Genomic DNA, 243793 nt, shown 5'->3' on the forward strand with positions numbered 1-243793 from the left:
CACCTCTTTGTATTCTCAGTAGGTTGATCTTCATACTGTGTCATTTCAGCAATTCAGCTCTGCCATAAAACACTGTCCAGAAAGAAACAGAATCCAGAGGTTAGAAAGGCAGTCACCGTTATCATTAGTCAAGGCTAAGAATATCCAAGACCTAGGGAGACTATTTCATTTTCATTTCTGAAGGTGGATGTTGAAACTGGAGTTACTAGTCATCATGACTTTACCGCTGTCTTGGAGTGGCCACAGGGCATGACTCCCACTGGAGTTAGATTTCAGCTATGAGTAGGGCTGTCCGAATAATGGGGAGAAACAGCCAATGAAAATTCAGAAAATTTAAAAGCATTTTCAGTCATAGTTCAGGTTGTACTTCATCTCCATTCCATAGTCCAATGAGAAAATAAGGTGCCACTTGGCTCACTTTGTATTTGTAAATGAATCTCATTACTGTGGGGTTTGTTCCCCAAACCTATATATCCCCAGGTGCAAATATTTTGAATACAATTTCCACTTTCAGAATTTCAAAAGTTTAAGCAACCATAGGCACCCATTCAGAACATTCTGTTCTTGGTTCCCTTACTTTGACATGTATAGCTCTGTGTTCTTTACAAAGCTAGTAAGTACTGAAATATCTTTTTTTTTTTTTTTTTGAGCAGTGACTGTATTTATTATATATTTGTTCAGTGCCTATCGCACTGGGACCCTGTCTTGGTCAAGATCTCTAGATGTTACCTCAATACAAGTAAATAAAAACAATAAATTCTATTTAGGTTCTTAGACTGCTTCCATGAATATGGTATCTGACTGCTTTCAACTGATACATTTGGCCAGTTGTTCTCAAACAGGGGTAGTCACATCCCTGGGAGTACACAGAGGTCTCACAGGAGGTACATCAACTCATCTAGATATTTACCTAATTTTACAACAGGCTACATAAAAAGCATTAGTGAAGTCAGTACAAACTAAAATTTCATATAGACAATGATTTGTCTATACACAGAAATGTAAGTACAACATTTATATTCCAGTCAATTTATTTTTATAATTATATGGTAAAAATGAGAAAGTAAGCAATTTTTCAGTAATAGTGTGCAGTGACACTTTTGCCTTTTTATGTCTGATTTCGGAAGCAAGTAGTTTTTAAGTGAGGTGAAACTTGGGGTATGCAAGACAAATCAGACTCCTGAAAGGGATACAGTAGTCTGGAAAGGTTGAGAACCACTGCATCATGCAACATAATTAGCACCCATCACATGTGATGCTTCCCAGTTCCTTTTTCCAGGAAGAACTTTGATATGATCTGGTTTCCTCTCTTTTGATTCCTCTTTGGACCTGATTCTGAAAGGTGCTGAGCAACCTCTAACTCCACTGCAGCTCCGATCCATCAGACAGTCTCCCTTTTGACTCTCACTTTCCAACATTCCTCGAAGCAGCTCATTATAATCTCCCCTAATTTCTGAAAGCATTGGAGGGGGCTCAGTCTTGCAACTTCACAAAATAATAGGTTCTACTACTGCTCAGAAGTACTGTATGAGGCCTGACTGTATCAATTCCTTTACCAAACTCATTAGCATCCCCCCCACTTAATGCACAGCTGCTCAGCCCACCTATTATAATATGGTTAGATGGCTATAGAGTGAGAATTATTACTCAAATCTCTATCCACTCCCCCAACAGAAAGAGGCCAGAACATAAAAAGGTGTGAGGAAATGCCAACCCCTTGATGTTCAAGCAGATCTGAACTGCAATGCATTTCTACCATCCATATAGTAACGTTTTTACTCATCTGTACTTTGATCTCGACAGCATTTCCAACGAGAAGAAGGTCCATTGATTTTTTCCCCCACTGCTTTCTAGCAACACATCTTTTAAATATGAAAAACAACCCCACTATGTGAGAAGATGACTCATTTTGGGTTAGTAAGAGACCTTCGGAGAAGAAATCAATAGGCTGAGCTCATAATCTAAAGTGTTAATGATATTTCAAACACTAAGTACCAGCAGATGCATTTTTAAAAAACAATCTCTAACATAACTTGTGTTAGCATTGCTGTTAATATTTGCCAAGTAAAATGAAGAGAACCAGAACTAGTTGACAGAAATGAAAGCCGATCAAAATCAATGGGGAAGTAAAGTTGAAGGTGTGAAAAAGGATCTTAACTCCCCAAGTTCCATCACACTCCGGTATCTACTTTGTAGGTACAAATACTGGAACAAAAGAATAACAACCAAAGCAGAAAGACTGGACTCTGGGTCTTCCACCTCCCAGGTGGGTGCCCAAACCACCAGACTATAGAATAGAACATGCTTGTTCACTGGCCCAGCAACTGTCTAAACATTTTTCCACAGCACCACAACTTCAGCAGGAGAGGCTCAGGGAGCCCTCCATCAGACTATCCCATAACTTATTGCTCAGAGCACTTTCCCAAGTAGTGTGGGAGACCCTGGTTCAAATCTTCTCTCCTCCAGCAGGGAGGGGAATTGAAAGCAGGTTTCCCACAACCCAGGTAAGTGCCCTAAGCTCTGGTATTAAATTATAAGGTGGCTGTTGTCATCATCACTTCCATATTCTCCCCTCCTCCCTCCTAGGCTACTTTGTGTGGAGCGAGGTGTGCTCAGAGACTGCCCATCAGATTGCGCCCTGCATGTGAGTTAGAACGCCTATCTTCCTCCAGTTCATGGGTTGCTGAAGAGCTTGATGGGAGATAGGCACCTGCATGTCTACAGTGGTACAGCAGTGCTCACGCCCAGAGGCAGAAACAGAGGCAGCTAGGGAACTTTTACAGCAAATACTTAGGTGTTGAATGAGTTTAGCCACCTACAGAGTTAGGTGGCAGCTGAGTGGAAATTTTGTGGATGGCAATGGAGCCTAAAACTGAAACTTAGGTGCATGAATCTGGGCCTAAATACTCTTCTGTCTACATTTACCACCGGAAGGGACTCCACTGTTTAGAAGCAAAATAATCTATTCAAAAAATCTTGTTCCCTTCTCTCCCAGCAACAAATGGCTGTTAATACAGCCATTTTTGTTCATGCTGAACATACAGTGTGTTTACTAAGATCCTTGTTTCTTTCAGAATGAAGTCTTGACTGGATCTTTTTGATAATACTGAGTGACGCTGAGCTGAATTACCAATAGCAAATTCAGATTCATCCATTTTGAATTTAGATACACATTTGCAAATTTAAAGATACATTCCCCCTTGCAGGGGCTGTTACCAGATTTGCCTGTTACTTTGGGGTACACTCATTTATTAGGGCCACTCTTCTGGGGGGAGGGGTTCTGTAATTCTATCAATGTGCGGCTTGTGTCACTTGTGTTCTCATACGGCGCTCTACTTCTCCCTTCTGCAAGGCCCCTCCCAATGGAGCTGTCCTGCAGGGCCCAGGTTCCTCCAGCCCCAGAATCAGATGCGTGTGTGCACACACACACGCGTACACTAATAGAGCAAGTCTGAATGGACCGGCTCAATCAGCACTCTTAAGCTGACCCTTTATATGTCCCTGTACTCAGTGGGCTGGGTCAAGCAGGATTTCCAAGTGGCCACCCTTCTATGCCACAGGTACCGCACCAGAACAGAGTACGCCTGAGCAGGCTGGGTTGAACAGCACTTCCAGGCTGCCACCCTTATGTGCCCCTGGACTCAGTGGACTGGATCAAGCAGCACTTTCAAATGCCATCCTCATATGTCATAGGTTTAGCATGTCCCTACCCCCACTTTCATGTTACAATTGTTCTGGGAGTAACCCACTGGATGAGCAAACCCCACAGTATTTTTGGGCACTACAGGAGTCTTCAACTTAGGTAAGAGAACTGTTGCTGCAGAGTAAATGGGGACGCCTAAAGCACAAAAGAGTCAAGTTCAGAGAGAAGGAGAGGGAGGGAGGGAAGCAACCAACTTAACTATAACAGTTATTTATTGAATAATAGGGATAACCACACAAGAGGAGCCTATAACAAACATAACAGTTACATTATTAAAGATGACAAAAGTCTGATATAGAAAACTATACCCGATCAAACAAGTCAGGGTTAAAAAGTTATACCAGAGGTAAAAAAGAAAAAACAGAGAGCGAGAGCGCTGGGGGTCTCACCACTCCATGAAGCTTGAACTGGTCAGGGTTCCCAGGTGGTGGTGGTAGCTGTGGGTCCTGAGTGCTGGAGACAGGAAGAGCCCCCAACATGATCAGTCAGGAGAAATGAAGTCTCAGTGGAACTGATACAGAGTTTGGATCCAGGCATCAGAACACTTACCTGAATGTGGGTAGGTGTTTTTGTAGGGAAACAGCAATGGTTCAAGGGAGAATGCTAGATTTGTTTATGGGTAAACTGATGACTCAAGGGTTTTCTTTAGGCTAGACAATAGGATCATTCCTGGCTATGGGTGGTGTTCCTTCAAGGGAGCTCTCAATGCAATTAGGTAGCTTCAGTATTTTGGATATCAATCAAGGATTCATTACTGGAATTGGTCTGATAACTGCTGATCTGGGTGTGTGCAGGCATAGGTTCATTAACATCTGAAGCAGAGATCCCCCATGATGCAGTGCTTCCCGGCTTTTCTGGTCCCAGAGTTCGGTGCTTGCCTTGGAATCTCTGTTCTCCATTCTGTATACTAATGGAGATGCCCCCCTGTCCCATCTCTGATGCAGGTGAGGCTAGGGGAGTTGCCTTAATCCTGTCACCACTGTTAGTAGGGGTTTAGGTGTGTCTCTCCCCACCTTTTCATTGCTTTCTGTAAGTCCTTCTTCTGATCAGTTTTGGTTCAAGCAGAGGCAGGGGCGGGGGACTAGCGGTGTCCTTCATGAGTTAGACAGGCTGGATACTGCACCCTGGTTCCCCAAGAACACAGAGCTGACTGGTATAGGGCTCAGATCCCAGGCTCCAGCCCAAGCCTGAATGTCTGCACCTCAGTTAAATAGCCCCTTAGCCCAAGCCCGAGTCACCTGGCATGGGCCAGCCACAAATTTTTAATTGCAGTGTAGACATACCCTAAGAGTTAATCTGTTTGTGAAATCAGTGCAATAAAATAATATCTTGCAGAATAGTTGGGAGAATTAAATGCATAATAATAAATAATAAAACCTGGCACCTATATAATGCTCTTCATCTGTCCATCTCTAAGGACTTTACAAAGAAGGTCAATATCATTATCTCCATTTTACAGTTCGAGAAACTGAACCACAGAGAAGGGAAGTGACTTGCCCAAGTTACTGAGCAAACCAGTGGTAGAATCAAGAATTGGATCCCAGTCTTCTAAAACCCAGTCTAGTACCCTAGCCACAATATAGAACTCCAAAGTATTATTAATTATTATCATTAGATACCGCTTTCTAAAGATTTTGGGCCCACTCCGACTCCTATTGAAGCTAATGGCAAACCTCCAATTGACTTCAATGGGAGCGGAATCAAGTTTTTCTTGTTGCTTCTGTGATAAACCACTTAAAATAAACTTTGTTCACAGTTACTATGTATATAACCAGATGAATTCTGCTCTGTCAGCATTACATTTCCATGATGGTGCTACTCTTTACCTTTGAATTGTGCAGCTGCTTCAAGCTAAGCTGCATTCTACCATGTAGAAGCCACAGTAACAGACAATGTAAATGAATCACAACTTGAATTTAATTATTTGCATCTCCCCTTGTGCATATACTTCAACTGCAATAGTCTTGGTATAAAACCAATGCAGATTTCTCCAGTGCCTCCATGCATCCGATGAAGTGAGCTGTAGCTCACAAAAGCTTATGCTCAAATAAATTGGTTAGTCTCTAAGGTGCCACAAGTACTCCTTTTCTTTTTCCAAGACACATAATATATCTCTAAATATCATTGTTGTTCTGAAATACAAATGAGAACAGGATTCTCTTCAGTCCTGCTGTAATACTGTGTCTAAGCCAATATTAAGAAAAACATTCAAAGCAGAAAGTTTTCATTGCCACAGAAGATGACTGTAAGAGGAACACATAGTAACAGTGACTAAAGTGCCTGAATAATGATGTGTAACTCATACAGAACTAATGCAAAAGAGAGAGGGTTTAAAATCTACATCTTATAATTACATTTGTAACATTTTCAATTTCCTACTACAGGAAATTAATAAGTGTAAGGTAATTGGGCATTGAAGTAATTAATTCCAGCTCAAACGCTAAAATTTTGTGGCATAATTCTTTTTTTTTTTTTTTGGTTAAAAATAAATGTTGGGGTGAAAACGTAGCTCCATTGAAGTCAATGACAAAACTCACATTGACTTCATTAAAGACAGGACTTCAGCCACAAAGTCTATTTTCATCTTCCAGTCCATTTAAACAAATATACAACTGTATTAAGAAATAAATGTTACAAAACTAACTCAAAATGTGTCATTGTAGGACAGAGCTAGAGTCTGTCTTTTACAGAGAGATGCACGTCAGCAGCCATTGCAGTGAGGAACCCTGGCTCACTCCAAAATCTTCTTTGTGGGAGTGAGCTCCTGTGAATCACATGGTGAAGTAGTGGCATTTTGAGAGGTGTTAAGCCTTTTCCATATGTAGAAGCTCTTCTGATTGGCATGAAGGGGGAATGGACCCACCTTCACCCTGTCTTGTTTTGACCGCTTGAATCCACAAGAACTTTGTACACAATGCAGGATAAGTATAAAATTAAAGAATGAAAGTTAGCTTATTGGTTAAGGAAATGTATATGTGTTGTAAAGAAGGGCACTGACTAGCAAGTAGAAGTAAAGCCTTGAAAATAATGACTTATAAGGACAAAAGTAATGAAGTAGGGAGGATGACTGGTTCAAAGAATAAGTAATGAGACAAGGGAAAGGTTCTAAAAAGAAGGCCTCTGGCCCATAGGGGTGATTGCAGATGGTTTTGAATCAGAGAATCTTAAAATGAACCAACCTGGCCTTTCCCCATCCCAGTGTTATCTCCTGTGTGAACTCAGGTGCAACGAAACAAAACAACTGTTGGACAGCAAGGAGGAGAGGAGGAAAGGCATTGGGGAGAAAGGAGATTGTAAATCTCATCTGGATTAAGACTGGAAATAAGAGTAAACTGTCTCAAATTGGTTTTTAGATGAATTTGGTAATTGGCAATGGCAGCACTTGTTTGTTAAACGGTATAAAAGGTCAACTATTAAAGGGTTCATTGCTAAAACTGCCTGACCATTCTGGAGTCAACCAATATGGGTCTAAGCACCCCTGGGTTTAGCCCATTTGTGAGTATCTTGCTCAAATGCTTATAAATATTTTATTACTGTTTGGATGTAGTAAATTGCTTATTATTTAGCCTTTTTAGGCATGTTTAGAGCAATTCTATAACAGTACCATTTGGCCTTTGGATTTAATAAAAGAATTTATGGTTAAATTGGTGTTTGATTTTTTGTCATATTAATAATTTCACATTTTAATTCCAACACAATAAAACAGTGCTACAATTTAAAATCATTTTAGGATCCCTGAATGTAAGACATTCCCCATATAGTGACAAATGCATCATTACTGCTTCTTTTTTTTAAAAAAAAAATCTTTGCATAAGTTTGATTGAAACAATCTGAAAAGTATAAAACAATGATAGACTTGCCTTGAGACACTGAGGGCAAATTTATGTGAAATATAGCGGCAGTCACTGAGGAAGTACATTCTCAAAATACTGCATTGGGATTTCACCACATAATATTAAGGGGAGCCACATGTCTAAAGCCCCATGTAATGCTTTGAAAAATGTTCTCCCTAGCAGGTGTGCCAACGGTTTCCAGCATTCGATTGGAATACATGGGAAAATACAATCAAATCCTGAAAGGTGCTAAACAGGATCGGACCCTTCCTAGGCACATTGCTACATAGTACACGCTTAAGGTAATGGAGAGTCTGCTCCTGCCACATTCCATTAAAGCTAAGCAGAGTATATCCATGGTTGGGAGGGGTGGGCTTCTCTTGATTCACCGTGACGTGAATCTCCTTACAGAACACCAATTTGTTGCAGTTTTAAGATGTGGACTGACAAGTTTGGGGCTTCAGCATATGAATTTGGTTCCCATTCATTCAGGACAGGGGCGGCAACTGCAGCAGCCCAGCTGGACCTGGGGGCTAGCGCAGTTCAAGCCATTGAGCATTGGTATTCTGGAGCATACAGAACACACAAGACCCCAGGTGGGAAATCAGTGTTAATTTTCCTTTGTGTTTGCATTCCAGATGCCAGGCAGGCGTGGATCTACAGACACAGTATCATTTACTTGGCACATAGGCAGCCTTCCAGGTTGTCTGGAGGTTCTCAGCTGGGCCTCTGTGGTGAAACAGTCCTGAGCTGGAATGGGGGGAGGGCATGTTATGGGACCAGCTGACACCTCTTCTGGCACCAGATATGATTTTGTGGTTTATCTTGGGGCAAATGATTTGAGAATGTGTAAAGGGTTGAATTTAATGCTCAGAGCTAAGAGGAACTGAGGGCAGATTCTGGAACTATTCCCAGACAGCATGCAAACCGCAGAAGGGGCATTGGACTCGAGAGCTAATCCCTGGAGTAATCAGGAGGAGGCGTCAGCTTAAAGCCCCTGGTCCTGGAAGCATGTGATTATAGAAAAGTCTCAGCTTTCATTTCTAGCCCTCATGGTTGCAGAGAAAAGCCTGAAAACATGAAACAAGTGCTTCTAATCACTAACAAAACAGGATGCAAATAAAAAGAATCCAAAATATTTAATAGCTCGTGATTTTTGTGACCTGATTCATGAGTACTGAAACTTGGTGATGACAATGCTGAAAACCAGCAGAGGGAACACAAAAGCACAATATTCTGTTTGTTAGTTATTAATAATTATCTGCCTTTGTTTGTTTTTATTTGATCATGTTGAATTAAAAGAAAAAAATATTTAGTAGCTCTCTGATCTCTGAGACCTAACTTTTTCTGAGATTCCAAAATGGTTGGTGTCAGAGGGTGCTCCACTCACCACTGGTCTGACGCCTCCTCCTGATTACTCCAGGGATTAGCTCTCGAGTCCAATGCCCCCTCTACGGTTTGCATGCTGTCACTCTGACTCTCTGGTCTGCAGTCCCTCTCTCACTCCAGGAACCACAGCGTCTTCTTCATGACTTAGTCCTCTGGCTAGGTTACTCAGCATTTCCCACTTCCAGGGTATATCAAAGTCTTTCCTTCAGGAGTCCTACGCAGTTGTCCCATTCACTGCCTCCGGTCTATGCCACGCCCTTGGTGGCTAGTAAGGGACCCAGGCCCACCCACTACTCCAGGTTCCAGGGATCCTCAATGCAGCAATTCTGAACTTTCCTCTCACTGCTCCTTCCTTTGACAGCTTCCACCCCTCCTCTCTCTGGGGGAGTCATTACAGCTTACACGACTTTGCAGCCTCCAAACACTTCTTCTTCCCAGAGAGTGACTGCCCTTTCCCAGCAGCAGTCCCATTGTGTTGCCAGCTACCTGGCTTTATAGGACCCATCTATTCCTGCTCAACTTTAATTAGCTCCCTGGCTCCTCCTCCAGGTGCAGCCTGTGGAGTTAATTGACCTACCTGTCAGCCCTGTGTGGGGTGGACACCCCAGCACATTGGGTAATATAATTTTTCATTTTCAGCAGCCTCTGTACTTCCCAAAGTGATGTTAAATGATTTTTTTTCTAGCCCAGTTTAGCTATTAAAAGGGACTGGACAAGTTTCAAACCAAACCACTGAATTATTAAAATGAGGAGTACTTGTGGCACCGTAGAGACTAACAAATTTATTTGAGCATAAGTTTTCGTGGGCTAAAGCCCACTTCACTTCATCTGTTACTTTCTTTGTTGGGCCTGTCCTGTAGTAGGTGACTTCTGGGTACTCTTCTGGCTCTGTCAATTTGTTTCTTCACTTCAGCAGGTGAGTATTGTAGTTGTAAGAACGCTTGATAGAGATCTTGTAGGTGTTTGTCTCTGTTTGAGTGGTTGGAGCAAATGTGGTTGTATCTTAGAGCTTGGCTGTAGACAATGGATCGTGTGGTGTGGTCTGGATGAAAGCTGGAGGCATGTAGGTAAGTATAGCGGTCAGTAAGTTTCTGGTATAGGGTGGTGTTTATGTGACCATCACTTATTAGCACTGTAGTGTCCAGGAAGTGGATCTCTTGTGTGGACTGATCCAGGCTGAGATTGATGGTGGGATGGAAATTGTTGAAATCATGGTGGAATTCCTCCAGGGCTTCTTTTCCATGGGTCCAGATGATGAAGATGTCATCAATGTAGTGCAAGTAGAGTAGGGGCGTTATGGGACGAGAGCAGGCCCAACAAAGAAAGTAACAGAATGCCACAAGCCGTCACCTTCAGCCCCCAACTAAAACCTCTCGAGCACATCATCAAGGATCTACAACCTATCCTGAAGGATGATCCCTCACTCTCACAGATCTTGAGAGACAGGCCAGTCCTCGCTTACAGACAGCCCCCCAATCTGAAGCAAATACTCACCAGCAACCACACACCACACAACAAAAACACTAACCCAGGAACCTATCCTTGCAACAAAGCCCGTTGCCAACTCTGTCCACATATCTATTCAAGGGACACCATCATAGGACCTAATCACATCAGCCACACTATCAGAGGCTCATTCACCTGCACATCTACCAATGTGATATATGCCATCATGTGGCAGCAATGCCCCTCTGCCATGTACATTGGCCAAACTGGATAGTCTCTACGTAAAAGAATAAATGGACACAAATCAGATGTCAAGAATTATAACATTCAAAAACCAGTTAGAGAGCACTTCAACCTCCCTGGACACTACAGACCTAAAAGTGGCAAAATTCTTCAACAAAAAGCTTCAAAAACAGACTCCAACGAGAAACAGCAGAACTGGAATTAATCTGCAAACTGGACACTATTAATTTAGGCTTGAATAAAGACTAGGAGTGGATGAGTCATTACACTAACTAAAATCTGTTTCCCCATGCTAATTTCCCCCCTACTGTTACTCACACCTTCTTGTCAACTGTTTGAAATGGGCCATACTAATTATCACTATAAAAGTTTTTTTCTCCTGCTGACAATAGCTCACCATAATCAACTGGTTTCATAGATTCATAGATATTTAGGTCAGAAGGGACCATTATGATCATCTAGTCTGACCTCCTGCACAATGCAGGCCACAGAATTTCACCCACCACTCCTAAAAAAGACCTCACACCTATATCTGTGCTATTGAAGTCCTCAAATTGTAGTTTGAAGACCTCAAGGAGCAGAGAATCCTCCAGCAAGTGACCCGTGCCCCATGCTACAGAGGAAGGCGAAAAACCTCCAGGGCCTTCCAATCTGCCCTGGAGGAAAATTCCTTCCCGACCGTTAGAGTTGGTATGGCAACCCCCATTTTTTTCATGTTCTCTGTGTGTGCGTGTGTGTGTATATATCTATATCTATATAGATATATATATAAGATATATAGATATATATCTTCCTACTGTATTTTCCACTACATGCATCGGATGAAGTGGGCTTTAGCCCACAAAAGCCTATGCTCAAATAAATTTGTTAGTCTCTAAGGTTCCAAAGTACTCCTCGTTCTTTCTGCTGATACAGACTAACACAAAACCTGAATTATTAAAGCTTCCTCAGGATTCATACAGAGTGTTTGTCTAGACAAACAGCGTGGGGCTAGCCGTGATGTAAATCTACAGTACACTAGCCTGCTGCACACTAACTGTCCTGTATTAAAAGTTTCCTAGTGCTCCTTGATCTACTCTGCTTTGAAATGAGAGAATCCAGGAGAAATGCTTCACCAAGTCGTAACAATTTTTAAGTAGATATTCAGACAAAGTACTGTCTGTTAAATATGTGTAATCAGAGATTAGACTCTATTTAAGAAAACCACTACAAATGACATGTCATATGATCCTTACTCTGTAATATGGTAACACCCTGTTAGAGAGATCTGATGACCATATTTCTGCATAGTTTCTCTTTAAACATTCGTGTTGTAATGATTGCTTTGTTTCTGATATTTACATGGCAAGGATTTGTAAACCTGTTAATACTTCCTACATACATAAATAGTTTAAAATAAATAAATAAATAAATAAAGTAGGGGGCCTAAATTAAAGCCACAAGGATCCTGACACTCGGCAGTTTCCAAAGTGGAGACAAGAATGTTTTTTCTGCTTAGATTTAACATACCCTTTTAAAACATATTTTTCATCTCTTATCTCAGAGAAAGCACAGATGTACAAGTGAGAAGTACATGAGATCTCTAAAGAGGTGTTATGGGGGTGAGGTGCTAGAAAGTAGCAGTCCAAGACTGTAGAGTGTTTGCCTGTCTCTGGAGCATGTTCATATTTCAAGTTATTATGTATAGTTTTCTATAGCTATTAAATCAAAAAACTTTTTTTAAAATATACAATTTATGCTTGAATGTAGTCTATAACACCTGTGTTTAAATATGCTCCTAAAGCCTGACTGAATGCCCTTTCAAGTCAATAGGAATCTTTCCACTGATTTTACAGTACACTGGGTCAGGCCCCTGAAGAATATATAAAGGACTACCATTTCCACTTGACTCAGTTGGACATATTGCAGTTAACTTCTTTTGGGAATGAGTGTCTACTATCCTTCAAAAACATTCTGATCTGTTTAAAAGAAACACAAATATATTGAAAACACAGCATACGCAATTAGGAAGCACCGAACCAAATCCTAGTCCAGCTGAAGTCAATGGGAGCTTGGTCTTTGACGTAAATTAGGAGTGGGATTGAGACCACCCAAAGAATCCAGCAATGATATGATATAATCCCATTTTATGGAGACAACAAGTACCTAATAAGAAGAGAAGAAAAGAGGATACAAATTAGAGGGAGACATGAACACTTGAAGTGTTTAGAGAATCTCCAAGTAAGGGACTGAATATAGTTTCATCCATTGTGTTTTTGGTGTAACAGTTAAATAACAGCTTTCCACTGAAATCTGAAACTCTCTGCTTCTCCAAGAATATTATAAATGCTAAAACCACCAGTCTGCCACTTACTGAATGCAAATTCTACATAGTCCCCTTGGTGCTTGAAGAATTAGGTGCTCTGCACAGAAGAAAAGTCTCACTTCTGAATGATGACATCCCCTATCCATTTATTTTTGGTGAGTAATTGCAGAAGTCTGCATGCAAGTGTCATGGTTGCTACATACCTGTAAATGTATAAGGGACTTATAAGATCACAGAAAGCCTGGTAAACATGGATTTTGAATGGAAAACATGTACTTCAGTAGAAACTGAATATTTTTGTTCAGAACTCATTTATTCTAGAAAGATACTAACAGTTTTGTACTTTTCATACACTGGAGCTAGTTGTAGTCTCAGGCACATTGCCCTCTGTCAAATACCTCAGAAGAAATCATCCAGTTTTAAAACTGACAAAAATGCATATTGCATCAAAGATGTAAAAAGCTCAAAGGAAATGGATAATGATTTACTTCAGCAGTGAACTGGATTTGTATAATAAAAGACATGTAACCATCTTGCAAGTCACAATTTAACCAGCAAGCAATTCCCTGATAGAACTGGTTGGGAATTCTTCAACAAAGTTTTTTTTTCCATCAGAATAAGCTAGTTTGTCAAAACCAAAACTTTTTGTGGGAAAGGGTCTGTTATGATAAATTTCCCATTTTTAAAAAATGTTGAAAAAAGTTTCAAAGTTGTCAGAATGTCCTGTCTCAATGTTTTAAAACAAAGTTTTTCTTTTAGGAAAAGGACTTTTCATTCTGAAATTTAAGTTTGTTTGTAGTATCAACGTTTAAAAGATTGAAATCAAACAATGTTTCAATTGACCCAATTCAAAAATTTTGTTGGATTTCCAGTTCACAAATATTTTGAGATTTTAACTTTCTTCTGGTTTGGGACAGGAAAAAAACATAAAGATCTTGAAAATTCTTGCGGGACAGGGAAACCATTTCCCACTCAGCTCTACTCCTTGACCACTTTTCAGTGTTTAGATTATCATGAAGTCCTGAGCAGCTCAATGGCCCAGTGAATGCATCAGAATGAGCAAGGTAGCTCAGTTCCTAGATAGAGCCTTACATTGTTCTATAGGAATATGTATGGATGATCAGTGGTGGCAATGCTGGTCTCTGAAGGTAGTTCCATCAAGCCCTTTTGATCAGGCTGTCAGGCCCCTGAAGAAGGAGGCAAGATGGAGATGGTCCCCACTAAGGACTATTAAGAAGAACATTGTTGAGTTTTGGAAAAAAAATATTAAAAGTCCTGTTAAGATATAAAAGCAGAAAATGAATGTTGAAACTAACTTTAGCTATTGACACCCTTCCCCAGTCAGAAGGAGTTTCTATAGAAGCTGGCATTTAAATAACAGGTACTATAGTCTAAACAATTTTGGAACTTACAGAAGACAAGAACATTTAAAATTAACCAGAGAGGCAAAGAGTTGGCCCAGGTCTGCATCCCTTACTAAGGCAAAACTCTCAGTGACAACGGACAAAGGAGTCAAATTGTGTGGGCTACATTCTGTCCTCATGCTCATGATGTCCCATTGACTTCGGTGTTGGTTACAAGTGTGGAACTGTGGGCAGCATTTGATCAGATGTTTCTAACCAAGTATAAAAAAAATTAAGCAATTAAGTGAAAAACTAATAATGCAGATTCTCCATGTCAACTGAAGGTATGATTAATCTGCAGCAAGGGAAATTTGGGTTAGATATTAGGATAAACTTTCTAAATATAAGGTATTTAACCTCTAGAATAGGCTTCCAAGGGAGGTTGTGGAATCTCCATCATTGGAGATTTTTAAGAAGTTGGACAGATACCTGTCAGGGATGGTCTAGGTTCACTTGGTCCTGCCTCAGCATGGGGACTGGGCTTGATGACTTCCAGCCCTACATTTCTATGATTCTGTGAGCTAACATGAATAAGGTTTTAAAAATATATTCAAAGAACACTCTAGTTTGTGTTTCATAAGACAACTAATTTCAAGTACAGTTAACCTTTAGGTATAAATGTTTGCGGTCAGTTCATGCTATTATGGGCTGCAAAATAAGTAAATCCACTCATGAAAGCTCCAACTAGGTACACATAGATCTAAAGTATCAATGTACTACCATGTCCTGGGATCAGCTGAAAACTCTTGTTTCTAATTTGTATTGAAAAAACTCCTAAAACCTAATAGGAGTTATACGTTTAGGTAAAAATGATATAGTCAGGTATGCTAAAACAATGTATTTCTATAGAATATGTGGGAATTGTGGTGAGATGCTGTCATAAATATAAAGGGAAGGGTAACCACCTTTCTGTATACAGAACTATAAAATCCTTCCTGGCCAGAGGCAAAACCCTTTCACCTGTGAAGGGTTAAGAAGTTAAGTGGAACCTCACTGGCACCTGACCAAAATGACCAATGAGGAGATGTCATAAATATAAAGGGAAGGGTATCAAGGAACTATCAACCCCATACAGGCCAAAGTGGATGCTATCCAAAAGTGGCCTGTCCCAAAGTCAAAGAAACAGGTTCAATCCTTCTTAGGCTTGGCCGGTTATTGCAGGCGATTTGTACCGCAATACAGCCAAATCGCCACCCCACTGACAGACCTAACCAAAAAGAAACAGCCAAATGCCGTTCAGTGGACCGAAGAGTGTCAGAAGGCTTTTAACCAGCTTAAAGCGACACTCATGTCTGACCCTGTACTAAGGACCTCAGACTTTGACAAACCGTTCCTAGTAACCACAAATGTGTCCGAGTGTGGTGTGGGAGCAGTTTTAATGCAGGAAGGACCAGATCAAGAATTCCACCCTGTAGTGTTTCTCAGCAAGAAGCTGTCTGAGAGGGAAAGCAACTGGTCAGTCAGTGAAAAAGAATGTTACACCATTGTCTACATGCTGGAAAAGCTAAGCCCACATGTTTGGGGACAGCGTTTCCACCTGCAAACCGACCATGCTGCGCTACAGTGGCTTCATACTGCCACGGGAAAAAACAAAAAACTTATTCGGTGGAGTTTAGCTCTCCAAGATTTTGATTTCGACATCCAACACATCTCAGGAGCTTCTAACAAAGTGGTTGATGCACTCTCCCATGAAAGTTTCCCAGAATCAACTGGTTAAAATCAGCCTTGAGATGTGGAAAATAGTGTTAGTCTTTATACACTTGGTAGTATATTTAGAGGTGCATGTGTCTTATTAATTCTGTTTTCTCCTAGAGCTCCAGGAAGAAATCACAGCCAGTGGTTCACCCTATCTGTGATTTGGGGGAGGCGTGTCATAAATATAAAGGGAAGGGTAACCACCTTTCTGTATACAGAACTATAAAATCCCTCCTGGCCAGAGGCAAAACCCTTTCACCTGTAAAGGGTTAAGAAGTTAAGTGGAACCTCACTGGCACCTGACCAAAATGACCAATGAGGAGACAAGATACTTTCAAAGCTGGAGGGGGGGGGGGGCGAACAAAGGGTCTGTCTGTCTGTGTGATGCTTTTGCCGAGAACAGATTAGGAATGCTCTTCAGAACTTCTGTTAAGTTAGTAAGTAATCTAGCTAGAAATGTGTTAGATTTCCTTTTGTTAAATGGCTGGTAAAATAGGTTGTGCTGAATGGAATGTATATTCCTGTTTGTGTCTTTTTGTAACTTAAGGTTTTGCCTAGAGGGATTCTCTATGTTTTGAATCTGATTACCCTGTAAGGTATTTACCATCCTGATTTTACAGACGTGATTCTTTTACTTTTTCTTTAATTAAAATTCTTCTTTTAAGATCCTGATTGCTTTTTCATTGTTCTTAAGATCCAAGGGTTTGGGTCTGTGTTCACCTATGCAAATTGGTGAGGATTTTTATCAAGCTTTCTCCAGGAAAGGGGTTGTAGGGCTTGGGGGAAAGACATCTCCAAGTGGGCTCTTTCCCTGTTCTTTGTTTAACACGCTTGGTGGCGGCAGCATAGGGTTCAAGGACAAGGCAAAGTTTGTATCTTGAGGAAGTTTTTAACCTAAGCTGGTAAGAATAAGCTTATGGGATCTTTCATGCAGGTCCCCACATCTGTACCCTAGAGTTCAGAGTGGGGAAGGAACCTTGACAGATGCAATATGTTTTGGGGGAGCTAGTGTGGTGCAGTATATAGTCAGCCAATCTGGAAATTAAGAGATCTAGGTTCTGTTCTCATCTGCACTACCTGTTCTGCTCTCATCTTCCCTTAGGAAGTCATTTATACTTTCATTACCTCAGGTTTCCCATCTGTAAAATGGGAATAACAACACTCAAATTCCCTAAAGGGCTTTAAGAGCTATGGATCAAAAGCACTGTGTAAGTAACACATATATTTTCTTTTATGCCTCCATAATATTAAGTAAATCTGCTTATTGAAGAAGTTACTTCTCCAATATAAAACAATGGCCAGGACCATGTATGATTTTTTTCTATAAAGTTATTTTTAAGTATGGAGAAGTAGTGCAGGAGAAGGTGCAATGGATACCTTACGGGAGCTCCATTTATAATTTGTTTTCCTCATATGTTCAATATGTAGCTAAAACCACAATGTCCTCTCAACTGCTTTGTGTTCTCAGATCATGTTAAGCCACATTTAGAAAAGAAAATGGACAGTTAGGTTTGTAGTGATGCAGTGAACATTTGAATGAGAAAGTGGCTGCCTGTGGCAAATTTACATGTGCACTTAAAGAGGCTGTGTTTAAAAATATGGCCCTAGATCACTTTATGTATCCCATAAGAAGATATTCTGCTACAGGATAGTTAGTAGGAGTAGTGACCTTAATTGTAGCACCCAAACAGGAGATTGAAGGACCTTAGTAGACCACCATTCTGGAATAGGAACTAGGAGAATTATGGCTAATGAACGTAATGTGAAAAATTACTCTAATTTTCTAGATATTTAGGTAGAAAGGGGAAAAGTAAGCTTCCAAGTGGTAAAGTTGAGCACACCAAGAAGTTGTGTGTACAATGGTGACCTTCTCCTTGGCTAGCAAAATATATAACATTTGTGGACGAAGATTTTCTTTTTAGAAGTGATGTTTCTGATGTAATTTTGTTGTAAAATTATATATATTCATCAATCAAGTTTTGTCCTTCACTTCTAGGTGAATGACTTGTCATTTGTGCTTCTCAGGGGGTCTCCGGGCAAGGCTATTTAAGCTGTCAGCAGAAATGACATGGAAATAGCATCACAAATTATATACATATATACATATGACAAGCTTTCCATATGGAACCAAATGGATAGTTTTCATGGTCACTAAAGCTGAAAGCTTTCTCTCATTTTCAATATTTTTTCTTCTTCTTTTTCTTCTTCTCCTCCTTCATCCATAGTTGGTGACAGGGCTGACAATGCTGGCTCAATATTTGAAAATGAAATGATATTGATATGAAAAGTTGCCTTGAAAGTGCAGTGACATGTTCTATGACTGCACACTGTGTTATTTCAGAAAGGCATTACGGCAGGCTGAAGATTTTTTGAGTGGTCAGCTTTGTTTTTCACTGTTCTCATTAAATTAAGAGATTTATACAATAACTTGTACATGATGGAGAAGACTGATAATTTTGTGCTGCAGACACCCACCAAGGTCCACGGCTTTCTGAATTTTGGAGCAACCCAATGACATTGGTAGGGTGATTACTCGATTAGCTATAATATAGTATTCATTTTTGAGGAAATGCTATCAGACATTTATTGCACTCATCACTCTTTTCAGAAGTGTAATCTTAGATGTTGTACTATTGGAAACATTTCAGTCCCTGAAATACTTATTTTGAGGCTGCTGACACATCTCTTCCAGCAGCAATACCTCTCAGTGCTGCAGGTTAGCGGGTAACACAATGATAACGATACTGTACACTTATTTGTCATGCATCTGGCATCAGAAGATCTCACAATACATTAGAAAACTTTAAACTTCACAACACTCCTATGAGGTAGACATCATAAGTATTATTAATTTCATTTTTACAGATGGGAAAACTGAGGCATGGAGAAGTTACGTTTGCCTCTCATCAAAAAATGATTCAAAAGCAGAGCCAGCAATCTAAAATTTCAGTCCTCTGCTCTGACCACTAGACAACACTACCTATGAGTGTCGTCTGGTGCCAAATATTTGCACATCACCTCCACATTTTGTATATGCACACTCAGATAGAAGATGCAAGGTGCATATTGCATAACTGCTAAGCAAATATGTGCTGTGACAGGGTGTCTACTCCACACAAGACTAGAAGGGTTTAAGGTGGCCTGGTTGGCCAATTAATTGCCCAGGGTGCACCTGAAAGGGGAGCAGGGAACTGATTAGACACAAAGCTCAGCTGGACAGGATGGGTCTGCATAAAGTCCAAGAGCTCAGAGCAGAAAGAGTGACTGCTGACCACTTCCCTGCAGCTCCTGCCTGGGAGAAGTGAGGGTGTTTGGGGCTACAGCAAGTAGCCTGAAGTTATTCCCTGGGAGGAGGGAGTTTGGGCTGGCAAACGTAGTGGTGAGGAAAGCCAAAAAGGTAAGAAAGGGTCAGGGGAAAAGCAGCAAGGAATAAGCAACCACTGGAAAGTGGCCCAAAGCAGGCAGTGGGGAGCAGACAGTTTTGCCTTGAAGGCTTTGATACTCTATAAGGGGAGGACCAAGTTGCAAAGAAGTTGAATGTGGACTTGCAGAGACAGGTGGAGAGCTAATCCCCAGAGCGACCAGGAGGAGGTGCCACTAGCAGCGAGTGCCTCCCATGACAGTGCTTTGCATACACAAAAGGAAGGACTAACTAAATTGCTGTGTGCAGGTTAACAGGTAGGTTTGAGACTAGTTTGAAAATGTGGGCCTTCCTTTTTATTTAATCACAATTACATTTCTACTGGAATTATCCATCAATGTGGAGATATTTATATAATGCTGATGGGGTCTGGCTATGGTGGTCACACTTAAAGTTCGTTCCTTTTTTAGAAATGTTAGATGTTTCAGAGATATTTCCCCATACTGAAAATGGGGAATACTACTAGGCCTAGTAAAATCTCTAGACTGGAATTAACATTTTTAATGTGCCTACTGTAGTTGAATTTGTCTGAGGAAATTTTGAATCTATGCAGACATTGGTTTTAGTTCAAAATTTCCCTGTGGAGGAAAAACATTCCTTTGAATTTTGTTTCATTATGTCTCCTTCAGAGTGGCAACAGACTCATAGGCCATTCAAAGCTCAATCCCAGATGAGCCAGTCTATTGCTTTATATCATAATTCACACAGCTAGTTCTCTTTATGTATATTCCCTTCCCAATAAATACCTGCAACTTCACCTTCAGGTTTCTCATGTCTAGCTGTTTTTGTACCTTCCCCGTACATATGTTGTGGCTGACCAACATCTTGACAGATGAAAGGAGATGCAACAAACTCGATCTGTCAGCTTAGCAATGGTATTGGAAGTTGAAGCATATTCTGTTTCGTGGCTCACCAGTGAGCCTCAGCCTGGGCTCTCTGATGGCTCTCTGCACTGACTGCGACAGTCTTAATCCATCTTCTCCAAACTGAACAATTGTGGGCAGGATTTTCCCAGTTGTCAGGGGGGATGCTGAATTTCTTGAGCCCTTGCTTCAAGGGCTTGTTGCTGTACTGGAGCTTTGACCTTTCTCTATTTCACAGGCAGTTCTTAAAATGGCCAGAGAGCACAGCCTTTGGCAGATCATCTTGAGGCATGTGCTCTATGTGTTCCAGCCAGCGAACCTTGCAAATGTCCAGCATAGTCTGCATAGACTGTAGGCCTTTCTCTCAAGGATCTCATTATTGGTGATCCGGTGGTCCCAAGTATCTCAGAGGATTTTTCTAAGACAGCGGAGGTGGAAACTCCGTTCCTGCTTGGAGTACATAACCGAGCTTTCACAACCATAAAGGATGATACTAAGGACACAAGCCTGATAAACAGACACCCTTGAGTTCAGGGTTAGCAGCTTGTTATTCTAAACACATGAGGTAAGTTTGCCAAAGGCAACAGAAGCTTTGCCAATTCTAGCATTAAGTTTCCTATCAATGTTAAGTGAGCTGGGAAGAATTGAGCAGAGATAGAAGAAGTAATCCATGTTGTCCAGAGCTTCATTATTGACATAAATTTTAGGTGGAATGTTGGTAACCTGTGACATGACAACGGTTTTCTTGAGACTGATTAACATGCCAAACTTGGTGCCTGCATCAGAAAACTTGTTCATCATGCCCAGCAGTTCATCTGGTGAATTAGAGACTTTTGCAGTGTCATCTGAGAAAAGCAGATTCCGAATAGTAAGCTGGATGACATGTCTTCTGCTCTTTGAATTATTTGATGTCAAACAAGTTGCCATCCATCCTCGATTCAATTAGTATGCCAGACTGGTCATTTCCAAAGTCATATTAAGAAGAAAAGAGAAGAAGATGTCAAAGCCAGTGGGCACTAAGATGCAGCCTTGCTTCATGCCAGTATCAATACTAAACTCAGATGATGTTTCATTTTCATACTGGATGTTTCCTCCATTCCCTCATGGCACTCCTTGAATAGGGAGAGCACCTTTTTTGGACAGCCAATTTTCAAGATACCATTCCTGCTAACCGTGTTGAAGGCCTTTTGTAGGTCAATGAATGCTACACAGAGAGGTGCCTGTGGTTGCAAGAAATAGGCATGAACAAGCACAATGTGAAGCACCCTTCAGTCGCGGAGTGTTCAGCTGTGAGCCCACACTGGCTTTCAGGGTAGACTGTCTCAGCAAAGTCTTGGAGTCTTTTTTCAACAGGACCCTTGCAAGCATCTTGCCGACCATGCTGAGAAAAGATATCCCTCAATAGTTGTTGCAGTCTGCTCTGTCCCCTTTATTTTTATAAAGTGTAATTATCTTTGCATCTTTCAGATCCTGGAGTATATGGCTTTCTTGTCCTCAGGTGCAGAGAGGTGCATATATGTCACAGGCAAGTTTTGTCCCCCGCCTGTAGGAGCTCCAGAGGAATCTGACCATTGCCTGTGGCTTTCGTAGGTGTAATCTCTTTGATAGCCTTCTCTGCATCTTCAAGAGTTGGTATTTGGTCCAGTTCCTGCATCCTTAGAAGCTGGGGAATGGCAGCTGGGGCAGTATCACAGATAATGGCATTCTTTGGATAGAGTTCTTTGTAATGCTCAGTCAATCGGTTAAGTTGTTTTTCCCTGTCAGTCAATATGGTACCATCTTTCACCTTCAGGATTCCGGTCTTTTCACAAGGTGGACCAAGTGATTCTTTAATTCCATTATAGGGACCATGGAGGTCCCCTTTTTCAAAGCAGATCTGAATCTTTTTCCACAGGTCTTGCCAGTACTTCTGGGCACATTCTCTGGTGGTTTTCTGAACCACAGCCTTAACCTTTAAACTTGAGAGTTCTGGACTTGGTTGGTGTTGAAGTAGACTTAGGCAAGCTTGCTTTTTCTTTTCTACAAGTGAGAGCAGCAGATGTTCAGATGCTGTGAACCTTTCTTCCAAAGACATCCTTGGAGGCAGCCAGTGTCATATTCTTAAGATTTTCCCACAAGGTGTCAATCAGGGGAATCAGGTTGATTATTTTCAAAAACAAGCTCAAGCGCACATTGAAACTTTGCACAAGTGTCAGAATTCTTCATGTTAGTGCAGTTGAGGTGAGTTTACCTTTTGGCTTCGCATAACAGATCTTTTAAAGATGTAATTGGAGCTTGGCCCCAACAAGAGCATAATCAGTGTCTCAATCAGTGCTATGCATTGATCGAACATGTAATACATCACAAATGTTTCTGAGATGGATCAGGATGAGGTCAAGCTGACGCCAGTGTCCTGAGTGAGGGTGCCTCCATGTGACTTTGCTGTGGCTGCAGTCAGCAAAATAGATGTTTGAGACTGTCCGCTCACAAGAGGCACAAAGCTCAAGGACACGCTGGCTATTTTCATTGAGGCTACCTGTGCCATGTGCTGTGCATATTCCCTTTTGACTACCGCATTGTGTGTAACCTGCTAAAAATACTTAAAGCATAGATTTTAGTGGATATAAAATCAGGAGAAAGAAAAGGAGTACTTGTGGCACCTTAGAGACTAACCAATTTATTTGAGCATGAGCTTTCGTGAGCTACAGCAAATTGTACTTGCATTCCCTTTTCCTGTTATCCTCATTTTGAAGGCTTTTCAACTGCCTCTTGCACGTCAATAGATGCACACAATTTCTCCAAGAAGTTGGAAGCTTTGATTAGTTCTGAAACATGAAAGATTTCTGTTTTCTTTGATATACCAAAGATACTCTCTCTTTGGCCATCAACAGTTTCCACTTCAAGATCTGTCCAATCAGCCTGCAAAACAGAATAGCAAAAGGCTTCTAGGGATATGTGTCTCTGTTAAAATAACCCGCCCCCCCCTCCTTACTACTAATATGGTTGCTTGATTTCATTAAAAGAGCCTCAATTTTTCTTTCCAGATGTTTTAAAGTGGTAGCCAGATGAAGGCAAAAGTGTTTAAAGTGTTACAAAGTTTTAAAAGTGTTCTCACTGGTGATGTTCTTTCTAAGTAAAGGGATATTTCCAATAATTTGCAATAGGTCTTTTTCTCTTGAATTTTACATTCCCTATTACAGATGCAGTTTATACGGCTATCTTAAGGTGTTGGAATGTAAAATACTCAAGAGCTTTTCCAGGGATTTTATATATGGCATAGGGTTTATTGTATTTCATTGATAGTTGTATGCTGGTTGATGAATGAGCAGGCAGTAAAAATATGCTTTTGAAATGTTAGAGGCATAAAGTGCCCTATTACAAGATATGTTCTTAAATTTCCAAAAAAAAAAGACAAGGTGCAAAGATTTATTATATGAAAGTCATTTTTCTCCATGCAATAATAATGAATTTAAGGAATAATGAGCTGGGTTGCTCCATGAATAATCTGTAATCACTGCATATCTGACTGTACTCAAAACACAAGTAGACCCAATAGACTTGGACATATCTATAGTGTTAAGACAACAGCTGTGAGTAATGAAGAAAGGTGCCTGCCTGAGGAAATAATACACTGCTTGTAAATATAATACAAGAAGGACAAGAACAGCTATTTAAAATGTGTGACAATGAATAGTCCAGGAATTATTACAATTGGTGTCAAAGTATTTCCCAGGGCAAGAAGCTTTAACTCATAATCAGAATTTAGCAAACTTGTCACAATCATTTTAGTCAATGAACTTAACCTTGTCTCTTTTCAAATTTCTGCAAACATTTTGTTTAACATTTACTCTCATTATTTGTAACTTCGCAATATTATTCTTAAAAATATTCACCAGTCTGTGGGCTGTTTGTAAAACTATTTTCTTCTATTATGTCTTCTTTGTTTGTGGCGTGTGATTGGTCACCTAAATCATATGATATTGTTTCTGTTTCCTAAAATTTTAGGAACAAGGGACCAGCACTTCTTACAGGACTACAGAGATATCATGCGGTATTATATAAAGATATGATATCACTAAATCTGAGGGAAAAAATGGGAATAATGCAAGTCCATTTCTATTGGGCCTGAATGTCCAGGGGTGGCTAGTACAAATGTCAACACTGTACACAATTTTCTCCAGAGCACTATCCATAAGTGAACATCACAAAGCAGGGACTATTGAGTTAGTACCCACTTTTTTTTTTTTAAGCATGATCTAATGAATCTCCAGCACTTCCTGGTCAGACAGGCTATTTAATCAAAAAGGAAGTACACTCACAAAAGGTAGCTTGGAAAAGATTATTTGGACACCATCATCTTCTGAACTATGTTAATTCAGATCTGATGATGAGCTTGGAGGGTTGTGTGAAGGCCAGAAGTGGGGATTCAGGAAAGACTTATTTCAGGATGTGGTCCCCATAGAGTATGGCTTGTAATTGTGTAATGGTACCCCATATGGTCTCCAGTGTGAAGTAGTAGGTGACAAATGGGGGTGTACAGTGGGAGGAGTTTTTCTTTCTGTATTGAAGCAGGTTCTTATGGGGATGTTTGGGTGGCCCATTTCATGGTGTGATCTATTTCTCTGGTGGCGTGCCCTTATTTGGTGAAGCCAGTTTTGAGCGTGTATCCTGCACTTGCTCCTTGGATCATAACAGATTATTCTGTTCCAAGCCATTCAGCAGTGCAGTGTACTCTGAATACATTCTGTGGGAGGAGTTAGTGCACTGAGTTTAATGTAGTCCGTGTTAAACAGAGCTGCTCAAGTATCAGAATTCCCATCCTTCAGGAAGTTTTGATATTCTGAAACATGTTTTCATCCCAAATCAGGATGAAAAGTCAAAGTATACATTTTTTCACAAAGTTCTTGAAAATTTTAATTTGGAAATGACATGTCATTTAGACATTTTTTTCAGTTCAGCTGTGTTGAAATGTTTTGATCAAATGTTTCATTTATCTGTAAACCTAATTGAAATATTTTGTTTCGTCTCAGTTTGACATTGAACTATGTCTGCCTGAGCTGCTGTGGTCCCTCATGGGAACCAAACTTTGGAGCCTTCATCTTCATGGTCTTCTATGGGCTGGGCTCACTGTCTGGACTACCTTTCCCATGGTGCAGCTGTGGTCCTGCAAGTCCCCTGATGCAATGTGACTGTTCAATGCATAGGGTGCTTTCAGGTGGTTACAGATTAATGTCAAACTGACCTGAATCAAAACATATGAATTCAGACTGACAAAGTATCAAATGAAGTGCATTTCATTTGTTGTTCACACTGCGTAACCTCCGATTCAGGTTTCTTGTCTCCCCCCTCAAATAAGTGTGTCACCTTGTGAGATGCTACTTGAAAGTTGCTCAGCCCCAATACAATTGCCTAAGGCATTTTACTAATTATGCGACTGCCCTGCATTAAGCAGTATTTCCAGAGGATTCACAAATATTAGCCTCATCTTGTTGAGGGGTTTCAGAGACACAGATGGCTAGATTGTTCCTATGTTGTAAGTAAAGCACCCCTGTACCACCTTACCGGCTCCCCAATTCATGTGGAACCATGGGACAGAGGGATAGTTCAGTGGTTTGAGCATTAGCCTACTAAACCCAGGGTTGTGAGTTCAATCCTTGAAGGGGTCATTTAGGGATCTAGGGCAAAAACTGGGGATTGGTCCTGCTTTGAGCAGGGGGTTGGCCTAGATGACCTCCTGAGGTCCCTTCCAACCCTGATAGTCTATGTATACTGCTATATCCCTTTAAGGGGTGAAGCACATTCACTCAGGTATGGTCAGAAAAATACTCTGCTAGATGGTGTTGTGAAAATGTACATTTTTATACACACTTTCTCCCATTCTTTAAAAATCAGCAATGTAAGATAATGAGCTCCAGTTGATTCTAGTGCTAGGAAAGGAAGAAATGTAAAGGAAGAATGGGGTTTTTATGGGTCAGCCAGCATTCAAAGGTTCTAAAATTGTCCCAGGTGCCAACAATATTTGTAAAGAAATGTAATTTTTCCCCCCAAAGGTCCAGGAAGACCATTTATAAAAAAGGGAAGGACCCAGACTCATGTGCTTCCAAAAGGTCAAAATCTTCTAAAAATGTGTGAGATTCTGTATGATTAAAGGTGACTGTTACATCACTGTTACACAATTGCAACAAATCTTGCAAGGTGTATTACATAAGGTGTCAATGGAAAAGTTACCATCTATAGCATATGATTATCCTGATTAAATCCATGTATCATCTTTGTATCTAAAGTTATGAATATTCGCTATGTATTTGTATTCTCCTACATGTGTGGTGTTCCTCGGTGATGCCCTCAAAATAGATTTACATCAGGGCCAGACAGCTATGTGTTGATAGCCTATTAAAGACACTCAGCTGACAATGGACCATTGAAGAAATTCATCCCACCCAGTAAGCCTTTCCTGTGGATGCCTCAAAAAGAATATGGGCAATGGCTCCTTTGAGAGTCAGCAAAACATGTAAGGACATGTGACATGCTCATGTGACCTCGATTCCATCTTGGGCCAGTAACTTTCCATGCACCTGGGCTGTGGGCTTTGTTTTGAACAATAAATTTCCATGCACATGGAAAAGGATACAAAAGACCTCTGAGATACCTCCATTTTACCTCTTTCCTGCTCTAATTCACTGGACTGTGGATTTACAACTAAAAGGAGCATCTTGAACTATGAACTAAGGACCTTCCAATCTTTTGGAACTTACCAGAGAGACTTTTGCAAGCTAGCAGTCTATTCCTGCTACAAACCTGATATAAGGACTTTGCAATCATTCATATGTATATGATCTATTACCATTTATAACTTTTTTCTTAATAAATATTAAGCTAGTTTATGAAGGATTGGCTGACAGCATGGTATATGATAAGATCTGAGGTTCATATTGACCTGGAGATAAATGTCTGATCCTTTGGGATTAGTAGAACCTCATATATGGTGAAATGGGTTTTCAGTACTCCTTCACTATATTAGAATTGATTGTTTGGATGGGAACCAAGGGCTGGAATACCTAAAGGGGACTGTGTCTTCTCTTAAACCAGTGTGGTACTACAGAAGCTCTTTTGTTACTGGTGTGGTGAATCTTATTATGGAATAAGACACCAGTTTTAGGGGATTGATTGTCCTATTTCTTGCAATTTGCCCTGACTGTGGTATTCAAAGTGTGGCCATCCAGGCACTTGGTCAGAATGTGACTAGTAAAACCCTATGCAATGTCATAGCTTAGGTCTGAAATACACTTTCTACTCATTACCTCAGAGAGCAGACAGGCTTTATTAAAAAGCAAAGCTCAGCCAGCAGTATCTGCAGAGGACTTAGTTAATTTGCTTTGCTCTGAAATCTAAGAGTCTTACATTAATGCTAACAATGAGTGCCAAGAAAGCTTTTGATTTGATTGAGATTTAATGATTCACGTTTTGAAGGCATATGGTTTGAAAAAAAATAATTGCTCACTAGGAAGATTTTAGGACCGTATTTTGTGGATTCTCTCGATGTAAACCTATATCTTTTAGGCCTAAAGCCCATATTGTCACTAATTTTAAAAGATTAGGCTTTTGCTTTACAGGACTGTTAGGGAGTAGACTAGGCCAGCTGCTTTTGCCTTTTTCATGTAATGGAGTTTCTTGCTTTGAGGAAATAGTTTTGTCATAATACATGATAGGATAGGTACATGTAAAGGTTGTCCCTCTATATAGACTACAGTATATTATTTGCTAATGCAGCTTTAAAAGGTCACTCACAAAATTGACCTAGACAGAGCAGTGGCCACCTACAATGGATCATAACATGGGATCTGAAATTTCACATTGAGAGACAGGCCTATTATTTGATAATACCATACTAAAAGTGTTGCTAACTTAGAGTGAAGGTTATTCAGTGCATATCCTATCAACATGATCACTAAAAACATAAAGGTCACCAGTTAAGACACTCCAAACATCAACACAATCCTCAAGTCACATGACTTACCATCCAAATATGAATATGCCAAAATAAGTCACTCCATAACAAGCTCCTCCCAAGGGAGTCAGTCCAGGCAGTTGGGCTCAGAATGGGCAGTTGGACTGTGTTGGCTTACTCCTTCCTCAGTCCCATAGCCCACACCCATTTCTCTGGTTGTGCTGCAAAGCACAGCTCCCTACTTTCATGCACCCTCCCCATCACTCCTACTCCTTTCACCTCATTCTACATAGAGATAATTTTAATCATAGATTCACAGATACTAAGGTCAGAAGGGATCATTATGATCATCTAGTCTCACCTCCTGCACAACGCAGGCCACAGAATCTCACCCATCCACTCCTGCGAAAAACCTCTCACCTATGAAGTCTAGTCTGACAGTCCTACTAAAGATCATTGGAACCAGACTCCACTCTGATGAACCACAGGAGTTTCCCCAGATGAAGATATATACAAAGTAGGGCTGTAAAATAATTACAAAAATTAATCACAGTTTTAATTGCACTCTTAAACAATAGAATACCATTTCAATATTTTTGGATGTTTTCTATATTTTCAAATATATTGATTTCAATTACAACACAAAATACAAAGTATGAGTGCTCACAACAAGGGATGCTGCACCAACACCTCAGTTCCTGCCAACCTTGGCTGAAAATCTGGTTAGATTACCTGGACTCTGAGGAAGAGGGGAAAGTGGGTGGGGTGTGTGAAACGTGTTGTCCATCACGAAGAAATCTGGTTAAAGGTAAGTAACCGTCATTTCTTTTTCACATGACCTCTGAACATTTCCAATATGGGAGTTTAGGAAGTAGTTTTCCCAGGAAGGTGGGAATGAGGAGGAGGACTAGTTAAACAGCAGATGGAGTACTGTTCTGCCAAAGTGTACATCAGACTTAAAGACCAGATCAAGGAAATAACATTTCACAAACATATAGATAGAGCTCTAAGTGGCTACTCTGTCTATCTGCAACAGAAATGTTTCAAAGCCAAACCATATGTGGCACTTTGTTACAAACTGTGTGCCCTAGAACACAGCTGTATAGGTTTTCTTAAAACACTTCTCAGTGTAGAAAAATTGCTGGATTGTTTTTCCCCCTAAAGAAAATTAGAGGAATCAGGGAAAAAAGCATAATGAATCCTCTTCCCCTAGTTGAGGAGCAAGGCATCTCACATGGAGCTGGTGTCTATTCCTGCTCTCGAGTAATTTTTTTGGCATTTGTTGTTGTGCTTTGTCACTAACAGGTCTATGTCCAGCTGATTGCATTTGATGAAGACTGAGTCTGCTACAGCATCCTTCAAATATGACCAATGTTGATCTGGTTGGTTTCTGCTCTGTTGGTCTGCTAGTATGCTGTCTTTCCCTGCTAAGTGACTAGCCATGGGATAAATGCATCATTCCCACAGAGCCCTTCCCTTCCTTGCCTAATTGACTGAAATGACTTCCACCCTCACTTCCTTGTTGACATAAAACATTGCTGTGTTGTTGCCTGTAACTGCTCACACTACTCAGCCTTGAAGTTAGGGAAGGAAAGGGTCCAGCAGCTTTCCCTCAATTCTGAAACACATCTGCAGCTTCTGTTATCAGAAGTTCCAGTGGCCATGCATGCTGAAGTCCTGATGATGTGCTCCTCACCCGAGACTGGGAGTATCTGAGATCACCATGACAGAGGGAGAAAGAGGATTGAAAGATAGCTCTCTGCTGGCATTTTCATTTTTTTGTTTGCCACGAAAGCCACTTGAGTGCCACTTTGGGCAATGAAAGTCACATGCATGTGGTCTACATTGGGTGTACAGAATTTGCCAGTCAGGGTTGAAGTGATCTCATTCTTAAATCATGATAATGGGGTTACATAAATTGCTAATACCATAAGGTCTATCAGCCTGAGGAATAATATCGCCTGTTGAAGTGAACTCTCCTGCAGTGACTGACTGTTGCACTGCAGGGTCTCATAAATCCGTGTTCTTGGAGGAAGACTTTACCTTGAGTCAAATTCAAAACTGATCCAATAAAGGTTATACTGAGGTCAGGATCAGTTTGGGACTTTTTACAGCAGATAAGCAGCTACAAGCTCTGAACAATTTGGATGTTACCTCTGTACTCCAAGAGATCTGCCTAGGATGTTGCTCTTGTCAGCCAATCATCTAAATGAGGGTAGATCTGGATGCCCTGCTTTCCTCAGGTGAGTTGCTGCTACCGATTGGGCATTTCATGAATACCCAAGGCACTGTGGAAAGGTCAAATGAGAGGACTTTGTTTTAGTAGAGTTATTATCCTATTATGAATTTTTGGCATTTTCTGTGGCTGATGCCAATATGTAAATAAGCATCCTTCAAGGTGAGAGTCCAAAAACAGTCATGAAGGGGAAAAGAAAGGAATAAGAGACCCAGGATGATCATGTGGAATCTGACCTTCTTGATAATGAGTTGAGTTCCCTGAGGTCCAGGATTGGATGAAGCTCCCATCCCTTGTTTCCCCAAAATTCAGCAGGAACTTCTTCTGTTGTCTCCAGGAGTAAGAGATTTCACCTGTTCTCTTGGCATTTTCTCATGAGAAAGATCCCTGAAGAGGAACAGGTGGAAGGGTGGAGAATTGAATGTCAGCCTCCTGAATAATTTATAGGATCCATAGATCTACTTTATTCTAATCCATCCATCTGAAAGTTTGGTAGTTAGTCTTCAAAGTTTGGGGAAGTGTACACAGTGGTTACAACTAAGTTTAGGTAGTCCATCATACTGTCAAATTTGAGGCCTTGAGGTGGATTGGCCAGATGAAAACAGTGCCCTCTGGAGGCCCACCTTCTTGAGTTTTCAACTGATCCAGGCTGCACTATAAGCACATTTCATGAGTAGGAATGTGGCACACACACTTGAAACATATTATTTTGTTTTATGGGTTCAACAATGTACAATGTACAAATGTACAATCTGGATCCAAACTTCTCCATATTTCAGTGAAGTTCAGATCCACAGTTTGGCCCTATTATCTGATCGACTCAGATTATTAACTGATTGACTCAGATGCAAACTTGAAGATCTGAAACCAGACTCCAATGTTTGAATCTAAGTTTTTGGGTCATGTGCAACAATAGCGTCTTTTCCTTGACTTCAGTAGGCTTTAGATCATCCCCTCTCATTGTATGCTGTTTATTTGCTTTTAAATCTCCTTACAGGTATTTGTTTCTCATCCTATGATTAGTTGAAAGCATTATCATTTACATACCTTAGAGATGCATTCCTTTAATTAAAATGTACATAATAAGAGAGAGCCTCTCACCCTACAGAGGAGCTACAGCTGGAGAGCACTTGATTAAAAAGGCTTGTCAGGGCATTTTCCCCAAGGGCTGCTCAACTCTGTAATTCACATCCTCTCTAGTCCACAACATTCAAAATCTTCAGTGCATGTTGTAAGACATCTATTTTTCAGGGTTTGAGGTAGTACAGAGATGGCTGAGGGCTCATACGCTTTGCGGAGGGTTGGTGTGCTTAGGGAGATGTGGTATTGTTAAGGCACTTTGGTTTAGGCCCGCTTTTTCAAACATAGTTGCCTGAAATTGGGAATCTAAATATAAATGTAGTCGTGTACTCAAGTGGCCTGATTTTCAATGGTGTTTAGAACTCACAGCTTCCAAGGGCAATAGTGGATGTTCAGCATCTATTAAAAAACCCAAGGTAGATTTGTACAAAAGCAGATGCATAGCATTTTTTGTAATATCAGATGCATCTTTAGTCAAAATGTGCATTCCCTCACCCATACGTAACATAATGTGTGGTAACTTAGTGCCACCCTCCACTCAACCAGTGGGTTTATTTCAGTGGTGCTGTATGTATAAGGATTGTGATATGCTTTAGGAGCCTTCAGATTTAAAAATATAAAAATATTTTGTTACTTACAATATTTAAATTTACAATCTACTTTTTAATACAGTATACTTCCTATCAGGGCATTCATTTGTGGCCAAGCATTTTGTGTTTGAATGAGGCATATTTCAGTAAAGACTTCTAACAACAGGGATCAGTGAAGTTGGAAATGAAAATACTGCTTCATTCATTCGGAAGCCTAAACAGAAGATACCATTACACGGTAACTTATCTTCAATGTAACTTTAAAGCTTTTTTCCCCCTCTGCAAAGCATGTATTTCATTATGTTTCACTATATATGTTCTCATGTGATTTGAGGTGCTCTCTACAACTATTTGTATAAAATCATTTTTGAAAGGCATTCCTATTTAGAGTATTTTATTGACTATATAATATACTAAGATGTTGCTAAAATGCACATTAGTAAAAATGTAGCTGTACTGTGTATAAACACTTCCATGACAAGACAAGTCTTCAGGCAAATAGGGACTTGTTTAATCAAAGAAACAAGTCTTCTAGACAGCACCTTTGATTTTAGGGATGCCAAGTATTGCAGTCTTTTCAAAGTAAACCCAGTCAGCATGTTTTTTCACTGTAGTCAGGGCTTGGGGAGCAGACTGCCCCAACTGTTAGCAAGTTTTGATAATATGGAGCCAGATTCAGCAATAGCATACCCGGGGCAATTACCACTGAATTGCTATAAATGTGTTGTGTCCAAAAGTATGCTAGCACCTAAAATGCCCTGAAGACCATGCTGTCTAAAGACCCAGTTCCCCAATCAGATTTATGTGGGTGGACCTCTTCATAGGGATCCCTGTTGATGTCTACATGCGTATAAGTGTCTACCTGCATGGATCAGATTGCAGAATCTAGCCCTAATTTCACACAACACAATGACAGGACAAGCAAAACAGTCGATAAAACTGGGGATCATAATCACAAGATTAAAGAGGTTACTCAACAAAGCTGTGCATACAGCATCGCCAAACAAGGTTTTTTCTTCCATGTGAAATAAAGTGTCACAGCTGCTTCATTTCTTTTAGGTGTCACAGTCGATAGGGGTTTTAAGAAGGGAATCTGAATGAGGGTGGTAACCTGGTGAACCAGAAAAATTTAGTAATTAGAGGATCAAGTGAAAAAAAAGGGTGTGTAGATGGCTGTGTCAGAAGACTTTAGAAGCTTGGTTTCCTTACACTTCATCTGAATTTGGTTCCATGCACATATTTTTAAAAAAATACAGGCTATATCAGATACATTTCCTTCCTGGGACAGCCTCCAAATATTCTGCATTGATTATCTGGTGCATTCTGGACTAGTGGGGACCAGCCACAAATTTAGAATATTTTAGAGATTCTTCTGGAAACAAAACCAATAAATAATGGGCCTTTATTATTTGTTGTAATTTGGAAAAGCCAGAGAAGACCTATTTGTTTAAGAAAAATTTGCTGGAACAATATAAACACTCAAATTTTATGTTATGCCTGCTAATTTTGTTGGTTTTGTTTTGTTTTTGTTTTTTTTGATAACCAGACATTTTGCTGCAGCTATTACAATCATTAATGCCCGGGGTTCCCACTGTCAGCCCCACACATGGCAGGGCTCCTGTTGTCAGCTGCCCAACTGATAATGTGGTGAAAGCCTGTGATAGGGTGGACTAGGCCCCATGCTGGAGGCCTCAGAGAGGAGCAGAAAAGAAGTCCTCCTAGAAGTCCTAGCCGAGAGTGCTTACAGGGAAGCTGCCAATGAGGGCCCAGCAGGCTCAATAAAAGGAGCTGCAGGGCCGGAGTCAGTCAGTTGCTGCCTGGAGTTGCAGGAGACTGGACTTTGTTCCTGGCTGGCTGAAAGAGCAGCAGGACCACAGAGAGCTCTGTCCTGTCAGGGACAAAGAAATAGCTCCTGGCTGGCTGCTGGGGCTGAATTAGGACTGAGTTCAGGGAGAGACACAGGAAGAGTGGCTCCAGGGAGGAAGCCCTGTGAGTATGGCCCCATACCAGGGCTGGGATAAGTTAAAGAGTACGTACCCTGAAAAGGGTTTGTTCAGTTTCACATACAGATGGTGTGTGCGAGTTGGCTGGAGGGCTGAGTCACTGAAAACCCACCTGAGAAACCAACAAGGGTCACCACAGAGAGTGCAGGCGCACACACATAACCGGGGACGCTCGCAAGAGATAGGTGCCACCCCCTTACAAAGCCTAGTATTGTGGGAGCTGCAATTGTGTAAATTATTTATATATAAAATTACGTTAATAATTTCTAGTGGCGTGCAGTGTCATGGTGTTTTTCAAATATATACAATTGTGCTTCTGGAGCACTTGCAGTAGGTGAACTGAGAAACTACGTTGTTCTGTAGTTTCTCAGTGTACCACCACTTCCCAAAAAGAGCAAGCTCTCAGTAGTATTGGGGAGACTACTGATGACCGAGTCAAAAGGGCCTCCCAGACTTAGGAGCCTTAAAGGAAAACTGCAGTGGGATACAGAAAAGTCACAGATTACTTGATCCACTAAACTATAAACTAAAACTATATTTCTTCTAAGTACCATATATATGAAAGATTTAATTGTTAAACTACAAAGTAGCTATATTTTCTGTATTAACAGGAAGATCAGAGCTCTTGGGAATGATGCAGGGAACTGCAACAATCACATACGTAAGAAACAGTAGCTCTCGCAGTTCCATGGACCTCGTTCTAATAGAAAGACTACATAAGAGTAACTTTACAAACACAATTAGTCTCCTTGAAATTACTGAGACTACTTGTGTGTGTAAATTTACTCATGCACATCTATGTCTGCAGGGTCAAGGCCTTAAAGCTCTATGAGCTTAAACTCACAAGATGCTCAACACCCCAGTCAAGCAAGGCACTTGGCAAGACTAAGCCCTCTATTTTTTGTGGGAGTTTTGAGAGACTATTCTGAGCCTGTGGAAGGAAGGGCAGGAGGAAAAAGGAGCAGAGAGCACAGTACACTACATTTGTATTTATGGGTGAAATTTTCATCTTCTGGTCTTGATGCAAAAAGCTGTACTTCCTATTAGAACGATCACTAAAATGGCAGCCCCAGAGATTACATAGCTCCTAAATACATACCAATGAAGACTTCAATATTTTCAGATAGTATATTAAAATATGGTCTTATAATTAACTTGTTTGATATACATATTCTTATTAGGTAGTTTTTCCTGTAGTCATTTAGGGCTCAATGCAAAGCCCATTGAAGTCAGTGGAAATAATTTCCATTGTGTTCAATGGCGGTAATGACTGTAAAGCAATATTAAAAAACAATCTCATTACAATGTTCCTTTAATAAGCTTTGATATTTAAAAAAAATTAGAAACCTTAACGTATTATTGTAATGTTCTTCCTGTCTTTTCCCCTGCGTTCCTCTGTTTTGTGTGCTTAGCCATGAAAAATCATTTCTAAACTTGTTTGACCTGTATTAAGACTTTGTAAGGTCACATTTGATTTAATGCAATGTATTGTGACTCTTCCTGCTGAGTTTAGTCATAAGATACAATTCCTTTGTTAGTGGTAACATCCAGCACAGCCAGATTTGTCCCAATGTCTGAACATCTAGTTTGATGATCAATGGTATAGTAACACAAGTAAGGAGCTAATTTTTTCATTAGCTCCCCCTGAAGAGATGGTACACCTAAAATAACTCATGGCAGACAACAAGTGGAAAAAAAACCCCTAACCTGGGATGTATTCTCTTTTCTTATTATTCATACATTATCACTATCTTTTGAAGAATTGAGGGAAACTGGAGACTTGGGCACTATATGCAGGGTCCCAACTGCATCAGGCACAGAGAACCAGATTCATAGCCAATACTGCTTTGTGCTGCTCTGGCAGAACAAGCTATCAGAAAGCCAGCTTAACCAGACATCTCAGAATTCTCTGGATGGCATACTGGTCCCTTAGAGCCACAGCCTGTCAAAGTTTAGAGCAGCCTCAGGATTGCTCTAAATTATGGTATTGACTTGGCCAGCATGGAACCAGACCCAGGATCAGGAGACCTGAAATGGCTCCCTTGTTACTCTCCCCTCAGCTGCATCTAGGTCATAATGCACACATTTGAGAATCTGGGCCAGACACTTCATTTACCTAATACTTTGCCAATGAATATACTCTCATCTATCTATGGTAAACATCGTATTTAGAAAGACTCAGAGGTGAGTATGTCTCAGCACTTCAGCTTTGACCTTTCCTCAACATAATGTTAAGTCAAGACAAAGTAAATTGTCATCTGACCTGTGAAAGATATCTTTTAAGAAGTGGATGTATGTTGCCCATCTTTTTCCATAGAAGTGCATGAGATAATTCAGTGAATCCAACAATCCCCTGTTTTCTTCTTTTCATGGTATTTTGATAATGATTGGACCATCTGGGGATTAATTTTATGTCAATAACTTGCTACCAATGTCAGGATCATAACTATCTTATTAGAAGAAAACAAACTACACAATTCTTGTGATGTGGGAAATCTAAAAAACATTGAAAATAATACATCTGCCCTGTTTCTTCTAATAAAGATGCCAGATGAAGATGACAAAAGTGGAATTAATAGTAAAGATTTGTTTTAATTGTTTGCAATATCTATTGTTACCATTCTGTACTACATAAAAATAACCAGCAGTTCCAACTAAACGAAACTGAATTATTCAGTATAATTTGTGAAATCCCTGCAGCAATTTATACTCTTAATGAACATAAGTACCTTTTACACATACTTCTTGACTCCATCGCTCTCTTTATTAATCCTCTACCTCCTGAATGGGTCTGGTAGCCCTGAGGGTTTATTAGATTAAAGATTAATGGGTGTGTTTTACCTACAGGTTTACTGTCAATGAATAATTATAAATATGTGCTCAGATGAATAAGGCAGCTTTCAATTATTCCTTCATACACATCAGTTTTTTCCATTTAGAATATGCAATATGGTCTTACATTGAAAATTTGCAAGCCTGAGGGTACCAAATCTTTGCTTCTTTCCTTCCATTACCATCATCCATTAATTATCCAGATACTTGCTGTTACACAGTGTGTCCTCGCCTCCTACATGCACACACAAACACATGCTAAACTTCTTAAAACATCTTGCTGGAATACTTTAATGAGCAGAATTTGGAACAGAAGTTGCAAGAAATAATGTTGGCAGCAAGATGGGAATTTTGACTTGCTTTTCTTTTTCATACTACCTAGAGACGCTTGGGAATTTTCCATCAAAGTGTTCCTCCCCCCCACCTCCCCCATCAACTACAGCTTCTGCAAAGTCAAAAATTTCCATGGGAATTTTTTCAATTTTCCTGATGGAAAATCAAAATGAAATGTTTCGTTTCACGCCAAGCAGACCCAGATCAAAATGTCAGTTTGAAAAAACAATCAAAATGTTTCCCAGGAGTTTGACATTAATCTTTGCCTACTTGACTAATGTGGTAACTCATAAGAACTGTAAGTCAGGTGTCCTATTCTGCTCAATGAGCTAATTTCCCTAGGGGGACAACATCTTCCGTGATTCACCAGTGTTCCCTCTGGTTGAACTGATCTAGCACATCATGGGAGTCACATCATCACGGTGCATCAGACATGTGGAAGACCCAGCCCATAGATGAGAATGGGGACATGAGACACTTGTAGAACTCATAAGACATTGCAGCAGCTTTGGGTGGCACTGTTTAATGAGGAACCAAGATAACACAAACTAGTTTCAGTTCAAAAAATCAAAATGACGTTTCAGTTCAGGGATGTCAAAATGTTTAGTTTTGATTGGAAGTGTCAAGATGAAATGTTTTGACATTTTAAATGTTTTTTGAACTTTCCATTTGTGAAAAGCTTAATATTTTCTACCAGCTTTAATACTAGCTCAAACAACTAGTTCAGTGAAAGGAACATGTTAGAGGAAAAACATAAAATGAAGTGTCTGTGTCTGAAACAAAATTACTATTAATATGAAAACATGTATACTATACAATAAAGGAAGTGTGACAAAATGAGAAGTTGTAGTTTGTAGGAAAATTTGGGGCCATGTATTACCCTTTATCTTTGTACAATATTTATAGACAGGAATGAAAGGTGTGTGGATCAAATGTAGTATATAAACCAGAAGAGGGAAGTAGTACAGCAAAGTAATATGGTCATGGAAGTAGATGCAGCATCGACAGTATTGGATCATCCTATATTTATTTCAGATGTTCAGTTAATATTTCTGTTACAACTTACACAAACTACAGGAGTTCACAGAGAAAAATACATAGGTCAATATCACCTCTGACAACAGATAATTTTGCTGAATTCTCTCAAATCCAAGTTAAAGTTTGCCTCTAATACTTTGAACTAAAACATTATGAGTAGCGGGACTGGGGGAACTTCAAATGGTTTGGAGATTTGGTTCTGTCTGGATACAAATGCTCTTGTGCTTATCCTAAGCTTATCAGAAACTCTTGCTCAAAAGTCAGGCTGGAAAGCTGACAAGAACTGACTTTTTAAGACATTTCCAGTAATTCACAGTATTGGCTGTATCAGAAATACCATGATTAGTCTATCCTGGCCAAGTAACAAACAAAACAAAACGTGCAATTTCTGATGAGTTTTAAAAAGTTCAAAATTTTGATTTTGAAATATGAAGTTCAATTCAAATTCAAATTTGGCTTAAATCATTTTTTATTCTTATCAGACCAAGCTGAGCTGCTCTAAGGAAATACTATTTAAAAGAAAGGAAGGGGTAAGCTTTTGGCTTTATTCCAGAAAATCACTGGCTGGAAAGTATCCAAAGTTTTTTTTTGTTTAGTGCAGTATTTAATTGAGGCCCTTTACACTTCCATACTTGATAGTAATATTTGAGAGAAAGTTCAATGAACTTACAAGCTCAGGTGAAAAAGCCACTGAGCTCGCAAACTTAAACTTATGAATTTATTGCTCTTTGCTCAATACATTCCTCAGAATCATTCCTTTGCTTCCCCTAAACAGCATGGCTTTCATAAGACCCCCAAAGACAGCATGTTGCAGAGAGCAGCTGATCCCCAATTTCTCATCCTCCTTGAACCCCCTGCCTGCAGGGATATGGGGCCTTGATCCCACAGAGGGCCCAATGAGTTGTTTGGAGATGGAGAGAGAAAATACAGTGGAGATGGTTGTCTTCAGCCTTCCACTGTTTTTGCTCCATCTTCTCTGCTTCCTATTGTTACCCTGAGCACCAACAGAAGACAGTGACATCTAGAAGCAGCATCAGTTCAGGAGAGCAACAGACCAATTAACATTACTACTTCTAGAGCTGGTTGAAAAGTATCAATTGTTTATCCTCAAGATTTTTTTTTTTTTAATCTTTAGTTTTTTCACAAAAGTGTTTTTTTCCCTCCAAACCCTAAACATGTTTAATTTATTTTGTTAAAAAAAAATGGAAAATTTCAATTGGGAATATAAATGTTTTTGTTGAAAAGCCATTTTCATTGGGAAAAGTTTAATAAAATGTTCAACCATCTCCAGTTATCTCTTTTAAATGAGGACTGATAACTTTCCACCTTGGGTAATAAATATTTCCTCTAATTAGAAGTGATGCCGGGAGAACTGCCTATTATTAAGGTTGCCAGCCACTTCCCATTATAAGATTCTGTTTTCAGCTCCTTGTAAATTTGTCAAACTATAACCGTTTGGGCTGAAATTTACCTTACCAAGTGTCAGTGTTTGTCTGATTTTCTTATTATTTTCTGCTAAAATGGTCAAATCATTTCCAAGAAGGCTAGGAAAAAATAGTGTATTGCCCATGGCAAAATTGTCTTTGAAAAGCTGTAGCTCCCCTATGCTTTGGAGCAGGGACTTAAAAATTTGCCATCCCCTTGAAAATCTGTCCAAATTTGGTTAACATATAAGCAAGCCTTGGGGGGAGCAGGGGGGAGTTAAGCAGTTTGCACATGCTTAGAAGAGGCTTTAGGTTTTAGCAGCTAAATTTCCTAAAGATTCCATCCATGGTGAGCTTGTTCCAGCCTATGTCTGAGCAGGACTTTCCCTCTAATTGCAGCTCTAGACTACTGAAGGCTGTGTCAGGTCCAAGTTGGTGTACCTTAACTAAGAGCAGACAGACTATGTCTCCTCCCTCAGCCCAGGCAGCACGGAGGAGAAAGCTCCCTGATTCAAATGGAGAGGGGATGAGAGCCAGGCCAGAGGTAAGAGGAGTAGATTGGGAAAAGGAGCCTAGGGGTGTGTGGGGAGGGGGGGAGACTCAGACTGGAGGCTGGTGCATGGGAAGAGAGGAAATAGGACTTGGAGTTGGCATGGGAGATTGCGACTGACTGGGCAAGAGACTGGAACTGAGAACCAGTGGGGCAGTGATGAACGCCACAGAAGAGCCCATGAAGTTAATAATTCTCTCTTCAGAGTAAAGTTTGAAAGTATGCCATAAATATGGGTTGGTGACACAACACATTGAACAGTCAGGATAACACAAAATACAGAATAGCTGCCTATTCTGTGATCACTGTCCATCCTTTGCACTGAACGATGCAAGAGGCGGGTGGAAAACATAGTTTGTGATCATGTAATTTGAAGATTGTATCATCATGCACATGCACAAGGCGGCAAAATTAAGACTGCACAGACAGTCTTAATTCTGGCATTTCCTAAGTTCTGAGTATTTGACCTCCCATTGACTTCAACAGGAAATTTCTCAGTTGGAGCTCCTGTGAGGTTGTGCCCTATGTAAATCTCATTCTGCCAGGGAAAGCATTAACCTATTTCCTTCCTTTCCCTAGATATTGGGGCAGTGCTGTGGGGAGGGAATTACAGAAGAGAGTTATGAAATGGAGATTGAAGCTTCATTATTGCTGCCTCTGCTGTGCTGTGAAAAATGGGCAGCTGAGCGAAAAGATTTGTTTGGATTCAGCCTCAAGTTTGTGCAAAGTGTTACTGCACAAAAATAGTGCCAACATTGCTTCTAAAAATATAATCCTACTAGAAAAAAAATAATCTAAACACCATTAGTTCCAAGTCATGCCTTTGATTCAGAGGTAAAAAAATAGTATTCTGATTCCATATTTGGGTATTTTCAGGATCACCCATCTTTGACAGGCACGGCTGTGCATGACTTTATGGCAGTGTTTCACTAGGATAGTGGAAAATGAACTTTCAGACATACAAAAATGTAAAACAAATATCCTGAGAATCTGTGGCGTGAGTGGGGCCTGTCGTGAACCACAAATGGGCAATGACAATGTCTAAAGGCATAAAGAAATCGTACAGAAATATTCCTTCAAGGAGAAGAATCCACATATGGGTCCCTTAATGGCTGGAATGAAATTTATCCAAGATGAGATAGATGAAAAAGTGGTTATGTTATCACAACTCTGGAAAGCTACCAGCAAGAGTAAATAATATATTTTGATATTTGCTGGCAAGAGAATAAAGCTACATACAGAATACCAAAAACCCTTTCCCAAACAGACTATCTTGAATCTCAGATGATTTTAGTAAAGATACAGCAAGGGGAAATGATGGCTATTGTGAGCTATTTGGCTTGCTGTTCTTACTAAACTACACTACATGACCATTGGAGACATGATCTCCTGAAGTAGTCTGTTCAAGATCTATACATAAAGCCCTTTATTGCTTAACAAGATCTGAGTTTGTACTTTATGCTGCTTTAAAAATGTACCCCTAAATGGCTACTCTATATCCATAGGACCAAGTGATTACCATACAATAACAAAGGGAAGGGTAATAATGGTTTAAATCAACATGTGCAAATATGGCATATATTCCATTTGATTTGTTTAAACAGATGATTATCATACAGACTGTCTTGTCTGAACCAAACTACAGAAAACACGATGTAACAATGTGTTAGACTGTAGCCTGATGTTCAATGTACAGAAGTGATTCTTGTAGCTGTTCTTAACAGGACCCTTCAGACAAACAGCTTCTCACTATGACTGTACTCCACTTGTACAGGAGTTCTCTTGCCATTCTAACCTCCCTCCTTTAAGTAAATCACTAGTTCTGCTTAGCAAGCCAGATTTTACTCATGACAGCTCTTGAAAATATGTCCAGCTTTGGAGAGGAACAACGACAGGCCTGTTTTAGAACAGACGATTGAACATAAAGATACCACCCTTCCCATGCAGTAAGCAAGTCGCTCCCGGACAGTGAGCAAATGGTGGCATATGTGGTAATACCATTTAAACCAGCCCTTTTGACAGACTCCCAAATTCTTCAGTAACAACTGTCATTTGACTTGTTTCTTTCCTGAACTGTGGCGCATGGAAGGCCCAGCCTCAGATGGTAAACGATATTCCTGTCCCCAGTTTCCTGATAAAACCTCATTAAAAGAGGAGTCTTTCTTGAGCAAGAGACTGGCAAAGAAATAAAACTGGCATCAGTAGGAACCAACCCTAGCACTACGTGCTATTAGCCTGATTCAGTTTGCACACTAGCATAACTCAGTTGCCATCTAACATAGTGCCCGAACATGTGTTGTGTAGGTTAGGCTCAGACGAGACATTGCCTAGATGGCAACAACAGTACCAGAGTGATAAATTTAATTAAAATGGCCATCCAGATTCAGCCAGACAAGCATCAGTGAGGCGACAGGAAGGTTGGGACTAAACACAGGTGAAAGTAAACCGATCCGGTCCTGCGTACCAGTAAGAAAGTGGCTGCCAGTACACAACCGACCATACCAGCAGGGCCACTGACCGGGGAGGAGGGAAGGGGCAGCTGCCCTGGGGCTCAGCGATTTAAAAGGTCCCAGGGCTCCCGGCAGCAGCTGGAGCCCTGGGCCCTTTAAATCATCGCCAGACCCCAGGTGGTGCAGGCCAGGCAGCGCTGAAGGACTGGTTGAGGGAGTCTGGCCCCAGCCCCGCCCCCTTCTGCCCAAGGCCCCCCTTCCTCCTGAGGCTCCATCCCTTCTGCCTGAGGCCCCACCCCTTCCAGGGCCCCAGAGCCACCCCCCCTCCCGCTTACCAGTTCACCCCCTCCCCCACAGCTGCCATGCGTACCAGTAAGTCTGTTAAGTTACTTTCACCCCTGGGACTAAGGGCATGGCTACACTACAGAGCTTATAGCAGCACAGCTGGACCAATGCAGCTGTGCCACTGTACTCTCTAATGTAGCCACTCTAAGATGCCAGGAGAGAGAGCTCTTAAAAAATAAAACAAACAATATTTACCCACAATTATTTTCTATTCTGTGTCTACAGGAATTTTGTACTATTTCAAATACCATGATTTAGTAACTATTGCTAAAGACTAATAGCAACCACCATGATTCCCCCTTCATCCCAAAAATAAAAAAAGCCATTCAAATTAACAGTTTTAAAAAGGTAATATTACAAATTGTAGGTACTAAAAGAACCAACTCCAACTTTTCAGGCCTGGTAACTCACAGTCATAAGTAATTAACCCAAGTCTTTTGGAAACAATTCCTTCTGAATGTTCCCTGCTGAAGTCTTTTCAGTTGACTGGTTCTGTTTTTGATTCTGCATATCTAAGTTTTTCACTGTCTGCTGCCAATGGATGTTTCAGGCTTGGACAGTAAATTTTCCTCTTAAGAGTTCCAAAAATACACACCCTGCTAGTCACTACCATTGATTCTGCCTAGGGTTTCACTTCAGGTCTAGAATTAGAGATTCAAGTCAGAAATCTGAGTCTACAACAGCTATTTTGTTCACAGTCTGCCTCTTTCTCACTTTCTCCCTCTGTAACGGAAAGTCAGAGTCACACAGTTCAAGGCCAGAAGGGACCACTAGACCAACTAATCTGACGGCCTGTGTATCACAGGCCACACACACACAGCACTTGCACACTAGTCCCAACAACCAAAATAAGATCAAAGTATTACAACCCACAGGAGACTAGACTATTATGTGCCACAGGCAGAGAACAGGAGGGATGAAGGTGCACCACTGCTTGATGCCCCCCCCCTGCAATGGATTAAGTGAGATCTACCCAGATATTCCTGGCAAGTGACCCACACTCACACACTGAAAAGGAAGGCAAAACAAAAAACAAAAACAAAAACCCCAAGGTCATTTCTTCCTGACCCCACATGTGGTGCTCAGACCTTGAGCATGTGAGTAAGATCCAGCCAGCCAGGCAACTGAGATAAAGAGCATGATTGTGCCACCTCAGAGCCCTGGCCCACCCCCACCAACTTTTCCATCTCCAATTATGGCCATCTGTGATGCTTTGAGGAAGGAGATTTTAAAAAGTTGACCCACAATACACTGGGGAGGAAAAATATCCCTTCCTGATCCCTGCTGATGGCCATCTGAAACCCTAAGTATGAGCTTTAGTAACATAAGAAAAACCAAAAGGGAACCCCACGGCTGTTGAGCCCTGCCCCATAGGATCACAAGTAACCCCATCATACAATTTCACCCATAAGTTTGTCCAGCTCTCTCGTAAGACTAATTAAGTTGTTTGTCCTCACAACGCCTTTTGGGAAGGGTGTTCCAGAACCTCACCCCTCTGATGATTAGAAACCTTCTTCTAATTTCCAGCCTGAATTTGTTCATGGTCACTTTGTACTCATTTTTTCTTGTGCCAACATTGTCCTTTACCGTAAATATGTCTTCACCCTCCCTACGATTTACAGACAACAATTATAGATTCATAGATACTAAGGTCGGAAGGGACCATTATGATCATCTAGTCCGACCTTCTACACAACGCAGGCCACAGAATTTCACCCATCCACTCCTCCGAAAAACCTCTCACCTATGTCTGAGCTACTGAACTCCTCAAAACGTGGTTTAAAGACTTCAAGGAGCAGAGAATCCTCCAGCAAGAGACCCATGCCCCATGATACAGAGGAAGGTGAAAAGCCCCCAGGGCCCCTTCCAATCTGCCCTGGAGGAAAATTCCTTCCCAACCCCAAATATGGCGATCAGCTGAACCCTGAGCATATGGGCAAGATTCACCAGCCAGATACCCAGGAAAGAATTCTCTGTAGTAACTCCGATCCCACCCCATCTAACATCCCATCTCAGACCATTGGGCCTATTTACCATGAATATTTAAAGATAATTAATTACCAAAATCATGTTATCCCATCATACCATCTCCTCCATAAATTTATTGAGTTTAATCTTAAAGCCAGATAGGTCTTTTTCCCCCACTGCTTCCCTTGGAAGGCTATTCCAAAACTTCACTCCTCTGATGGTTAGAAACCTTCGTCTAATTTCAAGTCTAAACTTCCCAATGACCAGTTTGTATCCATTTGTTCTTGTGTCCACATTGGTACTGAGCTTAAATAATTCCTCTCCCTCTCCAGTATTTATCTCTGATATATTTATAGAGAGCAATCATATCTGCCCTCAGTCTTCTTTTGGTTAGGCTAAACAAGCCAAGCTCCTTGAGTCTCCTTTCATGAGACAGGTTTTCCATTCCTCGGATCATCCTAGTAGCCCTTCTCTGTACCTGTTCCAGTTTGAATTCATCCTTCTTAAACATGGGAGACCAGAACTGCACACAGTATTCCAGGTGAGGTCTCACCAGTGCCTTGTATAACAGTACTAAAATCTCTTTATCTCTACTGGAAATACCTTGCCTGATGCATCCCAAGACCGCATTAGCTTTTTTCATGGCCATATCACATGGGCGGCTCACAGTCATCCTATGATCAACCAATACTCCAAGGTCCTTCTCCTCCTCCGTTGCTTCTAATTGATGCGTCCCCAGCTTATAACTAAAATTCTTATTAATCCCTAAATGTATAACCTTACACTTCTCACTATTAAATTTCATCCTATTACTATTACTCCAGTTTACAAGGTCATCCAAATCTTCCTGTATGATTTCCCGGTTCTTCTCTAAATTGGCAATACCTCCCAGCTTTGTGTCATCCACAAACTTTATTAGCACACTCCCACTTTTTGTGATGAGGTCAGTAATAAAAAGATTAAATAAGATTGGTCCCAAAACCGATCCCTGAGGAACTCCACTGGTAACCTCCCTCCAGCCTGACAGTTCACCTGTCAGTAGGACCCGCTGTAGTCTCCCTGTTAACCAATTCCTTATCCACCTTTCAATTTTCATATTGATGCCCATCTTTTCCAATTTAACTAATAATGCCCCATGTGGCACGGTATCAAACGCCTTACTGAAATCTAGGTAAATTAGATCTACTGTCCTTTGTCTAAAAAAAATCTGTTATTTTCTCAAAGGAGGAGATCAGGTTGGTTTGGCATGATCTACCTTTTGTAAAACCATGTCGTATTTTGTCCCATTTACCATTGACTTCAATGTCCTTTACTACTTTCTCCTTCAAAATTTTTTCCAAGACCATGCATACTACAGATGTCAAACTAACAGGCCTGTAGTTACCCGGATCACTTTTTTTCCCCTTTCTTAAACATAGGAACTATGTTAGCAATTCTCCAATCATATGGTACAACCCCGGAGTTTACAGATTCATTAAAAATTCTTGCTAATGGGCTTGCAATTTCGTGTGCCAATTCCTTTAATATTCTTGGATGAAGACTATCTTGGCCCCCCGATTTAGTCGCATTAAGCTGTTCGAGTTTCGCTTCTACCTCAGGTATGGTAATATCTATCTCCATATCCTCATTCCCATTTGTCATGCGACCATTATCCCTAAGATCCTCTTTAGCCTTATTAAAGACTGAGGCAAAGTATTTGTTTAGATATTGGGCCATGCCTAGATTATCCTTGACCTCCACTCCAGCCTCAGTGTTTAGCAGTCCCACTTCTTCTTTCTTTGTTTTCTTCTTATTTATATGGCTATAGAACCTTTTACTATTGGTTTTAATTCCCTTTGCAAGGTCCAACTCTACTTGACTTTTAGCCTGTCTCACTTTATCCCTACATGTTCGGACCTCAATAAGGTAGCTTTCCTTGCTGATCCCTCCCATCTTCCACTCCCTGTATGCTTTCTGCTTTTTCTTAATCACCTCTCTGAGATGCTTGCTCATCCAGCTTGGTCTACAACTCCTGCCTATGAATTTTTCCCCCTTTCTTGGGATGCAGGCTTCCGATAGCTTCTGCAGCTTTGATTTAAAGTAATCCCTGGCCTCCTCTACCTTTAGATCCATAAATTCTTCAGTCCAATCCACTTCTAACTAATTTCCTTAATTTTTGAAAGTCAGCCCTTTTGAAATCAAAAACCCTAGTTGCAGATCTATTTTTGTTAATCCTTCTGTTCAGTTTGAACTGAATTAGCTCATGATCACTTGAACCAAGATTATCCCCTACAACCATTTCTTCTATGAGGTCCTCACTACGCACCAAAACCAAATCTAAAATGGCATCCCCTCTAGTCAGTTCAGCAACTACTTGGTGAAGGAATCCATCAGCTATCACATCTAGGAAAATCTGAGCCCTATTAGTATTACTACCACTTGTCCTTCAGTCTATATCTGGGAAGTTAATGTCTCCCATGATCACGCAGTTTCCATTAGTATTTACTTCATTAAAAACATTAAAAAGGGCTCTATCCATATCCAAATTAGATCCCAGCAGACTATAGCACCCACCAAGCACTATCCCAGGGGAAGCTCTAATAATTTTCTTCCCCAGAGTAATTTTTGCCCAGACGGACTCTGTCTTATCCATTCCATCGCTTCTTATTCCTTTACATTCTACCTCATCACTGATATACAGTGCTACTCCACCACCTTTACCTTTATTTTGGTCTTTCCTAAACAGCACATTCCCTTCAATACCTGTAGTCCAGTCATGACTACTAGTCCACCATGTTTCTGTTATCCCTATAGTATCTGGTTTCACTTCCTGCACCAGTAGCTCTAGTTCCTCCATTTTGTTACCTTGGCTCCTCGCATTGGTGTACAAACATCTTAATGTTTGCTGTTTGGCCTCGCTCAATTCTGTACCCTATTAGGCATGGTCATTCTACAGCCAGTATAACCTATTACACTGGTATCCACACTGCCCTTCTTCCTTATATATATTCTCCTACCCACGGCTGTATCCTTTCTTACTTCGTTTTCTTCCCTCTCAATGCTAAAATCCGGCGTGGAGATTAGCTGGACATCTCCCAACAGTCTCCCCCAAATTCCTAGTTTAAAGCTCTCTTAATCAGTTGTGCCAGCCTCCATCCTAGAAGTCTATTTCCTTCCCTACTCAGATTAAGTCCATCCCAAGAGAACTGTCCTCTGTCCATGAATGCCTCCCAGTGGCCATACATCCCAAAGCCCTCCTTATAGCACCACTGCCTAAGACATCTGTTGATGGTCATAATCTTGTCACGCCTTTCTTGCCCTTCTCTAGGAACAGGCAGAATCCCACTAAAGATCACCTGAGCCTCGATTTCCTTAAGCATCTTCCCCAGCCTAGCCTAGTCTCCCTTAATAATTTCCAGTGAGAATCTAGCCATATCATTTGATCCCACATGAAGTATAATTAGAGGATTCTTTCCTGCTCCCTTTAGGATCCTTTTCAACCTCAAGTCTACATCCTGTATCTTAGCACCTGGAAGACAGCATACCCTTCTATTCTCTGGATCAGCTCTGGTTACAGGCCTGTCTAATCTTCTCAGTAAAGAGTCCCCGATCACATAGACCTGCCTTTTCCTGATGATAGTGCTATTCTCCAGTCTATCCCCTGTTCCCTCTGGCTGCAAGTTCTTTCCATTCCTATTCTCCCTTGTAATCCTCTTCAACCCATCCTGTATCCTCCTGGAGCTCATATTTGGTGTAGTCTCCATTGACTCTTCCCCTTTTCCTATAGGACTAGCCTCTCCTCTTCTTCCTTGCCCTTCCACCTTCAGTGTCCACCTGCTGAGCCCCTTCTTCATTTTCCAACTCTGCAAACCTGTTCTTGAGCTCTATTTCTCCTTCACTAGTCCATCTTTGTCTCTGCCTGGTTCTTTTAGTCACATGCTTCCACTGACCACTTTCCTCACCCAGTCTCCCCTAAGAATTCCTCAGTCCTGCTTCCATCTGCAAGTCTGAGATTTTCCCTTCAGATACCTCATGTCTTTGCTCCATAATCTGCTCGACCCCCTTTCTAAACTCAACCAGACTTTCCATCTGCATCTCCAAACCTCGGATCTTTTCCTCCACCAGCTCTATCAGACGGCATTTCTTGCACACAAAACTCTTACCAGGTACCCCCTCCAGGATCATGTACATGCCACAGCTTCCACATCCAGTCATCTTCATTGTGTCTTCCACTACATGGGTCACTCCCGCTGCTGCCTCTGTATCTGTCACAGTCTTCCCACCTAAATACTGTTAATCTGGGAAACACAAACCACACCAAAACACCATCACCCACAGCAAAAACAAACCCCAAACAAGCACCACAATACAAACTCCCCCTCAAACTCTCCTGTTTACAGCTCTGTTTGCTGGCTCCTGTGCCACTGCCTGACTGGCTGCTACCTTTATAGGACCCCTAGTCAGAGAAGCCTCGCCCCCTAATCAGGGCTCAGCTTCTCTCCCAGCACAAAGCCCCTAGAAGCCTCTACACATACAAATAATACAAATATAAAACCAAATACAAATACCTTCTCCTCCAACAGAACTCCCACACAAACTCCCCTGTTTATAGCTCTGTTTGCTAGTTCCTGTGCTCCTACAGCTGTCTGTATATCCCCTCTCAGCCTTCTTCTTGCTAGATTAGTGGTTTTCAACCTTTTCTATGTGTGGACGCCCTGAAAAAAAATTGAATGGAGGTGCAGAGCTCTTTTGAAATCTTAGGCATAATCTGTGGACCCCCTAGGGTCCAGAGACCATAGGTTGAAAATCACTGTGTTAAACCAAACAAGCCAAGCTCTTCCAGTCTCTTCTCATAAGACAGGCCCTCCATTGCCCCTACTAGCTCTTCTCTGCACCTGTTCATCTTTTTAAGTTCATCTTTCTTGAACATGGGTGATTGATATTGTACCCAGTATTCCAAATGAGGTCTTACCAGTGCGTTGTATAAGGCATTAATTCCTCTCTCTCTCTCTACTGGAAATGCCTCACTTAATACATCCTAGAATGGCATTTGCCTTTTTCACCGCTGCATCATGTTAGTGGCTCAGCCACCCTGTGATTGACCCACAGCCAGCTCTTTCCTGCTCTGCCACTTCCAACTGATGATTTTCCCCAGCTTGTACCAGAAATTATTATTAGACCCTAAGTGCATGACCTTGCACTTGGTACTTTTGAATTTCATCCCATTTTTGTCACTCCAGTCTTCAAGGTCATCCAGATCTTCCTGAATAATATTTCAATCCTCCTCTGCATTGACGATGCCTCCCAACATTGTATCATCAGCAAATTTAATTAGCACACTCCCAATGATCTGTGCCAAGATCATTGATAAAGATGTTTAATAAAATTGGCACCAAGATCAATCCTTGAGGAAATCCATTAGTAAACTCCCTCCAGTCTGATAATTCACCTTTCAGCACAACCCATTGCCTTCTCCCCTTGGGCCAATTCCCTATCCATCTTACAGTGCTTGCACTGATCCCCATCTTGTCCAATTTAATAGTTTCCCCATGTGATACCATATCAAATGCTTCATTGGAGTCCAAGTATATTAGATCTGTCAAAGAAGAAATCTGAAATGATCTACCTTTGGTAAACCCATGTTGCATTACATCCCCTTTACCTCTATAAATTATTCTTTCCTTCACAATTTGTTCTAAAACATTGCATACTACTGAGGTTACTTCCCACCCCCTTTCTTAAATATAGGTATGACATTAGCTAGTCTCCAGGTCATATGGTGCTACCCCTGCACAGACAGATTTGCTAAAAATCCTTGCTACCAGACTATCAATCTCATGTGCCAGTTCTTTCAGTATTCTGGGATGGAAGTTTAGTCCCCCCAGTCCGAGTGTATTAAACTCGGAGTTTTTCTTCCACCTCAGATGTGGTAATTTCCATTCCTGACACTCATTTCCAGCAGCTACACTGCCTTCTAGCACCTTGGTGTGCTAGAGAGACACGAAGGTGATCTGTATACACTCTTCCCTGATCATACTGTAGTGAAGCATTTTGATCAGGTGGACATCTCTAATGGCTTGGATTGGTCACTGGATCACAAGACTTTCTTTTACATTGATAGCCTGTCCTACTCTGTGGATGCCTTTGATTAGGACCTGCAAACAGAAAAAATTTCCAATCACAGGAGTATGTACAAGCTAGAAAAGGAAGAAACCATCCCTGATGGAATGTGTATTGATACAGAAGACAAATGCTGGCTAGCCTGTTATGATGGAGGGAGAGTGATCCGTCTAGACCCTGAGACAGGAAAAAGAATCCAGACTGTGAAACTGCCTGTTGACAAGACAACTTCCTGCTGCTTTGCCCCAGGAAGTGGGGGCTTGATGATGACTGTTAGAAGCACAGTCTGAGGCTTTTTCTCTTTTCTCTTTTTTTTTTTTTCAGTTGGGGATTGGTCCTGCTTGGAGCAGGGGGTTGGACTAGATGACCTCCTGAGGTCCCTTCCAACCCTGATCTTCTATGATTCTATGGTATGTTCCATATGATCTTACTTATAGAAAACCAAGGCAAAGTATTCATTTTGGTTTTGGACCATACCTAGGTTATCTTTAATCTCCTTCCTATCCACACTGCACAGTGCAGATAGGGGCAAACTAGGGCCCGTGGGCCACATCCAGCCCACAAGTCCCTTTTCTCTGGCCTCTGAGCTCCTGCCAGGGAGCGGGGTCAGGACAGGCTTGCAGAGGAGCCAGCCCAACTCCCCAGCAGAGTGGTGAGCAGGAAGGAGGCTAGCATCTGGCCCCTCCCCTTCTGCTCCCCTCCCTCCCTCACAGTCACACTTCCCCCTGCACCTGGGCAGCAGCTCCGGCTGGGCGGCGCGGCTATAGTGCGGCCAGACCTGGTGCTCCACGGCGGCACGGTCAGGGGGAGCTCGGGGGAGGCGAGGAGCAGGGGAGGCTGCAGAGGGGGTGGTCAAGGGGCCTGGGCCCTGCTGCCAGGGACAGGAGAAGAGCAAACCAGGGCCCCCCTCCAGCATGCTTGGCCCTTGTCCTCAGCAGCCGAGCCCTGCCCGACTGCCGGGGAGAGCAGCCAAAGGAGCAGGGAAAATGCACAGGGAAAGGACTGAGCCCCCCTTCCCCCCACCCCACAGGTAACGTGGGATGGGGAGAGCAGGGAGGGTTGGTTAGGGGGCAGGGGGGTCTCTGGAGGTGGGGAGCAGGGAAGATTGGATAGGATGCAGGAGTCCCAGGGGGCAGTCAGGGGTGGGGAGCAGGGCAGGGGGTTGGGAGTTCCAGGGGGCTGGAATGGGGGTGGGGGCCAGGCCACGCCTCACTGTTTGGAGAGGCATAGCCTCCCCCAGCCTTCCCTACCCAGCCCTCCAGACAGTTTCTGTACCCGATGTGGCCCTAGGGCCCAAAAGTGTACCGAACCCGGCATAGTGATTCAACCTCATCCCCCTTAGTCTCTTTTTATTCAAATAACTAAAACAACCTGTTATTTATTTGCATTACCTTAACAAGAGATAATTCAGTTTGATTTTTAGCAATCCTCGCTTTATTCCTACATTTTCTAACATCCACCATGTAGCTTTCTTTGCTGATCAATCCCCTTTTCCACTCCTTATAGGCTCTCTCCTTACTCCTAATAACCTTCAAGGTGGTTATTCTTCCAGCTGGGTTTGGAAACATTTCCTACACGGATTTTCCCCCGCTTTCTTGGGACTTACGGATTTAAATACAGAGGAAGCTTGACATTTCTTTCAGCTCTTCAGCCCAGCTGACTTCTTTAAACCAAATTCCTAAATTTTACAAAAACTGCCCCTTTGTCAACTACGTCTTTTTATTTCAACCTGGTTTTGATTATCCTTCCATTTAATTTAAATGGAATCAATTTGTGATCACTCAATCCAAAGTTATTTCCTTTCCATAATTTATGTTTCTTGGCAAAAGTAAAAATTGTTTCTTAAATCTCTCCAAGAGGCCTGACCAAAACTAGATACAATCAGATAATCTGGTCTTTGAAATGTGGTCTCTGAACTAGGCAGATAAGCTATTGAACTATGTCCATTAAATTATAGCTTTGCGTTTTCAGTGGTTCATCTCTCAGACTGCAACCAATCCTCAAAGCATGTTTTGTATTTGTAACTGGAGAAAATGGTTTGGAAAGAGGAGAGATGTAGATATATCTCAGCCAGAGAACTTGGCCCATAGAGGAGAACAGGGGTACGAGGCACCCAAACTGCAACTCCTGTGAGGCTGTGTCAGCCTTGCTGAAACAGAATTATTTATTTTGCTGAAAAATCAAAATATTTCTGGGGATAGGGTGGGGCAGATTTTTTCTGTAGAGCTGGTCAGAAAATGATAGAGAACTTCCGGGACCTTTACTCCCCATTCAGTCACAGTCAAGAGCTATGGACAGAGGTGTCTCTTCCAATCAGTTGTGGTGGATAGTCATAAGAGGATAAGCCAGAAGTCTACGGAGAAGACAAGAATGGGTTTGGATTCAGGTTGCAACTTGGTATGTTGCTCCATAAAACAAAGGAAGAAAGGAAACTAGCTGAAGTTCTCTGACAATTTCAGATGTAATTTTTGCAGGGGTTTACATACAAAGCCACAAAAGGACAAACTTCAAACTCGGGTGGAATGGATGCATCTGCAAAAGAATGCACCACCCTTGAAGCCTGTTCGAAAATGCCTACAACATTCAGTTACAAATGCAAATTGGCATCTGTGTGTTACAATAATGAACAATTATATTACATTAGCACCTAAAAGTCCAACTAAGATTAGGACCCCTATTAGGGTCCACAAGACACTGCACAGACCATATTAAGAGAAAATCCCTACTGCAAAGAGTTTACAGCGTAAACTCATAAAACAGACAAAGGGTATTTGAGAATGAAAGTATTAACTTCATTTTATAAAGGAATTAAATGACTTGCCCAAGGTTACACAGAAGTCTGCAGCAGAGCTGGGAACCTAAGCAGAATCTCCTGAGCATCAATCCAGTGTCTAAACTAAAAACTACCTAATTTTTGTGCGGGTGTAGCACACTGGCAGGGGATGAATCATGTTCTCCCTTAGTAGGTGATCTACTAGATTATAACAGTCTCCTATAGCTAATTAAGTTACTTCAGTTCAGGTGACAAGTCTTCTGTTGTGGCGTTGATGGTCCCAGGTTCAAACTCTTCCAAAGGTACATCCTGAGCATACCTACCCATTGCATCAAAGTGAAAATTTGGCTCATATAAATATACATACAAACATAATCTAAATTGGAATAATGGGACATTCCTATCTGCTGGCTGCTAGGTACATCTCAAGCTTAGAATTATTGGATTTGTACCCATCTGGTGACTTCAACAACTCCCAAACAAAAGATCTGACTCTTATCTGAAGAGTCCAATAATTTATTTGTGTGGCAGGGCAAAGAAGAGAAACAAAGATTTAGTATGGTATCAAGTAAAAGAAAAAGAATACCAAGTAGTATAATTATCTTAAGAAATTGCTATAGCTTCAGCAAAGTGTGGCAAGATATATGCTAAACTGTTCCACTCTAATTGCCTATAATTTGAGGCAGAAGGCAGGTTGTCATATGCCTAGTTTCAGAAATCCCAGGAGAATATGCACTATGGGGATTGAGGGGTGTGTTCAGTACAGTTATTTTACAGATGATTCAGAGGCATCTTTTGGGGCTCAGAATAATGATTATGTAGTCCTCGGACATGTTGCCCCTATCCATGAAAATATAACACAAATCATAGAATCATAGAATCATAGAATATCAGGGTTGGAAGGGACCCCAGAAGGTCATCTAGTCCAACCCCCTGCTCAAAGCAGGACCAATTCCCAGTTAAATCATCCCAGCCAGGGCTTTGTCAATCCTGACCTTAAAAACCTCTAAGGAAGGAGATTCTACCACCTCCCTAGGTAACGCATTCCAGTGTTTCACCACCCTCTTAGTGAAAAAGCTTTTCCTAATATCCAATCTAAACCTCCCCCACTGCAACTTGAGACCATTACTCCTCGTTCTGTCATCTGCTACCATTGAGAACAGTCTAGAGCCATCCTCTTTGGAACCCCCTTTCAGGTAGTTGAAAGCAGCTATCAAATCCCCCCTCATTCTTCTCTTCTGCAGGCTAAACAAGCCCAGCTCCCTCAGCCTCTCCTCATAACTCATGTGTTCCAGTCCCCTAATCATTTTTGTTGCTCTTCGCTGGACTCTCTCCAATTTATCCACATCCTTCTTGAAGTGTGGGGCCCAAAACTGGACACAGTACTCCAGATGAGGCCTCACCAATGTCGAATAGAGGGGAACGATCACATCCCTCGATCTGCTCGCTATGCCCCTACTTATACATCCCAAAATGCCATTGGCCTTCTTGGCAACAAGGGCACACTGCTGACTCATATCCAGCTTCTCATCCACTGTCACCCCTAGGTCCTTTTCCGCAGAACTGCTGCCTAGCCATTCGGTCCCTAGTCTGTAGCTGTGCAGAGGGATAGCCGGGCTCTTCATTAATAGGGGGCACTCACTTCTTGAGTGCCTCCTGCTATTGCATGCAGTACTGCAGGCCTTTTTCCACATCTGGCACCACCTGTAGGTTGTCAACCTTGCTTGTCAGGTCTTCAGTTGCTCAGCTCTCTGGCCAGGTCACGCAGTCCTTTCCAGGGTAGCAAAGAGTCCAACAAAACTCTGTCTGCCCCAATCCAGGTGCTTTAAATTCAGCCCTTTGCTCAGGCTTCTAAATGAGCCTTCTCCCCCTTCTCAGCATTTATACTCCCAATGAACCTTGTCCCTTGGGGTTTCCCCACTTTGCTGGTGGTGGGGGGACCCAGGCCTGCTTCCTACTTCAGGTTCCAACCCAGGGGCCCTGTAAACAGTATCCACATTCCACTCACTTAAACTGATTGCCACTACTTCCCTGGGTCTCTTCCCACCTGGCAACTTTATCTTCACCCCTCACCTTAGGGTTAAAGTTCTCAGGTCACCTCACTCACAGCTTAAGCAAATGCAGCCAGAACCAAACTCTGGTTATCCCTCAAGCTCCTCTGGCCAGAGGAGCTCCCTTCCTTAGCCCTCTGATCCCTGCCAGCAACTGAACTGATAAGGCCCTGCAGCAACTGTTATGTGAGCCTGCTCGGCTGTGATTCGCTGCTTCATACAGCCTGTCTAGGCAGGCCTGGGGGACCCACCTTCCTGTGGCGGGGTGTAGTAGGACTGTGGGGCCTCCATCAGGGAGCCACAAAAGGCCTGTACACCCGATCACACACCCCTCTGCAGTGGTTAAAAATTTTTGAAAGCCCAGTCCCTGACCATAGAACATTTGCAGAAAGGCTCTCATAGACACAGAAATTGTTTTTGCATACATAAAATGTTTGATGTCTGTTTTTCATTTATATATATATGCAAAAAGAGTGCTCCAGGGTATCCTGACAAATAACAGATACATTATTGGACGGATGACATCCAAGTCCAAGTTTTAGTGCATAATTGAAGGACTGATTATCCTAGAGAGCAGGTAATTTTTAATACGTCAAATAGTCCTCTGCAGTTCACTATACAACCTGTACCTCCCTCATTGTGGCAGGCTTCATTCAGCTGTGTATTTGTCAAGTGATTTAAAATGGGGCTGTTTTTTTTAATACTTCCTGCCCTTTTGTTTTCAACTAGAATAAAACAGCCCTTAAACTACTTTAAGGACAGCATGATACTTGTGCAAATTACATCCAGTGCAATTATAATTCACATTTAAAGATATTGGGCCAGATCCTCAACTGGTGTAAACAGTCATATGTTTTTACATGTTGAAGTCAATAGCACTAACAGTTTACACCAGTTGAGAATCTGGCCTGCTATGTTAAATACTTCTGTATGGGAGAAACAAAAAGGAAATATCAGGAGGGAATTATTATTTATAAGTAATTTTATTTTTCCTCCCACCCTTCCAAATCAAAATCCAAAATCCAGACAAATCCAACCGCTGAGGCTATTAAAATCCAGGGTGAAAGTAAGGTGGTACGGGCTTATATGGCGTACCAGTAAAAGTGGCCGCCACTACCGGCCCGTACAGCAGAATTTAAAGCAGCAGTGCTTTAACATTGTTGCCCCTTTTGCCCCCCGGGGCCACCGACGGGGTGGGGCAGGGCAAAAGGAGCAGCTGCCCCTGGGCCAGCGATTTAAAAGGGCCCAGGGCTCCAGGCGCCGCGACTGCAGCAGCCGGAGTCTCAGGCCCTTTAAATCACCACTGGAGCCCCAGGCGGTGCGGGCCAGGCAGCGCAGATGGGCTGGCTGGGGGATGCTGACCCCTCCAGCCCCACTCCTTATGTCCCTTCCCGGGGCGGGGAGGGGCTGTGGAGGCAGCCCCCATACCGGTAAGAGTTCAATTTTACTTTCACACCTGTTAAAATCTGAACCCCAAACCAGTTACCAATTTCCAAATATCTTCATAATACACTAGATTCCCTAAAGGTTCGGGGGGTAGTCAAAGCCAAGATTTTAGTTCCACACCTTATAAAGTCTGGGGTTATTTGAAACATTTGAATCTGGATCTGAATATTTTGAATGGGCTCCTATGATAGGGCCTTCGGTGGCCAGGTGGCCTAGTGGCTAGATCATTGGTCAGACGGGTTGGCAGAGGACCCAGATCCTCCCCATGGGCCCTGTGTAGTTCAACCCCTAAACAGGGGTTGATGGGTCTGCTTCACTTCTGGAGCAGGGTGGGGCTCAAGACTCGCTTTCCTGGCTACTTCTTTTTAGAGTCTCTTTAGTTTGGGGCATAGCCCCGTTAGTTCAGTTACCCCACAGTTGGGGCTTAGCTGCAAGTACGTCCAAGTTCAGGACTTACACAGAATGTATGAGTATACTGGAAATGTTTGCCTTCAATATCTGATCTCTATTCTGATGCTCAAATCTCATTTTCACTGCATGAAAAACAATGTAAATGGTGAAAAGAAGTTTTTATGGGCTCATTTTCACATGGCAAACCTATCAAATTCACCAATTTGGATTTCACATTAAATGTAAAATATATACGGAGCTCTGTTTATGAACTCTAGTCCCCATTGGTAAAGTATGAGCTTATTATCAACTCACTGAATCTACTGTGTAGTCCTTCTTATGGATTGATTATTGTGTGTAATAATGAAAAACTGGGATGCATGCAGTTATCATGAGAATTGTCATGAGATTTTAAGTAACTTCCCATGAAGACTTTTGATATTTCGCAATAACTCGATTTTACTCAGTGGGTTCTATCGTGAACTATTGGGGCGTGGAAGGAGGCTTTGAGAAGAATGGTAAGTAAAGAACAGATGATTCACCAATCACTGTAAATAATGCCATCTGTAGCATGATGCTATAACTTGCAGTCCTCTCTGAGACTTAGACCTACTTTCTCCTTAGGTCCACCATGTCAAACGATAATATCTACAACTATGTGCCTAAAAAGTGCATAGAATTTTCTTTAATAGAATCTTAGTCTGTGAAATTAGTATTTCATAAACCCTGCAGAGTGTTGCAGGTAAAAATGCTAAAATAATACTCGAGAAGTGATAGCTTGAGCTGTGAGTACAAAGGATGTGAATAATGTTGTGTAAAATATATACGAAAAAGAACATTGATTCCCAGGGAATCATCTTGACCTATACCTTTCAAATCCATTTGTTTGATAAGAGCCTTGGTGACCTCAGTAAAACAGTCATTGCCTTAGCACAGAACAGCTAATGGACACTGTCTGCTGATGAAGTTGTATCTTTTTGATGTCTTTGAGGCCCCTTGAAAGGTTAAAATACTCTCCACTATGTATTAAACAATGAGGAAAGAGTCACTTGGAGTGTATATACTAAGCAAGGCTATCAGTAATGTTTTATTTTAACTAAGCACACATTGTGTTCTATTTAACTAAGCACACTAAGTGTTCATTGGGGGTCTGGGGGAGGGAGGACGTGGCTTGACTAAAAGCTTGATCCAAAGCCCATTAAATTCAGTGAAAAGACTCTCATTGATTTCAATGGGCTTTGGATCAGGCTGTAAGTGCTCTTTGGGATATTTATGATAATGTCTCCCCCTTTAAAGCCTAATTTTAGGTTTTCTTCTTGATTCTGTATGCATTCAGATTTGGAAAATACTGTTTTTGATTACAGTGTTGCAATATAAAAAGTATAAACCAAATCACCAATTCATTCATCACCAAATATCAATTGTTCTTTTCTTTATCCTCTCCTCCCAAACCACCCTATTTCCATCTCCTGCCCTTTACATTTGTTCCACTCATACAGTATTGAGGGACACCAGACTAATTAGCTTATTAGAATCCAACTGCTGTTCGTAGTAAAGTATAATGTAGGCCGCAGTATGAATAAGCCCTGAACATCAACATTATTCAATTTCTATTTTAGTCTATTTTCATATTCAAAATTCTAGTGATACTAACTTAAAAAGAGAGAGAGAGAGAGAGAGAGAGAGAGGTCTTTCCTTTGAAACAAAATGAAAACTGTCTCCTTCAACACTAAAATCACTCCAGGAAATAGTCTTTTTCAGTAATGCACCGCTGAGGAAGACTTATACTATATGGGATGGTTTTAGGTTAGGCAAAGAATGTAATCATTACTTTAAATAAACACTGAGCATTCTTGAGTACAATCCTGGGAAACCTAAAGAAGTGTCATATTGTTTTTTAAAATATATTCTGATTTTTAGCTAGGCTTAGCGGTATGGAATTTGTTCAGAATATATTGTGAACCTATTAGACTTAAATGGCTAATTACCTATATTGTTTTGCATATTGAATATCAAAATAGTCCGAATTCTGCTCTGTTACGCTGACGTAAAATATTAGATGACTGTATTTGCATCCAAACAGCCCAATCCATGATGTACAAATGCAGTCGCATCCTGTATAGTAAAGGATACTTACAGCTCTGAGATGAAATTCTGGCTCTGTTGAAGTCCATAGGAATTTGGCCATGGATATCAGTGGATCCAGTATTTTACCTCTATTATTTTACATATGATCAGCTCTATATTTGACTTTCCTGACTGCTTGGTGGTGTGCCCTACTTCCCTAATACCTGATCTAATTGCAGTGATGATATCTGCTTGGATTCATCAAGTGAAATCCTAGCCCTATTGAAGTGGTATTTTATGGAATAAAGCCAAAATATAGGCATATCTAGAATCTTACCCAACGGTGAACAGAAATGACTTAAAAACATGAACATAAATAGCTGATAATGATCCCACACTACTAATGGACTACATACCCTCTGTCTCAATGTCTCTTCTGTCACAATGGAATCACAATCATTCTTCCCTGGATTTGGAAATACAGTTTCTTCCTCCTGTATATTACAGACTGATAATATCAACAAATGCAGAAGAAATACCAAGAACCTTCACAGATTGCATGGAAGTCTTGGCAGGCAAAAGTCCTTTCACGTCACCTTTAAAAGTGTATTTATATATAATGCTGAACTGTGGATACATACTCTGAGTTTTTAAACAATTTTTGAAAATATATTTATTTATTTAAAAAGCAGTTCCAAGTTTAATGAATCTTTTAAAAAAATCTCTAGGTAAAGAAACAGAACTTCACTCATAATGAAAAATATTCAGGTACACTTGTCTGCGTATAGGAAAATTACTTATCTTTAGTAACCAGAGTTCTTCGATGTGTATTGTTTAGACGAGTTCCACTTCTGGTGGTGTACATGCACTTCATATGCTGGAGACTGGAACTTATTAGCCAACAGTGTCTGTCGGTCAGACCTGCTCCCCTGATAACCGTGAGTGCCTCTCCTCTCAAGATGATAAGAGGGAAGAGTGACCAACCAAACTTCAGTTCCTGCACCACTATCAAGTCTAGGATATTAGACTCAGCAGTCGTGGGGAAAAGAGGATGGGTAATGGAACACATGTAAACACCACATTTCAAAGAACTTCGGTCACTAAAGGTAAGTAACTTTCTTTTTTGAATGCTTGTTTACATGTTCCATTCTGGTGACTCCCAAGCTGTATATAATAGAGGATGGTACCACAAGTCTAATTAAACCAAGACTGCAAAACAGGCTCCCAAAATGGGCATTTGAACAAGTTGCCTGAGCTAAAGAATAATGGCTAGAAGAAGTATGCGTACTGATTCCAGTAGCAGCCCTACATATATCAGCTATGGGCATTCCCCTAAGAGAGGCTGCAGAAATGGCCTTTGCTCTGCTGGAATGTGACCTAACATGACCTGGGCATTCTATACTGGCTCCTTCATAACATTACTTTATGCAGCATGACACCAAATTAGCGATTCTCTGACTTGAGATTGTCTGACCCTTGAATCTCTTGGCAGTGGAAATAAGTTGCCTAAGGGATGGTCTGAATGGTTTTGTTCTAGTCAAATAAAATGGCAGAGCTCAGGAGAACATTTAGAGTACATGATAAAGCCTCACTCTTGGTTGAATGCAGCTTTGTGGAAAAAACAGGTAAGTGAAAAGACTGATTTAAATGAAAATCACAGATTATTTTAGGAAGAAAATTTAGGGTGTGGCCAGAGTGTAACTTTATCCCTGTGCAAAATTTTAAATGGGGATGCCGCCAGGAGAGCTTGCAATTCACAGACCCTGCATGCTTCGATATAATTGCAATGAGGAATGATATCTTCATAGACAAATGGAGCAAAGAACATAAGGCTAATGGCTCAAATGGAGGTCCCATCATGGTGGTAAGTACCATAGATTAAAAGATGGAGGGAATTCTCCCAAAAGACCTTTCACAGACTTTTAAACTGAAGGATGAGAAAAAACTGTATCGTCTTGAATTGGTGGATGATATGCAGAGATAGCAGCCAAATGAACACAATTAGTTTAGCCACAAACTAGAGATTTTCAAAGGTAATACATATCAAGGATATGAGAGATAGATGTCTCTTGTGCAGAAAAATTATGTTGTTAAATCCAGGATGAAAAATACTTCCATTTTGAAGTATAAGTTGTCCTTGTAGACTGCTTTCTGCTCTAAATTAATATGCTCTGTATGTCAACAGACCAATTCTTATCCAAGTCTCTTAGTCAGGCAGGTTTCATACCATGAGGTGTAGCAGCAACACATCTGGATTAAATGGTGTCCCATTGTTCTGAATAATTAAATCTGGTAGAAGAGGTGTTACCGAGATATTTCTGATTTCTGTGAACAGGTATTGCTAGGGCCAGTATTGCTGGAGCTATTGGCATAACTGAGGCCTTGTCCTCTCCGACCTTCCTTAAGACCCATGGGATCAGAAGAATTGGGGGAAAAGCGTACAACAGACACTGATTCCAGGGGATTAGGAAGGCATCTCCATAAGACCCCAGATTCTGGAACCCCTTGGAACACACTTTGCATTTCTTGTTATGTTCCATAGCAAACAGATTTAGGTGGGTCCACCCCAGTGATTGAAAATGGTCGAAACCTTTATGGACTATTCATGATTCTGAGGAAAATGCCTTCTTAGATGGCCTGCCAGACTATATAGGCCTGGAAAGTGAAATGCAGTCAGTATTATGGTGTGCTGGATACACCCAGTGGTGAGCTGGAGCCGGTTTGTACCGGTTCACTGGAACTGGTTCTTAAATTTAGAAGCCCTTTTACAACTGGTTGTCCCACGACTTCTAAATTTAACAACTGGCCAAAAGTGGTGCCTTAGGCGTCGACTCCGTAGGTGCTCTGGGGCTGGAGCACCAACGGGGAAAATTTGGTGAGCACCCACCAGCAGCTCTCCGCCCGGCCTCAGCTCACTTCACCTCCGCTCCGCCTCCTCCCCTGAATGCGCCACCCCACTCTGCTTCTCCGCCCCCGGTTTCCCGCAAATCAGCTGTTCGCGCGGGAAGCCTGGGAGGGCTGAGAAGCAAGCAGCGGCTTCGCACTCAGGCCCCAGAAGGCGGAGGCGGAGCATAGGTGAGCTGGGGCAGAGGGGTGTGAGGAGGGCTGCCTGCAGCGCAGCAGGTAACCCGGGGGGGGGTGCAGGGGAACCGCTCCCCGCCACAGCTCACCTCTGCCTCCCTGGGCCTGAGCGCAAAGCCACCGCTTGCTTCTCAGCCCTCCCAGGCTTCCCGTGCAAACATCTGATTTGCAGGAAGCGGGGGGGGGGGGGTTCAGAGGAGGAGGTGGAGCGGAGGTGAGCTGGGGCCGGGTGGGGAGCTGCTGGTGGGTGCTCTGCACCCATCAAATTTTCCCCATGAGTGCGCTCCAGCCCCAAAGTGCCCACAGGGTCGGTGCCTAAGGCGCCACTTTTGATGTGATCAGTGGAGGGAGTGACCGCTCCCCCTGATCCCCCCCAGCTATGCTACCCCACCCCTAGGAGCCAGAGGGACCTGCCAGATGCTTCCTGGGAGCCGCTCCGGGTAAGCACCGCCAGGACTCCTCACCTCGCCCCCCCGGCAGGTCCCTCTGGCTCTTAGGGGCGGGGCGGGGTGGACTACGGTGGACCACGAGACCCTCCTGCCCAGTTCTGGGGACAGTTAGGGGAGGGGGGTGGATAGGGCAGGGGTGCCAGGGGGGGCGTCAAAGAACACAGGAGAGTTGGATGGGGCAGGAGACCCGGGGGGCGGGGCAGGAGGCAGGCCACGACCCCCTCGTGGGGTAAGGAGGGAACCGGTTGTTAAGATTTTGGCAGCTCATCACTGGATACACCGGTTCCATAGAATGGTTACTTCTCTGCACAAGATCATTGATCTGGTTCCTCCTTGTGTGCTGCTCAGTCTGAGGATGCCTGCACTAAGCAAGTCAGCCCTCCAGGGGCTGTAACTGACCCAGCCCTCAGAGAGTATGATCAGCAAGAACCCCTGCTGCAGACAGCTGAGAGCTGACCAGGAAAGGAGGGTAGTAGTGCCGGGCACAGAGCTCTGCTTGGGTGCCCATAATACGACCATGGGCAAAATCTTCCAGGCTTCATCTTGCCAAACAGAGGAGTAAAGGGCTGCTTTCAGAGCTTCCTTCTTCCCCAAGACACAAAGGGCGGAACCAAGCCTCCTTGTCTTTGAGGAAGTCTTGTGAGGAGCTCTTCCTCTGTGCTCTGAGAGGAGTGATGCCTGTTTCCACTCACAGCCACAGATGCAGGAGCAGGCAGAACCCCAGAAATTAAGGCAATTGCTGGGACACTTTTCAGTGAAGACTGTCCCAGACTAGAGAAATCCTGTCCCTCCATCTGGTTCAGAGATCGGCCTCCGAGTTCTACCTACAAAGATCAACATCCTGTTGTCCCTAGATTTAGCTGCACTCTTAGGTTAAGTCTGCACTTGGAGCTAGGGGTGTGATTCCCAGCTCGCACAGACGTGCGCAAGGGCTCACTGAGTTAGCGTGCTAAAAACAGTGTAGCAGCGGGAGCAGGGGCCATAGTGAGCGGCAACATGGACTTAGCAGCCCAGAGTACAAACCTACATGGACCCCATGGGTATGTACTCAGGACACCTCACCTGTGCTGCCTCTCACGCTCGCCCATGCTTCAGCAGCTAGGCTACTCTTTTTAGCATGCTACCTCGATGAGAGCCAGGGCAAGGGCGTCTGTAAGATGGGAATCACACCCCTAGCTCCAAGAGTAGACATAGCCTGAGTGAGGGTTTTACAGGCCTTACATTTTAAATGTCCCTCACCTTGAATATGGGTCACTAATGGGCATAACAGCCCTACAGGACTCTCAACATTTAATGTCCCACAGAACCCTCTCTAGAGGGCAGAAAATAAACCTAGCAAAATCCTACTAAAAACACTTCACTAATGACTGCACTATATGCCTATTCTAAATAAGTAACTATTTACAAAATTCTAATAAAATACACAACTGAAAAAACGAGTTGACACTGCTATCTGCGTCGTCCCACAGCCAGGAGCAGCTGAAGGGAAATGCGGGTTAGTTAGTTACTCCACCCCTTCTATACTTTGCGTGGGGAGAAGCTTAGGTCATCAGGGGAACAGGTGTGACCAAAAGCCATTGCTGCCTAAAGTGTTACAACCTCCAAGGCATGAGGCGCATTCATACCACTAGAAGTGGAACACATGTTGTCAGGGTTTCCCCCCAACACTCTGATCTCTGGGGTACACATGTGGGGACCCACATAAAAGACCCCCCATAGCTTATATTTTACCAGTTTAGGTTAAAACGTCTCTAAGGCACTAGTTCCTTAGACTGATTGCTGCCACTACCAAGTGATTTACAAAAAATATTCAGGGAAGGGTCACTTGGAATCCCTATCCCCACAAAATATCCCCCCAAGACCCTTCACCCCCTTTCCTGGGGAGGCTTGAGAAGAATATATCAATCAGTTGCCTTAGCAATGTGAGCACAGACCAGACCCTTTGTCTTCAGGACACTGAAATCAATCAGGTTCTTAAAAAAAGAACTTCATTATAAAAAAAAGTAAAAGAATCACACCTGCAAAATCAGGATGGAAGGTAACTTTACAGGGTAATAAATAATTTAAAACACAGAGGATTCCCCTCTGGGCTCAGCTTCACAGTTACAAAAACAGGAATGAAACTACCTCTGTAGCATAGCAAAATTCACAAGCCAAAACAAAAGATAACCTACCGCATTTCCTTGCCCTACTCACAGTTTCTGTGGGTTTAGATGGATTATTCCAGGTATATGTTTCAGGCAATATTGTACCTGCTTGGCTTCTCCCTCTATCTGGAGATGAAACAACCCACAGAACAACAAAACAAAACCTTCCCCCAGATTTGAAAGCATCTTCTTTCCTCATTGGTCCTTCTTATCAGGTGGCAACTAGATTATTTGAAATGCTTAACCCTTTACAGATAAGGAATCCAGTGCAGCTGCCAAGCATACATAAAGGTTGCTACCCTTCCCCCTATATTCATGACACGTATAAAGAAACACTCAAAGAAGACTATTTAAATATCATTATTCTATTTCCCCCCTTTTTCATTTATATTTTGAATTGTGTTAAAGCACTGAAGATTAAGATCACTGTGGAAGGTGTTTTCATTTCATAAATATTCTGTGTGTGGATTTAATTTGTAGAAGAAACCACTGGGTTAGCATCCAAAAGTTATTTGATATTTTCATAGCGTATCTGGAAAATTACAGAAGTTCTTCTTTTTTACCTTTTAAATGACATTTTGTTGGCAACTAATATATGCATTCTGGATAGATCATCAAATAATTCTAGTTTCTGGAGAGTTAAATCTTGAAAAACAATATATCTTTTCAACAACTTGCAGTTTCTGGAATTCTCATCAATAGTATTTTCACTGCAATAAACAGCAACAAATACAGATGCCCTTTAGTCCTTACCCAATCAAGAGGTTTGTTAGCAAATTAGTGAGTGTAGTGAGTATAGTAGATGGTACCTATAATAATAGATAGTAATTCCTACCATTTATATGGTTTAAACCCTGACTAATTAAGCCTCCACTCACCTATGTGAGTTCCGGTGCCTGAACGAGGATAAGAAAAAGTAAGAAGATAACTTTTTAAAAAGGAAAAAGAGTTCACCGAGAAACACAAAGATGTAGACTGCTGCTTCCTTTTGCGTCAGGTACAGAGTGAACCAAGTAGAAAGAGAGGAGAAGTAGGCAACTAAAGACAGAACAAAGTGGAAAAGTTCTGCAATTACCCCCGATGCTGTGCAAACAAAGCAGTGAGGAGGAGTATTCTGTTGTTGCTGCCTAGCTGCTGCAGAGACAAAGCAGTGAGCAGGAAGCAAGCAGCCATCTGGCTGACCACATGCAAGCAGCCAGAGAGAGAGAGACAGACACTTTAGTCTGCACTGAGGGTGTATAGCCAACAGAAGCAGCCAAAGCACAGCCAAGGAAGTGTGTAAGCACCCATCCAGCAAAGGGGGATCAAGCACAGATAGTAAAAAAAAAAAAAAGAAAGAAAGAAAGAAAAATGCCCAATGAGCAAACATCCAGGAGGGTGAAATCCAACAGGTAAGAAGTGAAATGGCAATTTCTGTTTGCAATATTGGTGCGTTTGACAGAAATCATGGATCCTGTGTACCTAGAACTTTTTGAGCAATTTGTAGCTTGCAAGTCTTATTTCAGAAGTTCAAAGAGTTTCAAACTTGCTGAGAGTGATGGGTATGAAGGCATACAGACTGCCTCCATCTGTGCCCAGAACTGCCATGTATGCCACAATTACTGCAGCAATGCAGGAATATGTTTTTCCTACCCATTGATGATAACAAAACAATGTCGGTTCCATCAGCGACATCAGGGAAGTGGAGAATCAATAGCACATTTTGTTGCTGCACTATGTAAGTTATCAGATCATTGTCAGTTTGGATAAACATTAAGTGATGCCCTGTGTGACCAGTTTGTCTCTGGCTTACATTCAAGAAGGCTGTTGAAGTAGTTATTGTCATGGAATCCACAGAGAAGGATTCTCTGGACTTTACTGTGAGCCGAGAGGTTTGCCTCCTGAATTATCGAGACAGAGGACCATAAGAGATTTCTATGTGGCCATTGTGCACAAGTTGGTTTTCTACTCTGAACTGTTCCTGTTGTCCAGGACACTGAAACATCACTATCATCACATTATCCCAAGACAGTGCAAAAACCAGTTGTGTGCCTGAACTTATAAATTGTTTAGTTAGTGAGTTGCTATTCCAAGGCAGAATAATGCCTTGCAACTGTAGTAATCCACCTTCAACTTTTACTTAGGTTATACAGTGTTTCATGTTAGTCGTGTAAATGATAATGTGTGTATATATATATTTTGGAAGTTTTTTAGAGTAGGGTGAAGGAATGTGTTGTCCATTCCCTTTAAATATTTGAGCACTCTGCCTCACCCCAGCATAAAACCTCACTTTCATGTTGTTTACAGTTTTACTGCTGAACAATAAAGTCTCCACAACAGACAGCTGTGTTTCTATCACCTCCCTCTGTGGCTGTGTCTATCTCCTTCTCTGCTGAGTCCAAATATAATACGTGGTGAAGACTAAGCCAAATGAACTACTCTTTTTCTGAGTGGGAGAGTTGAACGAGGGTGGCAGGTTGAATGAAGAGGTGAGGAAATGTGCATCTTAGGAATTAAATGGGTCATGAACATGGATGTTTAAATCACCTGTATTAAGTGTATGAGATTGTGAGGAAAGAAAGAGGGAAAGACAGGAGTATGAGTATCCATGTATATTGAACAGGGGTCTGCTAGTCCTCAGGCAATCTTCACATCCCAACCACCATCCAGCAGCTTGCAAGTAACTGGTGGGCTGAGTGGCTAATGGAATCATATGCCCTCCAGAGGTAATTAGCATGGGAATCCTGATACAAGGAGTGCAATGCCCCACCGATTGGTCTGTCTGCACTATTTAAGCCAGAAGGAGGCACAGGAAGTTGTCTGGGCAACTGGGTGAATTCTTGGCTGGCTGCTATGTTGGTCTCTGACTTTTGGCCTGACTTCTGAGCCCTTGTCTCTTGCTTTCCTGACCTGTTCCTGATCCCTGGCCCTCTTTTCCCACTCCAGCCCTGATGCTCAGCTTGACTCCCAACTCAGATTCTGGCTCTGACCCTTGGCTAGACTCTTGACGCTGATTCTAACAGTTGGTAGAACTCTCAACTTTGGCTGGCAGGCATGGGTGGGGAGCTGGAGAGCAGGCCGGGGCTGGGCAAAGGCCACTGCAGGTGAGGAAGAAAAGAAAGAGGAGGATGTTGATGTGGGATATGGGTTTGTGCTCATGGGAGGAGGAAGGGATATCATGATGGAGGGGAGCAGGCAGAGCTGGTGGGAATTATAGAGAAGTGCTGATTGAAGCAACCTAGTGCAGGATTCAGTGTTCACATTTTAAAATTGTGCTGTGGATTTTGCACAGTGTTTATTATTCAGTACAATGGGAACAAAGTGAAATCCTTCAACAGAGCCTCCAAACCTTGCAGGATCCCACACACTACACCTTTGGGGCTCAGCCTAGTTTAGTTCATGGCACGTGTGTGAAAAATAAACCATATTTTCACATGGGTAGCCATTCCATGTCAAGAATGAATTATATTATTAGAGTATTTGAAGGGAAAACACATCTACATTCACTAATTATCTCACTAGCAAAGTCCTGCTAAAGAGTCAAAACTTAAATTAAACCTCGGATAATAAATCATAAATGATTTGTTTTGAAGATCCCTGTGTGCCACATACATTAAAAAAAAAAGAGAGAGAGAGAGAGAGAAAGAGAGAGCAGAAGAGAGAGTGGCAGACCAAATCCTGGGTAATTCCATTCTCAGAACTAATTACTTCAGTGTTTAGTTAATAGGGGTTTTGAAAAAATAGGGGTTTTGTCACTGAATTAGATTGCTTTGCTCTGTGATGACAATAAGAACATTCATAAAAATTCAGGTATAAAGGACCAAAATCAGTTACTGTGTCTGAGGGAAGAAAAGATACATTTTTAAATCAAAAAGCCGGTGATACACACATTCGTCTCGTAATAAATTAAGCAGCACTGATGTGCATGCTTTGTGTGCATTGCTTTGAACAATCTATTCATAAAGTCTTCCCAATATAGACAAATTGTCCTTTTAAGAGAAAGTTTTCTTATCAATAGTGAATCCTCGCAGCCAGGTATTATGTCAGATTTTTAAATCCAATTTCCAGAAGGGGGCAGTGTGCACGTACCAGATTAATGAAGTAAAATCGGGTTATGTGCCCTCATGCCCCCCAAAATAAATCATCATACAATAAAAAAATCGAAACACACACAGAGATAACTAGAAGCAGCTGTACCATGTTACAATAGCCACTTTTCTTCTGTTCTTAGTAACCATTAAGAAGTACCAGAGTTATGCCTTTAAAAATTAACTCCTTAGTGAGCTGTCAGCCAAATTAACCTTAACTCTGCCCTTGTGTGAATGCCGTGCTACACAGGCCTTAATTATATGAACAAATACTATATCTCGATGATACTATAATTTCATACTCTTAGATAATCATGTGTACCATCTTCTAGTCCTGTGTACTGCTGTATGTTTATGTAACATAAACCTGAATGTACCTTAACTCATTTTGCACACATTTTTCAGCAGCAGTGCAGCTAGAGGTTAAGTGCTGGTTGAGCCCTGTCTATACTATTTTTTGCACCATGTCAGGAAGACAATAGCATTTAATAATGGTGGAGATACTTCATTGGTGAAAAACAGGTGCAAAATATGCTAATGTAGATACAGCAGCAGAGCTCATAAAAGTTGTTTATATGCAACCAGTACTGTGAATATGTGTATACAACAAATACATAATAAGAATACAATAAAGTAATAGTGAAAATTTGCTGGTATATATGTCATGTAAGATCACAGCTACGTTAGGTTTTCAGTTATGTGCCTCATCACCTGAAATCCACCTACGAAAGGCTGTACTGTTGCTTGAAAAGATAATGCAGCACATGATGCTGACAATGGCAAAAATTTTCAAACCTGGATCCCTCAAGTTGGGACCTAAATCCATTTTTACATACCTAAATCAATAACAGTGATCCAATTTGCACATGAAGGGGAATAATAATAATAATTAATCATTAGGGCGGTTGAGTGATTAAAAAAAGTAATCACGATTAATCACACGATTAATCACGCTGCTCAACAATAATTAAATACCATTTGTTTAAAATTTTTTGGACGTTTTCTACATTTTCAAATATATTGATTTCCATTACAACACAGAATATAAAGTGTTTAGTGCTCACTTTATATTCATTTTTATTAGAAATATTTGTACTGTAAGAAAGAAAAGAAATAGTATTTTTAAATTCACCTAATACAATTACTGTAATGCAAGCTCTTTAGAATGAAAGTTGAAGGTATTAATGTAGAATTATGTACAAAAAGCATTCAAAAATAAAACAGTGTAATTGAAATCAATATATTTGAAAATGTAGAAAAACATCCCAAAATATTTAATAAATTTTAGTTGGTATTCTATTATTTAATAGTGCAATTAAAACTGTGATTAATCGTGATCAATTTTTTTAATCATGATTAATTTTTTGAGTTAATCATATGAGTTAACTGCAATTAATCAATAACCCTATTAATAATGCATTAATATTTCACAAATAAGTTGAGGATTCTGAAATTTAATATTGCTCAAAACCCTGTACCTCATCTGTCTGGATTTCTTTCTTCATTGTACCTATCTTTAGGATGCTATAGATGAGTGTTTTTTGTTTGGTTAGTCAAATGCCACTGCAGAGGAAGAATCAAATCATAGAAACTTGTCTGAGTAAATACAGAGTAATCCACATGCCAGTTAATGTAATGTCCCTTTTTTCCATATATAGGTGCACAAAAACAGTTCATCAAAAACACAGTAATAAATACATAATTGACATAGCATCAACAATAATAAAAAAGGAACAACCCTCCCCACAAAAGATTAAGACCCCGCCTTCTTCAGCCCACCCCATTCAGGAAAAGCCTGTGTAAACAGGTAAATTTTATAAGGTAGCCAGGTCAACGAACTTGGGCTCTTTTGGATTAAGGATAAGGGAATAAAATTGCAGAGTCAATAGGACTCCACTGGGAATGCCTTGCCCAAGGCATCACATGAACAAATCAAAGGACAATTGAATTAGCACAAGCATTCCAGATGATCTCAACTACTGTCTTGGAGCAGGTCCAAACCATAAAAGGCTTCATAGAGCAAAACCAGTGCCATCAATTGCATCTGGAAGTGAACTACAAGCCAATATAGAATATGGAGGACAGGGATAATATGCTCCATGCACAAGCCACTGTTAAGTAGGCAGGCGGCCACATTCCACACTAGTGGAAATTTGTGAGTTAATTTCCCTATGTAAGGTTCATTAGGATAGTTCAGTCTGGAGGTGGCAAAGATTTAAATAACTGTAGAGAAAGAATTTGAAAGACAAGGACAAAATCTCCTAGCCAAGTAAAGGTGGAAAAGCACTCTTGCCCATTGTTCCTATCTAGACTTCTAAAAGCAGCTGAGGATCTGACAACCTCTAAGGTCGTGAACACGAGTGACAAAGGGTGGACATTCATCCTCATTCAAAGTGTGGGAGTGGGTTACCACTATCATCTCCTCATTCCACTATTCCCTGCCTACCCACCTGTCTCAGTTCAGTCTCATCCAAACTTAAATTGAGCCATTTATCTCAGGCAAATCATAGTCTCAGTCAGATCCTGGGAAAGACCAGTGATCATGCTGCTTGAGTCCAATGACACAGATATAGGACCTTGTTCTCAGTTATACTAAGAAGTCTATGCCATTTTGGAGAGCATAACCTAAAAGTTAGTGGTAATTCCCTGGCCAGAGTTAAACTGGTATAAGAGTTCTTGAGTCCCATGCTCCCACCCTGTGGTGTAGGGGGTGGATTTATAGAGAGGACAGAGTGAACGGCTCTATGGCTATTCTCTGATTTCCAAAGCCTGTGTGGGTCATGCTGTATATTCTTTAATGTACTAGGTTTAAACTTCTTCTCCTTTCCTTCAAAGCCCTGTCATCTCCTACCTATCCTGCCTGCTCTCTTATCACATCATTTCCCCCTGTTCCTGCCCCTTCATTCCTTCATTCCAGTCATTCAGTGCTGGTGGCCTTGAGGTCCTGTTTGTTTGCTTCTCCCATAGCGGTCTCTACATTTTCTTCCACCCTATTCCCTATATTTGGAACACCCTCACTGAGTTGGTTGGCCAGACCACTACTTTCTCAGTCCTGTCCCTCCTGAACCCCTAGATTGGACACAATGCATGCAAGAGATGAGTCAGTACACCTACTACTTTATTTCATGTATATTTGAAATGAAAATCATTGCGCTCACTGTGCTGTACCCTAGTCTCAGCTGAGCATTCTTACAACTACAGTGCCCACCTGCTGAAGTGAAGAAACAGATTGACAGAGCCAGGAGAGTACCCAGAAGTTACCTACTATGGGACAGGCCCAACAAAGAAAATAACAGAACGTCACTAGCCATCACCTTCAGCCCCCAACTAAAACCTCTCCAATGCATCATCAAGGATCTACAACCTATCCTGAATTTTGACCCATCACTCTCACAGATCTTGGGAGACAGGCCAGTCCTTGCCTACAGACAGCCCCCCAACCTGAAGCAAATACTCACCAGCAACCACACACCACACAACAGAACCACTAACCCAGGAACCTAAATCTGCAACAAAGCCTGTTGCCAACTGTGTCCACATATCTATTCAGGGGGCACCATCATAGGGCCTCATCACATCAGCCACACTATCAGAGGCTCGTTCACCTGCACATCTACCAATGTGATATATGCCATCATGTGCCAGCAATGCCCCTCTGCCATGTACATTGGCCAAACTGGACAGTCTCTACGTAAAAGAATAAATGGACACAAATCAGACATCAAGAATTATAACATTCAAAAACCAGTCAGAGAACATGTCAATCTCTCTGGTCACTCAATTACAGACCTAAAAGTGGCAATTCTTCAACAAAAAAACTTCAAAAACAGACTCCAACAAGAGACTGCTGAATTGGAATTAATTTGCAAACTGGATACAATTAACTAAGGCTTGAATAAAGACTGGGAGTGGATGGGTCATTAAACAAAGTAAAACTATTTCCCCATGTTTATTCCTCCCTTCCCGCCCCCCCGTTCCTCAGACGTTCTTGTCAACTGCTGGAAATGGCCCACCTTGATTATCACTACAAAAGGTTTTTTCCCCCCCACTCTCCTGCTGGTAATAGCTCAACTTACCTGATCACTCTCCTTACAGTGTGTATGGTAACACCCATTCTTTCATGTTCTCTGTGTATATAAATCTCCCCACTGTATTTTCCACTGAATGCATTCAATGAAGTGAGCTGTAGCTCACGAAAGCTTATGCTCAAATAAATTTGTTAGTCTCTAAGGTGCCACAAGTCCTCCTGTTCTTTTTGAGTAGCTGTATAATCCTACTGCTATAACCACTGTCCTTCCTCTCCATCTCATTTCTACTGTCTTGTTTCCCATTCATCACATCATGACTGAAATTAGTTCTCTTTCTCTGACACACATGCACACAGAATTACTTCAGCTTCAATTGAAATGCAATAATTAACAGGCAATAGCATGCTGCACAAGTCTATCATAGGCAATGATAAATAGCGTATGCAATTGAAACTACAGGGGAAATGTTAAATAGGCAAATTGCAATTATTTAGGCAAATTAGTGATTGCCCAGGACACTAGTGCCAACACTCAGCTACTACTACAAAAACTATGTAGTACTATAATATACAGTAGTAATTATGCTTAGCATTTCCATAGCACTTTTCTCTCCAAAGTACTTTATAAGTATGAATTCATTCTCACAACACCCCTGTGAATCAGTGAAATACGCTTTGTTATACTTTGTTTAGGTGTTCAGGACATTGCTTTAACATTTCAGCTCCAATAGTATGTTGCCCCTTAACATCATACTGGGACATACCGACTCAAAGAGCCGAGCCGTCTGTAGAATCACCAACAGTACCTTGCAGCATATCAAGCTGCACTTGAACCACTACTAGAACAAGTAATGTGCAGGCCCTGTGGTGCTTAACTCAGGAGATAACATACCAAGTGGGATTATGGCAGAAGACTTCTTTTTAAGAATAATCATGGCACTGTTTTCTACCTTATACATTAACAATGATCTAAGGTAGACTTTGCAGTCCATATTATGACTACGTGACTTTTTCTTACCTTGTCAAAATTGATTTTTGGAGTTCAGCACAGCATCCTCAAGTGCAGAGGGCTAGAAACATGAAAAGGTAGATAGTGGATGAATAATTTGCTTCATTAGTATCAGTTTGATCCCACTCAGTGTCAAGAGATAGTAATGGGGTAATATTAATTAGTTTATATTCATTAGTTAATATTTGTACAGTTCTTTGAGGATACAAAGTGCTATATAAGTGCTAAGTATTATTACTGTTAATCCGTTGAATCTCTTGGATTTGTATTGCTACTGCCTTCTGGATACTATGAAAATTGAATACATGACTAGAAAGTTGAGTGCACGGTCATAGAAATATAGGGCTAGAAGAGACCTCAAGAGGTTATCAAGTCCAGCTCCCTGCCCTGAGGCAGGATTAAGTAAACCTACACTATCCCTGACAAGTATTTGCCTTACCTGTTCTTAAAAACCTCCAATGATGGGGATTCCACAACCTCCCTTGGAAGCCAGTTCCAGATATTAACTACCCTTAGAGTTAGAGTGTTTCATAATATGTTACCTAAATCTCCCTTGTTGCAGAGTAAGCTCATTATATCTTCTTCTACCTTCCGTGGACATGGAGAACAACTAATCATGATCCTCTTTGAAACAGGCCTTAAAATACTTCAAAACTTATGTCCCCCCTGAGTTTTCTTTTCTCAAGACTGAACATGCCGATTTTTGTAGATCAAGTTTTCAAAGCATTTTTATCATTTTTGTTGCTCTCCTCTGGACTCGCTCCAATTTATCCACATCTTTCTCGAAGCATGGAGCCCTGAGTTGCACACACTACTCCAACTGAAGCATCATCAGTACCAAGTAGAGTGGGACAATTACCTACCAGGTCTTAGATAGGATCCTTCTGTTAATGCACCTCAGAATATTAGTCTTTTTTTTTGTAACTGCATCACATTGTGACTCATATTCAATTTGTGATCCATTATAATCCTCAGATCCTTTTTAGCCGTGCTACTACCTAGCCAGTTATTCCCCATTCTGTAGCTGTTCCTTTGATTTTGCTTCCTAAGTGCAGTACTTTGCACTTGTCTTTATTGTCATCTTGTTGACTTCAGACCAATGGTCTAATTTGTCAAGGTCATTTTAAATTCTAATCATGCCCTGAAGTACTAGCAACTTCAATGCATTACTAACCTCTGCTTAGGCCATTCTGCTGCTGTCAGGAATACTTGGAAATGCTGAAGAATTACCTATTGGAGAGTCTCTTTCCTGTTTCAGATGGCTATCTTCTAGTATGAATAGACGGTGTCTGACCTCTCTTATGCTGGTGTTACACTGGCGTCATTTCACTAACTTCATTGGTGGTACTACTGATTTACACCAAAGTGAAATGAAAAAATCAAGCCCATTCTTTGTCTCTTCACGGTATTACAAGTACTCTTATTGCTAGCACTGACAAGAAGAGATTTTGATCTGGTAATGTTTGTGTCGGTGCCCAGAACAGCTCCTTAACTAGCTTCATTGCTGCTGCTCTGTTTGTATAGGTTATTGTTACTCTTCTTGCTATCAGCATCATAATAAATATAACATTTTGCCCTTTTATGGTAACTTCTATGTTAGTTTCCCAAGCATTTTATAAACGTTAACAGATGTAGCCTTGAGGTAAGTATTCCCTCTATTTTATGGAGAAGAGACCGCTGGTCAGAGAGGCTAAGTGACCTTCCCAAGATCACACTACTATTCTCTGGGAGAGTCAGAAATAGAATTGTTGTTTTGACTCCCAGTCATCTGCTTTAACAGTCAGTTACATTACTACCTATTGCAATGCTGCTGTTTCTTCTCACTGCATAACTTGCCCCTCTAGAGATTGTGTCTTTTAAAGCTATTTTCCCTGCTATTCTTAATGACCACATTTTCTTTCAAAGCACAGAATGACACAGCCTTCTCTCTTGTATTAGGCCCAATGTACATTAGTGGAGTGAATGAAACCAGTCATCTTTAGCTCGATGAGATATTGCAGAAACTATCACTTTTGTTTTGGGCTCAGTAATGGGCAATCTGGTGGCTCAAAAAGCAGTGAGCATCCTTCTTATTTTAAAGGTTGCTTATAGTACATTAGGAGAGCTGAAAGGAGTCCAACTGAAGAGAGAACAGCATCTTTCTTTTCCTGTCTCCTCCAGGTGGCAGACAGATTCTGACAGGCTTAGCTGAATGAAAATATGAACAGGGTCCTTAATAACTAATTCAATCCAGTTGGATTCGCATTTTTATAAACTTCTACTGTAGTTATGGAATCCAGAGGCCAGGATGATTTAGGACCCCCTTTACATGGCATACACTTAGGTAAATTAATAAATGTTTTTAAAGTGATTTGGTGCCTATGAGAAGTATCAGATTGATAGCCCTGAAGACTGATTTTTTAAATTTATCTTTATAAACAGATAGAACCTTGCATACAATTTTGCCTTAATCATAGTTTGGAGAGACAACCTACAACTAAGAGAGTACGTCGGTGTCCATGCCCATTCAGTCTTTGGCCTCTCTGCCAAGACCACGGGCAATGGTCCTAGATACTACTATTTGTATTGATGACTGTTCTTATGTGGATGCCTGTCTGCTATCTATCTATTGTACTGTCTCTTATGATACAGAAGAGGGAAGACATTGTTGTAATTAATTACAAAGAGGGCTCTTTATTGAGACCAGTAGACACAGATAGACCATGTGGTTCTCTGACTCAGGCCTTCTCTATATGACACAGTTTTGTCAACAAAAGTCAGGTTTCATTGACAAAACCGTGGAGGTGTACACACTGCAATGCTCCTTCTGCTGACAAAACTCTCCTGCTTTGCCGAATAAAACCACCTCGATGAGAGGCATAGAGCTAGCTTTTTGATGCAAAGTTATATCAACAAATACACAGGCATCTGTCCCTCCCCCTTAAAAGGCCCGGGAATTTTTGGAATTCCACTTCTCGTTTGCTAAGTGTGGACCATGTGGACTATGGCGGCTCCACACCACAAACGCTCTCCTGCTTAGAGCACACTTGAGTTGTTGGATCTGCTGGTACTGTGGGGAGAGGAGGCTGTGCAATCCCAGCTCCACTCCAGCCATAGGAACTTCAATACTACAGTCAGATTTTCTTGTGGCTTGTTGGATAAGGGCTAAGAATGGGACACACAGCAGTGCCGTGTGAAGATAAAGAAGCTGAGGCAGGCATACTAGAAGGCAAGGGAAACCATCGCTCTGGTGCTGTGCTGAAGACCTGTCACTTCTATAAGGACCTGGATGCCATTCTCAGAGGCAACCCCACCTCCACTGCCAAGAGCCCCATGGCAACTTTGGCAGGACTGGAGGCAGCGGACAGTGGATTCAACCACAAGGATGAAGTCATGGACAAGGAGGTCGAGATGGAGGACGATGTGGAGCATGTGGCAGGGTCATCTGGTGGCACGGCAAGTCAGGACCTCTTTTCCACTCTGGAGGAGTATAGCCAGTCCCAGCAGTCTGCCTCTGGCATGCATGATGCAGGAGAGGAAAGTTCTGGTAAGTGAACTTTTTGAGTTGATGCTGCTCGGTTATATGAGGTAGAGGTGTCCTTTGCTCTATACGTTCTAGAAGTGGGTGAAGGGATAGACATGTACAAAACTAGCTGCATTTGCATATGCTCCACATTCCCCTGTGTATCTAAGCAGCGTGCTGGAACAGTGTGTTAATCCACACCAAGATTTCATGGGAATCCTACAGAGAGAGTTCTAAATTTTTTTCATGGAGGTTGTGGTGGGGCGCTTGCCCCACCCCTATGAGAGATAGGGCTAGAGTAGGCCAGAGTGGTGGCACAGAAGGGCAGCCAATCAGGAAAAGGCCTACTGGGAGCCAGTCAGGGCCAGTAATACAGCCAGCCAACCAGAGCTAGGCTAGGCCCCATATAAAGGCTGCCCAGGAAGGGAGCAGGCATTCTGTCCCAGACCTTCATGGAGGAAGGTCTGTCTCCTGAGCAGGAGACAAGCACCTCGGACAGACCAGTGCTAGGCAGGCTTGGGGGAGCATAGAAGGGCTCCGGCCCAATACCTGCCAGACTGCAGGCCCTGATAGAAAGGGCCTAGAGGGTGCAAAGGGTGAGAGGGGAAGTGGCCCAAGGACAGTTAGAGAAGGGGAGAGAAGGAGAGCAGGGAGGCTGCCACTGGAGGGTCCCTGGGTCGGGACCCAAAGTAGTGGGCGGGCTTGGGTCCGGGCTTCCTCCTTGTACAGCACCTGGCTGTGGAAGAGTGGCCGTGACAGACTGCAACCGGCCCTTGAACAGAGGGGCTAGACTCGAGGGGTTGTGGCTGGCCACTGTGGCAAGAGTGAACTGGAAGGACTGCTGTTAAACCCGCCCGCCGGAAGGGGGCAAGTGTGGACTTGGGGGCATTGCCGGAGGGCAGTGTCCTGGAGAGGACACCGCGAGCTGGGAGCAATGTGGATCGAGAAGCCAGTCAAAGGCGAGAGACGGAAGGGACACCACCAGCAGAGGGTGCTCCACATGAACTAATTCCCAGAGTGAACAGCAGGAGGCACTGCGGTGGTGAGTCCCAACCCCATCACAGAGGTACTCATCAATCCTCTGCCAAAGGTTTCTTGGCAGAGCAGCTTTGGTCCTTCCCCCACTGTAGGAAACTTTCCCATGCCAATCAGCAATCACTTATGCAGGGACCAAAGCAGCACACAAGTGAGCAGCATAGGGAATGGGTCTGAAGCCACACATATGCAGGAAATGCACCCTTGCATTCTTGCTTACCTGTTAGGAGTGTGATATCAGTTTCAATGACCCCTCACCTATGGAAAATGTTGGCAGAATTTTCAATATTGTCCCCAGTTGCCTGCGGTTATCCCCTTAAAAAAACCACCAAGACACTTTGCCCCATCTTGAGTGCCCCCCACACATCAGGCCAAACTTACCGTGCTTAGGGTGTTCTCTGAAATGTGTGTATGCCAAGACAGTGGAAAAAGTGATTCATATGTAAAAAGAGGTGTATCTTACTACAATGATTTGATGTTGTGCGTGAACTAACAATCATGCTTCTATTTGTTTCTCCAGCTTCTGCAGATGTGGTCTTCTGAGGAACCCTCTACACAGTGGCAGAACACCTCCATCAGAGAAGGAAGTGACCAAGGCAGAGCAAGGAGGACATGTTCTGAGAGGTGATCCAATCCTCAGAGGCCGAAAAAAGAGAACACAGGGAGTGTAGAGAGACTTTGAAGGAAAAATTTAAAATAGAAAGGCAGGACAGAAAAGAGAGTGCGGAACAAATTGTAAAGGGCCAGGAACAGATGACAAAAGTGATGGAGCAGCAAAGAGAGATGTTGAAGTCCCTCATCACAATCTAGCAGAACAGATGTGTTTCCCCTGCCTGCCAATACAGAATTGCTTTCCATGCCCTCCCCAAATTCCTCCCACACGTTTCTTGCAACTTCCTGGAATGAATCAGTACCCCATTCACTCCAGCCCTTCAGACAGCTTATAGCTGCACTTACACACAGCTATGAGAGACTACACTGCCCTGCACTCTTATCTCCCTCCCCACCAAGCTTTTTTGTGTGTTCTTAGTTGGCATTTAATAAAAACAAACTCTCTGAGAGATAACTAATCTTTATTTGTCTCCTACACAAGGTGTTTGCTGCTGGTAGTAAAAAAACAATGGCAATTTGATCATTTGCTGACTACAAATCCCGATCAGGAATCATCAAAATTTTCATCAAAGGCAGTAATTTAACAAATCGTGGCAGAGTGCTGGGTTTATTTAGTCTGCAGAAGAGGAGAGTGAGGGGGGATTTGATAGCAGCCTTCAACTACCTGAAGGGGCTTCCAAAGAGGATGGAGCTAGGCTGTTCTCAGTGGTGGCAGATGGCCGAACAAAGAGTAATGGTCTCAAGTTGCAGTGGGGGAGGTCTAGGTCGGATATTAGGAAAAACTATTTCACTAGGAGGGTGGTGAAGCACTGGAATGGGTTACCTAGGGAGGCGGTGGAATCTCCATCCTTAGAGGTTTTTAAGGCCTGGCTTGACAAAGCCCTGGCTGGGATGATTTAGTTGGGGTTAGTCCTGCTTTGAGCAGGGGTTTGGAGTAGATGACCTCCTGAGGTCTCTTCTAACCCTAATCTTCTATGATTTTAGATGTGTTTATAACAGTGACCACACCAGTAGAGAGCAGTGCGGGATCCATCCTTTCAGACAGAGATGGTGGGTGCACAGTAAACAGGGACTGTTGAAAAATTCTGTGAAATGCAGTCAGACCATGGAATGATGGGACGGACAAAACTGCATCATGGGACTTTGAGCCCACACCCATGATGCACTATAATTTACTTCACTTTTCCACAACTCCTAGCTGCAGAAGGTAGCAAGTAGCATTGTGGGATAGCTACCCAGACTGCACTGTTCTCATTGTTGATGCTAGACCACCAACTGTGGACATGCTCCACCAACAGTAGGAGCGTTGTGTGAACATGCACAAGCAATGTGATTATAACAGTTTTTGATTGTCGGCATAACTTGCATCGACAAAACTGTACAGTGTGGACAAGCCCTCAGTCACTCCCAGACCACATCAGTGTATTCTACTATACCTAATGTTATTATGCATCATCTCCCTAAATGCTGGCCTGGATTAAGTAGTAATGGACGTACATCTGTTCCTCTGTGTCTGCTTTAGCTACTATAACAGTAGGTCCCTTGTCCTCTCTGTAAGCTAGACACTAGAAGAAGACATCACATGAGCTTGTACTCACATAGATATAAAATGTACTGGCTATCTACATGTCTCTATTTATACCACACTTATCATTGAGGTATCCAAGTAGCTTCCAGGAAAATAAAACAGGTGTTTCATTGATAAATGTTTTTTTTTCCTTCCCTTCCCATCCCATAGTAGTGATGGGCATTAATTACTAGAGGACAGCTAAGGCACACAGTTGTTTCTTGCTTTCGGCTCTAAAATCAGTGAGATTCATGTTAAAAACTGAGACAACGAGCTTATTTTGCATAAGTTACTTAATAGTTATTCAAAGCTTCATCCTTTATTTGAACATGCCAGTAGAGGTGAAAGAGTCCATAACCCCTTTTCTCTACCAAGAGCTATCCTACTCCTGTGGATCAGATTCTGAGAAACTCTCGCATGTTGAATTGTACCTTACTCCAAGGTAATCCCAATGGAGTAAATTGGAAAGAGTATCAGAACTGGCCCTATGTGAGCTATCAATAACTAGGGAAACTTCAGTGGTGCTGTATATACATTTTAATTATTGAAAGAAAAGAACATTAGAACTTGGTACTAGTCTTTACTGCAGTTGAGAGAAGACTGTAATGAGGTGAGTGTTTTACATGAGAAATTAGTGTTTTCTTTCCTAAAATGCACCAGTGGTCTCCAAGTTATATTTGTGCTTGAGAGATAAGCCAAATGCCATTACTCTGTCCTGCAGTAGCCTGTATTTTTAGAACAGATAAAATAACCAACACTTGCATTTTTTACATCTGCGATATGAGCCAATAACCCCATGAAATTGGATGAGCACTAACCTTCTGTAAAAAATGATTAGCCCTATGTTCTAAGATAAAAATAATAAAATATGAAAAATATTTGATGGACAAGAATTGCTTTTTCTAAGATGACAGTTATGTTTCTTTGTGAAATTTTTAAGAGCAACATATTTTTTTCCAGAAATATATGAAGCAGCGAGTAACATTTATGATTTTAAAATTCAGTGAAATACAGAAGGCAGCCTCAGAGTGATATACTTTTCTCAAAAATAATGTGCTAACTGATATTTCTATTCATGCCTTTCATTCGTAAAAATACTCTGAGTGAGTGCAAGCAGGGAAAATTTGCCAGTGGTGATATGAAGGAGACACTATGCCTGAAAGTTCCTGTGCTGAGCTTGATGCTTTAATAGGCATGCGAGAGAGTGCATTCTAAGTATTGTTGGACCTCAAATTAAAACTTGGTTTTTAGATATTATATTGTATTTGCTTGGGGCGTTAGGGAAAGTTTTTATTTTTTCAAAAAGAATATTTTATATAGAATGCATTTGAATTTGCAAGGTAAGTATAAGCTTGGAACACTTCGACAATTTCAGCTTCAAGCTTACAATAGTTCTTTTTGAATACTTTATACTTAGGTTCTGGCTTTTGTTTTTTATTTTAAAAAATACTTAAATGGCTCACACATACTAATTTAGGCTTTCATTAAAGGCACATATTTAAAGTCACAATATCTGAATATAGTCATAAGACAAACACGATGAAGGGTAAAATTTCCAAAACTGTCTACATGACTTAGGCTCCTAAATCACTTTTGAAAATAGAACTTAGGCACTTAGGCACCTATGTGTCACTGAAATTCAAAGGGGCTTAGATGCCTAAAAGTGACTTTGGCACTTTAACATGGGATGTAGGAGCCTTAGACCCTTAGGCACTTTTGAAAATGCTACCCACTGGATTGACTTTGTGTAAGCGGGGGAATAGTCCCGCTATTGTGGGGAACTTTCCTCGCTTCTGCACTACCCAGTGAAGTGGGCTAGCGAAAGGATCTGAGTCCTCAATCCCATTTCCTTTACCCAGTGGCCTCCCTGCTCTTGAGGACTCCCCTTCCTCTCTCCTGTCTGGCAGAGTCCTTGTAACCCCAATAAGGCTGGGCCCTGGATTCTTGGGGGTCTCTACCCCCAACCCTGCTGCAGTCACCGAGGATAGGGGCTAGGGTGTCCCTACTCCAGGGTACTCCCTCTGCACTGGGCACTTCTCTGACCCACTAACCATTACATACAAGGTAAAGCAAATGCAAGTTATTTAATCAACCATTAATTTTAAAAAGAATAAGGGAAATTGAGAAAGGTTAAAGGAAACACGTCAACCCGCTCTGTGGCAGGGAACATCACAAACAGTGTCTCTGGAATGTCAGGGCAGTTCACAGTCTGTTCCTTGTAAGTCCCAGGCCTTCTTCTCAGGCCCTGGCTGTGCTGCAGGGATGCTGTGTGTTGGATACTTGCTCTGGTGGTGGTCTCATGCTCTCAGGCTCTAAGTGGTAGGACCCTTCTGCCAAGTGTCGCCCCCGCCCTGTCGGGGTTACGATCCAAGCCTGGCCTGCAGAGCCTCTTGGCTGAGGCGTCTCCCTGTGCTGGGCCTGCTGCCCAGGGTCCCCCTCGGTCTCCCCAGCTGCTCACCGCACCCAGCTCCAGACTGCTCCAGCCCCAGCTCCACCACTCTGTCTCAGCACTGCTGCTGCTCTGCCTCCAGCTCCCTGGGCTACTTCTTTGGCCCCTCTGGCTCTGGTTGCTGCAGCTCTGCTCCCAGGACAGGTCTGCTCTGCAGGCTGCTTCTGTGACTCTACTCCCAGCACTGACCCGCTTCCTGGGCTGCTTTTCTGGCCCCTCTGGCTCTGGTTGCTGCAGCTCTGCTCCCAGGGCAAGTCTGCTCTCTCTGGGCTGTGCCTCTGGCTTTGGGGCTGCAGCTCTGCTCCCAGGACAGGGTCTGCTCTCTCTGGGCTGTGCCTCTGGCTTTGGGGCTGCAGCTCTGCTCCCAGGACAGGGTCTGCTCTCTCTGGATCTGGCACGGCTCTGCTCCCCAGCTCAGCTCAGGCCCCCGCTTTCTCCTTCGCTCAGCCCCACTGTCTGACCCAGGCAAATCCAGCTCACACGGAGGACGGGACCTCCCTTGCGTCCTGACTCCCTGATTAGCCTGCCCGCCCTGTCATTCAGGCTGACCTGGAGCATTGGCCTCTCCTCATTGTTCCTGGGGACTATCAGTCTCAGGGTCCTGATTTCCCATAGACCCTGCCCCTTTTAGTAGTGGGAGCTAGCCAACCAAAACACCCCCACTGAACAGTCCCCTTACATTAGCAGAAAGAATAAAATACCAAAAGAGGCGAAAGTGCACCCGTACATTAAATAAGGCATTTGTTAAACGGATAGCTTTAACAATCTATGCAGTATGGGTTGCTGAACCACAGGAATGCTATTAAGACTTTAGAGTAGATATTAACAATATGGGTCACCAAAGACAACAGTCCTCAACAATCTAAACTATGAAAGATTTAACACAAAGCAGTAGAACTTTACAATGCAGGGTGGCTTTCTGTATTTCCAAAATTTATTTTTACAGTATAGTATTAGAGCTCCTAGATATTATTTCCATAGTACCTAGGAGCTCTAATCATGGACCAGGACCCCCTGTGGTAGTCACTGTACACACAGAACCAACAGACAGTCTCTGCCCCAAACAGCTTACAGTCTAAGTACAGAGTAATGTTATATAAGTACAGAATTACATTAATATTGGTAAATAATAGAGAAGAGACATTCTTTCAGCTGAGATGGAGGGTCAATGAGGTGAGTCATTGAGTGTGACAGATACAGAAAAAGCTGTAGCTGAAGAAAAAGCAAGAGCTGAAGAGTAATGAGTAAAGAGTAAAGCCAAGAGTAATGAGATTGTTAAGGGACAGAGAAGAGTCCAATGCAAGATGAAAAGAACAACTGAGAAGAAAAATAATGCAAAACAAAAATCTATATGGTAGGCTGGAGTAATGGAGGGTTTAAAAACAAGGAAATCAGTTTGAAACTGGATCCTGAAGTAAACAGGGAACCAGTGTAGTCATTTGGGAACAGGAGCAATAGAGTCATTCTTGTTTGTATCTGTAAGAAGTTGTGTAGCAACATTCTGTTCATGGTGGAGTCTGGAAAACTGGGACTTGGGGAACCCATAAGCAAGGAAAGTTACACTTGTCAAGCTGAGAGATAAGAGGGATGAAGATTGCATCAGAAGAGGACCTGGGACAATGGCATATGTGGAAAATAGTGCCAAGGTGGTGACAGATTTGCAGAAAGTTGAGGAAGGTCAAACAGACCTCTATTCTATCTGTGCCAGTTCAAGGAAACTCCACTTCATCTTGTTAGACTCACAGGGCCACAGTGATCCAGGCATTTGTTATGTCTAATTTTGATTACTGCAGGGCAGAGATAAAGTTGCTGATTGCAAAAAGGCTCTAATTTATTCAAAAAACAACAGCCGGTTTATGGTACTTAGCAACACAGACCAATGAAAGTACATCATCCTGATCACATACTCTGCTTCTTACACTGGTTCCCAATTGGAAAAAAAAATCCATATTCAAGGCTTCAGTCCTCATCTTCAGAACCTTCCCTGCTCCCTGTAAATGGCCAAACCTATGTAAAGGATTGTTTCTTCCTCAACAACCCTGACTGCTGTCAGCAGCTACATCCCATTGGAACAATGGAACTGTCAGCCATAAAAGTGAGAATAGCAGCTCAGGAGACAGACAGCTTTCTTGGCAGCTGACCTAAAACTGTGAATCTTAGTCCCAGAGTTCATCGGAATGCCTTCAAGCATAACAAAGTGTAAAATACACTTTTTTGACCTAGCTATTCCACACTACCCACATACTTCAAAAACTCAAAAACTAAAAATGTCCCTTCTCTGAAGGATGGAAAGTGAGAGGAATTGAGGTCATATGTGTTTCTTATAAAATTTGCAAGGCTTCTAGATACTATGGTGATGAACACAGTTAAAACATAGATTGGATAGATTAGATTGGGTAAATTATGATACTAAATTTATGGAGAGCAGAGACAAAGTTAAGATTTGAGTCAGGAAGGGAGGAGACGGAGTTCTGTTTAAGACTCTCCTCCTCTTGAATGAAAGAGACACTTCTGTCTTTAGGAAACTTAATTGAAGGAAGATGAAACCAAATCTCATGTTTACATAGTGAAAACCAGCCAATAAGATAGAGAGGGACGTGGAAATGCCTCAAAGGATTATAAGAACAGATTAGAATCACTGGCACAAAAAGAACTCTAATGAGATCTACAATGGCTGTATTAAACATACTGACTGATAAAATGATCAAGAGGATAGGGGTGAAAGGCAGACAGAAAAAAATACCCAGAGGACTTAAAATTTAAACTTTGTGGAATTCTAAAGAGGAAAGATCTTGGGTCACAGAAGAAGTCACTATTAGAGACAAAGAAAGTGTGATTTGATAGGAGAAAGAAATCAGAGGTGCCTGTCTGTAGCTATGGATGTGGTCCAGGAAGATGGAGTTGTCCACATTGCTGGAGGCCACACAGAAACGAAGGAGGATGAGTTGTGAGTAGAAGCCAGAATAATTCAAATCTACTTTTTTATATTACAGATTGTGTTAAATATACTTTGAGGAAAAGTACAGTTTTCTCCCTGCAGAGCATAGTAAATTTCGTCTAATAATAACAACAAACCTGAATCCTTGGATTTCCATCTCTATTCTGAATGATCCATTTGACTCTGGGTGGGCCAGATCTGTAGACCTTATTACCTGAAGAAAGGAAATTTCATGTAAACACAAACAATTTTTCCTCTTCTTGTTTGTGCTAAGGTCTACCGATCCATTGTAGGCTTTCATAGCAGAATGCCTTAGGGTGGGAAAGCAGGATCATTCTTCAAATGTAGAAATCCAAAATGAGGAAGATTGTATACAAAATACCTCCTCCATTTTCACCTGTGCACTAAGGTGTAGAGAATGCTTCTTCCAGAAGAAGGGAAATGGCATTGGCTGAGACTGGCTGACTAATATGTAGAATTTGGTGAACTAATGGCCTTCTGGCAGATCTCAGTACAGGGGACATGAGGTATCTCCCCATAGATATCAGTGCTCCTAAGGACTGAATATTGATGCTTAACTGAAGGAAGACTATTTCTTGAATTTACTGAGGGAATAAATGCTATCACAGTTCTAAGGACTACCTCTCTGAATTAAAAGTAGAATACTAGTTTCTCATTGTGCTAAATGATCTGTTTGATCTCATATTTAGCTGTGAGACTCAGAGTACTTTTCCTAGACCTGAAGAGGAGCTATGTGTAGCTTGAAAGCTTGCCTCGCTCGCCAACAGAAGTTTGTTCAATAAAAGATATTACCTCACCCACCTTGTCTCTCTAGGTCTCATTAGAGAAAGCTACCAACTTCAAATAAAAACTTCCTCTGACAATATAGTACCCATTGGGAGGCCTACTTTAATGGGCAGGAAATATAATCTGGTTAGTGTTGTAAAGAAGCAGAATGAGGTTCCACGAAACTGTTCCTCCCCAGCACAGGACAGTTCCTCTCTGGGGTAGGGCTGATCATGTTCTTCCTACTTATTATGAAAACCCTGTAAAAAGACACTGAATCTCCTGAGTAGAACAAGTCTGTTATTCATAAATGGAATGGGGACATACTCTGAGACCTCATCTGAATCCTGATGCCAGATGGTAGATTAACTGTCTTTCTGGTACCCATGCTGATACCCATTCTCTGAAATGATTTGTGTGGATCCCTTCAAAAAATCTGATCCTCTGCATTCATCAGTGGTGGGAAATGGAGTATATACAAATGAAGCTAGATCTCTGCCAACAAACGAGATACAGGTTTCAGAGTAACAGCCGTGTTAGTCTGTATTCGCAAAAAGAAAAGGAGTACTTGTGGCACCTTAGAGACTAACCAATTTATTTGAGCATGAGCTTTCGTGAGCTACAGCTCACTTCATCGGATGCATACCGTGGAAACTGCAGCAGACTTTATATACACACAGAGATCATGAAACAATACCTCCTCCCACCCCACTGTCCTGCTGGTAATAGCTTATCTAAAGTGATCATCAAGTTGGGCCATTTCCAGCACAAATCCAGGTTTTCTCACCCTCCACCCCCCCACACACAAACTCACTCTCCTGCTGGTAATAGCCCATCCAAAGTGACAACTCTCTACACAATGTGCATGATAATCAAGGTGGGCCATTTCCTGCACAAATCCAGGTTCTCTCACCCCCTCACCCCCCTCCAAAAACCACACACACAAACTCACTATCCTGCTGGTAATAGCTCATCCAAAGTGACCACTCTCCCTACAATGTGCATGATAATCAACGTGGGCCATTTCCTGCACAAATCCAGGTTCTCTCACCCCCTCACCCCCCTCCAAAAACCACACACACAAACTCACTATCCTGCTGGTAATAGCTCATCCAAAGTGACCACTCTCCCTACAATGTGCATGATAATCAAGGTGGGCCATTTCCAGCACAAATCCAGGTTTTCTCACCCCCCCCACCCCCATACACACACAAACTCACTCTCCTGCTGGTAATAGCTCATCCAAAGTGACCACTCTCCCTACAATGTGATAGTGAGTTTGTGTGTGTGGTTTTTGGAGGGGGGTGAGGGGGTGAGAGAACCTGGATTTGTGCAGGAAATGGCCCACCTTGATTATCATGCACATTGTGTAGAGAGTTGTCACTTTGGATGGGCTATTACCAGCAGGAGAGTGAGTTTGTGTGTGGGGGGGGGGGGTGGAGGGTGAGAAAACCTGGATTTGTGCTGGAAATGGCCCAACTTGATGATCACTTTAGATAAGCTATTACCAGCAGGACAGTGGGGTGGGAGGAGGTATTGTTTCATGATCTCTGTGTGTATATAAAGTCTGCTGCAGTTTCCACGGTATGCATCCGATGAAGTGAGCTGTAGCTCACGAAAGCTCATGCTCAAATAAATTGGTTAGTCTCTAAGGTGCCACAAGTACTCCTTTTCTTTAAACGAGATACAGTGAGTTGTGGAGGGGATGCCCCGAACTACCAGATAGGTATCATATGAGTTCTGGCTCATTGAAGCATGCCTATGTATGAGATAAGAATTCTTAAGAGGCTCCCATAAGAACTTTTTTTGTTCTGTGATATCACTTGTTTTCCATTAGACCATCTTTGTATATCAACATTCTTCTGGCCTTACCACAGGCCTGTGACTGAGTTGTGGTGATACCACATCTGTGTTTGTCCTGAAGCTAAGATATTCCAAGTACCAGATCGTTCTGTGTTTGCTTCAGCTTTCTCTCTGTACAGAACCCCAATTAGAAAAATTGTCCCAGCTGACATAAGTAAATTTGCTTCTTCCATAAAGCCATTATTCCATAAAGCCAATATCATCACTATGGAGAGACAGACCCTGAAAGCACACATAAGATCAAATGGTAATGACTGAAGTTTGGAGAAGAAAAAAGGCTCTTATCCACTTGCACTACATAAGAATTGCCTGAGGATGGTAAAATCAGAGTGCTTAAATGATAAGGCTGCATTAGCAACTTCTTTAGTTGTTTCAGGCAGGGGCCTGCTCTGCTTGTCCCCAGTTCTCTGAAGCTAGAAATAGGATGCAGAACCAGTTGCAATGCTCTAATCTAAAACAGATGATGGATTCCATTTATACTTTGGCCTTTTCACAGGTTGCTGAGACTGGGAATGGGACAAAGCTGTTCCTAAAATTCTTTCACAGCTCCATAGTGTGCCCCCTCTGGACAATGACTAGTCACCTCATTTGTCCAAAGCTATAAGTAGCCCTTTTGCTCCCAAACTGAAAGACCCTGGCACCAATTGGGAGTCTAACTACAGGTAGGCTAGGCCACCTGTAAATAGCTCTGAGGCAACAGAGGGCAACTATATACCCTGCACTTATTCTAGCTACTTCTTGCAAAGATACTTTTTATCGTTGTTCTTCAAGGATTGCTTCAATTTGCCATGTGATCTGTATTCCTCTCTATAGTGTCTGTCAAGAGTCAGGATTGCAAATTCACATTTTTGATTAATAGCATCATCTTTCTGTAAAATTTCCCACTGTATCACTAAGATAGCAGGAAACTAACATGTCTGAGCATCTGATCCCAAGGGTCAAGCCCCACTGATTGCATGAAACAGATTTGAATTCCATTCCCCCTGCCCCCTTTCCTTCTATGGAGAAGTCCTCAGGCCATTTAATTTTTATGTTGAGAGGAACGATAGTTGAAATACTGGCCACCCATGTTACCTTTACTTGTGAATGTATACAGAGGAACTTAGGGTGTCAGAAGTTCAGGTTTATTTGTTTATTTTTGCTGGCCTGATGCCACCTGACAGTGTTCATGCCCAAAGGAGAAGACTGAGACAACTTTTGCCTGGACTTGGCCTCCTGTGAAGGGTCTGTATACTGAGGAGGCCACTTTTTCAGTTAAAAATCTCTACCAGATGCCAATGCCAAGTCTCTGATCACCAGGAAACTAGCCAAATTTATCTCCAGTAGTGATAGCAGGTTAAAAGTTCATTGGTACGTGTTGACCAGTTCTTTTTCCTGCTACGCAGAATGCACCACTTCGCAGACAGGCACTTGAGCTGAAGAAGTATGTTGTTTATTTGCTGCTCTATTGAGTGATTGGACCACTGGAACAGGGCACAGCATAGGGTTAAGTACACGTGCACACCCACATTTCAGGTGCTCACCTTAAATACATTGTTATAAAGTTATTCCTTATATATCGTATAAACACTTTTCTGCCTAGGATTAGTTTGCTAAATCAGTTGTTTACCTAATCAGGTTGCTGGCTCAGCTTTTTACCTGGCTGTTCTTTCCTTGACAGACAACTAGGCATCCTTTCACATGTCCCAACACCTAAAATATACCTTCTATGTATTACATCCTACAGTGTGTATTAAGGTAACCTCTGGTCTTATGAAATGAAGGCGGGGATAGAAAGAAAGAAATGGTGGGCCAAGAGACCTTTTACTGCCTGCCAAGATTATTCCACGCTGGGACTGCTGTCCCTCTCATTGCTCCATGGCCAGCTGCTGTGGGGAGGAACTGGTCGTGGAATGGCATGGTAACCTGCAACAGAAGCTGGAAACAATAAGCTGGATATTAGAGCAAGGTAGGACCCTGTTACAGCTAGGAATGACAGCCCAATAGTTAGGACATGGAGACCCACAGCAGCTGTTGTCCCGAGCTGCCTGTTAGTTTTCCTATCTTTTAGGCGTGGCAGGAAATCTCTGTTACACCTTCCTAAGGTGCATGAAAAGGGACATATAGCTACAGTTTGTCTAGGGCAGCTGCAGACCTTTTAAGTGTAGTTTTACAATACTCAGTACCCTCCTGATTGACGGAGTGCCTGTTCTCTGATGGGGGGGTTGCTTGTTTCAAATATATTTCGTTATTTGATTCTGTAAATCTGATTTGGAATGTTGGCCTTCCTCCCCAAAGAAGGAAGAATTCTCTCGGGGAGGGGAGGGGAAGGCATGCCTGCCTGGAGGAATCAGTGCACGGTTATAGTCTAGTCTTTTCTGCATTATCTCATGCTGCACTCTGTGAGCATGAGAAGGGTAATCTGGCACAGAGGATTATTTGCCCTGCTACATGCCATGAAGGTGAGCAGCACTATTCACTTCCCCCGCATTGGAAAATAAGATCTCTCTCTCTCTCTCTCTCTCTCTCTCTCTCTCTCACACACACACACACACACACACACAGAGTTCAAAAATCAAAAGATCAATTTTTTTAAAATACTCATGAGTTTTTGGGACAATCATGATTTTGGGGGTTCTGAGTCATGATCTTTTGAAGTGGGCAGTATTGTGGCTCTCTCAAGGAAGATGTTGGTCTGGGGCTCAAGGATGGGCTCCCCAGAAGCTCTACCCCTTTCTGTTGTGAGTATCCCCAGGGGCCAGATAGGTTTCTGTGCCCCTGGAGGCCTCATCTTTGGATAGTTATAGGGAGCCCCAGTCGGAGGGTCTGTTATAGAGGTGGCAGCAGGGGGAGGGGACTGAGCCCAAAGCTCCCTTATCACACACTTGGGCCATTGGCCGTGTCATAGAATCATAGAATCATAGAATATCAGGCTTGGAAGGGACCCCTGAAGGTCATCTAGTCCAACCCCCTGCTCGAAGCAGGACCAATTCCCAGTTAAATCATCCCAGCCAGGGCTTTGTCAAGCCCGACCTTAAAAAACCTCTAAGGAAGGAGATTCTACCACCTCCCTAGGTAACGCATTCCAGTGTTTCACCACTGTCATAAATATAAAGGGAAGGGTAAACCCCTTTGAAATCCCTCCTGGCCAGGGGAAAGCTCCTCTCACCTGTAAAGGGTTAAGAAGCTAAAGGTAACCTCGCTGGCACCTGACCAAAATGACCAATGAGGAGACAAGATACTTTCAAAAGCTGGGAGGAGGGAGAGAAACAAAGGGTCTGTGTCTGTCTGTATGCTGCGCTTGCCAGGGACAGAACAGGAATGGAGTCTTAGAACTTTTAGTAAGTAATCTAGCTAGGTATGTGTTAGATTATGATTTCTTTAAATGGCTGAGAAAAGAATTGTGCTGAATAGAATAACTATTTCTGTCTGTGTATCTTTTTTGTAACTTAAGGTTTTGCCTAGAGGGGTTCTCTATGTTTTTGAATCTAATTACCCTGTAAGATATATACCATCCTGATTTTACAGGGGGGATTTCTTTATTTCTATTTACTTCTATTTTTTATTAAAAGTCTTCTTGTAAAACACTGAATGCTTTTTCATTGTTCTCAGATCCAAGGGTTTGGGTTTGTGGTCACCTATGCAAATTGGTGAGGCTTTTTATCCAACATTTCCCAGGAAAGGGGGGGTGCAAGTGTTGGGAGGATTGTTCATTGTTCTTAAGATCCAAGGGTCTGGGTCTGTAGTCACCTAGACAAATTGGTGAGGCTTTTTACCAAACCTTGTCCAGGAAGTGGGGTGCACGGTTTTGGGAAGTATTTTGGGGGGAAGGACGCGTCCAAACAGCTCTTCCCCAGTAACCAGTATTAGTTTGGTGGTGGTAGCGGCCATTCCAAGGATAACGGGGGTAATATTTTGTACCTTGGGGAAGTTTTGACCTAAGCTGGTAAAGATAAGCTTAGGAGGTTTTTCATGCAGGTCCCCACATCTGTACCCTAGAGTTCAGAGTGGGGGAGGAACCTTGACATGGTGGCACAGTGGTGGGATTAACCTGAAATCATTTTGAGATCCAGTTGAGATTTTTTGAACTAGAAATACAGATTTTAAAAAGGAATTTTTAGGAAGTCCAGAAGGCAGCTTTGAAACTGAAAGCAGCTTGGTTTCTCTCTGCTTTGTGGCCAAGCAGAGACAAAAGGGGATTATCTTGTGAATTGCAGGTTTTCTTTGCCTGGAGGCAGGGTACTTAACTCCTGCAGGGAAATTCACAGTCTTCCAACCCAGAGGTTTTTTTTTTCTTTTCTTCCTAAAAGTAAATAGGGGGTGTGTGCTCTACCCATTTGCCTGGAGACAAAAGTGGCAGGGTTTTTTTTTAGGATTTTGATTTTTTTTTGTTTTACAAGTAGCACAGGTTTGAAAAGAAATTTTTTTTCTTCTTTGGGCTGGGTAAGCAGGTTTCCAAGTAGTTGGAGGTTTTTTGCTTTAATTTGGGCCCAGAGCAGAGACAAGGGAATTGTCTTTTTCTGTAGGCTGACAGTCACTATCAGAGAATAGGTATTCTATTCCAGCACAGCAAAATTTTACAGCCAGGTTTTGTTTGTTTATTTCTAAACCTCGGGTGTAAAGTTAGTTAAAAACAGAGAGGTTAGAATGGCCAAATCCTCAGCTCGACTACAGCTGGAATTAGCCAAATTGCAGGCTGAGGAAAAACAAAGGGAACATGAAAGACAGATAGAACTCATGCGGCTGAAGGAGGAGGAGAAGGAAAAAGAGAGGAAGCATGTGGAGGAGATGGAGAGGATAAAGGCCCAGCAGAATATACCAACAAACCCTAGCAATCCTTCTCCAGGTACCACTTCCCATCCCAGGAAGTTCCCCACCTACAAGGCAGGTGATGATACTGAGGCCTTCTTAGAAAACTTCGAAAGGGCCTGCCTTGGGTACAACATCTCTACTGACCAATACATGGTAGAGCTGAGGCCGCAGCTCAGTGGACCCTTAGCTGAGGTGGCAGCTGAAATGCCTAAAGAACACATGAACAAGTATGAACTGTTTAAATCCAAGGCGAGAGTCAGAATGGGGATAACACCCGAGCAGTCTCGTCGGAGGTTCAGAGCCCTAAGGTGGAAACCAGACATGTCATTTACCCGACATGCCTACCACATTGTAAAACATTGGGATGCCTGGATATCAGGAGCAAGTGTTGAATCTCCAGTAAATTTGCCCTTCCTAATGCAAATGGAACAATTCTTAGAGGGTGTTCCTGAGGAAATAGAAAGATACATCCTAGATGGGAAACCCAAAACTGTAATTGAGGCAGGAGAGATTGGAGCCAGATGGGTGGAGGTGGCAGAGAAGAAGAAAACTGGTCGCAGTTGGAGCGGAGACCAGAAGGGACCACCCCAGACCACACCCTATTACCGGGGGCCGCCCAAAGCCCCACCTACCTCCCAAAGAACCCTCCAGACCCCTTATCGTCCCACCACCCCGTTCTCCAGCAACCCTCCTCGCCCCAGTGACCCGTCAGCTGGACGATGTTTTAAGTGTAACGAGCTGGGGCATGTAAAGGCCAACTGCCCCAAGAACCCCAACAGATTACAGTTCATTGCACCGGAATCACACCAGAGGTCCACAGGCCCAGATACCTCCCAGATACCCTTGGAGCGGAGGGAAACTGTGAGTGTGGGTGGGAAGAAGGTCACCGCGTGGAGGGACACCGGAGCACAAGTGTCAGCTATCCATGCTTCCTTAGTGGACCCCAATTTAATCAACCCAGAGATCCAAGTGACGATTCAACCCTTCAAGTCCAACTCTTTCAATTTGCCTACAGCCAAGTTGCCTGTCCAGTACAAGGGCTGGTCAGGAATGTGGACTTTTGCAGTCTATGATGATTATCCCATCCCCATGCTGTTGGGGGAAGACTTGGCCAATCATGTGAAGCAGGCCAAGAGGGTGGGAATGGTCACCCGCAACCAGGCTAAACAAGCCGTGAGGCCTAGCTCTGTTCCGGAAACTTCTATCAGGACCCAGTCAGAGGTGATTGGCCTGGGGTCCAGGTCCATGTCTGCAACAGCAGTAGTGGATCCAGTCCCAGAGACCCAGACGGAACCAGTCCCAGAACCGGAACCAGCCGAACAACCAACACCAGACCCCGTGTCAGCACTGAATCCAGTACTTGCAACCTCAACACCAGAGGGCCCCACCGAACCTGAACTGGCAGCAGCCGATAACCCTACACAAGAGGCTCAGCCGGAGCCTGAATCCCAACATAGTGCACCAGCGGAGAGCGGTTCACAGTCAACAGAAACAGCTCCATCCCCTATATCGCTTCCAGAGGGACCAAGCCTAGGTCCACAATCCCATGAGGAACTGATGTCTCCAGCATCAAGGGAACAGTTCCAGACCGAACAGGAAGCAGATGAAAGCCTCCAGAGAGCTTGGACAGCGGCACGGAGCAACCCATCGCCTCTCAGCTCTTCTAATCGATCCAGGTTTGTTGTAGAAAGAGGACTTTTATACAAGGAAACTCTTTCTGGGGGACACCAGGAAGACTGGCATCCTCAGAGACAGTTGGTAGTTCCAACTAAATACCGGGCCAAGCTCTTGAGCTTAGCCCATGATCACCCTAGTGGCCATGCTGGGGTGAACAGGACCAAAGACCGTTTGGGGGGGTCATTCCACTGGGAGGGAATGGGCAAGGATGTTTCTACCTATGTCCAGTCTTGTGAGGTGTGCCAAAGAGTGGGAAAACCCCAAGACCAGGTCAAAGCTCCTCTCCAGCCACTCCCCATCATTGAAGTTCCATTTCAGCGAGTAGCTGTGGATATTCTGGGTCCTTTTCCGAAAAAGACACCCAGAGGAAAGCAGTACATACTGACTTTCATGGATTTTGCCACCCGATGGCCGGAAGCAGTAGCTCTAAGCAACACCAGGGCTAAAAGTGTGTGCCAGGCACTAGCAGACATTTTTGCCAGGGTAGGTTGGCCCTCCGACATCCTCACAGATGCAGGGACTAATTTCCTGGCAGGAACTATGAAAAACCTTTGGGAAGCTCATGGGGTAAATCACTTGGTTGCCACTCCTTACCATCATCAAACAAATGGCATGGTGGAGAAGTTTAATGGAACTTTGGGGGCCATGATACGTAAATTCGTAAATGAGCACTCCAATGATTGGGACCTAGTATTGCAGCAGTTGCTCTTTGCCTACAGAGCTGTACCACATCCCAGTTTAGGGTTTTCCCCATTTGAACTTGTATATGGCCGTGAGGTTAAGGGGCCATTGCAGTTGGTGAAGCAGCAATGGGAGGGATTTACACCTTCTCCAGGAACTAACATTCTGGACTTTGTAACCAACCTACAAAACACCCTCCGAACCTCTTTAGCCCTTGCTAGAGAAAACTTACAGGATGCTCAAAAAGAGCAAAAAGCCTGGTATGATAAACATGCCAGAGAGCGTTCCTTCAAAGTAGGAGACCAGGTCATGGTCTTAAAGGCGCTCCAGGCCCATAAAATGGAAGCATCGTGGGAAGGGCCATTCGTGGTCCAGGAGCGCCTGGGAGCTGTTAATTATCTCATAGCATTCCCCACCTCCAACCGAAAGCCTAAGGTGTATCATATTAATTCTCTAAAGCCCTTTTATTCCAGAGAATTAAAGGTTTGTCAGTTTACAGCCCAGGGAGGAGACGACGCTGAGTGGCCTGAAGGTGTCTACTACGAAGGGAAATGTGCTGGTGGTGTGGAAGAGGTGAACCTCTCCATGACCCTTTGGCGTATGCAGCGACAGCAGATCCAGGAGCTGTGCACTAGCTACGCGCCAACGTTCTCAGCCACCCCAGGACTGACTGAACGGGCATACCACTCCATTGACACAGGTAATGCTCACCCAATTAGGGTCCAACCTTACCAGGTGTCTCCTCAAGCTAAAACTGCTATAGAACGGGAGATCCAGGATATGTTACAGATGGGTGTAATCCGCCCCTCTGAAAGTGCATGGGCATCTCCAGTGGTTCTAGTTCCCAAACCAGATGGGGAAATACGTTTTTGCGTGGACTACCGTAAGCTAAATGCTGTAACTCGCCCAGACAACTATCCCATGCCACGCACAGATGAACTATTAGAGAAACTGGGACGGGCCCAGTTCATCTCTACCTTGGACTTAACCAAGGGGTACTGGCAGGTACCGCTAGATGAATCTGCCAAGGAAAGGTCAGCCTTCATCACACATCTCGGGCTGTATGAATTTAATGTACTCCCTTTCGGGCTGCGAAATGCACCCGCCACTTTCCAAAGACTTGTAGATGGTCTCCTAGCGGGATTAGGAGAATATGCAGTCGCCTACCTTGACGATGTGGCCATATTTTCGGATTCCTGGGCAGACCACCTGGAACATCTACAAAAAGTCCTTGAGCGCATAAGGGAGGCAGGACTAACTGTTAAGGCTAAGAAGTGTCAAATAGGCCTAAACAGAGTGACTTACCTTGGACACCAGGTGGGTCAAGGAACTATCAGCCCCCTACAGGCCAAAGTGGATGCTATCCAAAAGTGGCCTGTCCCAAAGTCAAAGAAACAGGTTCAATCCTTCTTAGGCTTGGCCGGTTATTACAGACGATTTGTACCGCACTACAGCCAAATCGCTGCCCCACTGACAGACCTAACCAAAAAGAAACAGCCAAATGCTGTTCAGTGGACCGGAAAGTGTCAGAAGGCCTTTAACAAGCTTAAAGCGACACTCATGTCTGACCCTGTACTAAGGGCCCCAGACTTTGACAAACCGTTCCTAGTAACCACAGATGCATCCGAGCGTGGTGTGGGAGCAGTTTTAATGCAGAAAGGACCTGATCAAGAATTCCACCCTGTAGTGTTTCTCAGCAAAAAACTGTCTGAGAGGGAAAGCAACTGGTCAGTCACTGAAAAAGAATGTTATGCCATTGTCTACGCTCTGGAAAAGCTACGCCCATATGTTTGGGGACGGCGTTTCCACCTGCAAACCGACCATGCTGCACTAAAGTGACTTCACACCGTCAAAGAAACTAACAAAAAACTTCTTCGGTGGAGTTTAGCTCTCCAAGATTTTGATTTCGACATCCAACACATCTCAGGAGCTTCTAACAAAGTGGCTGATGCACTCTCCCGTGAAAGTTTCCCAGAATCAACTGGTTAAAATCGTCCTTGAGATGTGGAAAATATTGTTAGTCTTTATGTACTTGGTAGTATATTTAGAGATGCATGTGTCTTATTAACTCTGTTTTCCTAGAGCTCCAGGAAGAAATCCCAGCCAGTGTTTCACCCTAGCTGAGATTTGGGGGGCGTGTCATAAATATAAAGGGAAGGGTAAACCCCTTTGAAATCCCTCCTGGCCAGGGGAAAGCTCCTCTCACCTGTAAAGGGTTAAGAAGCTAAAGGTAACCTCGCTGGCACCTGACCAAAATGACCAATGAGGAGACAAGATACTTTCAAAAGCTGGGAGGAGGGAGAGAAACAAAGGGTCTGTGTCTGTCTGTATGCTGCGCTTGCCAGGGACAGAACAGGAATGGAGTCTTAGAACTTTTAGTAAGTAATCTAGCTAGGTATGTGTTAGATTATGATTTCTTTAAATGGCTGAGAAAAGAATTGTGCTGAATAGAATAACTATTTCTGTCTGTGTATCTTTTTTGTAACTTAAGGTTTTGCCTAGAGGGGTTCTCTATGTTTTTGAATCTAATTACCCTGTAAGATATATACCATCCTGATTTTACAGGGGGGATTTCTTTATTTCTATTTACTTCTATTTTTTATTAAAAGTCTTCTTGTAAAACACTGAATGCTTTTTCATTGTTCTCAGATCCAAGGGTTTGGGTTTGTGGTCACCTATGCAAATTGGTGAGGCTTTTTATCCAACATTTCCCAGGAAAGGGGGGGTGCAAGTGTTGGGAGGATTGTTCATTGTTCTTAAGATCCAAGGGTCTGGGTCTGTAGTCACCTAGACAAATTGGTGAGGCTTTTTACCAAACCTTGTCCAGGAAGTGGGGTGCACGGTTTTGGGAAGTATTTTGGGGGGAAGGACGTGTCCAAACAGCTCTTCCCCAGTAACCAGTATTAGTTTGGTGGTGGTAGCGGCCATTCCAAGGATAACGGGGGTAATATTTTGTACCTTGGGGAAGTTTTGACCTAAGCTGGTAAAGATAAGCTTAGGAGGTTTTTCATGCAGGTCCCCACATCTGTACCCTAGAGTTCAGAGTGGGGGAGGAACCTTGACATGGTGGCACAGTGGTGGGATTAACCTGAAATCATTTTGAGATCCAGTTGAGATTTTTTGAACTAGAAATACAGATTTTAAAAAGGAATTTTTAGGAAGTCCAGAAGGCAGCTTTGAAACTGAAAGCAGCTTGGTTTCTCTCTGCTTTGTGGCCAAGCAGAGACAAAAGGGGATTATCTTGTGAATTGCAGGTTTTCTTTGCCTGGAGGCAGGGTACTTAACTCCTGCAGGGAAATTCACAGTCTTCCAACCCAGAGGTTTTTTTTTTCTTTTCTTCCTAAAAGTAAATAGGGGGTGTGTGCTCTACCCATTTGCCTGGAGACAAAAGTGGCAGGTTTTTTTTTTAGGATTTTGATTTTTTTTTTGTTTTACAAGTAGCACAGGTTTGAAAAGAAATTTTTTTTCTTCTTTGGGCTGGGTAAGCAGGTTTCCAAGTAGTTGGAGGTTTTTTGCTTTAATTTGGGCCCAGAGCAGAGACAAGGGAATTGTCTTTTTCTGTAGGCTGACAGTCACTATCAGAGAATAGGTATTCTATTCCAGCACAGCAAAATTTTACAGCCAGGTTTTGTTTGTTTATTTCTAAACCTCGGGTGTAAAGTTAGTTAAAAACAGAGAGGTTAGAATGGCCAAATCCTCAGCTCGACTACAGCTGGAATTAGCCAAATTGCAGGCTGAGGAAAAACAAAGGGAACATGAAAGACAGATAGAACTCATGCGGCTGAAGGAGGAGGAGAAGGAAAAAGAGAGGAAGCATGTGGAGGAGATGGAGAGGATAAAGGCCCAGCAGAATATACCAACAAACCCTAGCAATCCTTCTCCAGGTACCACTTCCCATCCCAGGAAGTTCCCCACCTACAAGGCAGGTGATGATACTGAGGCCTTCTTAGAAAACTTCGAAAGGGCCTGCCTTGGGTACAACATCTCTACTGACCAATACATGGTAGAGCTGAGGCCGCAGCTCAGTGGACCCTTAGCTGAGGTGGCAGCTGAAATGCCTAAAGAACACATGAACAAGTATGAACTGTTTAAATCCAAGGCGAGAGTCAGAATGGGGATAACACCCGAGCAGTCTCGTCGGAGGTTCAGAGCCCTAAGGTGGAAACCAGACATGTCATTTACCCGACATGCCTACCACATTGTAAAACATTGGGATGCCTGGATATCAGGAGCAAGTGTTGAATCTCCAGTAAATTTGCCCTTCCTAATGCAAATGGAACAATTCTTAGAGGGTGTTCCTGAGGAAATAGAAAGATACATCCTAGATGGGAAACCCAAAACTGTAATTGAGGCAGGAGAGATTGGAGCCAGATGGGTGGAGGTGGCAGAGAAGAAGAAAACTGGTCGCAGTTGGAGCGGAGACCAGAAGGGACCACCCCAGACCACACCCTATTACCGGGGGCCGCCCAAAGCCCCACCTACCTCCCAAAGAACCCTCCAGACCCCTTATCGTCCCACCACCCCGTTCTCCAGCAACCCTCCTCGCCCCAGTGACCCGTCAGCTGGACGATGTTTTAAGTGTAACGAGCTGGGGCATGTAAAGGCCAACTGCCCCAAGAACCCCAACAGATTACAGTTCATTGCACCGGAATCACACCAGAGGTCCACAGGCCCAGATACCTCCCAGATACCCTTGGAGCGGAGGGAAACTGTGAGTGTGGGTGGGAAGAAGGTCACCGCGTGGAGGGACACCGGAGCACAAGTGTCAGCTATCCATGCTTCCTTAGTGGACCCCAATTTAATCAACCCAGAGATCCAAGTGACGATTCAACCCTTCAAGTCCAACTCTTTCAATTTGCCTACAGCCAAGTTGCCTGTCCAGTACAAGGGCTGGTCAGGAATGTGGACTTTTGCAGTCTATGATGATTATCCCATCCCCATGCTGTTGGGGGAAGACTTGGCCAATCATGTGAAGCAGGCCAGGAGGGTGGGAATGGTCACCCGCAACCAGGCTAAACAAGCCGTGAGGCCTAGCTCTGTTCCGGAAACTTCTATCAGGACCCAGTCAGAGGTGATTGGCCTGGGGTCCAGGTCCATGTCTGCAACAGCAGTAGTGGATCCAGTCCCAGAGACCCAGACGGAACCAGTCCCAGAACCGGAACCAGCCGAACAACCAACACCAGACCCCGTGTCAGCACTGAATCCAGTACTTGCAACCTCAACACCAGAGGGCCCCACCGAACCTGAACTGGCAGCAGCCGATAACCCTACACAAGAGGCTCAGCCGGAGCCTGAATCCCAACATAGTGCACCAGCGGAGAGCGGTTCACAGTCAACAGAAACAGCTCCATCCCCTATATCGCTTCCAGAGGGACCAAGCCTAGGTCCACAATCCCATGAGGAACTGATGTCTCCAGCATCAAGGGAACAGTTCCAGACCGAACAGGAAGCAGATGAAAGCCTCCAGAGAGCTTGGACGGCGGCACGGAGCAACCCATCGCCTCTCAGCTCTTCTAATCGATCCAGGTTTGTTGTAGAAAGAGGACTTTTATACAAGGAAACTCTTTCTGGGGGACACCAGGAAGACTGGCATCCTCAGAGACAGTTGGTAGTTCCAACTAAATACCGGGCCAAGCTCTTGAGCTTAGCCCATGATCACCCTAGTGGCCATGCTGGGGTGAACAGGACCAAAGACCGTTTGGGGGGGTCATTCCACTGGGAGGGAATGGGCAAGGATGTTTCTACCTATGTCCAGTCTTGTGAGGTGTGCCAAAGAGTGGGAAAACCCCAAGACCAGGTCAAAGCTCCTCTCCAGCCACTCCCCATCATTGAAGTTCCATTTCAGCGAGTAGCTGTGGATATTCTGGGTCCTTTTCCGAAAAAGACACCCAGAGGAAAGCAGTACATACTGACTTTCATGGATTTTGCCACCCGATGGCCGGAAGCAGTAGCTCTAAGCAACACCAGGGCTAAAAGTGTGTGCCAGGCACTAGCAGACATTTTTGCCAGGGTAGGTTGGCCCTCCGACATCCTCACAGATGCAGGGACTAATTTCCTGGCAGGAACTATGAAAAACCTTTGGGAAGCTCATGGGGTAAATCACTTGGTTGCCACTCCTTACCATCATCAAACAAATGGCATGGTGGAGAAGTTTAATGGAACTTTGGGGGCCATGATACGTAAATTCGTAAATGAGCACTCCAATGATTGGGACCTAGTATTGCAGCAGTTGCTCTTTGCCTACAGAGCTGTACCACATCCCAGTTTAGGGTTTTCCCCATTTGAACTTGTATATGGCCGTGAGGTTAAGGGGCCATTGCAGTTGGTGAAGCAGCAATGGGAGGGATTTACACCTTCTCCAGGAACTAACATTCTGGACTTTGTAACCAACCTACAAAACACCCTCCGAACCTCTTTAGCCCTTGCTAGAGAAAACTTACAGGATGCTCAAAAAGAGCAAAAAGCCTGGTATGATAAACATGCCAGAGAGCGTTCCTTCAAAGTAGGAGACCAGGTCATGGTCTTAAAGGCGCTCCAGGCCCATAAAATGGAAGCATCGTGGGAAGGGCCATTCGTGGTCCAGGAGCGCCTGGGAGCTGTTAATTATCTCATAGCATTCCCCACCTCCAACCGAAAGCCTAAGGTGTATCATATTAATTCTCTAAAGCCCTTTTATTCCAGAGAATTAAAGGTTTGTCAGTTTACAGCCCAGGGAGGAGACGACGCTGAGTGGCCTGAAGGTGTCTACTACGAAGGGAAATGTGCTGGTGGTGTGGAAGAGGTGAACCTCTCCATGACCCTTTGGCGTATGCAGCGACAGCAGATCCAGGAGCTGTGCACTAGCTACGCGCCAACGTTCTCAGCCACCCCAGGACTGACTGAACGGGCATACCACTCCATTGACACAGGTAATGCTCACCCAATTAGGGTCCAACCTTACCAGGTGTCTCCTCAAGCTAAAACTGCTATAGAACGGGAGATCCAGGATATGTTACAGATGGGTGTAATCCGCCCCTCTGAAAGTGCATGGGCATCTCCAGTGGTTCTAGTTCCCAAACCAGATGGGGAAATACGTTTTTGCGTGGACTACCGTAAGCTAAATGCTGTAACTCGCCCAGACAACTATCCCATGCCACGCACAGATGAACTATTAGAGAAACTGGGACGGGCCCAGTTCATCTCTACCTTGGACTTAACCAAGGGGTACTGGCAGGTACCGCTAGATGAATCTGCCAAGGAAAGGTCAGCCTTCATCACACATCTCGGGCTGTATGAATTTAATGTACTCCCTTTCGGGCTGCGAAATGCACCCGCCACTTTCCAAAGACTTGTAGATGGTCTCCTAGCGGGATTAGGAGAATATGCAGTCGCCTACCTTGACGATGTGGCCATATTTTCGGATTCCTGGGCAGACCACCTGGAACATCTACAAAAAGTCCTTGAGCGCATAAGGGAGGCAGGACTAACTGTTAAGGCTAAGAAGTGTCAAATAGGCCTAAACAGAGTGACTTACCTTGGACACCAGGTGGGTCAAGGAACTATCAGCCCCCTACAGGCCAAAGTGGATGCTATCCAAAAGTGGCCTGTCCCAAAGTCAAAGAAACAGGTTCAATCCTTCTTAGGCTTGGCCGGTTATTACAGACGATTTGTACCGCACTACAGCCAAATCGCTGCCCCACTGACAGACCTAACCAAAAAGAAACAGCCAAATGCTGTTCAGTGGACCGGAAAGTGTCAGAAGGCCTTTAACAAGCTTAAAGCGACACTCATGTCTGACCCTGTACTAAGGGCCCCAGACTTTGACAAACCGTTCCTAGTAACCACAGATGCATCCGAGCGTGGTGTGGGAGCAGTTTTAATGCAGAAAGGACCTGATCAAGAATTCCACCCTGTAGTGTTTCTCAGCAAAAAACTGTCTGAGAGGGAAAGCAACTGGTCAGTCACTGAAAAAGAATGTTATGCCATTGTCTACGCTCTGGAAAAGCTACGCCCATATGTTTGGGGACGGCGTTTCCACCTGCAAACTGACCATGCTGCACTAAAGTGGCTTCACACCGTCAAAGAAACTAACAAAAAACTTCTTCGGTGGAGTTTAGCTCTCCAAGATTTTGATTTCGACATCCAACACATCTCAGGAGCTTCTAACAAAGTGGCTGATGCACTCTCCCGTGAAAGTTTCCCAGAATCAACTGGTTAAAATCGTCCTTGAGATGTGGAAAATATTGTTAGTCTTTATGTACTTGGTAGTATATTTAGAGATGCATGTGTCTTATTAACTCTGTTTTCCTAGAGCTCCAGGAAGAAATCCCAGCCAGTGTTTCACCCTAGCTGAGATTTGGGGGGCGTGTCATAAATATAAAGGGAAGGGTAAACCCCTTTGAAATCCCTCCTGGCCAGGGGAAAGCTCCTCTCACCTGTAAAGGGTTAAGAAGCTAAAGGTAACCTCGCTGGCACCTGACCAAAATGACCAATGAGGAGACAAGATACTTTCAAAAGCTGGGAGGAGGGAGAGAAACAAAGGGTCTGTGTCTGTCTGTATGCTGCGCTTGCCAGGGACAGAACAGGAATGGAGTCTTAGAACTTTTAGTAAGTAATCTAGCTAGGTATGTGTTAGATTATGATTTCTTTAAATGGCTGAGAAAAGAATTGTGCTGAATAGAATAACTATTTCTGTCTGTGTATCTTTTTTGTAACTTAAGGTTTTGCCTAGAGGGGTTCTCTATGTTTTTGAATCTAATTACCCTGTAAGATATATACCATCCTGATTTTACAGGGGGGATTTCTTTATTTCTATTTACTTCTATTTTTTATTAAAAGTCTTCTTGTAAAACACTGAATGCTTTTTCATTGTTCTCAGATCCAAGGGTTTGGGTTTGTGGTCACCTATGCAAATTGGTGAGGCTTTTTATCCAACATTTCCCAGGAAAGGGGGGGTGCAAGTGTTGGGAGGATTGTTCATTGTTCTTAAGATCCAAGGGTCTGGGTCTGTAGTCACCTAGACAAATTGGTGAGGCTTTTTACCAAACCTTGTCCAGGAAGTGGGGTGCACGGTTTTGGGAAGTATTTTGGGGGGAAGGACGCGTCCAAACAGCTCTTCCCCAGTAACCAGTATTAGTTTGGTGGTGGTAGCGGCCATTCCAAGGATAACGGGGGTAATATTTTGTACCTTGGGGAAGTTTTGACCTAAGCTGGTAAAGATAAGCTTAGGAGGTTTTTCATGCAGGTCCCCACATCTGTACCCTAGAGTTCAGAGTGGGGGAGGAACCTTGACATGGTGGCACAGTGGTGGGATTAACCTGAAATCATTTTGAGATCCAGTTGAGATTTTTTGAACTAGAAATACAGATTTTAAAAAGGAATTTTTAGGAAGTCCAGAAGGCAGCTTTGAAACTGAAAGCAGCTTGGTTTCTCTCTGCTTTGTGGCCAAGCAGAGACAAAAGGGGATTATCTTGTGAATTGCAGGTTTTCTTTGCCTGGAGGCAGGGTACTTAACTCCTGCAGGGAAATTCACAGTCTTCCAACCCAGAGGTTTTTTTTTTCTTTTCTTCCTAAAAGTAAATAGGGGGTGTGTGCTCTACCCATTTGCCTGGAGACAAAAGTGGCAGGGTTTTTTTTTAGGATTTTGATTTTTTTTTGTTTTACAAGTAGCACAGGTTTGAAAAGAAATTTTTTTTCTTCTTTGGGCTGGGTAAGCAGGTTTCCAAGTAGTTGGAGGTTTTTTGCTTTAATTTGGGCCCAGAGCAGAGACAAGGGAATTGTCTTTTTCTGTAGGCTGACAGTCACTATCAGAGAATAGGTATTCTATTCCAGCACAGCAAAATTTTACAGCCAGGTTTTGTTTGTTTATTTCTAAACCTCGGGTGTAAAGTTAGTTAAAAACAGAGAGGTTAGAATGGCCAAATCCTCAGCTCGACTACAGCTGGAATTAGCCAAATTGCAGGCTGAGGAAAAACAAAGGGAACATGAAAGACAGATAGAACTCATGCGGCTGAAGGAGGAGGAGAAGGAAAAAGAGAGGAAGCATGTGGAGGAGATGGAGAGGATAAAGGCCCAGCAGAATATACCAACAAACCCTAGCAATCCTTCTCCAGGTACCACTTCCCATCCCAGGAAGTTCCCCACCTACAAGGCAGGTGATGATACTGAGGCCTTCTTAGAAAACTTCGAAAGGGCCTGCCTTGGGTACAACATCTCTACTGACCAATACATGGTAGAGCTGAGGCCGCAGCTCAGTGGACCCTTAGCTGAGGTGGCAGCTGAAATGCCTAAAGAACACATGAACAAGTATGAACTGTTTAAATCCAAGGCGAGAGTCAGAATGGGGATAACACCCGAGCAGTCTCGTCGGAGGTTCAGAGCCCTAAGGTGGAAACCAGACATGTCATTTACCCGACATGCCTACCACATTGTAAAACATTGGGATGCCTGGATATCAGGAGCAAGTGTTGAATCTCCAGTAAATTTGCCCTTCCTAATGCAAATGGAACAATTCTTAGAGGGTGTTCCTGAGGAAATAGAAAGATACATCCTAGATGGGAAACCCAAAACTGTAATTGAGGCAGGAGAGATTGGAGCCAGATGGGTGGAGGTGGCAGAGAAGAAGAAAACTGGTCGCAGTTGGAGCGGAGACCAGAAGGGACCACCCCAGACCACACCCTATTACCGGGGGCCGCCCAAAGCCCCACCTACCTCCCAAAGAACCCTCCAGACCCCTTATCGTCCCACCACCCCGTTCTCCAGCAACCCTCCTCGCCCCAGTGACCCGTCAGCTGGACGATGTTTTAAGTGTAACGAGCTGGGGCATGTAAAGGCCAACTGCCCCAAGAACCCCAACAGATTACAGTTCATTGCACCGGAATCACACCAGAGGTCCACAGGCCCAGATACCTCCCAGATACCCTTGGAGCGGAGGGAAACTGTGAGTGTGGGTGGGAAGAAGGTCACCGCGTGGAGGGACACCGGAGCACAAGTGTCAGCTATCCATGCTTCCTTAGTGGACCCCAATTTAATCAACCCAGAGATCCAAGTGACGATTCAACCCTTCAAGTCCAACTCTTTCAATTTGCCTACAGCCAAGTTGCCTGTCCAGTACAAGGGCTGGTCAGGAATGTGGACTTTTGCAGTCTATGATGATTATCCCATCCCCATGCTGTTGGGGGAAGACTTGGCCAATCATGTGAAGCAGGCCAAGAGGGTGGGAATGGTCACCCGCAACCAGGCTAAACAAGCCGTGAGGCCTAGCTCTGTTCCGGAAACTTCTATCAGGACCCAGTCAGAGGTGATTGGCCTGGGGTCCAGGTCCATGTCTGCAACAGCAGTAGTGGATCCAGTCCCAGAGACCCAGACGGAACCAGTCCCAGAACCGGAACCAGCCGAACAACCAACACCAGACCCCGTGTCAGCACTGAATCCAGTACTTGCAACCTCAACACCAGAGGGCCCCACCGAACCTGAACTGGCAGCAGCCGATAACCCTACACAAGAGGCTCAGCCGGAGCCTGAATCCCAACATAGTGCACCAGCGGAGAGCGGTTCACAGTCAACAGAAACAGCTCCATCCCCTATATCGCTTCCAGAGGGACCAAGCCTAGGTCCACAATCCCATGAGGAACTGATGTCTCCAGCATCAAGGGAACAGTTCCAGACCGAACAGGAAGCAGATGAAAGCCTCCAGAGAGCTTGGACAGCGGCACGGAGCAACCCATCGCCTCTCAGCTCTTCTAATCGATCCAGGTTTGTTGTAGAAAGAGGACTTTTATACAAGGAAACTCTTTCTGGGGGACACCAGGAAGACTGGCATCCTCAGAGACAGTTGGTAGTTCCAACTAAATACCGGGCCAAGCTCTTGAGCTTAGCCCATGATCACCCTAGTGGCCATGCTGGGGTGAACAGGACCAAAGACCGTTTGGGGGGGTCATTCCACTGGGAGGGAATGGGCAAGGATGTTTCTACCTATGTCCAGTCTTGTGAGGTGTGCCAAAGAGTGGGAAAACCCCAAGACCAGGTCAAAGCTCCTCTCCAGCCACTCCCCATCATTGAAGTTCCATTTCAGCGAGTAGCTGTGGATATTCTGGGTCCTTTTCCGAAAAAGACACCCAGAGGAAAGCAGTACATACTGACTTTCATGGATTTTGCCACCCGATGGCCGGAAGCAGTAGCTCTAAGCAACACCAGGGCTAAAAGTGTGTGCCAGGCACTAGCAGACATTTTTGCCAGGGTAGGTTGGCCCTCCGACATCCTCACAGATGCAGGGACTAATTTCCTGGCAGGAACTATGAAAAACCTTTGGGAAGCTCATGGGGTAAATCACTTGGTTGCCACTCCTTACCATCATCAAACAAATGGCATGGTGGAGAAGTTTAATGGAACTTTGGGGGCCATGATACGTAAATTCGTAAATGAGCACTCCAATGATTGGGACCTAGTATTGCAGCAGTTGCTCTTTGCCTACAGAGCTGTACCACATCCCAGTTTAGGGTTTTCCCCATTTGAACTTGTATATGGCCGTGAGGTTAAGGGGCCATTGCAGTTGGTGAAGCAGCAATGGGAGGGATTTACACCTTCTCCAGGAACTAACATTCTGGACTTTGTAACCAACCTACAAAACACCCTCCGAACCTCTTTAGCCCTTGCTAGAGAAAACTTACAGGATGCTCAAAAAGAGCAAAAAGCCTGGTATGATAAACATGCCAGAGAGCGTTCCTTCAAAGTAGGAGACCAGGTCATGGTCTTAAAGGCGCTCCAGGCCCATAAAATGGAAGCATCGTGGGAAGGGCCATTCGTGGTCCAGGAGCGCCTGGGAGCTGTTAATTATCTCATAGCATTCCCCACCTCCAACCGAAAGCCTAAGGTGTATCATATTAATTCTCTAAAGCCCTTTTATTCCAGAGAATTAAAGGTTTGTCAGTTTACAGCCCAGGGAGGAGACGACGCTGAGTGGCCTGAAGGTGTCTACTACGAAGGGAAATGTGCTGGTGGTGTGGAAGAGGTGAACCTCTCCATGACCCTTTGGCGTATGCAGCGACAGCAGATCCAGGAGCTGTGCACTAGCTACGCGCCAACGTTCTCAGCCACCCCAGGACTGACTGAACGGGCATACCACTCCATTGACACAGGTAATGCTCACCCAATTAGGGTCCAACCTTACCAGGTGTCTCCTCAAGCTAAAACTGCTATAGAACGGGAGATCCAGGATATGTTACAGATGGGTGTAATCCGCCCCTCTGAAAGTGCATGGGCATCTCCAGTGGTTCTAGTTCCCAAACCAGATGGGGAAATACGTTTTTGCGTGGACTACCGTAAGCTAAATGCTGTAACTCGCCCAGACAACTATCCCATGCCACGCACAGATGAACTATTAGAGAAACTGGGACGGGCCCAGTTCATCTCTACCTTGGACTTAACCAAGGGGTACTGGCAGGTACCGCTAGATGAATCTGCCAAGGAAAGGTCAGCCTTCATCACACATCTCGGGCTGTATGAATTTAATGTACTCCCTTTCGGGCTGCGAAATGCACCCGCCACTTTCCAAAGACTTGTAGATGGTCTCCTAGCGGGATTAGGAGAATATGCAGTCGCCTACCTTGACGATGTGGCCATATTTTCGGATTCCTGGGCAGACCACCTGGAACATCTACAAAAAGTCCTTGAGCGCATAAGGGAGGCAGGACTAACTGTTAAGGCTAAGAAGTGTCAAATAGGCCTAAACAGAGTGACTTACCTTGGACACCAGGTGGGTCAAGGAACTATCAGCCCCCTACAGGCCAAAGTGGATGCTATCCAAAAGTGGCCTGTCCCAAAGTCAAAGAAACAGGTTCAATCCTTCTTAGGCTTGGCCGGTTATTACAGACGATTTGTACCGCACTACAGCCAAATCGCTGCCCCACTGACAGACCTAACCAAAAAGAAACAGCCAAATGCTGTTCAGTGGACCGGAAAGTGTCAGAAGGCCTTTAACAAGCTTAAAGCGACACTCATGTCTGACCCTGTACTAAGGGCCCCAGACTTTGACAAACCGTTCCTAGTAACCACAGATGCATCCGAGCGTGGTGTGGGAGCAGTTTTAATGCAGAAAGGACCTGATCAAGAATTCCACCCTGTAGTGTTTCTCAGCAAAAAACTGTCTGAGAGGGAAAGCAACTGGTCAGTCACTGAAAAAGAATGTTATGCCATTGTCTACGCTCTGGAAAAGCTACGCCCATATGTTTGGGGACGGCGTTTCCACCTGCAAACCGACCATGCTGCACTAAAGTGGCTTCACACCGTCAAAGAAACTAACAAAAAACTTCTTCGGTGGAGTTTAGCTCTCCAAGATTTTGATTTCGACATCCAACACATCTCAGGAGCTTCTAACAAAGTGGCTGATGCACTCTCCCGTGAAAGTTTCCCAGAATCAACTGGTTAAAATCGTCCTTGAGATGTGGAAAATATTGTTAGTCTTTATGTACTTGGTAGTATATTTAGAGATGCATGTGTCTTATTAACTCTGTTTTCCTAGAGCTCCAGGAAGAAATCCCAGCCAGTGTTTCACCCTAGCTGAGATTTGGGGGGCGTGTCATAAATATAAAGGGAAGGGTAAACCCCTTTGAAATCCCTCCTGGCCAGGGGAAAGCTCCTCTCACCTGTAAAGGGTTAAGAAGCTAAAGGTAACCTCGCTGGCACCTGACCAAAATGACCAATGAGGAGACAAGATACTTTCAAAAGCTGGGAGGAGGGAGAGAAACAAAGGGTCTGTGTCTGTCTGTATGCTGCGCTTGCCAGGGACAGAACAGGAATGGAGTCTTAGAACTTTTAGTAAGTAATCTAGCTAGGTATGTGTTAGATTATGATTTCTTTAAATGGCTGAGAAAAGAATTGTGCTGAATAGAATAACTATTTCTGTCTGTGTATCTTTTTTGTAACTTAAGGTTTTGCCTAGAGGGGTTCTCTATGTTTTTGAATCTAATTACCCTGTAAGATATATACCATCCTGATTTTACAGGGGGGATTTCTTTATTTCTATTTACTTCTATTTTTTATTAAAAGTCTTCTTGTAAAACACTGAATGCTTTTTCATTGTTCTCAGATCCAAGGGTTTGGGTTTGTGGTCACCTATGCAAATTGGTGAGGCTTTTTATCCAACATTTCCCAGGAAAGGGGGGGTGCAAGTGTTGGGAGGATTGTTCATTGTTCTTAAGATCCAAGGGTCTGGGTCTGTAGTCACCTAGACAAATTGGTGAGGCTTTTTACCAAACCTTGTCCAGGAAGTGGGGTGCACGGTTTTGGGAAGTATTTTGGGGGGAAGGACGCGTCCAAACAGCTCTTCCCCAGTAACCAGTATTAGTTTGGTGGTGGTAGCGGCCATTCCAAGGATAACGGGGGTAATATTTTGTACCTTGGGGAAGTTTTGACCTAAGCTGGTAAAGATAAGCTTAGGAGGTTTTTCATGCAGGTCCCCACATCTGTACCCTAGAGTTCAGAGTGGGGGAGGAACCTTGACAACCACCCTCTTAGTGAAAAAGTTTTTCCTAATATCCAATCTAAACCTCCCCCACTGCAACTTGAGACCATTACTCCTCGTTCTGTCATCTGCTACCATTGAGAACAGTCTAGAGCCATCCTCTTTGGAACCCCCTTTCAGCTAGTTGAAAGCAGCTATCAAATCCCCCCTCATTCTTCTCTTCCGCAGACTAAACAATCCTAGTTCCCTCAGCCTCTCCTCATATGTCATGTGTTCCAGTCCCCTAATCATTTTTGTTGCCCTCCGCTGGACATTTTCCAATTTTTCCACATCCTTCTTGTAGTGTGGGGCCCAAAACTGGACACAGTACTCCAGATGAGGCCTCACCAATGTCGAATAGAGGGGAACGATCACGTCCCTCGATCTGCTCGCTATGCCCCTACTTATACATCCCAAAATGCCATTGGCCTTCTTGGCAACAAGGGCACACTGCTGACTCATATCCAGCTTCTCGTCCACTGTCACCCCTAGGTCCTTTTCCGCAGAACTGCTGCCTAGCCATTCGGTCCCTAGTCTGTAGCGGTGCATTGGATTCTTCCATCCTAAGTGCAGGACCCTGCACTTATCCTTATTGAACCTCATCAGATTTCTTTTGGCCCAATCCTCCAATTTGTCTAGGTCTTTCTGTATCCTATCCCTCCCCTCCAGCGTATCTACCACTCCTCCCAGTTTAGTATCATTCGTAAATTTGCTGAGAGTGCAATCCACACCATCCTCCAGATCATTTATGAAGATATTGAACAAAACCGGCCCCAGGACCGACCCTTGGGGCACTCCACTTGATACCGGCTGCCAACTAGACATGGAGCTATTGATCACTACTCGTTGAGCCCGACAATCTAGCCAGCTTTCTACCCACCTTATAGTGCATTCATCCAGCCCATACTTCCTTAACTTGCTGACAAGAATACTGTGGGAGACCGTGTCAAAAGCTTTGCTAAAGTCAAGAAACAATACATCCACTGCTTTCCCTTCATCCACAGAACCAGTAATCTCATCATAAAAGGCGATTAGATTTTTAGTCAGGCATGACCTTCCCTTGGTGAATCCATGCTGGCTGTTCCTGATCACTTTCCTCTCATGCAAGTGCTTCAGGATTGATTCTTTGAGGACCTGCTCCATGATTTTTCCAGGGACTGAGGTGAGGCTGACTGGCCTGTAGTTCCCAGGATCCTCCTTCTTCCCTTTTTTAAAGATTGGCACTACATTAGCCTTTTTCCAGTCATCCGGGACTTCCCTGGTTCGCCACGAGTTTTCAAAGATAATGGCCAATGGTCCATGCTGCATCTGGCATCCTCCATCCGTGACCCATGGGGAAGCAAAGGGGGAGGGGGATGAGGCAATTGAGCTCAGAGTCATGGCTGTTGATGTGCACTATAGGGCCTCTGACAAGATCTTCTGTCCCATGTGCTGCTCTCCTGGCTTCAGTCCCCCTGATGAAAATTGGGGTGGGATGGGGCCTGCCTGTCCCAGAGCCAGTACTTTTCCAATTGCCTGCTTGGGGTAGGGTGGCTGAGGCAACCCTGCCCAGACTGGGCTGTGAGAGAAACTGCATCCTGCATGCAGAGCCAACCAATTTATTTAATGAGACACCCGGTAAGGGGGTAAAACAAGACAACAGACCCTTCCTTTTGCCTCTGGTTTTCGCAACCTTGTTGGCTCCCTTAAGTCAGCAGTTCACAGCCACTAAATGCCCAAGAAGGGGAAAGAGAGCTGAGGGGGAGGGCTTTCCAGAATGCAAATCCAGCCCAGGGACACAGCTGAGAGCTAGATAGATGTGATATTGAGCTGAACTGCTCGTGTAAGTCTTGAAATGAAGTTTGGGAGTTCCCTCAGAAATCTCTGCAGCAGGGAGGCCTGGGGGAATCACCAGCTGCTGGGGAGGCAGAACAAACTGGAGTAGATGTCAGGAGGCAGAGTAATTCCTGTGCTGCTAGTGACTGACAAGTCTGGTACTGCCCCACACCTAAATGTAGGCTGACATACTGATTGCAGTGGATGGGTGGACCTTAGCATCGGAGTGAATGGGTGTGTGTGGAAGATTGCTGCACCACTGCAAGATTTAACCCTAAATTAGATAAAATAATGATAGGGAAGGGACACTGCACTATTTATGTAATTTCAGTAGTTTAGATAAAACAAATGGCTTGTTGGCTCCAGTTTCATTTTTAATATACACTGACTGAATTTATAACACATTTTATGTTGTAAGGTTGAGGTGACAAAATGGCTGGATATTTACCACATCTTGGTTAAAATTAACTTTTACTGAAGTATTCTATTGCATACTCTTGGTGCAAATAAGTGCCTGAGGATTCATTCGTATTTTGGAAGAAAGCCTTTTCATACCTCACAATTTACATTGATAAATTTGCCAAAGATAGTGAAGCAAATACAAACATTGGTAAAACTTCAGCGTACTTTTATATCAAGTCTTACAAGGCCTTTGATTTGTTTTAAATAATCTCAAATAAAAATATTAGTTTCTGATTTAACTGACAGTGCCAATTATTGTAGTAGTTCCCCTGTTTGGCACAATGTTGCTGGGAATACAAGATACTCCAAGTAACTGGGGCAATTCAGAAAATAATATGAAGTATTAATGCAGCTTAATTAGCAGTAATAATATACAATAAAGAATGCTGCAATTATTAATCAGGATCAGGTCCCTGTTATACTAGGTAGTATACATATTTACTGAAGAGTTATTACAATAGCATAGGGTGAAAAAAATCAATCCTGTGGAGAGTACCAGTGCAAGGCTTACTTACAAATTTTAATCCCATTTAAATCCAGAGGCCTTGTGCTGTCCCTCTCCATAAGAATCATAGAATCATAGAATATCAGGGTTGGAAGGGACCTCAGGAGGTCATCTAGTCCAACCCCCTGCTCAAAGCAGGACCAATCCCCAACTAAATCATCCCAGCCAGGGCTTTGTCAAGCCTGACCTTAAAAACTTCAAAGGAAGGAGATTCCACCACCTCCCTAGGTAACGCATTCCAGTGTTTCACCACCCTCCTAGTGAAAAAGTTTTTCCTAATATCCAACCTAAACTTCCCCCACTGCAACTTGAGACCATTACTCCTTGGCAGGTTTCAGAGTAGCAGCCGTGTTAGTCTGTATTCGCAAATATGAGCTGTATCTCACAAAAGCTTATGCTCAAATAAATTTGTTAGTCTCTATGGTGCCACAAGTCCTCCTTTTCTCATTACTCCTTGTTCTGTCATCTGCTACCACTGAGAACAGTCTAGATCCATCCTCTTTGGAACCTCCTTTCAGGTAGTTGAAAGCAGCTATCAAATCCCCCCTCATTCTTCTCTTCCGCAGACTAAACAATCCTAGTTCCCTCAGCCTCTCCTCATATGTCATGTGTTCCAGTCCCCTAATCATTTTTGTTGCCCTCCGCTGGACATTTTCCAATTTTTCCACATCCTTCTTGTAGTGTGGGGCCCAAAACTGGACACAGTACTCCAGATGAGGCCTCACCAATGTTGAATAGAGGGGAACGATCACGTCCCTCGATCTGCTGGCAATGCCCCTACTTATACATCCCAAAATGCCATTGGCCTTCTTGGCAACAACAGCGCACTGTTGACCCATATCCAGCTTCTCATCACTGTAACCCCTAGGTCCTTTTCTGCAGAACTGCTGCCTAGCCATTCGGTCCCTAGTCTGTAGCGGTGCATGGGATTCTTCCGTTCTAAGTGCAGGACTCTGCACTTGTCCTTGTTGAACCTCATCAGATTTCTTTTGGCCCAATCCTCTAATTTGTCTAGGGCCCTCTGTATCCTATCCCTACCCTCCAGCGTATCTACCTCTCCTCCCAGTTTAGTGTCATCTGCAAACTTGTTGAGAGTGCAATCCACACCATCCTCCAGATCATTAATGAAGATATTGAACAAAACCGGCCCGAGGACCGACCCTTGGAGGGGCACTCCGGCTGCCAACTAGACATGGAGCCATTGATCACAACCCGTTGAGCCCAACGATCTAGCCAGCTTTCTATCCACCAATGTACCACCAATGTATAAGGGTGAATTTCATTTCATAGTGAATACAAGAACATCCAAGAAAAATTTTCTATTTTCCCAACAGATTTTTTTCCTTTTAAACACACACAGAAAACTTAGAACAAGTTCAGTGAGGCAATAACTGAAATTTTCTAGCACATGCAGATGTACTACCTGTACTTAAGACACAAGCTGACTGACCACAAATCAATTAGTTCTCTGAAGAACTGACAGCTTGCTCAAAAAGTAGCTTTAGGGAAGCCACTTCTGAGCTGGAGATAGACCTGAATTCTGACTTGAAGAAGGTACATTGACAGAATATATTGTGCTAGTTTAAAAAAATATTAAGAAAAACCTTAACACCAAATGACAACAAACAAAAGGATTGCATAAAATCTCATTTAAAATATTCTCTGAGAGAAAAGTAATTTGATCGTCTACGTTTCAGCTGCCAAAGGCACTCATTCTATACTCAGTGCATCCTTAACATTTATACAGCTTGAGAAATGGAGAATAGAGACAGCAGCTAACAGGTTTAGTTCAATTTGACATTATAATATAAACCTGCACTTCTGTGCTTTTCTAATATCTATGCAATGAAGCAAGATACACATAGATGACAATGGCAAAGAGTCCTGTGGCATCTTATAGACTAACAGATGTATTGGAGCATAAGCTTTTGTGGGCTGAGTGTGTAGCTGGATAGATTGACGATATTGCTGGGTGAGTTAGAGGTACCACTGTTGTGGCCCTATGTGGCAGGTAGGATTTTATACAGCTTACAGTCCTTTTTTCTTTGTAGAGAGGTGAAGTGTGTAATGTAGATCTCCTGTCTTATTTTAGTAAAGGCTGTTTGTATGGAAGGTTGGTTATTTATGAGAGTCTCCAGGTTGGAGAGCTCTTTTTTGATGTTTTCCTGTTTGCGGTATAGGATGCTGATCAGGTGGTTCCTCAGTTTCTTTGATAGTGTGTGGCATAATCTCTCACTGTGGTTTGTGCAGTATGTAGATAGCAATGGATTTTTTACCTTCAGTCCATTTGGTATGATGTCCATCCATTTGCATTTGGAAAGGAAGATGATATCTGTCTGTACCCACCGACTGCTATGCCTACCGTCATGCCTCTAGCTTCCATCCCGGACACACCACATGATCCATTGTCAGCCAAGCGCTGAAGTACAACCGCATTTGCTCCAACCCCTCAGACAGAGACCAACACCTATAAGATCTTCACCAAGCATTCTCAAAACTATGATACCCACACGAGGAAATAAGGAAACAGATCAACAGAGCCAGATGTGTGCCCAGAAGCCTCCTACTGCAAGACAAGCCCAAGAAAGAAACCAACTCCACTGGCCATCACATACAGTCCTGAGCAAAAACATCTCCAACGCATCATCAGTGCTGGAGGGAGGTTACCAGTGGAGTTCCTCAGGGATCAGTTTTGGGACCAATCTTATTTAATCTTTTTATTACTGACCTCGTCACAAAAAGTGGGAGTGTGCTAATAAAGTTTGTGGATGATACAAAGCTGGGAGGTATTGCCAATTTAGAGAAGAACCAGGATATCATACAGGAGGATCTGGATGACCTTGTAAACTGGAGTAATAGTAATAGGATGAAATTTAATAGTGAAAAGTGTAAGGTCATGCATTTAGGGATTAATAACAAGAATTTTAGTTATAAGCAGGGTATGCATCAATTAGAAGTAACAGAGGAGGAGAAGGACCTTGGAGTATTGGTTGATCACAGGATGACTATGAGCTGCCAATGTGATATGGCCGTGAAAAAAGCTAATGCGGTCTTGGGATGCATCAGGTGAGGTATTTCCAGTAGAGATAAGGCGGAGATAGTACTGTTATACAAGGCACTGGTGAGACCTCACCTGGAATACTGTGTGCAGTTCTGGTCTCCCATGTTTAAGAAGGATGAATTCAAACTGGAGCAGGTACAGAGAAGGGCTACTAGGATGATCCGAGGAATGGAAAACTTGTCTTATGAAAGGAGACTCAAGGAGCTTGGCTTGTTTAGCCTAACCAAAAGGAGGTTGAGGGGAGATATGATTGCTCTCTATAAATATATCAGAGGGATAAATACCGGAGAGGGACGGGAATTATTTAAGCTCAGTACCAATGTGGACACAAGAACAAATGGATATAAACTGGTCATTGGGAAGTTTAGACTTGAAATTAGATGAAGGTTTCTAACCATCAGAGGAGTGAAGTTTTGGAATAGCCTTCCAAGGGAAGTAGTGGGGGAAAAAGATCTATCTGGCTTCAGGATTAAACTCGATAAGTTTATGGAGGAGATGGTATGATGGGATAACATGATTTTGGCAATTAACTGATCTTTAAATATTCATGGTAAATAGGCCCAATGGCCTGTGATGGGATGTTAGATGGGGTGGGATCTGAGTTACTACAGAGAATTCTTTCTTGGGTATCTGGCTGGTAAATCTTGCCCATATGCTCAGGGTTCAGCTGATCGCCATATTTGGGGTCGGGAAGGAATTTTCCTCCAGGGCAGATTGGAAGGGGCCCTGGGGGTTTTTCACCTTCCTCTGTAGCATGGGGCACGGGTCACTTGCTGGAGGATTCTCTGCACCTTGAAGTCTTTAAACCATGATTTGAGGACTTCAATAGCTCAGACATAGGTGAGAGGTTTATTGCAGGAGTGGGTGGGTAAGATTCTGTGGCCTGCATTGTGCAGGAGGTCGGACTAGATGATCATAATGGTCCCTTCTGACCTTAATATCTATGAATCTATTAATCTACAACCCATCCTGGACAACAATCCTTCACTTTCACAGGCCTTGGGAGGCAGGCCAGTCCTCGCCCACAGACAACCCGCCAATCTGAAGCATATTCTCACCAGCAACTACACACCGCATCATAGTAACTCTAACTCAGGAACCAATCCATGCAACAAACCTCAGTGCCAACTCTGCCCACATATCTACACCAGTGACACCATCACAGGACCTAACCAGATCAGCCACACCATCACTGGTTCATTCACCTGCACATCCACCAATGTAATATACACCATCATGTGCCAGCAATGCCCCTCTGCTATGTTCATCAGCCAAACTGGACAGTTCATATGGAAAAGGATAAATGGACACAAATCAGATATTAGGAATGGCAATATACAAAAACCTGTAGGAGAACACTACAACCTCCCTGGACACACAATAGCAGATTTAAAGGTAGCCATCCTGCAGCAAAAAAACTTCAGAACCAGACTTCAAAGAGAAACTGCTGAGCTTCAGTTCATTTGCAAATTTGACACCATCAGCTCAGGATTAAACAAAGACTGTGAATGGCTAGCCAACTACAAAAGCAGTTTCTCCTCCCTTGGTGTTCACACCTCAACTGCTAGAAGAGGGCCTCATCCTCCATGATTGAACTAACCTCGTTATCCCTAGCCTGATTCTTGCTTGCATATCTATACCTGCCTCGAAATTTCCACTACATGCATCCGACGAAGTGGGTATTCACCCATGAAAGCTTATGCTCCAATACATCTGTTAGTCTGTAAGGTGCCACAGGACTCTTTGCCGCTTTTACAGATCCAGACTAACACAGCTACCCCTCTGATAGATGACAATGAAAACTACAGATAAATAAATCTCTCTCTGTAACATTTAATTTTCTGACATCAAAAACCATTTAAAGAGAATGTCAGAGTGACAGGGTCGAGACAGCAGACTGGACTTCTACATAGAGTGCTTCTGCCGACGTGCACAGGCTGAAATTGTGGAAAAGCAGCGTCACTTGCCCCACAACCTCAGCCGTGCAGAACACAATGCCATCCACAGCCTCAGAAACAACTCTGACATCATAATCAAAAAGACTGACGAAGGAGGTGCTGTTGTCATCATGAATAGGTCGGAATATGAACAAGAGGCTGCTCGGCAGCTCTCCAACACCACTTTCTACAAGCCATTACCCTCTGATCCCACTGAGAGTTTCCAAAAGAAACTACAGCATTTGCTCAAGAAACTCCCTGAAAAAGCACAAGATCAAATCCGCACAGAAACACCCCTGGAACCCCGACCTGGGATATTCTATCTACTACCCAAGATCCATAAACCTGGAAATCCCATCATCTCAGGCATTGGCACCCTGACAGCAGGATTGTCTGGCTATGTAGACTCCCTCCTCAGGCCCTATGCTACCAGCACTCCCAGCTACCTTCGAGACACCACTGACTTCCTGAGGAAACTACAATCCATCAGTGATCTTCCTGATAACACCATCCTGGCCACTATGGATGTAGAAGCCCTCTACACCAACATTCTACACAAAGATGGACTACAAGCCGTCAAGAACACTATCCCCGATAATGTCACAGCTAACCTGGTGGCTGAACTTTGTGACTTTGTCCTCACCCATAACTATTTTACATTTGGGGACAATGTATACCTTCAAATCAGCGGCACTGCTATGGGTACCCGCATGGCCCCACAGTATGCCAACATTTTTATGGATGACTTAGAACAACGCTTCCTCGGCTCTCGTCCCCTAACGCCCCTACTCTATTTGCACTATATTGATGGCATCTTCATCATCTGGACCCATGGAAAAGAAGCCCTTGAGGAATTCCACCATGATTTCAACAATTTCCATCTCACCATCAACCTCAGCCTGGTCCAGTCCACACAAGAGATCCACTTCCTGGACACTACAGTGCTAATAAACGATGGTCACATAAACACCACCCTATACCGGAAACCTACTGACCACTATTCCTACCTACATGCCTCCAGCTTTCACCCTGACCACACCACACGATCCATTGTGTACAGCCAAGCTCTGCGATACAACCGCATTTGCTCCAACCCCTCAGACAGAGACAAACACCTACAAGGTCTCTATCAAGCATTCTTACACCTACAATACCACCTGCGGAAGTGAAGAAACAGATTGACAGAGCCAGAAGAGTTCCCAGAAGTCACCTACTACAAGACAGGCCTAACAGAGAAAATAACAGAACGCCACTAGCCGTCACCTTCAGCCCCCAACTAAAACCCCTCCAACGCATTATTAAGGATCTACAACCTATCCTGAAGGATGACCCAACACTCTCACAAATCTTGGGAGACAGGCAATCCTTGCCTACAGACAGCTCCCCAACCTGAAGCAAATATTCACCAGCAACCACATACCACACAACAGAACCACTAACCCAGGAACCTATCCTTGCAACAAAGCCCGTTGCGAACTGTGCCCACATATCTATTCAGGGGACACCATCATAGGGCCTAATAACATCAGCCACGCTATCAGAGGCTCGTTCACCTGCACATCCACCAATGTGATATATGCCATCATGTGCCAGCAATGCCCCTCTGCCATGTACATTGGTCAACTGGGCAGTCTCTACGTAAAAGAATAAATGGACACAAATCAGATGTCAAGAATTATAACATTCATAAACCAGTCGGAGAACACTTCAATCTCTCTGGTCACGTGATTACAGACATGAAAGTTGTGATATTACAACAAAAAACTTCAAAACCAGACTCCAGCGAGAGACTGTTGAATTAGAATTCATTTGCAAATTGGATACAATTAACTTAGGCTTGAATAGAGACTGGGAGTGGCTAAGTCATTATGCAAGGTAACCTACTTCCCCTGGTTTTTTCCAACCCCTCTCCCCCCCAGACATTCTTGTTTAACCCTGGATTTGTGCTGGAAATGGCCCACCTTGATTATCATACACATTGTAAGGAGAGTGATCACTTTAGATAAGCTATTACCAGCAGGAGAGTGGGGTGGGGGGAGAGAAACCCTTTTGTAGTGGTAAACACCTATTTTTTCATGCTTTGTGTGTATAAAAAGATCTTCTATACTTTCCACAGTATGCATCCAATGAAGTGAGCTGTAGCTCACGAAAGCTTATGCTCAAATAAATTGGTTAGTCTCTAAGGTGCCACAAGTACTCCTTTTCTTATTGTTAAGCAGTTGAGTGTCAGCAAGTGACAATTAAGTTTGCAAATGCGGCCTTAGCTCTAATGTTGCCCTTGTAACATTAAGTATGGCTTTTGATATGGTCTCACATAACCTTCTCATAAACTAGGGAAATACAGCCTAGATGAAGCTACTATAGTGAGTGCATAACTGGTTGGAAAACCATTCCCAGGGAGTAGTTATCAGCGATTCACAGTCAAGCTGGAAGGGCATATCGAGTGGGGTCCCACAGGGATCGGTCCTGGGTCTGGTTCTGTTCAATATATTCATAAATGATTTAGATAATGGCAGAGAAAGTATACTTAAAGTCTGCAGATGATACAAAGCTGGGAGGGGTTGCAAGTGCTTTTGAGGAGGATTAAAATTCAAAATGATCTGGACAAACTAGAGGAATGGTCTGAAATGAAAAGGATGAAATTCAATAAGAACAAATGCAAAGTACTCTACTTAGGAAGGAACAATCAATTGCACAAATACAAAATGGGAAATGACTGCCAGGGAAGGTGTACTGCAGAAAGCGTACTGCAGAAGGTGTACTGCAGGGGGTCATAGTGGATCACAAGCTAAATATGAGTCAGTATAACACTGTTGCAAAAAAAAGTGAACATCATTCTGGGATGTATTAGCAGGAATGTTGCAAGCAAGACATGAGAAGTAATAATTCTTCAACTCTATTCTGTGCTGATTAGGCCTCAGCTGGAGTATTGTGTGCAGTTCTGGGCAGCACATTTCAGGAAAGATGTGGACAAATTGGAGAAAGTCCAGAGGAGAGTAACAAAAATTATTAAAGGTCTAGAAAATATAACCTATGAGGAAAAATTTAAAAAAAAATGAGTTTGTTTAGCCTGGAGAAGAGAAGACAGAGGGGACATAACAGTTTTCACATAAAAGGTTATTACAAGGAGGAGGGTGAAAAAATTCTCATGAACCTCTGAGGACAGGACAAGAAGCAATGGGCTTAAATTGAAACCTGGGAGGATTAGGTTGGACATTAAGAAAAAACTTCCTAACTGTCAGGGTAGTTAAGCACTGGAACAAATTGCCTAGGGAGGTTGTGGAATCTCCATCATTGGAGATTTTTAAGAGCAGGTTGGACAAACACCTATCAGGGATGGTCTAGTTATTACATAGTTCTGCCTTGAGCGCAGGGGACTGGACTAGATGACCTCTTGAGGGTCCTTTCAGTCCTACACTTGTATGATTATTGAAGAAACCGAGGACATGGTACTGATACTGGAGTGACTATTGTGCATCCTGGGCTTTGGGCCAATGCAATTTTGTGGCTGAAGAAAAATTCTACATTTGAAGAAAACGTTGATTCTTTTAATGGGAGATTTGTTTTAAAAGACAAAATGGCAGATGTTTGATCTTCTCAGAGGTTTGGAATGTTAGCAATTCCACCTGGGATAGATTAATGATCAGAGTGACAGTGAGTTAGTCAAACGTGCACTATAAATGTATTTTCTGAGTGACTTTGCAGTTTATCACATCAATATTACTGCTGCCTATGCGGTGTATATAGGGAACCCAAGAGAGTGTGGTGTGGTAAAAAAATGTTTTATCAACATGAATGATGTGAGTCATTCCAAACAATTGTCAATAAAACCTTTGTATCACACTATGTACTCTGTCTATGCCATAAATATTACAGAAAACTGTTTGAGAGTTGTTTTACAGAGCTTCAAATTTTTTATTTGGATTATTTTTGTAATCCTCCACCGCCTGTAGTCATATGCTTTAGTTACTATGAGTTGGGCTCTGTATCTATCATGGAGGTCGGGGAAGTCACGGATTCCTTGACTTTCCATGATCTTTGTGACTTCTGCAGGGACCAGGGTGGCTGGCCCCACAGCCACCCAAGCTGCTGGCTCCAGGGCCAGTTGCTCAGGTGGCCCCGGGACAGCCACACCAACCGCTGCTCCGGCGGCCCTCAGCAGTGGTCCCGGGGAGGCCAGAGCATTTGCAGTCCACGGCCCCAGGCAGCAGTCCCTGTCCATCCGGCTGGAGCAGCTGCGGTCAGGGGCAGTGGTCCTCGTCAGTCTGGCCGGAGGATCCGCGGTCTGGGGCAGTGGTCCCCGGCTGACGGCCGGAGCAACCACATTCCACTCAGTGGTTCCCAGCCCACCGGCCAGAGCAGCCACAGTCCACAGCCCCGGCAACTATCCCCAGGTGGCAGGTGTTGTCCTCAGTCCCTGGCAACTGATGCTGCTGACCCAAGGTGGCTCCCCCGCAGCAGCAGCCCCCCATGGCCCTCCAGCACTTCCCTCCCCCAAGATTTAATCACTGGTATTTTTAGTATGAGTCATGGACAGGTCACAGGCCATGAATTTTGTTTATTGCCCATGACCTGTCCATGACTTTTAGTAAAAATACCCATGACTAAACTGTAGCCTTAACTATGAGCCCAATTGTATATGGCTCCAAGAGAGCCTTAAATACGCACAGAGCTGTCCTAAAATAAGTTTGTATCAATGCCGTGGCTTTAATTGTTTGATATCGTGGGTTGTTCAAGTGGTAGGAATCTTCCAGTTCCCAGTGGGAAGATGGAAATCTCCACCCTTAAATTATATGAAGTTCACGTGTGTTTCCCCACGGTGCTGGGAAGTATCAGACTTTAAAGTTGGCAAGGCTCTATTTGAATTAAGAAAGAAATACTACCTAGTAGACACTGGTAGACGTAGTGAAAATTATACACACACAAACACACATACATAAATCAGGCGTGGACAAACCACAGTTCGTGAGTCACATGAGGCTCATTTACAGTTAAACTGCAGCTCACGGCGCCCCCCCGCCAGCCCTCCCCCATTTTCCTCCTACCAGACTGGGGCAGGGGGGAGCTTCTGGCCTGTGGCAAGGTGGTAGGGCTAGGGGCTTCTGCCCTGTGGGGCGTGGGGATCTTGGGGTTTTATCCCCATGGGGGAGGCCACTCCTGCTGAAGCCCTGGCAGGCGTGTTCCCCCTTACCCCCCATAGGGTAGAAGCCTCAAGCCCCAGAAGGCATGTCCATGGCTCTCAAACTTCTGAAGATTATCATATGCGGCTCAAAGGATCAATAAGTTTGGCCACCCTGATCCATTTCACTCTCTCTCTCTCTCTCTCTCTCTCACACACACACACACACACAGAGTCTATATCTATAATGTTACACTGCTGCACAAGACATTAATAGTCATGTCATAAAACATTGTATACTGCAGTAAGCTCACCATGGGATTTTAGATGAATTAAAACAAATAATTTCCCAGAATTCAAAAGTAACTCCTTTTAGCAATTCTCTTTGATATATCAAGCACATAGCACCCACACCTTTATAATGCACAATCAAATGGATTAACAGAAAAGTCAGTAGTAATAGCAAAGTGTTTGATCAAAATGTCACTGGCAGATTCAAGCGCAATGCTGCCAACCCCAAGTATTAAAAAATTATGAGTCAGGATAAAAATAAATCAAATGAAATTTTAAATAATGAGATTGGTGTAAACACAAGTTTTTAGAGGTAATATTTTGGGGATTCTTTTAATTTGTCTTCTGTTTTCTGAGCCTTTAGGGTGCACTTGTTGCATATTTTCAAGTTTTTCTCTGCAACAATGAAGGCTAGAAAGTTACCCTTTTAAGATACGTTGACATTCTCATAAAGTATCTTGATTCCAGCAGCTGGGGCTTTAAGAAAACACACCAAATATCATGAGACTCCCAATTAAAATCATGCATGTTGGCAGATCTGCAAGTATTCCACATTTTCCACTGTTAGAATATCACAACACACCACATCATGCTTTATTGCCTTGCAGGATCTTATTGACTGAAGTACAAACATATTAGTGTCAACATCTAGCAAGTTTTTTGAGCCAGATTCCATTTATCCTGAAGTAACTACAAGAGACTGTACACCTGGAAACTATAACAAAAGATATAGTATGACAAGAATGTCAGCCAGTTATCCCATTGTAAATGAAAAAAAAAAAAGAGGCTGGCAACCTATCAGCATAATAGTTTTACCCTGCTTAAAGCGTTGCCACGGCAGCACTTTAATGTCGCTGCCCCTTTTGCACCCCCCATTGGCAGCCCTGCTGGGTCCCTAGCAGCAGGGCCGCCGACGGGGGAGTGCAAAAGGGGCAGCAACGTTAAAGCCATGGCAAAGGACCCTCCTTAAAGCGCTGCTGTGGCAACGCTTTATCGTCACTGCCCCTTTTGCCCCCCCAGGCTGCCAATGGTGGAGGGGAGGAGGAGCAGCTGCCCCGGGGCCAGTGATTTAAAAGGGCCGGAGCTCCAGCCGCTGCGGTAGCGGCAGCAGTGGCTGAAGCCCCGGCCCCTTTAAATCGCCGCTGGAGCCTAGGGCGGCGCAGGCCAGGCAGCCTGGAAGGGCCGGCTGGGGGACACTGACCCTCCAGCCCCGCCCCTTCCAGGGGGGCCAGAGCTGGCCCCCGTACCGGTAAGTTTTCAATTGTACTTTCACCCCTGCCAGCACCTGACACTCCAGGCCATGATTCGACAGCAGCCAAACCCCTACTTAGACCCATATGAGTTTTTGTGAGTGAGTGAGTGTGTGAAAGAAAACAGCATGTCCGCCTCCTAGGGTAGGAGGGGTGAAAGCTGCACAGACCCCAGTGCTGCTCCTGCCCTGCTGGCTCAGGCTGCCTTGGGCTGGCAGCCCCAGTGTCTTGCTTTAAGTGGCTGCCCTGGGGGTGGGCTGAGAGGCAGCCCACATTTGCCTTCCTTCAAGATGCAATGCAAGCACAGTACAGTACTGGCTTTTTCCCATTTTTTTTCATCTCTGCTGCTTCCTGATTGGTTACTTCCAGTTTCACATGGTGTCCGATTGACCGGTCAGTCCATAACTCTGGTGTTCATATATATCTTTGATGTTCTACTGCACTGAAGTTTCAGCTTGCCTCCCCTGATCTATGTCAAACATAAGGATCAGAAACTAAATTACAGTCTTTTACCCCTGCTCCTGCATGTTACACATAAATTGAATACTGCATACATAGTATTCAGATATATTACAGTCATGCAAAATAAAATGTAGCATGGTGAGGTTTGCATGGTGATTGGGGACTTGAATGTATCCACAAGTTATATTAAAATGTACTTTTTTTTTTTTTTCAGCTGAAACCTTTTATTCTAGGAGCTTTACAATATTTTAAATAAAAAAAATCTTACAATATAAAGTATATGCTGCACTCACTGATTGACTTGTACATAGAATTAAAAATAAATGTACACTATTGGAATAAGTAACAAAGCTCCCCTGAATGGTGTTTCAGTAGATGTATCAAATTTAAAGGAGGTCTTGGGTCTGGCTCTCCCTGTTCATTAATAAAGTTAGCTCAAGACAGCCTTTCAGTGGGTGTGCCTCGCAATGCATTTTTATCCCTCTAAAGTCTAAAGATATCACAAAAGCCATCATAGCCCCCTACTTTAAATGCACTATGTTTGTCAGTCTTCAACTACCCAGAGAAAAGAAAATAGCCTTCTGGGCCTGCCACAAAGCCTAACAATGTTGGGTAGGAGCAGACCTAGGTGGACAGCAAGTTCCTCATGAAGAATAAAAAGTGTCTTTCAAACTGAGGCTCTAGCTCAAGTGCCTCCAGTGAGCATAACTTCAGTTATATTTATTGCACAAAGAGGAAATAATTCCTTTCAGGTCCCAAATAATTGATTGTGAGTGATTTTTCAGACCAGACTCGTTATATAAAATAGACCATAGAATTCCATCCAGTAATTCTTGAATCCAACTCAACAACTTGAACAGGAGTGCATCTTTCTAGAAAGACATCCGGTCTTGATGTAAAGACTCCAAGTAAAGGAGAATTTATCACATCTCTTGCTAATGTTTTCCAGTAGTTGATTACCCTTCCTGTTAAAAATATTTCATCTTATTTCCAATGTCTATTTTTCTGACTTCAGCTTCAAGCCAATGGATCTTCTTATGCCTTTGCCTGTTAGATTAAAGAGGGCTCTACTAGTAGATATTGCCTATTTTTGTAGGTAAGCTTTAGGGCTGTAGAGATTTAAATCAACATCTTGAACTGCACCCAGAAAGCTAGTGGCAGTCAGTGCAGATTACTGAGCAAAGGTGCAGCATGCTCTCAGTGTGAGACACGGCTTATTAAGCAGAGCGCCACATTCAGCACTAGCTTCAGTTATTAATATCTCTGATCTCCAGAAAGAGTTCCAACGTGCATGATCTGTCCATTTGGGGCTATTTAACTCAAAGGCACATATCTTAAAGGTAGGCTTCAAGTAGATGCGGCAGTTTATTTGAAATAAGACTGGCAGCCAAAGGGATCGAGATAACATTATACAGCAATAATATGAGTTTGCAGTTTAGTGACTCATTTTGGCCAAGATTTCGTTAAAGTACATAGCTACCCCATGTGATAAACTAATACAAAATGCTTACTAAAGACATAAACAAAAAGTTTGTGCTGGAATACGTCTTATAGATAAGCAAATTGATGAATTTGGTATAACTCTCTAAATTTGGCTTATTATGCATAACATTGCAAAGATTGTTGTTCAAGCCATCTTCACTGTGAAATTAATATAGATTTAACTGGCAATAAGTGTACTAATATGTCTAAATACAGGACAGTGTAAATTTATTGTATTCAATTTAATGCATATAAAGGTGAAATTCACATCAGAGAAAAGCATCTGTGCAGGTCCTTGCACATCACTTAATCTGCTATTTTAAGGTCTGTGGTGAGATTACAGGTCCTCAGAACTGAGATGAATTTTATTGATAATAAATGTGTAAATTTAAACATAGTAAATGTTTATTATGTATTATGTTAAAGGTCAAATCTTGATGTCTTTCCTGTTTTCCTCAAATACTTACTGGAGAGAACAATTATTTCTTGCTTCATTGCTTAGACATTAGAAGAGCTCAGACCAAGTACACAGTGTTATTATCTATCCCTATTAATTATCCCTATTAATTAATCAAATAATTAGTTAGTTAATCCCTATTTTATGAATGATGTTAATGGGAAATTTTCCTGCATGAGGACTGAGAACACTGAATGCGGACTCCGGGGTTTGATCCAGAGTCTTGTTTTTTATATTTGTATAGCAATAGCATTTAGTGGACCCAGTTAGTCAGTTAGAGTTATACAATAGGTGTGATTAATAAAAATAAGACAAACATGAATATATTGGTATTATTATTATTGGGCCAGATCCTCAGGTGATGTAAATCAGCATAGCTGTGTTGCCTTCAATGGACCTATGTCTCTTTACACCAGCTGCGGATCTAACACAATATATTGTTATGGCAGGAGCAATCAGACAGGACAGTTACAAATCTTCTTAAAAGTTCTTTTTCTTGGCGCATAAGCAGTGTAGTCTTTGAAGAAATGTTGTAGTTTTGTGATGAAGATTTCTTTAGGGGGAGCTGTTACAATCAGCAGGAAAGTTTTCTCTCTGCCTTAATCTCTAACTAAAATCAATTCATGGTGCAGAGTTACTCCCTAGGAACTAGGTATTGGTGTTTTAACAGAGATTCCTGTAAGATGGGATTGCCTGCATGCTGTCTGACCCCCACTGTTTAAGGACTGGTGTATATTGTGTAAAATAAGCAAGTTGCACTAAGAATATGCTAGGCTCCATGTCACTGCCTTCTTCTCTAATTGGGAACTGATCTGTAAGGCCATCTGCTACTACTTGGCATATTGGCAACAATATTTAATTCTATAGCACTGTAACACAGGGGAAGATGGTGCATTACAAATACAGAATTCTGGACTGAGGATTTTACAATCAAATATGAGCTGTTACAAACCAAACATTTTAAGAATGAAGCACGAGTCAGGATTGGGACAAGAAATAGTTTTAGGAGATTGATGACCGAAAGCTAGATTAAATAAGTAGATTTCAAAGTGAGATTTGAAGAAAGAAAGAGCACTTCCTGCCCAAGACCAGAGTCATAGTTCCAACACCAGGGGGCAGCATGAATGAAACTATGAATTCAAGAGCATATAAGGAAAAGAAAGAGGGAGCATGAAGAAAGAGAAATGGACAGCACGAAGAGCACTGAAGGAAGTACAGAACTAAATAAGGACTGAGGCACATGTATGGGTGAAGCCATGAGAACATTAAAAGTGAAGATGAGGAACTGAATTTGACATGGAAAAGGGCAGGAATTAATAGAGGGCTTAAGAGGGATGGGGCAGAGCATTAGGAGAAAGATTATTTTAATTGTGACATTTTGGATAGACTGGAGAGAAGAGAGCTAAAAAAAAAAACAGACCGGAGGCTGGTCAAGGCAAGAAGTGACCAAGGCACAGACTAAGGTTTCTAAAGATGGGACAAGAGGAAAGGGCTGATTTTAAGGAGGATATAAATCAACTAGGGACTTCTGCGATGCCCATGTAAATCAGCTGGAGTCTTTCTTTGGCCTCCATGTTTGCATCTCCAAATAGAAAGTGTAGGCTAAACAATAGGTAAAGTAGTGGAAAAATTAAAATGGTAAAGAAAAGTTGAACAAAGATAGTGAACCAATATGGGAAGAAATTATTAGAAAACAATGATTCATCCCAGAGCCTGAACAGACACATACTGTAACTTTTATGAATGCATTCTTACCAGTGACTCAGGGATAAGTGAATTGATTGACTTACTGAACATTTTGTTTTGCCAGCTAGTTTTTCAGAGACAAAATAAAACATGCCTGACATCTAACAAGTGTCAGTGTAGGTTGATAATTGCTGTTTCTAATACATCAAAGTATGTTTTCTCTTAAAAAAAAGCTTGGATAATTGTAATACAGTGGCAAACTGGTTAAGATTATACATTAAACATATTCTCAACTTGTTCTTTAGCAAGGCAGAAATTACTTTATCTCTTGAGACAAAGTAATTAATTTATTCACTGTTTATCCCTGGATCACTTGAAAGGAAATGTATGGGACTACAGTATTAATTACTGTATAAATTTCCCACTAAATGCTTTGCAAGTAATATAATTACCACTTCAGTATTTGTAACTGACACACACTCTTTTGCAGTTTAATATACTTGTGAATTACTTTAACATTAATATTACTAATAGGAAAAAAGTACTGAAAAGTGGTGATAGTTAATGAAGTCACTAATTGGCATAAGCCAAGATGGTTTTATGTTCATGCCAGCCTACAATAACTTTAATATTTAACTATTTTTTACTAACTCCATTACACAAATCCTTAAAAATAAGCTCACACCCTCCTACCCCCCAAAAAAGAGAGAGAAGCAGAATGATGAAAATGTATTTAGTTTCTGTGTTACTGGGGGCAACAATTCCTTGGGAATTATAGAATAATCAACATCTTGCAAACGAAACTTTGTTCCTGCTTCCACAAACTCCCCTATAGTCATATTTGCAAGTATCTAATTGCACCTAATATTTATTTGCAAGAACATTCATGGACACCATTGTGAATTCCAGTGTGAATTAATATCTGGAAGAACACATGCTGCAAGTGCCCTGGCAGCCATTTTGAAAGTTCTTTATGGATTAGGTAATGATAGGTTAAGGAAAGAATGAGGTTGTTGAGGAAGAGGTGGAAAAAAATAAAATTATTAAAATAAGCAGCATTAGCAAACGGGGGAGGAGGGAGAGATTGTAAATGGGGACACTGGCAAAAGGTTCCCTAACCTCTAAGATACATAAGAACATCAGGGTCAGGGATACTTCTGAACATCATGGTAAGTGCCTAGAGTGAGGTATTGAAAGGTTCATAAATGAACCTCCCTCCACCCCCAAAAAGAGAGGGATGAAGAGAGTATCACTAAGCAATTTTGAACCTAAATATTGGAGGAACAGGAAGCTGCTTCCACAGATAAGCTCAGTTCCTTACCAACAAAAAGCCCACCAGTAACATGATGTCCTGTGTATACCAAGAAGTTCATGTGTGAGTGTGCTGGATCATGCCTGTATGTAGATAGCACTGTGTGGGTCCCCTTCCAGTCCCCAGCCCATGTCCAGTATCCCCAGTGCTCTGTGTTCCACTCTGTCACTCAGTTTGTCCCCCTGGATTTTGTGTCACCAGTGCTCCCTCTTCTGCACTTCCAGTGTCACCCAAATACCTGTATCCTCTTTGTGCTCTGTTTCTTCCTCTGTGCGCTCACCCCTCAGTGTTCTGTGTCCTCCAGGGGGGCTCTTCTGTCCCTCTGGATCCTCCCCATAAGGCTCTATGACAGTGGTTCCCAAACTTGTTCCGCTGCTTGTGCAGGGAAAGCCCCTGGCGGGCCGGGCCGGTTTGTTTACCTGCAGCATCCGCAGGTTTGGCCGATCACGGCTCCCAGTGACCGCGGTTTGCTGCTCCAGGCCAATGGGAGCTGCTGGAAGTGGTGTGGGCTGAGGGACGTACTGGCTGCCGCTTCCAGCAGCTCCCATTGGCCTGGAGCAGCAAACCGCGGTCACTGGGAGCCGTGATCAGCCAAACCTGCAGACGCAGCAGGTAAACAAACCGGCCCGGCCCGCCAGGGGCTTTCCCTGCACAAGCGGCGGAACAAGTTCGGGAACCACTGCTCTATGATCCTCCTTTCCTGTCCTTTTGGGACCAGTCTCCCCAAAATGGAATCCCTGTCCTTACAGAGTTCCTTCCTCTGTCTCTTCTCATGTTCTCCAGGTGTGGAGGAAAGAGTCCCTTCTGCTGCCAATGAGCACAGACCTCAGGTGCTATTCTGGATCCTTCCCTCTGGTTCCCTATGTTGACTGAGCTAGGGTACCGCTTCCACCTTTTAGCCTGAGTGAAATATCCATTTCTGCTAGGCAACACCACATCGGATGGACAGGGTAGATGTATAGCCTGTGCTCACAGCAATACATTTAGGATCCTGTCTTCCATTCCCCATCATCCAACAAAAGATCAAAATTATGAGAAAGGAGAATGGGAGACCGTGTTCCCCCCTGCCTGAAAGCTGGGCAACAATGCCACCTCATCCATATTTACATCCAGTTATTACACCTATGAATAGGTAAATCATCAACTTCAGAACTGTAATCTCTGAAATTTGGGACCTTGAGGGTGTGGTTTATTTACCATTACTGACAGTGAATATGTCTGGCTTTTGAGCTGGCAGCAACTCTGTTGTGGTATGTTTTAAACTTTGTCATTCCAACACCATTTTGGTGCCAGCTACAGCGGCATTTGGTGGACAGTGAGCTGCAGGGATCCCCAAGAAATTTGTTCTTACAGCCATCCAACAACACAACAGCTAACATCGTAGCAGCCCTTATAGACAGATTGATGGCAGAGACAGGACTGTGTTTATTTGGTGATAGTAGGAAGGCAGTAATGGGCTGGTTCCTTGCAAGGGAAACCTTTGGTCTTTCAGCTGTTAATTAGCTCACAGACAGAGAGATAGAAGATGAAGCTTTTTGCCTTTACTGGTGACTATATCAGTTCTTACCATAACAGGAAATGGCCACACCCTGCAAATCACTACTTCAATAACCCAGATCCATTCCTACCCAATACACACAGATAAAGGAGTATAATAAAGAACACTTAAAATATACCTTTCATGGAAGGCCCCTCATCTCTCAAGTCCTCTTCTCCACCCATAATGGTGGTGGGTTGGGAAAACAGATCTTGAGAGTAAGGGTACAGTCCTTGGTTTAGGAGAGCTTTCTCCTCAACCTTGTCCCAGCCATTATTTCCTTCCATTTCCATCACAGATACACCACTGGGACTGCTCTGCTGTCCAAAAGTTTGGTTTTTTCCCACTTCAATGGAGCTGAGATTGTGTTAAAGCTCATTAAAGGGCAGGCACGCCTTCCTGTTCCAGAGAGCAAATTGATGTCCTGAGCTTTAATGAACTTCAACAATGAAAAAATAATGCCAGACTCAAATTTCATCTTTTGTTATTTGGCAGGTGCTCTTTTCTGTTCCTGTGCTGCTCCTCTTACTTTATGGTCTTAGAAAGTTAAGACATCTGTACACAGGAAAGTACAGAGTATCTAACAGCTCATCTGTTCCATCATACTAAATACACATTAGAAAGTAGAGAAACATAACTTGAAAGTAATTCTAGAATGACATTTGCAATACAAATAATGTTTAGCTGCTCCAGTTTCTTCCATGCATTTTTCCCTTCATGTGCCAAATTCCCAACCTCTGCTCCTTAACATCTATTGCTATCAAAAAGACAGGACAGTCAGCTAGGAACAGTAGAAACACCTCAACACCTCAGATATGTCACTAACATCATCTGCAATACTTTAGCTACTTGAGCATATGCCATTATCTGATACAAGATATGGGGCTGAACGCTTACCTTTTCTGGATATAGATTGTAAGCAGTTTGGAGCAGGGCTCATGACTTTCTAGTCCAGTAAATCTTTAAACACACTGAGCCTCATTCTTTGCTGTCTTGGTGGGACAGCAATTGATGTTAGACATTTTAAAATCAGCAAGCCTGGATAACTTGCGTTCAAGAGTTTTAAAAGAGCTGACTAAGCAGCTCACAACCATTAACGTTGCTTTTCACTAAGTCTTGGAACACTGGGGAAGCTCCAAAAGGCTGGAAGGAAACTAGATTATCACAATGATCCTTTTTGGCTTTGTGGTGTAAAACATTATCATATGTGACTTATACTGTTTTATATCCAATATACACTCATGTAAACTGCGTATAATCAACCACACAAGATGGAAGGCAGTAAAGAATCAGGCATCCTCTTATTGAAATTAAAATGAACAATGTATTATCTATTTCCTGAATATATATTTTAAGAAACTTTAAAGGCTAAGCTACATTTATAAGATTAATGTTCTAGCATTCAGCTGAGTGTCTTAAGAGAAAGCCTTATGACGTCAAGCATCGTTTATTTTAATAAAATAAAAGTAGTAAATAAATGCAAAAATACATAATGCTAGATACTTGCATTCAGAATTCTCATCTCTCATTATCAAAATACAGTTACATTTGCTTTTTAAATGAGAGAACACCAGAGTAGTGCTCAGATTTGTTTTTAAGGTGTCACTGTTCACTGGATGAAGAAACACAATAGTGCATGGTATATTTCATCTACTTACATGAAGTAAGAGTGATTTTTGTGCTTATATTATACATCCCATTCTGTCTCTACTTATTTCAGTGCAAAACTATAGTAATGAACCCCCAAACCCAAATAAATACTTTATAGCTAATAAAAGGTAACTGGCTAAAAATCAAAACGTGATTTGTTCTGAGGAACCTTTTAAAATTTGAGAAAAAAGGCAAATTTGTGGGTTCAAGTGTGCAATGTAATAATAGTCCAGTACTTAAATTAAACCACAAACATAAAAATGTTAAATTTAGCATCATTATTAGCAGCATTTCAAATGTATCTATTAGCTAAATGTATAAAATATGGGTGACAGATGACCATTGAAGAAACAAAGGGAATTTTTGGCCTTATATGAGAACAACTGTTCTAAAGATTATTGGTGCAGGATTCGGTGAGTATGTAATTTTAATTATGTATTTAGGATGAAATCTTGCCAGCTCCAAACTTGCCATGGAAGGTCTCAAATGTAATGAGGCCACTACTGTTCTCTTTCTGAGACTGCATCACTGTAGCCTAAAACAACATCTCCAAGCTACGTGAACCTTGCATATTCATCTCCACCTGACATTAACTGTAAAGACTAAGAAGAAAAGGAGTACTTGTGGCACCTTAGAGACTAACCAATTTATTTCAGCATAAGCTTTCGTGAGCTACAGCTCACTTCATCGGATGCATACTGTGGAAAGTGTAGAAGATCTTTTTATACACACAAAGCATGAAAAAATACCTCCCCGCACCCCACTCTCCTGCTGGTAATAGCTTATCTAAAGTGACCACTCTCCTTACAATGTGTATGATAATCAAGGTGGGCCATTTCCAGCACAAATCCCAGATTTAACAAGAACGTCTGGGGGGGAGGGGAGAGGAAAAAACAAGGGGAAATAGGTTACCTTGCACAATGACTTAGCCACTCCCAGTCTCTATTCAAGCCTAAGTTAATTGTATCCAATTTGCAAATGAATTCCAATTCAGCAGTCTCTCGCTGGAGTCTGGATTTGAACTTTTTTTGTTGTAATATCGCAACTTTCATGTCTGTAATCGCATGACCAGAGAGATTGAAGTGTTCTCCGACTGGTTTATGAATGTTATAATTCTTGACGTCTGATTTGTGTCCATTTATTCTTTTACGTAGAGACTGTCCAGTTTGACCAATGTACATGGGAGAGGGGCATTGCTGGCATATGATGGCATATTCACATTGGTGGATGTGCAGGTGAACGAGTCTCTGATAGTGTGGCCGATGTTATTAGGCCCTGTGATGGTGTCCCCTGAATAGATATGTGGGCACAGTTGGCAATGGGCTTTGTTGCAAGGATAGGTTCCTGGGTTAGTGGTTTTGTTGTGTGGTATGTGGTTGCTGGTGAGTATTTGCTTCAGGTTGGGGGGCTGTCTGTAGGCAAGGATTGCCTGTCTCCCAAGATTTGTGAGAGTGTTGGGTCATCCTTCAGGATAGGTTGTAGATCCTTAATAGTGCTATTACCAACAGGAGAGTGGGTTTGTCGGGGGGGGGGGGGGGACCTGGATTTGTGCTGGAAATGGCCCAACTTGATTATCATACACATTGTAAGGAGAGTGATCACTTTAGATAAGCTATTACCAGCAGGAGAGTGGGGTGGGGGGGAGGTATTTTTTCATGCTTTGTGTGTATAAAAAGATCTTCTACACTTTCCACAGTATGCATCCGATGACGTGAGTTGTAGCTCACGAAACCTTATGCTCAAATAAATTGGTTAGTCTCTAAGGTGCCACAAGTACTGCTTTTCTTTTTGCGAATACAGACTAACACGGCTGTTACTCTGAAGACTAAGAAAGAAATTGATGAATCAGCACTGTTAGTTATTTCACCTCAATCATTTTTATAGAAATATCAAGCTAATGTGGTTATTTGGTAGGGCTGGATAGCAAGGAAGTTAATGATTGAAAAGCCCTATTAGACCATTTTATCCAACCCATTTACAGTGAGGAATGACTTCCTACAGCATATCATTAACTGATAAGGTAGCGCTATCAGGAAGAGTTTGAAGACACTTGATTGAGGTGTATAAGATTATAATGGAAACTGTTCAATCCCTCCTTTTTATACTGTCCTATCTTGAAAGGACAGCACCTCACTCAATGAAATTAATGGCTGGCAAATTTACAACAAAGGGAGATGAAAAGAAGTATATACTCATAAAACATCTAGTCAGCCCATAGAATTCACTGCCACAGTCAAATGATATAGTTGAATTTAAATATGTTTTGTTAATTTTATACTAAATAATATTTACAGATAAGCATTCTAAAATAAGGGTAAACCAATCTCATGCTTCAGTCATACACTACATTATCGCCAGACAAAAGAAGGAGCTTTCCCACTTGTAATAGTCTATACCTCTCTAGCACCCCCTCGGGGAGAGAAGCAGCACCCACTCTGTCTGTGTGTCCAGGGCACAGTGCCTCTATCTGATCCCTTACTAGTGGTGGGTGGATATTAAAGTAGTCCACTCAAAAGGTCAGAATGCTTCCACAGTCCACAAAAGTTAAGTCCTGATTCTTTGGGAAGCTAAAGAGACAAAATAAAACTGAAAGGAAGTGGCTCCTCTCCTTTCTGAGAAGGCTCTGAATGGGGGCGGGGCAAGGCTCTCAGGCTGTTTCCTTGATCAGTAACCCCTGCTTCCAGGGGCTGGGGAGCTATAAGTTGCAGTCCTGTTCCTTCAGAGTACCCGCCTGGACAGAGCCAGGGTCCTCCCTTTTAAGGACTTGCCCATCTTCAAGCTTGACAAGTCTCTCAGGGGCACCAGTCTGAGGTGGACTTGGCCCAGAAGAGCTTTTTAATACCTTCCTGGCTGTGGTGGGGATCTGCCCCCACCACACCACCCCCAAAATAAATTAATATAAGTGGACAGGTACATTTATTTGTTTTACTTTTCTTTGAAGTATTGCTATTGGCTATGACCACAAGTAGGACAACAGATTTGTATGGCAAATCTTACAAATTTTCCATTTAGCTCTACAAGTGTCTCAGAAAAGGTTTTCAACAGAAACTGTGAAATGCTTTGACATATTTTGGGGTAAATTTAGTGCTATTAAAAAAAACAAACAAACAACCCAGCTCTAGGTACTATGGCTCAGATCTACAAAGGGGTTTAGGTGCCACTCTGAGCCACACACACGCTGCTCAGCTGCTGCCTAACCACACAGATGCCTAAACTCACTCCACACCTACAAACCCTTAAAATTCTCACTGTTAAATTGCTCTAGGCACTAAAGTTTCTGCCTCTGGGCACATGTGCTGCTGCCTCAGGCAGACATCCACTGCCTAGTTCATGCCTCAGACCCACGGCATCCCCAAACCAGGTGAAGATAGGAATTCCCCCCTCGTCCCCATATTGCTTGTAGGGCCTGATTTGGTAGAGATGCACTGAGCACTTGTGGGAGACAATGTTTCAATTCCCTTCTCATGAGAAGGGATTTGAACAGAGGTTCCCTACCCCTCAGGTGAGAAGCCTATAGGGCATTCTGATAGGTCATACTATAGGACATTATTATGTAACATTCACTATCTTGCTATTCTATTTTGTGTTCAATAAATAAATATTAAATATTAATTGGGGCAGAGAGAAAGCATGAGAATGGGTGCTGCTGCTTCTCCTCCTCCTCCTGCCAGCCATTTTGTGTGGAGTTAGGCAGGCACCTGAGGGGTTCTCTCAAGAAATGGCTGAGGTATCTAAGCCACCTGACTCCAGGAAAGAGGTTTCTGGCTGTGGATTGCAAGCAGACTAAGATGCCAAACTCCATGAGAGGGGTGGGGCTTAGGGCACACCTCTCTTGTCAGCATCTCCCACTGGCTACCCTAGGCCAGGAGCTGCCTAGCATGCTGTATTTGTGGATCATATTCTCAGGCACTTCCTACTCCCCCATGCATCATATAGGGAGTGTAGGTGCCTAACTCAGTGGATTCCAGTGATCTCTACATGGTGCCTAAAAATTTACCACAACACCTAAGTCATTTTGTGGATCCAGGCCTGTTCCCAAATAAAGGCACTGTCACTAAAAAGCTTTGAAAAATATAAAGATTAACATACAGTGGCATACTGAATTTGCCTTTCTTGCTCTATTTCCTCTTAGAAATAGAGGAAATACCACAGTATATTTAATTACTGTAACTCAATACATGTTAACATTAAAAAGAATATTAGGGGCAACCACTGTGTAACTGCAACAAAAGTGTTTATAGGGTTTTAACTTTTTATTTCATTTCAGCTACTCAGATGAACAAATATCATCCAGCAAAGACTATAAGCTACAAGCTATAAGCTATAAGCTTGCTCATTATGCTTAAATGAAATTTAGGTGTGTAATGTTTTATAATATATCCAGAATGGAAAAGAAATGCCTGATATCAAAGATAAGCTAAACTGATTCACTCACTACTGTTAAAGTGTAAAATACCAAATTTTGGAGGGGAATCAAACAAATGCAGCATTACGTCTTGCACTTAATTATATAAAATACACAGTGACTGAAGACACAGATAATTCTCTCTAAAAACATTGCACAGAATTATTAAAGGATGAAATGCTAGTCCCTTGCAAGAACTTTATGTAAGCTGATTTTGTACAAGAAGACCAAGGCAGGGGTTTGGAGAATGGAAAATATTACAAGGCTTATGGACTTTAGTGCTACCTGCAGCCCCCTGTCCCTTAAGCACGCACATACACACATTTAATGTGTTTGTAGCCTGTCAATATACACAGTTCACATGACTCAGGAAGTCAGTACAGCATCAATTTGCATTCAGAAATTATTTTGGCATCCTTAAGGGTTAGAAGATTAAATTCTTAGAAGATTAATAAAGGATTGGTAATAATAATCGGTAATAATTAGTAATAAATGTCTCTTCCTGCTCACTGTGACAGACCTGTCCCGCTGGAGAGATTTCAGATGCCCCTTGACTACTCAGTTGAAAAATGTACCACAACATTTTGGATTCTTTCTATCTTCTGCTACATCTTACTGGGTATTTGTAAAGTATATGTAAGTATTAATTTTCTTACATTGTGATGTAAATATCTATGTAAATTTAATGAAAGGTTTTGATTTTGTATACCGATTGTTTTCTTCACCTTTAAATTTAATGAGTACTCCTGCCTGCCTTTTGGAACAGGTGTTCAGTTCAGGATGGATGCTATTAGAAAGTCAGTCACAAACTCTGTGCTCTCTCTGTCTTATGGAGATTACAGAAAAAAAGAAACAAGCTAGAAGTATGTAATCTAAAATAGAAGTCATTCAGGCTGAAGGTACATATTTTGCAGTTTATGAAAACCTAATACACATGTCAAGGCTGATTCCCCACTCTAGCACTTTGAGTGCAGAAGGTGGGGGCCCACAAGGATTCTAAAAATTAATACTGGCCACTCCAGGCTTGTATAAAACTCCTAAGATTACAGCTTTTCCCTGACCTTGGATGGGTAGATGCTGCCACCGCCCAAGTGCAAAAACCCCTTTGAGAACCTAGGAAGGCACACTTGGGAATTCCTTCCTGTGGGGTACCCTCAAGCCCTTTCACCCACCCTCCAGGGAAGAGCTGAGAAAGAAAACAAAGGAAATCAGCTGTTGCCACCAGCTAATGAAACGACATATGCACAAACCTCTTAGGACACAAAAATCCAATCCTGTTTTTAAAAAAGGTAAATTTTATTTAAAAAAAAAGAAAGAAAATACATCTGGAACTTAAGCCAATTACAAGGTTTAAGCATCAAAATAGCTCTCTTGAGGTCCAGCTTAAAGGTTACAAGCAAAACAAAAGCACCTGGGGTTAGCACAGAGGAGTCCCCAAGCCAGAAAGAAATAAAAAGAGATAAACCTAATTGCGTCTACCTAGACATTTCCTGATCTACTTACATATCTGGGGTTTTAAATGAAATTTAGGTGTATAATGTATGATGATTGATGATGATTTTTCATACCTGGCCCAAGCTCTTACAGTACAGTTCCAGCCCTGTCTCTGCACTCTGGGAGAACAACACAGACAAAGGGGAAGTTTTTTTTCCAATTTTAAAAAGTTCTAGCCTTCCCATGGGCTCTTTTGGTCAGGTGCCCACTCCTTTCCTTTTACCTATGTACTTTTTAACCCTTTACAGGGAAAGCAAGTAGAGAACAACTACTAACATGGATATTATAGCTAAGTGGCTGGCTGGGTGTCCATAAAAGGGAGCTACCCTCACCCCCTTCATTTATCACAACATATAACCTGAAAAAACTATATAGGTAAAGATGGTGACTACAAAGGTTTTGAAACTAAATTGTAGGTAAAATCCACAGAAGGGAAAACTGAAACTGGAATGCATGCTTTGAAAGAATTTAGGGAAATTACTTTTCTTTTTCAAAGAGCCAACTCTTCTTTGATAATGTAGTTTATTACTACAAAATGTGCTGACCTACTCCTTTCTGTTTAACAGAAATTCAGAACCAGTCCATGTTATAGTTTTATCATATATTTATATTTTCTTCTGAACTCATATTTTAGTATAGTTCAGTGTGATTTGACATTGCAAGCTCAAAAGACAGTTATGTTCATGGCCATTCCTGACCAGATCCTACAGAGAACTAGCAGGTATAATTATACTCAACATGTCTGTTAGGTGTTGTGGCATGCCTTTGTGTAGACTAAAGTCACATTTTATATAATATTCTACTATCTTTGTTTTCTTGTTGCTCAGCAGTGAGTCCTGTGGAGAAACGGAAAGGAACATTACTTCCTGTAGTTCACCATCTGTAGACGAAATAATTATTGTTTTAATTGCTAAGTAACTCAATCTCTGCCCTGTTTGATTTCATCCAACACAAAGAGTTTGCTTTCTCCTCTCATCGCTATTTCACTTTAATTCTTATTTTGCTCATGCACTGATGTAGAAGTAGGTGAAAGTTTCTTCTAACAACTAACACAATAGTAGGTACTACGGGTGGCACAATGGCTGATTCATAGTTGACATGTTTTGTGTAGCTCCAAGTGTTACATTAGGTAATTGGCTAATTTGCATATAGCCTTAAACATCACTGTTGAAACATGTGCATTTAATGTTGGTGGAGGTACAGTATTGAGTTGACACCAGATTTCCCTTGCAGAAACTGAGTACAATATGACTTAGGTCATAAGTGAGGCACTGATACTGCCTACATAAACATATCCTCATGAGAGCAAGTTGATAACTATGTTTTGTACAGTCAGCTATCTATTTGGTCTCACACATGCATCCTTTGTTGGTCCAGCCATATTTTTAAGAAATAGGCCATCGCAAAGAATTATTGAGAATTAAAGGACAAAATATCATAGGGTAAAGACTAAGATATGCAAAAAAAATGCAAGTATATGTGCATATGAAAATCTGTTTGCAGTGGATGCACAGAGAAATTTGTGCATGTAGCTATCCATTTGCACACCTAATGAGTTAACTTGTGCCCACAATGTAGTTGTGTGAAATCCTACTGGTGGAGTTTATCAAAGGCACAAATGGGAATTGGGGCTCAGCTTCCATTGTCTTACAAAGGGAGTTGGAAGCCTATTTTCCCTTTGTGTCTTTGAAACTCTCCCCTTACATTTGACTTGCACATATGCTCCCCATAAAAGCTACAATTTGTGAAAGTTTTAAATCCAATAAGCTCAGCACTGTATTTAGAGAAGTAGAAGGGTCAATCAGTCTTTTGATAATGGGCAGTAATTAGTGACTGAAAACTGAGTTTTGTTTTGAATAATATTTTCAACTGTGATCCCTGAAAAATAGGGCATGTTTGAAACCGCAAACTTACTTTACATATTAAATATGACCTTTTATAAAGTAAAAGCCATTACACTTGACCTTCCAAGGCCTTTTAAACTGCTGATAGACAGCTATGCTTTAAATGTTTCACAAAATGCTAAAATACCCTAAAAATCTTTTCAAGTCATTTGCTGTATGTTTGAAGTCCATTATTTAAAATTTGCAAGCTCCTGTAGTTCAGAGTGAATTAAATAATCAAAGTAAGATGAAAATCATTAATTGAACATATTACCATTAAGTGAATGTGAATATATTCAGATATTCATGTTTCCTAATTATTTTAAGAACTTTTGAAAATACCAACATCTCATTGGTTTAAGACCCATTTCCACTGAAATCTGAAAAAGGTATCAATTTGCATCCTATTAAATTATGTTTCTACAGTACCATTTATCTGTATATAGCAACACTGAAATGCAGTGTAACAATGCTCTATCTAGAGCCAGTTATAAACTGAAGAGAAATTGATGGCATAAAGATGGTATTTAAAGGGAAGAAATGACTCAATGGTTGAGAGAGAGAGGGAGGGAGGGAGGAGTGGGAATTCTAATAGAATAGAGAACAGGAAGTCAAGGTTGAAAGGAGTGGAGAGAGCAGAAATGAGGACAGAAGTAAAGAAAAAGGGCATCCTTGAAGTGGTTTATGTTAGGAGGCTTATTCCTTCACCCACTTACTTCCCTGGTCCTTCTCGCATGAACAGAGAGCAACAATACCCGAAGTCCAAAGGTGCAAACAATTCGATGTTTATTGGGGTGAACTTCCAGCAAGCATGATTCCAGTTTCCTTCCTTAGTATCCTCCTTCCCAGCTCTGACACCACAGAGCCTTACACCTGTGTCCCTGTTCCCATTCCTGCCCTTAGCAAAACATGATTCCAATTTCCTTACCCCCATTCCCTGTTCCCATTTCCCCCTTTAGCAAAACATGATTCTAATTTTCTTACCCCCATTCCCCTACTTCCTGATTGACTGCAGACTATATAGTAAAACTTGAGTTCTGCTTTGCTATACCTTAACCAATCATGTTCCTGAAATTTAACTAACCAATCCTAACATATTGTAACATGATTATGTACCCAATTATATCCCACCACCTTAATTAGTTTACACCCAGCAAAATTAATTATACAGCAGACAGAAACAATCACAGAACCAGACAGAGATTATACAGACAAACAACAGCAAAGTGGGAACTATAATGACAAAACAATACAGAAGTGAGGATTCCACATCCCAGCTATTGATAAGTGAGTTCTTGCCAGACAGGATGCTATCAAACTAAGTTTCCTTTTACATTTTCTAGGCACTTCCCTTTCTCTGGAGGCAATAGGCACTATCAGGGCAGGACTGTATTCCTAACAGCCCAATAGCACCTTATTTCAATGTGACTAGTTTGGAATGTGAGGATGTGACCATTCACTTCCCAGTTTATGGCTGCCTCTGTTGCTTAGCCAAAGGCCTTAGCCTAAGAACAGGGCCTCAGACTGTCACAGTAAGAGAAGGCCCTTACACTGGCAGACAGTGGTTTTGATTCTTTCTTTTATACCTCTATAACTAGCCAAGTGATAAAAATACACCTGAATTCTTAGAGTATAGGCCTTTGCAGACAGGCCTGAATATCTATATCCTAACAGTTTAGATGAAATAAGTTTAAGCTGATATAGTTTTGTTTTCAGGAAAAGAAAGTAACCCAGCTGCAGAATTCTGGTGATTCCCTTGAAGTTTAGGCAGCAGGAAATTAAGAGACCATAAAAGAGGAAATTGCAATCATCAGGAAAGGAAATGATTAAGGAATACATGAGGATTTTAAGAATTTTAATATGCCAATGAAGGAGAGAAGAGACAAACCCACACAATTCAAACTACATATTGAAGGTTTCAGAGTAACAGCCATGTTAGTCTGTATTCGCAAAAAGAAAAGGAGGACTTGTGGCACCTTAGAGACTAACCAATTTATTTGAGCATAAGCTTTCATGAGCTACAGCTCACTTCATCGGATGCATACTGTGGAAAATACAGAAGATGTTTTTATACACACAGACCATGAAAAAAATGGGTCAGCCGTGCAGAACACAATGCCATCCACAGCCTCAGAAACAACTCTAATATCATAATCAAAAAGGCTGACAAAGGAGGTACTGTTGTCCTCATGAATAGATCGGAATATGAACAAGAGGCTGCTTGGCAGCTCTCCAACACCACTTTCTACAAGCCATTACCCTCTGATCCCACTGAGAGTTACCAAAAGAAACTATAGCATTTGCTCAAGAAACTCCCTGAAAAAAGCACAAGATCAAATCCGCACAGACATACCCCTGGAACCCCGACCTGGGATATTCAATCTACTGCCCAAGATCCATAAACCTGGAAATCCTGGGCGCCCCATCATCTCAGGCATTGGCACCCTGACAGCAGGATTGTCTGGCTATGTAGACTCCCTCCTCAGGCCCTACGCTACCAGCACTCCCAGCTACCTTCGAGACACCACTGACTTCCTGACGAAACTACAATCCATCGGTGATCTTCCTAATAACACCATCCTGGCCACTATGGATGTAGAAGCCCTCTACACCAACATTCCACACAAAGATGGACTACAAGCAGTCAAGAACACTATCTCCGATAATGTCACGGCTAACCTGGTGGCTGAACTTTGTGACTTTGTCCTTACCCATAACTATTTTACATTTGGGGACAATGTATACCTTCAAATCAGCGGCACTGCTATGGGGACCCGCATGGGCCCACGGTATGCCAACATTTTTATGGATGACTTAGAACAACGCTTCCTCAGCTCTCGTCCCCTAACGCCCCTACTCTACTTGTGCTATATTGATGACATCTTCATCATCTGGACCCATGGAAAAGAAGCCCTTGAGGAATTCCACCATGATTTCAACAATTCCCATCCCACCATCAACCTCAGCCTGGTCCAGTCCACACAAGAGATCCACTTCCTGGACACTACGGTGCTAATAAACGATGGTCACATAAACACCACCCTATACTGGAAACCTACTGACCGCTATTCTTACCTACATGCCTCCAGCTTTCACCGTGACCACACCACACGATCCATTGTCTATAGCCAAGCTCTGCGATACAATCGCATTTGCTCCAACCCCTCAGACAGAGACAAACACCTACAAGATCTCCATCAAGCATTCTTACAACTACAGTACCCACCTGTGGAAGTGAAGAAACAGATTGATAGAGCCAGAAGAGTTCCCAGAAGTCACCTACTACAGGACAGGCCTAACAAAGAAAATAACAGAAAGCCACTAGTCATCACCTTCAGCCCCCAACTAAAACCCCTCCAACGCATTATCAAGGATCTACAACCTATCCTGAAGGATGACCCAACACTCTCACAAATCTTGGGAGACAGGCCAGCCCTTGCCTACAGACAGCCCCCCAACCTGAAGCAAATACTCACCAGCAACCACATACCACACAACAGAACCACTAACCCACGAACCTATCCTTGCAACAAAGCCCGTTGCCAACTGTGCCCACATATCTATTCAGGGGACACCATCACAGGGCCTAATAACATCAGCCACACTATCAGAGACTCGTTCATCTGCACATCCACCAATGTGATATATGCCATCATCTGCCAGCAATGCCCCTCTGCCATGTACATTGGTCAAACTGGGCAGTCTCTATGTAAAAGAATAAATGGACACAAATCAGATGTCAAGAATTATAACATTCATAAACCAGTCGGAGAACACTTCAGTCTCTCTGGTCACTCGATTTCTGATCTCAAAGTGACTATCCTTCAACAAAAAAAGTTCAAATCCAGACTCCAGCGAGAGACTGCTGAATTGGAATTAATTTGCAAATTGGATACAATTAACTTAGGCTTGAATAGAGACTGGGAATGGTTGATTTATTATAAAAAGTAACCTATTTCCCCTTGTTTATTCCTTCCCCCCTCTCCCCCCACTGTTCCTCAGACTTTCTTGTTAAACCCTGGATTTGTGCTGGAAATGGCCAACCTTGATTATCGTAGACATTGTAAGGAGAGTGATCACTTTAGATAAGCTAGTACCAGCAGGAGAGTGGGGTTGGGGGAGAGAAAACCTTTTGTAGTGATAAACACCCATTTTTTTCATGGTCTGTGTGTATAAAAATATCTTCTGTGTTTTCCACAGTATGCATCCGATGAAGTGAGCTATAGCTCATGAAAGCTTATGCTCAAATAAATTGGTTAGTCTCTAAGGTGCCACAAGTACTCCTTTTCTTTTTACCTATTGAAGCTGTCACAACCAACCTCACAAAAGCCTCTGCTCAAAGCAGATTCTTAGCCAGTTGAAATTGTCACAGCACCATTGAAATCAGTGGAACTATGCAGATCTGTACTCTAGAGTCTCTGCATTGTCTACGAGGACACATTGCTGCCAGAGGCAGTTGTGTAAATGGATCTCAGCTAATTTAGTGGTAGCATTAGAGAGACTATAGTGAAATTATACTCCTGGGGTAAATGAATAGTTTATTTTAAAAAGGTAAGACTATCCTTTTAAAGGATCTACATATGTGTGAATTTTGATTAAATGTTTTGAGAAAGTTACAAGATGAATCTTTTAGAGAAAAAAATCATTTGTAATGTTAAAAAAAAAGTGATTCAGTCTGAAGGAAGAGCCCCAGGAACACAGTTCCAGATTCTGATACACTTGCAAATGATAACAACAACTTATACCGCAATCCCGCACTTGAAATCAGAGGGACTACTTGTTGAATAAGGTACTTCTTGGTGCAAGTAAAGATGATGAGGTGTTCAACTCCAGGGATAAAATCCTGGCTCTAAGCAAATCAACTGAAAAACTTTCATTGACTTCAGTGGGACCAGGATTTCAAAGATACATGTTTAACTTCAGGTTTTATTGCAAGTTTGTATGAGGTTAAACATTAGAACATGTATTAGTGGATGATTATAGTTTCAATCTTTATTTTCCCTCCCATTTGGACCCACTTGGTTTAGATAGCCATTAGTGATGAACCTGAGCAAGACAGAGCAAGAGAGTGCACTAAAATGGGTTGAGTCCTTCCTGATGGGATGTACCCACCAAATAGTGATGGGAAACTGTACCTCCACCACTAGATCCCTCAGTTGTGGCATCCCACAAAGATAAATTCTCTCTCCAGTCATTTCAAAAATATCTGCATGCAATCATTAGGTGAAATAGTCAGACAAAATCAACTCAAGTGACAGCAATATACAGGTAACACACAGCTCTACTCATCCTTTACCATATGTGACCACATCACTACTACCAAGATGGTCCACTGCTTATACAAGACCAACACATGGATGAAGAACAATTGGCTGAAGCTGAACCTGAGCAAAATGATGGTGATACTGATACACAGGAAAGAATTTGAAGAATTTGCAGCCATAGTGTCACTGCCTTTGGTTGAAGGCTCATACCCACAACTGGTCAATTCAGTCTGTAGCTTAGGAGTACTCCCAGATGTCTCACATAGCAGCACAGAACCATAGAAATGTAGGACTGGAAGGGACTTCAATAGGTTATCTAGATGTAGTCCAATCCCCAGTACAGAGGCAGGATTAAGTATTAGCTAGACTACCCCCATGGGTGTTTGTCTAACCTGTTCTTAAAACCCTCCAGTAATGGAGATTCCATAGCCTCTCTACGTAATTTGTTCTAGTGCTTAACTACCCTGACAGTTAGGACGTTTTGTCTAATGTCTAACCTAAATCTCCCTTGCTGAGATTTAAGCCCATTACTACTTGTCCTCTTCTCAGTGGATAAACAGAACAATTTGTCACCCTCCTCTTTATAACATTTTTTATGAAGTTGAAAACTTCTGTCCCACCTCAGCCTTCTCTTCTCCAGACTAAACAAACCCAGTTTTTTCCAATGTCTCCTCATAGGCCATGTTTTCTAGACCTTTTATCACTTTTGCTCCTCTCTCCTGGATGTTCTCCAGTTTGTTTACATCTTTCCCGAAGTGCCCAGAACTGGACACAGTACTCCAGCTGAGGCCTGATCAGTGCTGAGTAGAGTGGAAGAGTTACTTCTTATGTCTTGCTTAAAACACTCCTGCTAATACATCCCAGAATCATGTTTTGTTTTGTTGTTTTTGGCAACAATATTACATCGTTGACTCACATTTAGTTTGTGAACCATTATAATCCCCAGATTATTTTTCGCAGTATTCCTTACTAGGTAGTCATTTCCCATTTTGTATGTGTATGTACAGTACTTTGCATTTGTCGTTATTGAATTTCATCCTATTTATTTCAGTTGATTTCTCCAGATCATTTTGAATTCTAATTCTGTCTTCCAAAGCATTTGCAGCCACTCCCAGCTTGGTATCATCCACAAACTTTATAAGTGTACTCTCTGGGCCATTATCCATTAACAACATTTTCTATCATCTTGGGTTAACTGGGAGACTCTGTTCCATTCTGGTGGATGGTGACCTAGCCACAGTTATTCATGCTTTCATCACTTTTCAGGGGTACTACAGAAATGCAACATACCTGGGCATGAAGCCTCCAGAACTTCAGAAGTTCCTGCTAGTACAGAATACGGCAGTGCATCTCTCTAGTGACACTGGCTACCGGAAACACGTCAAAATCTACCCTTCCCTCCCTACACTGGCTTCAAATCACATTCAAAGTCTTGGTCCTTGTCCTCAAGGTGTTCAATGGACTGGGTTCCAAGAGAACAACTGAAGCTCTGGGGTGAAGATTCTGGTCAACAACTTTGCTCCTATGGCACAACAAAGATCTCTACAATAAGAGTAAAGCTCATCTGTGAGAGAGACAGACCTTTCTCAGAGGCCAGCTCAAGACCGAGGAATGAACTCCCAAATGAACTAAGGACCATTACAAACCTCACCACCTTCTGCTCCAAGTACAAGTTCTTTGACCTAGTCTTCTCTAACTTACAGACATGTTGCTATAAGTTTAAAAAACATAAAAAAAAAACATTTCACTGCACACACTTCTTCCCCTAGGGAAAAGAGAACAAACACATGACAGCTGTTACTCACACTGCTTAAAGAAAAGGAGTACTTGTGGCACCTTAGAGACTAACAAATTTATTTGAGCATAAGCTTTTGTGAGCTACAGCTCGCTTCATTAGCTCACAAAAGCTTATACTCAAATAAATTTGTTAGTCTCTAAGGTGCCACAAGTACTCCTTTTCTTTTTGTGAATACAGACTAACATGGCTGCTACTCTGAAACCTCACATTGCTTAGTGCACTATGGGAGGCATTTGGAGACTACAGAATAAGAAACTATATAGAATAACCTAGACTAGAAAGGATGAAGTTCAACAGTTCTATAGATTCTGTATGAATAAGCATCCAATCCTGCTGTGAAGTTCTTTGTTCTGGAAACTGGTTGTAAAGTTTGTAACAGGCTTTTTAAAAAACTATTTCCAGTATTTTGTTGGTACTGACTTTGGAAGCTCAGACATCAGCAGTGGCAAGAAGGGTTTTTCCATGTTCAAAATATGTGGATATTACAGACTGATAGAGATAAAGTGGGTCAGACTTCAGTGGAGGTTTGTTTATCTTTGGTATGTGTCTATATCCATTTCCAGTTCCAGTCAAAACCAGAAAGCTTAGGGATACATGATTTTTGCTTTACATTTTAGTTTTTCTGACCCCCCCCCATTTTAATTCTATGCTCAACACTGTAGTACAGCACGTTAGTAATTTGATGGTTCACTCAATTTATCCAAACCACTTTTTATAACCTTAATGCTAATTAGAATCATAGAATCATAGAATATCAGGGTTGGAAGGGACCCCGGAAGGGACCCCAGAAGGTCATCTAGTCCAACCCCCTGCTCAAAGCAGGACCAATTCCCAGTTAAATCATCCCAGCCAGGGCTTTGTCAAGCCTGACCTTAAAAACCTCTAAGGAAGGAGATTCTACCACCTCCCTAGGTAACGCATTCCAGCGTTTCACCACCCTCTTAGTGAAAAAGTTTTTCCTAATATCCAATCTAAACCTCCCCCACTGCAACTTGAGACCATTACTCCTCGTTCTGTCATCTGCTACCATTGAGAACAGTCTAGAGCCATCCTCTTTGGAACCCCCTTTCAGCTAGTTGAAAGCAGCTATCAAATCCCCCCTCATTCTTCTCTTCTGCAGGCTAAACAATCCCAGCTCCCTCAGCCTCTCCTCATAACTCATGTGTTCCAGTCCCCTAATCATTTTTGTTGCCCTTCGCTGGACTCTCTCCAATTTATCCACATCCTTCTTGAAGTGTGGGGCCCAAAACTGGACACAGTACTCCAGATGAGGCCTCACCAATGTCGAATAGAGGGGAACGATCACGTCCCTCGATCTGCTCGCTATGCCCCTACTTATACATCCCAAAATGCCATTGGCCTTCTTGGCAACAAGGGCACACTGCTGACTCATATCCAGCTTCTCGTCCACTGTCACCCCTAGGTCCTTTTCCGCAGAACTGCTGCCTAGCCATTCGGTCCCTAGTCTGTAGCTGTGCATTGGGTTCTTCCGTCCTAAGTGCAGGACCCTGCACTTATCCTTATTGAACCTCATCAGATTCCTTTTGGCCCAATCTTCCAATTGGTCTAGGTCCTTCTGTATCCTATCCCTCCCCTCCAGCGTATCTACCACTCCTCCCAGTTTAGTATCATCCGCAAATTTGCTGAGAGTGCAATCCACACCATCCTCCAGATCATTTATGAAGATATTGAACAAAACCGGCCCCAGGACCGACCCTTGGGGCACTCCACTTGATACCGGCTGCCAACTAGACATGGAGCCATTGATCACTACCCGTTGAGCCCGACAATCTAGCCAGCTTTCTACCCACCTTATAGTGCATTCATCCAGCCCATACTTCCTTAACTTGCTGACAAGAATACTATGGGAGACCGTGTCAAAAGCTTTGCTAAAGTCAAGAAACAATACATCCACTGCTTTCCCTTCATCCACAGAACCAGTAATCTCATCATAAAAGGCGATTAGATTAGTCAGGCATGACCTTCCCTTGGTGAATCCATGCTGGCTGTTCCTGATCACTTTCCTCTCATGCAAGTGCTTCAGGATTGATTCTTTGAGGACCTGCTCCATGATTTTTCCAGGGACTGAGGTGAGGCTGACTGGCCTGTAGTTCCCAGGATCTTCCTTCTTCCCTTTTTTAAAGATTGGTACTACATTAGCCTTTTTCCAGTCATCCGGGACTTCCCCGGTTCGCCACGAGTTTTCAAAGATAATGGCCAGTGGCTCTGCAATCACAGCCGCCAATTCCTTCAGCAATTCAGTATTTCAGTAATTCAGTAGCCACAAGAGGCACAGCAAAACTGTAACATGGCTGGGACTAGCTGGCTGCCCTGTTGGTAGTCTCAGAGACACCAAAAGCTGATGGCATGGGGACTAAGTTATCTTCTTTTATGTGGCAATTCCTCCAGATTAGGAAGAAAAACCCTACTGGGAAGTTATGGGGAGACTGGAAATGCCATTTTACTGTGTATATTGTATCTGTTTGGTATGTTAGTAAAGAACTTCATTCTTACTCTGACAAAAAACAAATAAGAGAAAAAAAGGGGTAACAGCTGTGATTCATGTCAACCAATTGAGTTAAATACATAAATTTGTGACCACCATTAGGAAGTCACCCACCCACTGTGACACCCTGGCACTCCTGTATTCACCACTGTCATATAATTATGATATGTTGTGTACAAAGTATGCCTTGTGAGATAGCGATTTTGTTTAATTTCCTAGGTAACCTGCTTTGATCTGTTTGTTATCACTTAAAATCTATCTTTCCGTAGTTAATAAACCTGTTTTATGTTTTATCTTAACCACTGTGTCTTTGAGTGAAGTGTTTGGAAATCTTGGCTCTGGTAACATAGGCTGTTCCGTATCTTCCCCACGTCGAGGGGGAAGTTGACTAATTTAATGAGCTTGCACCGTACAGACTTCTGTGCTGTGCAAGATGGTATAATTCTGGTCTTATACTCCAGTAGGGGTGCAAGGCTGGGGAGCTTGGAAATTGGGTACTGCCTCTATTGTTGACTTAGGTAAAGCACTCAGGTGACTCAGTTGAATGTGTGGTGCCACCTGAAGTCATGTTGGGTGATAACAGTCCCCAGAGGGCCTGGCTGGGAGTCACCAGCAGAGCAGGAGAGGCCAATCCAGCTGAATGGTTTGGGGGCACAGCGGTCCATCAGCTTCCAGGCTTCACCCTGGAGGTGACAACCCATCACACCCACATCACTAGACTAGTCTACAATGTTAATAAAAATCTTCAGCATTTACATGTACTTTACATAGGTATGACATGTACATTGTCAGCATAGGGGTCTACATCAAATTGCTGCCAGTGCTATGATTCACCAGCATCTCAGATGCCACTGTATGGTAATAGTCAATAAAATCTTGACAGAGCAGTGATATTTTTAAAAAGACAGAACCACTTGCTGATAATGTCTCTACAACATATGTTAAGTGCCTAGAGGCCCCGCTCAGTATACAAATGTGCCAGGTACTGGACACACAATTAAGAAAAAGTCAGGCACAAATAACTTAAAACGGGGGTTCCCAATCTTGGTTCGCGGCTTGTTAAGGGTAAGCAGGCAGGGCCGCTCACAGCTCCCATTGGCCGGGAACAGTGAACAGCCAAACCTGTGTATGCTCTGGTAAACAAACCGTCTCACGGCCCACCAGGGGCCTACCCTGAACAAGCCGCGAACCAAGTTTGGGAACCCCTGCCTTAAAACTAAGCAAAAGTGTCTTGTACATGCAATATATTTGTAGGAAATATATGTTGTACCATTTTGAGTGCAGCAAGATTTTATAAAAGACAATGAATATTTTTCATAGGTAATAAATCACAACATCTGATATTTTGGCATTTACTTGTCAATGAATAGTACACTGGGGAAAAGGTGGATGCAATCATGAAATCTCTGGTGAATCCTTTACAGCTGCTAAATTAAACCCCAGGACAAGCTTCACAGGAAGCTAGTAGAGCCTAATACAAAGTTCACTTAAAAAAAAAAAAATCAATGGAATGACTCCCACCGACTTCACTGGACTTTTGATCCAGCCCGTAGAGAGCAGGACCTCAGTGACAATATTGCAATGACATGGTAAGCCAGACTAGCGTACTCAGTGAGAGCTTGCACTCTCCAGGCACCTGTAACCCTTCTGCCAAGCGTTGTCAGCAGCAAAAAGGGTCACATTCAATTTTCTAGGGGTCTCTTCTAAAGACAAATAATGGTGTGAGCCCCTCCATCCAGAAACCTGGGAAATTATATAGGTCACCCTGCACACCCCATCTCAATGGGCAATACATCCCCACTCACAAGCACTGAGTCCAGACGTTTAAAACAAAGAGAAGCTTACTGGGGGTTGGAAGGGGCAACAGAATAATTTTGATTAAAAGCAAAAATTAATGAATTAACGATATTAGGTAAGACAAGCCTCCCCCACCGTGGCCTTAACAATAGCCCCAATCTCAGTCCTTGTCTTCAGTCGTAAGTGGCTAGTGCATTCACTTAGTGCGCCTGGGTTAGTGGAATATAAGGATTCTGGCAGGTCAATGCTGTCTGTGCTGCTCAGTCACCTGACCCAACTTAAGTGATTCCATCTTTAATTGCTGGGTAGAGAGGCCCATATAGAGTCCCTTAGGTAGGCTGCTGCTCTTTCTGCAGCTTGAACCCAAGCCACCTCATTTCTACAGCATTTCTGGCCGAGTCTCACACACTCTGTATGTGAAATAAAAAGAAAGCAAACACCTTCCAGGGTATATGCCCAACAGTGGGCCTATCACAGTGCCCTCTATAAGGTCTTTCAGTCTGTAGCCTTACCTCTGGGCTCACTCATCAATCAGTCCAGTGGGGCCTATCACAGTACCCTGCTTCAAACTGTGTCTTGGCCCCTTCCATGCTTTTTCAAATTGTCCCTGATCCTCAAGCAGTCCCAGCCCTTATGTGGGGCCACATCCCCCTAGGGCTCCCTCCCTGTAGGCTCTTTGCTTCTCTACACCTTCCTGGCCCCAACTATTAGTGGCCCAGTTGAAGAGAGTTCAGTTTCCCTTCTGGGTGTATCAAAATCCAGGCCACTTCCCCATGGCCCCAGTTCATTCTTTGCCCTTATCTCAGGGCCTTGTCCTGCTTGAATCCCAGCAGCCAGCCTGGAACTCCTTTGCATCTCCCCCATCCCAACAGCACTCCTGTCTCCAGGCACCTAGGCATAGCACCCTCAGCCAGGCACACTATCCACACTCCTCCAACTCTAGCAAGGAGTTGAACTCAGTCAGACTCTGCAACTCTTCTTATAATAGCCTGCTGGGCCCTGATTGGCTCCTTCCTATACAGCCGCTCTAGGCAGCTTGGAGGACCTCTCTACTGCACTTTTCTCAGGCAGAGTGGCAGGGCCATGAGGCCTCAAGACTTAGTCCATCCCATTACACCCCCTCAATGAGGTAACAGATTGCTGGTAACAGTCAGTCAAAGAGAAGCAAGCCAGATGCTCTACTTTACAATAGAGGTCAAGCCTTCTGAAAAGAGCACTTGTACAATGGTTTAAGGGCTCTATCTCAGAGCCCAGATAAAATTTAAGTTCCAGAATAATAGTCTCTAGGTTCCATCAGCAACTCCTTCTGCTGTAAGGCTTCAGGCTTCCCCCTGCTTGTTCAGGGTCTCTCCTAGACTTCCCTGCCTAGAGAGCTTTTGCCTAGTCTAGAATCTTTGGGAACCTCTTTTCTCCTCAGGAGCTTTTATAACTGAGCTCTGCTAAGATTTTTTTATTAGGCCCAGATGCTCCTTACTTATTAATTGCCTTCCAGCTCTTTAGAGGCAATTAACTATTCCCAGTTGAACCTGGGTTGGCTCATTGCCTTCAGCAGAGCCTGTCACAGGTAGACTCTGGGTATCTGTTACATCATTACCTAACTGTGCTTTCCATCACCTCAAAACCACCTCAGTTCTGTGCCATCTGTTGCTTTGAAGCTGCCTCGGCCCAGCTCTTTGGGGAGGGGTGTCTTCCCCTCTCTCCCCCTTCTTAGTGCTATTGTGGTTTCCTTGCCCAATTGTGCCTAACTGCAGTCTTAGCCCAAGAACATTTAGTGTCAGTCTCCCGTGCCTTCATTTCCCCACGGGGTCGGTAGCATTTTATTGCCTTCAAACTCAAAACTGTGTGTTAACCAAAATGCCCCAAACTTGTCACATAGGGTATGTCTGTACTGCAATTAGACACTCAGGCTTTAAAACCTTGCGAGGCAGAAGGCTCCCAGAGCTTGGGCTGTAGCCCAACCCCAAACGTCTAGACTGAAATTAAACAGCTCCTTAGCCAGAGCCCTGTGAGACTGAGTCAGCTGGCACAGGCCAGCTGCAGGTGTCTGCAGTGTAGACATACCCATACGCTCTACAGCAGGGGTGGGCAATCTTTTTGGCCCGAGAGCCACATCAGTGTGTGAAACTGTATGGAGGGCCGAGTAGGGAAAGCTGTGCCCCCAAACAGTCTGCCCCTGCCCCCTATTTGCCCCCTCCCACTTCCTGCCCCCTGACTACCCCCTTCAGAACTCCCGACCCATCCAACCCCCCCACCCGCTCTTGTCCCCTGACCGCCCCCTCTTCGGACCCCCGCCTCAACCCCCCCCCCCCTCCCCCGGGATCCCACCCCCCTATCCAACCCGCCCCATCCCCTGACTGCCCCAACCTATCCACACCCCCTGCCCCCGACAGGCCACCCTGAGATTCCCACACCCTATCCAACCCCGCCTGTTCCCCGACCCCCGACCGCCCCAGAAAGTTACATCCAGTATTCCTATTCAAGATTTAATTCTTGTTCCTACCTTTATAAGGTTCTGTAATTTGCTAAGAATTATTGATATATAATTGGAAATAGATATACCTCACTATTATACTCTTGAATTTAGTATTGAGTAAATATTCATGACTGATTTTACTTACGTCATTTAGAACCAAATCATGATACTGGCATGAAGGTCATATGATCATATTACTTAAAGAAGGAAAATAAATCAAATTAATTCTCCCCTGCAATGGCAGAATATTATTTTCCAATAGAAAAACACGTCAATGACTACTGGCTAAAATGTGGCCCTGTTCCAATAAATTACACCAGGAAATAAATCTATTTTAAATAAACACCGGAACCCCCCGCCCCTAATCGCCTCCTGTCCCCTGACTGCCCCCTCGGACCCCCTCACCATCACGAGCCCACCGCCTCCCCCCTACCATGCAGCTCAGGGCAGCAGGAGCTCGCACCCCTGCTGCCCGCGCGGCGGCTTAGCTGCGTGGGAGGGGGAACAGCGGGCAAGCCTCCTGGGCCAGGAGCTCAGGTGCCAGGCAGGACGGTCCCGTGGGCCAGATGTGGCCCACGGGCAGTGGTTTGCCCACCTCTGCTCTACAGCATCAGGCCACCTGGCTTACAGGTGCACGAGGCTTCCCTGCAGCTAAAAAAAGAAACTTTGGACAGTCAGGTTAGATTTACCAAGGTAAGGCACCTCCTACTGTATCTTCAAAGCTATTGACTGTGCCCACACTGCATTCACTGGTTATTTATAGTGAAACAGAACAAGAAAGTTACTTCCCATACAAGGTTTTTGACTTGAAATATAATAAAACAAAATGGCCTATCATTTTCTCTTTTAACCATAACTACCTTTTATTCAAAAATTGAAGTGACAAAATTGAGACCTACTGATTATAAATGAAGGTAAACACTTAAAAAAGCAAATCCTAATTTACATATATTGCAGGATTCATCAAATTCTCTAATTTTAGGCTACTGTGATTTTTTAAAAAATAGTCTGCTGGGACTAAACAATGGCCCAATTGAGTTGAAAAGAAAGCAGAGTTATTCTCTGAGGCCCTCTGATAATGTTGATCCCTTTAGACAAATGTTGATCCCTTTAGAGGTCTCTGGACTAAGCCTTGGTTGGTTCCCAGCTTTGGGTATGTTAATAAAAGAAGATTTGGCCACCTGTTGTTGCATTCAGTTTGAGAAGAGCATGAGGAAGCTAACCCAATCTAAAGATTCAGTTTATGTTATCTTGCTACAGTGGTAAACCAGCACCTTAGGAGAAGTTTATTATATGTAAATAGTTATAGCTCACGAAAGCTTATGCTCAAATAAATTGGTTAGTCTCTAAGGTGCCACAAGTACTCCTTTTCTTTTTGCAAATACAGACTAACACGGCTGTTACTCTGAAACCAGTTATATATTAGTTCACATGAAGTTGAAATTACCTACAAATCAGCAACACAGCACTGAGCGTGTTTGCCAAGTTCAATTAACAAGAGAGCTATGCAGATACCTATTCTCTCACAGGGATGTCTTACATTGTGGCAAAATTCATCCCTGTGCAGAGGTCAGCCCAAAATCTATGCAACACACCAGTCTCACTGGAGGCCTTGTGCTTGCCTTACCAACAATAAGTACATTCATATCCATCAAACACATAGTAAATGGCAGTCCCTGCCTCAGAAAGTCACAAGTTACATCCAGTATTCCTATTCAAGATTTAATTCTTGTTCCTACCTTTATAAGGTTCTGTAATTTGCTAAGAATTATTGATATATAATTGGAAATAGATATACCTCACTATTATACTCTTGAATTTAGTATTGAGTAAATATTCATGACTGATTTTACTTACGTCATTTAGAACCAAATCATGATACTGGCATGAAGGTCATATGATCATATTACTTAAAGAAGGAAAATAAATCAAATTAATTCTCCCCTGCAATGGCAGAATATTATTTTCCAATAGAAAAACACGTCAATGACTACTGGCTAAAATGTGGCCCTGTTCCAATAAATTACACCAGGAAATAAATCTATTTTAAATAAACAAGGATCATAGAATCATAGAAGATTAGGGTTGGAAGAGACCTCAGGAGGTCATCTAGTCCAACCCCCTGCTCAAAGCAGGACCAATCCCCAACTAAATCATCCCAGCCAGGACTTTGTCAAGCCAGGACATAAAAACCTTTGAGGATGGAGATTCCACCACCTCCCTAGGTAACCCATTCCAGTGCTTCACCACCCTCCTAGTGAAATAGCCTTTCCTAATATCCAACCTAGACCTCCCCCACTGCAACTTGAGACCATTGCTTCTTGTTCTGTCATCTGCCACCACTGAGAACAGCCTAGCTCTTGGAACCCCTCTTCAGGTAGTTGAAGGCTGCTGTCAAATCCCCCCTCATTCTTCTCTTCTACAGACTAAATAAGCCCAGTTCCCTCAGCCTCTCCTCGTAAGGCATCTGCCGCAGCCCCCTAATCATTTTTGTTGCCCTCCGCTGGACTCTCTCCAATTTGTCCACATCCTTTCTGCAGTGGGGGCCCCAAAACTGGATGCAATACTCCAGATGTGGCCTCAACAGTGCCGAATAGAGGGGAATAATCTGCTGGCAATGCTCCTACTAATGCAGCCCAATATGCCATTAGCCTTCTTGGCAACAAGGGCACACTGTTGACTCATATCCAGCTTCTCGTCCACTGTAATCCCCAGGTCCTTTTCTACAGAACTGCTGCTTAGCCAGTTGGTCCCCAGCCTGTAGCTGTGCATGGGATTTAAGTGCAGGACTCTGCACTTGTCCTTGTTGAACCTTATCAAATTTCTTTTGGCCCAATCCTCCAATTTGTCTAAATCACTCTGGACCCTATCCCTAACCTCCAGCATATCTACCTGTCCCTCCAGTTTAGTGTCATCTGTGAACTCGCTGAGGATGCAATCCATCCCATCAGCCAGATCATTAATGAAGATGTTGAACAAAACCAGTCCCAGAACCAACCCTGGGGCACTCTGCTTGATACCGGCTGCCAGCTAGACATTGAGCCATTGATCACTATCTGTTGAGCCCAACGATCTAGCCAGTTTTCTATCCACCTTATAGTCCCATTCATCCAATTCATACTTTTTTAACTTGCTGGCAATACCATGGGAGACTGTATGAACAGCTATGCTGAAGTCAAGATATATCATGTCCACCACTTTCCCCATATCCACAGAGCCAGTTATCTCATCATAGAAGGCAATCAGGTTGGTTTGGCATGACTTGCCCTTGGTGAATCCATGTTTACTGTTCCTGATCACCTTCCTCTCCTCCAAATGCTTCAAAATGGATTCCTTGAGGACCTGCTCCATGATTTTTCCAGCAACTGAGGTGAGGTTGACCAGTCGGTAGATCCCCAGATTCTCCTTCTTCCCTTTTTGTAAAGATGGGCACTATATTTGCCTTTTTCAATTTTCCGGGACCTCCCCCAACCACCATGAGTTTTCAAAGATAATGGCCAATGGTTCTGCAATTACATCAGCCAACTCCCTCAGACCCTCGGATATATTAGATCCTGCCCCCTGGACTTATACATGTCCAACTTTTCTAAATAGTCCTTCACCTGTTCTTTCACCACTGAGGGCTGCTCACCTCCTCCCCATACTGTGCTGCCCAGTGCAGCAGTCTGGGAGCTGACCTTGTCTGTGAAGACCGAGGCAAAAAAAGCATTAAGTACTTCAGCTTTTTCCACATCATCTGTCACTAGGTTGCCTCCCCTATTCAGTAAGAGTCTCACACTTTCCCTGACCTTCTTCTTGTTGCTATCATACCTGTAGAAACCCTTCTTGTTACCCTTCACATCCCTTGCTAGCTGCAATTCCAATTGTGCTTTGGCCTTCCTTATTACACCCCTGCATGCTCGAGCAATATTTTTATACTTCTCCCTAGTCATCTGTTCAAGTTTCCACTTCTTGTAAGCTTCCTTCTTGTGTTTAAACTCACCAAAGATTTCTCTGTTAAGCCAAGCTGGTCGCCTGCCATATTTGCTATTTTTTCTGCACATCAGGATGGTTTGTTCATCATCTAGTCTGTTTCATTAAGGCCCCAACCTTGCCTGCAATGCGCTCCATGTGGGTGCAGGCTGAGGCAAAGCAAAGCTTATTTGAAAATTAGGACCATAGTAAAAATGGTTATAACCAGTATGCAGGCCCCAATCATGCAGGATCAAGGCCTCAGGACAATTTGGAAGAATTAGTCACTGCTAAAAATAGTCACCATAATTTGTAGAGCATTGAAGCAGCACTGAAAAATGTTGAGGTGTAGGAATGTAACTGAAGTTAAATGAAACTTCAATATACAACAGAATTTCATGTTGCATGTGCTACATAAAGGAAGCTGAGGCCTGTTGGACTCGTAACCCTCCAGGCTCGGAGAGTCTGGAACTTACTGTTTTGCCCAAATCTAGAAGAAAAGGAAGTTACTGCTTGATGCTAACTTTCTTTTTATTTCCTGAAAAGACTGACCACAGCTGCTTTTTACCACTGGATCATGTGTACCTGAAGAATTCCTAAAGAATAACTGGAAAATGGTGAAATTAAAAGGTTTTACTTAGCACCTTTGTAATTAGATAACATTGCAGAGAAAGAAAACATTTGGCACTCATTAAGTCCTGGAGATTTGACTAACATCATTATAGAAAGAGAACTGAAACTAGTTCACCAAAGAGAAGAACATATCTTTCATCTTCCACTACTGCTACTTACAGCTTGACCTTAACCCAAGCTCTTTTGCTAAAGCAGTTGTGACAGATGAGAGCTAATAAGAGTCTAGATGGTTCAGAGAAGAAACTGTTGCTTTAACAGCACAAAAGCTAGTGATCATATAACATTTGCCAGGCATCTCTCAAAGGAGGTCATACTTTGAACTATTTGCTCTTCTCCCCCCACACAAGGTAAGCTGGTTGAAGCAGAGATCCTTTCAAAAGCATAAACTATAGCCTAACACGCACTTCCCTTTTTCTTTACTCCATTGTTCTTTGCAAGATGGATTGCATAGATTAAACTGCTGGTTGAAGAATAAATCTTGCTATTCACAAAAAGATTGTAGAGTTAGCTCACCTCCATGGTAATATCAGACTGTCTGGCATGTTTTTGATAGACAATTTACCTCCTGAATTTATAAGGACATTGCAATATAAATATATAAGATACGCAAGCCAGATTGGGAAACAGTATTGCTATGTGCATTTTAATAGTTTGAATATCTTTGAGATTTGACCCCTTCCTGAATTTCAAATATTCAGAACACATTCAGTGCATTTATGCTGGTACTTGACTTCATGCACACTGGAAGATTGAACAGACTCTTTCAAAAGGGCATCATTCATTTTAGTAATGATATTTAAACTTTTATGTGACAATTTACATTTTGAAGAAATGTGCAAACTGCAATCCTCACAATACCTTTGTGAAAATGTGTAACATTATCTCCATTTTACAGATTGGGACACTGAGACACATTGAGTTTAAGTGACTTAAGAGTACACAGTAAATCATTATCAAAGGCAGGATCACAGTGTTATGTTGCCATGTGGCAGGTAGGCTCTTTTTTGCCTTTGAAATCAGAAGACTTCAATTCAATTGAATTGAGTTAAACGGGATGGTTATTTAAAGCACAACTAAGAAGGAAGACCTACAAAGATATGTCCATGGTTAGTTTTAAAAGAAATGAATACACTGGACTATACAAACAAGGCAAGTCTATAGACTGTCTAGTGTTTTTAAATAATTGAGTAAAACTGTCATGATTAAATGTATTTTCTTCTCTGATGATCCCCTTTGTGGAAAGGAAAGTAATTCACCCTCATTTGTTATCATCATCACCGCCCCCACCCCTCTGTTTAAGGAACAGTCGTTTTAAAAAGGCCGGTAAGGCTTTGTTTCTGATAATGGCAAAGATACAAGTTTGGCCTTCCACATAGCGATTTGTTACTTGGAGAAAAGAAAGTGACATTCTGCTTTATAGAATTTTGATCAAAATATATTTTTATATTGTAGCCTCTCTAGCCTGTAGGGCTATCCATATAGCATTTCCACAGTAAAACATTGCCACTGCAGCATATAAAAACAAGGGAGCATGATTCAACATGGCAAGATGGTGCAAGGCTTGTTTCATATATGTTTTTAAACAAGAAAGCAAGCTCTGTCAATTCTTTGAGCCTATTGGGGAGTGGGGGCTGCTTCCATGACTGTGTCTTCAGACATATATATCTTTGCAGAAGGAAGAATATGGGTTTAAATTCTGACTTGCTGAGAAAATATGGCATTAATTGATTAACTAATATGGAGAATTTAGGCAATGGGTAGACAATAGTGCACACATTTACTAGAATAAATACAGACATAGGGGAGCCACCCAGAGTTTCCCCATAGAAGGGCATTGAATATGGATGTAATGCAGTATTTGTTGAACACCATGTGACTGATTTTTTTTAAAACACAACCAAAAGTTAAATGGCATTCAAAATGTCAGGGCAGTCCTTCAGCAATTTGAGCCCAGGCAAAGCTGCAACCAGAAGGTTACAGCTGATGAAATCAAGTCAAGAGTAGAGTCAGAGAAACCAGTGATAGAGCCCACCAGAAATCTACAGTTGTACCATTTAGGAAGAAAAATTGTTATGTTCTCCAGATTACTTTCAGGGAAATAAAGCTACTAAGCACACACTGAATGTGGCCAAAGGACTGGTTCTAATACTACAGAAGGAAAGCCAGAGAACACAACCAGGAGCAAATAGCAGGGGAAAAGACCAAAGAGAATATAAATTTGCAGGCACTTATTTACTCCATGTAACAGGACGATAGTCCTGAATACATGGGGGAAGTGAAAAAAAATTCCTTCAATTCTAACATGCTGAACCAGTGTTAGAAGTAGCATAAATGTCGGTGTGTCATTTCCCCCAATATAACAAGGCTAAAGATCCTGAATAGGAATGCATAGCTGTTAAGTCAACCCTGCATTAAGTTTCAGGGAAAGTACTGCTCAGCTAGGCTGGCTGTTGTGTCCTATTAACTCCAACCAGCCTATTAAGGAGTGTTTCTGCATGCAATAAGAACTAGGTCACAGGTGGCCATGGAGGGAAGTGCTAGAAGCAGAAACTGTCAAGACTGAGGTGGAAGCTTAGGCTAAATTCATGTTTTCTAATTGCTCCTGAGCCATCAATAAAGAAACTCTAAAAAGGGATACATTTTGAAGACTAAATCAGAACTTGTGTGCTCTGTTGAGGATGGAGTAGGGACTCAGCCCATTCAAAATATTTTTATTATTTATGTTTTAATTATAGTCTTATTGTTTAGAAACATGAATGTATCCAGAGAACACACATCTATGCAGATATTTTCCATTATTGGCCCCATCATTCATTCCTTGGGCCCTCAACACACCCACTAGATTTCAGCAGACGTTCTGGGATACAAGGAAGGAAGGTGCAAACCCACTGTAAGCATCTGGTATTGAAATAGCCCCTTTACTCATGATGATGTTGAGCCTAGTGCTTCCCAGAGCTCTCAGGTGTGCAAGGGGAGCATTTCCACAGATACACCTTTTCAGGCAATGCAGCTTACTCTTCTCGGTAGAGCTAGCTGACTCCTTTGTGTGGGTGCTGAAGAGTGAGGAGAAAGGCCACACTTTCTCCTGTCCCAGTATAGACTTTCACTTTGTGCTGGAAGAGGAGCACAGCAGGAGAGGGGAACAGCAGAACTGGCAGCAAAGGAAGGTCTGTGCCAGGACAGCAGAGAACCGAGCAGCAGAGAGCAGAGCCCAGGATGCAAAGACCAACCCTACAGCAAGGTGACCAGCATGACCCTGTGCAGCAGGCAGGATGACTCATCTGAGCTTACACTGCACTCTAGAAAGCAGCAGAGAGTGTACTAAAAGGGGATTAAAAGGTACTTACATCCTAAATGAGTTGGGTTGGCTGGACAATTGAGCAGGTCAGTGAGCATTAATCTGTATATTTAGGTATTGGGGACTGGGCCCTTTGCCCTATTTTTAGAGGAAGATATATGTGTAACTCCCTTTAGGAATCTTCTCCTGGGATCACTCCTGGTACTGAGGGAGGGCTCACTCCAACTCAGATAAAAGTGTTATCTTACGGGTAAGTGTAGTCTCCATTTCTAGGGGTTAGTTGCCTGCCTCCCCAAAAGGGGCTTGGTGTTGAGTTAACAGCACATGACCTGGTACCCCTTTCAACAAACCTCAAGGAGTCACCATCTGACAAACACAACTGGCTAATTTAAGCGATGGAAATAAACCAGCATCCATATACAAACTCTAAGGAAAAGATGGATAATAACAAAACATACTATACTACAGTACAGAATTAACGACTTAAATTTCTTCACCAAAGGCAAGACTTCACAATACTTTGAAATCTAACTAGAGATACTACTTCAATGGTTTCAGTGTATGAGCAGTGTCACTGAATGAACAACATCCTATAAGCCACAAAACATCACAGGAAAAGCTCTACTTTAGTAGGGATTCTGTATGTGTCCCTTTATTAAGTTGTTTGCAGTGGTGTTGTGGCCATGTTGGTCCTAGGATATTAGAGAGACAAGATGGGTGAGGTAATATCTTTTATTGAAATAATTTCTGTTGGTCAGAGAGACAAGCTTTTGAATTGCACAGAGCTTTTCTTCAGGTCTGGGAAAGGTATTCTGGGGCCAGATTTACACTATAGACCTATGTCGGTATAACTAGATCTCTCAGAGGTGTAAAAAATCCACACCCTGGAGCAACAGTTATACCAACCTAACCCTCTGTGTGTAGACAGTGCTACAGGAGAGCTTCTACTGTCAACATAGCTACCACCTCTTGGACTCGTGGATTAACTATACCAAGAGAAGCAGTTCTCCAGTTGGCATAATAGTGTCTTCACTAAAGTGCTACAGCACTGTATGTGAAGACAAGCTCAGAGTATCACAACAAAATACAAGATGGAACAGATTGTTTAGCATAAGCAGTTAACACGTTTCAAAGGATCATTCTAGGTGAAGTGGCCTGTTAACAACCCTGCAATCAGAGGACAAAAGAGGGGGGTTAGTAGCTTTCAGATTGTTGTAGTAACCAGTCTCTTTATTAAAACCAGTATTTTTAATGTCTAGTAAAGTTATGAATTTAAGCTCAAAGGCTCATCTTTTGTATGTGTTGTGCAGGTTTCCCTTGAGGACAAGGACTGAGAGGTCATATATGGAGTGATAATTTTGTGAAAAGTGTTCACCCATGGCTGATGCAGTGTTTTTGTCTTTTGTCATTTTCCTGAGTGAGTTCATTGGAGAGCTTAGTGATTGTCTGGTTTCACCCATGTAGTTATTGGGGTATTTAGGGTACTGGATGAGGTACACCACATGTTGTGATAGGCCTGCGTAGGGCTCATGGATTAAAGGTGCATTGGGGGTGCTGCTCATCATGAGATCAGTGGAGATATGTCTGAAGATTTTGCCTCTGTTTTTCTGGCAGAGTCTGATGCACTTTACTAAGATCAAACAAATAAGCATGAGGGGGCGGGGATGAGGGCTCATGAGAGGAGAATTCCAAGTAATAAACAGGATAAAACTCCAGCCTTTAGGCAAGAGGGAACCAGTGGAGATTAAAAGGCAAAAAGAAGAGAGGAAAGAAGGAAACAAGATAAGAAATCAGTTCAAAACTCTTATCACTGAGAAATTAGCATGTAAAGTATGAACCTATTCCTTATATAAAATATGCAAAGGATATTTTTCCAGAAGAATATTACAATAATCAGTGTGAGTGAAGATATCCACAATGGCATGCACCAAAGGGTTTTATCTGTAAAATCTAAGTAGTAATATAGCAGTTTCATACAATGTATTTATTGCTATCTACATTTTAATTTGGAGGCATTAAAATGCCTTTTAATAATGGTTTGTCAACAGTCAGTTGATTTGTTGTGATAAGTCTCTTCACAGAGACCGAGCATTCTGGTCCATCAGGGTGTCATAAATATAAAGGGAAGGGTAAACCCCTTTGAAATCCCTCCTGGCCAGGGGAAAGCTCCTCTCACCTGTAAAGGGTTAAGAAGCTAAAGGTAACCTCGCTGGCACCTGACCAAAATGACCAATGAGGAGACAAGATACTTTCAAAAGCTGGGAGGAGGGAGAGAAACAAGGGGTCTGTGGGTCTGTCTATATGCTGGTTTCTGCCGGGGATAGACCAGGAATGGAGTCTTAGAACTTTTAGTAAGTAATCTAGCTAGGTATGTGTTAGATTATGATTTCTTTAAATGGCTGAGAAAAGAATTGTGCTGAATAGAATAACTATTTCTGTCTGTGTATCTTTTTTGTAACTTAAGGTTTTGCCTAGAGGGGTTCTCTATGTTTTTGAATCTAATTACCCTGTAAGATATCTACCATCCTGATTTTACAGGGGGGATTTCTTTATTTCTATTTACTTCTATTTTTATTAAAAGTCTTCTTGTAAGAAACTGAACGCTTTTTCATTGTTCTCAGATTCAAGGGTTTGGGTCTGTGGTCACCTATGCAAATTGGTGAGGCTTTTTATCCAACATTTCCCAGGAAAGGGGGGGTGCAAGTGTTGGGAGGATTGTTCATTGTTCTTAAGATCCAAGGGTCTGGGTCTGTAGTCACCTAGGCAAATTGGTGAGGCTTTTTACCAAACCTTGTCCAGGAAGTGGGGTGCAAGGTTTTGGGAAGTATTTTGGGGGGAAAGATGTGTCCAAACAGCTCTTCCCCAGTAACCAGTATTAGTTTGGTGGTGGTAGCGGCCAATCCAAGGATGACGGGTGGAATATTTTGTACCTTGGGGAAGTTTTGACCTAAGCTGGTAAAGATAAGCTTAGGAGGTTTTTCATGCAGGTCCCCACATCTGTACCCTAGAGTTCAGAGTGGGGGAGGAACCTTGACACAGGGTTATATGTAGAATAATGACCTCCCTTCTCCTTGCCCTCAACCTCCTCCCCTTTTAAAAAAAAATCCTTTCATATTCTCCTCTCAGAAAGGCAGCATTGGCCCTAGACTGAGTAAAGAGATCCGAGTTCTGTTCTGAACTCTGCTACCAGGGTGGTAACTCGGGCAGAGCGAACAGTGCAGGCACTCAGGGTGCAGAGCTGCTGAGGGTACAAAAATGGGGTGGCACGTAGAATCGCGCTCAGTGGTGTCAGCCCCTCTTCCGCCTCACAGGATCAGGCCCAACATCATCTGGCCAGAGTCCAGGGTGCTCAGGGCCCCTTTCCCTGAAGTATCATGGGCCCAGTGACCCTGGCTGGAGCAGGCTTTCCCCAGCACTAGGACTGCAATGGCAGGGCTCTGAGTGCCCTGGCTGGGGGGAAGGGCTGCACTCTACGTGCAGCCATGTGCTGGAGGTAGGAGGTTGGCTGCACCAAGTGCGTGGGGGCACTGCACAGGAATGGGGTGCAGGGAGCTAGGACCACAAAGGAGTGCAGGGGTTGGGGCAAAGGGGGTGCAGGAGGGGAATGGACTGATACCTGCATGTCCTCAAGTAAGGTTAAAAGCAGCAAGGATTGATAGCTTGGTTGTGAAAGCACCAGTGTCTGTGGACTTTAACATTTTGATCAGCACAAGGCTGTTTGTTTGTCTCAGACATAAGGGAAAGTGCAGTCCGGGGACACAACAGTTAAAAGGCTCTTTGGTCAGGTGAAAAGCTGCTGGGAATTAACCTGGTAAGGATATCCAGGCTAACAGAAATCTAGTGCAATTGATGTAATAAGCAAGAAGTTAGTGCAAGAAGCATGGTTTGTTCTCTATGTCAGCCTCTTGCTGTCCTCTTCCTCCTCCTTAGGCCATTGCCCACTGGCATCTTTGCTGTGTTTCTGATTTTGTCAATTCCTCCAGGCAGCATTCCTGTCTTTTTTTTATCTACCTATAAATACCCAGCACTTACATCACACCTTTTATTGAAAGATCTTAAAACACTTTACAAGCAAGTGTAATTACAGATGAGAAAACTGAGGCCCCTACAGTTTAAGCCTGAGATGACATGGTGGGACAATGGCAGAGCCAGGAACTGAACTCTCCTCTCCAGGCTCCCAGCTCAATGCCCAGTCTATTCAGCCACACTGCCTACTCCTGTAACACATAGGCATCTTAATAAACAAGTCTGCACTAGGGCAATGTTCCTCAAACCCCAGTCCCCTCTCCACTCACTTTGGAGAATTGTGGATTCATTAGTCAATGTTTGTAAATCACAGACTCGGGAGATTAAAAAGACCAGTTAGATTATCCAGTCCTTCTCCCTGCCAACACAGGATTGTGCCCACTTCTGCATTTATTAGTAATTGGTCCAGGAGAATTTTAAATGTGCAGAGCAATAGGGTGTCCGCTGCTTCCCTCGGGAGATCTAGCTGAGGACATAAGAGCTATGTTACATTGTTCTGCAGCATCAATCCAAAGCATTCCTGTTTATAACACTTAGCTGTCAGACAGCATTTTCTAGCTCTCAAAGAATAGGATCCATGAAGCAGGTGCCTAAGCTATCTGATTCCAGGTGGTGAGTTCCTGTTTGGGGATTGCTAAACTGACGTAGGTGCCTCAGTGCAGCTTGGATGTACGTGCCTATCTCTTAAAAAGGGGCAGGGCTTAACACATACCTGTTGTTGGCCTCTCTCATTGGTCTCTCCCATTGTTGGCCTCTCCCATGCCTAGCTTAGGTAAGAAGAGGCAATGCTGGCTTTTGTGGATGGCATTCTTAGGCACTTACCTCTCCCCATGCATTGTACATGGAGCCTAGAAGCCTAACTCAGCTTTATGGATCACGGTGCGTTCCTGTGAGTTTCTAGGTGCTGTGACACTCAGCATTGCAACACCTAAATCCCTTTGTGGATTCCACCCCAAGTACTTTACAGAAGGGGAGTAGCATCATTATCTTCATTTTGTAGATGGAGAAACTGACCAGGCAGAGTGACTTGCTACAGTGATTAGGGCTGGGAGGCAGATCAGATTCCCAGACTTGTGCCCAGCCCAGTAGACTCTAGTTGCTATCAGTGCTCTTGCTGAGCTTTGCACCATTACTGCAAAATTCTGCCATGGGAAATGCCAGGTATTATTACTATTATTTGGGTGTCACTGTTTCCACTTGCACTTCCTATCAGACAACCCCTGTGCCTTTGTGGGGCATGAGACAATAAGGATAGGAGCACAACAGGACAAGGAGAGACTGAGGGTTCAGAGGGAGGGAGGTCTAACCACTAAAACACATTCCCCGTTAGAACCTGGAATTCCTGAGTCTGCACGTTCCTTTGCTCTCTAGTAATTAGCTGTGAAAACCACTGGTAAAGTATATGTCTCCATCCCTCTGTAGTGGCAAATCTAATATTAAAGTGTAGGGATCTTGCTTTGAATCTAAAGATCCTAATCCTGATGATGATACATGAGTTGTCAGTATGATTCCACATGATGAAATGTTTGCTTTTTTTTTCAATTTTTTAAACATAAGATAATTTTTTTAATGTAACTTCCAAATAAAATGTTAAGGTTGCAAAGTCAAGTACTCAAAAGTTAGGAAAGGCCAGAATTAAGGTTGCTGGTGCAAGCTTTACATACACACAAATGGGCTAAAATATTATGATATATCTAAAGAACAGAAGCATATATTGAAATATAAGATTAAATAGAGTGGAATAAGAAATTGAAGGAGTCAATCTTTTGCACAGAAATTGTTAAACAAGATCAGACAAAGAAAAAAAAACAACAAAAGTCTGCCTTTGAAATAGAAGAAGCCCTTTAAGCTTTAAGACAGAAGGAAAATAATATTCCATATCCACTTATTCAATTTATAAGGTTTCAGGATAAGGAACAAATTCTCAGAGACACTCAAAAAGGAAAAACAATTTCAAGAGAACCGATTTTCATTTATCTAGATCTGAATTTAGGAAACTTTCCACAAAAACAGTGAATGGACTCAATTGAGGCACTTACTGGTGAGGAGAGTGTTTAAGAAAGCAGTTTCCTACCCTGAGTAATATTTTTATATTTAATGGAAGATCTCTTCAGTGCTTCTCTAGAGCTTCAGGCTCTATCAACCACAACGTTGCAGAACTTTAACCACATATATTTATCTTCACATCCCAGGAACATGGAAACTTTAGAGTCTGGATCCAAATCCCAATCTTGTGTCTTGGGCTCTTTTCCACTCTGGACCTTATGCTGGGGTTAGTACAAATTACGCTCTGTTGTATTGTAATATTAGTACCTTGCAGTTATTGCTTGGGAGGACAAGGATTCACTTTAACTGAGAAACTTCCTAGGTAATCTAAAAGAAAAAGGGCCTGAGCCTGACTCTAATTTATATTAAGGTTCCTTTGCAGTGAAAAGGGACTTTGTAAATGAAAATGAGACCTAAAGTAAATAAATATCTTGGAGATAGTTCTGGGAAGGCCAATGCTTCAACACTCTGGTAGGGAGTGAGGGAATATCTACACTGAAATAAAACACCCGCAACTGACAAGGGACAGCTGACTCAGGCTCACAGATGTATTTTAAATTGCAGGGTAGATATCTGGGCTCAGGCTGGAGGCCAGGCTCTGGGAACCCATGAAGAGAGAGGGTCCCAGAACCTGGACTCCAACCTGAGACCAGATGTCTGCACTACAATTTTATAGCCCTGCAGCCCAAGCCTTGTGAGCCTGAGTCACGCGCGGGCCAGCCATGAGTATTTTATTGCAGCACTGGCCTACCCAGAAGAGAAACTAAAAGCTGTCCGTTGTGTATTAGCATGTTTCTCCCTTTGTATCAGCTAATTTGATATTTATGATAAAATCTGTGTTGCCAGAGGAAGTTGCTTCAAGTCTCATTATAATGAATACTTTGACATTTTAGCAGCTAAGTTAAAAATAAATAAAGGTCCATAGCAATAAATATTCACTCTAGTTATAAGTTAATGGACATGAGGTTCTTCCCAGTCTGTGGAAACAGGCCAAAACGCCTGTCAAAAATTAACAATAGGTTGGATAAAGGTATCTTTGAAGTTCAGTGACCATTGTCTGGATCAGTATGGCATTACTTGAAGATAGAGCTTCATGAATTTTCAGTGTCAGAGCATTAGATTTATAGAAAGAATTTCATGGAGTTCTATTATTTAATGTGACAGAACTGTTATAGGCATTTTAAAAGACTAACAGGTACTCTCTGAAAGTTGAATGAAGAACTGATTTGTAAACATAATGAAATTTAACCACAAGCAGGCAGTCACAGTAATGATATGTATGGTACTTCTGTGAGAAGAGGCTAGATGTTTTATAAGAAGTGATGCAAGCATTTTACTGAATGTTAAGATATTAGAATTTATGACTGCATGTAAGAAAGGGGTTTAGTCCAGGTTGGGGATTAGCCTCTAACAGATTTGAGACATCACATAAAATACATTATATACATCCGTTTCTAAATTGATAATTATAAACCAATGTAATTTTATTTTTCACCCAATTTGTAACTCATCTCAGGTAAGCAAAATGGGTTCTGTAAGGAAAGAGATTAATAAGACTGGGACTTTTCAGCTTGGAAAAGAGATGACTAATGGGATATGATAGTGGTCTATAAAATCATGATGGGTGTGGAGAAAGTAAATAAGGAAGTGTTATTTACTCCTTCTCATAACACAGGAACTAGGGGTCACCAAATGAAATGAATAGGCAGCAGGTTTAAAACAAACAAAAGGAAGTATTTCATCACACAATGCACAGTCAACCTGTGGAACTCTTTGCCAGAGGATGTTGTGAAGGCCAAGACTTTAACAGGGTTCAAAAAAGAACTATATAAATTCATGGAGGATAGGTCCATCAGTGACTAATAGACAGGATGGGCAGGGATGGTGTCCCTAGCCTCTGTTTGCTAGAAGCTGGGAATGGACGATGGGATGAATTTCTTGATGATTACCTGTTCTGTTCATTCCCTATGGGGCACCTGGCATTGGCCACTGTCAGAAGACAGGATACTGGGCTAGATGGACCTTTGCTCTGATCCAGTATGGCTGTTCTTATGTTCTCATTCATCACCTTAGGGTCTCAGTGGTTTGTTATACAGATTCCTTCCTGCAAAATTCTTAGAGTGCCAGTTGATCAAAGCTTTCTTGCAGCAGAATCATGGAGATTTTTGGCTGTCATATACTGTACATGGTACAGTACTTGGATAAGGTAGTAATAACATTTTGCACTTATATTGCACCTTTCATCTAGATATCTGAGTGTGCTTTAAATGTGAGAATGCCCTTTACAGACAGGGAAACAGAAGCCAAGATTGGTCAAATGATTTGCCTGTGGTCAAAAGGTGAGTATGACTGTGGAGAATCTAAATCGCTGATTTCCAGTGCCCTGCTCTAGCAACCGGAATACATTTCCTTCTTTGGCATCATCCCCAAGGATCTAACCTAAGAACTGCACTATCATATCAATGTTTATTCCCTTTACACAGTTTTGTTCTTTCAGTCAAAGTGGAGCTGGCATATAAACTCATCCAAGTAAATCTCTGTTACATTTTCTAGCAGTATTGTCCCTTCATATCTCTGTCTCGCCCACAACTGTTGCTGGAGAAGAACCTAACTCTCATCAATTTAGAGGCAAGATATTTGTCAGTCTGGCCTCATTTTCCTTGAGGCATTTGGTGGCTCTCTGCAAAAAAAAAAAAAAAAAAATCACACTGATATCTGGTATTTCCTTAGTAATTTCAGCTTGGGTCAGGGGGAGAAATAATAAGACAATACATTCGAGGAAGAAGAAGAAAATTTTTAAAAAAATGTACTTTATGGCAAGAAAAAAAAACTGGGAAAAGGTAATGCCTAAAGAGCCTAAAGAGCAATGTTGGACACCAAATCCAACTTGAGTTTTAACTCTCACATACTTTCAAAAATAAAGTCCACTACATTTTTGAGCATCATACACAAAGTCATCAGGTCACCATGCAGAGAAGCAATAGTCTCTTTATATAGCTGTGGTGTGACCACACTTGGACTATTTCATTTCATTCATTCATGACCACCACCTTATCACAAAGGTATTTCCAAACCAAAGTTCAGAGAAGAACAATTGCTAGGGGCTTGAGGGAATGATATAGTCAGTGGCAAAAAACCTCCACCAACCCCAATGTTTATGCAGAGCTAAGGTAGCTTGGTCGTATGTTGTCCCCTTGCCAAATGCTGAGTTGAGCAAGCCTTAAACTTTTGAAAACTAAGAAATGCACAGTTAAGGATTACCCCATGTTGCCTTAACTCTGCCTTCTTTCAGCAATGCCCTAATGCAACCCATTAACATAAATACCATTACTCTGCCAAACCCACACTTGCTGTTACTGAAATGTACACCTTCACCTCCTTTAACAACCCATTCACTCTCACCCACCAGGACTCTACCTAACACAGTTAAAAGGGCCCAAAAGAAAAAGGTTGCCCACACTACATTCCCTCTACCCTCTTTGAGCAATGCATCAATACACATAGTGCCAAGGGCCAGCATGAGTATGTGCGATCAGATTCAGGAGGTTTCAGATCCTGGCATAAAATCTCACACTTAGCCAACTCCCCAGGAAGAATACCATCCATGTGCAGTTTAAGAACCACTTCTCAGGCTTTAACAACTCCCCTATATTTACTGACAGGATTCCATCTCAGCCTACACTTTCACTTAACCACCATCAAAATGTTAGAATCTTCTCATATTCCATCTCACCTCTGACAGTGTTCTTTGTAATGAAAGCCCTGTGCATTGCTGACATAGCGTACACCATAGGCCCTGACTTTCTAATGTGCTGGGGGGGGGGTCCCCCTGACTCCGCCCCAGTCCTCACCCCCACTCCACCCCCTTCCCCCAAGGCCCCACCCCTGCCCCACCTCTTCCCGCCCTGTTTGAGCCCTGCCTATGCCTCCCCAAACAGCGAGGTGTGGCCTGGCCCCCATCCAGCCCCCTGGAACCCCCACCCCCATCCAACCCCTCTTGCTCCCCACCCCCGACTGCCCCCCTGGGACTCCCGCATCCTATCCAAAAACCCCTGCTCTCTGCCCCCTGACCGTCCCCCCGGGACTCCCGTCCCCTATCTAACCCACCCTGCTCCTCACCCCCTGACCACCCCTGGGGCCTCCACCCCATCCAATCTCCCCTGCTTCCCATCCTGTCCGCCCCTCTGGGGCCCCCTATCCAACCCTCCCTGCTCTCCCTGCCCCACGTTACCTGAGCACACCCTGTCCTTGCTCCTCCCCCTCCCCCCAGCACCTCCTACACACCGTGGAACAGCTGATCCATGGTGAGTGGGAGGTAGGGGAGGGGAAGGCACTGATCGGTGGGGCTGCTGGTGGGCAGGAAGCGCTGGGAAGGCATTGATGGGTGGCTGCCAGTGGGTGCTCAGCATCCAAAATTTTTTTTTCTGGGGCCACAGCTACCAGATCCAGCCCACCCAAGCCCCAGCTGCTAGCCCTGTGGAGATGGTCCCATAGGGAGTCGCTGGCTGATGGCTGTCACTGTGTCCTGGGCTTGCCCCAGCTGCCCTGCCACTATGACCAGGAGTGACATTGCCCCCCACCTCCAGTGAGTACCCCCACCACAAGCACCCCTCCAGCACCCTCTTTCCCCTTCACTGCCCTTTCAGCAGCGTCCTCCTTTTGGAAACCTGAAATATGGCGACCCTAGATTGGCAGAGTAAAGAGTGTGTGTTAATGGGGCATAATAGGTGTCATAAGACCGGGTTCCTTCCTGCTGTATTCCTCTCTGCAAACAGTCCTAACGCGTCGGTAGCAACTTCAACACCAAGTACTTCATTTATAGTATTTTATACAAGTTCTTTCCCCCCACCATATAAGACTTTTACCTTTTCCATAAGCAGAGATCTCACATCCCTGAGATTGGAGGCTTCTCTGGTTCATCCAGTCCTTAACCACTTATCTCCTCAATTTGGCCTATGTGGGGACACTTGCCAAGTGGTGGCAGCCTTAGACTACTCATACTCCATCACACTGGGGCACCGCTGAAAGAAGACAATCTTTTTTACCTTATTCTAGTTTAAAATCTAAAGGCTTACTGAGATCAAAGTCTTAACTTCCAAGCTTGGTGACTCAAAACCTCCTGGGAGGGGCTAGGCACTGTGGCAGCTGAGTAAGTGACTCCTTAGTGATACTTATGGATCAAAAGGATAGACTGTAAAGACCAGGACTCAAGTAATGTATAGGAGGTGGGAGGGGTGAGTGACCTAGCCACAGGTATAAATTTTAGAGGTCTTCTATTAGAGCCCCTTCGAGCAGAGACAGCCTGCAGCAGACAGAGAGCACAATGACAGACTGAGCTGCCAAGGTAAGGAGAGTCTGGCTGCAGTCTGAGTGCAGCTGAGGGATTTTAACAATTAAAATCCCACAAGGCTTTCATGTGACTTGTGTGGTCGCAGCGCAGAGCTGGGAGAGAGCTCTCCTACCACACTCAAAAAAAATCACCTCCACAAGAGGCGTAGCTCCCAGCGCTGGTGCACTGTTTACACTTGCACTTTACAGCACTGAAACTTGCTGCGCTCAGGGGGGTGTTTTTTCATACCCCTGAGTGAGAAAGTTGCAGCGCCATAAATTGCCGGTGTAGACAAGCCCTAGGAAGGTACCTGACAGAATAAAGAAAATCAAATACACCTAAAAAACTTAAGCTACCAAAACAAACACCATAAGAGTAAAAAGGCAGGCAGAAGACCAGCAGGAGGGTGTGGGGACTACCCAGTTAATTGCATTGAGTGCAACATGTATGAATACCTGCGTGGTGGGCAGGTGGCGTGTGTGTGCAGGGCAAGAAACTCATGGCTCCCAGAGACTGACAATGGGCTCTTTAAACCAGAGTGGAGTGAACTGGAGATACAAAGGGAGACCGAGAAGTAAATAGAGAAGACCTCCAGGGACAGAGTAGCATGGTCCAGCCTCCTGTCCGAGAGCCCACATGCTGATAAGGAGGATTAAAGTCTCAGAGCAGGAGAACAGCAAGCTGGAGCAGAGGGAAATGATCCCATAGTTAGGACCTACCTTCCAGATGACATTATGATATCCTCTTGCACCAAGGATATCCCTCCAGGGCTGGGACTCCAGTTATTAGAAAGAGATAGGCAATAAAAGTGGGGAATTCAATTATTAGAAATATAGATAGTTGGGTTTGTGGTGACTACAAGAACTATATGGTAAATTGCCTGCCAGCTGCAAAGATAGCAGCACAAAACATCTAGATAGCATTATTGTTAGTGGTAGGGAGCAGCCAGTGGTTATTTGTTGTATCGACCAGGCAAGGTACTAACAAGCTTCAACAGGACTTTATTTTCAAAGTGGAAACCTCTTTACCAAGCTGCTGCTGCACCCTCTGTAGCTTTCTCCCAGCCTCTCAACTCCTCCCCCTTCCTGTTTCCTGTCCTTTCAGACTCCCAACAGCCAGTGTTCCCAATTCTAATAATTACAAGCAACATCTGAACACCACGTTCCCTCCTCTCTTAAGAAACTCTCCCAATTAAAATAAACATTATTGTTCTAACCACAGGAACAAATGTGAAACAAGACACTGTACTGTTGGCAGAAATATTACACTGAAAACACTGTAGATACTACATAACATAGTCTCTAGTCCAAACAGGTGGTCGTCTGGGTCTGACAGGCCGTCTCTCAAGCCCCGGTTCCAGTGCAATGTCTTGTGTTGGTACTACGGTAAAGTCATCCAATGTAAACTGGGTGTTGGCATAATCTCCTCTTGGTGCATAGGCAGGTGCAAGATGGGAAGCATTCCATACCTGCCCATCAGAAAGTCAATAGGTGTAAGGTTGGTGTAAATCCTCTGATTTTATGATAGGTGTAAATCCTCTATGATTTTAAAAGGAGCTGTGAATTTATGGTCCCCTTAGAATACAAAAACCTGGACTTTTATGCAAACGAAGGAACCACACTCAAACTTTGGTTCCTTAGCACCCCGCCGCTTGTCTGTGAAAGCCTTAGATTTTGCTTGGTTCTGTTCAACTGTTTTTCTCACATCATCCTTGTTTGGGGCATCAGGTTGTGCCTTTAACAATCCAGCAATGTTCAGTTTACTATTCATCTGTTTCCCATGCAGTAACTCTGCGGGTGATCTTTGCGTTGTGGCAAAACTGGGTCAAGGTTTTTAGGGTGACTGGGCCATCTCTTTGTGAGAAATTCCCATAGTTTTTGTTGAATTGGACACGCTGAACAAGCAGCTTGAAATTGTTCTCTTGTACCTGCAGTGAGAGTGCTTATAATAAGGGCAACCACTACATCCTCATCCTCCAGTGGACCATCTGGTGAAGGAAAGGCAGGTGAGAGGCAATCAGCAACCTCATTTTGGTTTCCAGGCTTATATTCCAGTTCATAATTGAAAGAGAGTAGTCTTGCAGACCATCAAGCAATATGGTATCCTGCTCTTCCCAGTCCTTTTGTGGTGGGCAACGTCGTCAAAGGGCTGTGGTCTGTGCGCAACTTGAACATGCAGCCCCACAGGTAAGTTCTCCATTTTTCAGTAGCCCAGACACAAGCAAGTGCTTCTTTTTCGACTGTAGAATATTTTCTCTCAGCATCACTTAGTGTCCTTGAAGCAAATGCAACAGTCCTCTCTATGTTGTCTTCATGCAGTTGTGTGAGAACAGCCCAAGTCCATAATCAGAAGCATCAGTAGTTACAATTGTGGGCAATGCAGGACTGAATAGTGCAAGCACTGGACTATGTACAATCAAGTCTTTTACCATTTCGAAACTAGCTTGTGCATCCGTTGTCCACTCTAAGGTTGAACTTCTCCATATTAATTCCCATAATGGTTCAATGACAGAAGCATAATTGGGAATGAATTTTGCATACCAGGAAGTAAGAACCAAGAAGGAACGTAAGGTTTGCAAATCTGTTGGAGGAGGAGCATTTGAAATTGTCAGGATATGATCTGGATCAGGTTTTAGTCCAGCCTGTAAAATTGTATGCCCCAGAAAGGAGAGTTCAGTTTGTCTAAATTTGCATTTGGACGTATTGAGCTGGAGGCCTGCTGTGCTGATACAGTTTAGTACAGACTGCAGGTTATTGTCATGCTCCTCAGAAGTATTTCTAAGCACGATAATATCATCCAGATAGCACTGAACTCCATGCTGATTCTTCAGAATCAATGACATCATTTTTTGAAAGGCACTTGAGGCAGATGCGAGACAGTATGGAACACGTTTAAAACAAAATAGTCCCTCATGTGTAATAAATGCTGTGAGGTCTCTATCTTCATGCAACATAACCTGGTGGTATGCACTCTGCAAATCAAGAGTAGAAAACACCTTTGCTCCACGGAGTTCTGCAAATACTTCTTCTATGTGAGGAAGAGGATGGCTGTCAATCACAATAGCTTTATTTGGCTCCCTTAAGTCCACACAAGGCGAATGCCTCCACACTTCTTCTGCATCTCTACTATAGGTGAAACCCATTCCGAGGAGACGATCTCTTCAATAATGTCCTTTTGAACAAGTTTTCTAAGTTCCTCTGAAACAGCTTCCGTAACTGAAAATGGTAAGCACTGTAACTTCTGTCATACAGGCATCACATTATTCCGCATTTTAACTTTATGCAGAAACCCATAAGCACAGCCGAGTTTCTCCTCAACCTGGTGTTGGGTCCCAGCTGAAACTTGAGTGTACCGCAAGAGTGCTTTGCTGAGGAAGATCAATTTGTCCATTAACTACCCTGAGATTTAAAGCAGCCAATAAATCTCTGCCAAAGATAGGAGTGCCTTTGTGGACAAGGTAGAACTCTGCAATTACACAGCAATCACCAAAAGTAACTATTACTGGTAGGCAGCCATGTACTGGAATATGTTTTTTTTTTGTTTTTTTTTTCCAAATAGCACACCAAGTGAAGTTTGGGTTCAGTAAGAGGCACATCTTTAAAATAACGCAGATAGATGGAATCAGGTAGTATAGATACTGCTGAGCCGGTGTCCAACATTAGCTGAATAGAGTGTGGTTTGCCTGAGGGTATGGCGGAAACATTTACAGTGCTCTTTATCTGTTCTCGAATATGTGCAGTAGTGATTTTGTCCACACTCAGCATGGTAACATCTGGTATTGTAACTGCATGCACCTGTTGATTGAACTGGCTACTGCGACATACTTTAGCAAAATGTCCAATCTTTTTGCAATGATTGCACTGAGCAACTTTTGCCAGACATCCTGTGAGGCTTGCAAGGTGTTGAGGGGATCCACAGTGAAAACATGCTTTTACTGTATTTTGAATTTGCTGATTTGGTGGTTTTTCATTAGTTTTCCTCTTGCAATTGTGTGTCTGCAGTGGTAGTGAACTTTTCTGCAAAGGAGTCACAGCCTGAACTGTGCCTCCTGTATCCATGCTCATTATTTTGGCTTCAGCTGTAGCTGACTCAATCTAGGTAGCAATGGTTATTGCTTTTTCTGGTGTAAGTTGTGGTTCTAGAAGTAAGCGTCCTCTTACATGAAGCATGGTTGTTTTCTCAATGAGCTGGTCTCTAATCATCTCATCTGCCATATTCCCAAAGTCACAAATTACAATCAGACTCCTCAGGGAAGCAATATACTTCATTATAGTTTCCCCTGCTTTCTGCTCATGCTGGCAAAATCTGTAGCGATTAGCTACTACATTCACTTTTGGCACAAAAAAATTCTTTAATGCAGTGAGTGCAGTCTCAGATTTTTCATCTGCAAGGAGAAAAGTGTAAAATATATGCTGCCCTTCTGCTCCAAGGCAGCGGGTTAGCAGAGTACGCTTTCTTACTTCAGAAATCTCTGTAGCACTGATTGCAAGCAGATAAGTCTCAAACATATGGATCCAGGTAGTAAAAGCAATTGGAGGCTCACCTGGGCTTTGCAGAAAGGGTGCAGGTGGATTCAGAGGCAGAAGATCCATCCTCGTCGCCAAAATATTGTATCAACCAGGCAAGGTACTAACAAGCTTCAACAGGACTTTATTTTCAAAGTGGAAACCTCTTTACCAAGCTGCTGCTGCACCCTCTGTATCTTTCTCCCAGCCACTCAACTCCTCCCCCTCCTTCCTGTTTCCTGTCCTTTCAGACTCCCAACAGCCAGTGCCCCCAATTCTAATAATTACAAGCAACATCTAAACACCACATTATTGTACGTGTAGGTAACAGTAAATAGGGAATTGTAGGAGAGAGTTGCTGGAGGCCAAATTTAGGCTAAGAGATTAAAGTCCAAGATCTCCATGGTAGCATTCTCTGAAATGCATCCAGTACCACCTGAAGGGCCAGGAACAGAAGCAGGACTGCAACATCTCAATGCATGGTTAAGGCAATCCTGTATGAAGGAGGCATTTAAGTTTATTAGGAACTGGAAAGGAGTGGCCTATCAGGAACAGATGATCTCCACTTAAACCAAAACAGATCCAGATTGCTGGCATATAAAGTTAAAAAGGTGGTAAAGGTATTTTTAAACTAAGGGCTAGGGAAAAGCCAACAGGTGCTGAGAGCAGAAGCAATTCTTGCTCCAGTCCTAGGTGGAATGCAGGATCTGGTCCAAGTGGTGAATATAGCTGAACCACTCAGTAATAATGACCATAATATAATTATATTTAACATTCTTGCAGGGGGGGATACCAAAAAACTCACTACATTAACATTTTATTTTGAAAAGTGTAGCTACTCAAGAATGAGGACGCTTGTTAGACAGAAGTTAAAAGGAGCTGTCACAAGGTTTAAATGTCTGCAAGCAACATGGGAACTATTTGAAAACACCATAAAATTCTCAAACTAAATGTATACGAAAAGTCCATCAGAGGACCAAAAGAATGCCACCATAGCTAAACAGCGGAGTAATGGAGGCAGTTAGAGGCAAAATGTCATCTTTTAAAATTTGGAAATCAAATCCTAATGAAGATAGTAGGAAGGGGCACAAACTGTAGCTGGTTTCATGGAAAACTATAATAAGGCAGGCCAAGAACAAGTTGAGAAATAGCTTGCTAAAGATGAAAAAAAAAAATTAAGTACGTTAGAAGCAGGAAGCCAGCCAAACAGGGACTAGGGCAATTAGATGATCAAGGTGATAAAGGAGCACTCAAGGAAAACAAGGCCATTGCACAGAAGCTAATTCTTTACATCAGTCCTCACTACAGTGGATGTGAGGGAGATACACACGTCAGAGCTATCTTTTTTGGGCAAAAAATCTGAAGAATTGTCACACAGTGATGTGTCAAATAGAAGAGGTTTTAGAACAAGTTGATAAATTAAACAGTAATAAGTCCCCAGGACCAGATGGTATTCACCCCAGAGTTCTGAAGGAAATCAAATATGAAATTGCAGAACTACTAACTGTGCTATGTAACCTATCACATAAATTAGCTTCGACTGGAGGATAGCTAACATGACACCAATTTTTAAAAAAGGCTCCAGAGGCAATCCCGGCAATTACAGGCTGGTAAACCTAACTTCAGTACCAGGCAAATTGATTGAAATACAGTAAAAAACAGAATGATCAGACACACACATCAGCATATGTTGAGGAAGAGTCAACATGGCTTTTGTAAAGAGGAATCACACCTCACCAATCTATTAGAATTCTTTGAGGGAGGTCAATAAATGTGGACAAAGGTGATCCAGTGGATTTCATGTATCTTGACTCTCAGAAAGGTTCTTAAGCAAACTAAGCATTCCTGGAATAAGAGGGAAGGTCCTCTTGGATCAGTAATAGGTTAATAGATAGGAAACAAAGGGTAGGAATAAATGGTCAGTTTTCAAAATTTGAGAGAGGTAAATAGTGGGGTCTCCCAAGGATCTGTACTGGGAACAGTGCTGTTCAATGCTCATAAATGATCTCGAAAAAGGGGTACACAGTGGGGTGGCAAAATTTGCAGATGATACAAAATTACTCAAAATAGTTCAGTCCAAAGCAGACTGTGAAGAATTACAGAGGGACCTCACAAAACTGGATGACTGGGCAATAAAATGGCAGATGAGATTTAATGTTGATAAATACAAAGTAATGCACATTAGAAAACATAATCCCAACTATACATATAAAATGATGGGGGTATAAATTGGCTGTTACCACTCAAGAAAGAGATCTTGGAGTCATTGTGGATAGTTCTCTGAAAACATGCACTCAATGTACAGCAGCAGCAGTCAAAAAAAAAAAGAGACAATATCAGGAACTACAGTAAAAGCTGTTTTATCCGGCATGTTGGGAGAAGGGGGGGTGCTGGTAAGTGAAAAATGCCGGTTAACTAAGAGGGAGGGAGTTTGGGTGCAGGAGGGTATACAGGGTGCCGTATCCAGGGGCCACTCACCTCAGGTGGCTCCCCACAAGCAGCGATCTGTCACGGCTGCTCCTAAGCGAAGACAGACCAGGCAGCTCTGTGCACTGCCCCAGCTCGCAAGAGCCGCCCCCGCAGCTCCCATTGACCGCAGTTCCCAGCCAATGGGAGCTGCATTGCTAGTGCTCGGGGTGGGAAGGGGGCAGTGTGCAGAGATGCCTGCTGCGCCTCCGCCTAGGAGCAGCCAGGACAGGTCGCCGCTTGCAGGGAGCTGTCTGAGGTGAGAGGCCCCCCAGATACGGCACACTGCACCCCTTCCTGCACCCCAAGCCTTCTCCCACACCCAGATTCCCTCCCAGAGCCCGCCCCAACTGGACTATAAACCGCAATTTCATTGAAGATCAGAAATGCCAGTTTATAGAGCTTTCTGGTTGGTGAAGTGCCGTATAAAACAGCTTTTACTGCATTTGGAAAGGGATGGATAGTTAGACAGAAAATATGTCACTATATAAATCCATGGTACACCCATGTCTTGAACACTGTGTATAGTTCTGGTTACTCTATCTCAAAAAAAGCTATATTAGAATTGGAAACAGTACAAAAAATGGCAAAACAATGATTAGGGGTACGGAATAGCATCCCTATGAGGAGTGATTTAAAAGTCTGGGACAATTCAGCTTGGAAAAGAAATGACTGACGGGGGATATGATATCGGTCTATACAATTATGAAAAGTGTGGAGAAAGTGAACAGGGAACTGTAATTTACTCCTTCACATAACACAAGAACCAGGGTTCATCCAATAAAATTAATAGGCAGCAGGTTTTAAAATAATATAAGGAAGTACTACTTCACACAGTGCACAGCAACCTGTGGGCCTCATTGCTAGAGGATGTTGTGAAGGCCAAAAATATAACTGGGTTCAAAAACAATTAGATAAGGTCCTGGAGGATAGGTCCATCAATGGTTATTAGCCAATATGGTCAGGGATGCAACCCTATGCTCTGGGTGTTCCTAAACCTCTGACTGCCAGAAGCTTGAGACTGGTTGACAGGGAATGGATCACTTGATAATTGCCCTGTTCTGTTCATTCCCTCTGAAGCATCTGGCACTGGCCACTATTAGAAGACAGGATACCAAGCTAGATGAATGATTGGTCTGACCCAGTATGGCCATTCTTATGTTCTAAATTCCAGTACAGTAATCTTATAAGCTTTAAGCTATAGGCAATAAAGAGAAGTAATGTGTGACCGCTGAAGATGAATAGTCAAGTGCTATATTCCCAAGATGCTCAGTGGGCAAATCTAGTGGTAGTTTCAGTAACAAAACTTATATCCTACACAGGCCCTGTACATGGTACCTGCTGACCAAACTAGTCTAAGAACTGTGTGAAAGGTTTCAACAACATGGAATAGTCAGACTAATTAAATCAGGGTCTTTTAAAAACTCTCTAATATGGTCATTGTACAAAAAATCATTCCTAAAAATTGCTAGTCCTGAACAAGTGTTCTGTCAAGACATAGATCACATATCATTAGTGACAGGTTTCAGAGTAACAGCCGTGTTAGTCTGTATCCGCAAAAAGAACAGGAGTACTTGTGGAACCTTAGAGACTAACAAATTTATTAGAGCATAAGCTTTTGTGGGCTACAGCCCACTTCATCGGATGCATAGAATGGAACATATAGTAATATATATATATATATATATATATATATATATATATACGTATACATGCAGTTAAGTTGGCAATCTTAGAATGCCAAATCAAGGTGGAGGAGGAGCTGGCCCTTTATGGGGTCTGGGGCTCATTGTCTCCTGTGTCAGGTTTAGTCCATCTCCCCAGCTGGAGGGAAAGAATGAAAGGACTATATGACTAGAGTGGGAGGGTGTCATGTAAGTAAGAAGCAAGCCTGCAGGGAGCAAGAATCAGCAAGGAAGGCTGGTGAGACTAAGCCTTGTAGGAGAAAAGTCTCCGCCGGGACAGGACAAAGAACCCTGCACTGAAGGTTGTGAACCAGCAGGAGGCTGGGTGAAAGATCTGAGGTGTTTTGAATTTTACATTAATAAACCAGGCTTCCTAAAGGGGAAGGTTCTTAAGGAAACACTTGTACCATGAAGACTGGCTAACAGGGTGCGGGGAGTGGGGGGCAGCAGCAGAGTCTAAAGCCAGACCCACCATGATGGGCTACCTAAGGATAGTGTTCTGATAGATCTATCTGAATTGCAGTGAGTGGGCTGCTAGGCAGGCAACCCTTTTCATAAATTTGACACCAGAATAAGGGACTCAACTGCCTGTTTGCATCAATTGTAGAGGAAATTAAACCACTGGTGCTGGTGGGGAAAATGGAAATCCCTTCCCATGAAAAGTTTCGCAGTATTTATTTACTTGTGCCAAATCAGGACACAACACTAAAGTATCATTTTACATTGAATCAGCATTTTTGGTGTAAAATCATTCCATTGTAACATTTCTGGCCAGCTCTAAGAACTGCCAAGGGTCTCTTTACTTCCAAAGGAATATAACACACTAACTCAGTGATAGTCAGGTCCTTAAGGGTCTTGTTAAAGAAGGCTTGTCATAGAGCCTGGTGGGACCTTGCAGGTATAAATAAGTCAAAAAGCAGCCAGAGATTATTCTGAAAAATAATAAACATGTAGGAATATTGGTTAATTTTGGCATGTGGGGGTGAGAGGGAGAACAAACCAAACACACGGTGCTAAGATATCCCTTAGCCTAGACCACTGTTGATTTGACACTGCTCAGAGGCTGAGCTGTCTCAGGTCAGCGGCATGTTGTTTTCCTTTACAGTAAAAGAATGCATGGAGTGCCCAAGTACAAGAAGCATTAAACACATAGGGGAAAAAAATTCAGAGGATGTTTTTCTTTTACTGGTTTCATTTTCTATACCACAAAGCTTAGTGCTCCAGGCTTTATGGAAATAAGTGTTGGCTTAGTTCAGCGAGAAATACACTTAGCAAGTTAGAGAACCCCACTACTTTGAAGCAAATTAATTACTAGTGTTCCTACTGTACTGTAATAGGCTCAAGCCATATAGAATGTTTATAGAACAGAAGAATAAGAAGTTAGTTCCTGGTTCTTAACTTCTGTGATTTGTATAATGCCATTAAAAAGCCTATTTTGAGCCAGATGGAAGCTGCATATAGATACTGATCTGTGGCAAATGAGTCTCTGCCAAAATATGGTACAATCACACAGCCAAACTTTAAAGATAAGAATTATGGCCAAAATTTTCAAACCTGGGTGCCTAAAGTTAAGCTACTAAATCCAACAAAGCAGCTGAAAAGCAGAATTGTTCCGAGCAAGTAGTAAACAACTAATTTCTTAGGTGTCTATTTTTCCTGCAAATTGCAGAGTGTTATATTACTGCTTCTGAGTTGACCGTATACTGTAGCAGCTGGCAAGTAACCAGCCCTGCAGAGTGAATAGCTATGTTTCAATTAGAATAATTTAAAAACTTTCCTGGCAGGTACTTAGATACTCCATGGAACTACAGTCCTATGTCTACATAATGCTGAAGATCCATCTGCAAAATATGCCATGTGTCACTTTCTTGATTTAAACTGGATAAGGAAGGGAATATATAAGAAAGCTGAAAAGAGAGGAAGGAGAGAGAGAGAGAGAGAAGATGTGGCATTTCATAATTTTTTGAAGGCAAAGCATGACTATCATTTACTTTGTGCCAGTAGGTTCCATACTTTCTCAGCTACAGTATAGTAAGCTCTCTCTCAAGTACGTTTGATTGCTAGCATCTATTTCAGTACTTCCAGTAACTTCCCCACAGGACTTCATGCGCACCAACTCTTTCACAGAGTTGGTTGAAAACTCCAGAAAGTATTTTTTGCAATTAAACCATGTTTGACTATTTTCATGAAAATAGTCAACATTTTGAGATTTTTTTTTAAAAAACGGACGCTCTGTAAGGTGGCTTTAAAAAAACCTGCAACATTTATAAACATTTTGAAAATGTTTGATTGATTAAAATGTTTTCAAAAATCTTGCAAATCAGCTCTGATTCCACCCGTTGTGGATTCAGGTTCCATCGTTTGTACAGTGACAAGGGAGAACACAGGACCTTTGGCTCTATTTGCACAATTTCGAGCAAATCTAACATTTCCTCTAGCAAAGGGCAATAGCTTACTTAGACAGTTGTTATTCATGGGACATGCTAATATTTGCAAGCTACTAGCAGGTAGATAACTGAAATGGCTGTGATTAGTGTCACCAGCATTTACCAATGATTACCACCTCCATTTTTCCAAGATGATATTGTGTTTTTAAATGGTGCCCACCATACCAAGGCCCCAAACCTGCAAAGAGCTCTGCCCAGGCACAGGGGTTTGCCCGCACAGAGCTCCATCCAGAACTGGGGCCTTAATGCTCAAGTGACTAAGTCATACAAGACTCCAAGATGTTCCTCACCTCATTGCTGAAAGTGAACATATGCGGCAAGTGGAGGAAATTTCACTCAAGGATCTCTGCAGAATGGAGCAGCAATGTGCCCTTAGAAGAAACAAATGTGCAGAGAAGTTTTGTGCAATACTGGGCTTAAAATGCTGGTGGCTGACTGGAACCCACTTTTAGTTTCCAAAAACTAAATCTGTATGAATGCTCCCACTGTTGCTATTGCTGCTGGGAAACCTTTGGGAAAAAAGGCTTACTGTAGATAGGGACTAATTTTGTTTTCTTTTAAACTGTTAGAGAAATTAAGAGGTTGGAGAGAGAAAACCTTTCTCTTCAAAACATCTTCCTTTTCTGATCTGGCCACATCTATTGATTTTTTTTTAAAAAAACCCTTCAGTTATTTTCACCTCCTTTCTCTGTCCCAGTCTCTCTCTGAACTCCTTGTACTTCAATATCTCTTTGACACTTTTTATCCCCTCCACTATTCTCCCGAATGGTCAAATCTTGTCTTCCATTGCCCAGTCCAGATTTTTCCAAACTTACCTTCCTCCACATTGATCTCCTCCATCAATCCTTCAGTTCTTCTCCTTCTCTTCATTCCCCCTCACTCCTGCTAGTATACCCTACAACCTATTCTGCTTATACTGTCAAGGGCTGGGAGACAGTTGAATGATGCATCCAGTGTCTGCCACATTCTTCATGCTATCTCAGTTTTTCTTCTACCTGTTCTCCACTGTGTTGTACTCAGAGGCACCAAGAGGTAAACCAGATCTGGTATGGGTCATGAGAAAGGGCACCATCTACAACACAGCAGCAACTGAAACAGCAGTATCTAATAGATGGAAGAAGAAACTGAAGCAAAAACATTGCTCAGTTCCAGACAACCCACTGCTGCATGAGATTTTAAGCAGGTCTATGACAGAGTCTGCTAAGAGAACCACAATTAACTTCAAATGTGATGCTTGACAACATACACTAGAAAATCTGTACAACAGAACTCACCACTTAATTCCTCATTAGTTCTACTAACTCAGGTGGCTAGAATACAGTTAACTGTGTTGTGGAAAACGAGTCACACCATCTGTTTGGTTCAAACAGCCCGAGGTCCTTTTGTTTGAATACAAGCATGCAGGGAGAAGGAGACAGAGATGGTCACACGCAGGTACCACCCTGGTCTCTCTCTCTGTCCTGCTCCTATAATACCAGTCTTATATAGTTTTTTTTCATTCAAGTCAAATGATACATTTCCTTAATTTTTTATTACTCAAGCATTGTTAATAAAGCCTTATAAGGAGCCAAAGTAAATAGTATCATATAACAGAACGCCACTAGCCATCACCTTCAGCCCCCAACTAAAACCTCTCCAACGCATCATCAATGATCTACAACCTATCATGAAAGACAACCCATCACTCTCACAGATCTTGGGAGACAGGCCAGTCCTTGCTCACAGACAGCCCCAACCCTGAAGCAAATACTCACCAGCAACCACACACCACACAACAGAACCACTAACCCACGAATCTATCCTTGCAACAAAGCCCGTTGCCAACTGTGTCCACATATCTATTCAGGGGACACCATCATAGGGCCTAATCACATCAGCCACACTATCAGAGGCTCGTTCACCTGCACATCTACCAATGTGATATATGCCATCATGTGCCAGCAATGCCCCTCTGCCATGTACATTGGTCAAACTGGACAATCGCTACGTAAAAGAATAAAGGGACACAAATCAGACGTCAAGAATTATCACATTCAAAAACCAGTCGGAGAACACTTCAATCTCTTTGGTCACTCGATTACAGACCTAAAAGTGGCAATTCTTCATCAAAAAAACTTCAAAAACAGACTCCAATGAGAGACTGCTGAATTGGAATTAATTTGCAAACTGGATACAATTAACTTAGGCTTGAATAGAGACTGGGAGTGGATGGGTCATTACACAAAGTAAAACTATTTCCCCATGTTTATTCCTCCCTTCCCGCCCCCTGTTCCTCAGACGTTCTTGTCAACTGCTGGAAATGGCCCACCTTGATTATCACTACAAAAGGTTTTTTCCCCCCCACTCTCCTGCTGGTAATAGCTCAACTTACCTGATCACTCTCCTTACAGTGTGTATGGTAACACCCATTGTTTCATGTTCTCTGTGTATATAAATCTCCCCACTGTATTTCCCACTGAATGCATCCGATGAAGTGAGCTGTAGCTCACGAAAGCTTATGCTCAAATAAATTTGTTAGTATCTAAGGTACCACAAGTCCTCCTGTTCTTTTTGAGTATCATAATTAGCACTGTGCTGGCGCACTTCATTATTATCAAGATCTGCAGTTTGCTTGTGGCAGTGTTTTGTCTAGGGGCTTTTGCAGGAGTTGCATATAGTGGACAGCTAGGGACTTGAGCTAGGCTACAGGTTGGCCTAGTTTGTTATCTGGGTCAAAATACCACAGCCCAGCATATGTAAATGCTCTTAGCTTAAGCTAAGTCTTACAAGATGCAGGCCTGTAGGCCTCTTGTGTTACCGCTCTTGCCTATGCTGGATATAGTGCATAGATCTTGTCACAGAGTGGGATGGGGTCAGGTCAACAATACTTTCCCCCACAACTGCAAGTGAATCTGTGGTCATACTACCCTTGTACCTCATGAGATCATGCATCCGATGAAGTGAGCAGTAGCTCATGAAAGCTTATGCTCAAATAAATTTGTTAGTCTGTAAGGTGCCACAAGTCCTCCTTTTCTTTTTATCAGATTTATGGGAATCACTGCTTCTAAAGACAATCAACACAAGCATCAACAGACCAACCTAGTAGCCAAATAGCAGTGTTTTGCACTTCCATGCAGAAGACTCAAGCGCACTTCCCACTCTCAGTTGCTGGGGCTACAAATGCTGATCACCTTGTGGGCAGAAAAGACACAACTTGCAGCAGGTGTGTTCATGGATTCTAACGGGAGTCTCCTGCAGTAGTACACTGAGAACAAGGTGGCTGCACATAGAGCCACGAGGCTGAAGGCTGGTAGTGTAAAGGGGACATGAGTGATCATTTAAGAGAAAATACACTAGTGATCCAAGTCCCACCACCATATAGCCTGCTTTGCAGCATATGCTTTACTAGATTGTACCGTATATATGATTATTCACCATTCAAAGTCCCCTGCAATACCCAGGTAAAACAGAGTGAGTTAGGAAAAGAGTGCACAAGAGTACAAATTTAATTAAAAATCATGAAGGCTATTATTCTGAGACATTTTCGTGAAGTAGAGTGACTCAGCTATGATAGTTATATAAATTGATGCTGGTAAAATTCTAATAATCAGTTTGAAGTCATCAGAAGTTTGTTATTTACTTCACTTGGACTAGGATTTTATTCAGAGTTAGTTTCAGAACAACTTAGTTAGCTTATGCAAGACTTAAAACATGTTATTCAATGAGGAATGACTATTACCATAATATTCAATGATTTCACAATAGAAATGTGCATAAATGAACACATCTAAAGGTGTTTTGCACCTCAATGGACATTAACAGGAACTGTATTTGTGGTAAGCCCCTGGAGAAGGGGAAACATCTTGGGGAGGAAGGGTTGAAAGGGAAAGCTTCATTGCATACTCACCCAAACAGGAGTTACTCCTGGGGGGATTTTGCATCACTGCGCGTGCACAGAATTCATGTCCCCCACAGATTTCTTTGCTGCCCCACAGAAAAATGACTTCTGACAGGGAAGACTCAAGAGCAGTCACATGTCTTCCCTGGTAGTGCAGGCAGGTTGGTTCGGGTGCCCGAAGCAGCCGGTAGAGACGTAAATTACTACTTTGGGGAAGACTGGGCAGTCATGCATGGGAGAGAGAGAGACACTGTGTCCCCTTCACTCACTGTTTCAGCATGCTCGGCATAGAGGGGCCAGGCTTTGGGATGTTTCTATGAAGGTATGTGTGGGGCAGGCTCTGCCCCCTCAGACAAAGCAGAATGTAGTAGCCTTCCTGCTTAGTGAATTGTTCCCATGGTCTCTGTGAATTCCCCCAGCAGCCTAAAACAGCTGTAGAAGTTTTAAGGCTCCTTTACATTGCCAGACTGGTGTAAAGGACAGCATGGCCTTATAAATGCTTACGGTGCTTTAGTGATTAGAACTGGTCTAAATTTTGGGACTGAAAAAAATTCCTATCAAAATGTGGTCCATGAACTGTTTTCTACTGACCTTCCTGGAGATGGTCAGTAGCCAGTATAAATTGTGAGTTTGATTCTCCAGCCCTCACTTTCGCTTCAGTTGCCTATGATGTAACACTGAGCATATTGCTGCATATATTTGTTGACTAATAACTAGAAATAAAGCATCAAACCTAGCTACATTACTGTTAGGCAAGGGGGGTTGAGGATTTTCTCCAGTACTCCCCACTCCCATTCTCCATTCATTGTATTGTAGTTTAAATAATTTACTGAATTAATTGAAACCAGAGTGGTTATACTATGTTATTTTGACAAATAAAATATGCAGAATTTTGAAGAATTTTGAAATATTGTTTGCAGAATTTTGAATTTTTTTGGTGCAGAATTCCCCCAGGAGTACTCTAGTCTAGTCCTCTACATAATTAAAGAACAGGAAATGTTCATTTTATATCTAAAGTGTTACTTAATAATCCATATAGTGTAAGATCTTTAAGCATTTCAACATCCTCTATCAAGAATGTAATGAAAATGGATTAAGGTCATGACTATGATGACTGCAAGGTTGTAGTTCATGTTTAGCTATGATATGGTGGGTGTTTGAGCAGTATGTTCTGAGTATGTAATGAGTCAGAGTTGTCTAGTTAAACAGTTGGAAACAATTCAGCATAACACATTTTTCCTCCTGCTAATTTGTCACAGGAAAACTTTGTCAAGCTCTCAAATCACAGTCCTGATCCCCAGAATAAGAATGGAACCACGTTTTTTTTCATTTCCATTTCACAGTTTGCTGTGCCATATGCTTTACTGTGTTAGTTGAAGGATATCCTCTTCTACACCATGATCTGTCCATCTATACATATCTTTAAAGAGATCAGAGGCTTGACTTTATCCCCCCTTGCATCCTGTGTAGTCAACGGCAGCTGTGCAAAGGGGGTGCAAAATGCTACCATTCTGGCTTAGTAGAGTTTTACCCCCACTTCGAATGGATGGAACTGAACACACAAGGTGCAAGTGTAACTGCCTTCTGTTCAGGCTGTCAGGAAGGACTGTGTCAGGCCTCTAGTCCCAAAATAAAAAAACTCGACCAGTTGGTTTCACTTAGACAGTATATACAATGGGAACAATTCATCTGGAAAACAGATTGAAATCCCTAGTTTAAGTAGCCTACTATAAAATATTTACTGAAAGCACTAAGAGGAAAGATAGTTGGTATGACTGAAAGCTTTAAAAACAAGTTTGCTCACTATAATACACAGAGGAATAATTAGGCTCCTACTAAATCATCATTTGTAAGTATACCCTACAAGTCAATTTACACTTACTTGTGTGGTCATGCTACCAAGTATTCCAATGTGTGGGAAAAGTGGGTTGGACAACCTGCTTTCCTCAAGCAGCCCCACCTCAAGTCTTGTGAACAAGACAGAGAGATTCTCTACCCCATCTTGGAACCAGAACTGATAACTTTCCTTTTCATTTTGTCCTTTCTTTCGTTGGCTGGTCCATTGCCTCTTTTCCCACTGCTATCAGCATTGTAGAAAGAACATGTGACTAATCCTAAAATGGGCTAGGACCAATGAACAATCTTCCCTGACTGACAAAAAAATCCTCTAAAATATCATACAAATGTAGGGCTGGAAGGGACCTCGGGATGTCATCTAGTTCAGTCGTCTGTGCTGAGGCAGGACCAAGTAAATCTAGATCAGGATATTAGCCTTTTTTTGCAACTGCATCTCATTGTTGACTCATTCAATTTGTAATTCACTATAACCCCCAGATCCTTTTCTGCAGTACTATAACCTAGCCAGTTACTCCCCATTTTGTAGTTGTGCATTTGATTTTTCTTCTCAAGTGAAGTACTTACTTGTCTTTATTGAATTTCATCTTTGTGAATTCAGACCAATTCTCCAATTCATTAAGGTCTTTTTCAATACTAATTCTGTCATCCAAAGTGCTTGCAACCCTACCCACCTTGCTGTCATGTGCAAATATTATAAGCATAATTTTCTCTCTGTTATCCAAATCATTAATGACTATGATCCTTTCCTAATGGTTCACCATACGTCAGAAGGCCACCCTCTGTTTTTGTCAGGCTCAGGAAAACATGCATTGGTTGGTTGCTCCATATGTGATATTAGAGAGTTTGTCAATCAGCATAGGCGGGTGCTGTGATGTCACTGCATAGAATGATAATGCTAAGAATTACAAGCAGTCACCGTTTCACCAGTCTGAGTATGCAAAGTATTTAGAATCAGAGAATCATAGAATATCAGGGTTGGAAGGGACCTCAGGAGGTCATCTAGTCCAACCCCCTGCTCAAAGCAGGACCAATCCCCAATTAAATCATCCCAGCCAGGGCTTTGTCAAGCCTGACCTTAAAAACTTCTAAGGAAGGAGATTCTACCACTTCCCTAGGTAACGCATTCCAGCGTTTCACCACCCTCCTAGTGAAAAAGTTTTTCCTAGTATCCAACCTAAATCTCCCCCACTGCAACTTGAGACCATTACTCCTTGTCCTGTCCTCTTCTACCACTGAGAACAGTCTAGAACCATCCTCTCTGGAACCACCTCTCAGGTAGTTGAAAGCAGCTATCAAATCCCCCCTCATTCTTCTCTTCTGCAGACTAAACAATCCCAGTTCCCTCAGCCTCTCCTCATAAGTCATGTGTTCCAGACCCCTAATCATTTTTGTTGCCCTTCGCTGGACTCTCTCCAATTTATCCACAGCCTTCTTGTAGTGTGGAGCCCAAAACTGGACACAGTACTCCAGATAAGGCCTCACCAATGTCGAATAGAGGGGAACGATCACGTCCCTTGATCTGCTCGCTAGGCCCCTACTTATACATCCCAAAATGCCATTGGCCTTCTTGGCAACAAGGGCACACTGCTGACTCATATCCAGCTTCTCGTCCACTGTCACCCCTAGGTCCTTTTCCGCAGAACTGCTGCCTAGCCATTCGGTCCCTAGTCTGTAGTGGTGCATTGGGTTCTTCCGTCCTAAGTGCAGGACCCTGCACTTATCCTTATTGAACCTCATCAGATTTCTTTTGGCCCAATCCTCCAATTTGTCTAGATCCCTCTGTATCCTATCCCTGCCCTCCAGCGTATCTACCACTCCTCCCAGTTTAGTATCATCCGCAAATTTGCTGAGAGTGCAATCCACACCATCCTCCAGATCATTTATGAAGATATTGAACAAAACCGGCCCCAGGACCGACCCCTGGGGCACTCCACTTGACACCGGCTGCCAACTAGACATGGAGCCATTGATCACTACCCATTGAGCCCGACAATCTAGCCAACTTTCTACCCACCTTATAGTGCATTCATCCAGCCCATACTTCTTTAACTTGCTGACAAGAATACTGTGGGAGACTGTGTCAAAAGCTTTGCTAAAGTCAAGAAACAATACATCCACTGTTTTCCCTTCATCCACAGAACCAGTAATCTCATCACAGAAGGCGATTAGGTTAGTCAGGCATGACCTTCCCTTGGTGAATCCATGCTGACTGTTCCTGGTCACTTTCCTCTCATGTAAGTGCTTCAGGATTGATTCTTTGAGGACCTGCTCCATGATTTTTCCGGGGACTGAAGTGAGGCTGACTGGCCTGTAGTTCCCAGGATCCTCCTTCTTCCCTTTTTTAAAGATTGGCACTACATTAGCCTTTTTCCAGTCACCTGGGACTTCCCCCCGTTCACCATGAGTTTTCAAAGATAATGACCAATGGCTCTGCAATCACAGCCGCCAATTCTTTTAGCACTCTCAGATGCAACTCGTCCGGCCCCATGGACTTGCGCACATCCAGCTTTTCTAAATAGTCCCTAACCACCTCTTTTTCCACAGAGGGCTGGCCATCTACTCCCCATGCTGTGATGCCCAACGCAGCAGTCTGGGAGCTGACCTTGTTAGTGAAGACAGAGGCAAAAAAAGCATTGAGTACATTAGTTTTTTCCACATCCTCTGTCACTAGGTTGCCTCCCTCATTCAGTAAGGGGCCCACACTTTCCTTGGCTTTCTTCTTGTTGCCAACATACCTGAAGAAACCCTTCTTGTTACTCTTGACATCTCTTGCTAGCTGCAGCTCCAGGTGCGATTTGGCCCTCCTGATTTCATTCCTACATGCCCGAGCAATATTTTTATACTCTTCCCTGGTCATATGTCCAACCTTCCACTTCTTGTGAGCTTCTTTTTTATGTTTAAGATCCGCTAGGATTTCACTGTTAAGCCAAGCTGGTCGCCTGCCATATTTACTATTCTTTCGACTCATCGGGATGGTTTGTCCCTGTAACCTCAACAGGGATTCCTTGAAATACAGCCAGCTCTCCTGGACTTCTTTCCCCTTCATGTTAGTCCCCCAGGGGATCCTACCCATCCGTTCCCTGAGGGAGTCGAAGTCTGCTTTCCTGAAGTCCAGGGTCCATATTCTGCTGCTTACCTTTCTTCCCTGTGTCAGGATCCTGAACTCAACCATCTCATGGGCACTGCCTCCCAGATTCCCATCCACTTTTGCTTCCCCCACTAATTCTTCCCGGTTTGTGAGCAGCAGGTCAAGAAAAGCTCCCCCCCCTAGTTGGCTCCTCCAGCACTTGCACCAGGAAATTGTCCCCTACACTTCCCAAAAACTTCCTGGATTGTCTATGCACCGCTGTATTGCTCTCCCAGCAGATATCAGGAAAATTAAAGTCACCCATGAGACTATGAAAGTCTCCCATGAGACCATGAGATTTCTACCTACAGTGTTCCAGGCAGTTCCCTCAGGATCTCTGTGTGTATATATTTATGACATACAGGAAAATTCACATTTTAGGAACAGCCTGCCTTTTTTGTTTATCTTTATTCTAATTTTTTACCACAATTCAGCCATCTTCTTCTTCTGGAGATTTAAGGTTGTCTCAATCTGATTTTCTTATCTTTGGTTACTTATTTTAAACGATTACCGCCCATGGTGTAAACACATCTTAAAAAGGGCAAATCATCCTTCCTAGTCTTCAGCTGGAGATTACATATACCTTTGAAACATCTGGTCATGTCCTTGCTCCTTGCAGATTGAACTACACAGCCACAAGTGAACCCACAAGATGCTGTGTCATCACTGTCATTTACAAGAGACAGCCATAACCTCTGGTGTAAAGAAGTTCTGAGTTCCCCCCATTTTTAGATGATTCCCACAGTTTCTGAACCCCTTTCTGGTATCATAAATGTATACCATCTTTATTTATTCATGCCCTGGTGCCTCTTAGTAACATATACACCGCATGAAACACTCCAATATTTTAGTCAGATGGTAATACTGAGCCTAAAATTCTTTCTCAGGGGAGGATTTTCAAAAGCAGCTCAGTGATTTAATTGCTTTTGAAAATTCCAGTATGATTTTTATTCAGCCCTTACTCCGGCACATTCCTACCAAAGTTAGTGGGACAAAGGCCATGTCTATATGTACAGCACTGCAGTGGCCAGCTGTAGCATGTCTGGTGAAGACACTCTATGCCCACTGGAGAGAGCTCTCCAGTTGGCATAACAAAACCACCTCCGCAAGCGGCAGAAGCTATGTCAGCGGGAGAGCTTTCTCCCTCCGACACAGTGCTGTGCACACAAGCACTTATGTCAGTGTAATTTATGTCTCTCAGGGAGGTGTTTTTTTCACATCCTTGAGCAACATAAGTTATGACGACATAGGCTGTGGTGTAGACATAGCCTGAGTAAATATGGAGTTAAAACAAGGCTCCTGTGTGCTCCTGCATGAGAATTAACTTTGAAATTTATGTATTTTCAGTTTCCTCCACCCTACAATGTAGAAAGTTTCTTTTGACTTATTCTGTTCTGGGGTTAAGCTGCCAAACACTCCAGCCCATGGAAGAAACTAGGGATTGCCCTCCTGTATGTGCCGATCTCCATGACCTCAGTGGATGTTAGGGATTTGTAGGAACCAAATGAAATTGGCACAACTGGCCCTTTTCTTTGCTGCATCAACTGGCTTCTGCCATTTTGAACTGTAAGGGTCTAACAGGATTCCTGATTCCAAAAGAGCACCCTCTAACAGAAGCCACTAAAGTCAATAGAGATTGACTCCTGTGATGAAAGGAGGTTCCTTTGAAAAATCCCAACCTATAGTTAAGGGATTTAAGCACCCAAATCCCAGTAGTTTCTAAGGGATTTGGGTACCTAACTTGCAAAGCCTCCTTTGAAATCCCATTTGCAGTCTTCTGTAACCCATGCCACCAGCTTTATGACAAGGGCCAAGAAATAGTTAACGGTCTTTTACCAGGAGTCCTGTGTGTCACCCCTTTATTACATGGTGTTAGAACAAAAACTAAATCTTCAGCAAAAAGGAAACCACCTCACTTTGGAAGGAAAACTGGCAGAGAGATGGAGGAAATGGTTGCAGCACTTCCAACTTTTTTTTTTTTAAGCAAATGGCATTGCAAAGTCAGAAAGGGTGACACCCTTCACACGGCTGCATGGGGCAGGCCACCAGGCATTAGAGATCTACAATATTGTCCAATGGGAGCATGAAGGGGACTGCAAAGTGCTAGACAAAGCCATGATAACATTTCATGCACAGTGTAATCCACACAGGAACATCATATGGACTAATTAGCAACTATGTTATTTGTTGTATAACTGATCAACCAGGGCAAAACAAAGATACGGAAAACTTCCATTTCTTTCAAAAAAGTCAATAGTTGGAGGACTAGTGGAAACTCTTCTTCCCAAAAGAAAGTGTTAGCAAAGAGCAAAATAAATTAAATGCATCTATTCAAAATATACCAAAACATACAGAGAAGAGTAAACAAATGGAAGAGGCAATTATAACAATGCAAAGGTGTCTAAGCCCTGATCTACACTACAAAGTTAGGTTGACACAGGGCAACTTACGTTGACCTAACTATGTCAGTATCTTCACTAGCATTTCACTCCTGCCAGTGTAACTTGCCCACTACACCAACTTAGTAACTCTAGCTCCATAAGAGCCATAGAGTCCATGTCGATGTAGTTAGGTCGATGCAGTGTCAGTGTAGACAATGCGTTGCTTATATCGACTGTTGCTAGCTTTCAGAAGCCATCCTACAATGCCACACACTGGCAGTTCAATCAGTGCAAGCACTCCTGGTGAGGATGTGCACCACCGACACAAGGAGCAAAGTGTAGACACACACAAGTGATGTAATTACTGCGGCAGCTGTATGCCACTGCAAGTTAAGTCGACTTAATTTTGTAGTGTAGAGATGCCTTACAACAAGGAGAGCAGTGTCATGTATGTAATAAGAGCACACATCAATGCCTAGTCAAATAGGTAACTTTTCTGCTTAATGGAAATAGCAAATAATTGATTTTTTTTTTAAAAAGCCACCTAATGGATTTGAGGGGTCCATACTCAGTATTATTAGATCACCACAACACACCACACAACACTATTATGTTCTCTGCTTCCTCCACCTCAGTAGAGCTGAAGTACTGCAGAGCAACTAGAAAGGTAATTGGTGGGCTTGGGGGACATGCCTCAGAGGTGGAACTTGTCTCGTGCAGACACCTCTCTTCTCGTGGAGGGAGCATGGGGCCCTGAGTAAAGACCTCTTGGTTCAAGAGTAGCTGAGAAAATAAATTGTGCTTACAGCATTGCTAATTACTGTTAAAAAAAACAAAAGCAAATGTAGCAACATCTACTTGGTCCATGCCAATCTTCATTCAAATAATTAAAAATGTTTTCTGTAAATGAAAAATAAAAGTCCTACTACACAATGAAAGGAAAAGTTGCCTGGGGTCAATGTGTTTTACCATTTGTTACATGGCCTTTGGATCTCACTTTAATTTTAGACATTTGAATGTGAGAGCTAAACATATCTCCTCAAATAATCCTTGATTGTTTCCTGCCTCTTTCACTGGGGGCTTGTCTTCACGTGCCGCAGTACAGTGGCACAGCTGTGCTGCTGGAACACTTTAGTGAAGATGCTAGTAAACCAACGGGAGAGCTTCTCCAGTCACTGTAGTTAATCCACATCCCTGAGAGGCAGTAGCTATGTGGGTGGTAGAAGCTCTCCTGTCAACACAGCACTGTCTACACTGGGGTTAGATCCGTATAACTACATTGCTTCAGGAATGTAGATTTTTCACACCCCTGAGTGATGTAATTATACTGATATAGCTTTGTAGTGTAGACCTGACCTCAGTTTCAGATCCTCTCTCATTGTTTGCCCTCCAAGGTGAGCCCTACCTGAGTCACAGTGCCTTGGAATAGTGCCTTGCTGCTATTAGAGAGAGAAGATGTGTAGTCAAGAAAAAATGTAAAGACTATTTGACTCCATGCTGGAGTTGGCTTCACCTAGTTCCCAGACATGCCAGTTTTATTTAGAAGCCTAGTGGTGGAAGATTTCTGTGCTCTGCACCAGTGCTTTCCTAAAAAAAGAGCCCTCAGGGGGCTGTCACGATGTAGTTTGTGGAAGAGTTCCTTGCTAGAATGAGACTGCAGCACCTACTCACAGTTTTTAGCGTATTCAAGTCAGAAAGACGAGACCACTGGCTTCCTACAAAAATTGCTGCCATAGGCTACATGCTTTTAAACTAATGCATTTTTAACAGAACTGTGCTACTTAATATTTAGTTACACATAGCATGGTTTGTATCAGCATTAGTGAACAGCCATGCTGCCCTATGTAGTGATCCCGCCACATCTCAGACTAAGCAGGGTTGGGCCTGGTCAGTACTTGGATGGGCAGGTGACAAACACTTAGGACTTGATTCTCCAGGGGTCTTGCATCTTGTGCAGCCATTTATACCTACATGAAAGAAAACCTAAACAGAATGAGTGGACCTGATTCTGAGCTGCACCTCGCAGGAGATACAATGCAGGAGGGCACCAGCCCAGGATGGACACCTGTGCAACTCCTGAATTCTGAGCTATGGTAGGGATCTGCTCAGCTGCCTGGGGCTGTCCATCCTAACTTACAGTGGCTCCACACAGCTGCTTATTGTTTGGCACGGTAATTGCCCCTGGCCCCTGGAAGCACTCCCTTGTGTATCACCATTAGAGCACTTTAGGGGAAGTATAGATTATAATAGCATAGCCCTTTTTAACAGCTGTGAATTAATTTACATTTGGTATCAAAATGTTTAATACAAGACTGAGGTGCAGTTTATAGCAATCAAAATCAGTTTATTTTAAGCATGACGGTTACAGATAGGAATGACAACCATTTCCTAGAAAAATCAATTTAACACACAATCTACCATTCCTGCTCTTCCATTAAGTAAGTGACAGTAAATGCAGCGTACTCATCATAAAGTTTCTTGGAAGCATTTCTCATTGTTTCCTACTGTGTCTCCAATAGGTAAAATCAGTAAAGAGTTATTGTAGACAACTTTAAGTAAACACTGCCTGTTTCAGTTTCTCCCTCCCAGGCCTATATTCAGAGGTCTTCTCATGCCCTGATTCCTGGACATTTCTATATTACTGACTAACCAAAGGAGGCATTTTAAATAGGGTTGGCATCAGCTGATGGCTTCATTTATACAAAAATATGTTAATCACTAAAGCACTAACAAATGGATGTTTTCAGAAGGCTACCAAATATGTACAAATATAACTTTCACAGCCAGCTGTGTATTATTTTTTTCTTGTGCAGAGCCTGGGGATGAAGGTACTTTATAAGTGTATGCACTGATGTTTTGTTTCAACCTTGAGCTGTTCCAAACAAAATCAGCTGTATAGTATATGTGTGTGCTGATGAACTCACCTATTCACCATACAGTATGACAGGATAAGGACGGTAGTTTTAATATTGAAGAATAAATTCTGTACATCCTTGATACTCTACCTAAATTTCTATAATTATGTGTGTTAGACATGACAATTGAAGATTTGAAATATAAACCTTCCTGTAACCCAAATACTTAATTACCTAAAAGTAAAGAAACCAAGAGGATTTTAACGTTATGTTCATGCCTTAAAGTAGGAACAGTTTCTATAAGTGAAGATCCAACTGAAAGTTACAAGTCTGTTTAAAAACAAACACTAAAATATAATGTACATCAACTGTCCTCTCCCCCTCCCTCCCACGTACAATGTATATGGCAACATCAGGGGCACTAAAGATTAGAAGACAGGTACAGAACTTAGAACACTTTTATTACGAATTACATTTTAGGATACCTATACAGACATCCAGATTAACATTTCTTGGGGGATTAAGTTAATACCAGCAGTGTCACTCTATGTCAAAGCACCTCAAAAGCACGTTATATCCTCTATGGAGCAAACCAGTATGGGGGATAATGGTCTACTACTGCTACCAGCTAATGGAATTACACCTTAGGTCAAGTAATGCAAGTCTACTGCAGTGATGAGGGTCCAGTTTTCAAATCCTGATGACAACCCATGCAATGGGATCATTAGACTATCAAATGGTAAGTAAGTTGAAAGAATAATTCATAGCAAATAGTTTATTGCAATTCTCATTTTACTTTCCCCCAAATGTCTGGAAGCAACTTTGGTAACTCTAAATACACGGAAGGAAAACCTAATAATCTTTATAAATACATTTTAGGATGGTAGCTTGTAGACAGTTCCAAAAATTTGCTAATCGGAATTTAAACTTCAAACTCAGTCGATTAGCTTTGATTTAATACATAGGTCACCTGGTATCATTTCTGTTCCCTGACTGCATGAGCATAACAGTTTCTGGTGCAAATACATTTATAAGTCCAAAATTCACTCCTGGCAAACATTATCTAAAATACAATTACAGTACACTGCTTCTGCAAAGTTTCTAGCTAATAAGTGTCTGGTAGAATATTTGCAGGAAGCCAATGTAAAGAAGGACATGAGCACAGGGGAGGCTAATTCAGGTTTTTATTTGAATAAGTAGTCACTAAAAAAGTTGTGGCATTAATCTAGCTCTATTAGTAAGTGTAGGTTTTGTTTCCTTCCATTCTCTTTAAATTCTGCCTGATTCTTAAGGCAGAGCAACAGATAATAAGAGTTACCCCCACTTCCCACAAGTCTTCCCACTAATGCCTTGCCTTCCTACATGTTCTTATTTCAGTCTTTTCCAGTCCTGCACTCTGCTGGTCAGTTGTAACAAAACCATCACACACACGCCGCTACTAGAACTCTTGTATTCAAGTTCCAACCCCTTCCTTCTCCCCCCACCAAATTCTAGTAGGTCCAATATCTTCAGCGGGCATCATCATTCACACAATAGCAGCACATTACCCCATGATTCTCCCCTCCAACTCTCAAGCGAGAGGAAACTGACACCTCACCAATCTTTGCTGGCCGTCACCTTTGCACTGTAACCTGCACAGCACAAGAGCCAGGAAACGTGTTATCAGCTCATGCTGGTTCCAAAACAGCATTCAAGTTAACACCACCCATGTAACTACTGCTTTACTTTACTTCTATTTGCTGCCATTAGAGCATCTGCTTCTTCCTGCCTTTTGTGCCTCCATAAAATTGAAAGCGTGCCTTTTTTTTGGAGGCCATGGTTAGCACTGGTAAAGAAGATACATTGTTCTTGCCAGCTCTTGGGTTTCTCTTCCCTTCCATTTTGCCACAATCACATCTGCCTTCAATCTCCTTTTCAGATTTTTGTGAACTCCATCTGGGGGCAGGGAAGGAGGGGGGGGGGGGCAGGGAGAGAACCTAAAGAGTTAAAACGTATAATGAAATTGATTTTCATCAATTCACTGTTGATAGTCTCTTTTACCATTTTCTGTTTTTTTCCATTATCCTGTTGGCTCCATAGCCACCTCCTAACTTTTCTAGTTGGCAGGGTGTACTCTGCTGATCATGTCATTAAGATTCAGATTGAGACCATATGTTTCAGAAAGCAGAATTCATCATTGACCTTTAGCCCTCCCCTCTGATGTGAAATACGCACTGTTTTCAAACAAACCTCCCCACTATTTTCAGAGAGGCAAATAAATTTTACTGGTTTTCAGGGCATATTAACTGTAAAAGTCTCCACATATCTCCGCAGCAAAAAAACTTACCATACAATACAATTACACATTGATTTTGTTTATTGCATTTTGAGAAAAATTTCCTACAGGTGAATGCAAATTAAACAGAAGCCTGACTGTCACTACAGATCTCAGAAAGGATACCTGATATTAAGGTGTATTTTGACAGCTGTAAGTTAATATATCAGAAGTGAGAAACTGGGATATCATGAGAAATTCAGATCTTTGTTTTTAAAAGTGTATGGGCTAGATTCTCCGCGGCAGATATTAGTTGGCAGTTTTATTGAAATCAATGGTGTAATGATGATTTACACCAGCTAAGGATCTGGCCCACATGTTCTTAAAATGTGGTTTTATCCTAAAGAGCAACTAAAATTGGTGTATACTTAACTGATCTGTGCCTGCTGCATACTGACAGTCACATCTACCTACTTCACTGATTAAAATAAGTTGTTACTGCTTTTTACTCTTGTTAACACTGCAGAAGCAACACCTATTGGAGACTGTAGCAATTTTTATTCTGGTTCATGCAATATCAACAGAAATATTACCAAAGTTCCATTTCATGTTGGTGATGCAGGAGACAGAAGGTACCCAGACTGACTCACAGATTCCAGGTTGAATTTTCAGGGCTGGAATTGGAATACATTTTTTTTTAAACCAAGGAAATTTGATCTGGGTTTCATATGATTTAAATGTTGAACTAGTCCAAATGCAACTTTTGCAAAGTCACATTTCAGAGTAGGACCATGCTTTAATGTCGCCAAGGTTTGCTTCTTCCATTTGGACTATATTATAAAAATTGTGCTCTGCCTTTATACACTTTAATTACCTTAACAGACTTTTCTTTGGACTGCCTGAAAGTGTCTTAGTTCAACTTCCCTCTGCTCCACTTTATTTTCCAAATTCAACAAAACTTCTAATGCTAGCTCCAGCTGCCTGTTTATTACAGGACTAATTTTCAAGGTTAGTTATTTGCTTTTAAGTCTCTCAAAGGCCTTACCCTTTCTTATGCCATTGTGGTTGTTCCTTATACACAAAAAATCATGCACAGTTCCTGTATAAGATGATTTGTTGTGGATAACAGTAATTAGTTGGGTCACCCTGATTGCACTCATTTTGTGATACCATTTGGGTGACAGCCACTATGCACAAATAAAAGCAGGAGCAAAGCTGAGACAGAATTGGAACAAGGTCAGGTGCAGGGCAGCATCTAGGCCAGAGCAAGGCTGGATGGAGATCAGAGTCCAGGCTAGAGCAACACAGGAGCAGGGCTTGGAATATGGCCAACACAGCAAGAAAGAGAGCCCACAGCTACACACACTGAACAGCCGCTAGCCCTTTGCTGTTGTTGGGCTTAGGAGCAAGCCATCTGACTGCCTTAGCCAATCCAATGGTTCTTCTGTGGCCCAGCTGCATGCATTGGACAGGGCCAGCACAGCTGCACGCCTTCATTTCTGAAACAGTCTTTATGTCCAGGAAAGACTTGGACACCCCAGGTTACTATTATTCAGTGATCAAGTAGTTATGCCCAATGAAATATGTCTATATGTGGTCTAAAATAGTAATCAAAGACCTAGCCTAAGGGCCATTCCTACAAAACTTCAAATACTTAATTGGAGTAGCCATGAAGGCAAGTGGTCCTGAATCTTACTTTTAGATTGAAATTTTATAATCTACAGCAGTTGGTAGAGTGGGGAGAAACTTCTGCTTTACATTGTGCAAAATATTATGGTATCATCCCACAGAACTACCTTCATGCCAAAACAGGATAGTCGGGTTTTGGTGCACTCTATTCTGAACGATTTCTGTTGTGTTTGATTACTTTCCAGCTGCTCAGGGCTTGTTGGAGGAAAAACAAGATTGTCTGGGAGTTTGCCTAAGGACTGAGAGAAACTGAGTAAAGTCTTCAGAATTTGTTCCAATGGGAATTACAACAGTCCTTGGTGCAATCAGTGGGAGTTTGCTTGAGAAAGGACCTCAGGATTTGACTCATTGATAAAATGCACTAATTCTTCTTCTTGGCATATGCACAATGTTCCTTGAGTGGCATGTTCCTTGGTCCACTGGTTGGATCATTAGATTCCCTGGCCTGGGCTGGGTACTAATGGGGAGTGTGACATGAACATTGATCCATGCCCCCCATACAGTAATTGATTTAATGTAAAGTATTATTGGGGAGTCAACTGAAAAGTACATTGTTATTTCTAGGTCTTGTAGATTCCTTGGAGGAAGACAGAGTTTGTTCTAATGCAGATTTTCCTTGCGTCCCTGCAGAATTTCATTTCCATTCAAATAAATTTTATTTCAAATGTCTGTTATATATAATGATTATCTGGATGTTGTCCTTAACGTTTTATGTCACTGTATATTTTGTGGTTCTCGACTTAAGCAAAAAATATTGTTCAGATTTAATTTTATAGGCTTATGTATCACCACCATGTTTCAATTTAAATGGAACAGATTAGCAAGTCAAACAATAGGCCATTTCCCAGCACAAAGATAAGACTCTGCTGTATGCAAGTATGTTTGCAAATGTGTCTCATAATCTTGGATTTGAGTTTTGGAAACCTGCAGTCAATCTCCTACTTACATCTGTGAACAAACATATAAGCAACTGGAGGGCTGTTTAGACTAAACAGATGGATAGTCCTAGTACGAACAGATTGCAGGAGAGGCAGAGTGTGGGATGCAGCATCACCCGCCGTGAACTGCAAAACTCATGCTGCCTGAGGAAAGGCATCCTTTCTATCCAGCAATTAAGGCTCCACATCTTACCTTTCCTGGGATGGAGACAAATTCCCCCCTCCACCTTTCTATAAAGTAGTTTAATCAGCTGGATTCATTTGCATCTGGCATCTGTATTGAGGAAATGACATCCTAATAGTTGCCAGCCTTCAGGGCATGCTATAGGTCCATCTCTTTTGGGGAGATAAGGGCACATTTAGGGCTGGTGTCTATAGGGAAAGGAGATAGTCTCTGGTCTTGATTTCACTGTGATTGTTCATTTTCTTTGGCTGGGGAGTGAGAAGGAGCTGCTGGCTTTAGATTAGATTTGATTGAATTTTTAATTCTTTGTAAAGGTTCCTTGAGCCCGAATGCTATTATGGGTAGACTATACCACCATCTAAACTGAACACACTGTACAGAAATGAGCAGGTAGTAATACCAGTCACCTTACAACTCATCTTCCTTGCTCATTGATTTGATCAGGTAGCTCTCCTCTTTGAATCTCTCCACAGCTCCATATCCACCATCATATCAAATTTTAAACTTCTCATTGTCTTCAAAATGCTGCATAATTCAGCCTTTTCCTACTTACCCTGTGTTTTCAAGTTCCATGTTGCTCCCCAGACACACACACTGGTGCTCCCGACCTTGCACACCTGCTTGCCAGCAGCTTCTCAGACAATCACATCAATGCTTTCTTGTAGACAGTCCCTATAATGCTTAGTATGACCACCTGAGCTCATCCACAAGGTCCCTACCCTGACTATGTTTAAATTGCTCTTAAAAACATTAATTTAGTGGACTTGTGTATAAATTATACATAATTTGCTCATTCTTGTTTTAGGTCCTTTGTCCCTAAGGGCTGTCTACTTACTGGTCCTTAGATAGTGAGTTTCTTAGCACACGAATTGTTTCTTTAGTGTTTTGAGAGCACCTACCATATAGTTATAATAGTATTAATCCTAACTCTGAATGCAGTTGAGTCTATGATATTTTAGTACAAATGTGTAGGGATTACATTCACATAATGTAGAAATTAAGCAACTTTTAGGGGTAAAGAATGTAGAGATGTTCAAAGGCTGGTCGGATACAGTATCGCAGAATAGTCTCGGGGTAGAGAGAAGGCCAGTTCTTAAAATGGTGTAAGCTGGCATATCTCCATGGAAGTCAGCAGAGCTATGCTGATTTATACCAGCTATGCATTTGGCCTCAATTTTGTGCAGGTTCTGAAAATGAGGCATGCATGATTTCTTCCTCAACTCTTTTCAGAAGTCCAAGTCATTTATCAGATCTAGCTACCTCCCTACATGTATACCTATCCGAAGTTATCTAGTTGTTCATAGCATACATATCACCAGGGCTGCTGAGCACTTAAAGAACTCTTTCTGATCTGTCCTGCTCAGCTGTGCACCCTAGCACTCACACAGTAACAACCCTAGATATAAAGGGATGACAAATCGGAAAACCAAGAATATCGCACTCCATTTAAAAAAAAAGTCTTTCATATTTTATATTTCTAAAATATTCAAAGCTTTGTTTCAGCAGCAGCTTTCTGAGCATGCTATAATATCCCTTTAGCAAACCCTCTTTCATGCCATAAGGAATAAAGATTTAATCTGGAGGAAAAACCATATGCTATTATTTAAACATTGTTTCAGTCTTTCTAGTGAAAAGATGAATAATTGAAGGGACAAAGGCCATTATGTTTTGTACTTTTACTCTCCTTTTTTGAATATTGAAATCCTGGTGACATTTTTGACAGTGATGTCAAGGACAAATGAGAATAAATGTATTCTAATAATCAATAAATTCATTCAGTGTCACCATTAATATTGCTGTGTGAGTCATGCCGGTGTCTTTAATAATAATAAGGCCCTGATATTACAGTAGTGTGACATGAATGCAAACACTACCAAAAAAAATGGTAGCACATTTACAGTCACTCACACAGACATAACCATGTTTATACATAGGATACAAGGCAGGAGGGGAATAAAGCTCATAATGTGTGTTGATTTTTAAAAAAAATGATTAGATCAGTGGTTCCCAAACTTGTTCCACCACTTGTGCAGGGAAAGCCCCTGGCAGGCCGGGCCGGTTTCTGTACCTGCCGTGTCCGCAGGTTCAGCCGATCACAGCTCCCAGTGGCTGCAGTTCGCTGTTCCAGGCCAATGGGAGCTGCTGGAAGCAACGCAGGCCAAGGGACATACTGGCTGCCGCTTCCAGAAGCTCCCATTGGCCTGGAGCAGTGAACCACGGCCACTGGGAGCTGCGATTGGCCGAACCTGTGGACACGGCAGGTAAACAAACCGGCCCGGCTTGCCAGGGGCTTTCCCTGCATAAGTAGCGGAACAAGTTTGGGAACCACTGGATTAGATATTAGGGTTTTTTCATCTGTAATGTTACCAAGAGGGAAGAGATGGCACCATTATCTTCTTTTGCTTCACCAATTACCTATTTTTGTAAAAGGTTTAACTATTTGAATGTCTATACTGTGCCATGTATCTCAAATAGTCAGTGTATATTCAGTTGAAGGCAGTAGATCCTCCGTTATCTGCAATAAGTGCTATATTGAATTTTCAGTTCTGATGACAGTATAATATCAGTTGGGAGCAGCAGTCAGAGGAGATAGAAATTCAGACTCAAAGGAAATATAAGTGGGAACTTTGATATTTTGATTTTTCACATGAGAACCTCTTTATTTTGTACGTGATGATTTCTTTACATCATTGACATAACAAACTCCCCAAAATGAACTGCCCCCAAACCCAAATTCAAGAAAAAGCTGAATGAAAAATTACACAGAATGAAAAAAAGGATGCCGAAAGATAGGGCACTCTGTAAGAGAAATCTTGTGTCCCTTAATAATATAGCACAAACAGCAAAGCAGATGTCCAACAGTATGAAAGTTAATATTTGTTATGTTTCAGAGTAGCAGCCATGTTAGTCTGTATTCGTAAAAAGAAAAGGAGGACTTGTGGCACTTTAGAGACTAACAAATTTATTTGAGCATAAGCTTTCGTGAGCTACAGCTCACTTCATCGGGTGCATTCAGTGGAAAATACAGTGGCTGTAGCTCACGAAGCTTATGCTCAAATAAATTTGTTAGTCTCTAAGGTACCACAAGTCCTCCTTTTCTTTTTGCGAATATTTGTTATGCTGCAGACACAAAACAGGACCCACAACTGTAAACTTCTAATGTCTCATATCTTTATCTTCTCAACCTCAAGAATGCTAGCTCATAGGAGGATGTTATGGATTTTTAAATCAGGTTGCTCTGCTACTTTGTAAATATTAATTGTGTGTATATGTCAATGTAATGAACATGAAATGTGCCAGCCAAGCAGTCCTGGAGAATTAAGTCATTTATTTGTCCTTTGATCAAGCAGAGTGCTGGCAATGAAAATTTCTCCTCAATGATTTGCAATGTTCCTCAGCTCTCAGCTGGCAGAACAATGTTTAGGAGTAGAGTAGTTTTGTATTTGTGATAAAGCCAGGACAAACAGCTACAAAAGCGGGGTAGTAATTAGTCCCAGGGGATTAAAAGGCCCCTCCTCTCCACTGAGGAGAGAGAACCCTGGGCAATAAGGTTCAGCTGGAAAAGGGGTTGCTAGGGAACTAATTAGGTTCAGCTGACTCCAACTACTTGGGACCTTTTTAAACCCTCCCCTGGGTCGTAGGAGGGGGAGTGAGGGAGTGAGAGGAGTAGGGAAGTTGCCAGTAGGCTGTTTGCAGCAAGACACCAGACCTTCCCAGCAGGGAGGCTGCACTCGCTCCCCAGAAGGGAAGGAAAACAAGCACAAGGGACTGACTGAGGAGAGGAGTAGCAGGACCCTGTGCCACCCTATAAGGATTTGCCTTGCCCCAAACCTGAGTCTTCAAGACTAAAAAGGACTGAGCCTACTGAGGCGAACAAGGTATTTTGCCACATATTGTTAACTCAGGAATGAGGATGGTCTCTGTATTTGTGCCTAGTACAATGCCAAGCCAGTTGTCAAGACTTAAATTACATGAAACGATAATTGTAGCTACAATAATAAATGATGAAGAATAGTTGAGGTTCCAACTGTCACCTCTGCTGAGCTTACCAACAAGAAAATTTGCCAGGTATTTACAACTGGAGAGTTCCAAACTGTATCATTTGCAGTGGAGTTCTTATAGTAGAAGAAGTCACATTATAACTATCCACTGCCCTCTTGCATAATACAGGCCATAGATTTTTCACCCAGTAATTTCTCCAGTCTAGGGAATTATTCTTCCCTGCTATGTAAATGAACATTATCAAGCCCATTAATTTGTGGCTTAAATAGAGTAGTTTTTTTTCTTTTCTTTTTTTTAAAAAGAAACCTACTCTTGATTCAAAGACAAGAAGTTTAAGGGAGTTTTCAGCATCCCTCAAACCCATTAACAATGTTTAACTATCCTCACTATTTAAAAGTTGCATCTTATTTCAAGTTTCAGTTTTTCTAACTTCAACTTCCAAACATTGGAACTTGTTATGCCTTTGTTCCCTAGATTAAAAGGCCTCTAGTTACCTCAAATGAGATCGCCTGGATATTCTACTGTGTCCCAGTGGCTTGAGGATACCAGAACTGGATACAGTACTCCAAGAATGGTCTCACCAATAAGAGCGTAAAAATGGCCATAGTGTGTCGACCAATGGTCCATCTAGTGCAGTATTGTGTCTTCTGACAGTGGCCAGTGCCACGTGCTTCAAAGAGAATGAACAGAGCAGGGTAATTATCAAGAGATCTATCCTTTGTCATCCAGTTCCAGCTTCTGGCAGTCAGAGATCTTGGACACCCAGAGTATGGGACTGCAAGCATCTTGACTAATAATCATTGATGGACCTAACCCCGCTGAGTTATCTAATTCTTTTTGGAACCCAGTTATACTTTTGGCCTTCACAACATCCCCTACCAACAAATTCCACAGGTTGACAGTGTTGTGTGAAGTAGTACTTCCTTATATTATTTTTAAACCTTCTGCCTATTAATATTATTGATGAACTCTGGTTCTTGTGTTATATAAATGTTATTCCTGTAAATAACACTTCCCTATTCACTTTCTCCACACTAGTCATAATTTTATAGACCTCTGTCATATTCCTGCTCAGATGTCTCTTTTCCAAGATGAACAGTCCCAGTCTTTTTAATCTCTTCTCATATGGAAACTATTCTGCCCCCTGATCATTTTTGTTGCCCTTCTCTGTACCTTTTCCAAGTCTAATATATCTTTTTTCAGGTGGGGTGACCAGAACTGCATGCAGTATTCAAGCTGTGGTCGTACCATTGATTTATAAAGTAGCATGATGATATTTTCTGTCTTATTATCTGACCCTTTCCTAATGGTTTCAAACATTCTGTTCGCTTTTTTGTCCTGTTGTTCATTGAGCAGATTTTTTCAGAGAACTATTCCTGATGACTCCAAGATCTCTTTCTTGAGTGGTAACAGCTAATTTAGACCCCATCATTTTGTATGTATAGTTGGGATTATGTTTTCCAGTTTGAATTACTTTGCATTTACCAATATTGAATTTCATCTGCCATTTTGTTGCCCATTCAGGCTGTTTTGTGAGATCCCTTTGTAACTCTTTCCAGTCTGCTTTGGACTTAATTATCTTGAGTAATTTTATATCCTCGGCAAACTTTGCCACTTCACTGTTTGCCCCTTTTCCAGGTGATTTATGAATATGTTGAACAGCATAAGTCTCAATACAGATCTTTGGGGGATCCTGCTATTTACCTCTTTCCATTGTGAAAACTGACCATTACCCAATGCTCAATGCAGAGTTGATGTCACTTCCATACTCTTTTTTTTTGCTGGGGAGGTGGCATAACTGAGAGAAGACACAATGAATATAAATATTTTTTGTGTGCAGTCTTGATTGAGTAACTTAACACTTGCCAGTTCCATCTTGTTACCTGGTGTCTGGGCCTAAAATCAGGAAGGAAGCTTTTTTTCCTGGATGTCCTTGTTTCTTTCTTCCTTAAAGATCTAAGGCCCTATCCCTACTGTCAGAAATGGTTGTTATTACACTTCCCTTTCTAGACTTTTTGCAACACATCTTTGTAATATGTCTCAAAATGGATCTAGTTAACCTCTGGGCAAAAGTCACTGGGTCCAGTAACACTTGGCCAGCTGGTATTCCCTGTTCTTGCATTTCTTGTCCAGATCTGATTTTTTCAGGCTGTTTCATTCTTTGTTCAAAGGTCAAATGATTTATCAGTAACTGGTTATATCTTGCTTTTTGCATAATTTGCTTTAAATCCGGAGTAAACTCTTCAGTGCCATGAAGTTTTTCAGTAGTTGTCACTCACTTATCCATTTTAGTAGAAGTAGTTTTAAGTTTCTTATCCACTGAGATCATTGTATTTTGTAAGATCTGTGTTTCAGCGCATAACATATTTCAGAGAACATACATTTTACTGTGGTATCTGAAACAGTTTCCAATAGAAGTTTGTCAAACCTGATGGTATTAACTTTTGGCTTTCACAACTTGCCACTCATGTTCTTATCACAACACAACGTTTCATCAGGAAATTTACTTCCCCTAGATGAATTCAATTGCTGAGACATGGAACAAAAATTGGACCTGATTCACCACTACACATTCCAATTTATGCCAGTACAAAGCAAATGAAAAAGTCTACTGTTGTCAGGGGCAATGGGGTGGATATGCCAACTGCAGGGATATCCACCAGAGAAAGTACTAAAATGAGAGCTCTTTGCAGCCAAACACAATAATTTACTTTGAGAATGAGACCATTCAAGAGTAAGGAGTATGTCTTGGGAGAATCACAACAATAAAGAAACTTTTTGGGTGAAGAGAGGGCAAATTTTGCAGCCTAGCAATGATGTATATGTGCTTATGTGATCACTTCCTGTTTAATACTCCCAGCAGGAATTACTTTCTCTTCTTAAGCATTATACTTTAGTTCCTGTTAGCGCCTATCCTTCAATCCTAATTCATATGAATCAATGTACTTTCCCCTTCAGTAAGGACTCCAAGATCAGGCTCTCTCAATTCAACAATTTTCTAAATTATATTTCATTACATGGGGGAAGACCCTTAAAAAATCCCTATTTTTTTTTAAAGTGGGGAGATTTAATGGGTACTGTGTTTTGCCCTTAAGATTCTTTTAAACTAGAGTTGTGTTCTTGTTTTAATATGAATTAAAAGCTTGTCAATTAACTCAAGTCAATTAACACAACTGTAAATGCTAGTCTAGACACTCCACAGTTTTGTCACACATCTACCCTAAATTTAGTCTCCAAACAGTGATCCGACATACCCATAGTCCCTTATCTCTCAGAGATACTGAGGTTCTTATGTGTCACACTGGTGCCATGGGCTCTGTGAGAATAAGTTTCTTTTTCAATGTATTGTAGTATCTTCTCTCAAGCTGATAATATAAAACATAATTTAACACTCTTGATGTTTGGGCTCAACAAATCTTCATCTGTACTTTTGTTCTTAGTATATTTATTGCTTGGGCTTTCTTGTTGTTCCTGTATAATTTAGAGAAATTTTTATTAAGGGAGGCCATAACTTTTGGTTCAGAAAACAGTAAATAAGGAGAATTTCTCTGTATCGCTAACATGGTGTTTTAGATTTTTAGCTCATTTAAAATCAGCTTCCAGAGCATACTTTTATTTCCCAGATTACCACCAACCATTAAACAAATTGGAGGATTGGGCCAAAAGAAATTTGAGGTTCAACAAGGACAAGTGTAGAGTCCTGCACTTAGGAAGAAAGAATCTGATGTACTGCTACAGGCTGGCACTGGCTAAGCAGCCATTCTGCAGAAAAGGACCTAGGGATTACAGTGGATGAGAAGCTGGATATGAGTCAACAGTGTACCCTCATTGCCAAGAAGGCCAATAGAATATTGGGCTATATTTGTAGGAGCATTGCCAGAAGATCGAGGAAAGTGATTATGCCCCTCTGTTCGACACTGGTGAGGCCACACCTGCAGTATTGCGCCCAGTTTTGGTCCTCCCACTGCAGAAGGGATGTGGACAAATTGGAGAGAGTCCAGTGGAGGACAATGAAAATGATTAGGGGGCTGGAGCACATTACTTACGAGGAGAGGCTGAGGGAACTGGGGTTATTTAGTCTGTAGAAGAGAAGAGTAAGGGGCGATTTGATAGCAGCTTTCAATTACCTGAAGGGGGGTTCCAAAGAGGATGGAGCTAGGCTGTTCTCAGTGGTTCCAGATGGCAGAACAAGAAGCAATGGTCTCAAGTTGCAGTGGGGGAGGTCTAGGTTGGATATTAGGAAACACTATTTCACTAGTAGGGTGGTGAAGCACTGGAATGGGTTACCTAGGGAGGTGGTGGAATCTCTATCGTTAGAGGTTTTTAAAGCCCAGCTTGACAAAGCCCTGGCTGGGATGATTTAGTTGGTGTTGGTCCTGCTTTGAGCAGGGGGATTGGACTAGATGACCTTCTATCATTCTAGTAGGAAAAAAAAAAGAATTAAGCCAGACAGCTAAAATGTGAAGGGAGGGCTATTTCATGTTTGAAAAACATACTAACAAATTTTAAACAAAGAAATGGGAATGTAACCATTTCTTGCTGCAAGAAATAGCAAACACCTAAAAATCACAACTGCTAGTACGTAAGAACATAAGAATGGCCATACTGGGTCAGACCAAAAGTCCATCCAGCCCAGTATCCTGTCTGCCAACCGTGGCCAATGCCAGGTGCTCCAGAGGGAGTGAACCTAACAGGTAATGATCTAGCGATCTTTCTCCTGCCATCCATCTCCACCCTCTGACAAACAGAGGCTTGGGACACCATTCCTTACCCATCCTGGCTAATAGCCATTAATGGAATTAATCTCCATGAATTTATCCAGTTCTCTTTTTTTAATCTTAGTATTTTAACACTCTCTTTACTTTTGTATAGAGCAAAATCATACTTTATCAAAATCTTCTAAAGTTGCTGTCTGCTTCCTTCCAGGCACAAGAATCTCATTCTTCACTTGAAATTGCTATATCAACTGTTTGATCAGGGGGAAAAAATGCTAACACAACTTTTCCTGTGACTCTGAATTGCTAAGCTGTCACTTACTGGTGGATCAATACCTAGGATTGGCAGTGCTCTGTCGAGACCTGGTTTATTAATACATTATAGCCATAAAGCAATTTGAATATGTTACAATGGACAAAGATTACCTTCTGGATTTTCACATTTAGGCAGAGAGTTGGATAAAACATATAAATACCGTTGAGCATGAATGAGGCAGAAGAAGCTGCTGTGAGCCCCTTTTGTTAACAGAGCTGGCCATTAGGCCCAAGAAAGAAAATATAATCTTTCCTTTTTTGTAAAACAAGTTAAGTTTCTAGCCTTTTTCCTTGCAAAGATGGCCTTGAAAATGTGAATTGATGTAACCCAATTGTAAAGTGTGCAAAGGAACAAGCAGTTAGACTCCATTTCTGCAGCAGCATGCTGAGGAGCTAAATGATTCTTCAATCCACCCATTGTCTGCCAAGACAGAGCTTACACCAGTTCCAGATGATAAGAGGCCCTCTGCTGCTCTAACACCTAATGAGGCTGGGTAGCTGAGGACAAGTGAGCAGCAGCTGATTTGCTATAGATGCTACTCTGGGTATAGTGCAAAAATGGAGCAACTGTATCTGGCATGAGCTGTAATCATTGGTGCAGAGGTCTGTAACCTATGCAGGCAAAAAAGATCAACACTTGTGTTTCAGCATCCCATGTACTTACTGCAAGTATGTAAGCAAGAAGTATCGAGAAGGCACCAATATATAACAACTTTCCAAAATAGTGCCATCATGGTAACCAATGACTTACATGCACTTATTCTATTTCCAATATCAATAAGGATTATGTACATTTTTAAAAATTAAATGACAGTATTGCTGCCCACCTTGAGTGGGACAGTACTTCCTGAGCAAACTCTGTGAGCACCAGAGCCCACATAAGTAAAAATTGTCTCCGATGGATAAGTGAGGATAGGGAGGAGCCAGCAGATTTCCAATTGAGAGACGCCTAATGTGAGCTGTCAATTGGATTCAACATACTCTATTTTAAATGACAGAGTTAAGTAGATGCTTTGGTTGAGGCTTTCAAAGTAAGTGCAGGGGAGTTAGTCACACATCTTCACTTAAAATTAGTCCACTATACTGCTTTGAAAATCTCAACCTTCACTAATACCAGCTGCTTTGGCAATTAGCCAAGGTGGTAAAGCCCTTCAGAAATAGAAAGTGTTAAATAATATTATCTGAATAGCTAAGATCAGCATAAATATGGCAGCCATTCTTTGTTAGATTTATCGTAATTGCCTGAGCTGTCTGATTACAGGCTTTCATTCTCTATTTAGAGAAGTTATAGTCCAAGGCAGACACTTCAGAAATATGATCTTGGGTCATACTGAGGGCCCATATAAAGGTTAACTTGGATATACAGAACTTGTTGAGAGGAGGCATTGTGGTCTAGTGGATGGCATACCAGCCTAGGACCCCAAGAGCTGTGTTCTATTCCCAGGCCTGCGGAGTAACACTGAGCAGGTCACTTCCCTGCTGTGTGCCTCACTTTCCCCATTTGTAAAATAATTGGGATAAAGTGCTTTTGAGTTCTACTGACAAGAAGTGTACAACAAGATAAGAAGTGCATTGTGGAGAGCACAAATAGTATTCACTGATACATGACAGATTCCCCTTGGTTTCTTGGATTTACCTTTCTTAACTATGTTGGTGTGATGCTAAGTCTTAATTTGCTCCAATATCTAATCAGTTATGGGTTCTGGAGAGTCTCCCATCCATCCAGAAGATGTAGCCTTCTCTGTGGTGGGATTTGAGGCCTAAAGTGAATAAAACAGGGGTTCCAAAGCTTCACATCAGTCTGGAGTGCTCTGAACTAAACATGAAGAAGTCAACAATATTAAAAAGAAGTTCTTTGTATTAATGCTAGTTGTTGGGTTCCTCATACTGCAATAGCTCCACTGGAATTACTTTATGGTGAAACAATATAGTACTAAGACAAAGTTTGAGAGTACTGGAATGACAAGAAAGCAATTTTCAGTGTAGTGTACAAACAGTGATACATAATTCTCAGGATCATTTATTCTATTTTTATATGTATTCCACACAATAAGATAGGAAGTTTGATTTTATTTCTAAAGAGAAATGTGTAAAATGTTACTAGAGTTTACATAAAATACAGCATCATGGCTTACGAGGAAAATATAATACGCATAACAGGTAATAGAAGTCTGTCATCCTCTTACATTATTTATTTTAGTTACAACTATAAAGAGCTACTTATGAGCTTTTAGATGTATGTTTAATCTTTCTACTGATAATATTCACATCTAAGCTATCTGATATGCTTCTAACTTTTACCCTGGAAATAACAGAATGAAAAGTATCTGTATTTATGAATTCATCCTTTTGATCCATAGCTTCAAATTGCATATTTGCTATTATCTAAACAAGACAATAAAAGCCTTGCAAGAAAGTGCTGATTACTGTATAAAGGGACAGCAGCAAATTGTCAGTATTGTTGTCACTGCTGCTGTAGTCTGCTTTCTTGTTCTAAATCCCTTGGTGTGACTGCGGTTCTTCAGGCTACATGGTGTTTCAGAGAGAAGCAGGATGAAGTCTCCAGCTTTCAGAGAGAAGCTGGATGAAGTCTCTGGATTTCAAATCACAGCAGTGCCACAGAAGAGTAAACAAACTGTAATTGACTCACTTATTTCACATTTAAAATTTCACCACAGCATGTTAATCTAGGGTACAATCCTTCTTTATGCGGAGGAGAGATGTGCAGTGCTGCATATGCAAATCAGTAGATGGGCAGCCAGCAAGTGCATTCAAAATCCAGAGTACCATGTTCCACACAGTGTACTGGAGTCTGTGCCTTCACTGTCTTCTTCCTGAGTGTAAAGCACCCCGAAGAGAGTGAGTGTTTCTGGAATAATAATGCTGAGCTGTGTCCCACAATATGGTAACGAGGTGCATAAATGCCATTTCCCAGGAAAATCGGTATTCTTATGAGAGCAGAAGTACAGGTGGGGCCAGGATGCTTCACCACCAACTGCCCAGAGTGTGCAGGGTTGTTGTGATTTAATAGCACAGTCCTATGTAAGAGACCCCTCAGATTCTTCTAATATACCGAGCTCCCTTCCCATCCCTTCTTTAGTGTTCTTTTGTGTATTTTCACCAATATGTTTTAAAACTTTCACATTATTTTAGCAGCAATCACTCCCAGAAATAAAGGCAGAAAGGAAAAAAAAAACATGGACATCAATGGAGCTGTGCCAGTTTACACCAGCAGAGAAACTGGACCCTTGTTTACAGTAATTTGTAAGTGTGAATTTGAAAATAAGGGGCCAGATCCTTAGTCTTCTTGAGTCTCCTTTTGTGCTGCTTTCACAGGCAGCTGAGGATTTCTCCATATCTGGCTTTATGCCACCTGTTTTCCTGCTCTCATCAAGTGAAGGGGGCATGTTGGGGACAACATAAACATTCTTTTCATGTAGTTTTTTAATGCAATTTCCTACTTTTTTTTTTTTAAGGACGTGGAAAAAATCCAGAAATTCCATTTTGTCAACCCATCTGCAGGGTTGGAACCTTTAGATATAAAACACACGCCTCTTCCAGTTGAGCTATTGCAGCATGTGATAGCAAAATGTTGTCACCCTCCATGTAGAGACCAATCAATGGAGAGAGATGAGAGATACATTTTGCCAGTGGTTTTTACAGATATTTGCTGACAGCAGAGGAATATTAAGTCTCAGGAAATCTGGGTTCAATTCCAAGTTCTGAAGGGGAGTGTGTTTAGGCCCTTCCTCCCCTGGCTCCTGTTTCTCCCCATCCTTGTCCCTCATCTCCTGACTCCACCTCCCATAGCTTCTCTCAGTCTCCTTTCACGTTTTTTTCCCCTGCTCCCTGGGGCACACTGAGAACACAGGATAGAGTCTCCCTGCTCTTAACTCCAGTACTCCATGCCACAGCAGACCCTGGCAGAAAGGGGAACCAACTACAGGGTAAGTCCTTCTCAGTCTTGGTCTCCTCAGGGTTTCAGCCAAAATGGTTAAAGTTTGGCAAAGTTATAAGCAATGAAAGTGGGGTCTTATAATGGAAAATGTTAGACTAACTAAACTATAAGGGTTGCTACCAGCTCTATCTATTAATATGTATAGATGTTTGATACTTAGCTGGGAACTGTAATTCAATTAGAATTTTGTGGTAAAGAACAAAATTTTGAATCTTCATAATCAGCAGGTCACTTGCCCCTGGCCACTCCATGTCTTTCAAAAGCAGCAACAAAAGAAACAATATAAAATCCAAACTGGAACAAACAAACAGAAACTGAGTGGAACATGTTTATTGTGAGTATCCCGTCTATTTGTTTGCCAAACTTTGCTTTTAAAAGCAAGGCTCTGCCCTCTGGATGAAATTCATCCTTGTGCACAGGGCCAGCAGAAAGCTTATGAACCACTAAACTCCCATTTAAGGGTTTTGGGGTTTTTTCAGTGCTTAAATGAAACATAAGAGATGCATTGGCTTTGGGGTGAATTTCACCCTCAGCTAATAGGTTAAGATTATAAAAGATTCTGAAAATGAAAAACACACAACACCAGAAGAAAGAGTTAGTTTTGCTCTCTAATCATGCATAGAGTATGTTACTATCCAAATATCAAATTTCTTATTCAGATCTTCTCTTGTGTTAACTATGATGCAGATTATCTGATTAAGTTATTAGCTCCAATATCCTCAAAATATATATTAATTTAGGATTGAAGGATATAGAATCAGACTCATAGACTTTAAGGCCAGAAGGGACCATCATGATCATCTAGTCTGAAGTCCTGCACATTGCAGGCCATGGAGTCTCACCTGTCCACTTCTGTAATAGACTGCTAACCTTTGGCTGAGTTACTGAAATCCACAAATCATGATTTAAAGATGTCAAGTTACAGAGAATCCACCACGTACACTAGTTTAAACCTGCAAGTGACCTGTGCCCCATGCTGCAAAGGAAGGCAAAAAAACCCCAGGCTCTCTGCCAATCTGACCTGGGGGAAAATTCCTTCCCGACCCTAAATATGGTGATCAGTTGAAACTTGAGCATGTTGGCAAGACCCACCAGGCAGAAATCAGGGAAAGAATTCTCTGTAGTAATCTAGAGCCCTCTCCACCTAGTGTCCCATCTCCAGCATTGGGGATATTTTGTACTGGCAGTCACAGATGGTCCTCATGCCATTATAGGCATATTCATCAGTCCAACCCCTTCATACACTTATCAAGCTCAGTCTTGAAACAAATTAGGTTTTTTTTACTCTCACTGCTCCCCTTGGAAGGATGTTCCAGAATTTCACTCCTCTGATGGTTAGAAACCTTTGTCTAATTTCCATTTGTTTGTTTTTTTTTGTCCATATTGGTGTTTAACATAAATAACTTCTTCCACCCTGGTATTTATCCCTCTGATGTATTTATAGAGCGCAATCATATCTGCCTTCAGCCTTTGTTTGGTTAGGCTAAACAAATCAAACTCTTGGAGTCTCTTCTCATAAGGTAAGCTTTCCATTCCTCTGATCATCCGAGTAGCCTTTCTATACACCTGTTCCAGTTTGAATTCATCTTTTTTAAACTTGGGAGACCAGAATTACAGAGTATTCCAGATGAGGTCTCACCAGTCCCTTGTATAATGGTAATAACTTTTCCCTATAGTTAGTGGAAATACCTTGCCTGATGCATTCTCAGACTGCATTAGCCTTTTTCACAGCCACCTCACATTGGCAGCTCATAGTTATCCTGTGATCAGCCAATACACCTTGCTCTTTCTTCTCCTCTGTTGCTTCCAACTGATAAAGCCCCAGCTTATAATAATAGTTCTTGTTAGTCCCTAAATGCATGATTTTGCATTACTAAATTTCATCCTATTTCTTACTCCAATTTTCAAGGTCATCCAGATCTTCTTGTATTATATTCCAGTCCTCCTCCATATTGGCAATACCTCCAAACTTTGTCATCCACAAAATTTATTAGCTCACACCCACTTTTTGAGCCAAGATCATCAATGAAAATGTTAAATGAGACTGGTTCCAAGATCAATCTCTGAAGAACTCCACTTCCACAACATTCATCCAGCAAATGAACTCCTTCCAGTATGACAGTGAATCTTTCAGTATGACCCATTATAGTCTCCCCTTTAACCAGTTCCTTATCCACCTTTCAATTCTCATATTAATTCCCACTATTTTCCAATTTAACTAATAATTGCCCATGTGGAACTGTATCAAATGCCTTACGGAAATTCAGATATATCAGACATATTTCATTTCCCTTTTCTAAAAACATCAGTTATCTTCTCAAAGAAAGAGATCAGGTTGCTCTGGCACAATCTACCTTTTGTAAAAACATGTTGCATTTTATCCCACTTAACATTTAACTCTATGTCCTTAACTATTTTCTCTTTCAAAGTTCGTTCCAAGTCATTGCATACCATTAAGGTCAAACTAAAAAGCCCGTAGTTTCCCAGATCACTTATTTCCTTTTCTTAAAAATAGGTACTGTATTAGCAATTCTCCAGTCATAGGCTATGAGCCCCAAGTGTATCGATTCATTAAAAATATTTGCTAATGGCCATGTAGTTTCATGTGCGAGTTTCTTTAATGTTCTTGGATGGATATGATCCAGGGCATCCAGTTTGATCCCATTAAGCTGTTTGAGTTTGACTTCCACCATGGATGTGATCACTTCTGCTTCTATATCCTACTATTCCTAAGTATCTTATTACCCTTATTAAAAACTGAGACAAAGTATTTGTTTAGTATTATCTTTAATCTGCACCCCATCTTCAGTGATTAGCAGACCCACTTCTTCTTTCTTTCTTTTGTTTTTATTTATATGGCTATTGAACCTTTTACTGTTGATTTCAATTTCCTTTGCAAGGTCCAACTCTTCTTGGCTTTTGGCAGTTCTCAAATTTTCCCTACACTTTGCCGCTAAGAGGTAGCTTCTGATCCTTGCTGTTCCTTCCGATCTTAAGAACATATGAATGGCCCTACTGGGTCAGACCAAAGGTCCATCTAGCCCAGTATCCTGTCTTCCAACAGTGGCCAGTGCCAGATGCCCCAGAGGGAATGAACAGAACAGGTAATCCTCAAGTGATCCATCCCCTGTCGCCCATTCCCAGCTTCTGGAAAACAGAGGCTAGGGAGCCATTTCTGCCCATCCTGGCTAATAGCCATTGATAGACCTATCCTCCATGAATTTACCTAGTTCTTTTTTTGAACCCTGTTATGGTCTTGGCCTTCACAACATCTTCTGGCAAGGAATTCCACAGGTTGACTGTGCGTTGTGTGAAGAAATATTTCCTTTATTTGTTTTAAACCTGCTACCTATTCATTTCATTTGGTGACCCCTAGTTCTTGTGTTATGAGAAGTAGTAAACAACACTTCCTTATCTACTTTCTCTACTCCAGTCATGATTTTATAGACCTCAATCATATCTCCCCTTAGCTATCTCTTTTCCAAGCCGAAAAGTCCCAGTTTTATTAATCTCTCCTCATACAAAAGCCGTTCCATATCCCTAATCATTTTTGTTGCCCTTTTCTGAATCTTTTCCAATTCCAGTATATCTTTTTTGAGATGGGGTGATCACATCTGCACACAGTATTCAGGATGTTGGTATACCGTGGATTTATAGAGAGGCAACATGATATTTTCTGTCCTATTATCTATCCCTTTCTTAGTTATTCCCAGCATTCTGTTCACTTTGTTGACTGCCACTGCACATTGAGTGGATGTTTTCAGAGAACTATCCACAAGGACTCCAAGATCTCTTTCTTGAGTGGTAACAGCTAACTTATACCCCATCATTTTATATGTATAGTTGGGATTATGCTTTCCAATGTGCATTACTTTGCATTTATCAACATTAAATTTAATCTGCCATTTTGTTGCCCAGTCACCCAGTTTTGAGAGATCCCTTCACAATCTGCTTTGGACTTTAGCTATCTTGAGTAGTTTTGTATCATCTGTAAATTTTGCCACCTCACCATTTACCCCTTTTTCCTGACCATTTATGAATACGTTGAATCGGACTGGTCCCAGAACAGACCCCTGGGGGAATACCACTATTTACCTCTCTACATTCTGAAAACTGACCATTTATATCTACCCTTTGTTTCCTATCTTTTAACCAGTTACCAGTCCATGAGAGCACCTTCCCTCTTATTCTGTGGCAGCGTACTTTGCGTAAGAGCTTTGGTGAGGGACCTTGTCAAAGGCTTTCTGGAAATCTAAGTACACTATGTCCACCGGATCCCCTTGGTCCACATGCTCGTTGACCCCCTCAAAAAATTCTAGTAGATTGGTGAGGCATGATTTCCCGTACTAAAACCATGTTGACTCTTCCTCAACAAATTATGTTAATCTATATGTCTGACAATATTGTTCATTTTTGTTATTTATCTTCCATTCCTTGTAGGCTTTTCACTTAATTACCTGTTTGTGATGCTTGGTCTGCAACCCTTCCCTATGAATTTTTTCCTCTTGCTTGGGATGCAGGCTTCAGCTAGCCTCTGCAACTTTGACTTAAAGTAATTCCAAGCCTCCTCCACATTCAAATCCTTAATCTTCAGTCCAGTGCATATCCCTAGATAATTCCATAAATTTTTTAAAGTTTGAAATCAAGGATCCTAATTGCACACCTATTTTTGTTTATCTTTTCATTAGCTCATGATCACTGGAATCAAGAGTGTCCTCTAGAACCAGTTCTTCTCTGAGGTCCTCACTACTCACCAATACTAAATCTAAAATGGCCTCACCTCTTGTTGGTTTTGTGACTTCTTGGTGAAAAAATCTGTCAGCTATCACATCCAGGAAAATCTGGGCCCGACCATTACTAGAAGCACTTGTCCTGCAATCTGTATCTGGGAAATTAAAGTCTCCCATAATGATACAATTCACAGCAGTATTTTTCCATTAAAAATATTAGAAGTCTCTATTCATACCCCGTTTGAATCCTGGGGTTCTGTAGCATACCTCAAGCACTACCCCAGGGGTGCCTCTGGTATCTTCCTTCCCCAAAGTGATTTTGACCCAAACCAATTCTGTTTCGTACATTCCATCACTTCTAATTTCTTTAGTCTGCCTCATCATTAATATACAATACTACTCCACCACCTTCCCCTTTATTTCTGTCTCTCCTGAACAGCACTGTGATGGGGTGTATTTATCCTGCACTGGCCCAACTGAGATAAACCGCGTAGTGGGTGGAAGAGGCCTTGCCCCCTCACCTCTGCTGGGCATGCTCCAACTGGGAACAGAATTTAAAAGGTGTTGCTCAGCTCAGTGTTGGACTGAGGAAGAGGATGGATGCAGAGGAACCACTGACTCTTCAGACCAAAGAGGTGGTGGACCCTGACTGCACCGGGGAGGGCCAGCCAACCACAAAGAGTGATGGGGATGCTGAGCCATGGCCAGCCAAGGAGATGGCTGTGATGGGCTTTGCAGTAGGAAGTGACCCAGGGAATATGTAAGGAGCTAATACTTGAACTCCCATTAGGGAGTTTACTGGCCTCACAGGGCTCTGGGTCAGAACCTGGTGGAGTAGCGTGTGTATGGGTTCCCTTACCCTACCCTGCACTTGCTATTAGGCATGGCTGCAAGGGGCAATTGACTGACTGTTTGCTCTGCCCCATCCAGGGGACCAGAGCCTTTGAACAGCTATTCTTTTGCCCCTGCCAGGCAGCCAAGGGACTATAAATGGTCTGTTTGTTTCACCCTGCTTGGGGCCCCCGAGTTCCTGTTGGTGATAGCTTGACTCCACAGGAAATCTCTGCTACTGTGTGACTGACCACTAAGCCCTGCTACCCTGAGAGCAAGGGCAGCTTTAAGGATTCTGGCCACTAGGTCATGCTACCCTGAGAGCATGGGTAAATTTAAGGACTCTGGCCATTTGGCCATGCTACCCTAAAGACAGGGGACATCGTAATGACTCTTGCCACTTGATCTGTAGCTACCGCTTTAATTGTCTCCCTCAACTGACCCCCACAAGAGGGTGTATCTACCCCATGACAGTCACATACCCTTCCATCACTGTACTCCAGTCACGGGTACTATTCCACCATGTTTCTGTTATCCCTATAATATCTGGTTCCACTTTCTACACCAGTATATCTAGTTCCTCCATTTTGTTACCCAGGCCCCTTGTACAGACATGTTAATTATCTCTGCTTGGCTTCATCCAGATTCCTCACCTGATTAGGTAGTCATTCTACTGCCAGTATCACCTACCTAACTGTTAGTGTCATTGGTACTGTCTTTCCTCTTGATAACCATTCTCATGCCCTCTGCTGTTCCTTTCTCCATTGCCATATCTTCTCTTACTTGATTGGAATTGGGGTGGAGACTATATGAGCATCTCCCCTGAATTCCTAGTTTAAAGCTCTTTTAATCAGATATGCCAACCTCCATCCCAGAAGTCTATTCCCTTCCCTACTCAGGCGGAGTCTAGTTCATGAGAACAGTCCTCTGCCCATGAATGGTGGTCATGGTGGACAGGGTTAACAGAATAGCCATGAGAATGATTAAAGGATTAAAAAAACATTTGTTATAGTGAGATCCTTGAGTCTGCCAATCTCTTTATCTTAACAAAGAGAAGGTTAAGGGATGACTTGATTATCATCTATAAGCTACCTTCATGGGGAACAAATATTTAATAATGGCCTCTTCAATCTAGCAGAGAAAAGTATAGTATTATCCAATCTTTGGAAGTAGAAGCTAGATGAACTAAGACTGGAAATAAGGTGTAAATTTTTGACACTGAGGGTAATTAAACATTGGAACAGTTTTCCAAGGTGAATTCTCAATCACTGAACATTTTAAAATCAAGATTGGAAGTTTTTCTAAAAGATATCCTCTGGAATTATTTTGGGGAAGTTCTGTGGCCTGTATTATACAGGAGGTCAGACTAGATGATCACAATGGTCCCTGCTGGCATTGGAATCTATGAACCTGTAACTAGTATAGTAACATGTAGCTTTAATTCAGCCATACAATAAAGGCAACTAACCCACACTAAAATATCTAACAAGTAAACTCCTGGTATAACAAGTAGCAAAGGGAGAACCTCACAAAGCAGAGAATCAGGATTCAGTTTAGATAAATAGCCAAATGGTTTAAGGCTTATCTAAAGAGTATAAAAATGAATGGAACCTTTCCAGGATCTCTTTGTATATCCCTCCCTGCTTGCCTCTTATCTTTGATGTGGGAAGGATTCAGCTTCCCTCTGGTGACTGCTGTACTCAGTAAAAGATTCTGTTTACCTCCCATTGTGTTAAACCAACCTTACACCCAGTAATTAGGTTGAGAAAACCTAGTGGTGAATTAGGCGATGAGAGTTAGTGTCCAGTTCTTCATCCATCTTTGCTTTACTACCCTTCAACCTCTAATCTCCCTGTCACAGGGTGACACTGGCCCTTTAAAAGAGAGCAGGGCCAGTCCACCTGTGCCACATCAGAGAGTGCCTGGGCCATGTGAATGGGAGAGCTGCCTGACGGTCAATCTAATAAAGAGCAGGTGAAAGCTGTCTGGAGACAGGAGATGGTGTCTGGGGAAAGCTGTAGAGTATAGGAAGATATCTACAAGCCTTTCCTGGAGAAAGGGATGAATTGTCCTGAAGCTAGTGAGGAGGCAGTCCTGCTGAACTTCAGACAGCCAATCCCAGAGAAGGTTTATAGAGGGTTGAAGGCTAAAAGCAGTAGAGGGAGATACGTGGTGGCTCTCTGAGCTGCAGGGCGAGAAAGGACTGAAGGCTGGGAAGGAGGCACAGTGAATGTGATGCTGACATACCTCTCATAGCAAGGCCCCATACCTCACTGAACATTTACAAATGCATAGCTGGAAACCAGTCTTGCTTACCTGTATGTTAGCATTATCAAAACAGATATTAGATGTTAAGTTGATAAAAATATGTTTAGACTTTTTGAAATGTTTGTAGGATGCTGCATGTACTGATCTCACTTATAACCTTTATAGCCCATGATATAAAGTTATATTGGATATTTGCACTGTAAACCTCTATAATTATATAACTAGGGCCCTACCCAATTCACCACCCATTTTGGTCAATTTCACAGTCTTAGAGTTTTAGAATTAATCAGTTTAACATTTTCAGATGTTTACATCTGAAATTCCAGGGTGTTGTAACCGTTGGGGTGCTGACCCAAAATGGGGTCAGGGGGGTCGCAAAGCTGTTGCAGGGGGATCATAATATTGCCACTCTCACTTCTGTACTGCCTTCAGATCTGAGCTCTGAAAGCAGCAGCCAGAGAACTTCCTGCAACCAGGGGAGGTTCCTGGAGGTGAAGGTGGGTCTGATCTCCCCCATGCTGCTGGGAGCACCCCAGCCAGGGGCTCTTAGCTGCTTGTTGTGACTGGGCTGGGGCGGGACGGGACTTCCTCTTCCCCTGCATGGCTACTCTTGGGGAGGTGTGGGGAGATTAGACCCACCTCTGGGTACCTCCCTGGACCGCAGGAAGCACTGCGGCTGTGCTGCCTCCAGAGTCCAGCTCTGAAGATAGTGCTGAACTGAAGGCAGCAGCCGCAGAGCTTCCTGCAGCCAGGGGAAGTACCGAGAGGTGGGTGTGATCTCCGCATAAGAGCAGGCATGCAGGGGAAGAGGAAGTCCTGTCCCTCCCCAGCCTGGCTGGGATTAGCAGCTGGAGCCTGGTGCACCCCAGCCCCATCCTTCCCCCTTTCCTCCAATAGCTGGATTTCGTGGAAGAGGTCTGATTTCATGGTCCATGACACGTTTTTCACAGCCATGAATTTGGTAGGGCCCTATGTATAATTCACCAATCAGGAAGAGAAGCATTAATCAAGGTAAAATGCTCATCCTGTATAAGCTGGCCCATTGAAGGCTAATGAGGTATTGTGTAGCATCAAGGGACAAAGGCTCTGTTGACTGCATTCCTAACATCCTCCAGGATGAAGTGACCTATGCATGAACTCATCCCATCAGTTTGGACCCTGGGGTGAAGGGGATAAAAATCCCTGACAAGGAGAAACTGGATCTTTTAGGCTGTCTGGACTCTGGGGGCAAAGATTGCTAAACATAAGCAAGAGATCTCCATGCTGCTTAGCATGGGTTAGCCCTAAAAGACATTCAGTGCTGACAGATTGCTACAACTCTGTCACCTTTTGGAACCATAGGGTGTAACTGATTTATGTATTTATGCATGCTTGCTTTAACCTGTAAATAGCTGTCATTTCATTTTCCTAGTTAATAAATCCTTAGTTAGTTTACTATAGGATTGGCTATAAGTGTTATCTTTGGTGTGAGATCTGAGGTACAAATTGACCTGGGATAAGTGACTAGTCTCTTGGGACTGGAAGCAACCTGAATCTTTTGTGATCTTTGGTATATTGCAACTAGGGTGACCAGATGTCCCGATTTTATAGGGACAGTCCCAATTTTGGGGTCTTTTTCTTATATAGGCTCCTATTACCCCCTATTACCTCCTATTACCCCCTCACCCCCTGTCCCGATTTTTGACACTTGCTGTCTAGTCACCCTAATTGCAACCAAGGATCACTAGGTCCAGATTGCCTGGGAGGTAATAAGTTAACTCCACAAGGGTTATATATATATATTAGACTTGAAAAGTCTAAGAACTATTTCTAGGAACTCTGCAAGGGGAAACTGAGGTAGGTGTGCATGTCATTGTCGCAGTTTGTTTAGGAGGATGCTACAGGCAGGGGGCATCTTATAACAGTCTCCCATTTTGAATTTATAGTAGGCATTTTCTTTTCCTTAAGCACGGCATTTGGCTCTTATCTTAACCTATTTATTTTAAGGCCATCTCTAACAGATCTCCGGATCATGCTGTCATCTCAGTTTATCTTCCACAGTCTCTGAAAGTCTTTTCTATTTTGGTATCATCTGCAAATGTTTATTTTTTAGATCCTCTGTGAAAAAAAATTGCCCTTCGATATGACTTGTGGCACAAGTACATAACTTAATAAAACACATAAAATGTAAGTAACTCTACATCTTGTCAGTGGCAGAAGAAAAGATCATCCCACACAGATAAAGAAGTTCCCCTCTCACTTCATCATAGAATCATAGAATATCAGGGTTGGAAGGGACCTCAGGAGGTCATCTAGTCCAACCCCCTGCTCAAAGCAGGACCGATCCCCAATTAAATCATCCCAGCCAGGGCTTTGTCAAGCCTGACCTTAAAAACTTCTAAGGAAGGAGATTCCACCACCTCCCAAGGTAACGCATTCCAGTGTTTCACCACCCTCCTAGTGAAAAAGTTTTTCCTAATATCCAACCTAAATCTCCCCCACTCCATCTTGAGACCATTACTCCATGTTCTGTCATCTGCTACCACTGAGAACAGTCTAGACCCATCCTCTTTGGAACCCCCTTTCAGGTAGTTAAAAGCAGCTATCAAATCCCCCCTCATTCTTTTCTTCCGTAGACTAAACATCCTCAGTTCCCTCAGCCTCTCCTCGTAACTCATGTGTTCCAGTCCCCTAATCATTTTTGTTGCCCTCCACTGGACTCTTTCCAATTTTTCCCCATCCTTCCTGTAGTGTGGGACCCAAAACTGGACACAGTACTCCAGATGAGGCCTCACCAGTGTCGAATAGAGGGGAACGATCACGTCCCTCGATCTGCTGGCAATGCCCCTACGTATACATCCCAAAATGCCATTGGCCTTCTTGGCAACAACGGCACACTGTTGACTCATATCCAGCTTCTCGTCCACTGTAACCCCAGGTCCTTTTCTGCAGAACTGCTGCCTAGCCATTTGGTCCCTAGTCTGTAGCGGTGCATTGGATTCTTCCGTCCTAAGTGCAGGACTCTGCACTTGTCCTTGTTGAACCTCATCAGATTTCTTTTGGCCCAATCCTCCAATTTATCTAGGTCCCTCTGTATCCTATCCCTACCCTCCAGCGTATCTACCTCTCCTCCCAGTTTAGTGTCATCTGTCCTGCTTGTCATCCCTCTCTTGTATGCCATCGTACCCTGGAAGCCAAAAGACAGGACCTGATTCTGATCCCTCAGTTTCACCCGAATAACTTCATTGGAGTCACTCCTGATTTACACCATGTGTTTGAGAGAAGAATCAAACCCATAGGTTAAATATATCTTATTTTGTCCTCTGAATCACTAACAAAGATGACAGGAATATCAGTCCTATCCCAGAACCCTGTGTTTAATCAGCGTCTAATCTTTCCCTATTTGAGATTACTCTTTTTGTTACTGATTTATGAGAAAAGAAAAGGAGTACTTGTGGCACCTTAAAGACTAACAAATTTATTTGAGCATAAGCTTTCGTGAGCTACATGCATCCGATGAAGTGAGCTGTAGCTCACAAAAGCTTATGTTCAAATAAATTTGTTAGTCTCTAAGGTGCCACAAGTACTCCCTTTTCTTTTTGCAAATACAGACTAACATGGCTGCTACTCTGAAACCTGCTTTATGAGACACATTTGTATCCATACTCTGCATCCCTCTAATTTTAGATCTTAGCATAGAACTCTAATATAAAGTCTTTACCAAAGCGTAGATAAACTTAATTTACTGCATCACCTTTGTCCATCAAGATTGTAATTTTATCAAAGGAAACGATTGGCACTGTTTAGGATGGTCTGATTTTTATGAACATGTATTGCTTATGATACAAAATGTCCACATCTAAGTGCTTACATATTGATTCCTTTATTATTTATTCTAATAACTAATATAGTAGTAATAACTTACAAACCTTTTTATACTGTGGAAAACCATCATTTAGTCACTGATCTCACCCCAGGGGATTTTCATTACCAATTTTTTTAGAGGAACAGCATTCATTCATTTATTCTTATTACATTTTAACCAATTTTGCTTCTGGGTCTTTAGTTGGGTTTTTTATTATGCTGAATTTAGTCCTGCTGAAATGTGACAATACTGAACTAATCTGTTTATTCACTAAACGGGGACAGTTTGAGTGCAAACAATGCAAGTTTCTACACCAGAGATGGGCAAACTTTTTGGCCCGAGGGCCACATCGGGGAATAGAAATTGTATGGCGGGCCATGAATGCTCACAAAATTGGGGTTGGGGTATGGGATGGGGTAAGCACTCCAGCTGCGGGTGCGGGCTCTGGGTTGGGGCTGGGGAGTTTGGGGTGTAGGAGGGTGCTCTGGGCTGGGACCAAGCAGTTCGGAGGGTGAGAGGAGTATCAGTGCTGGGGTGGGGGTGCGGGAAGGGGTGGAGGTTCTGTCTGGGGGTGAGGACTCTGGGGTAGGGCTGGGGATGAGAGGTTTGGGATTCAGGAGGGTGCTCCGGGCTGGGATCAAGGGGTTTGGAGAGCAGGAGGGGGATCAGGGCTGGGGCAGGGGGTTGAGGCATGGGGAGAGACTCAGGGGTGCAGGCTCCGAGCAGTGCTTACCTCAAGCAACTCCCGGAAGCAGTGGCATGTCCCTTCTCCAGCTCCTATGCAGAGGTGCAGTCAGGCGGCTCTGCATGCTGCCCCATCTGTAGGCACCGCCCATGTAGCTCCCTTTGGAGCACCGGAGGGGGCCATTGGAGCACATAGGAACCTGAGTGGGGCCATGCGGCCCCCGACCCAGCACCCCGGCTGGAGCGGGGCTGAGCCTCGTGATACGGCCCCCGAACCAGCGCCCTGGCCAGAATGGGGCAAGCCCCAGACCCCACTCCCAAGTGGGAACTTGCAGGCCGGCTTAAAACAGCTTGCAGGCTGGATCTGGCCCACGGGCCGTAGTTTGCCCATCCCTGTTCTCCATACTGCCCCCATCACTATGCCCCAGGCAGTTCTAGAGGATCCACCTCTGGGCATGAGAATGCTATCCAGTTTCCATGTCCTTGGCCTGCCTCCAGAGACTGTCAATGGGATAGCCAGTCATGGTCCTTCTGGAGGTTGATTCTATGACACAGACAGCTATCCAATAAGAGCTTCATGGAGACTGCCGACTCATTTTACATCTGGCTGAGTGTCTGGTGTCCATCACTTACATTAATGAAAAGGGATTTATAAATCACTCAATTTAAATACAAAATGCAATTATCTCCATATGACACACAGTCATTTTTCTTCTAGGCTCTATCAAATTCCTTAGTACTATTTATTTAGTTTATTAAGTACCAGCTCTGTGGTTTGAGATGTACAAGACCAAACACAACCCGAGATGCGTGTTTATAATCTGAGGCTCCCTTCCTATGAGCTGCTGAATCTCTCTCAAGAGCTGTACAGCACCCTCAACTCCCATTGACTTAAAAGATTGTTGAAGATATATGACAACCTCAGGCCCTAGGGTACAGATGCAGATAAGCAGGACATCCTGGAAGACTGAAAGGAAGGTATTTACTTTATTTCCATCCCCTTTTTTGTATTATTTTTCCTGGTACATAAAGTCATGTCTACATTCATGTGCACCATAAACAATTTATAAGTCAATCTAATAGTTGAACTCCAAGTGAGAGAATTTTATATGATTTGACATGATTAGACATGACCATCCGCCAGCAATGCCATTAACACCCTTGCCCACAATCTTTGGCACCCAACACCACTTTACAGCTATGAAGAGTAGTGAGGTACAGGTATTTCATGGAGAAATCATGGGAAGCTGTTGGCTCCTGAGTACAAAAAGCCTAATCCAACTCCCATTGAAATCAATGGGAACCTTTCCATTGACTTAATTAGGAGCTGGCATGGATTTTGCAAAGACAAGCTCTGAGTACTGAGATTTGGAAAAAAAATCCAACCTTTTTCTCATTTCTAGTCTCTACAGGGGCAATACCTGGACTTTTTTAAAGTCTATGAAAAAACCACTTCCCCAACCACACACACAAATTATAAAATTAGCATGAAAAATGTCAAGTATATACATAATTTTCTGATATTTGGCCATCTCACTTCTCTCAGAAACTCACTGGGCACAAAATGAAATGCGTCAAAAACATCAAACATTGGATTAAACAGGGTATCAACACTATTTCATTGCTCTGTAGTTATCCAGGCAACGATAGGTCATTTGCTTATTGCACTAACCTGTGTAAAAAGTATAAAAAATATGGGTCTGTGTTGCCTCAGGCATTGCAAGTGAATCTTATGAGTTATTGAAAACCATAAATTTTATTTGCTAGCATCACTAAGGTCAGCTAGTTTGTGATAAGGTGGAGAATATTGAATCACTGCCTTTCTGAATCTTATAATAATATATGTGACCTCACTGTTCATTGTCATTTATAACCTCCATATGATTACTCTTATTTAATTTGCCCAGCATTTGTCTTTTATATGATTCAATAGTATAATTTTATTATATTTATTAAAGTGTGTTTGTGTATGTCAGTAATGACAGAATTCTGTCAAGTATTTAGCGTGCCTGGCATTCTGCAGTACTTCTGTGCTATTTTCTGTAGTAGAAGTTAGAGATTGTGACACTTAATTGGGCCCTGAAAGTATGCTGTAATGTGCTTGGGTATAGTCTAGTTTTCTCAGATTTGTGTTTGTGGTTGACTCATCCATATTCGATAATTGGTCTAATTAGCAGGGGTGGTAGGACCTGCACTGCATGGCTTGGCATTATGTGGCTCTTATTCTTTATTCAATTCATTTTTCTAGTTTGTACCTCTGCTGTATTGGTATCTGTATTTAGTTTCCGACAGTATATTCTCCAACTTTCTCTTTTTGCCCTTTTGTAGCCCTTTGTGCAACTGCCTTACTTTTCAATATTTCATTATGTCTTTGCCATTTAAGGATTTTTTTTGCTGTCTTGTATGCTTTAGTCCATTCCCTAATTACCATTTCACTTTCCTTGTTTCACCATGGAGCACTTTTCCTATCTTTCAGTAGTGCTGGTATCCTAGGAATAGCTAGGCTGGCTGTCTTTATGATTCCCTTTGTAACATTGCAATATAATTCTGCAGTATCTTCATGTGTATATTGCTCATTCACATTCCTCACTTTTGTTTCTACAGAGTTTTTCATTTTCTTTTTTTAGCTTCCAAATGGGGATATTATCCTTGTCTTTGGTATTTCCTTTTCCTTGATACATAATTAACGTCAGGAAATGGTCACTACCCATTGCCTCCTCTCTGTAAATTTCCCAGCTGTGTTTACTTGCTGTAGTGCTAGAAGCTATTCCCAGATCCAGGCAAGAGAGGCTTCTGGGTGCTACATTCAACCGGCTTGGTGCTCCATCAGTTAATATTACTAAATTATTGTCTTCCCAAAATTGCTCTAGACATCTTCTGTTTATATCATTTTTCTTACTTCCCTACAATCTGTTGCGACTATTCAGATAACTGCAGATAATGAACAGGCATGTGACATCTGCAATTAATTCTTTCCAGTCCATAGCCTCTAGTTTCCTGAATGGGTTATAAACATTATAAAGTCTTAGAGATGCAAAATTGTTTTGTATGCATGTCTCAATAGCTTTATAGTCAATATTTAGCTTTTTAACCTCTACCTTAAGGTAGTTCAGGTTCTTCTTAACAAAGGTGCAGACACTTCCATCCTTTCCTATTTCTCTGTCATGTCTACTATATATATATGCCATATCCCAGAATTTCATAGCCATTTGTTTTCTATTTGCCAAGTCTCTTATATGCATATTATATCAGGCTTTCCTTCTGTATATTTTTTCTTTAATTCTTGCCAATGCACTATAGAGCTACAGGCATTCCAGTTGAGGGTAGTCACCACCATTCTTTTAACCTTCAATATTTCCTTCCCTTAGGAAAGTATGAAGTTATTCACCTGATAGGTTGCTAGTCCATAGGTACTTTTCAGCTGTTTTAATTACAATTCTCATTTTCTGTTTTCTTTCCTGTTTGTTTGAGATGTACAATTTATTACTTCAATCATAAACTCAATGAATCTTTCTGTTTCTATAAGTAGTTTGTCACCTCCTTTTATCCCAATGTCACTCATTACTTCCTTCCTATTAATTTGTTGCTGGCTATTCCTTTTCCCCTTATCAGATTTCCTTTTTTCCTCTTTTTTTTTTCCTTTTAGGTATTTCCTAGTAGCTTCTGCATATGAGATGTTGTTAGTAATTTTTTTTGGGGGGGAGGGGTATTTCTCTATCTCTTTGCCTCAGTACATCCCCTACATCCACAGTTGCAGCAGTTTAGTTCTGTCCCTTCCTCACAATTATCATACGAATGTTCACCTCAACACTTACTGTGCTGTATTTTCCCTTTGCAATTATTTGCTACATGACCAAATACTTGGCACCTGTAGCATCTCACAGGAGGAGGAATACAGGGCTTATAGCATGTCTGCACTTAAAAGTCTACACTTAAAATCCTCAGAGGTGTGGATTTTTCCCATCCTTGAACGATGTCGTTTTACCAACCTGATTTCCTAGTGTAGACCAGGCCTCAGTCTGGTAGCATTCTTCCCTTAAATGTGACCAGCACAGGTCTTGAACACTTGCTATTACAACATTCTGCTAATTAGCCTCCTAGCAGTTATCACCTTATCTTCAATCATTCCTTGCTTTATTTCTTCTTCTGACATTTCAATTGGCGTATATTACCCATCTTGTTCCTGTGAGGAATTTGGGTATCTGGCAGCTTATTTTTATTGTACATAACATCTTTGTCTTAAGGAATTTCCCTATTTGTTTTTTGTTTTTACATTCCACTAACAAGGTTATTCCTTAGATCTTTCTATCTCCAGCACTTTTTTGACCCACTTTGCAGTCCTCAGGGGGTTGATATCCCCTATCTTTATGTCCTTACCTAGGGATTTTACTACTATTTAATTCTCCTCATTTCCCCTTCCTGTCCATTGGCACCAACAGCATGGGTGTTCCAGGGCTGGAGCACCCATGGAAAAAAATTTGCAGGTGTTTAGCACCCACCGACAGCTAGCACCTCCCACCTGCCGGCAGCCCCACTAATCAGCTCCTCCTTCTCCCTTCCAGGGGGAGACTCAGGGACGGGTTGTGCTCAGGGGAGGGGGCAGAACTGGGTAGGAAGAGGCAGGTCTGGGGCGGGGCCTTGAGGGAAGTGGTGGAGTGGGGGTGGGGCCTAGGGAGGAACAGGGACAGGAAGAGGTGGGGCAGGGGTGTGGGTTTGGGGGAAGGGGTGGGGCCGGGGCCTGGGGCTGAGCGGGGATTGAGCACCCCTGGGGAAAGGAGAAACCTGGCTCCTGTGTTCCTGCCCTCCTATTGGGTGGCCTTTGTTCTGGTTTCAGAAAATCTACCCTTTTCCTTTTCATGGTTTGCATCCAGTCTTCCTCAATGCTTTCCATAGCCTCATTGTCTAGCCTGATTTCCATTTCATTTGTTATCTCTTCCCTCTCACTCTGCCTAGCCTGTCAGCCAAAGCCTCAGCCAGCAACAGCTCAGCCAGCCCGCAGTCTACCAATCCCTGGCTCAGCAACCCCAGCCCTATCACAGTCCCTCTCTCAGGGGCCGGAGCTGCCCAATCACAGTCAGGCCCCCAGCAGCCAGCTGAGCAGCCCTCCAGCCCCTTCTTCTTTGGTTCTGTGGTGCAGTAGACTCGCTTCCTGAATCTATATGACCACCATGCACTGTACTTTGTATCTTTTTCATGACTAAGAGCTTGTACTTTTCCTGGTACTCTTAAGGAATTGCAGAAGAGCTTTTTTTATTGGCCCCATTTTCCTTGTATTCTTGATAGATACTGGAAGGAAAATTTCGGTTAACTTAAAACCTCTGAGTTTTCTATATAAACACCTCCTTTCACTGGTACAGTCTATACAGTCCCAAATGAGATGATCTGTTATTTCCTGAACCTTACATGTTATACATAATCCATCTCTATGCATGTTAAATAGAACTAAATTACTATTTAACCCACATTTCCCTGTAAAAATTCTAACTAGAGCCACTTCTCTCTTCCTGTCAGGGCCTTGGATTATATCAACATTTTCAACTGTTGGGCATAATTCTCAGAATTTTTTCCCCTTCGTTTCAGTTGTCAACAGATCTTGCCCTTCCTTCCTTAGCTCATTTTTGATTAGGTGTTTAAATTTTAGTTTGCTAATGTGGGGATTCCTCAGTCAACTTCTTTGTGATTAATGGCGCTTTTTCCCTGTGGGTCCACCAATTTGTTGCCTGCTATCTCTCCATATGCTGGGAGCCATGCTGTTACTATGGTTATATCCAGTTGCACCAGTTCTATTGTCAGTAGTAATATTTCATTAATATCATTTCTGCTGTCATATTTACCACTGCAAACTGCTTGAAGTCCTAATAAGGAGTTGAGCAGGATGGCCACATCAGCTGACTGCACATTTAAAGCCCAGTTTAGTACTAGCATAATACTGTTAACTCAGTCATAAAGACAGCTATAAAGTTAGTTCGCCATATGGTTTTCTTGACTCTGAGTGAGGGCATGCAAAAAAGCTGTTCCCACTCTTCCTGTTCCTTCGTCTTTGGGCCATCTGTATTTATTTGGAAACAGTGTCCCCACTTCTTCAAGATATAGAAGGTCAATATATTTGTGATATTTATCAGTCTTCTCCTTTTGTTTATTTAATCATATAATTTCATAATATAATTCCATGTCCATGGTTTTCCAGTGATAGAGCGTTTTCCCATAGATATGGATGTCGCTCTCTTTCAGTCCTTTCTTTTCATTTATTTTATCCACTTCTGTACCCTACTTACAGGGGGAATTTTTATTTTTTTGTCCTACCCAGCCTTCGCTTAATTCCCAAAAATCATTATATTTTAAGATTCATGTTGTCATTTTCACTCTTACCTAAATGCTTGGGCCCAAAAGGTTAAATCTAGGAGCTACATTTTTGGAAGCAGCTAAACTATTCTGGCTGAAGCTTTCCAAAAAGTTTCAGCCTGAGGCAGACACACTTCATAGAAAAGTTCAGGCCAGATGGTGAAAATTTGTCAAAGATAATACACAACTGAAAATGGGGTCTTATATTGGGAAGCGCCAGGCATTCTAAGTAATAGGCAATGCTACTTGCCCTACCTATAGTTAGACTTGAATGTGTTTAAAATTAAGGGGTTCCAGTCTCCACTCCAAATGGACATGCAATTCCCATTTATACTTATAGGGTGCTCTCCAGAGCTGCGAGTACTGAGCCTGACTTCAGTCACAATGCCATGAGTGGCAGGTATAACAGGCCAAGGAAGGCTAAGCCTAGCGCAGCTGCTGCAGACTCACTGCCAGACACCTGAGCCATGGTGGCCCTGTCCCTTCCCCTTCCTCGAGCCCCCTACTGCTTGCTGCTGCCTGCCTGCCTGCCTGCCACTGCTCACTGCATCCCTTCTCCTCCGGGGCACAGGAAGGAGCAGGGAATGTGGCGAACCAGCAGTGGGCAGGAGGGTCTGATGGGGGAGTGAGGTGGCTCAGCCACGTGCTGGGGCTGGCCTGGCACAGGAAGTGGGGCTGGCGCCTCGGCCTGGCCAGCAGCCCAGCCTGGTGTCTCGGCCTGGCCCACGGCTTGGCCCAGCGGCTCGGCCTGGGCAGCAGCTCAGCTTGGACTGGAGGCCCGGCCCGGCCGGCAGCTCAACCTGGCATGGCCGGGACCAGCAGCTGGGGGTGGGGCAGAGGCTCAGCCTGCGGCTCAGGGTGGTGGCTCAGCCCAGTGTGGCTGGAGCCAGACTGGTGCTCGGGAGAGGAGTGGTCTGTTGTGGCTGGAGTGGACACACCGGGGCTCCCCTAATGGTGGGGGAGGGCCCCTTCAGGGCTTCTCCTGTTATGGGGGGTGGGTCCAGCATGCAAGGGGGCAGGCCCTCGGGCAGAAGGGGTGCAGCCAGCAAGCTAGCCTGTGCAAAGTGGGGATTCACCTGTTGCCCAGGCACGATCCCCTCCTTGACCCTCCTCTTCAACCGCACTGGCCTCATCAGATGACTGAATGTAAATGAGAGGCAGGGTGAGAAGGAAGCTGGAACCTCTGAAGAAGTCCTGGAGGAAGCCCTGGGAGATCAGGGAGGAAGAAGAGCCCATTGCTCCTCTACCCCCCAGACCTGGTTGAAGAAGCCCTCTCTGAGGAGCCGGAGCTACAGCAGGAACCAGAATCTGAGTTTGACAAGTTACAATATACCCCCACACTCCCTGGAAATATCCCCTCTTGCTCCAGTGACACATGCCTGAAGCCAGCCCCTCACCACATCCAACCGCACTCCATCCTAACATTGTACACGAGCAAGACACAGCTGTAAATCAAACATTTGATTGAAATCCCATGAACCACCGTAAAGCATTTAACAGAATATCAATGAGTGGTCCCTGTGACCGTGCACTTGTTGGCCAGCACTCTGACCAGCGATAGTCCCTGGGCCATGCCGACTGTGAGGAAAGGGAGGTGGTTCCAAAAGGGCCCAGGTAGGGAAAGAACAGTTCTCTGATATTTTAAAGTTGTTCAGGACCCCAAACCACCCCTCTTCCCACCATCTTTCCTTCCCCTTGCAAACGGGAGCTGTGCGGAACGGGGATGGGGATTGCTGGTGTCTGGGTGTGGGTCCGGGAAGGGAAAGGGAACCATTTGTCTGACGAAAGTCAAAGCAGTTCTTTTTCCCTGTGGCCACTTCAAATGTTTGTTACTGTTCCCAGTCCCTGGTGTGTGGTCTTTCCCTGTGCCAAGCCATTCTGCAGAAGCCAGGAGAAGCAGAGGTGGGTGGATGAAGCATCTGCTCCAGCTGTTCCACAGACACAACGCTGTGTCCCTTAGCAGCGGAGAGGTGACTGACTTGTGGGTGTTAATCCAAAACTTCAGGGAAGAAAATACACTTGTGATGCTATTCTTTGTTTCCCTGTCTCTTTCAATGCTGTTCGCTGGACACAGGAGCCTGTCAGGGTTCCTTCCCCACTCTGAACTCTAGGATACAGATGTGGGGACCAGCATGAAAGACCCCCCCAAGCTTATTCTTACCAGCTTAGGTTAAAAACTTCCCCAAGGTACAAACTTTGCCTTGGCCTTGAACAATATGCTGCCACCACCGAGCGTTTTAAACAAAGAACAGGGAAAGAGCCCACTTGGAGACATCTTCCCCAAAAAATATCCCCCCAAGCCCTACACACCCCCTTTCCTGGGGAGGCTTGAGAATAATATCCTAACCAATTGGTTACAAAAACATCAAAGACCCAAACCCCTGGATCTTAGAACAATGGAAAAATCAGTCAAGTTCTTAAAAGAAGGCTTTTATTAAAAAAATAGAAAGGTAAAAATAATCTCTGTAAAATCAGGATGGAAAATACTTTATAGGGTATTCAGATTCAAAACACAGAGGATCCCCCTCTGGGCAAAACCTTAAAGTTACAGAAAACAGGAATAAACCTCCCTCTTAACACAGGGAAAAATCACATAAAACAAAAGATAAACGAATCCGCCTTGCCTGACTTACCTATACTGGTTGCAAATATTGGACACTTGGATTAGGATGGGTTGGAGAAGATGGATTTCTGTCTGGCGCCTCTCAGTCCCAAAAGAGAACAACCACGTAAACAATGAGCACAAAACAAAAGCCTTCCCCCTCCAAGATTTGGAAGTATCTTGTCCCCTAATTGGTCCTTTGGGTCAGGTGCCAGCCAGGTTAGCTGAGCTTCTTAACCCTTTACAGGTAACAGGATGTTGCCTCTGGCCAGGAGGGATTTTATAGCACTGTATACAGAAAGGTGGTTACCCTTCCCTTTATATTTATGACAGGGCCGGACTTTCTGGAGATGTAGTGGTGGTTTGCGGGTGGGTGGGCATTCTCTGTGGTTCTCTGTTCCTCTTCCATGGGTGGTCCATCTGCTACCTTAGAATTTCCCCTCAAATTGCCATGCAGTCCTCTAAGCATAATTCAGCAAAATTTTGATGTAGCAGAAATTCAAGCTTGTTCTTCTGGTTTAACATCAGGGCAAATGTGGTTGATCCACCTTTGTAGCTCACCAAATCCCTTCAGTCAGCAATATGTAGAAGGGTCACCATTAGCAAAAAACATCTCTCTGGCAAAGGTGGCCGGATGTCCTCTACAATACTGAAAAGCCACTTCTCTTTTCCATTCCAGTACCTTCAGGACTGCTCTGTTCTCCAAGTGGTGGCCAACCTTTAAAGAAGAAAAAGGATGACTGATAACTACTCTAGAAGGAGCCAGACTACACTCCAACCAACTCATTGATGCACTGTAAACCATTTTGACGCTTAACTCCTTCCTCTCAGGCTGCAAAAAGTAGACTGAAGAGAGGAGGTTGTAACAGTAGCATTCCTGCAATGCTAAAAATATATCAATATTGTGGCCTTTGGCAGCAGACTTGTGTTATATGCAGAGATTTCTTAGGTTCAAAGGAGAAATGAAGTATAATGCTAGCCATGTGTTTGACTTGTCAGGACATTCCCATGCCAACAAGGAACCCATTCCAATGGGAAGGCAGGAGCAGAGGAAGACACCAAATGACCCTGGAGGACTAGCTTTTTGACATAGACAGAAGGAATCAGGAGTAGTTGGACTTTTTTAGGGCAAGGGAGGATCGGGCTCTTAGGCAGAATGAGGCATGGAAAGACAGCAGAAAATGAGATCATGCCCACAAGGAATGGGAGTATGAATGGGAGAATAGGATCATACAGTCATGGAATCCCTGGTCCACATAAGGTGGGGGTGAAAGACTTTTGGTGCCCTCCCACAGTAATTTCCACTGTTCCTCTCCCAGAACAGGTAGCCACCACCTCCCCTGCATCCATCAGCTGCCACCCAGCCTGCTGCTGAGGCAATGAATCCCAACTCCTCTACTACTGGGAAGGAGCATGCTGGATGCCCAGCACCACATCCTTCTCAGTCACCCAAAACCCCTCTCTCAGGGGAACCCTCCGGAGCATCCAGGAAGGGAACAAGGAGTCCAATACAGTCCCTATAGCCTAGGGTGACCAGATAGCAACTGTGGAAAAAATGGGATGGGCGGGGGGGTAATAGGCACCTGTATAAGAAAAAGTCCCAAAAAACAGGACATCTGGTCACCCTATATATAGTCCAGCCCTTATTTGGCCCCCAAACCCATGCAGGACACATCTATGTTTGTTCCCCTCCACAATATTTTGTGGTTGTTCCCCACGTCTCAGGGCAAGGGGGAGGGCCAGGGTGGAGAGATGTGTACACAGAAAGTAATGTTTGCCCACTTCTGAGGGGATTTGGCCCTTTTTTGATTCATTTGTTCCTGTTACAAACCATTTATCTCTGCATTTGATGTATGCATGTAAATAAAAGTTACTGCTCACTTCATTTGTGTGTGCACCTTATGTCAAGGTTCTTTCCCCACTCTGAACTCTAGGGTACAGACGTGGGGACCTGCTTGAAAAAACCCCCTAAGCTTATTTTTACCAGCTTAGGTTAAAACTTCCCCAAGGTACAAACTATTTTACCTTTTGCCCTTGGACTTTATTGTTGCCACCACCAAGCATATAACAATATATAACAGGGAAAGAGCCCGCTTGGAAACGTCTTTCCCCGCAAAATCCTCCCAAATCCTACACCCCCTTTCCTGGGGAAGGCTTGATAAAAATCCTCACCAATTTGCATAGGTGTACACAGACCCAAACCCTTAGATCTTAAGAACAATGAAAAAGCAATCAGGTTCTTAAAAGAAGAATTTTAACAGAAGAAAAAGTAAAAGAATCACTTCTGTAAAAATCAGGATGGTAAATACCTTACAGGGTAATCAGATTCAAAACACAGAGAATCCCTCTAGGCAAAACCTTAAGTTACAAAAAGACACAAAAACAGGGATATCTATTCCATTCAGCACAGCTTATTTTATCAGCCATTTAAACAAAACAGAATCTAACGCATATCTAGCTAGATTATTTACTAAGTTCTAAGACTCCATTCCTTTTCTGTTCCCGGCAAAAGCATCACACAGACAGAGAGAAAGTTGTTTTTTTTTCTCCTCCCCTCCCACAGCTTTGAAAGTATCTTGTCCCTTCATTGGTCATTTTGGTCAGGTGCCAGCGAGGATATCCTAGCTTCTTAACCCTTTACAGGTGAAAGGGTTTTTCCTCTGACCAGGAGGGATTTTAAAGGTGTTTAGCCTTCCCTTTACATTTATGACACCTTGTTTTCTGAGTATGAGCAAAGTGATACTTCCCTGAGGTTTGGAATGAGGTAGCAGGATTCACAACACATGACTGTGATTTCTGCAAAAACCTGGAAAGGAAAAGAGAAGTGGCTTTTCAGTATTGTAGAGCACACCCCGCCACCTTTGCCAGAGAGATGTTCTTTGCTAATGGTGACCCCTCTACATATTGCCGAGTGAAGGGGTTTGGTGAGCTACAAAGGTAGATCAACCACATTTGCCCTGATGTTAAACCTGAAGAACCAGCTTGAATTTCTGCTACATCAAAAATTTGCTGAGAGATAACAGGGAGCCACCATTGTCAAATGCGTGACAGTGGTGTACAGTTCCAGCAACATGAGCAAGTCCATTCCTAGAGTGTCTCCTGTGACACACAGGACTCTGGGATATCGCCCCTTAAATGTTGGCACTGACAAAGCATACCAAAAAGGAGTGGTGTGGATGAGGGTATATGCCTGAGCACAGCACATACCTATGCCCAGCACAACATATGTGGACCCTCTGTGTGGGT

General features: G+C 42.6%; 1 long non-coding RNA gene across 3 annotated transcripts; it reads left to right on the plus strand.

Moving 5' to 3' along the window:
• The first annotated feature begins 126374 nt into the window (after positions 1–126374).
• LOC140905874 (uncharacterized) lies at positions 126375–242416 on the plus strand. 3 transcript variants are annotated; one of them, XR_012156969.1, is made up of 3 exons: positions 126375–126501; positions 140012–140129; positions 241227–242416. It is a non-coding gene; the product is annotated as an uncharacterized lncRNA (long non-coding RNA). The 3 variants fall into 3 exon arrangements; XR_012156970.1 differs by lacking the exon at positions 241227–242416 and adding an exon at positions 149401–149973; XR_012156971.1 differs by lacking the exon at positions 241227–242416 and adding an exon at positions 144587–144800.
• The last annotated feature ends 1377 nt before the right edge of the window (positions 242417–243793 follow it).

Source organism: Lepidochelys kempii, chromosome 2 (genome assembly GCF_965140265.1).
Source record: "Lepidochelys kempii isolate rLepKem1 chromosome 2, rLepKem1.hap2, whole genome shotgun sequence".
NCBI classification, from domain to species: Eukaryota; Metazoa; Chordata; order Testudines; family Cheloniidae; genus Lepidochelys; species Lepidochelys kempii.